General features: G+C 40.4%; 4 protein-coding genes and 1 long non-coding RNA gene across 5 annotated transcripts; 4 read left to right on the plus strand and 1 right to left on the minus strand.

Annotated features, from left to right (window-relative positions):
• Positions 1–493: 493 nt before the first annotated feature.
• LOC124268072 (pregnancy zone protein-like) lies at positions 494–19,079 on the plus strand. The gene is made up of 22 exons (XM_046703091.1): positions 494–515; positions 1,229–1,329; positions 2,338–2,514; positions 2,636–2,799; positions 3,219–3,380; positions 3,935–4,094; positions 4,512–4,711; positions 5,181–5,393; positions 5,678–5,805; positions 6,468–6,555; positions 9,018–9,101; positions 9,558–9,660; positions 10,850–11,161; positions 11,685–11,806; positions 11,969–12,164; positions 12,266–12,403; positions 12,605–12,724; positions 14,508–14,560; positions 14,911–14,980; positions 15,856–16,011; positions 17,507–17,654; positions 18,331–19,079. Exons 1-22 carry the CDS (start codon positions 508–510, stop codon positions 18,341–18,343), a joined length of 2,916 nt encoding a protein of 971 aa, XP_046559047.1. The 5' UTR covers positions 494–507; the 3' UTR covers positions 18,344–19,079.
• Positions 19,080–22,811: 3,732 nt separating this feature from the next.
• On the plus strand, positions 22,812–65,092 carry LOC124268095 (alpha-2-macroglobulin-like). Its single transcript, XM_046703113.1, is given in 41 exon segments — positions 22,812–23,386; positions 29,273–29,424; positions 31,213–31,398; positions 31,872–31,924; positions 32,381–32,453; positions 32,821–32,934; positions 34,502–34,586; positions 35,087–35,198; positions 37,037–37,151; positions 37,365–37,480; positions 37,778–37,939; positions 38,150–38,329; positions 39,057–39,168; positions 39,755–39,924; positions 40,451–40,540; positions 40,542–40,601; positions 41,394–41,517; positions 42,373–42,455; positions 43,229–43,400; positions 44,089–44,173; positions 45,848–46,076; positions 46,603–46,749; positions 46,983–47,081; positions 47,397–47,445; positions 48,267–48,362; positions 48,703–48,879; positions 49,369–49,532; positions 49,750–49,908; positions 50,067–50,226; positions 51,719–51,918; positions 52,834–53,046; positions 53,529–53,656; positions 54,483–54,570; positions 55,091–55,174; positions 60,578–60,680; positions 61,361–61,689; positions 62,350–62,464; positions 62,776–62,971; positions 63,735–63,871; positions 64,661–64,780; positions 64,952–65,092. Coding segments are annotated over 36 exon segments (4,539 nt in total). The 5' UTR covers positions 22,812–23,312; the 3' UTR covers positions 61,486–61,689; positions 62,350–62,464; positions 62,776–62,971; positions 63,735–63,871; positions 64,661–64,780; positions 64,952–65,092.
• On the plus strand, positions 62,025–70,783 carry LOC124268096 (MAM domain-containing glycosylphosphatidylinositol anchor protein 2-like). Its single transcript, XM_046703114.1, has 9 exons — positions 62,025–62,129; positions 62,776–62,971; positions 63,735–63,845; positions 64,661–64,811; positions 64,952–65,241; positions 66,033–66,094; positions 69,022–69,091; positions 69,426–69,581; positions 70,078–70,783. The coding sequence occupies exons 1-9, from the start codon at positions 62,025–62,027 to the stop codon at positions 70,224–70,226; spliced, it is 1,290 nt and encodes a 429-aa protein (XP_046559070.1). The 3' UTR covers positions 70,227–70,783.
• Positions 70,784–82,096: 11,313 nt separating this feature from the next.
• LOC124268097 (transient receptor potential cation channel subfamily M member 3-like) lies at positions 82,097–214,091 on the minus strand. Its single transcript, XM_046703115.1, is given in 27 exon segments — positions 82,097–88,328; positions 88,331–89,081; positions 89,590–89,722; positions 90,134–90,324; positions 95,304–95,418; positions 96,434–96,611; positions 108,279–108,407; positions 108,744–108,938; positions 110,897–111,031; positions 111,034–111,069; positions 112,550–112,778; positions 113,002–113,099; positions 113,441–113,611; positions 119,298–119,312; positions 120,957–121,088; positions 121,584–121,634; positions 132,696–132,830; positions 133,569–133,669; positions 134,550–134,619; positions 138,360–138,483; positions 139,052–139,235; positions 143,027–143,198; positions 144,889–145,013; positions 147,584–147,800; positions 164,809–164,980; positions 176,928–177,007; positions 212,766–214,091. Coding segments are annotated over 27 exon segments (5,121 nt in total). The 5' UTR covers positions 212,967–214,091; the 3' UTR covers positions 82,097–87,347.
• A 31,656-nt stretch (positions 214,092–245,747) lies between these two features.
• Positions 245,748–248,982, plus strand: LOC124268074. The gene is made up of 2 exons (XR_006896197.1): positions 245,748–245,826; positions 248,635–248,982. It is a non-coding gene; the product is annotated as an uncharacterized LOC124268074 (long non-coding RNA).
• Positions 248,983–262,181: the final 13,199 nt, after the last annotated feature.

Raw genomic sequence — 262,181 nt, forward strand, 5'->3', positions numbered from 1 at the left:
TCAGTAGTACACCTAGATGTAACTTCAGCAGTAGTACACCTACAGGCATCGTCAGTAGTACACAAACAGGTAACTTCAATAGTACACCTACAGGTACGTCAGTAGTGACCTAGATGTACTACACACCTACAGGTAACTTCAATAGTACACCTACAGGCACGTCAGTCAGTAGTACACAAACAGGTAACTTCAATAGTACACCTACAGGTAACTTCAATAGTACACCTACAGGTAACTCCATAGTACACCAACAGGTACGTCAGTAGTACACCTACAGGTAGCTTCAATAGTACACCAACAGGTACTTCAGTAGTACACCTACAGGTAGCTTCAATAGTACACCTACAGGTACGTCAGTAGTACACCTACAGGTAACTTCAATAGTACACCAACAGGTAGCTTCAATAGTACACCTACAGGTAACTTCAATAGTACACCAACAGGTACGTCAGTTGTACATTGACGCCATGGTGTGTTCAGATACATTAGCAGTACACCTACAGCACCATGGCGAGACAGCAGTACACCTACGGTATTATAAACGTCATTAGGGTCTCCTTAGACTAACATCTAGTCTCTGAAATGAACATATTTTACAGAAAAAAGCTCCTAAATTATAATCATGAAATATATTGTAAAGAAGCACAGAGAATTTCTTCATCTTCAGAAGAAACTGTGGAAATCTAGACTTGCCACATATTCTAGACCTACATGCGCCTCCTTGGATATATTTGTTTCAGGGTCTGTATGACAGACTAGGGTCTCCTATGATGTCTGATTCAGGCCACCGATAACAAATTCAATTTTGTCAATTGAGCATTAACATATGAATATCCACTAGCTGTAAGTTTCTAATTGCAGCATGTAGAACAAGATTGGAAATCGGTAAAGTGCCACTGACAAAACCTCCTCCCCTTACTCTGAACCCTCCCCCGCACACCACCACCCTCGTACTCCCTGTTATATATCTTATGTAGTAGATTTAGTAGGTTTCACGGAGGAGAATAGGCCCCAGTATCTGATACTTGTAGTAGAGGTCAAGATGATCGGATTGTCAGGAATGGTGTGATGTTGGTATGGATATCGCTGACAACTTGGTACAACATTCACTCACTGACCCTGGTGACAAGAATCACATTACATGCCTCTTCCGACTACTTCCAGTCAGCTGCACCTGGAGACCGTGACAAGGAAGACAGAAGACTGATGTATCCATATCGTGTTTGTTTTCAGAAACAGGAACGGAATTCTTCGACTCCATCGACCTGCCCCTCCCCGCGGACGAAGCAGTAGTGCCCGACTCTGGAAGAGGGCTGATCAGCGTGATAGGTGAGGGAGTTTACAGTTTACCTGCTTGAGACAATCTAAGGAGAGATAATTGATACATTACTCAAATACGTTACAGTATACTCTTTTCTTTGATAGTACCTTAGTTATTCTGTCCTGACATGACAGCAACACAAGCCTGACAGATTGACTTTAATGATATGGAAGAATCGGGTATTCTCTTTTGAGTAATATATGTAGTGTATAACAGTCAGTTGTCAGTCATATACATGTTAGTCACGATTACTCCATGATACTGACTGGAAGTGTACATACTTGGAGATGGAAATGTTATGTTGTTAGTGTCATGATGGATTAAAGGTGATTAAATTACATTTGTGACGTCATTCCATTGTTTCGCCAATGGAGCGAGTTACTTTTCGGGAAGTTACCCGTTTCAAATTAAAGCCTTCACATGAGGTCAGAAATATCCCCAGTTCTTTGAATGAGATATTAAATTCTGTTTTCTTCCATCGGAATCTGTATTACATATCGGACAAAACAGCTTACTACGAGGTCTTTTGGAGATATTAAACTGTTTTCTTATCGTCTGTATTTTAAAATTATTTCTTTTTCATTGTTTACTGGTTGCATTATGTCTATAATCTGTACGTGAAAACCTACATGATGGACGGCAGTTAACTTTTGATCAATTATTAGGCCGCCAGCGTACATTATCTGTTTTTCTCAGTTATAGTCATTGGCCCTCATCATATCCTCCAGCCCAGCCAACTTGGTGCCGAGTTTGTTTAGTCTAGTTTCACTGCGACGAGTTATGAGGATCACCACTTACAGCTCCATATGAATTACATCTCAATGATCTAGAAGAACCCAGTTTATTTACAGACCGGTTTCTTAGTCAGGTTTTACGTTGGTTTCCCTCTGGTTGTGAGGATGCCTTACATCCAGGTGATCTGATAGGGCCAAGCTTTTTGGAGTTTGTTTCAGTTTAGTTTTACTTTGACAAGTTTAGACGATCACCAGCTACAGTAACATTTATCTCACATCCAGGTGACCTGATGGGGCCCAGTTTCAGCAATATCGGCGACCTCCTCCGGGTTCCCTACGGCTGCGGAGAACAGAACATGATCAACTTTGCCCCGAACGTGTTCATCATGAGATACCTGAAGGCCACTAATCAGCTGACAGAGGAGATATCGGCCACCATAGACAAGTACCTCGGAAGTGGTAACTACACATGCTTCTCCTCAGTAACGGTAGATAGTTTCGGGAGTGCACACAAAGCCCTCCGGCCGCAATACTAATTTCTCATCAATAATGTACTGACAGCTTGTTTCTCATTTCGCAGGCTACCAACGGGAGCTGAACTACAGGCGAGAAGATGGATCCTTCAGCGCATTCGGCAACTCCGACAGCAGCGGCAGCACGTGGCTCACGGCCTTCGTCGTCAAGTCCTTCACCGAGGCCCAGCCTTTCCTGGAGATCGACGAGAACGTTCTCAGAAGGGCGAGGGTAGGGTCTCCCTGGTCATTTAGCGTTTTCGCAGTGTTGAAACCAGATTCATTCATAGTGTTTGTACCCTTGGAGAATAATTCGCTTATCTGCCACTAAAAGGCAAGTTTCAAAACTGAAATATTAAAAAACCCTTAGCTCCAAAATTAGCGTAAATAAGACATTTTTGATAATGATTGGCTTAGAGGTTCCGATGGTAATTGTTTCACAAGGCCGATCTGATGAACCTGTCAAGAAGTAGTACCATGTACTATATCATACAGATACGTACACATTTTCTGGCGACAACTCTCGTATATTTCTACACTAGTTCAATAATTTTAATTATGCATATTTCGTATAATAGTTTACTATGTGAGTAACATTGGTTTGTCTTTTGTCCATGTTGCTATTACCTCTAAACGTGTATGTGTGTATAGCAATGGCTGAAGGACAAGCAGACACGTGAGACGGGCTGCTTCACTGAAGTTGGACGTATCATACATTCATCCATGAGAGGAGGTGTTGACGGCGCCAACAGTGACGTGACGCTGACGGCGTTTGTTATGGGTGCTCTCATCTCTGGCGGCACACCCAAAAGTGTGAGTATTTGTCATTGTGTGACGCCATCATCGCCTGTGTATAGGTATTATTCCCCTGAAAAGTTGATAGCTAGGTCCTGATTTCATGAAACTCGGAACGACAACTTTTGGAAATAAGAATGAACATTTAGTTTTAACTTAAAATGAATCTGAGATGGCTTAGTCATGTTATGTTAAGCCTACTATTCTGAGAACATTGCCACACAACCAGAAGCACCCACACTCCAGAACATTCCAAAAATCGGTTTAACAAAACTGTTCTCCGAATGTATGTATCCGTATGTCGCATTGGGATTTCTGGTCCTAAACATGTCCTTTCGAGCAGTTTGTCCAAAAGAAGGTCAAATGAAGAGTTAGTGGGCACTTTTTGTGTCATGTCTGGCTAATTTCACTGCTTAAATCAACTATTGCTTTCTCTTATCTTAACTAATAACAAACTTTCAATCCTGTCTCATCCTGCAATACCAGCCACACGAAATTGGTATTGGCTTTGTTGGTAATGGTAAGAAAAATCCCAACATTGTTTTTGTAACCTACTAAATGCGATATCACAGGACCCTGCGATCCTGAACGCCATCAAGTGCATCAATGCAAAGCCCATCACCGACGTCTACACCATGGCCGCTGCTGCCTACGCCACGTCGCTCCAGGACGCAAACAGTCGCGTGCACGTCAACCTACAGAGAGGCCTTCACACCAAGGCTGTCGTTAATGGTAGGACGGGCTCAGGTCTCGAGTCATGACAGTAAACTGGGATTATAACGATTCAGACACAATCATGTGTATTAATCATCTAACATTACCATCCACGAGATATATACATGTAGCTTGGCTGGGATCAGTGTCCCTATAATGTCTATGAGTGAGTTTAAATCTTCCTTTGCTCCTTTTAAACAAAGGTAAACTACATCAAGCCACCCTTATATCTGATCTTTACACTGTGTTACCTTTAGTTGGCAGATCACCGACGAATATTCGCCGCGGTGTCCCCCCATCCACGAACTTATGAATCTTTTTCAGTCGGTAATTGCGCTACCATATCCTCTTCTCGACTGTAACCTATTCTATAGCAATGTTGAATTGAAGGTTCCTTCAAAGCACATGCAAGGTCCACGTCAATATTCTTTTCAGGTTCCTTGATGCACTGGGAGACGAGGAAGGACGCCAACCGACAGCGGAGCTACTACTACCGCGCTTCCGCGCTGAACGTGGAGACGACGGCCTACGCCCTGCTGGCCTACCTGGAGGAGGACGACCTGGAGTCCAGCCTGAAGATCGTCAAGTGGCTGCAGAAACAGAGGAACCCTCAGGGAGGATTCGCCTCCACTCAGGTCAGTTGTATATACACATGTGACACATAGTGTGTCCTTGGGTTCCAACATATGATCGTGAGGCATGATACATAGATAATATAGTGCATGTGTTTGCCTTGCACATGATGCCCCTCAACTTTAAAGTGGGTCTGCTGTATGACGACGGAGTATGCAGTCAAATTAACAACACTACTTGGAGTATGTGGACACCTGTTGGTTTGGGGCAGTCCTCCATGTATACCGTTTCATCACCAAAATTGGTATGAGAAACCATTCTGCTCCTTGAGTGAGTTTGTCAAGTTTGCAGCCTTCTCGAGTTATTCTCAGAGGCCGCTGATAAAACAATACAGGGATTACTTGGTTCTATCATCCTGCCGAACACTGAAACCATCAAGTATCAATACTCCTATTCTTGTCAAGGAACCGCGAATACTGAGCAAGAAGACATTGCTATGTTGTATATTTGCCTCTGATCTCGTTATCCCAGGACACCGTTGTAGCGCTGGACGCACTGTCGAAGTTTGCGACATCAACTAGTTCTGGGGATAAAATCAAGTTGTCACTGACCGTGGAAGGGGAGGATGTTCACAAGAACTTCATCGTGTCAGGGTCCAACAGCATGGTGATGCAGACAGAGCCGCTGAAGGTGCCCAATGAGATCACTTTGAGTGGTACCGGCGCCGGGTGTGCTTTGTTCCAGGTAGGGAGTGGAGATATTACGTAAACATGATCTTCTCAGAATGGACAAGGCCAAATGAACATAAGCACGAGAGGAATGAACAGAATAACAGTGACTATGTAGATATTTGTCTTCTGGACTTTGAAACAATGAAATGTATAATTATCATTTATAATTTATCCTTCACGTATGCACTTGAAATCCTTCTTGTATATTTAAGGCATAATATTCCACATACGTTCAGTTCACTCAGAATGTACTCATTAATAAACGGAGTTTGGGCACAATGTCTTTGTCTTTGCTAGGCCACAGTTCGCTACAACACCTACGACCTTGACAAGGTGGACCTCCCCTTCACCCTGAACGTCACAGTGCAGCCTCCAGACCCAGTGAAACCAGACTGCGGTCGCAGGACAATCAACATATGCACAGCGTTAGTAGAGCCTTGTGCTGTTTGTGATAGGGACGCCTAGGTTACACGACTTCAACATTGATATACTTGATATCCTCCACATACGGCTTTCGTCCAGACTGGAATCCATGGATCACACTGTTGTTTGTTACCTTTGTTATTCCCTAGCTTCTTTGTTTCACAACTCGGTAACAGAATGACGTCACTTTCCAAACCGAAAATAATGTTATCTAAAGTTTCTGAGGTCAGAATCATCCTGTTTTACACACCGAGTAGGTTTCAAGGTCATCAGCAGATACACGTACACGTGTGGCCAGAGAAACGTCCTGCACATGTCCTGGATACAGACCACCCACACTGTTTTGTAGCCACGGTGGTACTTGAAAAACATGTAATCATGATACTTTACGATATAAGGGTAATTATATAATAGGCAGCAGCTTTACAATTCATCAATATTGATGACAGCTTTAAGAATTGACCTCACACACACTGTCTCATAGACTTCTTCAACACCAGACAGAGGCAGATTCCTCTGCTGTGTTTAACATTTGTGAATACTTGCAGACAAGATTTGTAAGTAACGAAAGGACTGAGGGGTGACGTTGGGGGTAAGACATTACGAAGCACATATACTCGTGCTTTGAATTACTCCATAGTTACCCTGTCTGGTCTGTGTCCAGGTTCGTGAAAGGAGGGCGTTCGGGAATGGCGATTGTCAACGCCAAGATGGTGACCGGGTGGCTGGTGGCCACGGACTCATTGGAGAGAGTAAGTCTTATCTCTGGGAAACCCGACAGATATTCTTATTTCACGGACGATCTCATCCTAAATATAAAAACATGAGAACTTTAAATGGACCGGTCCTGCAGGTTCAGAGTAATGTACCCCGCGCTACAGAAAGTCATGTACCCCGCGCTACAGAAAGTCACGTACCCCGCGCTACAGAAAGTCATGTACCCCGCGCTACAGAAAGTCATGTACCCCGCGCTACAGAAAGTCATGTACCCCGCGCTACAGAAAGTCATGTACCCCGTGCCTGTAGGAAAGGCCTAATGTGCCAATCGTTTGCAGGATAAACCCAATGTACACGGTGCTTGCCTTTGAACTGGCTAAAATCGGGATAGGGTTGTCACTGGTTGTGTGTCATGGTAGGCCGACAGTAATCACTACACAACTGATTGTTCTGTCCAGATGCACATTTAATTATAGACGCGTTCGATATATAAACTCTCCCAAAAAAGAAACGCATCATGAAAATAGCAATTTCATGTAGCAATGAATTAAAACCTGATTCATTTTACAAACGGTTTTGTTCTGTTTATGAGTCCTATGGTGTTTATGTTTTGAAACATCACAACAAAACGCACCATCCGTAAAATAACCGTATTTAACAGCATGATTTTCAATTTCGGCGTGTAGTGTCACAGAATACACTGACTGACTGACTGAGTTTGGTTTTACGCCGCTTTTAGCAATATTCCAGCAACATCACGGCGGGGGACACCAGAAATGGGCTTCACACATTTTACCCATGTGGTACAGAATGCACAATTCACATGCAATGCACGTGGAAGTTGGGGATCAGATAGTCTCAATGATGAGTATAAAAGGTTGATCGCTGTCTGTCGATTATTCAATGTATTTGGAATATTGTTGACGAACTCAAAATGTCACGTCTAAGTGAAGCCAACCGTCATATCGCCATTGGTTTGCTTGAAGCTGGCCAGTCTCAACGTGCAGTTGCCCGACGCATGAATGTTCACCAAAGCACCATTTCACGGTTTTTGGAGAGATACTGCCGGCAGAATGCGGTAGCAGATGCCCCTCGTAGTGGGCGACCTCGAGCGACCACTGCGGCGCAGGATCGCTACATCCGGGTACTTCACCTGCGTCATCGAACAGCTACGGCGACCAGTACCGCTCGACAAATACCCGGATTGAGGAGGCTTTCTGCACAGACCGTCAGGAACAGGTTGAGAGAGGCTGGTTTACGTGCAAGAAGACCTTATTTTGGCCCTGTGCTTCGACAACAACATCGTCGACATCGAGTTCAATGGTACACCAACGTTCAGGCCTGGAACCTACCAAATTGGCGTAGAATCTGGTTCAGTGATGAATCACGATTTCTATTGGAACGACGCGATGGCAGAAAGCGGGTGTACAGACGTCGACGTGAACGTTTCGCCGACGCTTGCGTTCCCCAGGTGGACAGATTCGGCCGGGACAGTGTTATGATGTGGGGAGCGATCACCTGCCGTAGGAGAACTGATTTGGTGATGATCCAGGGCAACCTGACAGCTCAATGGTACTGTGACGAAATCCTACGCCCACACCTCCTTACAATCATTGCTCGCCAGAGGGAGTTGTTTCAACAGGACAATGCCAGGCCCCACACAGCACGTCACACTAGAGACTTCCTCCAGAACCACAACATCAATGTGCTCCCCTGGCCCTCAAGATCACCGGACTTAAACCCGATCGAACATCTGTGGGATGCCCTGGACAGACGGGTGCGACGCTGTAACCCTCAGCCCCAGACACTTCAGCAACTTGCAAAGGCACTACAGGAAGAGTGGGCTGCGATTGGGCAACACGAGATTCTGAGATTTATTCGTTCGATGCCGAGGCGATGCCGTGCAGTTCTGGATGCCCACGGTGGTCACACGAGGTATTGACTTCAGCGCCACCACACGTCTCCATGTGACACTCAAGCTGACTTTCCTCGAGTTGGTGCCAAAGACGGATAAGTCTGCATTCCCAGTGTGCAATTTCGCTATATTTCATTTACTCATAAAGCCTACAAGATGTTTCAAATTAAACATAAAAATACAGTTGAAATTCCTATATGCGTTTCTTTTTTGGGAGAGTATATTTTAATTGTGCTGATTGCGACGTGAAACAATACTCGTTCGTTGGGAAATAAAAATCGTTATTCCTTAACTTAATACATGTATCAAGCTTTGCAATGTTAACATGTCATTAATCATGATACACTGTGAGTGAGTGAGTCAATCAGCCACTTTGAGTGACCCTTCTACTCTTTCAAAGCCCGAGGAGGAGTATGTTCATAAAGTCTGATTATACTTTATCTAGGACTCGAAGCCACCCTCCGCGGATCCTGGCACGGGTAGGTGTCACAACTTCCCACAGTTCAGCACCTCAACCTACTTAGCACAGATCGTAGATCAATATTTAGTTATAATAAAGTTTTTCTTTCAATACTTTCCCAGTTGAAGGAGGACCCGTTTCTCCAGCTGAAGAGATACGAAGTGGACAGCAAAAGACCGGACAGTGTTCATTTCTACTTTGATGAGGTAAGCATGTTGGTCGTCTCTAACCTCACTTGATCAACATATTTAAGACCCCCAAGCCCATAGATGAGCAACCAAAAAATGGTCGGTGTGTCCACCCCACGAGTTCCAATAATTATGATATGATTATTATGGTCAATGGTTGATAAAAATTTTAGCGATACTTTTTTTAAAGTGTGTATATCTGTACTGTGCACTCGAGGGTCACATCTAATTAGAAAATGACACCCTCTTACCACATTTCTACTTAAAGTGCTTTAATATCACAAAGATATTTTAATATATCAAAAGTAACTTTTGCTCTAAAATCTATTATTCTCACTGAATTAGGAATTGTTTTCTTTATGCATTTTACAAAAGGTTTTTATCAAATACGACCTTTTGGAACTGTTCCTTCAGACTAGTAACTGTAGGTGTCAGGTTATGGATGTACTTCACGTGTTGTCTTTCTTCTTGCAGCTGACCGAGCAAACACGATGCTTCGACTTTGACGTCACCCAGGAGATCAAAGTGGATAACACAAAGGAGGCCGTCGTCCAGGTGTATGATTATTATGACACAGGTATGTACAGAGACCAGGTGTGTGGTAATTGTGACACAGGTATGTACAGAGACCAGGTGTGTGGTAATTGTGACACAGAGTATGTACAGAGACCAGGTGTGTGGTAATTGTGACACAGGTATGTACAGAGACCAGGTGTGTGGTAATTGTGACATAGGTATGTACAGAGACCAGGTGTGTGGTAATTGTGACATAGGTATGTACAGGACCAGGTGTGTGGTAATTGTGACACAGGTATGTACAGGGAACAGGTGTGTGGTAATTGTGACATAGGTATGTACAGGTAGACAGAGACCAGGTGTGTAATTGTGACAGGTGTGGTAATTGTGACATGGGTAACAGAGACCAGGTGTGTGATAATTGTGACAGGTGTGGTAATTGTGACATAGGTGTGTGGTGTACAGAGACCAGGTGTGTGGTAATTGTGACATAGGTAGGTATGTACAGAGACCAGGTGTGTGGTAATTGTGACATGACACAGGTATGTGATAATTGTGACAGGTCTGTACAGGGAACAGGTGTGGGTAATGTGACATGAGACCAGGTGTGTGGTAATTGTGGACACAGGTATGTACAGAGACCAGGTGTGTGGTAATTGTGACATACAGAGACCAGGTGTGTGGTAATTGTGACAGGTAGACCAGGTGTGTGGTAATGTGTGACACAGGTATGTACAGGGTGTGTGGTAACAGGTGTGTGGTAATTGTGACACAGGTATGTACAGGGAACAGGTGTGTGGTAATTGTGACACAGGTATGTACAGAGACCAGGTGTGTGGTAATTGTGACACAGGTATGTACAGAGACCAGGTGTGTGGTAATTGTGACACAGGTATGTACAGAGACCAGGTGTGTGGTAATTGCGACAGGTATGTACAGAGACCAGGTGTGGTAATTGTGACACAGGTATGTACATAGACCAGGCATGTGTTAATTGTGACATAGGTATGTATAGGGACAAGGTGTATGATTCTCATGACACAGGTATATTTAGAGACCAGGTGTGACATATTTATGGCACAGCTATGTATGGATCGTGTTAGCGATGTAAGCTCGTTGTTCTAAACGCTGACGAGCTTTGAATAATGTGTTTAACCCATTCTTGATTCCTGTTGTTGCTGTAATGTCACTGGAGCCATGTAGTGCCTCACTCTCCTATGAACTGCCAAGAATATTCTTTCCGTTTCCAGAGCTTGTGACAAAGGTGTTCTACAATATCAAGAATGATTGCAAACCCAAGGTAAAGAATTCTACAAGAACACCTTCAGGGACGACCACAACAACATCGGCGCCAAAGACATCTTCAACAGTCAGCATGGGTGTGGGGACGACTGGGGTGGTGGTTGAGAAGCTTGATGATGAGGACGAGGATGAGGAGGGAACCGGCGTACTTAGCAGTATCGACCCTGCGTGGATAGCTGCCGGATTCAAGATTCGACACAACAGTATTCCCGTTATCAACAACTATAAAAAATCCACTATCATCGATTTCTCAATAAAAGGTATTGTGTTAATTTTATGTTGTTGAGGTAAGGTTCATAATGTCCTCAAGACAGACGTAAATTGTATTTTGTTAATTTAGCTGAGGACTAATTAGTAGATGAAGTCATGAACGAACGCCCAGATGACGTCGTCATAAAATATAAAATAATATTTCCCGCTTGTGATGCAAAAGAAAACTAGGCGGAGTTGATGTGTTCTTCAACCCAATGCAGTCGGTATCACTACATCAATATTTGAAGGTAGACAAAAAAAGGTAGAAGGTAGTAAAAATATCGTGAAACCATTTTGCAAAAATACTCATAAAAAAACTAATAAGGGAACACATGAAAGTACAAGTTCTTTTCCAGGTTTCTTCACAAGGTATGTATTGCACTGTGAGTGATAATCTAACAATTAATAAAGGAACACTTGTACTTTCATGTGTTCCTTTAATCGTTTCCATAAGTATATATATCTGCCAGATTGTCACCTTCCCAGACGGTATCCGCTTCAGATGGTCGTATGTTGCATTTTGGCCAACAGATTCAGATGTTGATCACAAAGATGTTTTACCGATGGAGGTCAAGGCTGCACCAGGGTCAACAGTGAGTTTGCCCTGTGATCTGGGAGCCGAATACACACACAGTCCAGATCGAAGCTATTCGGTAGGTACTTGTGAGAATAAATAGGTCACTGAATATGAGGTCCTTCGATTTCTTACCCATATATGAAGAAAGTTCCTTCTGAAAAGTACAGCGTAATGTGTTGATGTTAAATTACAAATTAATTGAAGTTTGGGTTGTTGGTTATGATGTCTTCTTTTCAAGATTGCATGGGTCGCCGAGCCGACGGAAGAAGTACTGACCCTTCACAGACAAATCGTGGTTGACGTGGCACGTTACAGTGTCATGGAAAACTACAGCTTGATAGTTACAGACACCAGCGTGGAGGATTCTGGGAAGTACAGATGCCAGGTCAACACCAACCCTGTGCAGATGTCCTTCGTCAACCTCGTTGTCCAAGGTACCGTAGCTGACTAACGTGTCAACCGAACAGGCTTGTGTAGTGTTAGAAGATAGCTTTAGTCTTGACCTGTTCTAAGTCCCAATATATACCTATTTCAGAGCCCCCTGTAATCGTGGCTTCTTCTAACGACACTTCTGCTGCCATGGGAGAGGAGGTCACACTGTTCTGCAACGTCACCGGAAGTCCAGAAACTAAGATGACGTGGTATCGGTCCGTGGGGAAAAACAACCGATCAAGTGAGATTATAGTTATGTACTTACGGGCCCTATAGTTATGTATATCAGTGTTCACAGTATTAAAGGTGTTGGTGATTCACCCTGTATGCTAAGGTTTTGACAGTATAAATGATTACGTATCCATGTTCACCATCAGTTTTACATGACCATGTCGTGTTGAAATTACCTGTACACGTTGCCCACCATTGTTACATAACCCAGGAGTGGGGAAGGGGAGGCAGCTGGTCATCAAGTCCGCCCAGGCGTCCGCTACCTACCAGTGTGTGGCCAGTAATGGAGTCCCACCTGGCGCCTCTACTGAGATACAGCTCATAGTCAAGAGTGAGTGGATTGTCTTTACATCCGTTTATTTGCATCTAAAGAATTTCAGGTAAACTGAGATTGTCTCTATTATACGGTAAATTTAGTTATAAACCAAGTCAGCAATTATCTTGCAAGTTTCCTTTTTGTCACAATTGTTAAACTGTCCAGAACAATGTGGAGCATTCACCCGAACACACCCTCGTTCCTTCAACATTGTTTGCATCATTGCCAAACTGACAATACGTGTGCTATCTGTACGCTAAATCTATATGTAGCGAAAATAAAGAACTTGGAACGGGCCAAGCCATATATTGAACTTAAGGCTTAGACTACTTCCGTGCGGGCTCCAGCCAAAGTGACAGGAGGTCTCAACAAGGCCTCCAGTTCGGACGCTAGAAACAGGGATACAAGACGATTCCTGTCACTCTTGATCTACCGGAAGTACAGCCACCAGCCGTCCGTCTAAAGGACACTCCTGGCGGCGGACATCTACACAACTGTTAAAGGACCACTGGGTTACCCGCAGGAGTTACTGGACAGCTTTACTGACCATCCGTAGAAGGGCAAGAGACTTTGTCTGTCTGATCCAACTATTTCATTGTAAGAGCACCTGGACATAGAGGCACTCTTGCCCCTAGACATCTACAGCCGTATTTTTCTGATGCCCAAGATGAACTCAAATAAGCTGCGCATGATCCACAACGTTCAGTTTTCGCATGCACGGATCACTTGTTGGTGGTCCCAGACTCCCTGGATTGGGTTCATTTAGGCATGGTTTCTCACTCCTACAAAGCGTTTGTAACGTTACGATCTATCGTAACTCCATAGCCTATCATCGTTACGCTACCAACTCCGGTCCACCTGTCAGAAGAGCCAGACATTGAACGTCCCATCTTTCCTGGCCTACTCAAATATTTATACACAACGCATCCGTCTAGAGTCACTGACCATGCACGCTTGAACCATTTACTAGATTGGCGGATGGATAAGTTACAAAAGATACGGGATAGAAGGTGTTTCCCTATACGTACATACCTATCCTGACACAACTGCTCTCATCGTGGGAAAAGATGACGCAGGGGCATGCTCGGAACGATGTGGTCGGCAGGTGTATTCGGGTGAATGTTCTTCTGACATTGTTCAACTTTACTTTACGATCGAGGCAAGAAGGAATATTGCAAACTGTTTGTCAAGATAAGCATGTACATAAAAGGAATATTTATCCCTATTAATCGAAAGTTAGCTGAAAATAATGTCTACCCTTCCGAAAACATACTAGGTATTCAGTTGGGCCTTCTGGATCTGCTCTTGACATTATATGGCCACTATACGTGAATATTCTAAAATTGTGCATTTATCGATTTTCAGTAATTCAAGCACGTAAATTTATCCACTGTTTTGATTTTTACTCCCAATGGGATTTGTTTGGGTGGGCAGAAAACTGAAACTGACTGACGTTTTACATTTGCAAACAGTTGATTTATAACATGTCTCAAAGAATACGAAAGCACAGTATGCCTGTCTACATTTGCAAACTGGTGTGTTCTTTGACAACCTGAAGATGACATTTCGGTACGTTGTGGGCCTATCTGTCTCATTACTACCTACCGTGTATGCGGCACCCAGACCATATGCAAACTAAAAGCTGACCTTGGTGAGCCTCCGCCTCCATCAGTGAAGCCTCTTCGTCATCAGTGTCTGCATCTGCGGGCACGAATACAGCTTAAAACGATTAAACAGCTCTCCAAAACTTCAGTGACAAAATTGACATGCATTTTGCCTCTATATTTTATGATTTAAGCTACTACACCCATGCCAGCATCGACAACCAAAGAGCCAGCGACACCGTCTACGGTAAGCAGTGATTCATGTAACAGACATTCACTCTGTCTGGCGCATTTCGGATGTTTCTTGTAATTCGAATTAAGGAGGCTTTACTGCACATCCATGTTCCATGTGAGGGATAGTAAATAACAAGACAAAGGATTGTCTAAAGTTAACCAACATGTTCAGATAAGGCTAACCCAGACTAAAATGTATGCTTAAAGTGTTTGTATACGTAAATCATGACATATATCTTATTTGTTTCTTTGTACAGAGTTTATGTCTGTTACATTAATAACCACGGTAACAGTAAAGTTCTTGAGAAATACAACCTTTTTGGATGCATGTGTAGTACTATTTTCCAGTGCTTATGTTTGTAGGGAGCCTGTCCTTTGTGCCAAGTCCTGTCGGAGAAACAGGCTACCTTCGCCTACTGCCAGGCTACCGCAGGTAGAACCAGTTTTTTTATTTGTAGAGTCTCAATTAGAGAATAGCCCATCCTTACTGTTGTTAGTTCAGATACAGGGAAAGATGTGGTCTCCTGTCCCTTTTCTCGCTAAGAAAATGAACTACAGTGGAAACCTGATAAGTAAAACTTCAAGGGACTCGCCAAAATTGTTTACTTATCAGGTATTTTACTTATCCAAACTTATAAAAACCTGCAAATGACAACCATATGCATGTATATGTATGCACATGTAACAATGAACAACTTATCGGGACTGGCAGTGTATTGTCAACTGCTTGACTCCAGCGAGCTGTAAGTGGGATGTTTGTTTGACTGGAGACTGACACGACTGCCCCTCATGTCGGATGATGTGGTGATCGCTAATTTAGTTATCCAGTCTCTTTTGTTAAGTAATTTACTTCCATGGACCGTAAGCAGACGTTTAGTTAAGCGGTATTGTTTACTTATCCGAGTTTAGTTAACCGGACTCTAATAGTGATAATTAATGAAGAAAGTTGTCGGGACCAAAGAAAAGTGTTTACTTATCAGGTCTGTTTAGTTAAGCGGTCTTTACTTAGGCGGTTTCCACTAGGTTATGGATAGTTTGATATCCTGGATATTCATTCTTAATCTCTGGACATGCTGGACTCTGAAAATGCATAAAAAGTTGACTGCAACAGATAATTTGTCTCAAACAGAACTCCCCTAGATACAAGAAGTTTTGGACTGGAAATGGTCAGCTGGTTGTTGTTGTCTGTGTTTCATTTCTCTGCATGGCACTTCAATTTGTGTTACATTTTCTTAGAGATGAAGTAGGTCGTATAAATAGTAGTTAAGAGCTTTCACTTTGTTTTTCACCACGCGACTTTACCCGCAGCTTACAAGGTGCTGGGCATTAGAGTAAGGAAGTCAAGGGTCAAGGTCAAGATACTAGGTGACTTCCGGTCGGTGAAACGGGTAAGGACCCGGCGTGCTTTGCGACTGGTGATAGACAGAAAATGTTCGTGTGACCTGATCACCAAACTGAAACCCCGTAAGTATTGCATGAATGGTATCCTCCCATTACCCCTACATCCCATTACCCCTACAGCTTATAACAACAAAGTTCACGGTCCAATGCACTGCTAATCCCCTTCCTGTTACCTGTTGCCTGGACAATGGACTAGCCCAAACACATGAACACAAAATCGGACGAAGGCCATTCCTGGTGCTCATCACTTAATTGCATTGTATGATATGCCCATATAGTTGCCCGGATGCCACAGACTCAGGCCACAGAGCACATGCCTAGTATGTTGACACAAGGCTTTTCTAAAGATTAGGGCTGTAACGATGCATCGATAGTATGTATGACTATCGATAGTTTAGTAATTGACTTCCGTTGATAAATGTGCAGCGCAAAATACAGGAAGTTCCAGATTCGTTCACTTTGATTTAGAGTTATCGGCCCCTGTTGCCGCTTAAACAAACATGACTGTTTACATGATCTGGGTTTAAAGTTTCTTGCCAGTTATCAGCTCGTTTTTATTTCACATAAACTATACATTCATTTGGGAAATGACTTCAAATGAGGCAATTCAATGAGAAAAAAACTACTGCAATAGTTGGTCGCAATAGTATGTTGCAATAGACTATCGCTATTCCCCCTCAATAGTCACCCATACTAAATAGCTTGTGTAGCCTCAGCGGCCAGGCCATAGCAAGGTACTGATCTGCTGCACTGTCAAACGTTCTATCCACCTATGGTCGTATTGTACAATAGTAACAGCGGGAGCTGAGGGAGGCTTGTTAACCGGTTAGAACGAAATATGTCTTCAGTCGGAATATTAGATAAACTTAAAGGCCAGCGTCCTGGAAATTTTAGAATATATTATATCAACGAATACACAATGCCATTTAGAAAGTGGTCAAATGTAACAAATGTTATATTTGGGATTACAGTTTCATAGTAAAGTACAGCTTCTAGTACTTTTGCTGGGGTGGGTCCCATCCGGGATTCGAACCCACGCCCTCAGAGTCAGGCACCTAATCGCCAGCACACAAAGTCAAGCGTGGAAGCCGCGGTGGCTGAGCGGGTTAGGATGGAACTCAACCCAACAAAAGTACTAGAATCTGTACTTTACTAAGAAAGTGTAATCTCAAATATAACATCTGTTATATTATATCAACGAAAATATTTTATGAATCCTTTACTATTCTGTACGACAATGTGAATGCCTGTGCAGTTAAATATGCATAGCTGTGTATTAACCGGAGAAACATGCCCTTCTCAGCTGTTGTTGTGACTCCTCCTGGTAATGAGTGATGGTGTAGTAATATATCCTGAAAACAGTCGGTTTCCTAAATCAATGATGAGATCCAAGCTCGGATTTTAATTCTTGGTAATTGTGCACCTCGAACATTACACAATGAAATACTGTACGGTGTCACCCCAGATACAAGTCAGTCTATATTTGAGCAAATATATGGCTGCCTATAAGTCCACTGGGAACGTCTGTGTAATCACATCTCTTTTTCTATATCACTAGGAACTATGCTGGCACTGTTCATGATGAAAAAAGTTGATCTCAGTTCCAAACCTCGAGAGATTATCATTGGACCCGAGACTACGGCGGTTCTGTTGCCGAAAGCTCTGGAAAGAAAGTTAATTAAGAGCAGATCCAGCTGCACAAAGCTGTAAGTATGATTTTGTATCGATATACAATTTGGGTCTTTATGACTATAAAACCTCCGACAAACTTGACTGATTCACAAAAGACTTGAAAAAGTTTGTAAATAAGAAAACAAGGTCCTATAGACATGATAGATGGCGTCCACTTGCCAGTTCTTTATACCATATTTGGACATAGGGCTTTCATTAAACTTCAGTTTCAAGTGAAAGTCACGATTACTTTAGAAAGATCTGAATTGTGTTGGGCTGCCCGGTCAGACCATAAAACTGTCTTTTCCTTGTTGTCGTGTATTTTTGGGGAGAATTGAATATCCATCATTGCGGTTCTACAGTTTTAATTCTTTAATACGTCATTAACGTTATTACGCCAGAAGCCAGACTCACATTTAGTCCAAACAATAAATCTATTATGGAAATATATATCTTGAAAGAAACAATGAATAAAATACAATAGGATCCTAGAACAATTCTTACTTTCAGTCTATGGCATATGGCAACCTAGACTTGCCCAGTCATTCTTGACTTGAGTGTGACTTGCATATTTAATATATTCTCTAGGGTATAGGAGCTCATAATTAGCCACAGTATACCATTAAGTTAACGACTAACAGTTAGGAATGTACGTGGATAGTGGGTGGTTGTCTAGTCGATCATAACCCGTCCATATTTCTTTGTCCACAGACAGGAACTGTAAACCAGCGGTCAACGCAGAGAGGAAGCTATCTCAAGTGCCTGATGGAGGCCTGCACGGATAAACACCTATCCCACTATGAGCGCAATATTCGAAGAATGCTATACATACTTACAGCAGTATATATGTCACTTTCAAACCGTTCCTGACGTGTTTGGTTCCTCTAACACACGGACATCGCTGTTTAAGTATTGTTATTTATCATTATCTCACCAGGAAATATAGCAGGCACCTGTCAAAATCTGTCCAAATTATGTTTTGTGGTGTTTCCCCTTTTCAGTAAATATGAATTATAAAATAATATATCAGTATTGACCATGTTTGTCTTGAAATCCTGTCTTCCTGACACAACGTACATATGTCATTGGTTCCTAAGCATGAATACCCAACTGGGTACTGGTGTTAAAACTGACAATTTTACTGGGAACTGTTGTCAGGATTACCTCCTTCATCTTGATGGTGGTGTTTTTTGTCCCGAATTAATGATCTGTTTTGTTTGCCAAGTGTTTTGTTATATCCCACTTTGCCTGTACTCCTAAGTTGTGGAACTATCAAACCAACACTACTCTCAGTGTATATAGCCTTGTAATCCCACCTGCTGCCGGCCCTGACTTGTTATACGTCATAACGACTGCAATTATCACATACGCTTGTTTTGTTATCCGTCATAACGACTGCCATTTATCACATACGCTTGTTTTGTTGTCCATAATAATCACACCAATAAATAATGAATTACTCTGTGTGTTTTCCCTCCCAAACCGATTGATGACAGTGTCAAAATGCATACAGTTTGATACATATTGTCCAAATATAATTAAGCCAAGAAACACCCAGCTCCCGGTTCAATGGAGTGAAGGAACAGGGGAGTTAAATCTAAACAAACTTGTTGAATCACATATCCGCCATATAGGATACTTGCGGAGTTACCCCCTTGCCTTCATTCACCCGCTTCGCCAGAAGTGATTTTTGTAGAATAAATGTTACAACAATTCTAACAAATACGACGGCAGATAAGAAAAGTAATCTCAAACAGTTTAATGGTAAAATTAGGCAATATGATATTTCTTTTTATTTCTGCTTATTCCTGTTCCTTCAAACCCCTGAGGGGTAATGGAGGCGAAAAACTATTTGTCATGCCATGAGTGGCGCTTAAAATGTTGAATTGAATATATTGTACGTGAGTAATTATTGAATATGAGGCTGGAAATCTCAGAGCACAACCCTGTGATGAAATGGGTGTCTACCTTTGGTGGTGGCGATATTTAATTTTGATATTAAAAATATTTTTCGAACCGAAGCGAGGGAAGCACGTTGCCAACCTTTGCTCGCTTTGCTCGCATATAGAAAGACTGGTCATTTTCCGCTCTGTTGCGCAGCCCAATTTGCGCTACAGTTTGTCTGTGGCCTAATGTCGGAGGGCAGACAGAAGTGATGCGTTTATTTCTCAGGCGTTTACCACGTTCGAGAAAAACACGAGCAGGGGACATGGTGGTGACAAAGAAAAGACCTATTGACATAATAGCGGAGTCATACGTTTCTGGCGTGTCCAAGGGACGCTACTCCGCACAGCTAATTACGGTGGCTAAAAGACTGGGCTCCTGAAGCCAATAAGAGCAGACTACAGGAATCTCGTATAGAAAAATCATTAAAATATATCACGTCACACGCAATTCACGAACGACATCTGAAACCCATATGGAGGCACGGACATGCCAGGAACTTAAGATGATGATGCAGTGATACAGCCTTAGTCGGATCGATTGTGTGTGTGTGTGTGTGTGTGTGTGTGTGTGTGTGTGTGTGTGTGTGTGTGTGTGTGTGTGTGTGTGTGTGTGTGTGTGTGTGTGTGTGTGTGTGTGTTACATGGTACATATCATTGGTCCACAGTTTACTCGCATATAGTACAAGCATTGAATCGTATGGTTTACAGATACTTAAGTGGCATATATTGTTTTCTAAGATTATTGTAAGCGTTACATAGAAGTAGAAAGTGGTATTCATTTTCAATATTACAGAGTTTACAAACCCATTGATTTCTAGGAATTTTATACTACCTTCCCGTTTCGATGTTTAAAAATGAGAACTGCAGCGAAAACGAGCCAAAATGTTCTAAACTTATTGTCCAAGAGCGTTCAACGGGGATAGCTCCGTTCGTTGTGGTACTCTCGGATGGTAGTTCAAGAGACGGAAGACAAACGTCAGCAGTATAGTTGACGAGAGCAGCAGCCATGTTTATTATGGTTGGGGAATAATGGTAGAAATGGTACATACAAGTGACAGAACGCACATCGGTCGAGTGGCCAATGTTCCCGATGTGGAGACCCGCTCTGTCACTTACACACATTCAGAAGTCGGACGGCGATTCTTCATCGTCGACGTAGTCGTTGGTGAGGCGACGGCCTTGCCGACGCCCCGACTAGCCGCACAGTCCGTCCGCTTCGGTGAATGATCTGGGCCCGTTTCCTCGCCTCGTCTCTGACTGGTCTCCCTGACTGACCATGTGAGTCCGGTTTTATGCATAGGGACATTACGCCACGTTGTGCAAGGTAATTGACCTGTGCACGTGTACATACGTAAGATCCGCCGACGTGGGGAGATGTTAATTAACATTTACTGATGGCATTGAGAATTAAGGGTCCTGCCCTAAGGGAGGTTTATGATAAAAGGGCTACACCGAATGATTGCTGAATACATTAAACAGACAAAGTGGATAGAATTTCGGTGCACTTTGGATATATATGGAAACAATTATGTTGTTTGAATACTAGTATATGAAGTTTAACAGAAACTTATTGAAATGGTTTACTCTATGACATTATCAAGATTTAGTGATAATAAATATGGTTTCACAGTGAAAACAGTCTTACATTGAGAATACGAACACATCTTAGAACTATTCAGCAGAGCGGAGTACCAATTCTGTTCATAAGCGGCTGTTAATCTAAATTCATATTCTGCCAGGAAAGGAACGGGGAAATCTACACTTTGGGCTTCCCAGTCTTACCACGAGATACATCATACCATACCCTTTCATAGGAAACCGAGATTTGGGCATATTCAGAACTTTACACACCAATATGACAAACAACGTGTGAAAGCTGAAATATAGAGTGGGCATCTCCCACACTCACCACGAACACAGTGATCGGTGGTAGAAGATTTAACATCTAAACATAACTTGCATGCCAATAAATGAATTGATTCTATTTCCTCAATATTATCTAATCACCATACTTCAGCTCCGTATGAAAGGATAGGAACAACTTTTGAATCAAATTAACTTAAAAAATACAGGTAGGATTCAGCGTACTTCGGGTTCAAGATTAAAGCACTTATATAGCCTTGTGCCTGCACGTGCCTGTAAGCGAACCAATTCGTGTTTGTCACCATAATCCCAAGCGTCACCAGAGTGATGATCGTTTAACGCGTATACCCTAGATCATGATATGTGGTGTGGGTGTGGTGTGGTGTGGTGTGGTGTGGTGTGGTGGTGGTGGTGGTGGTGGTGTGTGTGTGTGTGTGTGTGGTGTGTGTGTGTGTGTGCGTGTGTGTGTGCGTGCGTGCGTGCGTGTGTGTGTGTGTGTGTGTGTGCAGTTTGGTCATTTCCAGCAACAGACATTTGGCAGTATAGTCACAAGTAATACTCTCCTTCGGTAATCGGAATACTATTTTTGTATGACGAACAAATACTCGAAGCACCAGGCTACACTATCACACCTTTACTACATTAACTTTACACATTAACTTTACACATTAACTTTACACATTAACTTTACACATAACTTTACACATAACTTTACACATTAACTTTACACATTAACTTTACACATTTTACACACACATTAACTTTACACATAACTTTACACATTAACTTTACACATAACTTTACACATAACTTTACACATTAACTTTACACATAACTTTACACATTAACTTTACACATAACTTTACACATTACCTTTACACATAACTTTACACATTTACACATAACTTTACACATTAACTTTACACATTAACTTTACACTTAACTTTACACATTAACTTTACACATAACTTTACACATAACTTTACACATTAACTTTACACATAACTTTACACATTAACTTTACACATTAACTTTACACATAACTTTACACATAACTTTACACATAACTTTACACATTAACTTTACACATTAACTCAGTTGAAGTGCTCAGTAATACGACGAGGCAGCCATTTGTGTCACCCTGGCTGGGGGAGGGAAAGACGGAGATGTCGGCACTTCAAGGCTGGAGGATGTCTCACCTACTCCAACCCTCAGCGTTTCCCCTCCGTGACAACACCTCCCTCCTCCATCCCCGTCGTCTCAAGAGCTCAGTAGTTAGTCTCACCGAGACCACGCTTCAGTCTGGAAGTCCATCCTGACTCCACAACAGTAGTCCAGTCAGCCATCTGTACCTGATAGTCCAGCCTGACTCCACAACAGTAGTCCAGTCAGCCATCTGTACCTGATAGTCCAGCCTGACTCCCCAACAGTAGTCCAGCCAGGCTCTTGGTGTTGTCAAGTCCGGTTCTGTACTCGTTACTGTTCGATGTTGTAACTCAAGTCAAGTCAAGATTTGTACCCGAGAGTCACGTCTGGCTCTGCCCCGATAGCCTAGTCCAGATTCGTACCCGAGAGTCAAGTCCGGCTTCGTACCTGAGAATCAAGTCCGGCTTCGTACCCGAGAATCAAGTCCTGCTTTGTACCCCATAGCCGAGCCAGGTCAGATCTGGCAGCGACAAGTGTAGGCTTTGAAGTCCTCTGGAAACAGATAATAGTCAGTTGCTGAAACCAACGTGTTTCTTTCTGAATAAACTTGATCCATTCTTTGTGGATATCAAACATTGGTTTGGGGACATCCTGGTCGGAAAGACATTTGTACATGCGTTGACTGACACAGACGTGTTTTGAAGGTGAACAATATCCTTGCTGAACTAGTAAACCGACATGACGATGTTCCTTGGTCTCCTTGTTCTTGTCGCCATGGCGACGCTTCCTTGCCAGGGTAACAACAAGACTGGGTAAGTAGCTGGCTAGCTATTATCGAAACGTTTGTAGCCTTACTTCTTAAGCCCATTCTTAACACATTGTCTACGATCAAAGTTAAGAATTCTTAAGGCTACGAACGTTTCGAGAATAAGAGCCCTGATTCTTATTTCCAAACGGTTGGTAGCCAGCATGTTGGTAACCTCCTGTAAACACCTAGATATCAGGAAGAAGCGGATCGCGATCACCTTCAGTCAACCGCCAGTGATCAAACCAAGGCACCACGTGTCCCCTATGGTTTATTCTAGTGCGTATTTTTTATAGTTGACTGAGGTATCATACTGATAATATCTACCACATATTCCATCCCTCGTCCATTGACTTAACATTCTGTAGTATTCTGTAGTAGCTGTAGACTTGTAGTTTGATACAGAATAGCGCATGCTGTGTTAACTGTATACGATGGTTAATACTATAATTCCCGATGGGGCATGCATAGTACAAAAATGCATAGTAGATCTACATTCATAGTACAGTTGTCGGATGGTGTATGTTTAGCATACCAATGGAAAATACATAGCTTTACTTCAATGAAAATACGGGGTTTATTAAATTCAGTCTTTCAGAACATATTCATGAAGTCAACTCCTCGACTTTAAGGTCATGATTCACACTTTCCAGTAGGGTGCCCAAAACATTTGTTTTATGCGTTCCTTTGGAGAATAGTACTCAAACGCTTGTTTTATTAATGTGAACAGGACACATGGAAGGTTTAGCTATCGGGTGGTCAAAAACACTTCAGGGGCGGTGGGGTAGCCTAGTGGTTAAAGCGTTTGCTCGTCACACCGAAGACCCGGGTTGGATTCCCCACACGGGCACAATGTGTGAAGCCCATTTCCGGTGTCCCCCACCGTGATGTTGCTGGAATAGTGCTAAAAGCGGCGTAAAACAATACAAACTCACTCGCTCAAAAACACTTCAAGTTTCGTAATAACGCTTAAGCACTGCCACGGCTTGTTTCAAATCAACGCGTCGTGAAAATGCTTCAAACAGGAATGGGTCAAATCGAGTTTTCATCGAAATACAATATCATCTCTTCCAAGACGTTATCTACAGCAGAGCTACACAAATGTCTTCTCGCGGTCAACAAAAACATGTTTGGTTGGCGTATCTACCTAATCGAGGCCAAAACTGCTCGTATAGGTCCTGGATTGAGACCAGTTAATGTTCATCACATTGTTACTGTACATCTAATTTCTTGTTGTTCTTGTTAATCATTTACTGTATATATATGTAACCCTGTGTTTTACCTGACCCATACTTGCTTGACAACGATACAAGAATCTGTATCGAAACGTCGCATCTTCCGAATAAAGAAGTTGTTCATCCATAAAGTTTGTTCCTTATCTGATTCACCAACTTCTAAACATGCCACTCAAAGAAATTAATGTCAGAACCTTGCGCAAACGGCCATGTCAAGCCTATAGACGGTATCCGATGGTCACAATAGAGCACTGAGACAGTGTGCTGTTCACAGATGAGTCTAATCGTGCTAAGGTCTATAGCTCCCGGCGTCAAGAGAACGTTTCAGCAGTGCTTGCTTTTCCCAAAGTCGCCGGCAAAGGTAGATGATGCACCTGCACACCTCCATACAATAACTGACGGATATTCACAAAGGCACATAACTCATTCACAGTATAAGGGTGGATGGTACGTCCATACTTCATAGATAATTCATAGTATACTTGCAGATGGACATGGTGCAATAGTAGATGTGCAATGTGCAATGGTAGATGTGCATAGTGCAGTGGTAGATGTGCATAGTGTAATAGTAGATGTGCATTGTGTAATAGTAGATGTGATTAGTGCAATGGTAGACGTGCATAGTGCAATAGTAGATGTGCATAGTGCAATGGTAGATGTGCATAATGCAATAGTAGACGTGCATAGTGCAATGGTAGATGTGCATTGTGCAATAGTAGATGTGCATAATGCAATAGTAGATGTGCATAGTGCAATTGCAGATGTGCATAGTGCAATAGTAGATGTGCATAATGCAATAGTAGATGTGCATTGTGTAATAGTAGATGTGCATAGTGCAATGATTGATGTGATTAGTGCAATGGTAGATGTGCATAGTGCAATAGTAGATGTGCATAGTGCAGTGGTAGAGATGTGCATAGTGTTCAATTCATAGTGCAGATGCAATACAGTAGATGTGCATAGTACTACAGTAGATGGGACATAGTACAATAGTAGATGTGCATAGTGCAGTGGGAGATGTGCTTAGTGCAATAGTAGATGTGCATTGTGCAATAGTAGGTCTGCATTGTGTAATAGTAGATGTGATTAGTGCAATGGTAGACGTGCACAGTGCAGTGGTAGATGTGTTCAATTCAAGATGAGTAGAAGCGTAGATGTAAACAGTGCAATAGTAGATAATGCATAGTACTATAGTAGATTGGACACAGTACAATAGTAGATTATACATAATGTTATAGATAACATATCAGTTTCACTTTAGTATGGTGTACATATGCTGCAGCTTGATGCAACCGCAGATGAAGCACGGTCCAGTAATGGTGTATGGAACAACATAGATGCCATCGGTAGTGCATTAGAAGACCAGCTACAGACTCTTTATCGATGATGCCCATTTAGTACAATAGACAGCATAGATAGGATGACCCAATGACTGAAACCACAGTGCGTGCGTGCGTGTGTGTGCTGCTATTTGAACTGGCCCGGACTTGTGTCTGTTTTGACCGCAACGCAAGGGAGGGTATGACCGTTACCATCTTTTGACGTCTTTTTGTATGATGCGACTTAGTCATAGAACCTCCGCTCTTCTGCTGCATTATAGCAGGTCGTGCATAGTTAGTTTCAGTCAAACATAGTGCATGTACATGTGTCAAGGATAGTATGCGGTGTATGTGTAGTGCGTGTACATGTGTCAAGGATAGTATGCGGTGTATGTGTAGTGCGTGTACATGTGTCAAGGATAGTATGCGGTGTATGTGTAGTGCGTGTACATGTGTCAAGGATAGTATGCGGTGTATGTGTAGTGCGTGTACATGTGTCAAGGATAGTATGCGGTGTATGTGTAGTGCGTGTACATGTGTCAAGGATAGTATGCGGTGTATGTGTAGTGCGTACATGTGTCACATGTATGTGTAGTGCAAGGATAGTATGCGGTGTATGTGTAGTGCGTGTACATATGTGTCAAGGATAGTATGCGGTGTATGTGTAGTGCGTGTACATGTGTCAAGGATAGTATGCGGTGTATGTGTAGTGCGTGTACATGTGTCAAGGATAGTATGCGGTGTATGCGGTGTATGTGGATAGTGCGTGTACATGTGTCAAGGATAGTATGCGGTGTATGTGTAGTGTACATGTGGATACATGTGTCAAGGACATGTGTCAAGGATAGTATGCGGTGTATGTGTAGTGCATGTACATGTGTCAAGGATAGTATGCGGTGTATGTGTAGTGCATGTACATGTGTCAAGGATAGTATGCGGTGTATGTGTAGTGCGTGTACATGTGTCAAGGATAGTATGCGGTGTATGTGTAGTGCGTGTACATGTGTCAAGGATAGTATGCGGTGTATGTGTAGTGCGTGTACATGTGTCAAGGATAGTATGCGGTGTATGTGTAGTGCGTGTACATGCATTGTTCTACAGTAAGCGTTACATGGATAGTAAATGGAAATGCTGAGGGGCATGTATTGTTCAGGACTATGGATTCTATGGTAAACGAAACAAATCGCAGCTTTCAAACTTACAATTTGTTAAATGAAACTTATTATATTTAGACCAGATTAACAAATGTAATCTGAAACTAGATCAGATCACCCTTTTAGCAAACCGACTGGTTTGACCTTGACCCGATTGACGTATTGAATACGTTCAGTATGTTCGTACGAATACACAATGACATGCAGAAAGTGGTCAAATGTAACACATGTTATATTTGGGATTTCACTTTCTCAGTTAAGTACAAATTCTAGTACTTTTATTGGGTTGAGTCCCATCCGGGATTCGAACCCACAACCTCAGAGTCAGGCGTCTAACCAACTCAGCCAGTTGTCCGACGGCAGTATGTGCGTAGTAAGGCGTTATGGATCGAGGTCGAGGTCGAGGGGTCAAATCAGGAAATGTGTTGCTTATCTGAATTTCCGTTTGTCGTATCTTATTAGACTACCGGTGTCCGGAACGTCTTACACCACAGCAGATGGCTTCAACATTGGAGATACTCAAATATTGTTGTTGCAGTTTACGTCAAGATTGCATGTATGTACTCACATGCACGCGCAGGTTCCATACAAAAGTGCTAATTTTAGTTTAGGAGCTCTCATTTCTACATACAAGAGTGCCACAGTCAATTTTTTTATCTCCTAAGTAGGACGTAGCTATATTCAAATACCACGTAACTGGCACAATAAGAATACAAATTCCCTGTGATGGCATTAATATCCAAGTCGGGGTTAGAGGTCAAATTCCAAGATTCTTGAAACGTCCGATTCAACACTGATGTCAGCGATGTCCATCGGAGACTCACGACAGGTGTCAAGCGCCGGTATGGAGCTTGATATTCCTGTTAGGAGCTTCGAAGTGACGTCAATGTTAATTAGTTTAATTGACAATAAAATAGAGGAATATAATTAATTTGACATTGAAAGTATATTTATATTACTTTGGACTGCCGTGTCGTTACACGGACTGGACACAATGGAAAGGTTTGACCAGCAGTAAAACAACTGTTACCAAGTCAAGCCTTTGTTTGATCATGTCAGTTAACCAAGCTAAGGTTAGTTTCCTTTTCACAGTAATACAACCGTTTGACATTACGCCAGGGTGAAGTTGCGACTATTGCTTAAGGTTCTACCCTAGGTTATTCTCAATTAACGCTGGTTAATTCAGATTGACTCTAATCTTCAATTAGGTGACTCAATCACTTAATTTAATTTAATTTAAAATTTAATTTAAGAAAATAAATACACAAGCAATGGGAAATTGTGCCAAGTCGCCGTTTTAGTTATGCTCTGGAGTTTGGACTCTCTCATCCGGTCACAGAAGTCGATGATATCCGACTGAAACAAAAATGCTTAGTGGAGATTAGTAAATCATATTTTACATATTGCCCCATATCTTTTTTCGTCGTTTCAGTCTGTAAGGAACCCATTCAGTAGCTAGGCCGAGGAAACACGACGAAACTTTATTCCTCAGATCTTTCTTAGACATGAATATTTGAACTGGCTCAAAGAATTATTCACTGTCACAATATGAAACGCGACATTAGGTCAATACGCATTTTCACTCATAACTATACGTTTTCAATTTATAACAAAATGCATCAAGGCGGTATCTTGATGTTATTCATAGTTTCATCTCGAGAAGCATAGGTTGTTGGAGACCAAATCTAATCGTAATTCTCAGACGAAAACATGCTACGGTCTCTTATGAAATCCTTGTTCTGTTCTACCGTGAGCACCGGTGGTCATGTCGTCTAAGGCGACACAGTTCGTTGTGGTGGGGACGTGGGGTAGGTAGCATAGTGGTTAAAGCGTTCGCTCGTCACGCCGAAAACCCGGGTTCGATTCCTGTGTGTGAATCCCATTTCTGGTGTCCTCCACCGCGATTGTTGCTGGAATATTGCTAAAAGCGGCGTAAAACTAAACTCACTCACTCAGTTTGCTGTGCTGTGTTGCTTGGGAATGACAGAAACTTAGGATCGTGGGTTCGGTTCCCGGATCTCCTGCACCATGTTTCTAGATGTGTCACTATCACGCCCGTGTTTGTGGATTCACGGAAGCAACTGAGGTTTTGTCTTCAATATATCGTGACAAGCCGTGTTGTAACTGGAGCGACGTTACCCGCAAGTGACTCACTCACTCACTGATGTATATGTTGTGTTCCCAGGAGTTACATGCTGACAATGCCGAGTGTGTTGGAGGTGGGGAAACAACAGAAGATCTGTCTGACACTGTACAAACACCGCCGAATGGACGTGTACTACTCCCTGAAGGCTAACAAGAAGCGCTACTTCTACCAGAGACAGAAATACAGGCGAGGTAAGGAACTGTAGCTACCAGAGACAGAAGTACAGGCGAGGTAAGGAACTGTAGCTACCAGAGACAGAAGTACAGGCGAGGTAAGGAACTGTAGCTACCAGAGACAGAAGTACAGGCGAGGTAAGGAACTGTAGCTACCAGAGACAGAAGTACAGGCGAGGTAAGGAACTGTAGCTACCAGAGACAGAAGTACAGGCGAGGTAAGGAACTGTAGCTACCAGAGACAGAAGTACAGGCGAGGTAAGGAACTGTAGCTACCAGAGACAGAAGTACAGGCGAGGTAAGGAACTGTAGCTACCAGAGACAGAAGTACAGGCGAGGTAAGGAACTGTAGCTACCAGAGACAGAAGTACAGGCGAGGTAAGGAACTGTAGCTACCAGAGACAGAAGTACAGGCGAGGTAAGGAACTGTAGCTACCAGAGACAGAAGTACAGGCGAGGTAAGGAACTGTAGCTACCAGAGACAGAAGTACAGGCGAGGTAAGGAACTGTAGCTACCAGAGACAGAAGTACAGGCGAGGTAAGGAACTGTAGCTACCAGAGACAGAAGTACAGGCGAGGTAAGGAACTGTAGCTACCAGAGACAGAAGTACAGGCGAGGTAAGGAACTGTAGCTACCAGAGACAGAAGTACAGGCGGGGTAAGGAACTGTAGCTACCAGAGACAGAAGTACAGGCGAGGTAAGGAACTGTAGGTACCAGAGACAGAAGTACAGGCGAGGTAAGGAACTGTAGCTACCAGAGACAGAAGTACAGGCGGGGTAAGGAACCGTAACTACCAGAGACAGAAGTACAGGCGAGGTAAGGAACTGTAGCTACCAGAGACAGAAGTACAGGCGAGGTAAGGAACTGTAGGTACCAGAGACAGAAGTACAGGCGAGGTAAGGAACTGTAGCTAGCAGAGACAGAAGTACAGGCGGGGTAAGGAACTGTAGCTACCAGAGACAGAAGTACAGGCGAGGTAAGGAACTTATAACAACGTTTCTTGTCACGATAGATTTTTCACTTTGAGATTCTTTCTTCATTATTCAACTACAGCTTCAGAAAACACACGACTAAAACAACATCGAAATAAACGAATAAACATTGAAGTGAATTTCTACCTTGTTTTTTTATGTAATGTTCACTACTGGGAAAACTATTCAACTGTTAACGTTGAATAGAACGTTAAGACAACGTAAAATCCGTTAGCATGAAATAAATATCCTTATGGAGACGTTAAAATGACCTGTCATAAAGTCAGGCTACAACGTAAATGGGAGTCCACAGAATAACGAAAGCATAACGTTTTGACAATGTGAAATTGTTAGCTGATATGTCATACACTGCAGAGTGAGTGTAGTTTTACGCCGCACTCAGTAATATTACATAATACACACTGTCAGCAATACACATACATGGCTGTGCAATACACACAAATGACTGTGCAATACACACACATGACTGTGCAATACACACAAATGACTGTGCAATACACATACATGGCTGTACAATACACCCGATATGCTTTACATAATATAGTACCCTACGTAATCAGTAGGTTCTGACGCATTAAGTATTGTCTATTGTAAATAGCGTTGAGTATCCAGGCCTTTGAACTGTTCGAGAGGCATTCTAGAAGTTGTAAGCAATAGGAATGACAAGTGTCATTCGCTATTGTACAACAAAGAGGTTGATCATCCATAAGCACTTGTCATTCCTATCGAGGGCTTTGACTGAAGAGCGTTAGATTTACAGAGAATATTTACAAAAAATAAGTTCAGTGCAATAATATGTCTCTATGTCACAGGCCAGGGTGGATGCATCACCTTTACAATCCCCCCGGATCTGGGCGGGATTCGACACAAGCTGTCCATGGCAATGATCGGCCCCAGACGCATGAGGGAGCACAAGTCGCACACCTTCACACCGCAACCACAACAGAGAACCACCTTCATCCACTCGGACAAACCCATCTACAAGCCGGGGCAGCTGGGTAGATTTAACATGTTATATTTTACACTTTCTCAGATTCTAGTACATTTCTTGGGTTGTGTCCCATCTCTGATTCGAACCCATACTGTCTGGGTCAGGCACCCAACCACCTGCACACAAAGGCAGCATTCTAATCTACCCAACCTCCGTGGCAACTGGTAGTCTAGACCACGGAGTTTGAGTACCACTCTGACAGGTGTAAATTGGCACGGCCAAAAGCGATGAACACACAATGCCACTTACAATGCGGTAATTCCGTTTTTAAGGCATTTTGTGGTCACTTGAAGCATGAACGGGTAGGTAGAATGTGATATCTTGACAGGCCTTGCTACCTGTATATTTGATTGTCTAATTGTCGAACAAACCCTTGTTACATAAACTGTCGCCCCCTAGACAGCGTCCAGTATGGTGCTATCACTACAGGAATATCTTTTCACACTAAGAGATGTTACAGTTCCTATCTTCATGTTCCAGTGAGAATCAGAGTCATGACCATCGACTCCGAACTGATGCCAAGCACAGACAAGGTAAGCATTTACATATTCATCCGACATCCCCTGGTTAACGTGTTTGATCGCTGCACCGAACACCCGGGTTCGATTCCCAACATGGGTACAGTGTGTGGAGTTCGGTGTCCCTCGCCCAGTTTCAGTTCCTTAAAACGATTGCTTCGTTCGTTTTCCCTGCTTTACTTCAATTTTCCTTTCTCGTTGGTTCACGACTGTCAGATAAACAAAGGTTGCGACCTGCCAAATTGCCTAAAAGGTCTCATTGTGGTTCATATTTGTATCCTTAAACTGGGCCAGGATGCCCTGATCGAATATGTGTTCCGATTATGATCCATGCTCGGTCATCATACTTTGCTCGTGTTTTCACCTCTGAGACGTGTCTGTATTGAAGGGAGGGTATATATTACTTACAATACAATACAATCATTGTGTTTTTGTTAGTTAAGAATAATTACATTATCAATTTCTTTGCAGATATCACTCGTTCGGATAATCACACCAAATGACGTCATCATGAAACAATGGCGAGATCTCGACAATAAAAAGGGTAAAGTATAAAGTCAACTGTATAAAGTAAACTGTATTAAAGTCAATGCATACACTTCATACACTCAATAATTTCTTTGAAGCACGTTTCTGTATGCTACATCGAATCGATTTCAACATACTCCTTGACACAGTGGTCCTTGGTGGACAAGTGGTCGAGAAAATTATTAATATTGTTCAAATTTAAACCAGGTTAGCCTAGTAGTTAAAGTGTTTCCTCGACACGCTGAAGAGCGGGGTACGATTCCGAAGATGAAAAACTGTGTGCTCTACTTTCCTGGCATCCTCCGTCATGATGTTGATGGCTATATATAGTATATTAGTTAGCTCAAGAGGAACAAGACATTATGACAAACTGCCTGTTGCAGGAATGGTGACTCTAGAGTTCCAGCTGGCGGCAGAACCAGTTCTTGGAGACTGGGTTATTTTGACGGAGATTGGAGGCAAGGAAACGCGAGCAAAGTTCGAAGTCGCTGAATACGGTATGTGATGAAGTTTGACCACAGTATAACCTTGTTGTTGTGTAAACCCTATTCTTTGAGCGGTAATGTTAGACGATACATATTACAGGGGCATACCTTCGTATGCATGCTTGTATTGCTCTGTGGGCGGCGAAAGATGATAGTTCTGGATGTTCGATAATCGGAGAGGAAGAGAGAAAGCTCATTAAACAAAAAGTGGCGGTAGCATCTTAAAGTGAGTAGATTAAATGCTCGTAAGAAAAATGTTTTAGTTTGATAGTAATTTCAAAGATAGGGGACATGTTGTCTTTGTGACGCGGGAAGTAAACGATTTTGATGTGTGAGTATGATACGTTGGCGTAGATTCATCATCATGTCAAACCTGACCTGTTTGGTGCAGGGCTGTCAGTGAACCACGTGCGTGTTTTGTATAGACAGACAGGGCTATCAGTGAACCACGTGCGTGTTTTGTACTGACAGACACAGGGCTATCAGTGAACCACGTGCGTGTTTTGTACTGACAGACACAGGGCTATCAGTGAACCACGTGCGTGTTTTGTACTGACAGACACAGGGCTATCAGTGAACCACGTGCGTGTTTTGTATAGACAGACACAAGGCTATCAGTGAACCACGTGCGTGTTTTGTACTGACAGACACAGGGCTATCAGTGAACCACGTGCGTGTTTTGTACTGACAGACACAAGGCTATCAGTGAACCACGTGCGTGTTTTGCACTGACAGAAACAGGGCTATCAGTGAACCACGTGCTTGTTTTGTATAGACAGACACAAGGCTATCAGTGAACCACGTGCGCGTTTTGTACTGACAGACACAGGGCTATCAGTGAACCACGTGCGTGTTTTGTACTGACAGACACAAGGCTATCAGTGAACCACGTGCGTGTTTTGCACTGACAGAAACAGGGCTATCAGTGAACCACGTGCTTGTTTTGTACTCTCAGACTCAGGGCTATCAGTGAACCACGTGCGTGTTTTGTACTGACAGACACAGGGCTAATTAACAGTGAACTATGTGCGTGTTTTGTACTGACAGACACAGGGCTATCAGTGAACCACGTGCTTGTTTTGTATAGACAGCCACAGGGCTATCAGTGTACCACGTGCGTGTTTTATATAGACAGCCACAAGGCTATCAGTGAACCACGTGCGTGTTTTGTACTCTCAGACTCAGGGCTATCAGTGAACCACGTGCGTGTTTTGTATAGACAGCCACAAGGCTATCAGTGAACCACGTGCGTGTTTTGTACTCTCAGACACAGGGCTATCAGTGAGCCACGTGCGTGTTTTGTACTGACAGACACAGAGCTAATTAACAGTGAACTACGTGCGTGTTTTGTACTGACAGACACAGGGCTATCAGTGAACCACGTGCGTGTTTTGTACTGACAGACACAGGGCTATCAGTGAACCACGTGCTTGTTTTGTACTGCAACATTAGAAGCATTACTGTATATGGCAGCGTGATGGAGGTTGTTTAGTTACGCTATGGATTAGTCCTATTTCATGAGATCACGAGATGACATTCATATTCGACAATGAAACTGCACCGCATCAGTGTGTTTCAGTGCTGCCCAAGTTCTCCATCATCGTGACGCCCCCGACACGAGTAAACGAAAAGACGGAGCAGATTGAAGGGGAGGTGTGCTCCAAGTAAGTGGGACAATATATTTCTTTCGGAAAAACTTTGTGTCATATAGCGAGATGTCCAGGGGCTACACGGCAAGTTCAGTCCTTCTTGCGAAGGAGTGACTTACATTGAGGATCAGCCGGTCAGTCTGCTGTCATTGAATATGAATAGTAGACGGCGAAGGGACATTTGTGCAATAAGACTACAACTTCCACATGCAATCCCGAACAAAACAAATATGCATATGTTGAGCCTTGTAAAGATGTCGTAATTGTCACATGCGTGTCCTAGCTGACTCTGTGTCATCGTGCCCCCACGACGTAGGCCATTGCTTGTGTGCTTTTAATATCAGTCACTGGTTTGTCAGTAGTTGGCCATTACTGACCGATGCGAAGTACATTCTCTTGCTCACTCATTCCAAGGAGGTGGCTTATCTGTGTCCATTACAGCTCCCTCCTACTCTGTTACCTACCTAACTCGTTACCTACTCTGTCGCCATGGTAACACAGGTGTATTGTTTCAGGTACACGTACGGGCAACCTGTGAAGGGCAAGATTATGGTGGACACATGCATCACCGAGTTGTCCCAGACATACGGCACAGGCAAGAAGCCATGCGCAGTCATACACGGGGAGGTAAGGGAGCGATTGTGTCTGTCTAGATTGTCAAGAGATACCGTGTGTATCTGGGCAAGGTTGTCAGGAGGTACCGTGTGAATCTGTGGTTATATTGTCAGGATGTACCGTGTGTATCTGGGCAAGATTGTCAGGAGGTACCGTGTGTATCTGTGGCAAGATTGTCAGGATGTACCGTGTGTATCTGGGCTAGATTGTCAGGAGGTACCGTGTGTATCTGGGCAATATTGTCAGGAGGTACCGTGTATCTGGGCAAGATTGTCAGGATGTACCGTGTGTATCTGGGCAAGATTGTCAGGAGGTACCGTGGTCAGCAAGATTGTCAGGAGGTATCTTGTGTATCTGGGCAAGATTGTCAGGATGTACCGTGTGTATCTGGGCACGATAGTCAGGATGTATCATGTGTATATGGGGCATGATTGTCAGGAGATACCGTGTGTATCTGTGGTAATATTGTCAGGAGGTATCTTGGTGTATCTGGGCAGGATTGCCAAGATTGCCCGTGTGTATCTGTGGTTATATTGTCAGGAGGTACCGATCTGGTACCGTGTGTATCTGTGGTAAAATTGTCAGTCAGGAGGTACCGAAGGTATTGTATCTGTCGTTATATTGTCAGGAGGTATCTTGTGTATCTGGGCTACCGTGTGTATCTGGGCTTGATTGTCAGGAGGTACCGAGTGCACCTGGGAAGATTGTCAGGGTGTACCCTGTGCATATGGGCAAGATTGATAGGAGGTACCGTGTGTATCTGGGCTAGATTGTCAGGACATACAGTGTGTATCTGGGCAAGATTGTCAGGGTGTACCGTGTGTATCTGGGCAAGATTGTCAGGAGGTACCGTGTGTATCTGGGCAAGATTGTCAGAAGGTACCGTGTGTATCTGTGGCAGTTTTGTCAGGAGGTACCGTGAGTATCTGGGCAAGATTGTCAAGAGGTACCGTGTGTATCTGGCAAGATTGTCAGGAGGTACTGCGTGTATCTGGGCAAGTTTGTCAAGAGGTACCGTGAGTATCTGGGCAAGATTGCCAAGAGGTACCGTGTGTATCTGGCAAGATTGTCAGGAGGTAGCGTGAGTATCTGGGCAAGATTCCAAGAGGTACCGTGTGTATCTTGCAAGATTGTCAGAAGGTACTGCGTGTATCTGGGCAAGTTTGTCAGGAGGTACCGTGAGTATCTGGACAAGATTGTCAAGAGGTACCGTGTGTATCTGGCAAGATTGTCAGGAGGTACTGCGTGTATCTGGGCAAGTTTGCCAAGAGGTACCGTGTGTATCTGGCAAGTTTGTCAGGAGGTACCGTGAGTATCTGGGCAAGATTGCCAGGAGGTACCGTGTGTATCTGTGTTTACGTATATTGTATATTGTCAGGAGGTACCGCGTGTATCTGGGCTAAATTGTCAGGAGGTACTGTGTGCATTTGGGGCTAGATTGTCAGGAGGTGCCGTATGTGTCTATGGCTAGATTGTCTGGAATATCGCACGTACCTTGGGCTTCAGTAGCAATCTAGGGTTAGATTGACAAGGGCTGTCTTGCGAATTTGTGTCTATGTTGTCAAGAATTGCCCTGTGTATGTCGGGCTACAGTGTGCATCTTTTGCTAGATTGACAGTAGATGTGCATCGGGTGCTAGACTGCCAATAGCTGTCTCGTGTACCTGTGCTGGATTGTCAATAGCTGCCACGTGTGTCTGTTTGTGCAATATGTATGTCTGCATCAACAAGAGCTTGTTTGCATCTAATTGCTAGCATGCGCGTTGTCATTAGAAATGTATTAATACTGTACATTTGTTAGTATTGAGTAAATTATGTTGTATCATGTTGACAATACATGTCCTGTTTTAGATAAATGGCTGCTTTACCTACTCATTTGCCACCTCCATCCTGAGACCTTACTTCGAAAACCGCTACAACTACCTCAAACTCAGCACCTTCGTGGCCATATTTGAAGAGGCGACTGGTATGTTTGCAATTAACACTCGTATCTTTCCGTAACAATCAGGTCTTCATTCGGTTTGTTCCGAAAGACAACCTGGTTACAAACTGTGTATGTGAATGATATTCATACGTATATCCTTGTTTTGATTTCCTTTGATTTGACAGATCTTCAAACAACCATGTAGAATGGAGAGGACTTTTGCAGTTTAGTTTTTTAGCCTGTGTGTATTTTTAGGTCTGCTGGTTAACCAGACTGTTGACGGCCCAGTCATTAAAAGGTTTGCGGTGAAAGTTGACATCAAGTCCTATACGAGGAAGTTTTTCAAACCGCTCTTGCCATTTGAATTCAGGGTAAGGATGAAACACTTTTGCTATTTATAAAAGTACGACAAGTGCGGCGTAAAACTAAACTCACTCACTCACTCTTTCTGTTAAACGGGTAGCTGGAAAAGATTAATCACGTTACACGCCGGTTCGCAGTTGGCACTATTTGACGCCGACCGTGTGCTTCTCTTTGACAGCATTGCATTATCCCCGAAGATGGGTTCAGCTGTCTTTGATGCAGAGAAACCATATCCTTAAATCAGTCACCGTGAATGAGAAATTCAACACAGAGTCCAGTGTTTTCAGTGTGTTGTCACGTTTCAGGCTCTAGTTACCGGGGATGATGGCAAGCCTGTCTCACGTCTGATGATGACGCTATCCAGCAAGCAGACGGGTTTCTCTGGGAAAATTATGACCGACAATAAAGGCTTTGCATCTTATTTCTTCACTCGGCTTGGTACAGAAAAAGCACTGGTTATATTTGAGGTAGGTTTCTATGTAATTATTAGCTATTTCCGCTCAACGCAATATGGTTAGACAATACCGAAGAGACGAAAAATGAGAACTCCTTCAACATTTGACCTACTATCAGATAAACCGTTATTGTACTTTTGTTTCCTAGTAACAAACAGTGGTACTTGATACTGATTCTGACAGACATAATGGAAGGACGATTTTTTTCTTTTGTGATTCCAGCTTTTAGCAGACGACACTGAAAATCGAAATCCAAGCACCTTCTACGTGGCTCAGTGGTTTTCGCCAAGTGACAGTTACTTGGAAATTCAGCCAATCAGCAAAGCCCTTTCTGTTGGACTTGGACCAATCCCCATCTATATGACCAAACCCCCAACGACACCATTTCGTGTTGTTGCGCAGGTAACTGATATCATTTGAAAGTATTTGTATTCATTATGTACTACGAGTGATTAGGCCACAGGTTTCGTTTGGGCTCACGAATGTTTGGTCGACAAAATAGAAAAAGTAAAATATCCAGTTTGAATTACTTGTCTTTCCCAAGTCCACACATGACATAAGATACGACTAATATGATCGTGAGGGAAAGGTCGCTGACCTGTTTATCACATTATGCATCTCATCAAATCTCAGTTGAGTAGATCGATGCTCATGATGTGAACAACACATGACATAAGATACGACTAATATGATCGTGAGGGAAAGGTCGCTGACCTGTTTATCACATTATGCATCTCATCAAATCTCAGATGAGTAGATCGATGCTCATGATGTGAACCACTGAATTGTCTGGTCCAGACTCGACTATTACAGATCGCTGTCATATAGCTGGATTACTGCTCAGAGCAAGAAAGTGAAGAAAAAAAAGAAACCTAAAAAATCCCTCCCCCCCCAAAAAAAAAAAAATAAATAAAAAATAAATAAATAAATAAATAAATATATATATATAAAATCAAATGAACAACAAAAAACAAAAACAAACAAAAGACACACACATAAAAAACAAATAATGAAAACAATCTAGCCTAAATATTAGTACTGACCACCATAATTATTAATCAAAATTATAAGGGAACAAATATTTTGAAATATGTTTGTACTCATGACTTGTTTTCAAATGTTATTGAAGATTATGAGTCGAGGGCGCATCGTACACCACAGCAACAACCGGTACAAAGTTAGAAAGAACCCGGATGGATCCTACAGGACCAGCCCGCCCTGGTGTACTAAGCTGAAACATTGTGAGTTGATGTGGGATAGCTTCCAGTGAGGAACCATGTCTATGTGCCGTCAGCCACTTCATTAGTGTCATTAATTAGATATTAATTATCTATTTACAACAATATTTTTCCCATTCGCTATTCCTTATTATTGGTAATCTATGCACCTCTGTACTGATTTACAATTAGAGCACCCAATGGTAAATTTATACATAATTAAGACAAACGTGCCATGTTGCCAACAAGCATCATATGTCGATATATCATGCTAAATCAACTGATACATAATAGAGGTATGAGAATAACTGGCGTTCTTAAACTACTTTTGATCAGTATACAATGACGTTAGCACGTTTTTACTACCGACCGGTAAATTAATGTTAATTTATGCACACGGTTTATGAAGATACTATGCACATATCTGCCTTTCATGTAGTCAACAGAATACAATTATACGAATATTTTGTACATTAAGAATATTAGTTTGTTGAAATTTATTAAAATATACCCCTGGAGACAACATAAACACAAATAATATCCAATAGTCACACCGTCCCCATGACAACTAGTTCCTCTTGTGAACAATGACACCAGATTACGTCTGCAGGTGCTGCCAGTAAGAAGTTTTCCCCCGACGTCCCGAGCTTCAACGTCTACGTGAACGTCACCTGTTCAATGGCGCCGGAGGCAACGTTGCTGGTCTACTACCTCACCAACAACGGTGAAGTCGTTGCAGACGCCGAGACCTTCAAGGTGGAGCAGTGTTTCTTGAATCCGGTAAGAATCACTCACTATATTCAATACCTTAAACCTTTCGAATGTTGTAACCCTGATTCTTGAGCAAGAGTCGTGTGACGCCCTTTGTAATCTTCGTAGAAAGAGCATGCTCGACTGTACCTCAAAAGTAGACACCGAGGGCTAGAGCTGCTGAAATATGCCCGACAGTTGACTATTGCATTGTTAAAGCAATCCTTTAGGTCGTAAAACGAGATATGTTCATACACAAGACAAGTTTTGTGCATCACTTAGTTGAGGGGGCGGTGAGGTAGCCTAGTGGTTAAAGCGTTTTCTCGTCACGCCGAAGGCCCGGGTTCGATTCCCCAAATGGGTACAATTTGTGAAGCCCATTTCTGGTGTCCCTCGCCATGATATTGCTGGAATATTGCTAAAAACGGCGTATTACCATACTCAGTCAGTCACTTAGTTGACTTGTTTATATACCGTGGCACAGTTACGTGCACTGTCGGGAAATAAGTGTCGAGAACTTCTCGCATACCCTGTGGTGTGATGTGTATGCTTGCAGGTGAAGATGGCGTTCACGCCGTCCAAGGAGTACCCTGGCTACCCGACCCAGCTGTCACTGTCTGCGGCCCCAGGCTCTCTCTGCATGGTGGGGGGTCGTCGATCAGAGCGTCTACCTACTCGGAGGAAAGAACCAGATCACGCCGAAACAGGTGCGCGCATGCGCGTGTATGTGTAGAGGAATCAGTTTAAATTTTCTAAACATGTAATAACAGGATATTACATATACGCCTTATAGACAAATAAATTAGGTTCCAAATTAGGATGAAAGCAAAATCAAACCTCTGCAACTATGTATCAAAGCGTAGAATTTTAAAGCATTACAATGATATATTCTACACAATCAGGTTGTCTGGAGGCATGGTTTTGTGTTTATTGTGCAAACCAAACTCTCGTCTATCTGCAAGCCCTTTAACAACATATTATAAGTCAATATCTGGACTACGATGTGAGCCGTGAATCACAGATTATAACTGAAATATATATCTGAATAAATTAAACAAGGATGAATAAGTTGCCGAGTGACGAGAGGATTTCGGCACAAGATATGAAAGTATCGCCACAATGGGGTTTTAAATCCTATCACTATATGATGCCATCTAAAACATTCGAACGTCGGGAAGTTGGGGAGATAAATACGCTCGTTTTTTATCCATGTGCTAATATAATGTGCACTGGCGTATTGAAATAATGTATATTGCGAGGGGGAACATTTTGCGGAACAGTTATAATCGTCTGTAATCAGCTGGAAATACTCTCAATGCAGACCAACTAACATCCTTAACCAGAAACAGTTTTTCCTTCTGTTTGTCTGAACCAAACCCTTTAATTTGAATGAGTAATATTGTCAGGTGAGCCAAGTTGATAAATCGTCATGGTCAAAAGTTTAACCTTGTATGAACTTTCACCTCTGTTTGGTGTGTAACGACGTATTGTATTGCCAGCTGTTCTCACCCCTGGAACGCTACAACGCTGACCCCACCAAGCAATTCATCAGCGAGGATGCAGTCACGCAATATTGCATTGAATGGCTGAAGAGAACTGGTCTCTCCAACTCCGATGAAATAGGTGACCATTCAAGAAACAAATCTTATTTTGATAATTGTCGTTTTCGTTAAAATTGAACTTATTACCAACGGCTCCACAATGCTGCACGTCGTACACGCAGGGAGTCAAACTTGGGCCTTCGACGATATAAGATGACACAATAATCACCAGGCCAGTTATCCGCCCCTATATGAATAGGACACGTCCAAGCCCTTACACATCTTGCAGAGAGACTCACGGTGGGGTCGTAGTCATATCAAACAGACATGTGTTCACTAAACATCTAGATCGCAGCTCGCAGAGTGAACAATGGAGACGTCACTATATGCTTAGTAATACATAACGAAATATATAGTTATTATTCTTCATGGATGCCTATAGCGATGTGTGACATGAGGGCTTCGATTTGGGATATCTGTCACCATACTGGAAACCTTTAAACATCATAATCAGACATTTAGTTTCCTGTTTTTCTCATCATATCCCAACTGCATAGGTCGATGCTCATGCTGTTGATCACTGGGGTGTCTGGTCGATACTCGATTATTTACAGACCTACGCCATATAGCTGGAATATTGCACAGTGCGGCGTCAAACAACAAACCGAACAACTAACAAAACCTATTTTTCTTACACTTCGAACGTCAAGAGAAAATTAAGTGTCAGCAAGTCTGTGACTCAAGACGAATCTTGTCTTCTCACTACATTGGTTTAGAACACAGACGTTGTTTACAGGCCTTACAAATAGAGTTAGAATGTTAGTGACTGGAAATGGAACTACAGTATTTCCACCACTATATCTATACAACTAAATATGTCGAAATGCGAACGCTTCCAGGCACCTATATATCCACTATTTCACTGTTATTGTTTCAGCCATACCGCATTACTCCTACTACACAGCCAGGAGTACATACAAGTACATAACAGATTATGTCGACTCGAACATGGCGTTCCTGGTGAGTGGATTCATGAATCGGTTCAACATACTTGAGAAAACATAACTTGAGTGAGTATGGTTTTACGCCGCTTTTAGCAATATTCCAGCAATATCACGGCAGGGGACACCAGAAATGGGCTTCACACATTGTACCCATGTGGGGAATCGAACCCGGGTCTTCGGCGTGACGAGTGAACGCCTTAACCACTAGGCTACCCCATCGCCCCAAAATAATCTTAGAACAAATATTGTGGAACTATGGAATTCATTAGGTGATGATTACAAACTACAATCCAGTGACTCAGTAAATGTTGGTAAAGAATATTCTGTAGATACCGGTAAATGTTGGTAAAGAATATTCTGTGGATACCGGTAAATATTGGTAAAGAATATTCTGTGGTTACCTTTTAATATTGGTAAAGAACATTCTGTGGTTACCGGTAAATGTTGGCAAAGAATATTCTGTGGATACCGGTAAATGTTGGTAAAGAATATTCTGTGTCTACCGGTAAATGTTGGTAAAGAATATTCTGTGGATATCGGTAAATGTTGGTAAGGTTTGAATAGAACAAATAGATAAATTTGGTAAAGAGCGAAGCTGAAGTGTTAAGAACACACGAAGAAGACTAGGGGTTTTTGGAAGCGTGGACAGATGTTGTTGGACAATACGCGCGTGATTAATGTGTGTTTCTGAATCATGTGTTTGGGGACTGATTATGAAGTCTGGATGTTTGTGACTGATCACAACACACAACGAGCGTGTTCAGGTATAACCATGTTGGTGTTCCCCAGGTATCGTCACTGAGTACAGTTGGTCCTCTGACGCTGGACTCGAGGCCGTGTAGGAAGGAACACTCATTCAGGTACTACCGGGGCCGGAGGTCTGTGGACGACGAGTGGCAGTCGGATGGCCCCGGATTTGCGGGGTCAGGTGATGATGACAGTGCTGACGACGTTGAAGAGGGTGAGCGGGGAGACAATAACGGTAGCTCGTCACGGCATCCATAACATCTGTCTAATAATGAATTTGTTTAATCGAACATTTGCAAACATCACAATAAGTCCAAGTATGTTATGTTTTAAAACATTTCACATATACATTTAATATTTAAACATAATATAACGTTTAGGATGCAAACTCTTTGTCCTTGAATTTTCGATATTTTATTGAGTAAAGGGGCTATTTTCAGCAAGCGTTCAATTACCTGCGGAACATTCAAAATATATGTAGTGTACATTATTCCTGGAGGAGAAAACACAGTCATGTGTCCAGTGCTGCTGCTCTCTTCAAACATTTAGCACGAGGTCGTTATGGAGTAGGCTCCCATTGAGATTCCAGATCACATCACGTCCTCAGTTTTAGGTTTTAGTTTAGAAGCTGACAAAAATAGGATAGGGTGATCACAAAGTCTGCATTCACTGATAGTGATTGTTACCAGCACACGTCATTCCTGAGTACAGGGTACCTCGTGCATTTGACGAGTCGTCCTGTCAGAACTGCGAAGTTCGGACCATACGCTGGCGCATATTTTAATATTGTAGCATACATTATTGGAGCGTTTTGTTAGATATAATTATGTCCAGAAGAAGAGATAGTATGTGTGTCAATTGTACCCAATTTCGTATAAGGCAATTGTATTTTCATTTTCCAGAAGAAGCTGCAGACTCAAAGAAAAAGACAGTAGCATTGAGACAGTTCTTCCCCGAGACCTGGCTGTGGGACCTGGAGATCATTGGGTAGGTAGGACGCCAGTGGGGATCTTGGGTTATAGGGAGATCATTGGGTATGTAGGACGCCAGTGGGGATCTTGTGCTATTGGGAGATCATTGGGTAGGTAGGACGCCAGTGAGGATCTTGTGCCCTTGGGAGATCATTGGGTAGGTAGGACGCCAGTGAGCATCTTGAGGATCTTGTGCTATTGGGAGATCATTGGGTAGGTAGGACGCCAGTGAGGATCTTGTGCTATTGGGAGATCATTGGGTAGGTAGGACGGCAGTGAGGATCTTGTGCTATTGGGAGATCATTGGGTAGGTAGGATGCCAGTGGGGATCTTGTGCTATTGGGAGATCATTGGGTACATAGGACGCCAGTGAGGATCTTTTACTAGTAGCACCCTGATGGGGTTTCCTGGTCTAAAGGTTGATTATTGGGCAGGTAGGTAGGCAGGTAAGTAAGTATGTAGCTACTGGGGATCCTGAGGTCTCCAGGTACACCCGGTGGGGTTTCCTGGTCTAAGGGTTGGTCACTGGGTAGGTAGGCAGGCAGATACGTAGCTACTGGGGATCCTAGGGTCTCCAGATAGCAACCCGGTGGGGTTTCCTAGTCTAAAGGTTGGTCATTCGGTAGGTAGGCAGGTAAGTAAGTAGGTATGTAGCTACTGGGGATCCTGGGGTCTCCAGGTATTACCCCGATTGGGTTTCCTAGTCTAAAGGTTGGTCATTGGGTAGGTAGGCAGGTAGGTATGTAGCTACTGGGGATCCTGGGGTCTCCAGGTAGCATCCCGGTGGGGTTTCCTAGTCTAAAGGTTGATCATTAGGTAGGTAGGCAGGCAGGTAAGAAGGTATGTAGCTACTGGGGATCAGGGGGTCTCCAGGTAGCACCCTGGTGGGGTTTCCTAGTCTAAAGGTTGATCACTGGGTAGGTAGGCAGGCAGATAAGTAGGTATGTAGCTACTGGGGATCCTGGGGTCTCCAGGTAGCACCCCGGTGGGGTTTCCTAGTCTAAAGGTTGATCATTAGGTAGGTAGGCAGGCAGATAAGTAGGTATGTAGCTACTGGGGATCCTGGGGTCTCCAGGTAGCACCCCGGTGGGGTTTCCTAGTCTAAAGGTTGATCATTAGGTAGGTAGGCAGGCAGATAAGTAGGTATGTAGCTACTGGGGATCCTGGGGTCTCCAGGTAGCACCCCGGTGGGGTTTCCTAGTCTAAAGGTTGATCATTAGGTAGGTAGGCAGGTAGGTATGTAGCTACTGGGGATCCTGGGGTCTCCATGTAGCACCCCGGTGGGGTTTCCTAGTCTAAAGGTTGATCATTAGGTAGGTAGGCAGGTAGGTATGTAGCTACTGGGGATCCTGGGGTCTCCAGGTAGCACCCCGGTGGGGTTTACTGGGCTAGAAGTTGGTCATTAGGTAGGTAGGCAGGTAGGTATGTAGCTACTGGGGATCCTGGGGTCTCCAGGTAGCACCCCGGTGGGGTTTCCTAGTCTAAAGGTTGGTCACTGGTTAGGTAGGTAGGTAGCTACTGGGGATCGCAAGGTAGCACATACCTAGGGGATCTAGTTTTTAGGTTGATCACTGTTCAGTGATCGTGTCGAGACAAACTGTAACATTGTAATCACGTACAGTGTACCTGTTTGGAGACATTCTGTCCATTGTGTATTGCGTCAAGCTGATCTCATTGTTATCCTGACCAGTGACTCTGGAAAACTGGAACTGAATAAGACTCTTCCCGGGAGCATTACGGAGTGGGTAGGTAGCACTGTCTGTGCCAAGTCGGATGTCGGTGTGGGCGTGTCTGAGTCGGCGTCTGTGACAGCTTTCCAGCCGTTCTTCGTCTCCTTCACCCTCCCTTACGCCGCCGTCAGGGGAGAATACATCCCTCTCACCGTCACCGTCTTCAACTACCTCACAGAATGTATTGAGGTGGGTACAAACGTTGTTCTGTCCCAAAACATACGCATTTCTAATGGAAGCATGTGTAAAATATGCAGGTAGATACTTCTCATACACATGGGGTACTCGTTCTACTACCATCACCTAGGAAAATATTCAGTTCTGACTGGGTTTTTTATAACAGGAGAAGTAGCCTATGCAGCATGTGGTGATTATTCCCCTTGGGTCACGGTCGTTTTCATTTTCCCGTTTCACTCGTTACCAACCTTGATTTTGTAATTTAAATAAGTTTTAGATGACCCAAAATAACCTTATCATTCACTGTCTTTTACATACGTTCTCCTGGATATGCATTTACGTATTTCATTATGTTTTACGATCCTATTAAACTGAATGACTGTTAATAATATTTCTGATAAATATACTTTGATGGTGCAACGGCTGTGCAATAATGTCAGCACACAGAAACCTGTGTCGATCGTACTGTACGGGCAACAGAAATGGACAACAGTGCCGGGATCTCTAATCTTACTGGTTACTTGTCATGCCATTTCAGATTGAACTGCGGTTGAACGATTCGATAGAATTTGACCTCTTGAACCCTGAGCGAGTCACCTGGATGTGCATATGTGGAAACGAGGCAAAACGTCATGACTTTGTTATCATTCCGAAAAGTCTCGGTCACATCAACATCACGGCACAGGTGATTACGATATTTGTATTATTTACTTCTGTGGACATGGCGCTCGTTACCATACGCCTCCAAGTTCCGTTTCTGAATTAATGGAGCTCCACATGAAACTCATTTTAAAGCAACATTAGCAAATTTACCTTTCCCCATTAATTGTACAAATAAGTATATTTGAATTCAATAAATATCAAGAGACAATTTAACATATATTTATCATAACTTGGTTAACGTTCCACTATATTTAGGCCAAGTCGATTCCCGGGGATTCGCAGTGTCCGAAGGTCACGGCTACAGGGGAGGCAATCGGAGTCAAGGACGCCGTGGTCAGACAACTCCTCGTGGAAGTGAGTGGTGACCAATTGTTGCATGTATAATTCTTCAGTTAATGTGCCGGTCTAGAATCTCGGTATTAACTGTCAGCGGCGCAGTAGCGTGTAGTCATCGACCTTGCTAACGTTCTTCACCCACTGCAGACCTTGAACAAGACAATATCACATAACTACAAATACACAGATGTCTAGCCAGTGTAGGAGGAACTCAGGAAGCATCAGAAACATAGTGTGCTCAATATATTCATTTGATTATCATATAAACAAGAATGTTAGTGAATACATGTATATTGTGAGGGCACGCAAATGTGATATTATTGTCCATTACAGCCAGAAGGCGATGAGAAGGAATACACCTACAGCACTATGGCGTGTTCAGGTACGTCTGTATATGTACGGTTACGTCAATAGTACACCCACATCAACATGACGTGTTAAGGTACGGCAATAGTACACCCATAGGTACGTCAATAGTACACCCACAACAACATGACGTGTTCAGGTACGTCAATAGTACACCCATAACAACATGACGTGTTCAGGTACGTCAATAGTACACCCACAACAACATGACGTGTTCAGGTACGTCAATAGTACACCCATAACATGACGTGTTCAGGTACGTCAATAGTACACCCACAACAACATGACGTGTTCAGGTACGTCAATAGTACACCCACAACAACATGACGTGTTCAGGTACGTCAATAGTACACCCACAACAACATGACGTGTTCAGGTACGTCAATAGTACACCCATAACATGACGTGTTCAGGTACGTCAATAGTACACCCACAACAATATGACCTCTTTAGGTACGTCAACAGTACATCCACAACAACATGACCTCTTTAGGTACGTCAATAGTACACCCACAACAACATGACGTGTTCAGGTACGTCAATAGTACACCCATAACATGACGTGTTCAGGTACGTCAATAGTACACCCATAACATGACGTGTTCAGGTACGTCAATAGTACACCAACAGGTATGTCAGTAGTGCACCTTCAGTACCATGGAGTTGGCTTGTGTGTAAATTATGGACTGTAAGGGTAGTGGTGTGTGAGCATGCGTGTGTGCGTGTCTGATCGGCTTTGCCTCCTTTTTGGATGACCTTATAACGGACGGATCAGTGGTAGCACGAGATGAATGGCACATTGCGGTCTGTGACTGAGTTGTCTTCCCTTGTTTTTAGAAACAGGAACAGAATTCTTTGACTCCATCGACCTGCCCCTCCCCGCGGACGAAGCAGTAGTGCCCGACTCCGGAAGAGGGGTGATCAGCGTGATTGGTGAGGGAAGTTTACAGTTTACATCACCTAACGGTTCCAATAAAGTTAGATTCAAATTTGTCATCGGAGATTCATTTCATGTTATTCATAGTCTATTTTTTAAAATGAGTTTGCAATGTACAGTGATTGTTCCTCAGATTGTTGATGGATATGACATTTTATTACACTTGTACTATACAGACCAGATGGTATCAAGAATGTACCCTTGAGAGAAACGTGACTTTCAACCTACATATTATAGAAGTGATTCGAAACACTTGAGCCTACATGGTACTGAGTTTAGTTCACTTTGACAAGTTAAGACGATCACCAGCTACAGTTACATTTATCTCACATCCAGGTGACCTGATGGGGCCCAGTTTCAGCAACATCGGCGACCTCCTCCGGGTTCCCTACGGCTGCGGAGAACAGAACATGATCAACTTTGCCCCGAACGTGTTCATCATGAGATACCTGAAAGCCACCAATCAGCTGACAGAGGAGATATCGGCCACCATAGACAAGTACCTCGGAAGTGGTAAATACTAGATTCAGATCAGTGTAAAACATACTATAGGATGCCTGGGTAGATTGGCTTTAGTGGCGCTTCCAACAATATTGTGTTTTAATCACGGCGTGTGTTTGCCACTTTGGTGACAGGCACAAGATCAGGCACTGGTAATAATCAGGACGAAATTGGAATTACAAGCCGTAATCAGCGGATCCTGGCACAACTAAGGGCCACTATGGTCCTCATTTATAGGTATAGTCATTACAGCCAGCTGTAGTACTCGGTTACTCCAGGGCTGAATAAGAGCATCAAGACAACGTCCAAACACTGTTCCCACTGAGACAAAACCTTCTATGTTGTTCAGTGAACAGTGTGTGTGGACTTTGTAAACCAATTCACGCTTTCTATTTATACTCATTTCAACTGGAGTGCGAGCACATTCAGTTCTTTTCGGAACGTCTTATTAATGTGAAAACACCTTTTGAATTCAGCCACGTTTCCCTTTGTTTTGTGTAGGCTACCAACGGGAGCTGAACTACATGCGTGACGACGGATCCTTTAGCGCATTCGGCAACTCCGACAGTAGCGGCAGCACGTGGCTCACCGCCTTCGTCATCAAGTCCTTCACCGAGGCCCAGCCTTTCCTGGAGATCGACCAGAACGTCCTCAGAAGGGCGAGGGTGAGGAGAAGCACTGGTGTCACGCTAAGTCTGCTTTCCCTAGTGCAGCCTTACAAGTAACAGAGCTTTTTAACATCTCGACATCATTTCATAATTGACCATAATTGATACATGGAATGTCATACAAACCCATTAGTTGAACACAAAATAGTAAGTTTCCTCTAAAGGAAAAACTCATGTAATGGCACTCGTGTTGTATATGTTTGTATTTTGATAGCTGTGGCTGAAAAGGAAGCAGAAGTCCAACGGATGTTTCAATGAGGTCGGCCGCGTTATTCACTCCTCCATGCGAGGAGGTGTCGACGGCGCCAACAGTAACGTGACATTGACGGCCTTCGTGATTGGTGCTCTCATCACCGCTGGTACCCCCAAAGAGGTATGTCCTGATACTTTTTCAGTTAAAGTGCCAACATTATAATGAAATGCTCCCGTGCTAGTGATGTTGGGACGCGTTGAAAACGTGAGATGATCATTATTAGCACAATGTTTGTGCTATGATAACACATTTAGGTTTCCCTTTCGAAATATTTCTAGGATCGTGCGATTCTGAACGCCATCAACTGCATCGCTGCGCAGCCCATCACCGACGTCTACACCATGGCCGCTGCTGCCTACGCCACGTCGCTCCAGGACGCCAACAGTCGAATTCACGTCAACGTACAGAGAGGCCTTCACACGAGTGCTATCATTAATGGTACATATATTTATGTAGGAGACATCATCACCATGTTCTAATAACCCCCCAGCTTGCGTCTATATCCTGTAGTGTTATATACTATTCCAAAAAAGAAACGCATAACCCAGAAATCTGTTGCGAAAATGTTGTATATTTAACGTATATAACTTGTCCACAAATTTAGTACATGATTTTTTACATGTCTATACAAACAAGTGGATAATTTTAGTTAACGAAGACGATGAGCGCGATGGCGACGACGTAGCACGGTCTTGACGCCGGGTCTCCTGACACTCAGTCCAGTCTCTCTCAGCCTGTTCTGTAGAGTTTGACCGGATATCCTCCAAAGTCCAGGCCTCCTGGCTGCTGTGTTCTCACCTGTACGGTCTGCCTGTACGGGGACGGTCATTTGTTATACCTGTTTGGTTGTAGCGAGCTGTAATCCGTGATATCGTGCTCAGACTAACATTCAGACGCCTGGTAACAGAAGATTGCTAATCTCCAGCGTGCATGCTTTCAATGGGGATGTTCCGTGTCGCAGCGTCAAGACGTGGCGTAGTGATTTGACCTTGAAACTCTTTCAAAACAAATGCCGATTTCCGAAAGTAATCTGGATTTTTATAGCCAGACAGTGCATGCTCTTTGCTGCACAATTTCAACTGGAATGTGATTTCTGTTGCGTTGTGGCGATGCCTTATTAATCTTTGTAAAAATCTCATCAAAATCAAGTGAACATTTTCAGGTAAAGTGGATGTTTGACTTGTATAATTGTGTAAAATCATGTTATCAACACTTCTTTTTCATATTTTAACGATTGTTTGAACACAATAGGTAATTAACAGATTTTTAAAATACAAATAACTATGCGTTTCATTTTTGGATAGTATATATTTGGTTTACACGGTTTCACGCCACTTCCATTCCAGTCTAACACCACCTCTACTATAAGATACCTCTCTGTCTGAAGACCTGAGGCTGCTTACACAGCAGGTCGGGTTACGTGCACACAACCAACATGTGGGATGATTTAGGTTCTTGAGCAATTTGATGCCAGCTTTCGAGAACAATTCGATTTCATATCCTTTCCATATCGATTCCGAACACATGTAACGAGTTACATAGTACACCCAAGGGGTCAGAACTGCTATAAGAAGTAAACTATCCACCAACATATATAACTCAGCAACTGTATATATTTGAATTCGGACGTCCCCGATTATGTCCGTTTTCGAGATCGAGAAATCAGCTACACTTGTCTGTGTGGTTTCCTCACATGGATCGACAGTTTAAGGTAAATGGCTAAAGAAAGAATTGGTCTGTAGCGACGAGATAGGTATTGTATCGGTGTGCAAGAACCTTCATTTTTCTGTGTGTATTGTGAGAAATTTCAGCTTTTCCTGATCCAATGGCTAGTGTATCTCCATGTAACAGTTGTTTGACTAATGCTCTCACTGCATGCCGTGATGGTTGGTAAGACGTCTATCTCACATCCTCACACACTGTTCCACAGGTTCCTTGATGCACTGGGAGACGAGGAAGGACGCCAACCGACAGCGGAGCTACTACTACCGCGCTTCCGCGCTGAACGTGGAGACGACGGCCTACGCCCTGCTGGCCTACCTGGAGGAGGACGACCTGGAGTCCAGCCTGAAGATCGTCAAGTGGCTGCAGAAACAGAGGAACCCTCAGGGAGGATTCGCCTCCACTCAGGTCAGTTGTATATACATACATAAGTGTAAGCTCGTGTCGTAGAATTCTGTTATTTATCACGAATTAGTTACTTTTGACAAAAAGATGAACATTGAAGTGCACTTTCAAGCAGGATCTGTCGATTGAGCTCAAGTGAATAACATTGGTTGCGAATGACTTTAGCTATAACTTACTTACATAACGATACAGCGACATTCATTTACCGTGTATAATATTGTGTTTGGGGCACACATGGTCGGTGGAGCGCCGTTTGCCAAGACGTTTATAGCCCCGAGATTTCGTTCAAGAATCTGATGATGCTTTGTACACGGAATGTTCCTGTTCGTTGCACTGGTCTCATACCGGAACTCTCACTGGTAGTACGTGGTAGTACGGATTACCTATCTCAGTTTACTCATGAAGGTCGGATTCTGGTTATCTGAAAACCATAATGCTATTTTCACTATACACCGCCAAGATGTAAAATGCACGTTTTATGTTCAACACATAATTGCCGAGCATTACCTTCACAACATAGCAACAGCATTTTGTGTCACCACTGATTATGAAAGACGCAATTCTCCGGATTCTCTACAGTGTTTTCCGTATGAAACAGATCTATCAGATTTGGTTCATGTCATCTCTTAATGAAGTGTTTAAACAACTAACTGTGGTATTCTTAGCGATTCGGACCAAGACATGCTATATACTTAGATGTGGAGTCAAATAAATACGTTCTCTACTGATCCTTCGGGCCCTGTAGGTTGGCGGACATGTTTATGTCCCGAGTCTTAAGGGCGAGGTATGATTCGCGGTTTGTCAATGTATTCAGCATTAAAGGTCGTTTATATCTCGATGTTAGTATATTAGTTATTTCAAAAGAAATTATATAGAGTATTACTACGAGAGAGATATATCTCTCCTTTGTCTTGCCAGGACACCGTAGTGGCTTTGGATGCTCTTTCTAAGTTTGCCAAACTTGCATCCATTGGAGACAAACTGAAGATGTCTCTGACCATGCAAGGGAAGGATGTCTACAAGAACTTCATCGTGTCAGGGTCCAACAGCATGGTGATGCAGACAGAGCCGCTGAAGGTGCCCAATGAGATCACCCTGAATGGTGTGGGCACTGGCTGTGCTCTCTTCCAGGTAAGTGGAACTCCAATAAGGTCCATCTTTAGAACTAAAGACTTCCTAATGGGGCAACTAAGAGCTAAGAAACACATTTCTGTTCTGATTTGTCGCCGTTTAGACCTGACCATTTAGCCATTCATAACATTGGTTGGTTGGTTGGTTATTTAACGCCGCACTATGCAATATTCCAGCTATATGGCGACGGTGTCTAAATAATCGAGTTTGGACCAGACAATCCAGTGATCAACAGCATGGGTCTACGCAATTGGGATACGATTTCATGTGTCAACCAAGTCAGCGAGCCTGACCACCCGATCCCGTTAGTCGCCTCTTACGACAAGCATGGGTTGCTGAAGGCCAATTCTAACCAGGATCTTCACGGGTAATAACCTGGGAACCACCAGAGAAGATCCAATCGTGTTGAAGATTCAGGTTAAGCCACATAGCCACCATGAAACCTGACATATGGTGACGTGAGATATATTTGTCTTTGTTAGGCCACAGTTCGCTACAACACATACGACCTTGACAAGGTGGACCAACCCTTCACCCTGAACGCCACGGTGCAGCCTCCAGACCCAGTGAAACCAGACTGTGGACGCAGGACAATCAACATATGCACAGCGTTAGTAGGGCCTTGTGTCGTTTGTGGTAGGGAGGTAGAGGGTGAACAACAACTGTATTGAGTTAATAGGACCATGTGTTAGTTGTGATAGGGGGCGTTAGTTGGCAGAGGGAACAGCAACTGTATAGAGTTCTTAGGGCCATGTGTTGGTTGTGATAGGGGGCGTTAGTTGGCAGAGGGAACAGCAACTGCATAGAGTTCTTTGGGCCTTGTGTTGGTTGTGATAGGGGGTGTTAGTTGGAGGAGGGAACGACGGTTTCCACAGAAGCTACACAGCACAGCCTTGTTTAGAGCCTGTGGTAGTGGTATGTAGTGTTAGGTGGGGTAGGGAATGTGTTTTTTCACAGCTCTAGTAGGGCCTTGCGGTGTTTGAGGTAGGGACCGTGAGATAGAATGTTTGGGTCTGGAATTGGAACACTCGAGACTACCGCTTGTCGGACTTGCATGCATTTGGAAGCCACGGTGTCTGGCTGAATTTCTTCGCTCTCCTTGTGTGCTGGCGATAAGTTGTCTCCCCTTGAGATGTGGCTTAACCCAGAAGGTACTGGACTTTGTCCTTTACACATGACATAAAGGCCAAATACAACGTATGTCAGACCAGACGCTTTCTGAATTGGCACTATGTATTTGTACACACCACTGATTTGAAGACCATGTTGGTGGAAAATCTCCATCAGTACGTTTCTCTGTAATACTCCCTACCTGAGACAAATTGTGAAACGGTATTTTCTGACACCATAACATACATATCTCCTTCCCTTTCACGGCAATAATACATGGGTGACTTGTTTCACGGCTGTCCTGACAATGCCTACTTTGTGTACAGGTTTGTGAAGAATGGAAGTTCAGGGATGGCCATTGTCAACGCCAAGATGGTGACCGGCTGGCTGGTTGATGGAGATTCTCTGGAGAAGGTAGGCTGGTTGTAGTCGGCACTGTATATATTTCACTGTGCAGTTAAACATTACTGTAGTAACAACCTGCACTCCCCATCTGGATCATCTATGACCAGTTCTTGTGAGTGGAACCAATGGGTTACCTCACTGCCATTTACTGAAGAAACACAGTTCGATCTATCCCCCATGTTATAATGTAATAAAGTACACTTTTGCCCTGAACTATTATAAGTACGAGGGCACATAATTCTTCCACCAGTAATGGTAGCCGAGTGAATGCAAACCAAGAAACGGGGAGCTAGTTGTACTGTATGAACTGTACTTGACTTTGGCAACTGACATACATCATGACGTAGGTTACCAAGGGTACGTTTTCATTACGAGGTTAGAATGGCGTTTTGACGTCAATACAGTGTGACGTAATGCAAAATGTGTACTTTATCATATCATAAAGTACTGTCGGCGCCTTTAAGCTTTTGGCAAAGCTTCTAAAAATTATATTATTTGAATTATGGTGACAGTCTTTCTTTTCTTCCAGCTAAAGAAGGACAAAGCTCTCAAACTGAAACGATACGAGATTGATTCCAAGAGGCCGGACAGCGTGCATTTCTACTTTGATGAGGTCGGGCATATAAATAGATATATCAGTAACCATTACTGTAAGACAAGGAAATACTTTTATAATACAATGGATAGTGTTCTCGGCAGGATAAAGCCAACGGATATTTTCGGTATCCGTTAGGGTCATATACGGATATCGATGCAAATTAGAGAGGTCATATGCAAATTTCAGTGACTACTTTCACAGTGTAAACAAACATGGCGTCAAGGGTCGGCGGTCGTGTCCGGTTTGGCGGCCGTGGTTACGGTACTGTCAGTGCTTTGATCCCAGAAAATTCATGCCTGGTTTTGATAGATGGAGTAGATTACAAAGCGAAGATAGAAATTCATAGGCTTACGAAGATACCAACATCAGTTCCCCGACCGACTGTCAGTGTTAGCGAGAGAACGGTGCACAGTGTCACGCTAACATTAAAGCGTATTTGGTTGTTCAAAAGGTTAATTGAAGGTTTCTGAAGTTCCACGTGAGTTTGTTGTATTTTTCAAACGTAAGCTAAGATTTGTTGACAACAATACGTGCTTTAGCATAAAAGCTTACTGGGAACTAGATGAGCGCTGAGTGATCAGGAGAAAATTATGTCACCGGGCTTGTGACGTAACGTCCCAGCAGGCACATCAACGTTGTTTCAACGATGAGAATAGGTTGGTCCTCAACGCTGAAATTAGATTGAAAATAGGTTGTATATGAAAGTCTTTTAGACGTAGATGTCCGACGTGGAATCAACGTTGAAGTTTGACCTATTATCAACGTTGAAAACAGGTTGTATATGAAAGTTTTTTAGACGTAGATATCCGACTTGGAATCAACGTTGAAGTTTGACATATTATTAACGTTGAAAATGGGTTGTTCCGTGGTTGTATATGAAAGTTTTTTAGACGTAGATATCCGACGTGGAATCAACGTTGAATTTTGACATATTATTATCGTTGAAAATGGGTTGTTCCGTGGTTGTGTCTGGGAGGTATTACGCTTTCCTGAAAATAGACTCGTACTTCATCTTTAAACTACACTAAAGTAGCACCAAACACATGCATCCAGCTAAAATACCCAAAAAGCTACCTGCAATAAACAGTGTTCAAACATAAAATTGCAGTAAAAATATTTACCTGATAAAATACTAAGTTAAGATTCCACATTCAATATAATGTTCATTTAATTTATGTCAGTTGGACGTATAATTCCAGTAAGAAGAAAAGAGTATTCCAAATTAAGAAAAACTATTTACTGTTGTATTGTTATCTTGAAAAGGTGGAAATTGTCCCGAGAAGACATTTTGTCTGAATTTCAGCTATTAGACAGACCCCTGAATAAACACAATGCAATTACTTTCACCATGAAAGGGATCCAAGAGGAACAGGAACTATACCTTCAGACAGCACATAAAACCAGTCACTTTTTATGATATCTTTATGAACACAAACGCACACAGAGAAACGTGGTTTAAAGCATAATGTAAAACATCACACATGACATAGTCTGTAGGTGATCTCTGTTGTGATAATAACACAATATCATCTCATATAGCATTAAACTGACATACTGCTTCTCTTCTTTCTGCCACTCCCTGCCTGGCGGCCAGGTGGATACTTCAGAAACGTTCCTAACTCTTTCTTGAAATTTGCTTCGGATGCATTCCCATCTCATTCCCATGAGATAGGACACATTCTGAAATTTTATATTTAAATACATGAATAATTTTATATGGAAGATATATTGTCTTAAATGATTCAAGTATTTGTTTAATCAATCACTTGAAAGGTTCATTTCACTGCTGTAACTTGCCATGTGAACATATGAACAGCATCAATACAAAATGTGACGACAAATGTAAACAATTTATATTTTCAACTAAAGGAATGGAAGTTTTCTTAAACACTTTCAAAGAAAATCCTCAATTGCAAGTTGATTATTCAATTAAACTATGAATTAGGATGAATTAGACGATGCTCTACTGTCATATATTATTTGCTATGGTCATGATGAAAATGCTGCATTTGGTAATTAAATTACCAGAGATGAATGAATACAACCTTGTATTCTTAAAAGAAAACTTGCCGTTTTGCCCATCAACATTCATTCTTGACATCAAATTGTTTGACATTGTCCTGCAAAACAATGGAAGATTGTTGTTATTCTGTCAGATTTAGTTTTCTTTAGAGATTCTCGGAAACGATTATTTCAAATTAAATAGGAGTTGTACTGATGTAGCAATTTTGTATCATGTTTTGTCATTGCAGGGGTTTCCGGGCAGGGGTGGGTGATAGTCGTACTATTTATCTTTGCATCATGTAAAGCGATTTCGCTTTGTTCATCAGGGTTCGAAATTACAACAAGTAAAGACTTCTGCTGCACTTCATTTATCAATTTCATTATCACTGGCCAAATGAGTCATTGTCAGTTTCCATTGTATTACTACTGCATTGAACAAACAAGGTGTTTTAGATTGGACTTATTTTATGATAGTTTCAGGTAAATTTTGTTTCACAATCTATTTGTACTGATGTAGCAATCTCAGTATGTTTCCCTGCACACACATTTAAATGCAAAATAATGAAAAACCTACACTTTGATAATAATAAAGATACATCATATTCAAATTCTACAGCTGACCAAATACCTGAAGAGTGTGTCTCCCAGCAATAAACATCTATATATATCTCTATAAATTTATGACTTCTCTCCTCTCGCGTGCTTTCTCGCATCCAGCTCTTTACGGCGAAAAACAATATGGCGCCAAGCAAGGGAGTGCTCATTAAACTAAACATCTCCGGGAGAAATCATTGTCAAATTATTCTCTTACATGATCAACCTTTGTGGTGGATATACTGGAAACAAGTGAAATGTTAAAAACTTGTTACCTTAGTATTGCTCCTTTTATGTGATCCACAAAATCGATGCCACCCAGTCTTCGAAGATGAGATTTCTGCAAATTCCATTAAAATTATATCTTATTTCACAATTAAATGTTCCTTACTAAATTACTTCTTTTGTATGTAAGATTTTAACCTTTAAGAGACATGAATCATCACATCCCTTCCAAACAAGTGTAAGAATGAAAGTCTGTGAGTGCAGTTTTGTTAATTGTCCCATCAAAGAATCATTAGTGAAGTTACACATTTTGTAAATAAATAAAAGTTCAAATAAATTATATGCAATTTCCTCCTTAACAAAGACTTGCACAAGACATTTTGATGTGAATTTTCGTTGCATGATCTGAGAAAGATTTCCTTTCGCCATTCTCCACCCCCCCCCCCAAATAATATGCATATGTTGACAGGGTTCAGAGCGTGCTCAATGCATAATTTACTGATAGACTTATTCAAACGAACAAATGTTCATAATAATGTGATGCAATATAAAATGTTGATAAATTCTATTCGATTTTGTATAGCTGCCCTTAGGGACCGTTCAGAATGTATGGCTTGGGGGTGATGATGATTTTTCTGAAGAAGCATGTACAATGTGAAGTACCCTCCCCCTCCCCCCGTAAAGTGTATGTACGAAATAAGTGACGCCCCGCCCTGCATGTCATGTACAATATCTATGACGCCCTCTCCCCTTCCCATAATTTCTAAGCATCATATTAAACATAGTGCGTGTGTACAAAAATGCTGACACCTTTAGCTCCCCTGAACAAAATGGGTGACACCCTACCACCCACCCTCCACCCCCACCCACCCTTACAATCATCACCCCCCACCCGCAGCCATATAATTATGAATGGTCCCTTATATTGATGTACTTCATTGATTATTTGAAAATGTATATTTGCAAAATTCAAATCAGGTGATGGGTACGAAAGGAAATCTTATTCGATTATATAATAAAAAGCCAAATATAAAAAATTTATGCATGCAAATATATTGAAAAATAACAAAACAAGTTCATGGAAAACAAGGGCTTCCACTAAATTTTGAGAAACATGTATGTGACATACCGGTACCCTTGTGAGATAAAACATAAGCCCAAATTCGGAGTTTCTTTCTACATTGACCTGCTAGATTTAAACAACATTCCTACGTTTTCATTATACATGAAGGACATACTTACCAAATAAACACCAGCATGCGTGATGTTGAAAATGGAATGATATTGCGTTGAACTTCGCCTAAGTAAACTGACAACGATCAGCTGCCTTTGCGCGCGCGATAATTGTGCGCATGTCCGGATATGGCCAAACGAGGCGATCTGGCATGTGTTTGAAAGCAAATTGCCGGGAATTATACAATTTTGACAGTTTTGTGGGAAAATATCAAATGTAATGCAATTCGGATAACTGATGACTTTATACCTAAAATCATTGATGTTTTCATTTTCAATTGCTATTTACGTAATATTTCCGTCTGTTGATCGATGCACAATCAAACAATATATAAGATTATATATGTCACTAGCTCGATCTTGATCTTTTATGAAAATAATGTTCCGAAATGATAGTTGCTAAGTTGGATACCTATTACCAATATGAATTATGTATCAAATTTTCCAAGGAAACAATTAGTTGACATTTTGTTGGTTCCTTACGTTGAAACAACGTTGACAACTAAACGAATCTCGACTAACTTTCTTTGGTCGCATGATAAACGATGAATCAACGTTTATGAAAGGTTGATCAACCAAACAACCAAAATTCAACGTTGATTCAACGTTGTGTGCCCGTTGGGGTATTACTCCGCACATATTTGTGACGTCATAGACATTCCACGAAATTTAGTTTCATGATTTGTGGCATTTGAAATCGCATTTTTTTAAATTATAAAGCAAAAATGGTATGATAAATAGGTTATCACACTCGTATGTTTTGGGATGGTTAATATCCTGCATTAGGAAAAAACACTATGTATTTAGCTCGCCAAGGCTCGCTAAATACAATGCTTATTCCTAATGCAGGATATTAACCATCCCAAAACACACTCGCGTGATAACCTATATATATATCAAACCGTTGTTTTCGATCGGACCATAAAATTACATCAGTCTGAAGGATACATTGAATTTAAGGTGTTAATCCTCTTGTTCATGCACCTATTAGCATCCGATGTGCATAATGGGATGTTATAATCACTAACGCATCAACAGATTACTATAATTATAACTAAGAGCTTTAATCTCTGTTTTGCCCACATACCTGTAACTGGGGCAATGGGGTGCAATGCGGCTTGAAACAGTCGGCTTGGTGTGATGGAGTCGAGTGACATTTACCTGTTTGGTGAAACTTACCAGTACGGGTGTCGAGTACGGGTGACGAGTACGGATGTGACACTGACAAACCGAGAAACCAGTTGGTCAGAGATTCCAAGCCGCGATGATATGTTTCTGACACGACAAACGCTGCAGAGCGAGGTCTACCAGTACCCCGATACTAAAGGACGTACTAAGTCACGGTGTCCCCTACTGTTTCAGCTGAACCCCATCCAGAGGTGCCTCACTCTAGACGTGATTCAGGAGATCAAAGTGGACAACACAAAGGATGCTGTCATACAGGTGTACGACTACTATGACACAGGTAGAGGCATGTGTGCGTGTGTGCGTGCGTGCGTGTGTGTAAAAATGTGTTTAAATAATTACATAGACAGTTTTATAATGGAAATTAAGGAAAGTGTAAGACCAAGCTAAGAGTTTGAAACTTTGGTAGATTTGTAGGGACTACTATGGTGATTACGACTGATCAGCTCCCATGGTCTGGGACTACTATGGTGATTACGACTGATCAGCTGCCATGGTCTGGGACTACTGTGGTGATTACGACTGATCAGCTCCCATGGTCTGGGACTACTATGGTGATAACATCTACGGTACGCGTCGCTACAGTTGTAAATTGCGATTTTGTGAAATTGAAATTGTGAACACTTTGATGGACATGTGGACAACTGGCTCAAGTCACCAATGGGCAACTCATTACATTTTGTTGGACACAAATCTGAAATTTGCTCATCTGTGGTGTGTTACCAACATGTTAACAATATGTGTGACTTGTTAGTCAAAGTCCAAACAATATTGAAAATACTTACGTTGCTTTTGGAAAATGATCGGATTCCAAAAGCAACCCGTATGTAGTTCTTTTGTACCTCAGTGTATTTGTGTGTATGTGTATCTACATGCAGGATGTCAACATACTTAATAATATGCTAGGAAGGCCCCCTCGTGACCAATGAACAACTTATAAAATATCTATTTATACTCCAGAACTGGTGACGAAAGTCTTCTACAACATCCAGAATGACTGTACGCCCAAAACAACTATCCGACCTCCACTAGGGAAGCAAGTCAGGTCGAACGTGTCTGCTAAGCACTGCAGCACCCGACTTTAGTCGGACTGGTCTTGGTAAAGCTGCAGGCGTCGAAGGAGGCGACGGTGAAATGACTGACATCGACGAAGGCGAGGGAGGATGGAAGTGGAGTGTTGGACCAAGTTGACCCAATCTACCTCTCTCATGGACTTGTACCACTGCCCCTCAGTATCCCAGTAATGAACATGCATTCCAAGATGGCGGAAGACGTCGACCTAGATAATGGTAGACAATTATGCAACTGATCCGTGATCTCTTTTCTGAAGATAGTAGTGAGTGAGTGAGTTTAGTTTTACGCCGCTTTTAGCAATATTCCAGCAATATTACGGCGTGGGACTCCAGAAATGGGCTTCACACATTGTGCCCATATGGGAAATCGAACCCGGGTCTTCGGCGTGACGAGCGAACGCTTTAACCACTCGGCTACCCCACCGCCCCTCTAAAGATGAAAGTCTTTGTTCGCTTAATATGTAGCAGTTGTACTATCAGTACTTTAGGATATTTCATCGCTGAATAAGATTTCTATATGTCTTGGTATAACTGATTTTAAGATTAGTAATATGTTTGGCATCAGACTTACAAACTGGTCTGACGAAGAAGCATCTGTGAAGTGTCAAGATCTCTTGTCAAATGACGTCCAATGTTTGGCTGACGAGGGGCCCCAGGTTTGTGTGGATTTACCTGATAGCGTGTCATCCAACGTGGGCGTCTTGGATTTTCGTTTAAACTATCAATTGTTTTACCTGTCTCAGAATACATTATTTGTCAGGCCATACATCTGACTGTTGCTTACGACGACGTAAAAGGAAAAATGAAATAAAAATGTAATTGCGCAACCCGTGCCGTCGTGTTCTGTCCTACCATTATACACTTTCTGACCAACAGAGACTCAGAAGAAGACAGACCAGCGACAAAGGTGAAGGTCAGGGTCGGGTCAACCGCCATTTTGATATGTCCACTGGCGTCCACCTACAGGGATACCCCAGAGAGACCATATAAGGTAAGGCCCGGTTCGCATGTTTCTAGTGGTGAGTTCTTTAGTCTCGGACAAGTTTAAAGGCGGGCGCTTAGTTTAAACTAACGTCTATAGATTTAGACTACACGTTAAGATTTCACTGCAAGAGACTGAGGTTCCGTTCGGGACAACGATACAATTCCCTCGCGGTCAGCACTGCTAAATGCGCGAACACGAAACGTGACTAGAATAGTACTTTCTATAACCTCGAATAACATCCTGAAAATAGATATTTTACTCCCCTGCTGGAGTGGGCTTGTATTGGGGCCATTCTCCCTACTATGAATCTTTTCCAGCTGGCCTGGTTGGATGAAGAAACTCACACAGTTATTGCACATGGTGGACTTCGACTTGTGGACGAAGAAAGATACAGCGTAGTTGAGACTTCAAACTTGAGAATCGACAACACTAGACTGGAGGATTCTGGGAACTATTCGTGTAGTGTCAACACGGTTCCTGTGGAAACCGCCATTATCAGTCTTATAGTCCAAGGTAGGCCACGGGCATCATCATCACCACAACGGTTTCTAACCCTACACACAAAATTAAGTTGGGGGTTGGGGGAAGGGAGAGAAAAGGTTCTTATATTGCCCGGATGATAATTCTTCATCAAGTAATGACGCACATGAGATATCACACAGCCCTGTGGGGACTCCGGATTGAACAGATCCCTAGTGACCCATGTTTGTGAAGGGCGACTAATGGATGGGGTGACTCACTTGAATATGTGTAATGAGATAATAACGCACTATGGGACATTACACATCATATTGATCACTGATCTGTCTCATAAAGTGACAGTCATAGGGTTTCCAGCGTCTGGTGTTATTCAGACATCGCAAGGCGGAGATAGTGGATTTGTGTTTGTGTTGGAAATATTCATAAAGATTTTAGCATTAAACATGCATAGTTTTGATTGTTATGATTTGAAAGACAAATCTTGATCTAATAACATATAATTACATTTAAACGGTGTGTGACCGCGCATGCGTGTATTGTTGTTTGTTGATTAATGTCGTACTTAGCAATATTCAAGCTAAATGAAAGAGGTCTGTAAATACTCGTGCACACAATCCAGTGATTGACATTGTGAGCGACGACAGTTTCAGGGAAATAGTCGGGGAAATCCCATCAACCATGTCACTGGGACTCGCCATCCGATCCAATCAGTCATCTGTTGTGGTCGGCTTAAGTTGATAAGGACCAATTCTAACCCCGAATCTCCGGAATGACTGAGTCTCTACTTCTGTTTCAGAGTCCCCTGTAATCGTGGCTTCTTCTAACGACACCTGCTGCCATGGGAGAGGAGGTTACACTTGTTCTGCAACGTCACCGGAAGTCCAGAACCTAAGATCACGTGGTATCGGTCCGTGGGTCAAAGAGAACGAAACCGTAAGACATGCATCTTTCGTGAATCATTTATCTTATTGCACCAACAACAACTTTTAACACATTCTCATTTCTGGTTCCATGTTGCCCAAGAAGGTTCTGGCATCAATATCTTAACATTTTTCTCCTGCCTTTGTCCTGGTTCGATAGAATACCACATCGTACATACATGGTTGGTATCAGAAGAGATCTTTTCGATCATGCAGATAAGGGTCAAAGTATCGTTATTAGTCACATATCTACCTTCCCTAAAGTAGGAGAATAGAAGTTCCGTGTGTAATTTCATATCCACAATATTAGAAATATTCGTGCCTCCGAAAAGAATACGAAATTCTTATGACACAGGTTTATATAAAACCCGTGTCGTATCAGTATGTTCTACATTACCATGTCATGTTTGAAATTACCTGTCCATGTTGCCCACCATTGTTACATGACCATGTCGTGTTGAAATTACCTATACATGTTGCCCACCATTGTTACATGACCATGTCGTGTTGAAATGACCTGTACACGTTGCCCACCATTGTTACATGACCATGTCGTCTTGAAATTACCTATACATGTTGCCCATCATTGTTACATGACCATGTCGTGTTGAAATGACCTGTACACGTTGCCCACCATTGTTACATAACCATGTCGTGTTGAACTTACCTGTACATGTTGCCCACCATTGTTACATGACCATGTCGTGTTGAAATTAACTGTACATGTTGCCCACCATTGTTACATGGCCATGTCGTGTTGAAATTACCTGTACATGTTACCAACCATTGTTACATGACCCAGGAGTGGGGAAGGGGAGGCAGCTGGTCATCAAGTCCGCCCAGGCGTCCGCCACCTACCTGTGTATGGCCAGTAATGGCGTCCCACCTGGCGCCTCCACTGAAATGCAGCTCATAGTCAGTGGTGAGAACATTGTAATTGTCTTAGATGACCGGTCATTGAGATCATTACTCATTAATCTAATATAAAGTGATATGGTTTATATATCACAGTATAGGGTGATTCATTCTCTTTATTGACATAAAGACCACTGACAATGTTGTATAAAAGAGGAATATTCACTTCCGGTTTCAGTTTCCCCTTCATCCTATCTAAGACACAGACTAGAGTCGGTGGCCATCTGAACAAGTCTGTCCTACTGGAGTGCGTGGTGAAGGCCTCGCCCCCACTCACCCAACGCTGGACCAAGGGAGGGCGTGTCCTCACCAGCGGCGACAAATACAGCTTCAACACCATCTCCTTGGACAGCAACACGTACTCTACTGAACTCCGCATCAACGACCTGGTCCTGAGAGACTACGATGACTACACGTGTGAGATCAGCAACGAATATGGCATCACGTCAAGGGTTATCACATTATACGGTGTGTCTTACGCTTCACCTATACTGTTTGATATGCATCATGGTGGTAATATATAATTAAGTCTCATCGAGGGAGAGACATTGGTCGACAGCATGATCGACATCCCACGGTATCAGATCCCCAGGTCATAAGCCGTCCTCTATTGTAGTCAGCTCCTACAAACGTGGGCTTGCAAGCTCGGGACCTATCATGTTCGTTTGTTGTTTAAAGCAACACTCAGCAATATCAAAGCTATATGACGGATGTCTGTAAAACATCGAGTCTTGACCACACCATCCAGTGGGCGACATAATGAGAAACGAAGTCAATTCATCACCCAGCGAACCTTACAATTCGATCCCGATAACCGCCTCTTAGGACAAGCATAGGTTGCTGAAGGCCAATTCTAACCGGAGTCTTTACAGGTTTCTTTGACCATGAATCGACAACGGGTACATGTTGGTTCTCACTGAATTCCATAGATTCAGACCATGACTGAATAAGCAAGAGTTGTTCTCAGTTGATCAGAGCCCATGTCTACTGTACCAACTGTCAATGTAATCGGTTGTTCCTGGTGTATAGACATCGATGGCGGATACAATGAGTACATTCAACGGCTATTTCACACGAGTGTTTTAATACTATCCCTGCCAATCCAGAATGCAACCTATTTTAGGAGGAGGTGATTACATTTTTATGTACCAGTCAACACCCGGAAGGAGGAGACAGGTCGCACAGCGTCTGAAATCAGTTAACACAGAATTACACATCGTTTAAATCCGCATTATTTAAGCCAATAAACTATGTTTCAGACAACACGCCAACCACTGCTGCACCGGCAACGACCACACCTCATCCCTCTACGCCCTTCACGGTATGTAGTTCCTACTGATATGTAGTGCGATGCTGTAATGGGATACGACCACTAACAGATTTTGGTTTGTAGTTGTCCAAACAGTAACAAATAATTGCCCATTTCGGGGTTACATATTTCATGAACCACTACACGAGTTGTGCATGCTTGATTAAAAACAAACATTTTTTATTTGTGATTATCTAAATATAATTCATTTTCGTTTTTAAAACTTTTACGTTTAAGGTCATAAGCGCATGAGAATAACAGTCTGGGTCTGCCTTAATGTAACAAAGGAAATTACTCGGGTAGAGTTATTTGCCCTTGTACTGTACTAACATCCGGGACACTGATGCCCCGGAAGGAAAAAGAATGGGAAGGAAACGAAGACAAAAATACTTTGCTTTCGACCCAGTACGCTGTGTATCTAAAGCCGTGGCAGATCTAAGTGACAGTCGAAGTGAGGCACATTTTACAGGGATACAGTGGGATTGATCACGTGACAGAACACATTAAGGGACAACTTTAAATCCTTGTCTTTGTGTGTCCCTCAAATTGAAGGAATCATGGGTGTTTATTTATATATTGTCGTATTTTGTTATGAAGAAATCTCGTAGTTCTGCAATAATGAAGAAAAAGTCATTACCATATCTCCACAATATTAAGTTAAGTACAAAACACTTTTTCTCATTTGGCATAGCATTGGGATAGTTTAGCCTAAAAAATGTCCAAAAATGTACTAAATCTGTTAACAAAATACTAATGTTTACAGTGCCACTTACACGTCTTTAAGCTTTATTATAATCAAACTGAGCTTGTAGGGTTTGTGTCCTAACCTTTAATGCAAAGGATAAATTAAGATATTTCTTATTGTTACATTGAATTTCACCTGGAGACATCCTATTTGACTCTTATCGAAGATATTGGTTTTGAAAATTCATTCAACTGGTCTGTCAGTTTCATTCATGTCTGATCTCTTATCGATGGACCTCAGCATCTCAGAAACCGCATCAAGGGAGTTAACTCACTACTGAAGACCAGAGGCGTGTTCAGAACCGCGAGTGCCCGCGAACGCTAGCGAGCGCTCGATCCTGAACGCCTGTGCCCGCTCGAGCGCCCACGCGCGCACGCGAACCATCCTCACAGCTGCCTCGCCAAGCGAACCAAGATGGCGATCATGTTTAATGTCATTCGTCACCATTCGCCCCTTTCCGTAACCTCCATGGAGGATATTTTGTTAATGTTGTCAAATAACATGTATATGTCATCGAGTGCTCTGAAAAAGTTGATATGTTCATTGACAACATTAACGAAATATTCTATTTATTATATTTTGATCATTCTTTAGAAATGATCGAGACATCGATTTCGTAGTTCGCGTTTCGTAGTTCCAGGCAAAAGTGATATTCTACTCAGTGAAAATGACAATACCATTTTTCTTTTCACCAATATTTACAGTATTTCACCCTTAAGAATATAATAAAAAAGCTATTCGGCTTGTCCCGGAACAACATGAGTTGGTCACGAATGGTTTATTGTAACCAAGCGCTCGCGTCCGTTCAGGGCCGATGCGAGCGCTCGCGGGAGGTAATCGCGCGGGCGCTCGCGGTTCTGAACACGCCTCAGATTCACCCTATCGAAAACAGCCTGGAATTTTGTGGCTCGGTCGTTGCCACGGGTGACCATTACGCATTATACCATGTGCCTCCTACTGACCATCATACTGCACTTCTCACACTTACACATGCTTCAACAAAAGTTGGGGCTACCAGTCAAGACGATTTGATCGATAATTAAGATCTATATTGTTATAAAACCGTGCTAAGTGCAACAAATCCCTTTATCACGTTGGTTAAAAACATGAATAACTGGTTGAACCCATAAATCAGGTATGAAGTTTGTTTTGTGTAGTTAACAATGTCCACGGTAGTGAAGAGGCTGCTTCTGTTGTTGCAAGTACTTGCAAACCCTTTAAGTCGATTAATACTATATTTATACTTCTAATCAACCAACACTATCGACATACGTGAAAACAGATGTACAATATTTGTATTGTTATATTCACACATATATCTGTTAATGGGTCACCTGACACATTTATACGTGAAACCTTCGCATTTAATTTCAGCATGTTTCTGCTCTTGAAGGCATGTTTGAAATATAACATAACGCATGTTAATCTTGATAGTTTATGGTTGCCACAATGCGAACAATTGTTGCACTGACAGGTCGAATTAACTGTTTATTTGGTATGTATTTGTTTCGAACCATAGGGGTTCTTTAAAAGATGGACATAAAACTGGGTAGAAACGGTAAAGATATTTGCATATTAATCTTGATAGTTTATTTGTTTGTTGCACTGAAGGTCGAATTAACTTTTATTTGGTATGTATTTGTTTCGAGTGTTCTTTAAAGATGGACATAAAAGGGTGAAACGGTAAAGATATTTGATATTGTTTCAGTTGCATTATGTACATACCCTTTCAGTTTTATGATGTCTCAATACATCCAGTTCGAGCACGAGCAGAGTCGTATCTAGTGCCAGATGCTATATGTGTCCATTCTTGGCTCTACATATCGTTCAATCTGGTTAGCTATACATCCAATGTATTGTTAGACAGAAACATAACCAAGACCTGAATGAAATCAGGTAGATCTAACGTTAGTTCTGTCTCCCTATTGAATTAAGAGTAGCTAACATTTCGTAAGACTTACGCAAAAGATGGCATGTGAAGTTGTCTTATCAGCACTTACGCATTTCACGGAACTATCTATAAACAATGGGTATCTATAAACAATGGGTATCTATAAACAATGGGTATTGTCCATTAGAAGTGTTAATGCCTGTACCAAGATAATGCTGACACAGCTGGACCATTTCTATCCCCTCTAATCTTCGATGTCCCCATATTTCGCATCCATAAATAAAGAGTTGTATTGCGTTTCAGGGAGGTTGTCCGATCTGTGAGCCGATGTCAGAGGAACAGGCGATATTTGCATATTGCCAGTCTGCTGCAGGTATGGTATCCCTGATGATCTACTGCGGCAAATATACTGTATTTATTTGAACTCTTATATGCAAGCAAATTATGACTACATACCAACGACAAACATTGAATCTTAACCAGAAGTTTGAATGAACGGTCATACCTTCTGGCAAGCTTGAGGGACAGAACCAGCTAGGTGAGGCGCCTCACACGTGTGGGTCCTTTTCTTGGTTTAATACCAGTTAGTGAATATGTTCGTGTTTGAAAGATTTCTGTAAATAGTCAACGTTAAAGTTCTCTAAAACAAATTGTTGATTAAAATGAAGGATGTAGGGCGATCTTTTGCATATAACTACTCTCTGCAGCATACAAGGTCCTCGGCATAAGGATCAGGAGGTCAAGGGTCAAGGTCAAGATTCTTGTTGACTTCCGGCCAGTGAAACGGGTGAAAATAAGACGTGTCCTGAGGCTGGTGATTGACAAGAAGTGTTCTTGTGATGTCATTAAGAAACTGAAGCCTAGTAAGTGGGATGTTAAGTACAGACAGTAAGATACCTAAGCTTCCTATGAAATCTTTTGCTCAGTTCTCATCTGCAGCCGATATCAAACATTTATATTCCGCATATCTTTAGCCCGGCAGTTTATATAAAGTGTTTCCACTGATGTTTTCGGCAATATGCCACTAACTTCACTGTAGTCTATAGATACTACACCTAGTTACTTAAAGCAGCTATGCAAAATACATTCTCTGGATATGTATACTTGTGATAGAAACAAACAATCCCATTTAAATTGAAAAGGAGAGAAGGGAGATTCAGAAGCCCGATTCCTGAACCTGGGGGAAATCTAGACTTGTTTCATTCAGGGCTTTAGCATTTCAGAAAGGACAAGACAGAAGGTGAAGCAGTGAGGTTCGACAGACTAAAAATACATAGCGTAACTATCAGTAAACTTGTGTCAAATCCCCCTCAATGTTATCGGGGTTTTGTGCCTAACGTATATGCTTTGTGTCAATAGGAAGCATGGTGGCTCTCTTCATGATGAGAAAGAAAGACTTCACATCCAAACCACGCGAGATCATCATCGGATCCGAGACTTCCGCCATATTGCTGCCGAAGAAAATGGAAAGAAAGATTCTTCTTGGAAGAAATACATGTACAAAGTAACAGTGTTACAGTAGTGTGTACTTCAGTAGCCATACTTACTTTCTTCCAGTGGACTTTCTGTTGAAATAGACGGGAGGTCAATATGTTTCGGAAATTATAATAATATGATATCGATGCACACTGTTTAATCAAATAGCCACGAAGCCAACATGGCTTCAACTTGTAATGGTTCAGGAAGAGAGGCGACCACGCATTGATAGAGTCGCGACCAGAGCCTATGCTCAGATTGTATACTTGACTGCTCAATAAGTCTCCCTGTGATCTCCGTGCTTGTAGTTTATTTCTGCCCTCTGTTAAAGCATGGTCACTCCCGGTTGACATACTGATATGACATAAAGACATACTGTTATAATGATTGCTGTGTGTCCTATTGTCAACAAGGCATAAAGTCTACATCGGTAACATCGTTGCGCAGAACTTTTGTAATATGTGCAATATGAAATAACTTTACATTATATTACATATTATTGGTGATATATTATCCATGCTTTAAGAAAGTGTAGAAGTGCTGTAAACTCTTTTGTATATCTGACATGAATAAACAATATTAGTGTGTACTCTGTGTTGGAGATATGCTGAATACAAATGTAGTAGAAGTGGTGGATCTCCTGCATCCCGGAATCTGATACCAGCCACTAATGGCATGACGGAGTGTTTGTGTCTTTACCTCCTTGTGCGGAAGTATGTCTGTGCATTTCTATTTATGAGTTCTGGTTGAACATCGCGCTCAGCGGTATACCAGTTGTATGAAGGCGATCTGTGAGTAGTCACGTCTTGAGACAATCCAGTGATATACGTCATGAGCATCATCTACCTAAGGTAGACCTGCAAATTACTTCTTGCATCTACCAAGCCAGAGGGCCACAAGATCCCGTTATTAGGTCCGTACGTGTGTATATCTGTATGATAATGTCAACTGGGAAAAACAGCTCTTCAGAAACACTGCTGTGAGTCTAGCGCTATCTAGTCATCTAGTTGTAGATACTCATGTCTGGACCACAAAAAACAACAGAGATTCATAATGTCAGCAACTACCAACGCAGTCGGTGACGACCACTCTCAGACTCACCGGGCCTGACAACGCCTCCATTATGTCCCCTCTCACGATTAGATACCATTTCTAAGCACCTATTATTATCTGGAATCTCCAAACGATCGATACCAGTACCTAAAAAATGAAGCATTTTATGCCGATGTTTTATGTTTTATGTTTCCAATATTACCTTAAAAATAATATGCAATCCGCATTCGTTTTTTTCCTTTTGCTGGCTTGTTCCAAGTTAATACAAAAACCTCTAGGGCTTCGAATCGAGGTATTCGGTGTGACGAACAATAGTATAACCACCAGTCTACCTTCCTTCATGTGTCATATTTAGTGTATTTCTGTTGAAGGTGAAGTCCGAAATGCTTATTTGTCTCATGCGTTCTTCGTTCTATCATAAAGGTCAAAGGGGTCGGAGCACCTGGTTCGATTCACCCCGAAGTTTCTGGTGTCCCCTGCCGTGCTATTGCTGGAATACTGCTAAAATGGCATAACACTAAACTCTCTCACTCACTCACTCACTCACAAAGGTCAAACAATGTAGATCGTGATAAGTCGTGTTTCTGGGATATTTCGGAACAAACATTGTATAGATGGAATCGTGTATCAGACTATGTAACTGTACCGTGTGTCTGGTTTTGCTGTCATCTCACTGAAGAAAACATTCAGATTTGGTTCAGATAATCTGTTTGATTGGCATTTTAGAAGTTGATGAGTAATAAGAAAGTAGGATACTTTATTGATGCAACTTTCTTATTATTATGATGCGACGTTTCGAGACAGATTCTTATACCGTTGTCAAGCGAAAGTGACAACTATACCGAAACGTTGTATCATAATGTAATGAAGAAGTTGTCAACCATACAGTTTCCTACTTCCCTGTTTCAGATTGAAATATGCCAGAGTGACTATCGATAGCGTCCCTGCTTTATCTGGTTGCCAGACGCCTGGAAACCGTTAATACACGACACGCACCATCAATTAAGATTGAAAAATGATGGACCAACTTAGGGTATAACGGATGTGAGTGAATCTATAGGAGATCTCTTAAAGCTGAGATAATTCCTGAAGTCAATGTTTGGTCAAAGTTATATAAATTCATTGTTTTAATTGAAGAGCTAGGTTACCAGTACATTTAGAACAATTACGATGAATACAGTTTAGTACAATTTAACATGGAACCGAACGAAACGTAATCTACTGTGTTCATCTCCATTCTACAGTGAAATCTTGGAGAATGAATGTTTCCATCCGAGTGTATTGTGAGTGAGGGTTCAGTGTGTCAAGTGGGCTGCCCATCTGAGTCACGGAAACACAGCAAACACAAAAAGGCCGCTTAAGCTGAGACATTACCTATTTACATCAAGTATGTAGTTTACTCGCATGTAAGGCATACACTGAGCATGGTTTCATGTCGTATAGGCATGTTTCACCCTGTTTTTCTACGCTCGGTTTGAGGTAGCCATACATAGCCTCGGCGGATGGTACTATGTTTGGAATCCAAAAATCCCATGGTCACATGCTGTTTATCCAATATCATTCTCCAAATGTTTTCAATGAGGATCTAAACACACTGTCCAGGTTGAAAATGTGAGGAGTCCAGCATATCTGAAGGGCATGTTTTTACCGCTCCAGTCGAGAGATATCCAGTAGCCTCGGCCGGATGTCATTTGATTGTGACCTTCAGTTTAACATCAAAATCATTCTCCAAATGTTTTCAGTTCGTAAACAGCCCCGAATGTGAGGAGTCCAGCAAGCCAGCTTCAGTGAGAGATATCAGTGATGTTATTTGATTGTGACCTCAGTGTAACCAATAATGCGTCCATACTCTGTAATATATCGTCATGCAATTTCATTAGAACAATATCTCCCTGGAGATATCAGTGATCTCACCCAACCAGTAGAAGACAGACAACTATTTTTTCCATACAACAATGTAATCAATTCAAGTTATTAGTGTCATTCTGGTTCACAGCATACAGCTCATACTGTCGCAAATAGACAGAGAATGGGCGTGGTTTGGCAGGAAATACAGATGCAAATTACAGGAAGACAAATATTCAAGCAAGCATGTTTCTGAAACATATCATGTTCATAAATGCAGACAATGTGACCTATTTATACCCAAAGGGTCTTGGCTTTCGGTTTAATCTGCTCGGAGCTTAGTCACTAGCAGAGGACAATATCTGACCCGTTTGAGGAATTCTTGATGCCCGTCTTCTTTGGGTGAGTGAGTGAGTGAGTTAATATTTATCGTCACATCGGCAATATTTCAGCCATATCGTGACGAGCACATTTTATAATTATATTAAAGATGAATAAGGTTAGAAATTAAACAACCTGTTGACGAAGAACAGTAAAACTACTAGTGTATCACAGATATCCATTTAAAACTAGCAATTAAATCTAAAATATTGGAACTATAAATGACAATACAATATAAAAACAGGCTGAAGATTGCTAAAGACTGAAGGTAGATCACCATACTAGGGACCATGGGGACTTACAGTACATTTGCTTCCTGCATGGACCCTAGCTGGATTTACACCATCCCTTCAGCCGTCAGGAAGTTTAGACAAATTAGCCATAAGTTAAAATAACACATATTCTACGATTAAAATTAATGGTAAGTTTAAATTTAGCTTGAATGTTTTGGGACTTACGTACCCCCACAGGAGGACAATAATTTTACAATGCTTCAACCCCCTGTGAGGATACAGCCACTAACAATCTCAGCTGCTCAACTAAACTACCAATTTTAAAATATTTATCTATTAAAAATTTACAATCCATTCAACAAATCTAATTCTTTTAAAAATGCAATAACTAAATGAGAACTGATATTATTAAAAAGATCCTTCATCGTTCGTGATTTGAAATAGATATCCCTTGTGATGGAGTACTCAACGCAGTCAAGCAAGACATGCTTGACCGTGATTCGTTCATCACAAGGGATACAAAACGGAGGATCCTCACCTTTTAATAGGTACACATGCGTATATCTGGTGTGGCCAATACGACATCGTCGTATGATGACCTCTTCTTTGGTCGTACACCACCAGTAAAAGCTTCTCAACAATAGCGCATGTTCGAATCCCCTTGGTTATGGTCGTGTGTTCGAAGGCGCTATAACTAATCTCGTTGGCTAAACGTCCTCAATCTTCATTTGGGTTTGGACGTCTCTGTATATATATATACACGTAAAGTGTTGAAGGGAAGGAGCTATTTGTGGAAGGAACAAATTACAGAGTGATTTGGAAATCAATTGCTTTGGGCGTTCCAGTCATTAAAGCTGACGTGGAAACGTACGCTCGGAAACCATGTCCATGAAAATGTCTTCAACAGGCGATGTGCCAGGAAAGGACCTCTATGAGAGTCTATTAAAACGAGGCGGGGTTTCCTATTACGACTTCACAGCCTTACAACCTTGTATTCCACCGTGCCGGAGATGCCATAACACATTCTTCTCGCTTTTATCAATCATAATAAGCAAAATTAATGAAATCACTTATATATATCAAAACATTACTCATTACATTGCCATATAGGAATCGTGAAACTATTTCATTTGATGGTCCAAACATATCGCCATTGTTACGTTTGACAAAACGTAGCTGAGGCAGACAAAAAAAGGTACAAATTCCACTAAAAATATCCACACGCAAACCACAGATTACAGGTGCGAGATCTGCACGTGAACATGCACGTGTGATGGAAATATCTGCACAGACAGGCTTTTACCAGACTCACAGGTTCTGCCAAGTCATGCACTGGCACTACAGACGGTGTGGGCCAGCATTCAGAAGTGTGATTCATACCTTCCTTGCTTCCATGGACAGAGGATGTCATCAGTTCTTGACTCCAGGGGTGGGCACACCCCACACGATCAACAAACAAACTGTGGTAGTTTGTGATTGTCTGTCATGATATCATTCACCTACTGGTTGATCATTACATGGATCCATCAAATGCCACAAACCATGCTTTAGCATGTCTTTGCATCAAAGTGAGTGAGTGAGTGAGTTAATATTTAACGTCACATCGGCAATATTTCAGCCATATCGTGATGAGAACATTTGATATTGAAATGAAATACACGCAGAATATAAAAAACCTGCCGACGAAGGACAGTAAAACAACTAGAATATCACAGATGTGTATGTAAAACTAGCAATTAAATCTAAAACGTTATAACTAGAGGGGACAATAATACAGTATAAAAAATGGACTATAAATCGCCAATAACTGAAAGTAGATCACCATACTAGGAACCATGGGGACTTACATTAATTTTGCTACCTGCATGGACCCTAGTTGGATTTACACCATCCCTTCAGCAAGTGGCGACAGAAGAGAAACCTAGCCATAAATTAAAAGCACACTTATCTTGCGATTAAAAACCTGGTACACTTAAATTGACTAAATGTTTTGGGACTTACGTACCCTCTCAGGAGGACAATAATTTTACAATACTTCAACCCCCTTAGAGGGTACAGCCACTAACAATCTCAGTAACTAATTCAAACTACCAATAATAAAATATGTATCTATTTAAAAATCACTTAACAAATCTAATTCTATTAAAAATGCAATAATTAAATGAGAACTAACAGTATTAAAAAGATCCTTCATAGTGTTTACTTTGAAATAGTTATCCCTTGTGATGGAATATTCAATGCAGTCAAGCAAGACATGCTTGACTGTGATTCTTTCATCACAAGGGATGCAAAACGGAGGATCTTCGCCTTTCAATAAATACTCATGAGTATATCTAGTATGGCCAATGCGACATCGCCGTAGAATGACCTCTTCAAATCTGGACTGACAACCCAAGTAGGTGTAACCAATGTAGGGTTTTATTGCATGTAATTTATTAATACCTACTTGGGTGTCCCACTTCTTCTGCATCAGATCACGGATGTAGGTTCTAATGCAAGATTTATAATCAGAATATGGGATAAGAAGTGGTGTCACAGATTTGTTGAGTGCTGCCTTAGCAGCAAGATCAGCCATGGTGTTCCCAGAAATGCCAACGTGGCTGGGTAACCAACAAAAGATGATGTCGCATTGGCAAGTAGCAAGTTCGTTGTACAATTCAATAATTTCTATTAAAAGTGGATGTTTGCAAGAAAGATTTTTAATAGCCTGAAGACACGAAAGAGAATCGGAAAAGATGATATATTGTTTATATTTACGGTGTTTATTAATATATTTAAGAGCTGTTAATATGGCGTTAGCTTCTGCTGTGAAAATAGAGCTAGTATTTGGTAGTCGAGAAGATATTGTTCTAGATCCAATGACAGTGGCACAAGCAACCTCGCCACCATCTGTAAATGAGGATTTGTGTGTTATATATTTATTTCTTAATTGACTAAATTCTTGTTTATATTGTAATTCATTTGTTTCAGATTTTTTAAATGTTGTCAGTGTAAGGTCAACGTGTGGCCTCACTAATTGCCAAGGAGGAGAAGAAATAAGACGGGAAGGAACTATATGTTCTAGCTCGATGCCAGCAGTAGAAAGGAAAGGTTTCACCCGTATACCAAGAGGCGGAACCAGAGAAGGCTTCTTATTATTCAGATCTTCATATAATGGATTAAAGACACAGTTATATGCAGGGTTTGACTCATTGGAATAAAGTTTTGTCATATACTGTAAAGTTCATTTTATACGACGTTGGGTAAGTGATGGCTCATCGGCCTCAACATAGAGACTGTCAATAGTAGAAGTTCTAAAAGACCCAAGACAAAGTCTTAGGCCTTGGTGGTGAACAGAATCTAATAGTTTTAGGTTGCTGATGCAGGCTCCACCATATACAATGGAGCCATAATAAAGTTTGGAGCGGACTAGTGGCCTATATAGGTTTAAGAGGTTAGTTTAATCCCCTCCCAACTTTGAATTAGAAACTACTTTCAATAAATCCAGTGCCTTCAGGCATTTATTTTTAAGGGATTTAATATGCGGCAAAAATGTTAAATGGGAGTCGAAAAGTACACCCAAGAACTTGGCCTCTTTGACAACTTTGATTGGAGTGCCATTTAAATTTTGTTCTGGGTCCTTATGTGGCTTATATTTTCTACAGAAGTGTATACAATTAGTTTTTGACTTAGAAAATTTATAGCCGTTTTCAAGACACCATTTATTTATTTTGTTTAAACACAATTGCAGTTGCCGTTCAATAGTATGCATGTTTTTACCACGACACGACATATTAAAATCATCCACAAACAGCGACCCATCGATTGAATCATTTAAAACCTTGGACAAACTATTGATCTTTATGCTAAAAAATGGGACAGACAAAATACTGCCTTGTGGGACACCCTGATCCTTATTGTAATGATCAGACAGGGTAGAACCCACGCGGACTTTAAATTGCCTGTCAGTTAAAAACTTGGATATGAATTGAGGCAAACGGCCTCGCAATCCAAAATCATGTAAATCTCTTAAAATCCCATGTTTCCAAGTAGTGTCATAGGCTTTTTCTAAATCGAAAAAGATCGACACTGCATGTTGTTTTTGAATAATAGCATTTTTTTACAAAGGATTCTAAACGCACTAAATGATCAATAGTACTTCTATTTTTACGGAAACCACACTGGATATCCGTTATAAGGTTATTGGTTTCCAAGTACCAAACAAGTCGATTATTGATCATGCGTTCCATGGTCTTGCAAACACAGCTAGTTAGTGAGATCGGTCGATAATTCGAAGGATCAGTATGGTCACGTCCAGGTTTAGGGATGGGAACAATAATAGCATCGCGCCATGAAGAAGGAAATTGTCCAGATGTCCAAATAACATTAAAAATGTTTAAGAGGGTCTCTAAGCATGATTCCGGTAAGTGCTTCAGGAGTTGATAATGTATGTTATCAGCCCCTGTAGCAGTATCGTGAGCCTGGTCAAGAGCAGTATGAAGCTCATGAATAGAAAATAGTTCATTGTAATATTCCCCATTATCTGAATGGAAATTAATAGTTTTCTTCTCCTGTTGATTTATATAATTTTGGAATTGAGGTAGATAGTTCGATGAGGAAGAGTGTTTGGCCACAGTTTCTCCAAGTTTATTTGCAATATCAGATTTACTAGTTAATAATTCGTCTCCGTCTTTAAGATGCTTAATGCTAGATTGAGAACCCTTGCCTTTTATTTTCTGGATCATATTCCATACTTTTGATATCGGCGTTCGTGAATTTATTTTTGAGACATAAGTTCGCCAGGATTGACGTTTACTTTGCTTGAAGGTACGCCGTGCCTTAGCATTTAAAATTTTAAATTTATTCAAATTATGGACCATAGGATGGCGACGGAAATAATTCTCAGCTTTCTTCCGTGCCTTCCTAGCCTGTTTGCACTCATTGGTGAACCATGGTTTTCGTATGTGTGGAATTGCAGAGGATTTGGGGATACACTCATCAGCAATGTTAATAAGTTCATCAGAGAAATCTTTTATAGGATCAGTACATTCTATAAAGAGTTCGGGTTTAAGTCTGCTACAAGACAGAGCTTGGTACAAAGGCCAGTTAGCTTTTTTTAAAGTTCCATCTCGAATATGGAGTAATATCAGATGGGTTTACAGGTTTTAGTATAGTAGGAAAATGGTCACTTCCACATAGGTCATCATGGACTGAGCATTCAAATTCATTTAGTAATTCTGAATTCGTGATTGATAAGTCGAGAGCAGAATAGGTTCCTGTACCAGGGTGTAAATACGTGTTGGAACCATTATTATAAATACATAAATCATTGTCTGAACAAAACTCCTCCAGTAGTTTACCTTTAGCGTTTGTATTTATGCTACCCCAGAGTGGGCTGTGGCCATTTAAGTCCCCCATAATAATACAGGGTTTAGGGAGTTGGTCATACAGAGTTTGAAGATCAGTCTTCGAATGACTGAAGACGGTGAGATATACAAAGAGCATAATGTAAATGCAACGTGTAAAGTGAGTCGCACTGCAACTGCTTGAAGATTAGAAGTAAGTGTAATAGGGCTATGGATAACATTCTGTTTGACTAGGATTGAAGAATCTCCAGTGGCCCTGTCACCTGGAGGTGAGAAATAATGATAAGCATTGAAATGACGTAGGTCAAAAAGATCCGTCTGCTTTAAATAAGTCTTTGCAGATAAAAATGCTCCTGCAGACAAAATCGTAAGTCACTGGTAACCTTAGTGCAATGTTAAAAATCCTGGTTACCTAATAAAGGTGTAACTCATTTGTAATTATGCCGTAGTCCTCTGCAATTCCACTGTACGATGGTGTTGGAATAAACTATCATTTCGGGGGATTTACTGGGGATCTACCCCGCAATGTTTTGGAGGGCGACAAGCTTCGTGCCCTAGATTGGACGTTTTCGGACACGTCCATATCCTCAAGTGATACGTATTTGTTGTAAAGTTTGATTTTATTTTCAGACCCTTTTGGGGCTCTGCCACTTTGCTTTTGTGAAGAATCAGGCTTAGGTTTATTTTTTCCTCTAGGAACTTGTTGTACATTAGACAAAGATTGAGACTTTTTGGGTGGCTGTGATGATGAACTATGCACAGAAGCTGACCCTGACTGACTTTGTGAATTGCCAGGAAGTGGCTCAGCAGTCTGAGTAGATATTGCAGGTGAGAAAATCTGTGGATAATCGGTGTTCACCCAAGTCAAGTTGGTTTGGGAACCTGAAGAAGATTTAGAAACTTTAGTGGATGGCTCAGACGGTGTTTTTTTTTTTTTTGAAGCATATGTTTCTTGTGGGTCAGATCTTTGAACAAGTTGTTTTGCTTCGGCAAAACTAATATTTTCAGTAAATTAAATCCTGTTAATTTCCATCTGGTGCTTCCAAATGGGACACTCTTTAGAGAAAGAGGAATGATCTCCTGAACAATTGGTGCATTTCTTGTAATCACTGTTACAATCTTCTGTTGTGTGGTCTTCTCACCGCAGTGAGCACACACAACAGACAATGTGCAGGTGTTCATACACCATGACCATACTTTTGGCATTTGAAACATCTCAGTGGATTCGGAATATACGTTTCCACTTTGATGTGACAGTAACCAGCCTTGATTGACTTTGGAGCAGTAGGAGTAGAAAATGAAAACAAGTAAGTGTTGGTTTGTTGGATCTGGTTGTATTTTCGGGTAGTGAAACGGTTGACGAATAAAACACCTTGGTCCTTCATCTCAGAGGCAATATCAATTTCCATCATATCAGCAAAAAGTCTATCACGGTCTCTCACAATGCCCTTGCTGGTGTTAAGTGTTCGGTGGGCAGAGACTGATACTGGAATGCCGACAAATGATTTAGTTGAAAGGAGGTTGTTTGCCTGGTGCCTCTTAGTGCATTCAACAAGTAAAGAACCAGTACGTAAACGTTTAACATTTCTCACATCTCCTGCAATGCCTTGTATGCCTTTAGATACGGCAAAAGGGTTCAGCTTTAATGGAGTATTGTCAGTGGTCTCAATTACAATAAATCGTGGCCAGTAATCAATAGAGGTGGACAGTCTTTGGTTGTTAACATCAGGATCAGTAGTATCAAGAGGACGCTTTGATTGTTTGAGGGGGGGTTCGTAAGCCATGGTAAAGTTATATTGTTTCGTCATTCGAGCTCCCCACCCACCACGGAGTATCACAAGGACAATGCTAAAGGCAGGCGGGTCTCCAGCCTGCAGCACCAAGGATACCCGGATGATATACGCACGCAGAATAATACAAAAGTAATTATTCCACCTGATTGGCCCATGAGCCACCGCCTTCTGGGCATACGACTCTAGGCAAAAACATGAAAGTGTATATTTGAAATTCTAATTCCTAAAAAATCGCCAAGACTTAAAAAAGAGTATGTTACAATGTTCAAAATTGTGTGCAACATTCCATAATGTAATCAATGCACAGGGCTTGGCGTGACCAGCCGATTGGTTGAACCGGGCCCATTCAACCACCCGTCTAGGTGAAGTTAGGGCCGAAGTGGTGTGTTGGGCAAAGGAACACTGTTCCTGGAACCAGTGCCCTCAACCACCAGAATCCCTTCCTCCACCGACACAGGGGCGCAACCCACGGCAAATGGGTTGGTGGACCAAATATCCCCCCGGGTCCACAACGGGGGGTTGAAGGGCGCTTAGCGTTACTACCCAGCACCCACCACGAGGAGGTGGCCCTTCATGGGTGCCTTTGCATCAAAGGGATATACAACCCCTGTGGGCATTCTGGTTAAATGTCACCTGTGAAGATCAGGTTTGAATTGATCCTTAGTAACCCATACTTATGGTAAGAGGCCCTGATGGGATCAGGTGATCTGGCTCGCTGGTTTGGTTGACACATGACATAGTATCCCTATTGTGTAGATTGATACTCATGCTGTTAATCACCGGATTGTCTGGTCTAGACACGATGATTTACAGACCGCTGCCATATTGCTGGAATATGGCTGAGTGCTGTGTAAAACTCACTCACTCACTGGCTAAGGTCCCCAGTGGCCACTGCTATTCGTAATATGTGAATACACTGGATCCGGCTTGGTTGGTTCATTGTCAACAATATTCCCAGCTCTATGTAAATAATCAAATACAAACATCTCATTCAGTTGAGCCGATACATATTATCCAGATTTTGAGATGATTTGTTTTGTCCCCAATGTATTTAGCAGTCAGCAGAGGTGATGCATTCCTGACACTTTCAGGACCTGTCAGCTATGCTGGTTTATGGAGGACGAAAGGGTAAGACAAAGGAATTGGCTCCCAAATTACACTGAAAGTGACTGAATGTAAATACTACAGTAAGACCTTCAAACTGTCACCATGTATTTCCAGTAAGGTAACAAAGCATAACAAAACAATAAAAGAACATGTATAAATGGATTTATTTACATTCTACATACAAGTAAAAATAGTTCATTGTAATATAGTTTCTTATTTCCAGTTTAATTTATACTTTTAACAGAAGTTAGTTTAAATAAATCTTGTACACATAAATATATCATATACATTTTTTTCAATATTATTGTTTTATGGGTACAAAAGAAGCATAGCACTGAGGAAATAAATAAATAACGCTGTGATAAAGATGCGGAGGAAGCTGGCGACTCAGTAGTGAGAAGAAGATGCATATTGCTTGTGGTCAGTAGATCCAAACCTATTCACTCTCACACACTTACATCTAAAATGTTTTATCAACAGAAAATGATTATTATGTTTCACCTTTTGAACTTCACTGTGGGTTAGATGGGAAACACTGACATGATATGCCCAAATCCACTGATTTTAAAAATAGATATCATTGTCCTATTGTGTCATCAGTTTGCGTGTCATTGCAGCCTGACAAATAATTAATTATCAACAACTAGTTTGTGTTGGTCAGATTTGAAAAGCACTAATAATGCTGATTATGGCATAAAACACCATTCACTCAGTCTAAGAAATCTATGTCACATATTTTCCCCTCAAGGAAAGTAAAGTAAAGGCTCGTTGTTCCTTAAATATGTATAAATTTGAAAACAACCCTAACAAAGAATGAAGATTAGTCTGTGTGATGTTGTTTTCATGGGTTGTTCTAGACATTCAGATGTTGGCAATGTCAAAAGGCCTATATCTCTGCTGGCCCCTCAAAGAGGCACTGAATAAATTATCTGGCAAGATGTGGACCCAGTCTAACACCTCCTACCCTGTGTCTTTACGCTGGAAATACTTCCATGACTAGCTCACTGAGAAAGTGGAAGGTAACAAAAGAGTGCACATATCCAGAGATATACTCTTGAATTCTTCTCTTGTATCTAGCAAACATTTAAGTAATGACGAAATCATTCCTAGATAGTAGTAAGTATTGTCAAGATAGGAATGTCTTTGAAACTCATCAGCGTTTTATAGAAAATGTCATGGTGCTGCAGAAATGACATGGCTTAGTTTGTTCTCCATTACCCACACTAACATGTCAACACTGGTGACACGATTCATGTAGTCACATATCCGGTATGACATTACAATGATAGCAAGCAAGATATACCATAACAGTAATTGTTCAAATGGCTAATGAGGTATTACTTACACAATGTATCTGCAGCAGACAAATACCTAACATTTGTTTAAACGAGGACTACATGAGGGCTGTAATAATACTCACATATGGATCTGGAATGCAAAAGATTAACCCCATCAGCTGAAAGGTGGAACTTTCAGATTTGCAAGTTATCCATAAAGATCAACCAAAAAGAAGAAATGTTCTAGGATCATTGGTCTGCAGCAGAAATTCATTCAAAATATTGAACATATTATATTCATTCAAAATATTGAACAGAATATATATTGTTCAACTGTTTACTGGGATGGGGTTTAATCTATTACTTCCTAAGTTACAATTACCTTCAAGAAAATATCTGTAGAATTAAATATCAACTAAGTCCATACATTTCATTTTATCTTTGGTATAAGTTGAAATTTGACATTTCTGTTTTGGCACTGCATCATGATGTCATTCTAGGTGGCGTTTTGCAGGTAAATTACCAGTAGCAGTTGGCAATGGAATCATGGTTAGTTGATGCACGCCACTATATCTATCTAACTGACATGGCACCTGTTTCACTGACCTTCGAGATTAACCACAACGTACACAGAGTATCTTTTATCTTTGATTACTGTTCAATAATAAGTTAATCCCCTTTGAAAACAAAGTCTAAAAGATAAAGATTAAACAACAGATAAATATGAAAATGTCAATAAAACTATTTGGTGCACTTATTAAAATAAGAAAACAATATTACTCCAGGTAAAAGGTATGACATTTGATAGTTGTAACAAATGAAACGTATATTTACAATTGATATCGATGTCTGGTGCAATTTGCATGATGGGAATAAATATTATTGCAAGAAAACTGTATCTAGTGCTGCACAGTGAGCTAACCGCTGTAGCTCACCTGTATCAGCACAAGTTCAGTGACAACTCATGTAAGTGACACTTGTACTTTTAGATGTTTGTCACATGTTCAACTAGACACAAAACTTGCTCTCTATAATGTGGATGGATTACAAGGTACTTACTCCCAAAAGATAATACATTTATGCTGATTTATTAATTTTCCAATATATTCAAGCAAGTTGAGTTACCTAAACAAATAATCATTTTGAGCATTTTGTGAAATTAGTTCCAATCTGCAGGATGTTATGTTAATCATTACCTTGCATAAAATCCTTGCCATTCAAGTATTAAGAGTCCCACATACGGTAATATATGTTCAGCATATATTTATATTCCCTTACACATTTAGCTGCCCTTATCACAATATCATAACATCAATTACATGTCACATTGGAAATAGAGATTGATGGGTGACGAAATGTGTTCAAGCTTTTGTGAAAATGACAACATTCACATTTTCATGAAATATTTGTTGATAGGTGTGAAACAACTTGTAAAAAGGTGCTTCATAAGTAATGATTTAAAAAAAGAAGATTAAAGTCAGCTGTTTTGTGCTTAAAATGTAAAAAGCAGAACATCACTGTTGAATACATTAGATACAATGTCTCACTTGGTGCGAGACGGGAAATGATAAGTTTTGTACTGGACTTATGCCTGTTATTAGTTTTACTGAACATCAAAATAATTTCATTGTTACAGTCACAACATATTTTTGAATCAATTAATAGATGTCATAGCAATTGTAACTTCAGCAATAGGTGTTGTTAACAAATCTCTTTATCTACTACACAGTTAACGTGAGGATGTATGAAACACATATACTCTCATTTAGTTATGTATGAAACCATGACCATAGAAGTTTCACTTTATAGTTCTAGCTGGACACAGCAACCGGACATTAACAGTATATCCTGGTATTTCCTAATGTAAATAACCTGTTATGAGAGAGATCCTATCTCAACCTCCATAGACAAAGGACAAAGAGTGCCCTTGGCCATCAAACATAAAACTCACTCCAAATCATAAAGTAAAATTGATAAATATTTCCTCATAGCATAATTATTTGAGAAAACTAGCTTGCAACACAGTACCTTACAGGACATAAACTCAAACATCAAATATGTAATTCCTTGAGAATATTTCTCAGATGGATCAAGCACTAACTTCAAGAGAAGTGTTCCTCAAACAAAAGTCTTAGCATTCTATGTTCACACATTGTAATGAACATCAAGGTATATTGTAGTGCAACTTGCAGACTGTGTGTGGCTGAGGCCAATATCACAGTGACAGTGACAAGTGAGACTATAGGTACAGTATTGCTTGAGAAGGTTGGTGACATCACAGTGAGAGTGAGGGGTCCTCACAGACAGTGCTCAGGGTGACACTGTATATTACCATGCATCCATTGGTTGAAACAACTCTTGCATACAGTCAGTGGGGCAGGTGACACCATCCTTACATCATTCATAAACACATTAGTTTCAACAACACACAAATTGCATAAACCAAATGTCACGCTTTCTAACTACTGACTGTTATCACCTTCCATATAGTTTTTGTCATTTTCACAAAATATAGAAACACTGTAATTATTAAATACTCCAGTAACAATTTTGAATGATTCGAGAAATCTGGAAAGTACTCTAAATACTTAATCCTGACATTATCCATGAAGTTACAATTTCAACAAATGATGTGCTCATTCTTAAGCCAATGATTTAGGAATAACATAAACACAATGGAAAACAACTAACAACATCTTCGAATCACATGACCTTAACCCTGAATGTTACCTTGTGAACTATGCTGTACATTTCACTCCAATGACAGTGACAAAAACATCCAACATGGAAGTGAGAGTGTACAGGTGGCTCCTACATATCGTGTATATCGTGACACAGTTACAATTTACCATCTAGTGAGTACAAGTACTGTAACATCATTGTAACTAATCATCACAAACTTGGCTGAATGAACCCACATACCACCAGGTTACCCAGTTAGTTAACTAGATTTGATCGCTGAGCCCAAGTCCAACAATGGCACTCATCTTTCCTATGCATGATACACAAAGGTATCTGATACAAAATGAAACTATCTTAGACTATATTGTGTTCTTGGGCAATGACCAAAATAAATCTTCATAATGACAAAACTGAAGTGGCAAGACAATAACACAATGAATGCTCCACTCGTGTGTTTATACTTGTACAATGTTACAAGTGATCTCAACCCTCGATCTACTACCTCTGATTATACAAAACTTCGATACAATGCAAATACCTGTTTACCACAGCAGTATCAGTGTTTTGACAAAACACTATTACAAAATTATTTTTCACAAACTTCCTGGGAAATAATAAGAATCCAAGAACTGCAATGTCTTTAGTTTTACCTCTGTGAGTTCAAGGGGAAAAAACTAGAATCTATGAATTGCAAAGTCTTTAGTTTTGGTGAACATAACATTGAACCAAATCTTTCCTCTAACACAATGATTTAACTGGACTGCTTCACAATAATTTCTTTTAAAAGTAGTTATTAATATTGTCTTTACTTTACTGCATAAGAACCAGAAAAGTGGAAACATAAACCACACTCCAAAAGCAACACACCAAAATACCCCAAAGCTTACAGGGAGCAAGAGAAGCTTGGCCACCAAAAAAAATATATGTCTGTAATATTCCACTGTACCAAACCGGTTGTTCTATGTGCATTGCAGCTGTTTGCATGATGTAAGATATACAGGAACCAACAACAGTTGCCTACTTTAGCAAGAGACTATGATGAGCAGGTGTCAGTCAACGGGAGGGAGGTCCACAAGGTTGATGATTATCACAACCACCGGCAAGGCAGGCAGAGTAATCGTGGTCACTGTCAGATAGCATCAACCTGATCTAAATAGCACTAGTGGTTGAATATCGTTGAGTGAATTGCTATGCTCACACAGCATCAGTCTACCCTTTGCACAGTAACCTGGGTTCATCATGATCACAGATATGGAGGACCCTGTAGAACAGCCTTGACCTCAATGATCTCATCTGGCTGATAATTCAGCTGTAATCCATGCTCTTCAGGGAGTGAATTTCTTCTTGAAGAAACCATTGAATAATCAGGTCTGTCCACAGTAGGGTCAGTTCTTGAGCCTAGATCAAGTACAGTATATTTCCTAAGTGATCGTGAGGTCAACAATGTGGAGGTGGCTGATCGCTCTCCTGACTGCTGCAAGATGAGATCTTGATTTCCACTCCACCAAACATGATCTTCTCTTCTTCCTCACACTCCTCCTCATCCTCCTCGACCTCGTCCTCCTGAGGGACATTTTTCACATCCATTCCCAGCTCATTCACAACCAGCTTGGCGATGTCGCTGATACTGTCACTCTCATCCATGGATATCTGTCGGAGTCTGTGCCTGATCACCTGCTCCATCTTGCGATGTTCAATCTCCTCCGCCTTCCGGAGGAGTTCCTTCTCACTCTTGTAGGCTGGGGTCTCCAGGGGAGCAGATCCTGAAAAGCTGTCAGAGAAGAAAACGTTGCTTGATGTGGGACTTCGTTGTGGGCTCCTGTCTTTAATGCATGATGTATCGATGTCATCTGTGATTGAAGTGTACTCTGCATGTAGTGGGGTTAGGATTGATGATAAATCCCTGACTGCAGATTGTGGGACCACCTCAGGATCTGGCGTAGTGAATGACCCTGTAGTTTGGGTGATCGACTTAGAAGGCGTCAGTGGGGTGACCTCAGGTGAGATCGGAGTGTATGCATGATCAGTTTTACCAGAGAGTACAGACTTCCAATCAGTCTTTTTGGTTGCATTCAGATTGAGATTGTCTGGTTTGTCTGGACCTTGTATTGAAGATGTATTGGTCGCTGCAGGGAGTTTGGCTGTGGTGAAAACAGCACTTGAGCCAGGACTGAGTGTGATCTCTCCATGAGATTCAGCGGTTGAAGATGCTTCTTGCAGATTGATGTTCTGTGCTCCAATGATTCGTAATTTAGATTCAGGACTCATCTTAGCCTTATTGAGACTTATAGTGGATAGCTTAGGCCCATGTCTTCTTTGTAGAAGTGGCACTTCAGAGTTACTGATGGGAGTACTTGTGTTGTCTGGGGAGAGTAAGGGAGAAGGAGGTGACACTGTCGGAGATGCTATGGTTACAACAGTCACAGGGGTAGCTGGGTTATCAGAAACAGGGGATGGAGGGACAACCACTGGAGATTGAATAACTGCAGAGGGTTTCGAGCAACGGTAGCCTCACTTGGGGCAATGGTTGCAGGGCTGGATGCAGTTGTAACAGGTGTTAGATCTTCTGCAGGAACAGCAGAATTGGATTTGTTAAAGGTCTTATCATTGGAAATGTCGTAACTTGTTTCAGGTGATCGTAATGCAGACTCTCCAGAAGTACCATCTTTCTGTGAATCCTGCCCATCAACACTTCCAGGTTGTGTATCCACAGACGGTAAGCTGGAATAGGTGCCTCCACTCAGCTGTCGACCCCGGCTGTAATTGGTGAACTTTTCTAACTGTTCATGGTTCAGTGGCTTCTTCGAATGTATCAGTACAGGAGATGGCTGACTATGCATTTGAGTCTCTGGTGTTATTCTTCCATGAGACAAGTCAGAGCTGGAGGCACGACCCCGATCATGGGTCATTAGTGGCTCCATGATGATTGCTGGAAGGTCCTGTTCTATGACGGAATCATGGCTGGATATGGAAGGGTGGAGGAACCGGGTGGTTGGGAAAGAGCGATTCTCACCATGAGCAAGACATGCCTGGATATAGTTGAGAGCGTCTGCAGTTTGGTGTGCAATCTCTTCCAGTCGACCAAGACGATAGTCCACAGTCTGAAGAGAGAGCTTGATGGTATTCTCTTTCTGGTTCATGTCATCAACCCGCATGGACATACTTTCAACCCTACAACAAAGAATATGATTATATGTACATAATGATGACTTTTACCCCCCATAAAAAAAAGGAACCAAAAAATCAAGAAGTAATCTAATAATTTCAAGGCATATCTTCAAAACATACCAACTGTGAAGATCGGGGTTAGAATTGATCTTCAGTATACCATGCTTGTCGTAAGAGGTGACTAACGCGATCGGGTGGTCAGACTCGCTGACTTGGTTGACACATGTCATCGTGTCCCAATTGCATAGTTAGATGCTCATGCTGTTGATGACTGGATTGCCTGGTCCAGACTCAATTATTCGTAGACTGGTGCCACATAGCTGGAATATTGCTGAGTGTGGGGTAAAACTAAACTCACTCACTCAAAACATACCTGTATAAAACAAAATGTACATTATGCTTACAAGAAAGTCCATACAATATGAAAAAGACAGTTTCAGGATTGAGCAGGACTTATCAATCAAACTGAAATCTGCCATCAGTATTGGTGACAGAGAAGTCTGCAACTGACCTCTCATTGATGAGTCTGATTCGTTCTTCAGATGAGGATTGGAACTTGATTTCTTTGTCCCGGAAGTAGTCTTCCATACATTCCTCCTCAAAATCATGAAGTTTCTCTGTGTCCTCCTTCGACAGGAACAATTCTACAATTAAAAGACATACTAGAATATTTATCCATTTATGGAAGTGACACAATACAGAAAACCACAGAGAAACAGAACAACGAAATAGGTTCCCATGTCACAGAAGATACACTACATCATCAAAACATTCTTTGTCTGGGTAAATATAGACATGACTGCTACTTTTTTGTTTGCTATTTCAAACCAGTTTGAAAAGTAGAGGCACCAATCTTTGTCATCGAACATTGCGAGTGGTTGAGAGTGGCATGGAGTCAATTCATACAGAGTATGACACTAGAGTAGTGGACGAAACTCGAAGCATCCATCAAACAACAATATACCAGCCACAGAGGGTTTTCTAATTCCATTATTTGTCAACTTTTGTATTTAGATATTTCAGAAAATGTAATAAAACCCTCTGTGCCCACTTACTGAGTCCATTGTCGTAGTAGTCCCTCTTGCCCTTGCAGCGTCGTCTAAGGTACTTGAATGCCAGGTAAAGATGGCTGAAAATAATTAGAGGTGGTGGCAGGATGGGCCTCATTTCATATTCTTGAATCAGTTCATACCGCTGGAATTTCCAGATCTCAAGTGAGATGGCGTTGTTCTTGTAGAATGTTGAACTGTAAACACAAAGTTAAACCTGAGTGGTGGAGGTGCGACGGACAAGGCTACAAGGAAGGTGGTTTGAATATTTCTGTAAAGGCAGTTGAGGAAAGAACAAGGGAGAAGGGAAGATTTGAGTGTTGACCTGGTTGGTGGGGACCAATCTGACTCCGAATTCACAATAGCATAGACATATTAGTTATCTGTAACCTGCCAACTACAATTCTGATACACGTCAGGAGTCAAACAGGATTCATTTTTCTGTCCTTGGCTCATAATGTTTATAACACAATGTCATATGAGGCACCCATCTCCAATAAGGCCCCTTAACGTCCTGTTGAGCAATCTGTAAGTAATCTTTATATATGCCCATGCATTTCTTGTGCATATAAGGCATTTAAAAAGTTTAAATGGTAGCACAGCAATGACCTGTATAAAAAAAGCTTTAGCATCAGTCCACAATAGTCTGAGCTCTGAAGACTTATTTAAGTGGTTGTTTACAGTTAAAATAAGCAGCCCTGGAATATTTACTCAGCATTACCTTTACCCAAAACGATCTGCTGTAGTGGCCATTTTGTATTTGGCAACATGAACAGTTTACTTTCATTGTACAATGGGAAAGGTTTTTTGTTTGACTGTTGTTCAATGTCGCACTCAGCAATATTGCACCTATATGAGGACAGCCTGTAAGTGCAGTCTAGACCAGTGCAGTCTAGACAAGTACAGTCTAAACCAGACAATCCACATACTGATCTTGTGAGCAACAACCACAGACACACAATCCACAACCACAGACACACAATCCACAACCACGGACACACAATCCACAACCACAGACACACAATCCACAACCACAGACACACAATCCACAACAACGGACACACGATCCACAACTACAGGTACACAATCCACAACCACAGACACACAATCCACAACTACAGACACACAATCCACAACCACGGACACACAATCCACAACCATGGACACACATTCACAGACACACAATCCACAACCATGAACACACCATCCACAACCAAAGACACACAATCCAAAACCAAGGACACACAATCCACAACCACACAATCCACAACCACAGACACACAATCCACAACCAAGGACACACAATCCACAACCACACAATCCACAACCACAACCACACAATCCACAACCACAGACACACAATCCACAACCATTGACACACAATCCACAACAACAGACACACAATCCACAAATTGGTTACCTCTGTGACCAACATAGACTGCTGACCCAAATACCCGTGAGGTCATTGAGACGATGAAGTAAATGACATAATAGTTCTAACTAGATTTGAAGATGGAGAGATTATATGCAAATGGAGAGGCATACAAGGTAAGAGCTCATGGTGTCACAGGGAGACAAGTAATACTCTGAACCTTAATTGGACCAAAAATAGATTATGAACTTAATCGATGTAGCATACAACCCGTGTCATAGTTAAAAATAACAATTTCTCCATAAAAAACCCCATGAGAGCAAATCAGAAATGATCAGTTTTCTGATTGGACATTGCCCCCTGCCTGCTGTTTGATCCGTCACCTTGATGACAATGGAATAGGGTTTCCATTTCAGGATAAGGACAAAGCATGTTTGTATTCAGGTGACTCTCTGCCTTTGATGGATGGACTGCAGAAGCTACAGTACATATTTATTATGGTAGTTGTAAGGAACAAAGGAACGGTTTTCTGATGAAAACAAAATAAATGGACTAGGAAAGCAGAATTTACCAATTAATACTATTACAAGCCATTAACTAGTAACTTTATCTGTTGAATTTGCGGCATTTGTTTGGTCAGAGACTCCACAACAACAGGAGTCAACCTTCATCAATCACTAGTTCTTTTTCTAGGTCTGCTACATTGTAAATCTCATCGGGAAGATAACCTGATGGATTTATTGCCTGGCTCCAGTCAAGAACAACATGTATCACAAGCTGTGATGTATTCTTTCCTTTTCCCAGTGACAATAATATCACACCAAACAACATGAAACGTCAAAACTGACTTGAGATAAAATGTCTTCAAAGACTATTCTATTCTTGGCTGACAAGCAGGAGTTATGTTCCTGTACAGCGTCTGACATCCGTGTCAGTAGTTCATGGTATGTTTCAGTCTGGACTTGTCACAGAATACCCCACTCAATTGTACAATTCCAGACAGACAGTTCTATAGTGCTGGGCCACATACATTCCATGCTGTATTTATAAATGCCCAACATGAATACCCCACTCACACATGGCATATTGACCCCACTCACACATGGCATATTGACCCCACTCACACATGGCATATTGACCCCACTCACACATGGCATGTTGACCCCACTCACACATGGCATATTGACCCCACTCACACATGGCATATTGACCCCACTCACACATGGCATATTGACCCCACTCACACATGGCATATTGACCCCACTCACACATGGCATATTGACCCCACTCACACACATGGCATATTGACCCACACATGTTGACCCCACTCACACATGGCATATTGACCCCACTCACACATGGCATGTTGACCCCACTCACACATGGCATATTGACCCCACTCACACATGGCATATTGACCCCACTCACACATGGCATATTGACCCCACTCACACATGGCATATTGACCCCACTCACACATGGCATATTGACCCCACTCACACATGGCATATTGACCCCACTCACACATGGCATATTGACCCCACTCACATGGCATATTGACATCACTATTGACCCCACTCACACATGGCATGACCCCACTCACACATGGCATATTGACCCCACTCACACATGGCATATTGACCCACACACACACACATGGCATATTGACCCCACTCACACATGGCATGACATATTGACCCACTCACACATGGCACCCCACTCACACATGGCATATTGACCCCACTCACACATGACATCCCCACTCACACATGGCATATTGACCCCACTCACACATGGCATGTTGACCCCACTCACACATGGCATATTGACCCCACTCACACGTGGCATGACCCCACTCACACATGGCATATTGACCCCACTCACACATGGCATATTGACCCCACTCACACATGGCATATTGACCCCACTCACACATGGCATATTGACCCCACTCACACATGACATATTGACCCCACTCACACATGGCATATTGACCCCACTCACACATGGCATATTGACCCCACTCACATGGCATATTGACCCCACTCACACATGGCATATTGACCCCACTCACACACATGGCATATTGACCCCACTCACACATGGCATGTTGACCCCACTCACACATGGCATATTGACCCCACTCACACCCCACTGACATATTGACCCCACTCACACATGGCATATTGACCCCACTCACACATGACATATTGACCCCACTCACACATGGCATATTGACCCCACCCCACTCACACACATGGCATATTGACCCCACTCACACATGGCATATTGACCCCACTCACACATGGCATATTGACCCCACTCACACATGACATATTGACCCCACTCACACATGGCATATTGACCCCACTCACACATGGCATATTGACCCCACTCACACATGACATATTGACCCCACTCACACATGACATATTGACCCCACTCACACATGGCATATTGACCCCACTCACACATGACATATTGACCCCACTCACAAATGGCATATTGACCCCACTCACACATGACATATTGACCCCACTCACACATGGCATATTGACCCCACTCACACATGACCCCACTCACACATGTGACATGACCCCACTCACACATGGCATGACCCCACTCACACGTGGCATATTGACTCCCACTCACACACACATGGCATATTGATCCCACTCACACATGGCATATTGACCCCACTCACACATGGCATATTGACCCCACTCACACATGGCATATTGACCCCACTCACACATGGCATATTGATCCCACTCACACATGGCATGTTGACCCCACTCACACATGGCATATTGACCCCACTCACACATGGCATATTGACCCCACTCACACATGGCATATTGACCCCACTCACACATGGCATATTGACCCCACTCACACATGGCATATTGACCCCACTCACACATGGCATGTTGACTCTGAGCTAAACAGTCCTGATCCTTTTCACTTTGTGAATAAAATATGCTTAAACTAAAACATAGTCCCTGTTTTATCATGGTAATAGTGAACGCCAGGCAGGGAAACAATAAGTACCATTTAACATCTTATGGTAGACTATGATGAAGACTAATGCTTAGTCTCTGAATATATATAATTTTGATAGAAACAAACAATTCCTCTTACACTGAAAGTGAGCCCCAGTGAGAAGGAAGTTTCAGACCTGAGGAAATCTAAACTTGCTTCATTTAAGGCTTTAGCATTGCAGAAGAGCTTGGCAGAAGGGATAATAATGCAGTTCAGGGACTATGAGACAGACTTGGAATGTTGTGGCTGGGCTTTAACTGCCTGACTTTTTGTTCTCAAGACAGATGCACTGTCCACTAGACAACACAAGCATTAGACCTCCCATAAACCTGTACTTTTAATTATCACCAGTATATACTTCATCCAGTTTCCTCACCTCCTTATTCCTCCTGTGATAATATAATGTATTAAATCAAAAGTCTCATTAATAGCATATATGTGACCACAACCCTTGTGTTCAGTTTGCACTGATTTGGGTATATTTGCCTGAATGAGAAGCTGTATTGCATTGCCATTGCATGTGGGATAAAGATGGTTACTTTCTTCAGCATTCTTCATTTTTCAAGAATTTTATTTCAAACTATGATAAGATACTGGTACATAAAATATCAGGTTAATGTCTTGAGAACTGTTATGAAACTTCTTGATCTGGTCAAATCTAAAGTTCCAGGAGTTTTCAATCTTGAACCAACCCTGTAGATTTCATTATCTACATGCCTCCATGATAAATCTGCATTCATTGTACTTACTTAAATTACTTACTTAAATCTTGCAATAAGAAGGTTGATCATCAGTATATTGGCCACAAGGAGGTAGGCAGACATTATGGCTGGCGCGACCCACGATCCGTACGGACATGTGTCACTATGCTCACATGCTGAAACAAAAACACATTTATCCATGATGGTACTTTTACGGTACAAACAATTCTAAAAATACATTTAATATTGTATTTGTTCACTTGCATTCACATTTAATGGCCGTCCATCAACACTTGTCAACCCCATATGATACCAATGGTCATTAAATCCAACACTATTTTGGATTGTTGTCAAAACTGATCTTTCAGGAGGAAAATGACCATTATATTTTCTCAATCATTGAACAATTTTAGCATTCATATAATCTTAAAGAAAAAATAGAATCACTTTCTGATCAATATTATTTCCTTGATGGGCATTTTTGAAGTTGGGGTGATGAAGAATGATGATGTATTTTTATGGATATACAACTTCTTTATTATGAAAGGTGATGTTGTGATCACTTCTATGTTATCACTTGCTTGACAACGACATTAGAATCTATGTCGAAACGTCGCCTTTCACAATAAGGAAGTTGTATATCCCAAAAATAGTATCATCATTCTCCTTATCAATATTATGTATCAAAGTAGCTGTTGAGTGTGTTGAAAGACATTAAATACTATGTAAATACAGATTATTGCTTAGTGTTTTTTCAGAAGGTAGACTAACTGAGAATCTCACACAGTTGTCTTTTGATATCAAATACAACAACTTACTTCAGTCTATAAAAGCTGAAAGTTCAGAGTTTGAAACTTTGTTTCTGATGAGTCTTAATATATTTGACATCAAAAGGTGACATTCTATATTCCATGCAATTCCTTCAGCCAACTGTTTGAAAACAGTCACAAGCAGTGTCCTGAGTGTTAAAAGTTCAGCTAACCAGACTACGCAGAGAGTTTACTGACATCAGAGTGACAGATATCACAACTATGGTGTACAAAACTTTGTGATGGAATTTCATTGCAATGATATCTCCTGCAGACCCATTTTGAATGACAAAGCCTGAGATTAAATATAGCATTTAGAGAGCCTCACAATCTATGGAATCTAGTTTATGGAACCACCATATGTGTATCTACTTCCACTTACGATCTATATCCTCTGCAAACAACTCTCCATATATCATCCAGTATGGATAGAACCACACGTTCCTGAGTACTCGGGACCAGTTCATGTCTTCTTTCTGGTAGTGGATCGACTGACGCACCACGCCGAAACTTGTCACCACAATAAACAGGATGATGATGAAATATGCCATATCTTTCAGCTGTAACAGTAAAATAACACTTTACAATATGGAAAAGTATTGTTCAGAAACTTCCCATAAGCTTCATCAACTTAGAGCCATGAGACAATGTATTTCACAAATATATGAGGTCAAATTAAAACTATTCCATCTATATCAAAGAAAATAAAGTACTTTCAACTTCATAGACCTTGTGGTTTCTATGAGAAATGTGCAAAGAGCATCAAGTTTGAAAGGACCAAAAACAGACATGATCATGCAGCTTCACAGTTTCTAAAAAAATACCCCCAAAATGTAACAAGAGAATATTGATATAATCCACAATGCTAAAGACCCATCTTGGAAATGTCAACTAGTTATCTTGTTTGCATATCAAATGTAAAGATGTTAACAAAATTAGAAAAACTTTAGAAACCCTAAGTAAGTACAAATTGTATTTCTGAACAACATTTTCAGTCTTCATTACCTATGTATTCAATTAAGGTATTGGTTTTAGATATTGTAACTTCTGTAATTAGTGTAATATACTTAACCATTACTGTATTAGGATTCACTACAACCCCATCACTTCCATATTAGGATTCATTATGATACTTCTTTTAATCTATACATAAAGGTATTGTTTTTCCGTTATAAAGACCTCATTGCTTCTGTACTTGGTTTCACCATCACAGTTTCCAGATTAGTCTGTTGCCATGGAAACTCAAAAGGTATATTTTCAAAAGCTCCTGCACTCTCAAAAGGCACAGTTCACTATTAGACCTGTGTAACAACTTTGGTGAATACATTTTGGTGAAGATGGTTTTCAAGATCTGCTCTGGAAACATCACCCCACACAGACGCTACCTATTTTGATACATTGCAGGGGATAAAATGTGTTGTGGGGATTAAAAGAATGTACAAGAACGGAAAACTAATGCAAATGAGTCCATGATGTCAGATATCCTCATGTTTCAACTTCAGTTCATTAAACAAGAAGAAAATGAAACTGGAAGCAACCAGACAACACGTTATCAAAGATAATGAAAATCCTTCAACTTCTTAAAGACATGTTTGTCTACATGAAAGATATGTTTATCTACTTCTGTGTTATTTGTTCACAATGAGAACAATTTGATACTGCAACTCTCACAAACAGCAATCTCTGTTCATTAGTTCTTACATGATGTGATCAGACATATACAAACAACACTGCACTGGAAAAGGAATCCCAGATGAGAATGTGTGACAGGCTTCAGCTGATCTATTTTACAAGGTTACTTTGCTTCATTTGTTAGTTGTGTAGTTCATTAGCAACTGTTTCCCCAGACACCTTGGGTTTGATTCTCCCAGCCAACACATTCAGTGATACATTATATCAGCAAAGTTTTCTGTAATGCTGTAACAATATCCCTTTAGGTCTCAACTGTTGTATGTTGTAATACATGTTTCTGAAACATTGAGTAAATATGTGAGTGTAATCCCACTTTGAGCAGCATTGTAGTCATAAAATGGCATGTCAGAATATTGTGGAAGGAAGGATATATATACATATTTGTTTGTTGAAATCCAGGAGCTGGAATGAGTAAGTAGGTTTAACATTATTTTGCATCTGTTACAGCAGAATGCATTGCCTGTGATGATTGGGTTGTGAGTGTTCCCCAACAGGTGCAGAGATAAGGGTCTCCGACAGGTAACGCTGACTATAAGAGGGAGACCTGTGTTTGGTTAGTCACCCTATCCACGCTGTATTGTGTTCCCCAACAGGTGCAGAGATAAGAGGGAGTCCTTGGTTAGTCGCAGTATTGTGTTCCCCAACAGGTGCAAAGATGACTACAGGTAACGCTGACTATAAGAGGGAGTCCTGTGTTTGGTTAGTCACCATATCCACGCTGTATTGTGTTCCCCAACAGGTGCAGAGATAAGGGTCGACAGGTAATGCTGACTATAAGAGGGAGTCCTGTGTTTGGTTAGTCACCATATCCACGCTGTATTGTGTTCCCCAACAGGTGCAGAGATAAGGGTCGACAGGTAACGCTGACTATAAGAGGGAGTCCTGTGTTTGGTTAGTCACCATATCCACGCTGTATTGTGTTCCCCAACAGGTGCAGAGATAAGGGTCGACAGGTAATGCTGACTATAAGAGGGAGTCCTGTGTTTGGTTAGTCACCATATCCACGCTGTATTGTGTTCCCCAACAGGTGCAGAGATAAGGGTCGACAGGTAATGCTGACTATAAGAGGGAGTCCTGTGTTTGGTTAGTCACCATATCCACGCTGTATTGTGTTCCCCAACAGGTGCAGAAATAAGGGTCGACAGGTAACGCTGACTATAAGAGGGAGTCCTGTGTTTGGTTAGTCACCATATCCACGCTATATTGTGGTGGGCTGTAATGACACACAATCAAGCAAGTCATTGAGTCTGACCACACAATCTGTTTGTTGCCCCCTATGATGTGGTTGATGGATGCCTATTTCACCCATGTATTCCCCAGGGATTCTTGGTTTTGTGAAACCTTTATCCCCAGTTGGCACAATGTAGGTACTTTCTTAAAATCTTAAATTTTACATCTTGTCATTTATGGGATTTACCAAAAGGGTCAATAACTATATTTGATAATTTAAAGATATATGTTTGTTATACACAATGTTAATGCACTGTGTTGATATCGATCTTCAAGCTAATGAAAGAAAAACATACATATATACATGTATACTGGATGTTCATGTTGTGACGTGTATGTTTATATTTGTTTTATTTAAACCAGCCTAAGTAATGTATTTGTTCCCCCCAGTAATAAAGAATGTTGCATATCGATATTCTTTTGATAATTCTCTGGTTTGTTGGTTAAGAAAACAGTCACTGGTGTTATGCAATAATCGGCTAATGGTAAGAGTGTACATATATTTACACATGCTCATTTCAAGTCCATAGGTAATGTACATACATACAGCAACTAACTTTATCCATGGCTTTTTCAAGACAAGCAAATGCTACAAAATGAAAAAAATCTTAAAAGAAAAAATCACAGTCTAAGTAGAGAGATCCATTGATTTTACTTGTGCATTTTGAAGATAATTCAACATAGAGATTATTCTGAGCTACATTATTTGATAGTCATCCCAATTAACAAAGAATACATTCTTGATCAATGTTATGACTTAAAACATGGGTGTTTCACGAAGACTGCAGAAATGGTAAACCTATGTCATCAAATTAAGAAAGGAGAACACACAAATATTTCCTTTACCAGTAGGTAGGTGAAGACAATATAATTATGTGAGGTGAGATATTTGGGAGTTAGGTGGGCAAGGATGAAAATTATTTGAAACGTCACTATATTCTATGTAATCATGAACTATGATTACTCTACCCTCCTGTTTCCACCCACATTTCCATGTACATACAAGCACATAAACCCTCCCAGATGCCCATGCATTATCTACACTGCCTCAAAATAAATAAACAGCACCAACCTGAGCACATCTTGTACACACAGCACTTTACCGGTAACAGTTTTCAACAAAGGAAGTTTTAGCTTTCAATTTCCTTTTGAGCATGGCTAACAAACATTGGGTTTGTTTCACTGGCAACAGAAACTGGATGACACAGACACTGTCTGTACATACTGTGATATGAAGGGGAGCAACTCTAACTATCTCTTACAGGTCTTAAATCAAGATGACTGTTCTGCATGGAGCAAATATCCATTGACTGACTACAAATTAATAGCTATATTTTCCATTGCCATCACAGTCGTAACCTTCATCACCATGAGAGTGGTCCAAATGTGAAGTTATCAGTAATAGGTAATACATCACTGCCAGAATACCAGAAAGTGAATTATTAATTGGCATTATCCCGTTCTATCACAATCTGATGGCTGTAAAAGATCACGTCTAAGATCTGCAATATCCACAGCAGATAGAGACATCACTGAAACATTCATGGAACACAAACACTCTCCATATCATATTTCACCCAATTACCTGATAAGTCTTTGCAAATAATGATGATAAAACAACTACCTGGATGTAACCTCAAAAGCAAGTGTCACATATAAACACATGTACATCACTGTAAGCAAACACCTCCCATTGTGTAACGCTATGTACACAAAAAGCCTTTAGTGAATTGTTTGTATTTTTGGCTATGAAGGTGTTTACTTACCCACACTGACCATGGGAATTGTGCTACTCAAATAAATACCTTTCAGCTGCAGGAAATGCTGGAGTAGGACCAGGAAGAGGTCCTGGGGATGCTTGGAGGAATTCTTCCTACCATTAGAGTTACTTCCAGGATGATCAATAATTGTCTTCATTCAACAGATCAAGAGTGAAGCAAAATATTTCTTGTCATGAGAACTCAAGATACTTGAGATTGTGATGGATGTGATCAGTTTTAGAGTAAATGCAGAGTAAGATGAGACACAGTCACAATGTGGGTGTAAGGGAATTTACAAGCTCAATGGTCCTGAACACAAGAGCAGGACCAGATCATGACTAGCCAAACACCTAGGGTTGCTTCATGAGTAATGATATTTACAATTACTCATGGCTAAAGAGTGAACCCCTTACAGCATACCACTAATTCCTAACAAATGTGTCACTATTTTGGAATTCAATAAATCATATTTAATGTAAGAAAATGAAGGATGGATCAATAAACAACCGTGTGTGTGTGCGTGTATCTGATACTGTTACAATCTCAAAACTGCTGATCCTTTGTCTCAGGTAACTGGTACAATCCTTTGTATCAGATAACTGGTTTAATCCCTTGTCATAGGTCACTGGTTTGATCCTTGGTCTCAGATAACTGGGTTGACCATTGGGCTAAGAAAACCGGTTTGATCCTTGGTCTCAGATAACTGGTTTGATCATTGGTCTAAGATAACTGGGTTGATCCTTTGTCTCAGCCAACTGGGTTGATCCTTAGTCTCAGCAAACCGGTTTGCTCCTTGGTCTCAGATAACTGGTTTGCTCCTTGGTCTAAGATAACTGGTTTGCTCCTTGGTCTAAGATAACTGGGTTGATCCTTGGTCTCAGATAACTGGGTTGATCCTTGGTCTCAGATAACAGGGTTGATCCTTGGTTTGATCCTTGGCATCACATAACTGGATTGATCCTTGGTCTCAGATGACTGGGTTGATCCTTGGCCTCAGATAACTGGTTTGGTTCTTGGTCCCGGAAAACTGGTTTGATCCTTGGTATGAGATAACTGGTTTGTATAATATGTTGTTTGGTCCATACTCGATTATTTACAGATTGTCACCATACAGATGGAATGTTGCTGAGTGGGGTGTTAAACACCAACAAACAACCAATTTATACATCGATAATGCTGCAGGGAACTCTGATAAATTCTATTAAATATGATTTTGTTTGATGATATTTCCCTAGTAATTAAAGCTGAGTTACACCTATGTATCAAAATATGGACTGATGATACGAAAGGTATACACCACGACAAGAAGAAAACATGTTTAAATATAAAGATGGTATTATAGTGTAATACTTAGTGGGTGCCCCCCTCTACCATCACTACCACCACCTCCCTATGACGTTGGTTACTTCTGGCAGTATGAGGGGTAAGTTACTCAGTTCCTATTCTGTTGATAGTGTATCTTGATCACACAAACTAATAATTTAAGTACTGTCTGTTCTAAAGTATCAAATTCTTATCTATTAGTGAACTGTTGTAGAGTGGTTCTATTTACAGATACCTGCCTCGAATTCAATCTCAGTATAGCCACTATCCTATTTAAGTTAAATAATTATCTTTATCTGTAAATGTACTGTTCTAGAGGTTCTAGCATGTCCTGCATAATGGCTCTCTTCACTCAGTTTCAACTCCAACTTAAAAATGCCCTTGCTGGATGCGATTTTGAGGACTGTTATCACATAAACATTGTGCCATGCCAAGTGGTAGCTGTGAATGAGTGAGTGAATGCACACAACACTTAGTAGTTTAGATCCTTTTTATAACTACTTGCAAACAACAGGTAATTCAGTATGATGTGAATAAACAAGGACAAATCCATTAAAAAATCTGAGTGACTGCTGAAGATTGACGAACAGAACAGTGTGTTGCTTTCTGCGGCAGTCAGCACTATTCTGCCTGTATCCTGGCAGCCTGTAAACATGTGACCCTGGACAAGCAACAGTTACTGATAGCATGCAGCCACCCACACACTGGGAACAGTCACTCACTCAGTTCTCTCTTCCCACAAGCATGAGGTATGGGGACACATAATCAGCTGTCGCCATGGCTTTCCTAGTCAACAACCCTTCAAGCAACAATATTTAGTAACAGTTTTCAGCAGCCATAACCACTGATGGTCTCTGAAGTCTGAAGTAATAGTGTTTACTGTACAGATTTATATTGATCGAATGAAGGCCTATCATCAAAACTTGCGTGGTACGAGAGTGAAATCAGTCTGTAATACCATCAGCAAACGTGATGATAACAATGTTTGCTCAGACATTTGTCTTACTAATTAACCAGTTTCATAAGTTTGGATTGCAGCTAAAGGTATAAATCAAATCATTATTAACAATCTCATTTTAAAGACCTTGTGATAGTGAACTTAGGATATCTCTTTGGATGATTGACAAGTGTCAACAGAAAGTTTAATTAGGACCTGACGTGAGGTGTCAGGGTATGCACCACAGAACAACAGCGAACAAGTCTAAATATGCCCAGAAATCATCTTATTGAACATAAGATATTCACAAATATTAATAGAAAGATTTGTTCTAAATTCATTAAAAATAATGAAGCACTAGAAGATGTTCTGCTAGTAATTGTTAGTGGCAGGAAATGACTGAAATACAAGTTCATGTGCTGATCTGAACAGGAATCAACAGAAACAATAATGTCATTTTTCAAGTAAAATTGATATTTTTATACTTATCCTGACTCATGATCTTTTGCTTATCTGCCTTTCCTTTTCGAATGGTAGTGGAACACTTGAATCTCTTGAAGTTCCCGAAGCAGACGTAAAAATACATTCACCCACGAGTTACCTCCCTTTTCCCACGCAAACAGTCATGTGACCAGCCTTACTTGTCACTCTCTCCTGATTTTCTGCCCATGCACTTGGATCTGCTGTGAAATCCAAAGTGTCTTCAGCGGGGAGGTTGGGAGGGCTTCTCGTCATGAGTCAGGATAAGTATAAAAATACTTACTTAAAAAATTACATATTTTTTCTTATCCTGACTCATGATATTTTGCTTACAGAATCCGACAGATTGGTGGTGGGTCAACCCATTCCGTGGATTCATCAGCTGCCCTTAGATACGTCCTGTATCCCCCCATGGGGGACAAGTTGAATCATGTTGATTCATGTGGCTACAGATAAACTAGTATCTTCTCATTACTAGATATCTTATAACAACCCATAGATTATGATAAGATCTTTATCATAAATGATTTGCGACCCCTTCACGTACAGGTAAGATCTTTACCCATACAGGATCTTTAATCACTCATGCTAGTCTGTCCTAGACTGTGCGCATGGACTTTCAAACTAATACTTTTCTTTAGTAAAAGTTATCAGCAAGTCAACGTGATAAAGGGTGAGATTTTCCAACTCAGCGCCTTTGAGGAACCGTTAGAGGCCCAACTTGGTGAATGCCTGAGACGTCTTCAGTGGCTATGTCTCGGAGGTAGTTGTTGGCAAACACCGTGTCTGATTTCCAAAAGCAGCCCTCCATAATTGCTGGTATAGAGCAATTTCCGTGCAGAGCCAGTGTTGACGCCAGTGCTCTAACTTCGCGTGGGTTGGAAGCTCAAGGAGGTTCTAGTCCTGCTGCTTTATAGGCTCTCAATATGACGGCTCTCATCCAGAACGATATCGTTGTTCTTGAGACTTCTGCTGATGTCTCTGTTGATAATGGGATGAACAGGCGCTTGAATTTTCGTCTCCTTGTCTCAGTCTTTTGCAGATATATCTTCAGGGCTCTGACCGGACACAAGGATAGGTCTTCTATATCCTCTGGGACGAGGATTGTAGATAGCGCTGGTACATGGAACTGTCTATCTGGCTGACCAGGTAGTTGGTTCTTGGCAATGAAGTCCCATCTAAGTCCTAGATGAACTGCAGTATGTTGCCCCGTGTCGAATCTGGTTCGACCAAAGTCCAGCGCATGTATCTCTGATATTCGAGCTGCCGTGGCTAGCGCAAGCAGGAACAGAGTCTTCTCTGTCAGCTCGAAGGTAGTCTGGTCTAGAGGTTCGTAGGCATCACTGGTAAGATGACGTAGAATTACATTCAGATCCCAGGCCGGAGCTCTGAACTTATTTTGCTGGTCCTCCAGTTTAAAAGATCACAGCAGAGCAAGTAATTCTGGTACTTTCGTCAACTTGATGCCTGTTTTCATGGTAATCACTGTACTGATGGCGGCGAGGTATGTAGATAATGTCGAACCTTTCAGATGTCTGGTCTGTCTAAGATGACACAGGTATTCCGCCACTTGAGGATGAGTAGCTGCCATCGCAGTGAAGCCTTTCCGCCTTGCATAAGTCTCAAACTTCAACCACTTGTCATCATACGGGTTACGAGTAGATCTGCGTAACGCTAGTGTTACTGCCTTGGTTGCCCTGGCGGAGTATCCTCTTTTCTTCAAACATGTTTTGATACGGTCCACACGTGTAGCTGGAACGCTGTCGGGTTCCCGTGGACTTGCTTGGTGTGCGGATGTATGAGTAGGTTAGGCCAATCTGGTAACTTGATTGCTGGACTTCCGAGATCTTCTATTAGGTCTAGGAACCATACTCTCGCTGGCCAGTATGGCGTGACCAAAGTCAGTTGTAGCGCCTGTGTCTGTTTGATCTTCAACAGTACTTCCGGTAGTAATATCGGGGGTGGAAACTCGTAAGTGTTTAGTCCTTCCCAAGATATGCTCAGTGCATCTGTTGCCCAGGCTTGAGGATCTGGAACGGGTGAGACAAATGTCTGTAGTTGTGAACCTTGTGGCAAACAGGTCTATGCAACTTCTGTGATGTGAGCCTTCTCTTCGCGAACCTCTGTCTCGTGATGAGTGACTTCGCGAACGTCTGTGAGAGATATGAGATCTCGATCTAGAGCGGCTAGGTGTAGGAGATTGGTCCTTCAATGTTCTTGAACGTTGAGGGTTCGCGGATGTAGAGCGGTGAGTAGGCATCTCATCTCTTCTATCCTGCTCTAAGATGACAGAGTGGTCCGACTGTGGAGACCTTCGCAAAGGTGTACGTTCATCAACGTAGTCTTGAGATGTAGTTCTATGAGGAGTAGGTTCATGCAGGTCCGTAGGTTTGCGCATGGTGTCGGTAGATGAGAGGCTTCGCCGAGCCTTCGCTTCTTCCTCGAACATACGTTCCATCATGGCCATCATCTGGTTGGTGAATTGTCTCATAAATTCGCCCGGGTCGAAGTTCTGCGTTGGTTGCAGCTGCTGCGGTGTAGATGAAGCGTTCCAGAACGCTGATGAGTTCTGCGCCTCAACTTCACTCCGTTGAGAAGTAGGTGGTAGTTCGTCAAACAGCTGGCCTGCTGACCGTTGCAGGGGACAATCTAGTAGTTGTAGAAGGAGATTGAGTCGCCGATCTCGTAGGTACTTCGGGTAGAAGTAACGGGGGGTCATCAAAAACGTCTACTTCATGTGGAGGTAATATCTCTTCATTGAAGGATTTCTGGTGCGTTGACATACTAGCACACGTAGATTTACCCTCGGATCTGGTAACAGATGCTTTCTTCTGCGATGTAGAAGAAGATGACGCCTTTTTCTTAGCTTGAGTCAGAGTCAACTGCGTTGTAGCCGATCTCTTCTTGGACCCCGTACCAGTTCACTGCCCCTGCAACGTACTAAACATAGCACCAGTATTATGAACTTCAGCAGTAGCAAGCAACATACAGTTTGTAGGCTGATCTCCTGTTTTATCAGCCTTGACTTGAGATGACCGGATCACCCGATCCATGGCACGTCTATAGATATAAGACAAATATTGATTAAATTGAAGATTTGATAAATCAACACAAGTACAGCGCAAGCTGGAAGAACATAGTTTTGTGCATGAAGGGCACTGGGGGTGAGGATCAGCCACGGATAACCTGTGCCTGCAAACACTGCAAGATTTCATAAAATGTAAACAAAGTTACATTACGATGAATTTATGACATAAATACAAATAATTTTTACAATTTTTTTACAAATAATACATAGTAGTTTTTGCCAAATCCATTTACAGCATAATTTTGAAGAATAGGACCTAAATAAAAAGGATATAAAGCCGTATAAGGGACTCCATTGCTCGTCCAACCATCCGCTTGGGCGAAAAGGGAGAGAGTGACAAGTAAGGCTGGTCACATGACTGTTTGCGCGGGAAAAGGGCAAAAGGGAGGTAACTCGTGGGTGAGTGTATTTTTACGTCCACTTCGGGAACTTCAAGGGATTCAAGTGTTCCACTACCATTCGAAAAGGAAAGGGAGATAAGCAAAAGATCATGAGTCAGGATAAGAAAAAATTAAGAGCTTTCTAGAAGGATTTGCACCAAAGTTTGAATACAAACATTGTTTGAATATAAACATGGCAAGCATGTTCATTCTGGAAGTGCCTTGTTGGGACAGTTTCTGATGTCTAGCATTTCAGATTGACAAGAGGGCGTCCATGCTACAACTCCTAGTATTACAGCATGGATCTATTTCTATGGCCATGATATCCCTTGTACGACAGCATCGAGCAAGTTCTATGGCCATGATATCCCTTGTACAACTGCATGGAGCCAGTTCTATGGCCATGATATCCCTTGTACAACTGCATGGAGCCAGTTCTATGGCCATGATATCCCTTGTACAACTGCATGAAGCCAGTTCTATGGCCATGATATCCCTTGTACAACTGCATGGAGCCAGTTCTATGGCCATGATATCCCTTGTACAACTGCATGGAGCCAGTTCTATGGCCATGATATCCCTTGTACAACTGCATGGAACCAGTTTTATGGCCATGATGTCCCTTGTACGACAGCATTGAGCAAGTTCTATGGCCATGATATCCCTTGTACAACTGCATGGAGCACGTTTTATGGTCAAGATATCCCTTGTACAACTGCATGGAGCCAGTTCTATGGCCATGATATCCCTTGTACAACTGCATTGAGCCAGTTCTATGGCCATGATATCCCTTGTACAACTGCATGGAGCCAGTTTTATGGCCATGATGTCCCTTGTACGACAGCATGGAGCCAGTTCTATGGCCATGATATCCCTTGTACAACTGCATGGAGCACGTTTTATGGTCAAGATATCCCTTGTACAACTGCATGGAGCAAGTTCTATGGCCAATATATCCCTTGTACGACAGCATGGAGACAGTTTTATGACCATGATATCCCTTGTAATGCAGCATGGAGCTAATTCTATGACCATGATATCCCTTGTCCTACAGCATGGAGACAGTTCTATGATCATGATATCCCTTGTTCTACAAAATGGACCTAGTTCTATGGCAATGATATGCCTTGTTCTACAGAATGGACCTAGTTCTATGATATCCCTTGTTCTACAGCAAGGAGGTTGTTCTATGGCCATGATATCCCTTAACTACAGCATGGAACTGTATATTTTTCTTCTTCAACAGCAAGGAGCAAAGGCCACCTTTTAGTACATGGATTTTTGATTTTGATATTGTCAAAAACAACTTCACACTAATGTATGTCGCAATGCCATACCTGTCTGACTTTCTCCACAGCAAGAGACAAGATGTAGGTGACCACATAGTACTCCTGCCAACCGAGTGTGGGCTTGATCTTGGCCAGTATGATGAAGGCAAACATCACCAGGAATGAAAGGTATGTCATCTGCAACACAACAGCAAGTCTTGGTCCGTGTCTACATATGTAGTTTATAAAATATAACCAAATCAGTTCAGTATCCAATAATACTTGTTTCAATCCAGAAACTTGACACGACTCGTTTTAGCTTTGTCGTATGACTTTTGACCTATCTTGTATCAAATGAACTGGATCTCTCTTTACAAGTGAAATTTGGTCTATATTATCATGAAGAAACCTATATGTAATGTCAGGACAGAAAACAGAAGCACTGTCATTACATAAGCTGTATGTTGGGCTATGAAGGGAAACTACCCTAGAATAAAATGAAAATGGAAGTTAGCTTTGTAAGAGAAAACTTACCGTATGGGACCAGAATTTAGTGATAGGAGCATTGTAGAACTCGTAGATCTTTTTACCGAGTCTGAGTGGACTCTTCTTCTTCTTGAAGGGGTGGTTGAAGTATGTGCTGACATCTACTGGCACAGTGCCATTCTCCTTGGCAGGAGCTTGTAGTGCTGAGTGGAAGCTTGTCTCCAGGTCATCGTTAAAGTCATTCTAAAAGACCACAACAACACCATATCAACTCCAAATCTTTACCATGTTTGAAATAAAACCTGGTTTGCTGAAGTTTTATTGCTCTTTGTTCAAATACCCATTAATGTTGTGTGGAACTAAGGTCAGAGAATGTTCTGTTTGCCTGATGTATCAGTGAAAATGAGGATGAAAAAGTAACAAAGTGTGACTGGTTGTTTTCATATTATCACACACTGTTGGTATGGACTGTTCCTCATAATGACTGTCTCCCACTTGAAGAGGTGTTAAGGCTGTATCAGTACTAGAATGAAGTAACAAGTCACTGACTGTAATCTGTTAGGAATGTTCACAAGATTTGGCATAGCTCATTTGAAATAAGTGATGACTGTTGTTTAATTTCAGTTATCCTTCTTCAAAAGCCAGTTCCATTTTTATCTTCCTTTGGTTAGTATGTACATGGGGCAGTGGGGTAGCCTTGTGGTTAATGCGTTTGCTCGTCACGCTGAAGACCCAGGTTCGATTTCCCACATGGGTACAATGTGTGAAGCCCATTTCTGGTGTTCCCCGCTGTGATATTGCTAGAATATTGCTAAAACCAGCATAAAAATAAACTCATTCACTAGTATGTACATAAAATAACAGTTTAAAGAGACAGTTTGGATAAAAAAATTCCTTTAGAACATCCAGTCATAAATAATTTATTTGAGGTCAAAACTGAGGACACTTAGTATTTTTCAGTATTTCTGGAACAAAATATATTTGAAGGCACCTTCAAGAATACCAAATGGTAGATCCTGAATAGATCACACAACCAACACTCAGCCATGTTATTTCTATATATTCCTTGATGTATATTTAATTTTTTTTCAAAACACCTGGTATCATCACTATCTGATTGTCATTTAGCAAACCCTGCCTATCATATGATAGGCACTGATTGTACACTGATTATGGGAAGGGTCTTGATCTAAGGATACCTACAGCTGCATGGTGATGCCTCGGATGTACCAGGGGTGTCATGCATGACTACAGGGTCGGTATGACTAGAGTGCTGTACAGTGTGTCATACTACAGGTTCTCTATTGTAATCCTGGTTTAGTATTGGGAAACTAGTGACTAACAACTTACCAACACAAATACTCATGAGTATGTTAAAAATGATGATGAAATTTACTGAGTGCATTAAGAGTGTTCTGTGGACAATGAATCAGCAAATCCATGAATGTACATATTAACAACAAAACATGGCTACAACAACATTACAAGGATGACTACTACTGAAAGATAACAGGAAGAATGACATCACCCACACCGTTCATGCAGTGAATGGATAATAGCAACAAGTGCTGGGATGTACATGCAGGAAACATGCATAGCGTCTCATCTATCAACATTAACCTTAGGCATTGAACATTTTCTGAGTGACTGGAAACTATGCAGTGTAAGTAATCTGTTTTCCCCTGCACATCAGGTTGGACTCTGAGAATAGAATCAGCTCTGTGCTGTAGTACTAGGAGTCGTAGCCATGGACGTCCTCTTGTCACTCTGAAATGCTGTACATCTGTCCCAGCCAGGGACTTCCAGAACGATTATGCTTGCCATGTTTATGTTCAAAGAAGGGCAAATAACAAATGTTTAAAATTGTGTGTCATCTGAAGTTGATGCTTGTTATTTGGAACAATTTGTTATACAGTACTAAATATAATTGTGCATAGAAAAAAAATCATGTTTTGGATAAATGTCCTGCTATATCCATTTCTGAAAGATATTTGATGAGTAATCTCTTTCCTGTAAGCATCCTTCCTTCTAATCCCCTTCAACATGCCAGAATAGAATAGTCCAGCCATGTATGTCGTATGACCACACCAACAAGCCGTCTCTTTCCATGATACTTACAACATAACACCATATGTGCGTGACCACCACATCAAGCCAACTCACACTGAAAATCTTGGACTAAATTGACCTACTTCAATCACCTGGTCTTCATCGAAGGAGCTGACTGAGATGTTATCATTATCACTGGCACCATCTTCAAGCTCTTCCAGATGTTCTTCCATTGTCTGAGGCATGAGCTGCAACTCCTCCTTGCTCTTGAACTCCAGGGCAGCTACACATGGCGGTATGGCGGCAGGAGGATTCCCAGTAGCACCTGAAACATTGGATCATGGGCACAGTGGACATGGGGATTCCCAGTAGCACCTGAAACATTGGAGCATGAGTACAGTGGACATGGGGATTCCCAGTAGCACCTGAAACATTGGAGCATGGGTATAGTGGACATGGGGATTCCCAGTAGCACCTGAAACATGATGGGTACAGTGGACATGGGGATTCCCAGTAGCACCTGAAACATTGGAGCATGAGTACAGTGGACATGGGGATTCCCAGTAGCACCTGAAACATTGGAGCATGGGTACAGTGGACATGGGGATTCCCAGTAGCACCTGAAACATGATGGGTACAGTGGACATGGGGATTCCCAGTAGCACCTGAAACATTGGAGCATGGGTACAGTGGACATGGGAATTCCCAGTAGCACCTGAAACATGATGGGTACAGTGGACATGGGGATTCCCAGTAGCACCTGAAACATTGGAGCATGGGTACAGTGGACATGGGGATTCCCAGTAGCACCTGAAACATTGGAGCATGAGTACAGTGGACATGGGAATTCCCAGTAGCACCTGAAACATTGGAGCATGGGTATAGTAGACATGGGGATTCCCAGTAGCACCTGAAACATTGTGGCATGGGTACAGTGGACATGGAGATTCCCAGTAGCACCTGAAACATTATGGCATGGGTACAGTGGACATGGGTATTCCCAGTAGCACCTGAAACATTGTGGCATGGGAACAGTGGAAATGGGGATTCCCTGTAGCACCTGAAACATTGGAGCATGGGTACAATGGAAATGGAGATTCCCAGTAGCACCTGAAACATTGTGGCATGGGTACAGTGGACATGGGGATTCCCAGTAGCACCTGAAACATGATGGGTACAGTGGACATGGGGATTCCCAGTAGCACCTGAAACATTGGAGCATGGGTATAGTGGACATGGGAATTCCCAGTAGCACCTGAAACATTGGAGCATGGGTACAGTGGACATTGGGATTCCCAGTAGCACCTAAAACATTGGAGCATGGGTACAGTGGACATGGGGATTCCCAGTAGCACCTAAAACATTGGAGCATGGGTACAGTGGACATGGGGATTCCCTGTAGCACCTAAAACATTGGAGCATGGGTACAGTGGACATGGGAATTCCCAGTAGCACCTGAAACATGATGGGTACAGTGGACATGGGGATTGCCAGTAGCACCTGAAACATTGGAGCATGGGTACAGTGGACATGGGGATTCCCAGTAGCACCTGAAACATGATGGGTACAGTGGACATGGGAATTCCCAGTAGCACCTGAAACATGATGGGTACAGTGGACATGGGAATTCCCAGTAGCACCTGAAACATGATGGGTACAGTGGACATGGGAATTCCCAGTAGCACCTGAAACATTGGATCATTGGTACAGAGTAGTCAGGGTGGGTACTGATTTGTCCTGAATAAGTCCAAGGTCTTTTCAAGGCATGACATAGACAAAGTACATACTTGGGGAATGTAACCAACCTTCATACTTGTATTTTTTCTCATGCGCAGCCCCCCAATCCAGAGGTCATTGAGTAACACCTGGCAGCAGGTGTGAGCAATGAACTCCCGATGGTTGGCAGCCACTGCCAGGCTCAGACAGGTCTGCTCACTGAAGTTCTTCAGCTCATACGTGAGTAGTTGCTGGGTGTAGTCATCATCTATCTTGTAGCAGTGCTCCAGCAACTCCAGGGCTAGAGTCTGGAACTCTCTGAAACACAGGACAAACCTAGTCTCACTCGCTGGTAACAGAAACAGGCGTTGGGAAAGTTGGTTTTGATTAACCGCCTTCATGCTTTTATACTGTTCTGAATATACAGAATTTACAGGTCGTTGAGATGTATAGACAATATATTGCCGAATCCATAAGGAGTTTATTAGGATGGGATATAAAGATAGGTTATTGAGATTCTCAATGTAAAACAGTTACTCACTTTGCATAGGATCTAAATTCATCTGATAGTTCTATTTCCAAGTCATCCTGGTCTGCTTCATGGGCCATTGCTTTGAACAGCTTGCATGCTAACAGAGCCTAGTGAAAAAGAGAGGTAACTTGTCATAGGAAATACCACGTTCAAATACCTAACACTGCACTTAGAATGGGAAAGTTTGTTATTGTACAGCACACAAATCATAAAATCCTATTTTTCTTAAAGGAAATGTACTGACACAAGAAGTACTTTATCAACACAAATAAAAGCAATATAATATAAGATACATCTTGTTACAGCTACTGCAATAAGTGTACCCATCATCATGTCTCTGTTCCAGCACAACAATCCCCGGCTGAACAATATAAGTGATGGTGTCCCATTAGACAATCTCTAAAACACTTCTTTTCCCAGACATGTGGGGAGAAAAGGGGAGACAAACCTTGGCCATAGCTTCCTCTCCATGCTGCCACATGAACAGAGACATTTTCTGTCTCTTCATGAGGACGGCCCAGATCATCAGGTCATGGAATGGGTAGGGAAACAGTTCCTCTGCCTGTTTGGTGTTCACCAGGTGCGGGATGGATGTCACCACATTGCCTATAGAGGCACCCTGGAAGGAAAACTACCAGTGTAATCCTATTGTGAACATTAATATGAATCACAGATAACAACAGTAGGCAATATTTCACTTGTTATTGCATGTACACTGAGAAATGTTTCCCGTAATTTGAAAACAGTATACCAACTTACCTGATGACATGATCAATCTTAATACTACAACCATTATGTTTACCACTAAAGACATTCATGGAGATATTTTATATACTTTTTGCACATACTTTCATAAGTAAGAACATAGACCTAAATTTAGTTAATGAACATGTTTTAAGAAGAAATTATTGAATAATCCATCAACACTATCTGCCCAAATGTCATAACATTTACTAGTATGCTAAATGTTCTCAGTTGTCCTGAAAGCTGTTTGGCAAGTCAAGGTGCATCATCCTGCCCCTTGTTCTATGTATAGCCCCTGTAAGGCTCAACTCACATGGATGTACTGACAGTGAGCAGGGCAGCAATAGTGCTACTCAATGTCAGAATGCACAGGGCATCTATAGTGATGCATCCCTGTGATAATACTCAGGGCATCTATAGTGATGCATCTATTGTATCAGTCATAGTGTACAGGGCAGCAATAGTGAAAGTGTCACTGTTATAGTGTACAGGGCAGCAATAGTGAAAGTGTCACTGTTATAGTGTACAGGGCAGCAATGGTAAGAGTGTCACTATCATAGTGTACAGGGCAACTATTGTGAAAGTGTCACTATCATAGTGTACAATGCAGCAATAGTGAAAGTGTCACTGTCATAGTGTACAGGGCAGCAATAGTGAAAGTGTCACTGTCATAGTGTACAGGGCAGCAATAGTGAAAGTGTCACTGTCATAGTGTACAGGGCAGCAATAGTGAAAGTGTCACTGTCATAGTGTACAGGGCAGCAATAGTAAAAGTGTCACTGTCATAGTGTACAGGGCAGCAATAGTAAAAGTGTCACTGTTATAGTCTACAGGGCAGCAATAGTAAAAGTGTCACTATTATAGTGTACAGGGCAGCAATAGTGAAAGTGTCACTGCCATAGTGTACAGGGCAGCTATAATAGTGAAAGTGTCACTGTTATTATAGTGTACAGGGCAGCAATAGTAAAAGTGTCACCGTCATAGTGTACAGTACAATGGCAATATACTGAAAGTGTCACTGTCATAGTGTACAGGGCAACTATAGTAAAAGCGTCACCGTTATAGTGTACAGGGCAGCAATAGTAAAAGAGTGTCACTATCATAGTGTACAGGGCAAGCAACCATAGTAAAAGTATTGTGAAAGTGTCACTATCATAGTGTACAGGGCAGCAATAGTGAAAGTGTCACTGTCATAGTGTACAGGGCAGCAATAGTAAAAGTGTCACTGTCATAGTGTACAGGGCAGCAATAGTGAAAGTGTCACTATCATAGTGTACAGGGCAGCAATAGTGAAAGTGTCACTGTCATAGTGTACAGGGCAGCAATAGTAAAAGTGTCACTGTCATAGTGTACAGGGCAGCAATAGTGAAAGTGTCACTGATATAGTACAGGGCAGCAAGCAAAAGTGTCACTGTCATAGTGTACAGGGCAGCAATAGTAAAAGTGTGTCACTGTTATGAGTGTACAGGGCAGCAATAGTAAAAGTGTCACTATTATAGTGTACAGGGCAGCAATAGTGAAAGTGTCACCGTCACGTACAGGCGTGCCATAGTGTACAGGGGCAGCAATAGTGAAAGTGTCACTGTTATAGTGTACAGGGCAGCAATAGTGAAAGTGTCACCGCCTCATAGTGAAAGAAAGCGTCACTGTCATAGTGTACAGGGCAGCAATAGTAAGAGTACTGATAGCGTACAGGCAAGTGTCACTGTCAGGGCAACTATAGTGAAAGTGTCACAGGTAACAGGTTAATAGCGAAAGCGTATAGTGTAATAGTGTACAGGGCAGCATAGTGAAAGTGTCACTGTCATAGTCATACAGGGCAGCAATAGTAAAAGTGTCACCGTCATAGTGTACAGGGCAAACAATAGTGAAAGTGTCACTGTCATAGTGTACAGGGCAGCAATAGTGAAAGTGTCACCGTCATAGTATAGTAAAAGTGTCACTGTCATAGTGGCACAGGGCAGCAATAGTAATAGTGTACAGTGTCACTATCATAGTGTACAGGGCAGCAATTGTGAAAGTGTCACTGTCATAGTGTACAGGGCAGTCATAGTAAAAGTGTCACTCATAGTGTACAATAGCAGCAATAGTGAAAGTGTCACTGTCATAGTGTACAGGGCAGCAATAGTAAAGTGTACACAGGCAAAGGTTAACCGTCATAAGGGTCATAGTAGTAAAATAGTGTGTCACTGTCATCATAGTGAACAGTGTCACCGTTATAGTCACAGCAATCATAGTGTACAGGGCAGCAATAGTGAAAGTGTCACTGTCATAGTGTACAGGGCAGCAATAGTAAAGTGTCACCGTCATAGTGTGAAAGTGTCAGGTCATGCGTAGCAATAGTAGGGCAAAGTGTCACTGTCATAGTGTGCGTTAACAGTGAAAGCGTCACTGTCATGAGTGTCACTCGTCATAGTACAGGGCAGCAATAGTGAAAGTGTCACTTTCATAGCGTAGTAAAAGAACAGGGCAGCAATAGTGTCATGTGTACAGGGCAGCTACTGTCATAGTAAGGGCAGCAATAGTGTGTCACATAGTGTACAGGGCAGCTATAGTGAAAGTGTCACTGGTCATAGTGCAGGGCAATAGTGTAAAAGTGTCACTGTTATAGTGTACAGGGCAGCAGCAATAGTACAGGGCAAATCCATAGTGAAGGGCAGCAATAGTAAGATGTCACTATCATAGTGTACAGGGCAGCAACCGTAAAGTGTCACTGTCATAGTGTAATAGTGAAAGCAGTCATAATAGTAGAAAGTGTCACCGTCATAGTGTACAGGGCAGCAAATAGTGAAAGTGTCACCGTCATAGTGTACAGGCAATAGTAAAAGTCAACGGCAGCAAAAAAGTGTCACCATCATAGTAGTGAAAGTGTCACTGTCATAGTGCACAGGGCAGCAATAGTAAAAGTGTCACCGTCATAGGGTACAGGGCAGCAATAGTGAAAGTGTCACTGTCATAGCGTACAGGGCAGCAATAGTGAAAGTGTCACTGTCATAGTGTACAGGGCAGCAAAGTGAAAGTGTCACTGTCATAGTGTACAGGGCACAGCTATAACAGGCGTTAAATAGTGAAAGCGTCAGAAAGATTGTCACTGTCAAAGTGTCATAGTGTACAGGGCAGCTATAGTGAAAGTGTCACTGTCATAGTGGACAGGGGCAACTATAGTAAAGTGTCGTCACCGTCATAGTACAGGGCAGGAAAGTGTCACTGTTATAGTGTACAATCATAGTATTGCTATCGGCATAGTGAAAGTGTCACTGTCATAGTGGACAGGGCGGCTGTAGGAAAGCACTGTTATAGTGTAGTGAAAGTGTCACTGTCATACTGTGTACAGGGCAACTATAGTGAAAGTGTCTCTGTCATAATGTACTGTCATAATGTACAGGGCAACTATATTGAAAGTGTCTCATAGTCATAGTATAGTAAAGTGTCACTGTCATGGGGGCAACTATAGTGAAAGTGTCTCTGTCACAAGTGTACAGGGCAGCTGTAGTGAAAGTGTCAATGTCACTGTGCAGGGAGGAGGTGTCAAAGCATCTTGATAAGAATTCATAAACCCACCTGACAAATATGGCAGTCATTGCAACATTTAAGAAAGGAATATTCACAGACTAGAGTTTCAACGAAAACTATCTAAAATTGTTGAACAAATAGAAATTATGCCTCAAAATATCCAAATCCTAATGATTGAGACATTCAGTAGACAAGATAGACATAACATAATCAGACAGAAACCTGCAATGCCAACTTACATGCAAGCATGGTTATTTTATATTACAAGTTCCTTGACAAGTATTTCTTGAGACAATTACAATTCAATTATTAGCAATAACTTGAGTAAATTATTAGCATGCTGATTATGCTATGGTAGAAATGATTGCACAAATCATACAGATCAAACCTCAACTCAGGTGCACGGTGTAACACTTAGTGAAATGACACAAGAACATGGCTGTCAATCCTGTTGTGTTACTTGTGGTGTTAGTCCCAGTGTGAGTAAGAACTGATCATTAAAGGGTTAGACAGGAACACAAACAATTCAGGTAACTGTCAGAAAGCATATGATGCACAGATCTATTTCAACATGCTCAATATAGACATTTGGCTTTTAGTCATACTGCTCGGTGTGTTGCCATCTTTCTGTTTAAATCCTGAAAATAATAATTTATGACAAGAGTCATCAGAAGATGACAAATCCCTGCCCCTACAAATCTGAAAGAACAAATTATCTGACAGTCCAACTTTAGACTAAGTCCAAATCATTTCCATGGAAATCATGAAAAACATAAATGCCCCAAATCTGCAAATAGCAAAAAGCACCACTTCACGATCTGTTTCATATACCTGCCAAGTCTTGTAGAAAGATACTGAACGTTTTTTGAGTTGTGCTCTGAAAACAAAGTCCACCACTCCCTTTTGAGACTAAGTCCAAATCGTTTCCATGGAAACTGAGAAAAATAAAAATGCCCAAAATCTGCAAATAAGAAAAGGCACCACTTTGGGATCTGTCACACATATCTGCTAAGTTTTATTGAAAGATATTAAAAGGTTTTCGACTTGTGCTCCAGAAACAAAGTCTTCCCCTCCCTTTTGAGACTAAGTCAGAATCGTTTTCATGGAAAACGGGGAAAATAAAAATGCCAAAGTTCTGCAAATATCTGCCTCATATATCTGCCAAGTTTTATTGATAGATAGTGAGTGATTTTTTACTTATGCTCTGGAAACGAAATCCACTCCTTTTTTACACTAAGTCCAAATTGTTTACATGAAAACCCATAAAAATAAAAATGCCAAAGTTCTGTAAATAGCAAAAGACACCACTTTAGGTTCTGTTTGACATATATACCAATTTTTTGTTGAAAAATATTAGCTTCTTAGTTACGCTCTGGAAACGACTAGATAAAAAGATACGTTTGTTTTTTTCATAGATTTCTACATGATTATCCCAATCACACAGAAGAGCTAGGATCTATCTAGCTATCCTATGAGAGACAGGCAAAGCACTGTTACCACTGGAGATAAAACAAATAAACACATGAGGTATAAGCATTGCTTCACAGTTCTCATTCTCAGTATGGTGTGAAGATTTGGTTTAGGTTTGGTCTTCAACAACCTTGGCTGACCATAAGAGATTACAAAGAGGATCCTGGTTATCAGACTCTTTGACTCGCTGAGTTACTTGATGACTGTCTTAATATCTTAATGAGTACCTGGTACATTAATGCTGATACAATAGCTTACAAACTAAGGTCATATAGCAGGAATATTGCCAACTCAAACAAGAAAACAAACGTTCTAATAAAACAACATTAAAGTTCTTCTGAGACCTTGTTTTCTTCGTTTTGCCTTCTAAAAAGGCTGTTTTCTTGTTAATGTTATTTGCCATTAGAATGAAGAATTAATACATAAAATATGAGTATATATATATAAATATATTGAATGTTATGAGAATAACTAAAGGAAGCCAGACAATGTGAGAAAGGTGAACTTTAAAAGCACAAAGATCCATGCACACACAGACCAATCTAAGCAGATAGTGAGCAAGTGTCAACACACTGTACCTCTTGTTCCGAAAGCTACAAAGGGAAAAACACCACAATCAGGTCATGCTGTCGGGAAACATTGCAGCATGGCGGTTATAAAACAATCAGGATCAGCTGAATATGTTCAACAGTTAGAATACAGCTTTGCCTTATCAACAGTGCCTTGTCCCAATCCTGTTTCTATACACCCACAGATACAAGCTTGTGAAGGACCAGGTAAGTAATGATAATGGACACAAGGGAAATAGTCATGTAACAAACGTTACACTTGTATTACTCTTTTGAGAAAGTAAAATTCCAGGCATTTTGGGGGTTGACTGCAAGAGAGAATGACAGCTCAGTCCTGAAATTTACTATCAGTTCTTCCCCTCAAGGCATGTCAGAACCCCCTCATCCTTGGCTTGAATCAGATCTGACCCAGTATCAATCTACTGTCAGCTTCACAGAAGCTCATGGCAAGATGATCACACTTTATGACTTTGGATGTTACTCTCACACTGAGCTGCTGTGAAATAATTTTGTTAGAAGCAGTTAGACCTAACCAGCACACCCTCTTGTTCCAGTAGATTACATACCATTGTGTTATGGAAAAGTCCATGATGGACCATTGCCAAGATCAGGTGGGATTCCTAACCATTTTCAAAGTACATAAATTAAGAGGCATAAATTGAATGGTTCCAAAACACTGTTATCATCAGTAAGACATATGTACTGTACTGCAAAGACACACTCTGTGTAGCGTCTCTGTATGCCCAACTACACTGATGTCCATCACTATCAGCTTGCTGTCCATACTATATAGGCACAGGAATGGTGACTAAGGCTGCTGCTGCTGAAGGCATAGCTTGACGACATGGGGATACATTTATCAATGAGAGGACCATCAATAGAATAATACACTTAGCTGGGTCACATGGGATTTGAAAATACACTGAAGGCACATTATACCCAGATCATTTAAACTGCTAAACTTTGAGACTTGTGAACATAGCTGAGTTCATTCAGAGCGTGAAAGAATATACATTACAAATATTTATCTAATGTTTGAAACTACTCTACATCGGAAACATGCAATGCATACAATGAGACAGCCATCATGAGTCGATGCAGCACAGCCAGTCTCTAGTTCAATGTTTGGTCTATCTATACCAGGCATAAGATGGGACATGGATGCACCTTACAGTGATGCTACCTGAGATATGCATGTCCTGCTTGGTAACATATGACTCATACAGACCTGGAGCGCAACAGTTGTGCACATGTCGCCTTATTTCCTACAAAGTAATCTTATCACTAAGTTCATGATAACCCCTGATCAAATATTACTGACTGATGAGCCATAGCTCTAAGACCTCTTTGTTGAATGGGTACAGATCCAGAACCATCTTCTTCAGGACAATACCCCGAGAAGTTAAGGTCAACCCTATCATGATGTACCATGGTGTAAAAACAGGCTTGTGCAAATAAAAGGAAACTGTTTTCAATGTTCTGTGCCATCTAAATACTTTCTTAGCAGGTAAAATTGTAAGCATTCTTTTCACGTAAAACCGAAGTATTTTACTTCAATAACCAAAATCAAAAGCTTGTCCAGGTCTGTATGAACCTAAGTAAATATTCCATAGACACATGACAGAAAGACTGGGGGAAAAAGCTGATTTGGATATTTGCTTAACTCACATGGTTTTTGAGTGCGAGGTACTTCTGGCGGAATCGTTTTCTGCAGTACGATGATCGGAACGCACCACCCATGAGATGCTGGACAACCAGCCCCACATCAGGTAGCGTGTAGTTGTAGTTGGAGGGAACATGCTGGAAAATATAGAACATTCATTACTTGTGATACGACTGTCATATATCTGTGTAATGCCGTACTCTGCATTATTCCATCACCAATGTCTGGACAAGACAAGCCAGAGATCCATCTGACAAAGACTGTCTGATACCAGTAGGTCAGCTCATCACTAGTACTCTCACTACACCATTTCTGGAGTTATCATCACAAATTTAATAACAATTGAGAGAGTCATGTATGAGCTTTTTCAGACTACAGACATTTATATAGAGAGTCGTTAATGTTCTGTTGACTGAAACATATTATACTTGAACAAAATCAAACATTTCTCTAACAGTCATTTTGTTGCCACTAGATTTGACTCATGAAAACAAACATATTTCAAATTGCAGCTACTTTAAAGGATTCAACTTCATGGAAAGTAATTGTTCTGAATCTGACAAGATGACAAAATCTTCAGACTGCTACATGATCCCAGCCAACATTGCACCATTCTTCCTGTTGTGTCTTACCTTTCGGATGTCTCGGATCAGGTATCTCAAGGTGTTGGTTGGACCTTGCCTCTGTTGTAAAAACATTACACTTTAAATTGATATTAATGTAATTTTTCAAGTAAAATTGATATTTTTATACTTATCCTGACTCATGATCTTTTGCTTATCTGCCTGGAACACTTGAATCCCTTGAAGTTCCCGGAGCGGACGTAAAAATACACTCACCCACGAATTACCTCCCTTTCCCCGCGTAAACAGTCATGTGACCAGCCTTACTTGTCACTCTCTCCTGATTTTTCTGTCCAAGCACTTGGATCTGCTGTGCAATCCGAAGTGTTTCCAGCGGGGAGGTCGGGAGGGCTTGACCTCATGAGTCAGGATAAGTATAAAAATGTAATTTTTAGAGTAAAATTGATATTTTATACTTATCCTGACTCATGCTCTTTTTGCTTGTCTTCTTCTTCTTGCGAACATAGTGGAACACTTGTATCTCCCTAATTGAAGCTCCCTTCAATGTAAAATCACTAATTAGTACTCAGCACGAGTTACCTCCCTTCCACAAGCGTGGGAACGAGGGCGCCACCTCCACCCATGTGCCTCACTCTCTCCTCATATACTGAGCCCAACATTTGAATTTACAGGGAAATCCAAAGTGTTATGTGGGGAGGATGGGAGGGCTTATCTCATGAGTCAGGATAAGTATAAAATATCAATTTTACTCTAAAAATTACATATTTTTCCTTATCCTGACTCATGCTCTTTTTGCTTGTAGAATCCAACAGAGCGGAGGTGGGAATATATAATACTTTGGATTTTAATAATTAGTGATTTGAACTGTGATGATTGTAATAACCCTATGGGAACTTCATAAAGGCACTGAATTGATGAATTCCTGCTGCTAACTTATCAGCTGCCATATAAAGGTTATTACAATGTACTTATTATGATAAAGTATATATAAGATTAATACAATGCTTAAGACTAATAGACTTAAGCTTGTTAATATGCTAGTATAAACTCCTTAGAGTTTGTTAGCTAAATTACTTTAAAATATAAACATAGTACTAAGCTTAAGATATGATTAAACTTAAGCTAATTATATAATAGCAAAACTCTTTTAGAGTTTGTTAGTTAATGTACTTATATGATATAGACATAGTGCTGAGCTTAAGATATGAATAAGCTTTAGCTACCTATATAATAGCAAAACTCTGTAGAGTTTGTTAGCTAATATATTTTACAATATGAGTATAGTACTGTGCTTAAGATATAATTAACTTAAGCTACATATATAATAGCCAAAACTCTGTAGAGTTTATTAGCTTATAGATTTATAATGTAACCATAGTACTAAGCTTAAGATAAGATTAGACTTAAGCTAAATGTATATAGCAAAAAAAACTCTTAGAGTTTATTAACTAATATACTTTTATGTTATAACCATAGTACTGAGCTTAAGATATAATTAAACTTAAGCTATATATATAATAGCAAAACTCCGTAGAGTTTTGTTAGCTAATACATTTTATAATGTAACCATACTGCTTAAGATATGATGAAACTTAAGCTAATTGTATAATAGCAAAAACCCTTTTAGAGTTTGTTAGCTAAAATACTTATATGATATAAACCTAGTATTGAGTTTATGAAGGAAACCTTAAGCTACATATATAATAGCAAACACTCCAGAGTTTGTTAGCTAATATACTTATATGATATAAACATAGTATTGAGCTTTGAAGGAAACCTTAAGCTACATATATAATAGCAAAAACTGTAGAGTTTGTTAGCTAATATACTTATATGATATAAACATAGTATTGAGCTTAAGATTTGAAGGAAACTTAAGCTACATATATAATAGCAAAAACTCCGTAGAGTTTGTTAGCTAATACAAGTTATAATGTAACCATAAAGTTTAAATTATGATGAAACTTAAGCCAAATATATAATAGCAAAAAACTCTTTTAGAGTTTTGATAGCTAATATACCTATATGATATAAACATAGTATTGCTCTTAAGATATGAATAAGCTTAAGTTACATATATAATAGTAAAAAACTCCGTGAGTGCTTAAGATATAATTAAGTTAAGGTAAATATATAATAACCAACTCTGTAGAGTTGTTAACTTATATATTGTATGATGTAATAATCATAGTACTGTGATGATAAAAAGAACTTAAGCAAATTATATATAGCATGTAGCTATTTAGTACTGTTATAAGATAAGTAGAAATCTGTAAGATTGACTTATCTTCTCCGAGGAACTGTCAACTGTTGTGCGAGGACCATGGGATCGAATTGGTGGATACCTGAGACGTCCTCGGTGATGATATCTCTCAGATAATGGTTGGCAACCACCATATCGGATCTCCAGAAAATAAACCCTCCATTATTTCAAATAATATTGTGTAGATCAATTGTAGAAGTTAGCTTCTAATATCATGAGTATTAAAAGCTCATGGAGGGTCGGATTGGGTCCATCCGCCTTGTATGCACGTAGTATGACAGTTCTGATCCAAACGGAGATATAGTACGTGCGTGAGATTTCATTCTGCGAAAGTTGATGATAGAGGAAATAATCTGTTGTATTATTTCCTTCTGTTTGTTTCGTGGAGATAAATTTACAGTGCTCTTGCTGGCCATCGTGATAGAATCATCGTGAACATGGAGTCCAAGTATGTCATCCAGGCGTTGTTCATAAACCTCACTTGTGAGGTGTTGGAGCACTATATTCAGATCCCCAAGTTGGAGGGTGAAACTTCCGCTTTAATTCTCCAATCAGAAAGTTTAAGTAGGTTTACTAACCATCTAGTTGTGTTAGTAGCTTGATTATGAAATTCAGCTGTAGTCTGAGACGCTGTGGATTTAGATCCACTTGTATCCCGTCCGCCTAGGTTATTCGCCATAAGTCCTTGACGATGTAGGTGCACAACCAGGTGTGTCTGTCCTCGCTGAACTTTATGTAAAATTGCCTGATTGCCGCGTGTGCCCCTCGTCCCTAACTTGACAGGGGAGGTCTCTAACCTGAAGAAAGCAGCCCAATCATGAAGGTTCAGATTAACTGGACTGTAAGGAGGCTTGCTCATTCACTGATATATAGTTGTCACTTGTAACGTAAGTCTTGAACTGTGAACTAAGATCGACCTCTCGCGAGGTCGTTGTCCAACGCGTCCAATCAGAACAAGGCATTTTGATTCTGTAGAATACCCGCCAGATGTCACCGTGTAGCAGGAAAAACCTTGTATAAAATCTTGCCGCCGCTGATATTAGCATAATCGCCGGTCTTCACCGTAGCTTCCCCGGTTACCCGAAAGTGACCACGTTTTTCGAGGGTTAAGGTAAACGCCGAAACCTCCGGGCCAAATACCTCGCCTGTAATATTAATGCTGGGTAGGTTATTTTCCTGGCTGTCGTGAATGTAATTTCAGTTTTGAATATAATTCACTTCCTTATATAAAGGTACAATAAACTTGCAAGTTGTCAGCTTGTAGACTGTATACCTGAATGTATCGTCATAATTGTAGAATTAAAGCTGAACTTGTACATATTTCTTCTCAGAAACTTTGACGATTATGAGTTAACTCGCTGTAACAAGGCTGCTGTTCAATTTCGATATTGAATTGTCTCGCAGATTCATGTAATGGTCACGCATGTAGATAATCGTATCAGAGTCCGGGATTGCATATTCTAGCAATCTATAATGGAAAGGTTGATTTCTGTGAAGATCTATGCAACGCCGCTGATTAATTAATATAGCGACGCTTTGTGTTGTAAATAGCCTGTGCAATTGTCTTCGCTGCAGGCTTATAGATCGGCATATGGCATACAGTTGATAGACAACTTATGCGATGTCTTGAACGGACTGACGAAAGTAGCTATATATGACGAAAGTGGCTCATATATGGAGACCTTGGAGGAAAATTCCTCGGTGGACGCCGGAGACTTCGCCAAGCTCTCGGCATCCATTCTAGATTTCCTGTGTGAGGTAGACTTGAGCCACTTAGCCTTCGCGACCTTCGCGAAGGTATCGAAGTCAGAGCCCGATCAGTATATATATAATATATGAGCTTGCTTCATGAATCCACCTCTGTGTTCAACAGGAGTGAGTGAGTGAGTGTTTTGTTTTACGCCGCGACTCAGCAATAGGTGGGCCGGTGAAGCGCCACTCCTCCGCGGACGCCCCTTGTAACTGGTGAGGCTCTAGCTCCTTCGCTGAGGTGGCCTGGGACTTCCTTAGCGGCGTCTAGAATCTGATCAATATATGAGCCGCTAGCTTCATACAGGGTGTGGTTCTTGCTGGTTCTGCATAAGTAGAGCCGAGTAGATCATCCTATCATCTTCAGAAGTCGTGGTCACGAAATCTGGTGATAAAAATCTCATTGATCGCTCTAGATCTATTAATGCCAAGAACATACGCCTCTGGCGCTTGAACTGTTATGGCTTTATGGTAGGCTGTGTCCACATACTGTGGCACCGCAGCAATCGAGTCGATCGGAGGTAAGGTGATTGCGCTCTGCCTCGCCTTCCTTTATCAGGTATGTTCATGCCGAGTTGCCACTCTTGGAAGGTGAAGAGAGATCTAGGTTGTTTACCATCCAATATCGTATCTCAGCGCCTGAGAAAATGATGCCTCCATCATTTCCTATCCCAGCATCGCTGATGAGATGTTGCTGCTCTTCTGATGGTGGACTGTGTATTTCTATCTCTATGTCGGGTGACGCCGGGGGAGACCTGACTGTAGACTTGTGTGCAGACTTGTGTGGTGACCTGTGAGACGCATCGACGTGGTGATGTAATGAAGAGATCGGCGCTGGTTAACGGCGCTGGAGATCGTGTTGGTGATCTGGCGCCTATGGGCTTGACCTTCGAGACCTGTGAGGAGAATGTTGATAGCTTCGCTGCTCTTGTGTAGTCAGGTGTCCTTCGCGGCGGCCTTCGCCGGCTTCCTCTGCGTCCGGGTCCTGGGGAACAGCGATTTGACCTTCGAAGGCTTCCGTGAGGTCTGATGGTCTGAGTCCGCATCTAAGGATGAAGCCGAGGCAGGTGATGATCTATCCGCCGCTAAGGCCTTGCGGCTGTACATCTGGGTCCTTCGTGGAGGTGGTCTGCGACTTCCTTCGCTGAAGGTGGCTTCGCCGCTGCTGTTACGCTTGATGGGGGTGCCTCTGGGGTGTCGTCTCATGCTGGAACCTTCGCTGGAAGGCTCAGGCCTTGGGCTGGCTGCTTCCCAGTCTGTAGTGGCCCTCCATCATGATCATGATTTGCCGCAACAGTTCATCTGGGATGGTCTGCGACGAAATAGTCGGTGCCCTCTCTGCGATGTTAGCGGGCGGGGCCCTCAGGGAAGTCGCCTGACGCCAGTGTAGAGACCTCAGGCTGCATGGCGATCTCTGCTGATGTCACTGTAGCTGTCACCGGGTCGCTTCTTGTATGCGACGCCGGGATGATGATCGGCTGATCATCGTGAGAGCCCAGTTCAGCGGCTGGAACAATCTCGCTGAGAAAGTCCTAGTAGACTTCGCTGATTTCCCCTCAGAGGTCTCGCTGCCCTGAGGGTGCGAAGTCCTTGAGTGTTGGTAAGCCTCGACCCTCAGGAAGATCATAAGATCAGCGCGCTGGAGTGTTGGATCATATAGAATATCAGCTTGGTACATCAGGCTGCATGTACATCAGGCTGCATGTTGATCTCGCGCTGACATCACTGTTGCTCGACATCGGTCATTCTTTTGATGTACATCAGGTATGATGATCGGCTGATCATCATACAGGCCCAAATTCGCGACGGGAACAATCTCGGTGAGAAAGTTCAAGTAGACTTCGCTGATTTCCCCTCAGAGGTCGCGCTGAGATGCAGTAGAAACCCTCTAGTCTTCGGCTGCGCGCGAAGGGATGTCTGGGGAAGCAGGACGCTTCTTGGAGGCGGCGGACTCACGCCCCACGCCTCCACCACTCTAGCGAACACCAGACGGGAGGGGTCGACCAACAGCAGTAGACTGGCGAGGGGTTCAGGTGTATCAGTCATGGCTAGACTCTGCATACGCCACTCCATGCTGCTGCGCTGCCTCAAACGCAAAGTACTATTTAAAAAGGCAGAAATGGATAAATTAGTACCGCAACTGCAACGTGAATAAAATGAACATGGCGCAGTACAACTAGGGCATATTAAATGCGGATCAGCAGCAGAATAAAAAACGTAATCTGCAACAGAACAGAATTTTTATCAACGTAATCCACTGAAACAAACACGGCGTCCCGTGAATAAACAGTAGAAACACGACTAAATATCAATATATAATTGTTGAAGGATACTAGCTAAACCTCTATAGATGTCTATACGAGGTAACTAACTAAATATAATCAAAGGATATAGTGTGTCGGGAGACACAGGCGCTCTCACGTCCAGCTCACTGGGCGAAGAAGGAGAGAGTGAGGCACATGGGTGGAGGTGGCGCCCTCGTTCCCGCGCTTGTGGAAGGGAGGTAACTCGTGGTGAGTACTAATTAGTGATTTTACATTGAAGGGAGCTTCAATTAGGGAGATACAAGTGTTCCACTATGTTCGCAAGAAGAAGAAGACAAGCAAAAAGAGCATGAGTCAGGATAAGGAAAAATATATCAATTTTACTTGAAAAATTACATATTTTTTCTTGTCCTGACTCATGATCTTTTGCTTATAGAATTCTGCGGATTGGTTGTCAGTCAGGCCACTTCCTGGATTCATCAGCTATCCTTTAGATACGACCTGTATCCCCCTCCCCATGGGAACTTCGTAGCGGCATTTCCGAAATCCTATTCTTCCACTTCTTGTCTTGCTTCCATCTCAGACAAGTTGAATCATCTTGATTCATGTGGCTTCAGATAAACTAGTATCTTCTTATTACTAGATATCTTATAACAACCAATAGATTATGATAAGATCTTTATCATAAATGAGTTCAACCCCTTCACGTACAGGTAAGATCTTTGCCCGTACAGGATCTTTAATCACTCATGCTAGTCTGTCCTAGACTGTGTGCATGGACTTTCAAACTAATACTTTTCCTTAGTAAAAGTTATCAACAAGTCAACGTGATAAAGGGTGAGATTTTCCAACTCAGTGCCTTTGAGGAACCGTTAGTTGCTGTGCTACAATGAGAGGCCCAAATTGGTGAATGCCTGAGACGTCCAAAAGCAGCCCTCCATAATTGCTGGTATAGAGCAATTCTAAGTCCTAGATGAACTGCAGTATGTTGACCCGTGTCGAATCTGGTTCGACCAAAGTCCAGCGCGCATGTATCTCTGATATTCGAGCTGCCATGGCTAGAGTAAGCAGGAACAGAGTCTTCTGTGTCAGCAACTCGAAGGTAGTCTGGTCTAGAGGTTCGTAGGCATCACTCATAAGATGACGTAGAATTACATTCAGATCCCAGGCCGGAGCTCTGAACTTCTTTTGCTGGTCCTCCAGTTTAAAAGATCTCAGCAGAGCAAGTAATTCTGGTACTTTCGTCAACTTGATGCCTGTTTTCATGGTAATCACTGTACTGATGGCGGCGAGGTATGTAGATAATGTCGAACCTTTCAGATGTCTAGTCTAGATAACACAGGTATTCTGCCACTTGAGGATGAGTAGCTTTCATCGCAATGAAGCCTTTCCGCCTTGCATAAGTCTAAAAATTCAGTCATTTGCCATCATACAGGTTACGAGTAGATCTGCGTAACGCTTGCGTAACTGCCTTGGTGCCCTGGCGGAGTATCCTCTTTTCTTCAAACAGGTTTTGATATGGTCCACACGCGTAGTTGGAACAGTGTCGGGTTTCCGTGGACTTGCTTGGTGTGCTGATGTATGAGTAGGTTTGGCCAATCTGGTAACTTAATTGTTGGACTTCCGAGATCTTCTATTAGGTCTAGGAACCATACTCTCGCTGGCCAGTATGGCGCGACCAAAGTCAGTTGTAGCACCTGTGTCTGTTTGATCTTCAACAGTACCTTCGGTAGTAATATCAGGGGTGGAAACGCGTAAGCGTTTAGTCCTTCCCATGATATGTTCAGTGCATCTGTTGCTCAGGCTTGAGGATCTGGAAGTGGACAGACAAACGTCTGTAGTTGTTTGTTGAACCTCGTGGCAAACAGGTCTATGCATGGGGATCCCACTTCCCTTATGATGAGCTGAAATGCTTCTGGATGGAGTATCCATTCCGTACGTGATGGGTGCAGTGGTCGGGAGAGAGTGTCTGCAAGCACGTTCTTGGCTCCGGGTATGTGACACGCCTTTATCCAGATGTTTGCCTCCTCCGTGATGTCAAACAACTGGAATGTGAGCTGTAGCAGGCTTGGTGATCCTGTAGATTCTTGCCGATTTATGGAGAATGCCACAGTAGAGTTGTCCATGTGGACCATCAGCATTCTGATGTTCAGCAAGCTCGACCATAGTTGTAAGGCGTTGATCACAGCTTTCATCTCCAGCAGATTGGTGTGAAGATGCTGCTCTGTTTGGGCCACTTCCTTGATGCAACTAGATTGTTGAGATGTGCACCCCCAACCTTGTATCAATGCATCTATGTAGAGATGTGTGTCGAAGGCCAGCTCGTGTAAATAGGTCCCTCCACAGACGTTCGACCTGTGTGTCCACCAAAGTAGGTACCTCTTAAGATTGTCTGGCAGCAAGATAGGGTTGACGCTGTCTAGATGTTTTGTCAGGAGCCGTTGCAGCAGCCTTAGTTGTAACTTTCCTGTGCGAGTCAAGTCCTGCGCCGAGATTAGTAGACCGAGTAGACATTGCCATGTTCATAGTGTTAACGGAGAGATGACTGCTTGTGGAATCATGGCTTGTATCTTGACCAAATGATCTTCTGGGGCCACAATTCGATTCTGTGTTGTGATAATTCTTATTCCAAGCAATTGAAGATCTTGTTTGATTCTAACTCCAACTGCATCAGGTTCACTAGCCATCCTAGTTGCGTGAGCAACTTAATTGTGAAGTTCAGCTGCTGTCTGAGTTGATTGGCACTTTGAAGAACCTGTATGCCGTCATCCAGATAACCGGCACTGCGTAGACCTTGATGCTGCAGATAGGTGCCGATAGGCTTGGTTATTTGTATGAATAATCATAGAGCCGACGATATTCCAAATGGTAGGACGTTCCATTGGAAGTGCTAACCTCTGATTACAGTGATGATACATCATTCTTCCCCTTATATACGCAGGCGATCTGTGTTGATCAGCATACACCGAAGCGTTGTCTATTTATAGCAAGGCTGGCTCCAGTGTAGCATCGCAGAGGACAGGTACTCATACCTACTTTTAACAGCGACAACTTCCAAAATAAACATCGTTTATGCTGCTGTCAAGGCTAGACATCTATTAGATTCCCATGATGATAACAAGCCGTAGTTGTATACTGTTTCCAAGGCTGCCGATGAAGTATTCCCCCATACCATGGTTTTGTTTACAAGTCAGTAAACTTGCTGGTGCCTGCTCTGTCAGTGGGAGGCGTTGTCTGACGTGGACCAATCAGCTTCAAGCATGACGTCACCGGTGTTGTAGCAATTTGGCCTACATAAAATCTGGAACCTCCATCATCCCTTCGCGAACCTCTGTCTGAAGATTCCTCCCTTCGCGAACGTCTATCTTGAGAGTCCTATCTTCGCGAACCTCTATCTGTGGATTCATCTCTTCGCGAACCTCTGTCGCTAGATGTATACCTTCACGAACCTTGAGTGATTTCGCAAACGTGTATGAGAGATATGAGATCTCGATCTAGAGCGGCTAGATGTAGGAGATGGATCCTTCGATGTTCTCAAACGTTGAGGGTTCGCAAATGTAGAACGGTGAGTAGACATCTCATGTCTTCTATCCTCCTCCAAGATGACAGAGTCGTCAGACTGTGGAGACCTTCGCAAAGGTGTACGTTCGCCAACGTAGTCTTGAGACGTAGTTCTATGAGGTGTAGGTTCGCGCAGGTCCGTGGGTTCGCGCAGGTCTGTAGGTTTGTGCACGATGTCAGTAGATGAGAGGCCCTAGCCGGCTTTCACTTCTTCCTCGAACCTACGTTCATGGCCATAATCTGGTTGGTGAATTGTCTCATAAATTCACCTGGATCAAAGTTCTGCATTGATTGAAGCTGCTGCGGTGTAGATGAAGCATTCGCCAACGCTGATGAGTTGTGTGTCTCGACTTCACTCCGTTAAGAAGTTCGTGGTAGTTCGTCAAACAGCTGGCCTGCTGTGACATTTGCAGGAGACGATTTAGTAGTCATGGAAGTCGATTGAGTCACCAATCTCGTAGGTACTTCGGGGTAGAAGTAACGGGGGATCATCAAAAACGTCTACTTCATGTGGAGGTAATATCTCTTCGTTGAAGGATGCGTTGACTTACTAGGCCGCGTAGATTTACCCTCCGATCTGGTAACAGATGCTTTCTTTTTGCGACGTAGAAGAAGACGACGTCTTTTTCTTAGCTTGATTTTGAGTCAACTGCTTTGTAGCCGATCTCTTGTTGACCCCCGTACCAGCAGACTGACCCTGCAACGCACTCAACATAGCACCGTATTACTCAACATTTTGCACCAGTATTATGAATTTCAGCAGTAGCAAGTAACATACAGTTTGCAGGCTGATCTCCTGTTTTATCAGCCGTGACTTGTGATGACTTCCTCACCCGATCCATGACTGTTTACGTGGGAAAAGGGAGGTAACTCGTGGGTGAGTGTATTTTTACGTCCGCTTCGGGAACTTCAAGGGATTCAAGTGTTCCACTACCATTCGCAAGGGAAAGGGAGATAAGCAAAAGATCATGAGTCAGGATAAGAAAAAATAATATGTTATGTGAGTCGCATTTCATGCCATTTAAAGTATTTCAGTTCTTTCATGGCATTTCAGATAACATAATTAGTGTTGGACTAAGGCCTATAATTTGAAAGAAAATATAGATGGATGACAGACCAGATCTTGGAGAATCCTGGATTTGAACCAACATTCAGGAGATCCTGTTAAAGGGAGGTAATTGTTGGCAACATGCACCAGATCTCAAGTGAAGAACACTGACAAGAGTACACACACAACTCAAATGGAGCTAAAAACACCCATATGACTGTTGTCAATTTGTCATGTAGTAAAACATGTGAAAGCCAGAAATGGCTGCATCTCACCGTGTTGTAGAGGATCTCGAGTCGGTGGATGGTGAGGAAGGTATGCATACTGACTCCGTTCTCCAGCAACAGCTTCACAAAGTCCACACGGTCGTTGATTAGGGCATCCATCATTGCTTGCTCCAAGGACCCTTCCTGAAACATATGATATACCTCTAGCATCATGCATATCCTGGAGTGTCAAGTGTTTCATCAAGAATGAACATGAAGGATGAAGCTATGAAGCCTGGCTCGTTGAGAAAATGTCTATACTGTAATCAGTAATGTATCTCATATCATGAAACAGGAAGTAATGTCATTAACATGTTCAAAAACAAATAAAAATATAGTCACATTCCTTCAATGATATGGGAAAAAAAACCTTGAAGTAAATATTCCATATTTTCTAAGCCTTTACACAAAATCAAGTCTTTCATAAACATTTAGACTGACTGCCTGAGTTTGGTTTTACGCCGCTTTTAGCAATATTCCAGCAACATCACAGCGGGGAACACCAGAAATGGGCTTCACACATTGTACCCTTGTGGGGATTCTAACCCGGGTAGTCGGGTAGTCGGCGTGACGAGCCAACGCTTTAACCACTAGGCTACCCCACCGCCCCATAAACATTTAGAAGTTGGATGAGCATGAAGACTTTTTGTGTATAACAAACAACAAAGAATTTCAAATCCATAAAGGCTACATGTCTTCACACCTGTTGTTCGAATAAAACATTCTGACAGATATCCAATATCAACAATTTCATATCAAGTCCCATGCTCTGAATGATCCAAATATTAAAGGGAGGTAACTTTGAAGACCTCCCCACAACCACGCTATTGTATCTCCTCTGTTCCTGCTGGTAACATGCAGAATGACTTGTATCTGACTCACTGGCCACTCCTGTCCATACACAAATATATGGCTGCGTGCAATGTCCACTCTGTCCCAGGTGAGTGCCAGACTCAACTGGTCAGGAGCGCTTGCGTTGGTACCTGGAACACACCATAGCAGTTATTATTGTTTACTTGAAGCTACAAATCTCTTCAGTTTATTTACAGTTTACAGTCCTAACTAAATATATTGGCCATTTATTAGGAAATGTGTCATATATTTCTTAATAATCACAATATTTCCCTCCAATAACAGGACTGATTGTATGGTCGTAACCTTACCATCAGACCAAGATGAAAGCTTAAACAGAAAGTAACACAATAAGAACAATGACAAAATCAATACGGTCTCAGATTTATCCTAAATTCCAACATGAGATTAACATTTTCTTACATGAAATAACTTACAACTAGGACATATCATGACTCCGACTCTCAGGGGTTCAATCAGCTGCCTGATCATACCAAAAGATGTTAAAAGATTATACTTGTTGTTACACGGCCTGGTGATTATCCTTAAGAGAATGAAACAAGGACAGGTAGGCACAGACGTAATAGACTGTGCCTGATTTATTATCTATGTTAAACTGTGGCTATTATCTCACTGGACAAGTGAAATAAAACCAGCACTCGTCTGGACTAGGACAAGCACACTTGCAAACATGCATAACGCTCTAAAAGTGCAATAGTCTTGAATGTGATGTCTCATCTGTTTTCAGGATATAACACTTGTGGGCAGCATAAGGCCATATCATCGAAGACCTTGGTTTTCTTCCAAGTGTAATACTCAGGGTGCTCCACTGAGCTGGACAAGGCTAAAAAAAGCTTTTAGCAATATTCCAGCTCAAAACACCAGAATGGGCTTACAAATGTACCCATGTGGGGATTCTTACGAGCCATTCTTCAACCACTCTACCCCACCGCCCCCAAGGCTATAAGAAGCTTATGTCCTACTCAATCATTCACTCACTCACAAACTCACCTTTGAGCAAAGCAGTGAGGATGGCCAAGTCAATATCCTGGGAACCTTCACTCATTCGGAATACTGTTATCTGAAACAGAAGAGCAGTGTGTGTGTGTAGACAGATGACCAAGGGATGTGATCCGCCTGCTACAACTACATGTACTCTGTGATGGTGCAGCTCATCTATTGATTTTTGGAAGTTATCTCCCTTGCACTAGTTCAACTGATGAAGTTAGTGTGCAGACTGATGTAGAAAATTAACAGGTTGTTCCAAATCTTAAGTCAGGCTGCTAATATAAGTTGACCACAGAAAACTGAAATTACAATGTCATCCAGAGTAATACTTGGATGTTATGATTGAAGAAGCTTTTCCTTAATTTGTTTAGAAACAAAATGCTGGAAGAGACACAGTCAGGTCAGCCAAGAGTTATGTGTCAGTCATTCTATGTGAGGTGAGGTGAAATTGGGTTTAACGTCGTGCTTGAGAATATTTTGCTCATATGATGACGTGCATGCATGTGTATGTGTATGTGTGGCTGCTTGTACTAGCCCAGACTTAAGCTGGTTTTATAGTGCTAGCCCACTGAGATGCCAAGCATGCCGCAGTGAAGCATTATACTGACTCCCCACCAGTCCCTGTTGTACACATTATACTGACTCCAACAAGCAGACCAGTCCTTGTTGTACCCATTAATGCGCGAGAGCCAGACAGCTTCTAACCACCAACAAGCACCATCATTTTAATGTCTTTTTAGGTAAATGAGTAAATCAAAGTTGTAAATAGGACCAACTATTTACCATAAACTCTATTGTGTCCTTCAGCAATAGACAGCAGCCAGTACTACCTCAGTAAAATAGGATCTTGGTACTTGTTACACTGAAACATTTCAAAACGAAGATACTTTCTCTAAATCTCAGCCAGTTTTTACCATTACCACAGAAATTTTGAATTGAGAACTTCATGAAAATATTCTTCAAAGATAGTCTGAAATGGAAGACACCATTTTCAAACTGTTGCCATCAAGCTTTGTCTTTACATTGGCTCATGTTCCAGTCTGTCATTACATTGGATGTTCAAGATATGAGGTTCAGAAGTGATGTGTAATGTGATGTCTCAGACCCGAGTTTAATGAAATTGGAGTGAACTGAACTTTCCATAATATTTTTGTGCTAGAATCAGAGATGTCTGGCCCAGTAGTGCACATGCACAATGCAGACTAGATCATTTGAGAGGTTCCCGCATGGGCCAGTATGGTTGTACCTATATGAGAGAGACAAGAGGGAGATTCCACTTGTTATTGATCTACTTGCAAATCATATTTTGAATACCTATGTGGAAGCACAATTCCAGATTCAAACACCATTCTGAATTCAACAACAGACAGGCCTGTTTCAACACACTGAACAACCTGAACACCTGATCTCTATTGATCTCATGTGCAAATTTAACTTCTGTGTTTCAGTTAAGAGTCACCTTGCTACATAATGCTGGATCTTGTATGAGTGAGTGAGTGAGTGAGTGAGTGAGTGAGTGAGTGAGTGAGTGAGTGAGTGAGTGAGTGTGAGTGTGTGTGAGTGTGTGTTTTTGTTTTTTTGTTTGTTTTCTTTCCGTGTGTCATATGGCTGAGAAAGCTCATATCTCACAACAGACACTTTGAGTGAAAAGTAGACGTATGGGCTTTGCTACCCATCAGGTTTTAATGGATTTTCTACCGGGGATATTAGACAGCACAGGTTAACATTTCAAATAAGGGAAAAGCATGCCATCAATGTGGAAAGTTATTGCTTATAAACCACAAGCTAAAATTAATCAAACTGTCTTTAGCTTTCATTAATTTGGTTGCTGGTTGCCATGGAAACTACATTCAGATCTGAAATGACTTAAATACTCCATTTGTATTAAAATCTATGCTAACCATTATTTTAAAATCTGATGCCTTTCACAACATGTACAGAAACATCATGTTAGTTTGGGTGATGGAAAAAAAGTCTTTGCAATATTGTCTACAAGGGCCAAAGATGATTACCGCTTTGAACTGGGATAGGTCGAAAGTAGAGACAAATAGTTAGAAGAAGCATTTCATTAAGCTAAGAACCTCCAAAAGTCTTCCTCACTACTACACGTATTGACAATGCAATACACGATAGCTGAGTGAAGGATATCCAAGAAATATTATATTCTGTTTAAAGGGCACTACAAGCTGGCGGTAAATCCCACTGATCATGCCCATAATGATATTCATAGACTGATGAGGACAGCTGTGACTGTCATGGGAGGTGCTTAGGGACAGCTCTGCACACAGCTCTGCACATAGCCCAGCATGTGTCCCCAGGCAGAACATAGGATTAGTGACAGTGAAATACTTCTCTTGATGCGATGTATCACTTGACAGTGGCACATGTGAAACTGGTACACACTTTTGATACAGGCATAGCTATGTAAAACTGGTACAGCCTCCTGATACAGGCATAGCTATGTGAAACTGGTACAGCCACTTGATACAGGCATAGCTATGGGAAACTGGTAAAGACATTTGATATTGATCTGGAGAGGGTCCTCTGTTGGAAGAGTAAGGGCAGAGTCAGGGGTTATAACATAAGTAAAGATAAGATACATGGATGAACATCTTCTCTATTTACAATGAGGAGCGACGTTTTGGTGAAGTTTTAGCACTGTTACCAAGCCAGTGCAGTCTTAGGAGGCATAGATATAGACATGAAGTGGTGTTTTCTCAACAGCAGAGAATCCTATTAAGTATACACAGTAGAAGATCTAAGAAAATTAAAGTCCTTGTACATGAAACCAGTCATGTAAAAACACAGAAGGATTATGTCTGCCTGAGGTCTTTAATGAGTAAGCTGGGGGTATGTAATAGCCTTGGTCATGGTTGATGGATGGTTGAAGTCTTTTGATGTGGATGGATTCCTGGGGTTTTCTGATTTTGAATTCTTTGAGGTTGTTTGTGTGGACTTTAATTTTGTCCTGTTTGAAGCTGTGGTTGGGGGATGGCACGGATATTGCCAGATAGGGCTGCTTTCAAGCCTAGTGTAGAGCTGTGATGTTCTTTCATTCAGGTTTTGATTATTCTGTATGTTACACAGATGTAAGCATGTTCACAATTACACAGGATATGGTATACTCTTTCAAGAAGTTCTTGTATTTGGGTGGATGTTGGTTTGCTGGTGGCTCATATGGTGTTTTTGGATGGTTATACTTCTTTTGAAAACTACATCAGTGTTAGCCTGTTTGATTAAAAGTGTTTACATTTTGTGGCTATTGGTTCTATAGTAGGGGAGGCTGATGATAAAGGGGGCTGAATGTTGAGGAGGACATTTCTGTTTCTTCTTCATGCTGTTCATTATTGTCTGTTTGACATTATCTCAGCCCTAGCAAGATGAGCTCAGAGCATCTGTTCCAGTAGGCAACAGCTTACAACCAAACTAAATCACCTAAAACAAGCCTTCACTAAGTACAACTACTATCCTAAACAACTTGTGCAACAGACAATAATGAACAAAATAAAAATGGTTGTAACATGCTTTGTGGACAGACTATGGGTTTGCCAGTGAATCAGATTGTTCCTTTCATGCCATCATTCTACAGATACTTCATCACACCCAGAAATATATTGTCTGGATATCCTCTCCTGGATCTGTCTGTAGACGTGTAAATATCTCTAATATTCTTACAGAAAAATATATCATTTTAAGTGAAAATGGAAAAGAAAAGAAGATCTTAAGCAGTTGGTTTCGTTATTGACACTGCCAGAAATTCCTACTTATTACTTTTGATTTCAGCATTTAGAGATCTCATTTCCCAAAACATACCAGTTCCTTTTTCTTGACACACAGCATGAGTTCGATGAATAGTTTCTCTGCCTGTTCCTGGGTGTATTGAAATGTCTTCTGTATCGTCATGATCAGTTGATCACGTAGACTCTCCGGCATTGTGCTGCAACATACATTCATTAGCAAACAATCACAATATCCTATAACATTACTGAGTTAAACTTAGACACATTTCTAAAAATTGGCCACTGTAGTTGATTGTGGAAATTACCTAAGATAGGGTAAAAAAATATGCTGAAAAGCAAAAATATCTTTGTAGTCATTAAGTTGGACTACCGGTACATCAAAAATAGTTTTATCTCCTCAGATACATTAAAACATGGTTTTAGTCCTTCATTGTATATTATTAAAAAGGAATAAATATTACAAGCAATCTGTCAAAACAGCAAAGTTTGTTTGTAAACTCAGAAATGTTTCATAAAATATTTTGATATATCGTCCATGTATCACATGATGCAAGCCCAGACCGATCGGATACCATCAGTGACAGTTTCCAGCAGGGTCTTCCTTCAGTCCATCAATAAGGAGCTGCTTTTACTGTGACTAAAAGTCATTTTTGTTGCAAAATGTTTCTCACAAATGTCACACAATCAGTCATAGGTACATCTGATTTCTTTCCTTTCCAATAGCAGCAGCTCTGTGAGCACTGCTGCAACTGTTGCTGTTCTCACCCATCATCAATGGTGTACTTGTGTGTGAAGGCCAGAAGATCGGCTGCTCGCCCGCTCCCATCGCACACCACCACGGGGACAGGAGGCGTGTCTGTCACATACTCCAGAACTGAGCGGATGGTATTGGCCCCACCCTCCAGCACCACACAGATCACTGGCACACCACGACCTTTCACACCACTGGCTGCAAGCAAATACAGTCATAAATGTAATGTGTTCATGATTACCATCTGGTGATTCCTAGGAGGAGGAGAGAATTAGTTTTGTTAACTGTCTTTCAAATACCACTTTCAGATTTGTGGGAGGAAATTTAAAAATATCACAAGGCTCAGTGACGGGGGAAGTCATGCGAGATCTGGTTGAGTATGGTATACTAGGGCTTACAAAACTTGGGTGTTTGAGGGTGGAGTTTGGGCAGGAGTTAGTATTTTGGATGGGAGGTGGGGGATGTGTGGGTGGGGTGTTGGGAGTCGATGTGCAATGTAGGAGTGGGATTTGGAGGAGTAAGGATGTTGGGTGTGAGTTGTGGGGAGTGAGAGAGAGGTGTGGGGAGGAGAATGGAGGGAGAGGGGAGAAGGGGTGGGAGGAGGGAATCAGAAAGTGGGGAGGAGGGGGGAATCAGAGAGTGGGGAGGGGAATCGGAAAGTGGGGAAAAGGGAGGGGAGGGGGGAATCGGAGAGTGGGGAGAAGGGAGAGGGTGTGTGGGGAGGGGAATCGGAGAGTGGGGAGAAGGGAGGGGGAGGGGGGGGGGGAAAAGGAGAGTGGGGAGAAGGGGAGAAGGGTGTGGGGAGGGGGGAATCGGAGGAAGTGGGGAGAAGGGAGAGGGGGGTGGGAGAGAGGGGAGAAGGGAGAGAGGGAGTGGGGAGGGGGGGAATCGGAGAGTGGGGGGAGAAGGGAGGGGGAGTGGGGGATCGGAGAGTGTGGAGAAGGGAGGGGGAGAATGGAGGAATCGGAGAGTGGGGAGAAAATGGGAGTGTGGGGAGAGGGGGTGTCCGAGAGTGGGGAGAAGGGAGAGGGGGGTGAGGGGAGGGGGAATCGGGAGAGCGGGGGAGAAAGGAGAGGGGTGGGGGGAGAATCGGAGAGTGGGGAGAAGGGAGAGGGGAGTGGGGAGTGGATAAGAATGCTGGATGTGAGGAGAGGGGAATGGGGAGCAGCTAAGGTTCTTGGGTGTGAGGAGTGGGGAGCAGGGAGTGGGGAGCAGGGAGTGGGTGTGGAATGTTGAGTACGTTGTGTTTGATGTTCAGGTTTGATTTCTATGATGAAAGTAAAATGACAAATGTAATTAACTCCCAGGTAAATGAGACATGAATTTTGTTCTTAGAGGTCCTGTATCTTTCATTACTATAATTTGGGGCAATAAAAAAAGAGCACACATTAACCAAAATACTCCACTCAATCATATTTAACCATTACATGGCATTACAAATAAAAAACATCAAGACAAAAAAAACCCCAAAAGTTGTTTGAAATAATGGTGTATTTTTTTAAAGAATATTTTTTGTAATAGCTGTATGAACAATCCTATTATGACTACTGGTAATATCATTGATGTCAGAGCTTAGCTTAATGGCTCCAGTGGTTTTGAAGTGCTGCTAACAGTTTTTGTATGTTATAGAGGGAGATTACAGAGGATTCCATATTCAGGCAGTGCAAACATTCTCAAGGCAATAATTCATGTCGTCAGTTACACAAATAGTTGGAAAGATGATTAAAAAATTCAATTTCGGATTGTAAAATGTAGACTATTGTTAGGTTCAAACTGAAAGTCTCATAAGGCCACAGCAAATGTCAGTTAAATGTTGTCGCTATTTGGAATAGTTCAACAGCTAGTGACCCGTGAAGGTCCGGGTTAGAATGAACCTTCAGTAACCCATGCTTGTCGTAAGAGGCGACTAACGGGATTGGGTGGTCAGGCTCGCTGACTTGGTTGACACATGTCATCGGTTCCCAATTGCGCAGATCGATGCTCATGCTGTTGATCACTGGATTGTCTGGTCCAGACTCGATTATTTACAGACCACCGCCATATAGCTGGAATATTGCTGAGTGCGGCGTAAAACTAAACTCACTCACTCACTCAACAGCTAGTTTTCATACACATGAGGGGAAGGTTGACAATAAAGTCCAGGGTGCCGTTGTACAAAACAACCTTAGCGCTAAGGTTACCTTAAGTTTATGTTAAGGTATGGGAGTTACGGCCACCTTAGCGCTAAGATCGTTTTGTACAACGGCACCCTGGGCCCTTATTCTCGAAACGTTCATCGTAGCCAATGTGTTAAGAATGTGCTTAAGAAGTTCGTAGGGCTTAAGAAGTTTTGAGAATAGCTAGCCTGGAGAACAATGACCATGTATATAGCAAATGGTTTCACAAACCTCCAAATGGATCAAGTGAATGGATCAAGGTCAAGTGAAACATTCCCAGGCTATAACTATGACAGGTTTTGCCCACTAAAATTTGATGCTACTATAACGTCCAAGCAGCAATGACCGATGTGTTAAATTAACACAACTCAGCAGGTTCTGTCTAGTCTAAATCTACATGAAATGAAACTGTTAACATCATGAAAACAATAATCAATAGCAACCACGATCTTGAAGCATTTCAATTTCATAAAAAAATTGTTCCCATTGAAGCACATGTCCAAATGAAGTTATTTTTACATTTTTGCAGATATTTTAACTGAAAAAATGCAGTGATTACATGGAACACTACAAGTCAAGCACTGGTGAGGCCTGCCTTGTTATAAATATTACTGTTTTCACGAAACATGCAATGGTAATCCAAAAACCCACATATTCAGCACATGGCGAAGTTTGTTGGATACTTGGAAGTACACCGAATTATAGGATTACCCCAATAACAGGGTAACATGTTGAGCTACGTGTGTTCATTACCTGAGAGAATATGTGATGTGTAATTGATACCTATCTCTGCACATCCAACTTCCTGAGTGCAGACAGTATTAGAACCACTGTGCATGCATGACTGAAGAGATTAGTTAAGATGGAATGAAGCAAGGCCCACTTAGTCTATATACAACACTTCTTGTTTCCTACATAAGAAACACAGAGAATTAACATCAAGAAATAACATGGCTTGGATCAAAAGACTGTAATGGTTTAGTCAGTGTGCAAGGAAAGCCTTGACTTATCTCAATGGTTTTAATATAAGTGCAACCACAGAGTTGGATCAGTACACAGGTAGACCATTCTTGGTTTTGCAGCTCAGCTACAGAAGATTTCTTGGGGCAAAGAATATCTCAGAAATAACAATAATAATTCCCAGCTCCCTTAGGGAGTGTGCAACCCAACCAATCCGTGAGGTCCAGAAGGTTAACAGTCATATTACCATCTAATATACCGGGTGAACAGAGGCACATTTGAACAGGGCCACTCGCCTAATGAGACCCCACATGTGCTACAAGTGATTGAGTTTGGGGCAGGACTGAAACCCAAGAACAATCAGGAGCCAAAAAGCCAAGCTGGAAACATATTCACCCTTCCAGATACTCTCTGCAAGCAACATTGGCGAACATGGACTGTACACATTACCATGTTCCAGCACACTGTCCTACAACTGTTAACAGAGGATGTCAACTCTGGTTGTCATTACAGACACTCCTCACTAGGCTGTGTCAACCCATTCCTGCTGTGTCCCTAATACAAGTACCGGGTAAGCAGGTTGTGTTTGTGGTGCTTTGAACAGTATTTCATATATATCATGCTGAATGTAATTAATGTCAGGAAAACCCCCACTGATGCTGCCACTTTGGTGAAACCAACAAGCATAGATATGGTGAAAAACATGAATCAAAATCAGTGTGGATCTGAGAAATCGGTCAAGCGATCAGTGGATTTCGTCACAAATGGCTGCTGGTTACAATCCAGACAGCATGAATCTCATCTCTTAATGAAAGCTATCCCACCCAAATTGAAATTATATTTTTCACATTTATTTAATCATAGGCTGCTTACTTATGCATATTTTTTGCTGGGCAATGTATTTCTCCAACTTCTTCCTGAAGAGAATCTCGCCCCCGTACTTTCCCATGGTTCCATTGTCCACCAGGAGGAAGTAGGAGTGATTGCTGTTAAGGACGGCTGAATTGGTTTTGGGTGAAGATACACAATGATATGGGACCACTATCTGAAATGAGAAGTCAACATATTGTCATCATAATGCACAATATTATCATTACTATGTGTACACCTGGGAGTAGAAGGATGTGTTCATATACATCATCAAACAAGTGCTATATACACTTTTAATGACTATTTCTGATACTTCCTCTAAGAAACCCCATCTGGTAAGTCAAGGATATCTACTTGTATTTTTATTTTATCAAAATCACCTTTCTGGACAAATCCTAATGAGTGTGATGAAATGTGTATGAGTCTATAGAAACATAATTGAAAATGGCATCAACGAACATTAAGACCCAGTAAACACAACACGCATCACTTATCTTGTGAACTAGATGGAACAAATGTGTCTTTGATTGGATTTACTACATAAATAATTCTGGAATGTTTGCACTTGAAGGTGATCAATTACTTCAAATTGACTTAATTCTTATCAAATCTAAATATATTCACCTAATTGAAATATAAAATCCCTAAACCACACTTTATCAAGCAAAGCAAATTGATTAATACTTCTTGAAGGAAGGAATTATTTCCCATTAAAGGTGAATATCTGCTGTAAATTTTCTGCAACGGGACCTTTTAGACTTAAACATTGGCCAAAACTATATGGCCAATATTTCCACTGTCTGCTTGTCTCAGACTCAAAGTGATCAATATCACAGTAAAGGAAAGGCACAGCAACATTGATTTTATTGCTCCAATATATTACCACTGACTCCACACTATCAAAAAGGTGGCAACCCTTAAACCTTTGATCTTACAACTTGCAATAAAACTCGGCTTCAAAAAGTGTGATTGATAATGGTATAGGCATTGCTGTGTTTCAAAAGATTTCTCAAAAGAATACTTCCTCCAGTCACACTGTAATTGAAAGAGGGTGATTTTGAAGAAAAAACTGTTTCCGGGAAACCCTTTTGAGTCATCCATGTAAAGTTTCAGCACAATGTCACACTGATCACTACTTTTGTAACCAGACAACATTCGATCTGGCAAAAGTAGTAATGCTGTTGCTAAAAACAAAAACTAAACCTCTCTAATTCTTCAGGTCTGTATGGACATAAAACCCACACCATTGCTGCAATGCCTGACTGTGGCTTTGAACTCTTTGAACAATCACCAGATTTGGCACCGGCCCATTTCCACCTCTTTCTCAACAAGGAAAGAACTGGCTACCATTATGCTAATAATGATGATGTCATATCCTGAGAGGTGAAGTTTACACCACCAAGTGGAAGTCTTGCACACTAGTGGCATCCACGGAAGTGTGTAGACCAAGGAGGCAATTAAGGTGAAATATACATAACAACCACTTCAGTCAATGGTGTCCATCATAGTCAGAACCTTTCAGCCTTACCTCGTCTTTTATCATGTGATGTTTACAGACAGGTGATAGAAGGACAGATGACACATGATGAAATAAGGTGACACATGTCAACTTACGATTTGGTGATATATAATCCCAACATTGTGACTTGTCTCATATGTCACAAAGTGACTTGTGAAACATAGTGACACAAAGTGGCAGATGACACATGTCAACTCACCATGAAATAGTGGCACATGACACTCAGTGACTTATAAAACATAGAGACACTTGACACAAGTTCACAAACAGTCACATGGACGACACAACAGATCACATGATGGCACATGGCTTAATCACAAACTAATGACAATGTTGCAGAGCTCACATCTCTCCCTATGAGGTCCTCTCTGTTTTCGACAATCCCCCATGGGGCAATCCCAATGGCCACCACTTTGTTCCTGGCCTTGGTTGTGCGGTCGCTGATGGCGTCTCCAACATGTCGTGTAACACCTGCAACATGCGATGACAAACAACTTTGCTGAATGCATTCTGTCAGGCTCAATCATCATCAATAACAATTGACAACAGCAAACAATGTCTGAAGTAAATCAGCTTGTCATGTTCTATTGAACTTTTGAAAGTTCAATTTGAATTCTGGTTGTTCAGATTTAGCCACAAAAAACAAAAACAAAAACCCAAAAACACCTGTAACCAGTGACCAGAAAAAGAGCGGAATTTAAATGGTATGTGGAGTTTCCTTGCTGACTGTATTATGAATTTTTCATGGGTGACTGTTTGACACTGCAGCAAACATTTAAGCCATGTAATGAAATCTTGACTTTTCCACCCGTGGTCGATATCATGAGCAATAATTCACATCATCTGGCACAATGAAAGAGGCAGCCAAATCGCACTGTTTTCAGCATTTACCACAAACATGGAGTACTGGGGACTATAACTGAGTGAGAATTTGATTTCATGACACTTTCAGCAATATTCCATCAACATGATGGTGAGGGACACCAGACATGGGCTTCACACATTGTATCCATCGGGGGAAACAAACCCTGGTCTTGGCAAATGAACACTTGTGGCATAAGGCCCATTGCTGCTTTCAAACTTATGGTTTTTCATGTACATTGGACAGTTTCATTTACATTAAGAAACAAACCACCAGTATACATGGTATAGATATTGTTATCAGTCTGCAGAGTGTAAACCATCTTGTTTTCATGCAAACATGCTGAAGATAGTCAACAAAACACAGGATATTTAGAAGCAGAGTCAGCATGACAAATGATTGCACAGTTGTTTCACAGATCTAGATCTGGATTATTTGTATTTCAAAAAAATCATTACAAGGAACATCATAGACTTAAATTTGCCCAAGCCACTGAAGTTGAAAGATAATTACAGTTGTAAACATAACTTCAGTTGAAGCAACACACAGTGATGAGAAGCAGATCTAGAGATCTTCAGATGACAAAATGAAATAACATTGTTACTGATCTGCAATCAATAGTCCTGTGTTGTACTCCATTGACAAATCGGGTTATCTTCCAACACCATACAGTGTACATATATCAGAACAGCTGGCAAACCCATTGCAATAATCAAAATGAAAGCATCATCAAGGCCAAACTGAAAATATTTGAAAAAGCATTCATGGTTTCTATTAAAGTCAAACATAACCTCTTTCATCCTAACAGACAGGGTGGCTGTTCTTCTGACATCCACGTTAAGAAATAGGAGAGACTAGAAACCTACTTAAATGCCTGAGTTATTTTTAACTTTTATTTTGTAACTAGCAGATAAAAGATTTAGGAATTGAACTTTTCCAAGGTAAATCTATTTTTCAGTTTTCATGCACAAGTTAGTGTCATGGCACTGTAGCTCACCTTCATTCACCACCAGAAGTATGATGTCATCCTCGCAAGGATCAATCCTAATCAAGCAGTTTCACCACATCATAAATGTTAATACCAAGGTCAAAGTCCATTGAGGGCCAATGTTAACAATTAGAATCCTCCACTACATTCTACCAGGATATTATATTTCATTTCAAATTCTTTTAAAAACAGTGAAAAAGCAATGGGCAATAATAAATTTTAACACTGCAGCTCTTGAACAAATGCATGAGTTAGCAATGGTGGACACAAGTTTCAAATAAACTGGTTTACTGGATTCTGAGGATACTGTGTCTACAGGTGCAGACTCCAGCTGCCAGACAAACAGACAATGACATAAGACCACTTGACCGTCAGTCAGGTGAATCAAAGAATGAATAAAATAATAATGAAGAACTCGAGGAAACATCTAGATTTTCAAAACTACAATTGTTAGAAAATGTTCCAAAACAATCTATTGGCATTCATAAAAAGATGCTAATCCACTTCTATCCTCTACAACCCCAAATCTCCCTACATGTCGGAAACCATGAGCAGCATTCCACGCACTATTACAGCTAATATAATGAAAAAAAAATGTGTGGAAACCAAGTTGGAAGCTAATCATGTACCAGGGAACAGGATCTAGGGTAGGTGGTGATCAGTGAAACAGGAGCCTCCTGGACGAGTCACGACTGTGACTTACTGCTACAAAGTGAGAATTACATACCTGGGAGCACAGCTGAACCAATGTCTATTACAGGAAAGTATTAATAAAATTCAGATGAAAACAGCATTTCTGGGAAGAGAAGGTGCTTCAAGTTTTTTATTTCATTGTTACATTGTCCAAAGTTACAGATTATATATTGCAGTTAAGGTTCTGCATTTTTGACATCGGACATATTACTAAAATGATAATTCAGGATCGATGTCATATTCCTACATGTCAGAAAAATGTTGCCTACCCTAGATAGCTGAAGAAAAATCTCAAAATAAATCACATGATCCCACTTAAGCAAAAGTTGATTATTCAGCAAGAAATTAAGAATTAGCTGCCTAATCTTGGCAAAGAAAGTTTTGTAAAAGTCGTGCACATAAGGAAATTTGGTAGCTTCTGTCAAATTCATCCCAGAAATTAAAAGGGGATAATCTTTTTGCAGAGGTGCTGAAACATGAGGATGTTCCTCCACTTACCTGTATTTGTTCCACCTGTGATTATCCATGCTCCGGTAGTCTTGGCAGCTTTGAGGAGACCCTTGCGGAACACTCGCTTCAACTTGGGTTGGAGGTCAAAGTTTAGGATGCCACCATGTACAGTGATGAGCAGCTTGGGTAAGTCAAGGCCCCAGTGTTTCTGTAGGAGATGGAGAACCTGCTCGGGGCGTGTGTCAAAGCTGCTCAATCTGACATACTGAAAAATAACCCAAAAATAGATGTAACATCAGACTGATTCTTCATTGAAACGCAATGCCATCATTTCAAGGATGTTGTTCTGAATCTAAAAGTAAAACTAACAGTAAACATTTCTCACATAAGCAGCTAGAAGTATAGAAAACTTTGAGCAGCTGACATGTAATAGCTCCTGTAATAGCACAAGTTTTCCTGGAAGGACTGTTGGCAGGATTCTGACCCATATGACAATGACTGCTAAAATGAACATGGAAAACAGCAAGGAAGCATCAGGAATGCTATATGTATGGTTCAGGACCAGGCGCAGAACCAGTAGTTTAGAAGCACTTCAGACACAAGCGGTCCTTGTTATCCAAATACCAGTAATTGTAACTTTGAAGGACCACAAAAGCAGTCATTCTTCACTGAAAGAGTAGATCAATTAGACAATTACCATCATACACTTACACTTTTGTATGAATAGACGTCAGTATTTACTGGCACATCTTGTGTCACGTCATTCTTTCTGACTGAACACTGAATTATACAGCCAATTATCGCAACAGATTACATGGTGAAGGTTTGCAGTTATGAACAACTGTTTATCTTAAAAGAGGATGATGAAGAACTTGTTCTGACTTTCATAGATGATAAGAACTTGGTCATAACAGAGTGTATTATTAGTATTAATCTAGTAGAGAAAGAGTACATCATGTTAGCCTTGTCCTAATACACCATTCAGTTTCTGTAATGACCTTACTTACCTATACATTCTCTCAGTGCCTTTTGGGTTGAATACCAAATGTCAAATTATTATTCACTGATACAAACATTCCATAAAGTTGCTAATGCAATCAGTTGACAAAGATAATCTGTTTCTTAACCCTTTGTCTTTAACCAATTGAACCCTCAATTGCATCTAAGTGAATTCTTGCTCAGCTATCCCCAATGTGTAAATCTACATACACATAGATCAAAAACAATTTCCCAAGACGGTCTTCCTAATTTCCTTTCCTCAATCTAACTGCCTGTTTCAAAGTAACAAAACAATTCCTAGGAAACACACTCCATAATGACAGTACAAAGAGGCAATCTCAGTTTGCACTAGTTGTCTGTACAATAGTCTCTCTCTATGCCCTAAGGGTGCTAAGAATACCAATCAGGATTTAACTCCTCTGCAACAACATTGCCAACACATCATGCTTTCCTCTTGCATAAATCTTTCCCTCCAGAATCAATCTATCCTCTGATTTAATTAGTATTCTCTAATAGGGGATTATTCTGAAATGTTCAAATTAACCAACACTGCCCTGGGAAAGAGAGCACAGATTACCTACTATTTGCTGTTTGAAGGTTTCAATATTGTCAGTAGTTGTGTACCACATACACTACATGCCGTCACAGTCGTACGCACTCAGTTTAGTTCATTATCTAATAACCTGTGTTTGTCTCAGATGTGTCTGCATTTTCCTTATAAAAATAACCTAATTGCTTGTCTCTATTTGCTTATTAAATTTTTTAATGACCTTAAAGTAAGATGGTGTTTTTTTGCAAAACAATCACTTGTGAGTTGCACTCTGTCAACCGTTCATTTGTACTTCCTATCACCTGATCCATAACGATCTCAGTTATCAAAACACCTATTACAGTAGACTCAAAACATGGTAAGTTAACCCCACCAGAGCCAACTCACAGGACGATTAACACCCTAGTGAGCTTGTATTCGCTGCAAAGGCAAGATGACCTTCCCAGAGCCAACCTACAGGAAGATTAACAATTTTGAGAGTTAGATCATTACAAGGCAAGACAGCCCTCTCTTGTGAGCCAACTCACAGAAGATTAACACCCCTTGAGAGCTGGATCATTACAAGGCAAGATGGCTCCTCTCAGAGCAAACTTCCACAGGAAGATTACAACACTCTGAGAGCTAGATACAGTTATAAGGCAAGATGACCCTCTCAGAGCCAAAGTTACTGAAAAGGAAACCCATTGAAAGCCAAATTGAAACATGGTCCACACAGAGTCAACCAAAAGGTATCAAAAGCGTAATGACTTTGACACCTACCCCTCTCTGAAACCATTCACCCAAACAGCAAGTTGTGTTTTACCTTGTTCCATTTCAACTTCCGTGAACCGCGTTATTTCTGAGATAGACAGTGGCTTGAAAGTGTGTTGTTAAATTAAATGTCATCAATCATGTGGAATACAAACACTTAGAAGGTATTATGTAATCAATTCACAGATAAATACATGTAATCTAGTGTAGTAAAATACTCATAACAAGCTCTCACAGGTCAAGTTTAGATTAACACCACTCTCTGAAATGAACATATTTACTGAAAACGTTCATAGTAAAAATATATATAATGAAAAGGAGCCCTGATTTTCTTCATTTTCAAGAGACTAAACAAATCCTGCATAGGGATAATTTCTTGGAATTTCACAACACATGGAAAATTCTTATCACCCATTACTGCTTTAATTGTGTGTGACAGGAATATTTACTGCCCCCACCGCCTCGCTCGGTCCTACTGCCAGTGGTGGGCTGATTTGTAATGAGTATCAAGTGTCGCCAAATCTATTTTGAGAGCAAGCAGGGATACCAGCTAAGGGTAGCATCTCTTTGATATTCCTAGGCTGGACAACTGGATTCAAAAAAATATTCAGTCCAAAATCACTAAAGGTTGTATCTGTACATGGGAAGTTTAATTGATGTCGCATATATATAATCAAGCAGAAAAGGTCATCAATATCCATGCAATGGCAAATACTGGTCATGTATCTTCAGTTGCATGACTGTGTCAATGTTTTGGTGTGTATATAGCAGTGAGTGAGTGAGTTTAGTTTTATGCCACACCATCAGCAATATTCCAGCTGTCTGTAAATCTAGAATTTGGACCAGATAATCCAGTGATCAACATGGCAGGTTGTGATCAATCTACACAAATGGGATCAGGATCATTGGCCAACCATCTGTGACTATATCAACAGTGACAGGAGAGTCTTGGCATCTTTGTTCTACTCGGTGTTCAGGACTCACCAATGGTCAAGGTCATTTCATGGATCATACATGACATGTTCCAAGTTGATGAAGCTTGCATGTATAGATTTTCATCATCAACATGACATGGTTGTATCTTGGCATCTGTGTCAACTCAGTGTTCAGGATCAACTGTGTCAACTCGGTGTTCAGGATCAACTGGCCAGGATTTTCATCATCAACATGACATGGTTGTATCTTGGCATCTGTGTCAACTCGGTGTTCAGGATCAACTGTGTCAACACGGTGTTCAGGATCAGCTGGCCAGGATTTTCATCATCAACATGACATGGTTGTATCTTGGCATCTGTGTCAACTCGGTGTTCAGGATCAACTGTGTCAACACGGTGTTCAGGATCAGCTGGCCAGGATTTTCATCATCAACATGACATGGTTGCATCTTGGCATCTGTGTCAACTCCGTGTTCAGGATCAGCTGGCCAGGATTTTCATCATCAACATGACATGGTTGTATCTTGGCATCTGTGTCAACTCGTGTTCAGGATCAACTGTGTCAACAATTTTCAGGATCAGCTGGCCAGGTTGTATCATCATCAACATGTCATGGTTGTATCTTGGCAACTGTGTCAACTCGTGTTCAGGATCAGCTGGCCAGGATTTTCATCATCAACATGACATGGTTGTATCTTGGCATCTGTGTCAACCCGGTGTTCAGGATCAGCTGGCCAGGATTTCATCATCAACATGACATGGTTGTATCTTGGCATCTGTGTCAACTCGGTGTTCAGGATCAACTGGCCAGGATTTCATCATCAACATGACATGGTTGTATCTTGGCATCTGTGTCAACTCGGTGTTCAGGATCAACTGTGTCAACACGGTGTTCAGGATCAGCTGGCCAGGATTTTCATCATCAACATGGCATGGTTGTATCTTGCCATCTGTGTGAAATCGGTGTTCAGCATTAACTGGCCAGGATTTCATCATCAACATGACATGGTTGTATATTGGCATCTGTGTGAACTTGGCGTTCAGGATCAGCTGGCCAGGATTTCATCATCAACATGACATGGGTGTATATTGACATCTGTGTCAGTACAGTATTTGAAGTGTTCACAAAAGAGCAACAATGCCCCCATTCAGACATTCCTTAACATATTTCCATCACATTGAAGGATGATGACAAAAAGGCATCTGAAAAACCATTTGGTCTCTTTCTAATGACATCATTCAAATTCTTGACATGTCTTCACAGTAATCCAATTTATCACAGAAAGATATTTTTTCCAATAAAGTTAAGAAACAAGAATGGAAGGTTTCCTGAGTAACAGAATGTAGCCTGTCAATGTATGAATATTTCCACCTGCTTTGAAATACTTCACACATACTAATTTCACTGTTAAAAAAGAAGAGAAAAAAGTTTTAATATGCTAAAAATCATCAACACAATGATGACAGGCAACCCTCAGGAGGAGGAGATTCCTGGACTGGACTCCATTGCTTCTATGGTGAGGCACTGAAAGCGCATTAGTCAACATTTCCAGGTTTTCACATCAGTGCTGGTTTGGGCTCATGAGCAGCTTTTGTCTGAGCCTGGACATCTAGGATTCAGACACAATTCTGTAGTATATGGGAAGCTTGCATGTGACTTTTCAGACCAAAACATGTGTCTAGACCGAAACAAGACAAGTTAACCCCACAAGAGCCAACTCACAGAACGATTAACACCCTTGAGAGTTAGACTGAAACATGGCAAGTTAACCCGAGCAAGTTAACACCCAGCAGAGCCAAACATGGCAGGACGAGCCAACTCACAGGACGATTAACACCCTTGCGAGTTAGACTGAAACATGGCAAGTTAACCCCAGCAGAGCCAACTCACAGGACGATTAACACCCTAGTGAGCTAGACTGTTACAAGGCAAGATGACCTCTCAGAGCCAACTCACAGGAAGATTAACACCCTTGAGAGCTAGATTGTTACAAGGCAAGATGACCCTCTCAGAGCCAAGTCACTGAAAGGAAAACCCATCTGAAAGCCAAATTGAAACATGGTCCTCATAGAGCCAACCAAAAAGGTATCAAAAGGTAATGACCTTGACACCTACCCTCTCTGAAACCATCTACCCAAACAGCAAGTTGTGTTTTACCCTTGTTCCATTTCAATCCCGTGAACCAAGTTATTTCTGAGATAGACAGTGGCTTGAAAGTGTGTTGTTAAATTAAATGTCATCTAATCATGGAATGGAATACAAAACACTTAGGGAAGGTATATGTAATCAATCTCACAGATAAATGTAATCTAGTCTGCAGTATAATACTCATAACAAGCCTCTCACAGGACAAGCTAGTCTGTCTTACAGTCCCTGAACCACATTATTTTCCCCTACTGCCAATCCCCCTCTGCAGTGCTAAAGCCCTAAATAATGCAAGTCTAGATTTCCTCAGGTTCTGAATCTCTGGTCTCCCTAGGGCTCCTTTTCAATATAAATGGGCTTGTTTGTTACTATCAAAATTATATATATTCAGAGACTAAGCCTTAGTCTAAGGTCAAGCCTGTTTAAGGACCATAAAACAATTGCTGTAAATCAGGTCAATTTGATTTGTCCCACTGCTTTCATGTCTTTTTATAAAGAGTGACATTAGCTTTTATCTTGGAGTTAACGTCAGAACTGCCACAAAGGATTCCATTAAAAACAACCACAGCAGTCACAGAAAGTACAATATGACACACACAATTACGTACAAGCCTAACAGCTGTAATCTATGTACCTACAAAACATAATGACATATATACAGCCAAGGCCCTGGTTCCAGGAGGATGCTTACTGCCAAGAATACTCTCTCCTCCTCCTGGACAGTGCCTATTCATCACTGATTATTCCCACAAAATATAGCCAGCAACACTATTCTGGGCAATAATCTGGGGGATAAAAATTAGTGTCCTCCCATCAAGTGGTACTGGGCTTTGATTGTGACACATAAATATGGTGTAACCGTGTATCCTCCGGGAGCTATTGTAATGAGACAGGTCAACCCTCTATGTCAGTAATAATATAGACCACTTCCAGCGTTGTCCACTAGCGACCCATCAGTCAACATCTCATTAATCCACAGTGACTGGCAAGTCAATATAGGCGTCAAGTGAAATCAGTATACTTCAGTCATGACAAGCCAATATTTGGCAGGACCAGAAAGTAACTCAAGGCAGGATTTACACGTCTGAATGGGTAGCCATTGCTCATATTTTCCGTGTTTGTCACCTCATGATTGCAATAAAGATACTGATGAGAATGTGTGGGCAAATTACAGGAGCTGTTCAGTGGAAAAGGAAATGGTTTCTATCACTACATTCGTCCTGGTCTCCAGGGCCACACAAATGGCAACAGATCGATTCAGTCAAGGAGAAACAAAATAAATTTCATTTAAATGTTGGATGATTGAATAAACGCTGCATCTTCTCATCGTAATTGTGACAATATCTCAAGTCTTTATATCTTGTTGTGAATGAAATTCTTTTTTTCTTTGATCTCTAAATATAAAATTTCAGTGAAAGTCTTCCTCTTCTCAGTATGAATGAAGTGGGAGATCCATGAGACCTCTGCATTCAAATGTCTTGAAAAGGGTAATTCTGTCTTGATGATAGGTCCAGGAGTAATGTTGACTCTAGCAAATTAAATTCACAGCTTAAGTGCAGGAATGATATTTTTCATGAGAAAGTTTCTAACATGCAGTTAATGACATGCATTAGAAAATTCTCTTCACGTTTAGCAATGCAGTGTGGAGCATGTGGAGCAAATCAGAAAGTTTGTTGTAACTGTTTCAATGACAGATTGACAAACAGAAAAAATATTTCTCATATATTCTCATTTACATATCAGAGAATATGGATACAATTTGGGAGACAGTAATACTCAGAATTTTACATTTGAATGGAAACAATTTGAAATATAGCCCTTTTTATCTCATATGGTGTTCTGATACACATTTGACTAAAAACAACCACATCTGAATTGGACAGCAGCCAAATGTCGCCAAACATGCATAGCTCCTGATTCCCTAGCCTCTATCTATAATCAAGCATGCTGGTTTATGGTTCACATTCCCAAAGACAGCATGTCACATCTAGTCAGACCCTGAGATTTATCTTGATGGGATCAAGAGTAGTACTGTGACAACAATGTTATCTGATGGTCTGTTGGGTACCCATTCAGTGCGGGGCAATATTTTGCAACAACATCCTGATATTATCAACAGGAAAAGGGAAGATAACACATGAAGACCCTCTTAGTTGCCTCTTTGTTGTGTGACTGCTCCATAGCCAGTTGTTCAGTTACTGAGGGTATAATACCATTGGAATGTCTTGATTGCATATTGTTGAACACAATCCCCCTGCTCTGATGCAGCCCTCCTAGCTATGAAGACTGATTGCCAATACAGTAATTTATCTTCTGGAGACAGTCTTTCCATTGTTGACCTATTGCTAAGGATAACCAGACAGTTTAGCAATGTAATATGTTGTCAATGACTGGGATTACTAACTGATAGTGTTGTAATGCAGATACAGAGACATCTGTAATAGTAGAACGAGTTGAAACTGCACAGTCAGCAGTAATCATGTTGAACACAATCAATTCACAGATGACAAGCCTCCATTTGGTTTCTGTAATGTGTATACTGTCCTGCTAGTGAAGAAGGCTGGCTCTGTCAGCTCCTTACACATGATCACTGCTCAGTATTTTAATTTGAAGGAAAGAATGGTCTAATAATGTGTAACTTTTATGAAATCGTCACTACTATCATATACAAAGCAAATTGACATATTAGTCAAGGAGCTTATGGGATTCCGTGAAAGTTTTTTGATGAAAGCAAATCATATATTCTTTTGTGTTTATATGTTAAAGGAGTTTAAAAAAATGTTTGGTTTCAATCTGAATATTGATGCGAAAGCTATTTTAAGCTCAAAATCCAAGATGGCCACCAAAATTTAACTGGGAACTGAAAAAGTTGCAAAAACTCGGAACAAAACAATGGTTTTAATATCAAATACCATGCATATTTGGTTACGGAATATATTTCTCATATGCTGTAAGTCACCAGATCTGTTTAGTTTGATTTTAATCTTAAATTTACATTAAAGAGTTATTTTTAGCTCTAAAAGTTATAATGATGAATAAAACCCCCATTTCTTCACAAGGCATAATTTTGTATAGAACTAGTACAATATGAAAAAGGAATATACTTTTTACCCTGTTTATCAACTATAGAAGAGGTCTTTACATGAAACTGCGACCCAGAAATATACTCTTCAAAAAAAAAGAAACGCATAAGCCATTTTTAGAAGAATTTCTTGCATTAGTTTAAGAGCTATTATTTCATGTAATCCCAATGGTAAAAAGGTGAAAATTCAAACGTCTATAGACAAAGCCTTTACTGTTGTGTTTCTGTTCTCTTGAGTCCACAAGATGGCGTCAAAGTCAGTTCTTTGTATGGCCACCATTGGCAGCAATTACTGCTCGGCACCGTCTCGGCACAGACTGGACAAGTTGATGAAGTAGCTATTATCATCGTGGGCTTACTTCAATTTCCATTTTGACAACAAGGATAACCATGACACTAAACGAATAATTAATCTTCATGAAGTCCACAACTGTGTACAACTCGTGTCAGAAGCAAGCCACAGAGGTGGACACACTCTTGACTGGATAGTTACCCGTGATTCAGACGTGTGTGTCAGTTGTGTACCTGTATAGGATCTACAGCTCTCTGACCATTTCCATATATTTGTGAGCTTGGACCTCTCAATACCCAGTCCAAATGTGAAGATTACTCACTGTAGGAACATGCGCCCCTGGATTTGGATACTTTTAAAGACAATTTGCTAAACTCAGACCTTATACTTGAGCCACCATCTGATGCTGAGAGTCTCGTTCTGCTATACAATAGAGTTCTATCTGAGCTGCTATATAGACAAACATGTACCAGTGAAGGACAGAGTCATACCAGTCACTAAAACATCTGCTTGGGACTTCACACCTGAAGTTCGACAAGCGAAAAAAGACAAGAGGAAAGCAGAATGCAGATGGAAAACAATCTTTCCTGGAGATTCATCTCCAAATGTATATTTCAGCCAAAAATCACTCAACAACGGTCATCACACAAATCAACATTTCAATTCTAAGATTGAAGCCAACAAGTCAAGTCCAAAGTTGCTGTTCAAACTTTTGTTTAGTATCTTGAGTAAACACTTTGAATCGACACTTCTGACATCTGATGACAATGAAGTAATAGCACAGACATTTTCGGATTATTTCTACAAAAATATCCAAGAACATTCATGACAAGATTTCGTCTTCTGCGGCTGTGGATGAAGCTGATATTACTCCAAAAATGTTTGATGGCACGCCTCTTACTCATATTGATAGTTTCACTGATATTTACCAACATTAGTGCTGATTATTAACTCTTCTACTTCATCTGGTTATGCCCCAAGTGTACTCAAGTCAGCTCTAGCTAGGCCACATCTGAAGAAATCAAGCCTTGATTAGGAGGATCCAAAAAACTACAGGCCTGTTTCAAACTTAGCATTTATATCCAAACTCATTGAATGTGCAGTCTCCAGTCGTCTCATGGGCCCACCTTTCCTGGCATAACCTCTATGAGGTGTTCCTATCAGCCTGCAGAGCACACCACAGCACAGAGACGGCCCTGCTGAAGATCCTGAATGACCTACGATGTGGTATGGACACAGGACAAGTGGCCCTGCTCACATTACTTGACCTAAGCAGTGCCTTTGACACGACTGATCACCAGAGAGTCCTCAAAAGACTTGATACAGAACTTGGATTCAGCTTTATCCCGGCTGGCATCTTATCTACAGGACAGGACTCAAACCGTTGTTGTTGGTGAGTCTGTGTCAACCGCATCTAGGCTTGAGTGCGGAGTCCCTCAAGGATCCGTGCTTGGTCCGATCCTCTTCACCCTCTACACTGCTCCACTTGGCTTTGTTGTAGCAAACCTTAATCTTGACCACTTCTACGCAGATGACCAGGGCTGTGGAAGTTATTTCAACCAAACACAGAGTCAGCTATAGAGCGTCTCTCTGTCAGACATCAGACTGTTGCCAGAAGATATTCATGGATGTCATCAAATGCCTTGAAATTAAATTAAGAGAAAACAGTGTCCATTCTTTTGGGACAGGTTGGAAAACGCAAGCAGTGTGACATTACTAGTGTGTGTGTGTCTGTGGAGCAACCATTCCTCTTTCTTCCAATTTCAACGACCTGGGTGTTGTCATCGATCAAGATCTAAGTATGACAGTACACGTCAAGTATTTTACTAAAACTTGCTACTTCCATCTCCACAATATCAAAGGCCAGACCGTTCTTACCAAAGATGCCTCAAAAAATCTCTGCTTCAGCCTAGTCACATCTCGTATGGACTACTGTAACAGCCTTTTGGCCGGATCTCCATCTTGTGTTACTGACCAACTCCAATGCATACAGAATTTAGCTGCTCGCATTACCTCCCAGATCACCAGAAAAAAGCACATACCAACTCTAAAGGACCTTCATTGGCTGCCCGTGAAACAAAGAATCTCCTTCAAACTGTTCTGTCTCACATACCAGTGCATGACTAACACAGCTCCAGTCTAACTCTCAGATCTTCTTCAGGCTTATGCACCATCTAGATCTCTCAGATCAGGGAATCAACACCTTCTTGTTATCCCCAAAGTCAAACAAGCTAAATATGGACACCGTGTCTTCTCCTATCCTGCTGATAAAAAAATTTCTCCCCACATTTATTTGTATATCTCTTTTTTCAAAGATTATAACCATTTTAGAAAGTTATTCGATCTGATGACTTGAAAATCATTTCAAGGGATTTAATTGAGAGAGTGTGAAGCAGAAAATAGTGTTTTCTCCCCATCATTTCATTATATTCTTATCTATTTTCAAAGAACTCTGCTTTTAGAAGAAAAAAAAAATTTTAAGCGTAATAATAAGAAATTGATAAATCATAATCTGATATTGATATACTACATTTTGAAATAAGGACTGCTCCCTTACTGACAGTCTCACCAAACAAAACCTAACATCTCTTTTTTGTTTCATACATAACTGTTCTTTAATAACTTGATTTACATTGAGTTGATGAAATGAAGCAATCATATACTTACAAAATGCACAAAACCTACATCTGCTTAAATTCGTCTGCTAGCTGCCATTTTGAGAGAGGGAGTGTTCATTATATATATTTTTTTAAATTTAAAAAATATATTTTGGGGTTTTCTTTTAATAAAATATTTCATGAAATAGAGAAACACACTTGGATAAAGTTAATAACCTCAAACTTTAAATATTCAACTCTCCCATTATGACCTTCTGACCTTTTAGCAACCTTTTCCACAACCACTTTGTACAGTGCTCAAAAGTACTATTTGCACCATATTTCAACTTGGAACCAAACTCTTTATTTAACTAAAATGTCTGATAAATACAAAAAACACAATGTCTTGCTTTCATCAGAAAACTTCCACGGGACTTGAATGCTGTACCCCATCCTACCAGACTATATACTGAAATCCTTGGAATAATCAACACAGCTGCAAGCTAGTAATAACTTATATCCCTGTATATGTAACACAGAACTAGTGCCTTCATGAATTCTCAAGTACAGGGCCAAGTTGAGTTCAATATGATTCAAGTTCCCTCCCAAGAACTAGAGTAACCAAAACGGGAGATTACCTCAGCTCTGAAAGTTTGCTTTTCAAATAAAGTTTATTTACATTTGCCTCTGATATTGCTCATGTGTTTATTTAAGGTCACAAGGACCTCGATCGATGACCAGATGTATTTTTATTGGTGGTGCAGATTCTATAAATGTCTTATCTTGATCAACTTTGCCCAAATTCATGTTAATCTTGAATGTAACATCTCTGCTTCTTGCATCTCTCTGGACCAAACTTTCATCACTCTCCCAGCAAGTACTGACAATCAATGAGGGATCTTTCAACTGGCGGTCTTTGACAGACCAACTAGACGAAGCCAGTCCAACCTTTAACTGATATATATATAGCAAGTGGACGGGTTGTGGACTTATCACGTGAACCGAACTATTGCATGTGACAGCAACACTTAGTGACAATTAACCAGGAGCATCTTCGTCTTCATCTGGAACATTCACGCTGGTGTATTGATCACAAATCTTTTCGACTAAACAGTGATATATCTACGTCTTGTCCTGGTCCCTGTTCCGTGAAGTGATAGCAGTGCTAAGGTGATCGAAACTCCCATACGTTAACACAGACGTATGACAATCATGATTTGCTGTGTGGACTGGGGCCCTGGAACATGTTCCGTGATGCAGTGATATAAAAACACTGACCCCCACTATTCTATATTGTAATATCAATGCCATCTAAAGCTGACCTTTCAGTAGATCAATTAAATGATGTTCTGCTGTTGGTTTTCAAAATGTTAGCCTTGACATTTGACCTCCACACCTTTTAACACGACAAAGATTTTACTGGAACAAGCATATGAAAGAATCCACTTCTGGCAAGTTATGTTAATTAACTCCTGATCAAATACATCAACTGCAGATATTTATATACTTAATGTTAAAAATTCATAGTTTGTCATGAAAAAGCTGGAAATTATTAAAATGAATTTTGGTATTTGAGATATGGTTTGTGTATGAAAAGGCTGTATGGATGGTTGGGCAGGCAAGAATTACCAATTACCATGACAACATCTCACTGACATCAGTAAAACATAAAGCATTTACATTTCACTAACTTCAACCAGTTTGCTTTGACAGAAAAGATTAGAATGGTTAAGCTCATTAGAATTTACTTAGCCTCTCATGTATCCTTGACAAAAATAACCACATTACATGTTAATGCCATAAACAGGTAATTTTCTTTTGACTTCTTAGACTAATTGTGCATATAGACAAATGTAAATGGAATGTAGCATGGGATAATTTGTTTGTAACCAAAACATATTTCAAATTAACTGCGGTCTGAAAATCAAACAGGAGCATTATATCTTCTTATTGAAAGTGTCAAAATATAGAATCTTGTTTTGTGCAGTTTCCAGCTGTAACTGTGGAACTGTGAACCCTTCTGAGAAGCAAAGTTTTAAGCATAGATAAAGAAGGTAAATTGAAACTTGTCTCTCTTGCCGCATGTGCAAGCTCTGTCACCTGTAATATTTATTTGCTCGTTACATTACACAGTTATAGAGGTTATCTCCCAAAAAGAATTCTTCTCTGTTTTTATACAGCAGTTAAGAACACGGATGTCTTTGGAGACCCTAGCTCTGCACAAGACTGGGAGAGTATCAAGATGGGCAGTGTACTGAACCTGTACTGCACATTGCTGAATGTGTTGTGATTCAGTGGGACTTTTGGGTCCAGGGAAAACAATAATTTGTCCCACAAACAAGATGCTAATACGACATTTGTCTTGAGAATTACTTACATTAACTAGAAAAGTGTGTGCAAGTATTTGTAAAACAGAGAAAGAACACCTTTATCACCATTCCTAGAAGCCCTCAAAACCATTACATGCCACCAAACATTGTCAGTGTGATACCATTAACTATAATTGGATGAAATACCTAGCAGAATATAACAGATTTCTTCTCCCTCACAAAATGAAGTACGTGAAGGTATCTCAAAACCACTGATTACACAACCAGTCTAATGACATCATTTCTCGTATGGAGACATATACAAATGCAGTACAATTCAAAACCAGCTGAACATTCTATGCTACAACATGAATAGGAAAATCATATACACATTCTGAATATGCATGCCATATGCATGTTGTATGCAGTGTGACCAATAAACATTAATACATTAATATACTATGATAGCTGTTTGCACTATTTCACTTTAACAACTTCTTACGTATTTGGGAAAGTTTTATCCCGTCAATGTCCAACCTAGAGCATATCAAGAGAGAGTTCTTTATTTCTGAACTGTAGGCCAGAGGCCCATAGTACAAGTACAAAACAGTTACAATGGGTGTGTGGTACAAGCGCGTTTGCGTTTTAACAGTCCATGGTGTATAAACGTAGCAATATTCTGAAGTAGCTGTATATTTTCTGTTGACATTAGTATGCTGAATTTGTAAAATGTGGGACAGGACGTGTACTTAGATGGTATATAATACTTTATTAGGTCTTCATACTGTGGACAGATGAGAAGGACATGGTATTCATCTTCAGTAATATCCCTGTCACACATTTTGCAGGATTGGCTCTCAGTAACATGACATATTCTTTTAAAATACATTAAATCATAGTAGCCACATCGAAACTGCGATAACGACACTCTTAATTTCCTTATACTTACGTCTGTTAAATACTTTTCACACATAAAATGTTGTTTAAACAATGAATACGAATAAGAACATTTTCCAGTTTGAATATTTCTGGTCCACTCTTGCTGGAAGCAATCCTTACATCGTTGTTGAACAATGGATAAAAAAGCTGTAGCATCCCCAATTCCCTGACCGAGCCATGCATATCCAAGACCAAGTTGGAACAATGGAACCTAAAGCATATCAACCAAAATTCACACACTACAGTACACCTTAAGAGTGATTTCCCCGTCAATATCAGTTGTATGTAGTTCAAGAACATCTGCATGATGGTCCTTGGTGTCAATATAACAAAAACATAACACAGGCTTTTCAGTGTCACCATGACCTACTACTAATATCATATGATTGTCATATCTTCAAAAGTTGGCATGTGTAACAATCAAAATCTGATCTTCAAGGCATACTGATTGTTATTTCTTGTCTGAGACAATGACAAAATTACAGTGAAGTGTTATGACAACTAAATGTTGGACCTGAATGTTTTATAGATGCACTGTGTTTCACAGAAAGCCACTGTTTTCTAGCAGAGGAAATGTTGGTCCGATACATGGCATTGTATCAGAGTATTTTTGAATGAATAAGCAACAAATAACATATATTGTGGGTCAACATCTATATGTAATAACTTGTCCGGCTGCACATTTACCTGGTAACCAGTATACAAAGTCACAGGTTGGCATGCCACTTCTATCATTTGAAAAGTGACTTATTGCCCTTTGGGAAAATGGTAGAAATTCCTGAACAAGAAGATTCAATGTGAGACTCTTGGATTCTTCATTATTAAAGAAGGTCAGCATCAAAAATGATGTCAGAACTAGAATTGTTCAGGAATCAAAACCTCAGGCCCCAACATACATGAAACAATGTGGACTAACGGAAAGGTTGTCGAGTCGCTTTGAGCCATTAGAGTTGCTGATTTTCATGAGTATGGTTTTAATGCAGTATTTGTGACCAGATTGAAAATCCATTGTCTTACAAAGCTAGTGGCATACGTAAAACTGGTAGAACTGAGTGAGGGGTAACCAATATGTTCAATGTGTCTCAGTCTACGATATGCAGACTTTGGAACAGGACCCTGCTGACACAAAATGTTGGCAGACCCCCAGGGTCAGCAATACAAGTAGATTCAATCAAGACCCATGTCTTAAATTGAGACCAAACCACCAATAAAACCAGCTCATTTGCAATAGGACACAAAAATTCCAGTAACTGATCCTGCAATTAGAAGTTGTCTGTATGCAGCTTATCATTACACTCAGCAACCCATGTGTTGTACCACCATCAACACATCAACACATTCATGCAAGATGCCTGTGATGGTAGAGCACAAACACTGGGGAAATCACTGGTTGTATTTGGTAGCATATTCAGATGTCATGCAAATGTCAGTGTAATGCCAAGAGACATATCTTATGATTTGTCAGTCATAAAATGGGGTGGATCACCATGACTGCAGAACTGTTCATGGAAGGGTCACTGGACAGTACTTCCAAGATATACTGCCACCGACAGTGAAGTCCATGTTTTGTGTTACAAGATGGTAACGCTCATGCATGTATCAAAACTGACAACCTCCAACAGCAAACCTTCTCCAGAATGCACTGGTCAGCCATAGATAATGATCTTCCCCAACAGAGCACGTCTGTGACTTGATCCGGAGACGATGTTGGATGCCACCTGCTACATTAGCCAAACTGGGCCAGGCACAGATGGAGTGGACAACACTCCTTCAAATTGTCATTGGGAGACCAATTTGGAACATGGATGAATTAATGTCTGACCAATCAGGAGCCTGACACATCATTGACCAACATCTCAAATGTTCATTTCTTGATTATACATCCTTGTCTTTCTTGATTGTTCCGATCGCTACAGTGTACCATGAACATATTCTGTTGATTGCCACCTTACACGAAGTCTTTCGATTTTCTTATCACTCATCAAAATCCCTTGACACCTCTTTGTACTTCTACCATCATTTGTCACTTTCGAATATCCCTACTATTTTTGATTGTACAATGTTCTGAGGTTAGAAATCATTGTGATTGCAACAGTGTTTCCGAGTAAGAGTGATTGATTGATTGATTGAGTGAGTGAGTGGGTTTGTTTTTACGCTGCTTTTAGCAATATTCCAGCAATATCATGGGGGGTTGGGGCTGTGTGTGTGTGGTGTTTGTGTGTTTTAGTACACCAGAAATGGGTTTCACACTTTGTGCAAATATGGGGAATCGAATCCGGGTCTTCGGCGTGACGAGCGAAAGCTAAGTTAATCAATAGGCTACCCCACCACCCCTCCAAGTAAGAAACTGACAATATGTATATTGAAATACTGTGTACATATAAATTTGTACCATTCCCAATCAACTTGCAGATGTAAAAGTATCCAGTCTACAGTAAGACGAACAAGTCCTCTACGTAGTGTAAGTCTTTGATAGGTGACCTTTGATTATTATCAACATGAACAAATGAATCTTCTGCAACAAAAATTGTCAGTAATATAATAGCCCAAAGACTGAACCCAAACTATAGCCTTTGTAGCTTTTGCCTTGACAAACCAAATATAGCGACACACATATCCTTCCACTATGGCATTACACAAAACCCTGAACCAAACGACATTGAGCATCACACACCTGTGCCTTGCTGGGATGTGGCGCTCCCTGGAACTCTATGGTGCCATATGCATCAGTTGGTTTGGGCTCTGAGTGCTTGATTGGGTGCCACCGCTCATCATGCTTTGGAGTGTCATCTTCAGGGGGTCGAGGCAGGTTCCCATGCCATGCCTCACCACGCCCACAGCAGCATCTGTCAACAAGAGAACATCATCAGCATACACTCCAGCATCTCTTAACTCCAGTCATGACATTGTACATTAAAGAAATTTCAGAATGTTGATGATTTCTCAATGCAGTAAAAGATGTTTTTCATCTAATAATCCACATGTGATAAATTGTCTCATTTTGGTATATTTTAGATTGTTGCAATATTCTGTTCCTAGATGTGGTATGATGTCACGCTATAGAGCATGAAGGCCATCTGACCTCGTTTACCAAGTCACCTCAGTAGAATCAATAGCAACATGGCCTTAAAAATATAAGCCCTTTCGCCAGAACGAAAACATTTAACGATTCAAACAGAACATGTACAAGTACAATCGAGCATGTTCTTTCTGCTAAGGTTTCGCAGATTGCCACACAAATGTTTCTTTGAGGATGTTTGATCAGGGCTACAACATTTCAACGCCTCAGTAAAGCTTTTACGGCAGTCATGTTGAGGAGATTTCTGCATCTGCCTCATCAATTATGTCCAATGTGATGTCCTAATTTGACTTATACCATATGTTCACATGATTTTTGGGTGTTGGTTAACTGACATGCGGTTGCATATGTTTGTGACAGGTGAGACATGAGGGACAGGATACGCTTTTAGCAATATTCACGCTGTACAGTACATCTCCAACAGGTACAAGTCTGGCACTGCTTGTTCTTGTAATACAGGTAACCCTGAAAGAGCACCTGAATACTGCCTCATGAACTGGTGATATATTCCATTTGCTGAAGGCCTGGCATAATGGTGATCAAAAAGAGCAGTCAAAGGTTAATAAATACATTTTTATTAATTAAGAAATACAGTTCGCTCTACCACCATGTAGTGTGTAATAAAGCACACTTTCGCCCTGAACTATTATAGTTAAAGTACGAGACGCTTGCGTCCGAGTGCTTTATCGTTATAATAGTTCAGGGAGAAAGTGTGCTTTATTACACTATACATGGTGGTAGAAGCGAACTGTATTTCTTTCTAAGATGCCAAATTTAATATTTCTAAGGATAATTACGATTAATTTAAGGCAGAAAACAAACGGCGGTGTCGGGTGACCTAAATTAAGAATCCTCGCACAGGGCTAACTGGCGCGCTGTTCTATTGATGTGTCGGCCCCCCTACGTTAAGCAAACATTACTTGAAAAAAACAAATGATAAAAGTTTGACGACGGTTTGCGTTCGGATTAAATATCTTCTCTGAATTATTTTAATTACATCTGTCATTAACGTAAACCAAATGGGGCAATATGAACGTCGCATTTCTACTACCAACGTAAGTTTAGATCAGTACATCCAGATGAAGCTGAGTAGTCAAGCCGCATTCCACGATTGCATTGTGGGAATGTAAACATTGCGAATGTTACCGTGAGGCTGAAAACTTGTGAGTCGAATTGACACATTTTAACCGTCGTAAAACATAAACGTAATGTTTCCACCAGTGATGTTAGCTGCGTGATGCAAACCAAGAAACGGGATGCAACTGAGAAGTTTACTGTAAGAGGCCGTATGAGGCGATGACAACTGACATGCATCGTGACGTCGCTTACATTGTGACGTTATGTAAAATGGTTCGATTACGAGGGGGCACACTAGAATGGCGCAGTGACAGGATAACGTCATTCAATTGTTACGTCATCAAAAAACTATACCTTTATTGTCTGATAATGTTTTGGTTTTTTTATTGTTCTAACCGCTTGGCATCTTAGAATTACAGTTAAAACAGTTATTGTTACATTTTTCTGAGTATGTAAATTACTTTCTCTTTCAAATGATCATGAAGTTCATACAAAACGTGTTTATTTTGTAAAGACATTTACCCGTGTAGGTTGATAAATTTACCTTATCAGGTTTCATTCAGTTACCTCAAGATTCAGTTACGTAGCTAATCCCTAATTAGCTAGGGTTAATCCATTCTATCAGATAGGGGAGTATGGTTTGTTTTAACCACTTAGTGAGGCTACCCCAACGCCCCCCTATGTAGCCAAGAGATGATGACAAACACGGTCAAGGGGATGACCAATTAAGGTTATAAATGTTGTCCGCAGCATTGTCAGAATAATACACTGTGGACTCCGCCTCTCGTCAAGATTTCTTATGGTTATGGAGAGGGTTATTCACATCCATTCATTCAAACCTACAAATGACTCACAGTCTGATTTCTGTGATGAACAAAACCTCAAAACAAGGTGACATCCCTACAGCATAACAGATGGGTCTTGACAATAAAGTGTCTGAAATACACTTGCCATCTTTCACTAAACTATCCCCAAAAAGACTAGCACAGTTATCAGAGATACTGAACAGATACCTCAATGAAGATGTTTCTTTCACATAATCAAATCCATTGATTATGTCAGAGTACAGACAGCCGAATTTCGGCCCACACTTTAACATTCAAATTACAGTAGTCATCTGTCAAATTACACTAATTACATCTTCAGTGCACAAAGTTTTCGTACAGCCTTTGTACAATAACAGCAGCATAGATGGACCATTGATTTCAGAAACTGACACACAATTAATCATGACGTGGATACAAGTAATCATAAATTCAATACTTGTTCTTATCAAGAATTAAGGTCAAATGGTTATCCAAATTAGCTGGATAATTCATAAAATGCCCTTTGCAAGAAGACTGAAAGGTTGTCTGTTGGTATCTAATTGTGACAGTCTTAATGGTCAACAGCTCCTTTTTCAGATTCTCTGTAGTTTCTGTGATATAGACAAGTCTGATCCTTCTAACCCAGTATATAATACCTCCATTCTCACATCATTAATATCCTGGATCCATTCACTTAATTTTGAACATGATTTCAGTCACATTATGCTAAAAATAGATCACCAATCAAAGTACACCAACCAGAGAGAGAACACATAAATTTCATGCACCAATCAAAACACAGCAGAGTGAAAATTCTTGATTTCACTCTTTATTGCCGTTAAACCTTCAAACACCCAAATGCTGTCAAGCCTGTTTTAGACAGCTGGAGACCTGATTCTTATTACCTGACTGTTTGATAGGCCTTCAGAATTTTTGTTTCTTTGTTTTTAGGTTGCCTTTGTCTTGTGTTAGCTTCTGATCATATTGTTGGCTTTAGTCCTACTTCAACTTTTGGCCAAGTCAAACATTTCAAGAAGGGTTTGCCTAGGATATGCTGAAGTCAATACTGTACATTCAGTGTAGTTTCTCTGATGTAGAAGCAGCTAGATTTGAAGGCTGCTTGGCCACAGCTGGAGTCACATTGTTCAGTGTCTCGTTATTTGGTTATTGTCATCAAAGCCACCTCAATCAAGACAGGTCTAAAAGGTACAATTAGATTTTGAAGACTGATGGTGCAGAATGAGATACCCGCATGCAGTGTTTGCTATGGGCTCAGTAAACCACTATGCTGCCTACCATGCATATAACAGATTAGACTAAGTCCCTGAATATATATATATTAAAATCAAAATTATATATATATAAACTTTTGATAGTAACAAATATACCCATTTAAATTGAAAAGGAGCCCAGTGAGAGATTACCTGGGAAAATTTAGTCTTGCTTCATTTAGAGCTTTACCATTGCAGGGAGGGCTAGGCAGTAGAGAAAATACAGTGTTCAGGGACTGTGAGACACACTAATAACAGATGTACAACAGGCAAAACAAGGTGGCCACTTGACTTGCAAATGTGAACACAACTCCTTTTCATTTCACCAGTTTTATGGTCTACTCAATGTCAATTGTCTGAAGATAATTTTTATTCTTCTTCCTCATGCAAACTTTACTAATACACCAGATTTTCTTGATAAGATGAGAGGACTGCATGTTACCTTTCTTTCCCAACTATTTTGATTCCTAAATTTCACTTAACAGCCGCAACAGTTCATGAGATTGTGTGATCCTGAACTTAATGTTTTTTAATTCAGGTGCAGAGATTAATACCATGTCCACAATTATCACCTCTTACAACAAACATAGGGGTGGTGGGGTAGCCCAGTGGTTAAAGCATTCACTCATCATGCTGAAGATCCGGGTTCAATTCCCCACATGGGTGCAATGTGTGAAGTCCATTTCTGTTGTCCCTACCATGACATTGCTGGAATATTGCTAAAAGTGGTGTAAAACCATACTCACTGACTACAACAAACCTAAGTTGCTGGGTACCCTATCTAGCCAGTGTCTCGATCCACATAGCCTTCACTGCTTTTCGACCTATCATATATCTATAGTGTACAGTTGGCTTATGAATATTGTAGCATTATGACTATCCTGGATTGGGTCCCTGGAATCCTACGTACCTAAGTCCTGTCATCTCAATAACTGATGGTTAAGTCCAACTGAATGATAATATGATCACGTTTCCATGTCAACTGTTTATATAATATATAATAACTTTCTAATTTTTTTTACAACAAATATCATGCACTAAATGTATGACTCATAATCATTGTCATTCAGTCCTTTTATTGCTATGAGGCAACTACGTATACACTGTTTACACACTCAACAGGAAGCAGTCTTGAAAGTCTGTTGGTGATGGCTGTGCAGTTGTGAAAGCTGCAATTCCAATCAACTTTAGAGAAAACCTGATTGAACCCTCAATGGTTGTTGACATGAGAAAATGCCTCTCAATCCATGGAAACTTCCATGGATGTAAAGCTAATTTTTTTAGCCATTTGAGGTCTTCTCTCCTTTAATGGCTCAACATTCAAATAACAAATGACAAAGGTGATCATAATTCTTTGAGCTTTACAATTACTCGTCTTTGACAATTTGTACACAAATCTTTTTTGGTGACAAACATGCCAGGATAATTCAGAGTCTGAGATTCTATTTGAAAAATCTTTATCATCTTCATGTATTGTTATTTTACAATCTATAATAGCAATTGGAAATACACATTCCATTTTATCAAAATAGACGTCTTGATAAAGTTATTATTTCTGGCTACCAATTTCTTTTCATGGAATATTTGATCATAACACAATAGTCCTTCAAACAGAACCTCACCTTGTGAGAGTAATAATATTTTAATTAGCCTTCCAAAATGCCATATTGTGTCTAACTAGTTCAAAACAACTGCAGCAGTGCTAATTAAGCCTATTGAAACTCACGCAATTTTCATTTCTACTACATCAAGCCTCAATGACTGAGATCCTTACATTCAGAATTAATTTTCCTCTTCCCTAATACCAAATAAAGAGATCATTCAGACGAACATCAGACAAAAGTGTGATCGATTCTTGAAATAGCCATCTTCCTGATGGTGTTGTTGATAGATGCTGTTGACAAGGGGAGACACCATGCTAAGAGCTGACAATACAACAGGGCAGCATATAACTTAGGAAGAATATGTTTGTCTTGATGATAAGGCATGTGATAAGTGTCCCATCAAGTCCACATTTCTTACAGTTTCTGCTATCAATATTGATTCTACTTGCCTAAATTCAGCTGCAGCACTCATTCAACAAACCTGAGATTCAATTATCACGTGATGAGCATTTTATAACTGAAAGCACACCAGGCAAATCCAAAATGCAATAATATCCTAAAATTTTAGACAGAAATAGATAGAAAAAACTTCAGCTGAAACTCAGCATGATTCAGTTTGCAATGATCCACGATTAATTCACAGAGTTTTTCTAATCAAGTCCAGGCCGATTTTTCATGGTGATTTTCCACAACCGCAGTCATCCAGATCAATTGAATGTGATAACTTATAGATAAATAACATCCTCCTGCCCACAGGCAATATGTTCACAGATGAAAACCTTCACAACTACAAAACGAATTATCAAAAGATCTGAATTTGGTAAAGTTGGACAATCTTGGTATTGAATTCTTTCGAGTAAGCTCCTCTATCCCTTATCAATCTCTGGCACATAACAATCACATGCTTCCTTATACTTCTCACATAGCTTAATCCTGTCAAGCTGATAAATCACTTTCATGACAATCCTCTTCTCCTATTATACCAAATTTGATGACACAATAGAAACATATTTGATAAAACGGAAGAATTTTTCTACATTTTCAAGCTGCAATATGCAACACTGAGAAGTGTTGTTTGAATTATTGATGAAGAGTTTTGTTTGGGATGTTTGTTGTACCTACAAATGCAACACCTTGACAAGGAATTAAAAGCGATATCAGCAAATACTTTAAACACATTTCAGACTGTGTCAAAGAGAGTATGGGCAAATCAATATGAATCTGTACACAAGTGTGGAGAGAACGTGGGTGCAGGGTACTATGACAGCACTTCATACAACACCAAGGAACGTCTTATGTTCTTCTGGAGGATGAATTGCAACATAGAACATTGAGCAATACAGACATGCTGGGGAGGAAATATGATATGTAGAGTAATTAACTAATACCATATTTTAAAATTCATCATTTACATTTTTCGAATGCAAGATCTCAGGTGAAATGAATAGAACAGTAGCAATGGTTTTGATACCTGAGTGGATTAACCTTTTGTTGAGTATTCATTAGACCTACACTGTCTGTGAATGAAGCAGAAATATCTTACACAATTCATTTTATAGATACCTAAAGACAACAGCCATTAGGTTCGATCATTGAACTGCAAGATGAGAGGATCACTATCAAGCAATAGATGTCAACATCATTTTCATTCTAAGTTGGAACATGCTACTTTCAGCTCCTGGTTTATCTAAGTTTCATTCTTATTATTTCAGTCTCATTTGAAAGTGACCAGAAGATGTCTGCACATACAATGACAACAATGTAGCGCCCACCTCCTCATTCAACACCTACATGTTTTAGAGGGTTTGCAGTCCACATTCTGGTGCACTGTCATTGAAGGTCTAGACATTGCAATTTTGTTGCCCTGTGTGAAAGTGAACCATTGTTTCTGTGTAATTAGGAAGGATCATTCACTGCTTGATTGATCCAGATCAAATTTGCCTCAGCAGACAAACAAAGTGGTGTTTGAATGACCTGAATCACTGGTAAACTTGTTTGGACACACAATTAGTCTGTGTTGTTGGTATCACCCTTTTTAACTCTACCGTGACTTTCGAAACTACTTGAATTAGACTGGCCAGTATGATTATGAATCACACCTCCGGTTCAAAAGGCCACATCACTAATACGAGGCTGATCGGATTTGGGAAAATGTGAAAAATATGATAAATAGTCATAAGCAAGATTAAGAAAATCTTGAGCCAATATTCAATAATGGGGTAGCCAGGGAACCACACACTAACTATTAATCAAACTTTGTAATGATAAAATGCAACAGGCCGTCATTTTTAAAACTGGATCTGATTTCTGTGAGCAAATTTGGTCCAAACAATTTTTCTCATATATGGTAAAGAAGACACTCTCATGATCTGAGCTAAAGTATCTTATAAAATGCACAGCTGTGGTTCCACTGAAAGGTTGTTTGTCCATATCTTTAGGATATAAATCATTTTGAAGAAACAACTAAGACTTTCCAATGATATTTTCATGGGCGAAAAGGAAGACTGAAAACGTCACTTCCTAATCAGCACAAACAGGTACGAACCATCACAGCAACAGCACTTTAATATCCCTGTCTGTTGTAACAGTATCTTACATTTAAACAAGGCAATGTTTGTTTGATTTTTCTTGAGGAGTCTTCAAGTTACTCCACATTATGTTGTGAATGCCTCTACCAGGTGAATCACAGCTACTCTCTCCAAGGACATTTGCAAACACAATATTACAGAACACCAAACAGTATCAGTCGCCTTGATTTCACTTGAACTTGTTTCATTACCATGCCTGTATTTGCACATGATTCTTATTTTCGTATACACCTGTTTCACAAGTGGATCAATTTCTGCATTGATGTTATCTTTGCCAAAACCGTAAATCATTCCATTGGCACCTGTATTTGAACAATGCCAGGTGAAGTATTTGGTTTTCATTGATCTTGATAGGTTTAGTAATGTTAAACACTGTTTGATTCCATTTGCATCTCAGTCACAGAAAACATTCAACATTGTATTCGTGGAAAGTTGACATGCTGAGGATACTGTAGAGTGCATTAACTTGTGTATGTTCCCATAAACAAGACACTCCCACACATTACATTATCCTGGCTAAGGGTGAGAACTTTTTCATAAAATGTAACAAAACCTACATTGCTTTTGGCAGTTAATAATAATGTGTCCATTTATATAGCACCAAACTCCACACCAGGTATGCTCATAGCGCTTACAATCAAAGCACAGCACATTATTACAGTCATATGACACAGTTATAAAACATACTCATCTATAAATATTCTAAAATTTGAATGACAAACTTGAAGCTGGAAGTTTTTTGGTGGGTGGGAGAAACTGCAACAGACTTTACTTAGATTCATAAAATTGCAATGTACGGTGATGAGATTCATACTTGTCAAATACTTAGGTACCATGACAATATAAATATCTGAGCCATGGAATAAAATGATAACTGTGATTCCAAACAAATAGCACGGAATGTATTTTAAATTGATGAAGAATTGGGAGCATGACCTTTCTTGAATCTTGCACCTCAAAAAATACTTTTCTTTTGGGGATAAGAAATAACCTAGTGCCAAGGGAAGAGAAATTTGTACACCCAGAGAGAAAGGTGTTCTAGGAAAAGAGAAAGGTGTCCTGGAAAAGAGTCAGACTTCATTCTCATTGACAGATGTTTTCAAGCATTCTCTCTAAATAGTTTGAAAATATTTTGGCCTTGATTAGTGCTATTTCTTTCTTTCAAATGTTGAAAGCAAACAACCTATAGATAGCAACTTGTATGATTAGGTGTGACAAGTCAAAGGTGATTCTGACACAATCATCATGTTCTTGGCATGTTTGGAACTCATGGAAAATGCTCATGCTGATGAAGAATGATCATCCATGTATTGTCTTAGTTCTTTTCTTGCTCCAACTGTCAAGGATGTCAAGATTGGTGGGGAAAAATCACAGAATGTCAATTTTGATCAAGATATTCATACATTCACATAATGATTTTCATGTTTCTCACATATTTCCAAAATGAAAAAAGACAACATTGTACTCAACATAATCACTCATTCACACCAGGATTGGGAGCAATGGATTCATTGATATCTTGATTTGGATGAGATTTTGCAGAGCTTCTTCTGGTACATTTCATTTGATCACATTATCAATTTCTCTTCTGGTTATGCCTGAGACAATATTGTAAGACAGATCGACGAGCCAGCAATGCAAGTGTAATGGCCTTTGAAATTAGCCTGGATAAATGACAGAAATATGAAAATCGTTACAGCATGTAAATCAATTCAAGTGAGAACATGATCTAGCACAATTACTGAATGCATACCCTTCCACAACTCTAGGTGCAAATTTTATGTGTTAGGCCATGATCAACCTCTGCAATTCTTTTATTACTAAGTGTTTTAATTTTATTTTGCCTCCATCCTAACTAAACTTCATGGACTACAACATTCAGCATATCCTGAAATCCAAATGTGCCGTCAAAATGTAATCTCCTTCAACCTATATCAGAAGGTGTGTTTTCCTTCCCGCCAGCAAGATACAATAGAATTAAGCAGCCCTGATATTCTTTATTGACAGTGATGTTCAGTCTTGACAGGGGCAGTACATGCGGTATGTTGACAGAATCTATATGCAAGCCCTCATCCCTCGCTACTCCGATTGTGTCCAGCCGAGCTGCAGAGACTCAAGTGTCACTGTAATCTCCTTACTCTCCCTATCACACGTTTATATAAATCACTGCTCCAGGCTCAGAGACATTGTTTCCAAAACCAGATCATTAAAAATATTTTAAAGCTCTTTCCAATTTTTCATGAGATCAGGTTTTTCTGTATTTTCAACCCAATGATTCATCAAATCTAATTTTAACAATGAGAACTGTTTTTTTATTGGTCCAGGAGTTCAGTCTTGTTTTTCACACAATTCTAAAAGACCCTTGGCAAGTACATGCTTCACATTTCCCTAATTGGCAGCTGTGTAAACTATTGCCATTTACCTCATGGTGTGTGTTCACCATTGATGCCATGTTAAATGCCAGACATATCCAAATTCTCAGAACCATTAAACTTCCAGAACTTTTCCAATTTCTTACTGTAATTTAAAGGAAATCATTCTCCTTGTAGCCTTGTAAGTGCCAGAGTAACGCAGGCGTAACGCAGGCTTGTTAAGGGGGCCATAGCCTTCTCCATCAAGCTTACAAATGTATGCCTTCCAGGCACTAACACCCCCTTCATCAAGATAGCAGTGCATGATGGGAGCCAGGCTTAGACAGCCTCCACCAAAATAGACCAGCTAGAAACAGAAATCAAATTTGTCTTGGCTTTGTGGACATTCAGTGTGTCACAGTAGCCGGAAGCTTGCAGTTCTTTATACAGACATGTAATTTTAATGCGGTTCCAGGCTTTTGAATGGTTTTCATTTTCTTCTGTAGACAACATGTCATGGTCTTGAATACTTGGAGTGAAAAAGATTAAGTTATTATTCGAGTATCCTCATTTGTTTTTTCACGGGTTAATCATAGCATCAGAAAAATCTGATTGCAAGAATCAATATTCCTATGAAAGATTCGAAATTAACAAGGTGTTTTACATTGCTGGATCTATATGGGAATGTGCTCTGACTGGTCACTGACAACAGAACAATAGAACAATAGGAAGCCACAGATTTGATGTTCTGTGTTAGCCATCCAAATGTTCATACTGTGGACAACAGTAGCTGTTCCAGTGATTTTAATTATGTCAGATTTGCAGGACTGTGGTGCACCAACTCGCTGGTTATACAATTGTCCCCAGAGAGTACGAACAACAGATTGCTGGCATAGCATGCGTCAGTGTTCTAGGCCACAATGATATTGCTTTCCAAACTGCCTTATATAGTTTTAAAAACATTGTTAACATAAAGAAGAAGTTTAATCAAAACTTGATAAAAATCTTTCAGAACTGTCTTTTGGTTAGTGGAAAACAAAATCCCTTTGGGGATTTCAACACTTCAACAAGGCCAGCATAGCAAGATACATGTGATTTTGTGAGTGAATAGGGCCTCACTTAAATATTAAATACAACTATATCTCGACTAGAGTTCTGTATGTCTGTAGAAAATACAAACATTAAAACATTCTTTGCAACAATTATCATGAGAAAGCGAACAGAGTGGGATACTTGAAAACTTGAACCTTCAGAACCAACAAAAATAAATTTTACACAACTGCTTAGACCATAACATTACAACATGATGGCCATGTAGTGCTTCCTTCTCAGTACCCAGTTCAAATAGCACATATTTTGTGGAGTATAATACTAAATAGATATTTGGCTAGTTATGTGGTGAGATACTACGTCTTATCTTTCCAGTGTCCTGACAGATTATCTGTAGCCGTATGAAACAATCTGGTGTTCCCTAACTTCTTGTGAGTAATACATATGGACATTCCCAACAAGCTGTTGACACTGCAAGGTTTCAGGCCTAATGAGAGTGTTTCACTAACGCTAACTCTGTCCTTCCTCATTTTCACAGTGAGCTATGTGTGATCCAGAGATTGTTTGTTTTCACTATGGAAAATCTGGACAGTAATCTCCTTAATAATACATACCATTCCACCATGCCATTGCAATGATCACTGACTAACCTGATGTATAAATATTCCCTGTGTACGATGGTGTGATGTATACCAAGTTACTACTAAAGATGACCAAAACACCTCATAAGGCTCACCAATGACCTTAATTATGGAAGGAATACGTTCCTACTTGACACGAGCATATCCCTGCACACAGATGACCTGTGGACAGAAGTAGCCTTCTTCAGGCTTTTCACAACACAATGCAATGATTATTGTTAATCCTCACCACTAATACAGGATTACAACAGTCATAGCACTAGATTGTGTTGTTGAAGGAGGTGCTGATCCTGTAAATGTCTCTGAACACACCAGTGATTACTCACTTTGTTGCATCTCTGGAACTCTTGATGAACTTGGAACACTCTCGCTTGAAAAATGTCTTTTCAACCCAGGACCTTTGACTCTGAAAATCAGAAGAACATGAAGATCATTAAAATGATGATAATTTTCCAAGTTTAGTCAAGTTTCAAATTGATTCGAGAAACAAATACATTATTTCTAGATGGAAGCATGCACAATCACATTTGGAAGATTTAAATACATTTGTACTGATTTGTCACATTTGGACAGGGGGACTGAGGAGGAAAACCCACACACCAAATTTGGTTACGAGTCAATATGACGACATGAGACGCCTAAGTTTGTAAAACCTGGTTGAACAGGAACATAAACTGTCAGGGTATGAATAGACATCTTCTGCTTGCTCACATTTTGGTGCCAGCTTTGTTAAATTACAAAGGTCAGTAGAATATTCAGTCATGATTATCTGCCCAAACAGACTCCATTGGGCTTAAAAGGCACAATGGTGATGAAAATGATATGAATGGACCTCTGTTATCAGTGATTATATCAGGAGTTTGTGAAAAGGATAACATGCCCTGCTCCACCATGAAAGATGGACAATATGTGTATCTGTTAAGATACTTGAACCAGAAGACATTTAAATATTAAAAGCACATGACAAAATACAGTCCAAATGCATTTACATCTTTGCAGCAAATTAATGATGAATCTGACAATGTCCACATGTGTGAGCACAGCAAGAAATATATGACCAAGGGCTAGACATAACCACTTGTCCACAGTCATGCATAAGCATCTGAAATTCTTGTTTCTCTGAAATCCAAGGTACAAGTTCCAAGTTACTGGTGGTCTGAAATGTTTGTTGGTTAGTGACCACGGTCAGTGATAAGTCTGGACCATCTGATTAAGTGATTGACAGTATGAGTAATGATCCACTCTACTGGGTTACAATGACCTATTATCAAGCACAACAAAGTCAGGGAGTTTGACCGTCTGGATCATCCATTAAATCTCCTCACTGGAGACCAATTCCAAATCAGGAATCCCGATAGGGAGTCCGAAATAAGGTCAGGACTGGTCAGTGTCTGTCCTACTGACCATACTGTGTGGAGAGGAAGGAAGGGTGTTGGAACGTAACCAGAACAATCTTTCAAAATTTCATGGAGATGTATATCAGCTATAAAATCAATGAAGCAGAATCAATATGTTGTGAAAGTTCTAAATCATGAAGTGAGGATTGGGACTGCTCGAAATTAAATGCCATATTTACTGAAATATGCACTCTGTGATCTTGGAAAATGACAATGGGAGAACTAAAATTGAACCAAACACAAGTTAAATCTGCTTGAGCAATAATGAATAAGCTTAGTTCAAACATGGATGAAACTAAAACCCCCTGCCATGAAGCTGATGCATACTCGCCGCTGCTGTTTCGTGTAAAACAATCCATAATATAAAATACACAAGAAATAATGGAATGTCACATACACTCTTGATCATTGTAGGAAAGATTACTTGTCAGTTTGGACTAAATGTTGGTCAGATGTGCTTGAAAGTGCTAAATACACAAAATATGGTACTTGAATTAATTCATTACTGGCACTGATCCCCTACAGTCAGCTGTGTGTACAGTGAAGTATATCAAGATTACAATATGGTTGAATTAATACAGTAATTCCCCATTTTGCATAAATTATATGAATGTAGTATTCCATTCAGAATACTTCCACATCAATAATATTTAATCTTTGCTCGACTAGACAAACATAACAGGTACGTCTGACTGGTTAAGCAGAATGGGACATGGAAAAAGTGTATACCGGTATGTTGACGTACATCTGCTGTATTATGAATAAATTTATCTTTCATATGTTCTAAAATAAACCAAATCATTTTTATGCACACCAATGTGTTGTTACGTAAATATATAATCATACTCAATATTACTTTCATGGACAATAACTAGTTTACATGTTCCTATCACAGAAAGTCTTAAGTGGAAGGCATTACGTAACTAATGTGTATCTCTCTTTGCAAGACTGAATCACATTCATGGCAAGGCAGGTACATTAGCAAAATATTTCTGTGGTTGGATTGCAACTATTGTCGACTGAACACCTGCCATTTTGGTCTGTTTTCAGATCAGAATGTATGCAGGAAAGCAGTTGGTGTTTATTTTGGGTATTGGGTGGTTTCCCTATAGATTTGTAATTTTTATAAACACATAACTAATCTAGCCCACTTTAGGTTAGTTTATCTATGTCTCAAAGTAGGTCATGAAGCTGCCGCAGCCAGTTACCTTAAACCTAACAAAACTAACACTTAGTCAGCAATCTAACCAACTCCACTAGACTACCAGTTGTCAGACTTCCATTATTGTGGAAGCCGTGGTGGTTGAGTGGGTGAGATGGCTGACTTTGTGTGCTTGTGATTCGGTCCCTTACTCTGACAGTGTGGGTTGAATCCTGGATGGGACTCAACCCCAAAAAGTACTAAATCTGTACTTAAATGAGAAGGTGTAATCTAAATAAAATATGTGTTACATTTGACAACGGCATTGCATATTCCCAACATTCACATAATCGTTAATATATAATATGGTAGGCCCTATGCAGCCTTGTCTTGTTGTGATTGCTCAGCTTGCCCGAATCAGTTATATCACAGGTATACTGATGTAGTTAAGTTTTAACATCGGTCTGGAAATACCGTTGACAGACTTGCTCCGGGAACATGCTCAGTCCCTGTGAACCAGACCAATCTGTGAACACTATGACAAGAAAGCACAAAAGAAATTCATAGCCTTTTTCAAAATGTGGCAACAGTGATGCTTTGCTTCCTGCAAGATCCTACAAGCATGTCATATCAAGAGGACTGACCAGTACATTCAATTGCTCTTGATCATGCAGGAACATCAGACAGAGATTAACCCTTGTCTTAGGTCATGTCTTTCTCTTGTTCATTGTCTTCGATTCGGCTATAAACTGTGACAGCTGTATTGTTTCACCATAAGATATATATCCTTATGGGGTTTTATTTTTAAAAATTCAATCTGGTGCTTCCTGCAGTTGGACATTCCTCACTTTTGGTGTATAATGTAAAACCTCAAGCCGGGTTTCACCAACCATAACATACATTATCAAATTCCTTGTTGTACTTGTGGGCAATATTAGTACATGGATCAGTTTTGTCAACCCACAACCAGGAAGCAACATTTTGATGGGGTTTTTCAAACAAAGACATGATAGCACATGCATGATGGTGTTGCATAGTGACACTGTGTGCAACAAACATGACACCTGCCCATTTACAAATATGATGATGAACATCCTGAATTCCTTTCTGACAGTCTCTACAATACCAGACAGTTGAATTCATTATTTCAATTAACATGAGAAGATGGTGAAAATTCATTTGTGACTTAACACTAGCAGAAGTGAGGCATGAATTTGCAGACATCACAATTCCCACCTCTGAGTTAGCCATTGAAGGTGGTGTCACCTCTTGTCTTCTTACGATCAGGAACATTTCAAGGGTTGACAATCATTTCTTAAGGCCACTACAGTCCTGATGGTTACTCCAGGCAGGACTAACCTGATTCAAGTGACATGGTGATTCCTGGCAGTCCCACTACCCAGCAGTACCAGCAGACTTGATGCTGCTGATGCTGCTGAGTGGGAACCACATCTGTATCATCATCCTGTTCATCTCCATGACAAACATACTCGTGAACCCTGACTGTAATGATATGATGCTTTATCAGCAGTTGCATGCTGACCACATTGAGGCTAATTTTTGTGCTACATGAATTGTGTAGTGAGCAGTATTGGTGCAATATCCTAGCGACGGTCAAATTTTAAATCTTTCTCTGTGCACGAAGATGAATTTCCATGATATAGCTGAAATACTTGTTTGGAGAGGCCTACAATATTGTTCACTACCATCTGGTGTATACATATATATACATACATAAGTAAAATCCTCAAGATAGGCATTGTCCTGATGGAAAATTTACTGAATTGTTAACTTATCATGTGCATATTCCTGATGAGTGTTTAGTTGTCACTGCTAACTATATGCAAGTCCTAGATTTCTGTATACCTTCAAGCCAGGATATAAACTACAATACATAAATATCTACTAAAGTTCACTGTCAAGTCACTGTGATACATCATTTAAAGATAAGTACAGGTTGGAAACCCAGTAAGACAGTATTTTGACATAAACAACTGTTAACCCGGGAAGTATGCTACTTGCAGCTCTAACTCTATTGGAATGGTAAATCTATCTGCAGGAAGGAAAGTGCCTTCATTCAATGAGCAAGTTGGCTGCTGGAAATATTATCTTTGTTTTTATCCCCAGCAGGTCTGTAGTTCAGACAGGGTAGTAAGTATGGTTGTCTCATAAATATTTCTGAACTGCAGCCTTCATCATTGTTATGTTATTCAGAGAGACAGTGATGGCTGCTGCAGGCAGCTTCAACAACTCAACTGCCAATTGATTATTTTCTTGCAAATCTGTATGAAAGATATTTGCACCTTTCACACATTTTTTCCTTATTTTTTAGAATAGTAGCTTCTGCACTGGAGTTTGCATTATCCTGTCATTAGCACAGGCTAACTGATTCTCACTGACTGGAAAGGGAAGGGCATTCAGCACAGACGTCCATTGACGAGGTTAAACATAAAAAACCAATTCTCAGCTGCATGATAAGATCACTGATCCTCACTGCAGGTAGTTAGGCACACGCAGATGTCTTGACAATCAGTGACACTGTAAATCTTGGACAAAAAGTACAAACTATAAATCTGTTGGCAACTGTTGTCTCTGTGGGCATGCAGAAGCAATGAGTGTAGTATATGTGTATATAATGACACCTTGTAATGGGTTCCACAAAACAGGGTCTACATCTGTAGCAGATTGTTGGGTGTTTTAGGCAACACACAGAAATATTCCAGCAGTTTGATGACAGCCTGAAAATATATAATTAGGATCAGACAATCCTGTCACTGACATACTGGGCATCAGTCTACTCAGCAGAGATATGCTGGCATGTATCAACCATTTGAGAAGCATGGGTTGCTGAATTCTGTACTTACACTGAACAGGAGATAGATGTGTGGGTGATAGTGTGTCACATTTTCATGCAACTCCATTGTCTTGATTAACCATTGTTTGGCCAATTTATGTCCTGCTGGACAGCATGACCACAACATTATGTGCAACAAACAAGTGTCTACAGCTCAAAGATATAGTGTCTTCATACTGTAACCAAAGACTTACAACAGTTTGTTTGAAAATTCAAATTGAAATTCATAATCCTTTACAGAATGAAAACAATGATGAGAATGGGGTAAATATGATGAGAACTTTCTATCTGATAACCGTGATCTATAAAGGTGTTTACGACAGTGACATACACCCTGCCAATTTGCAGCCACACTTTCTGATTCAGTAAAGGGTCACCTGAGATACAATAAGAGACATGCTGTTCCACTAATGATGTTAACAATGTTCTTAACATCTATAATTAGGACAGTCACCGAACTAGCAGTGTTCGAAAAGGCCGACTGGTTTACACATGTTGGCAACAGTCATGTTCATGCAGGATAAGATCTTCATTCAATAATATAATTGTTATTTTAACTTTCTCATAATTGACAATTAAAACCCACAAACTACTTCCAGTTTGCTGATGAAAGGCCAACAGAACCATTACTGGTGCAGAATGTAGCCACCTTACAACGGATGCAGGGCAAATCTGCACATATCTGCTTCTGATCTGACTACAGCAGCTCCCAGACCAGAAGGGCATGTGTGGTCCATGTGGACCGGGCAAGAAGACCATGTATAGGATGCAGGCTCTATAAGCCAGACCAGTATGCCTGCATGACCATGTCCAGCCTGACTGTTTCAAGCAGTCTCAGAATCCCAGCATGTACAGTCTGACCATCTCAGGTAACCTTGCAGCGGTCATTACGATGCCCAGTTTTCTTTACTACGCACATTGCTTTTGCTGTCTGATGGGCTGCATGATTGTCAAAACCCACAAAAATTACCCTGGGATGACAGAATGGAGACCAAGCATGCTTTCGGTCTTTGGTGAAATTGAACAAAAAATAGTTATCCCACACATCTCATATAGTACCCAAGAAACACTGCAAAAACAAGGCTTGAATTAGAACTGAGAAAAGGAAAAAGGGGTTTGTGTTGACTCTAGCATATAATTTTCTCGTGACGTTTATAAAAAACCCCGCTATTTTAAGTTCACCCAAAGCAACTCTTGATGACAAACTATCAGGCAGGTTAAACAAAGCAACTGAGTGAATCTTTACAGTCCATGTTTACAGCAAGCCTGGGGTAGAGTGCTCTGCCCTGAAAATCCCTTTAGGGTGAGAGAACCAGAAGAAGCCTCTACGGCTGACATAAAACCCAACACAACTGAAAGGAAACTGGATCACGTCTTCCAATATGAGATATGGTTTTCATGACATCATAACCAATGCACAATACTCAGAATTATGGGGATCTAGGCCCCACTGGAGAGCACTGTTAAAACTCTATTACCTCATTTTATTTTGCACTAAATTTTCCACTGTGTACAGTACAGATCGATTCGTCTCTAGAGTACCATATCAGTGATCACTGGCCTTCCACAAACTGCTCAAGGATAGTAATGAAAACACCATTAAAGAATAAACTGTGTTGAGAGCTGGGCAGGGAGGAACTCAACCTTACACATCTAGGGAGTAGTCCACCTATAAACCATGATGTATGCTTGTAGTTTCAATGCCATGGTGGAGTAAGTGTCCATTTTAGAATTAATGACTGGTTAAAATATAAAGTATGCATTGTTAACCAAGGTAGAATTATAACACAAGCATGCTGCACATTGATGTTATTACATCAGGCATGGTTAGTTGAAGTGAAAGTTTGAGTAACAGATAAACAACATAACGGAGGGAGTAGTGGTATGTGTTGATGAGAGGAGGTGACAGAAGAATGTAGACACCCCCTAATGTATATGAAACAGCTTCCAGAATATCTTTACAGAACTGGGCGCTGTTCCACAAAGGGATCTTAGTGCTAAGGTGATAACTTCCATTCTGTAACATGGCTTACAATCATCATAGTGCTATGGTAATAACTCCCATTATTTAACAAGGCTTACAATCATCGTAGTGCTAAGGTAATAACTCCCATTATTTAACAAGGCTTACAACCATCATATAGCTAGGGTGATAACTCCCATTCTTTAACATGGCTTACAATCATCGCAGTGCTAAGACTGCTTTGTGGAACGAGGCCCTGGACAATTCCAGCTGCTCTAGAAGCTTCCAGATTACTCTTGACTCTCATTCAAAATCTAGCACCTGGTACACCACATCCTCCCACTGAACAGAAACACTGCAGTACAATTACAACACTGGTATATACTGAATTACACTGCCACATGAAAGGAATCTTAACACTGCTCCGAACAATATTTCAGTCATAAACTGGCATAAAAGATTAACTTGGGAGGTGAGCTACAGCCAGATAAAGTACAAGTATTGTGAAAAAACAAGTAGGCAAAATCATATGATTCAGGGATGCAACTCGGCACAGTTAAAGACAGTTGTTCAATGACGGGTTCCATATGACTCATATAAGTTACTTTGAGCACTTCATAAGAAAAGGTGGACCTTTCTGAGCTTCACAACTATTACCAAAGGTACCAAACCAAACCTCGGGCCTATCAAATGTCCCTGTAGAATTTTATCTTCTCAGCGCTCCAAGACAATACATCATAAGATTCTGCTTTCAATTTCATAACAAACAACTATTAATACTTTAAGAAATTTGCACTACTTCGTCACTTTTATATGCCATTCAAATTAGAAAAATGTTCACATAATTATTTTGTTATGCAGCTTGAAATTACTACCTAGTTTTTATAACATTCACTCATGATGAACTACATAATCAAACTGTCAAACTCTGTAATTGCTAATCACAGGAAAACCTGATATGTGACCACACAACTGCAGGGTAAAACATCTTCAGCCAAGACTAGGGGGCTGCATCAATAAGCTAATAATAAAAATGAGCATAGTGCACCCTAATGCATGTAAAAGTTCAACATTTTGTACAAAGTCAGTGAATCAGTAGCAACTGCATATTAATTCCCAGCTCCCTGGGAAGTATACAACCTGAGCTGCTTGTGGGTTGCTAAATGGTTAACCTTCATGTTTACAATCTCATCATATTGGGTAACCATTCACTAATGGGTTACAAAGGCATGTAATGTGCTACATGTGCTCTAGTGTGGTGCATAACTGAGAGCCCTCGAAAACATTTAGCTACAGAAACATAGTCAACTATCCAGGAATTTTTTACTAAACTTCACCTTAAATGTGGCCTTGAGCCGTTCATAGTACCATCTGATGCCATGGGCACAAGACTGGGTCAACTGAATGTTAAGTAGACAGTTGGGACTGGTGTCATAGTGTTGGTTTCACTATGACAGCTACACCCATCACATCCCCCCACAGTAGCTGTGTCTCTATTCAATCCTTAGCTAAATGGTCCCACAAGGATGACACCATCTCACATGCCTGGAAGGGGAGACCTGCTACAGCTCTGTCAGCTCCAAGTTCTCATCCTGTTGGGTCACAAGGTTCTGACAGAAGAAAGCTTTAATGTCACAAACAGAGAAGGAAATGAGCGTTTGAGTTTAAGACAAGCCATAATGTCTGAAATTGAAGACTCTGGTTTCTATGGCAAAACAACTAATGACGAATGTTTTGGATCTGCTCCTGAATGATGAGTTGACTGACCAGTTCATCATGCCTGAACTAGACGAAGAACAAACTGCGAGTGCAATTATGAAATCTTTCCCTTCTCCATAGATGTAGGCCTTTCCTACATAAAGGAGCACCATCTCATTTATTCTTCTCTAAATTTAATTTTGTCTGTCAAAGCATTCTCGTCAACTTGGGACATTTATTCATTTTCTGTAAGAGGAATACTCCGATATCTCTCTTGAGACAAGCAAATGTAAAATGATTTCGAAGAGAGAAGGTTATTACCTAGAGACACAACAAAACTTCCAGTGTCTAGCATGTAAAAAAACAATGAAAACCGCATATTATGAAAAGTTTCAGACATAATGAATCTGAATTGTATGAAATAACAAAGGAGCATATAACCAATTCAAAACATCCTGCCACAGAATAACCAGCGTCAATCATCTGCTGAAATAGATCCAGCATGGCAAAAATGGTAAAATAGAGATAAAATAAAGAATTAAATGCATGTATCAACAGCATATCAACTTATGGACCATGAAAATTCTTCCAAGTTATTTTATTCATACTCCTGTGTGTTTGCAGTACCATAATGTACTATATTAGTGACCTTGGAATTCATGTTTGAAGCCAATGAGGGCTTATGTCATATTGGGATATCATTTAGAAGGTTGAGGTAATTCTAGACTGGTACACACTCCTGTACAGAGTACACAAGCACCAGGCAAAAAATCAGTTAAGATACATTGGATAGGAATTAACAAAATACTGCAATGCATTGGGCAGTTATTGTGAAGTTATCAATGACAAATGCTGATACTTGGCAAGATTTTGTTTGCTGTTTAACGATGCCCTCAGCAATTTTCCAACTATACAACGGTGTACTTTAAACGAACCAAGTGATTGACATCATGAGCATTGATCTACTCAATTAGGATACGATGACTTGCCATTGAAAACAGCGAGTCTGACCACTGATCCTGTTAGTTGCCTCTTACGACAAGCATGGGTTGCTGAACACCAATCCAAACCCGGATCTTCGCAGGTATACTTGTAAAGAAGTCATGTTTCTTTAAATTCTGGGCATCCTACCTCCTCTGGTAAATAATTCGTGGTTTATTTAGCTCTCAACATTCCACAACAGGAAAGGACCACAGCAAGAAAGCATGTAATTTCCTTGATTCAAAATCACTCCAAGACATCCACAACTCTACAGTTAAAGAAGCCCTGCCTTGCTTCCACCAAATATCGCCACTAGCCAATAATGTATCACCTCATAACATTCACCAGCTTTTTAGTGTCAAATTCGATCATTGTTTCTTTGATGGTGATAAAATTGTAATTAATTTACCGTTGGATTGCCTCCTTAGCATTCAGTTTTTGTCTTAAAGGCAAAGAAGCCACACAAATGTTCACAAACATGCCATTTACCAACACTTTAGGCTACCCTTACTGAGGTTTGTATAAAACCATCTGTTTATGTTTGAAAGTGAATAATATGCACCCAGTGAGTATTGAACAAATTTGGTTCATAGTGTTCCTTAATTTGTATTGGAACAGAAAGAAAAGTGCATCAATGGCTCATAAATAAATTTCAGACATGTGATTCATGAAATAATTATTGCCAGCAGAATGACTCCAAGGTGGACTAATTTCTTGTCTAGCTGGTAGTTTCAGCAAACAATTACTGAATGATTGATTCACACTTGGAAGTGAGGCTGGAAATTATCCATTAACTGCAATAACTGCAGCCATTTTTATTCACTTTTTCAAAATCCCTTATAAATATCCTCATAACAACAAATTAGAATATTGCTCTCCTGACAACAAATTAGAACAGTGCTCTCCTAACAACACATTACAACCGTGCTCTCCTAACAACAAATTAGTGCACTGATCAGGGAGAACTGGAAAACTGAGCTAAAACTGTTCAGGTTGCAAATTCAGTACAAACAGGATGATGACCTTCCAGCTCAGTCTCCATCTGGATGACTGTCTGTCTGCATGAACTGAGAGTGGTGATGCTCAGTGAAACACAGAGACTCTTAGAGTCATGAAACTGGTGCTTACACTCAAGAAAAATAGGTAATCCATTCGGAAGCAAATGTCACATGCCTTTTCAATCATCTGTCATGTCCAAACAACCAGCAGACAGACAGAGAATAGATACTGAGATCCTCCAATGAGATCGATTTAACTTAATCAGTTCAACAAATCTAGGGTGTCAGTCTTCATGGGAAGCCCTGGACAATCCAGAAAGCTCTTAGCATGATGATGGGTACACTAATCCGATAGCTCGGCACCAGGTCTGGAGAGATTATTGACTGTATACTTTAAGAAATTGTTTCTTATATATCCTGTATACTCAGATGAAACAAACAAGGGCGATGACAGGTTACACTATAACACTTCATCCTAAACAATACTATAGAGTTATTGATTAAAGGATTACATTCTCTGAAATACCAATGACAATATTGTTAATATTCATAAATTACAAGCACTTATTTTTATGTGACAGTTAGACCAATTTGCAGCAAAAGGCATTTTGTAGAGCTCTGGTGATGCTGCACCTATAACATGGTGAGGGAAGGATTATAAGGTGAATGAGGGTAGAGCTCTGGTGATGCTGCACCTATAACATGGTAAGGGAAGGATTATAAGGTGAATGAGGGTAGAGCTCTGGTGATGCTGCACCTATAACATGGTAAGGGAAGGATTATAAGGTGAATGAGGGTAGAGCTCTGGTGATGCTGCACCTATAACATGGTGAGGAAGAAGGAGTTATAGGGTGAAGGATTATAAGGTGAATGAGGGTAGAGCTCTGGTGATGCTGCACCTATAACATGGTGAGGGAAGAATTATAAGGTGAATGAGGGTAGAGCTCTGGTGATGCTGCACTTATAACATGGGATATAGGGAAGGATTATAAGGTGAATGAGGGGTGAATGAAGAGCTCTGGTGATGCTGCACTGGTATAACATGGTAAGGGAAGGATTATAAGGTGAATGAGGGTAGAGCTCTGGTGATGCTGCACCTATAACATGGTAAGGGAAGGATTATAAGGTGAATGAGGGTAGAGCTCTGGTGATGCTGCACCTATAACATGGTAAGGGAAGGATTATAAGGTGAATGAGGGTAGAGCTCTGGTGATGCTGCACCTATAACATGGTAAGGGAAGGATTATAAGGTGAATGAGGGTAGAGCTCTGGTGACGCTGCACCTACGACATGCTGAGGGCAGGATTATAAGGTTAATGAGGGAAAGACAAGGTGATGCTGCACCTATGACACGCTGAAAGCTGGTTTATAAGGTGGACTAGGGTAGTTCTGATGCTGCTGCACCTATAACATGTTGAAACCAGGATTATAAGGTTAAGGAAGGTAGAGCTCTGGTGATGATGGACTGCTGAGGGCAAGATTACTAGGTTAATAAGGGAGAGCCCTGGTGATGATGCATCTACAACATGCTGAGGGCAGGATTATAAGGTAAAGGAAGGTAGAGCCCTGGTGATGATGGACTGCTGAGGGTAGGATTAAAAGGCCATCGACGGTAGAAGTCTGGTGATGCTGCACCTATATAACATGCTGAGGGCAGGATTATAATGTTAGTGAGGGAGAGCTCTGGTTATGATGCATCTTTAGCATGATGAGGGAAGGATTATAAATTTAATGATTGAGAGCACCAGTAATGATGCACCTTTAGCATGATGAGGGCAGGATTGTGAGGCAATTGACAGGAGAGCTCTGGTGATGCTGCAACTATAACATACTGATGGCAAGATTTGATGGTTAGCAAGGAGTGAGTGAGTGTGTTTAGTTTTACGCCGCACTCAGCAATATTCCAGCTATATGGTGGCGGTCTGTATTTAATCAAGTATGGACCAGACAATCCAGTGATCAACAGCATGAGCATCGATCTGCGCAATTGGGAACCGATGACATGTATCAAAGAAGTCAGCGAGCCTGACCACCCAATCGCGTTAGTCGCCTCTTACGACAAGCATTATAAGTTGCCTTTGTGGCAAGCATGGGTTGCTAAAGACCTATTCTACCCCAGATCTTCACAGTTGGTTAACAAGGATAGAGCCCCGTTGATGCTGCACCTACAACATTACGAAGACAGGATTTCAGATGATGGAGGGTAGAGCCCCTGTGATGCTGCACCTATAACATTATGGAGACAGGATTTCAGGTGATGGAGGATAGAGCCCCGGTGATGCTGCACCTATAACATTATGGGGACAGGATTTCAGGTGATGGAGGATAGAGCCCCAGTGATGCTGCACCTATAACATTATGGAGACAGGATTTCAGGTGATGGAGGATAGAGCCCCCGGTGATGCTGCACCTATGGAACATTATGGAGACAGGATTTCAGGTGATGGAGGATAGAGCCCCGGTGATGCTGCACCTATAACATTATGGAGACAGGATTTCAGGTGATGGAGGATAGAGCCCCTGTGATGCTGCACCTATAACATTATGGAGACAGGATTTCAGGTGATGGAGGATAGAGCCCCGGTGATGCTGCACCTATAACATTATGGAGACAGGATTTCAGGTGATGGAGGATAGAGCCCCGGTGATGCTGCACCTACAACATTACGAAGACAGGATTTCAGATGATGGAGGGTAGAGCCCCCATGATGCTGCACCTACAACATGCCAGGGGCAGCTTTATAAGGGGAACTGTGATGACATTTACTGAAGACGAGACAACCAGGTTTTTATTGTATTTTTAGTGCATGCTATGACCTCAGCAGCAGTACAGCTAATGAAGTGATCAAGTTCAACTCCATGGGGTATGACACTGGATGCACCAAAAGACATGCTACTAATTCAAACCCATCAACAGTTATTCTGATAACAAAGCACTCCAGCTAAATCAATTTACTGCACTCAACCAATTAGCCGTAATCAGATTTCGCCATTGTTTCACTGCCCATTCTTACACATGGGCAACAAGCTAGGCAGAAACATCATCAAGGAATATGTCATCAGTCTCCTCCAATGCTGAGCTACCTGTTAATGTCAAATCAAACAAAAGCCATTGCTGGCTATCTAGCTAATGCTGAATTTAACATTTTGTACAGAGGGCAGTATAATTCCCATAACATTATATTGACCCTTGGCACAGCCGCTAGGCCAGACAATTGATTCTGTCACTTTAGTGGTTTTAATCAAATTTTATCATCTGAGGCGTAAATTCAATATAAGTGAAGCTCTTTACTGTAGGAGAAGTACCATTAAGTTATCTGAAGAGAGAACACTGGAGACATTTCCAGGAAAGGTGGTAGTATGGCAAGATGAAGACTATAAGCCATGTAAGGTGCAATTTGGAAGTAGACCTTTCAGGGACGAAGTGGCTCAGGGTGAACATTTGTCACTGGATTAGTTGGATATGACTCCTTGACTAAGAGAGCTGAAACTTGTAAAAGCCTGGCTGTTTCTACTTTCCACTGACAGACCATCAGTCATCAGCATTCTTCCATGGCTTTGACATGCACTCACATAGTCCTAAACCCCAAAATAACAAAACTCCAAGAAGGGATGTCTGCAGCTGCACCGTGTAGACAAAAATCCACGACAGCTTGGCTTGCGTTGACCTTCCAGTACCACTTGAATGAGATGGAAATCCATGATGGCGACGCTGTCATCTAGACCTACTCAAGGTCAATTATGTGAGTCCCCATCATGAGAGCTATTCAAACATCATTAAGAAGTCAGCTTGAATGCTGATACATTGTGGTGCAAGGCGGCTCCAACGACAAGAATACTGACCATCAATGATTGCACTGGGTCATCTAAGGAACACAGGCAATTGAACCATTATTGATATACAATGTTGGACGTTTCATGCAAATGAAAATGGACCTAAACGAAGAATCTGCATGATTGACAGAAAGTAGGTCAAAATTCACTTTAGTGCTGATATCAGATCTAATCAGAACTTGCAAAGGAGATCTGAAATATAGTTATTTCAACTTGAACAAAGTAATTTACAGCAGCAATGCAGCTGATGATCTGTGAATTATGATTTGAAATACAAATCTTTTTTCAGAACCTGCGATGTTAGACACCGAGGCTTGGCAGCTGTAATCAATAACCTTCAAACTTGTTGATTACTATTCTTGCATTTTTCCACTAAAAGCACAAGAATGTCTGATATTTGAGCCTATTACATCATCAGTAATGAGAAAAAAATATAAAAATGACTTCATAATCAATATAAATCTGTCAGCCTTGGTTATTCTAATTCAGTTGAAATGATACTATAATAAATTTATAAGATCAAAGAACCTGGAACTTTCCAAGATCTGAGCAGTATTAATTTTCAGCATTTCAGAACAATTATGTCAAGTTCGAAATGGCTGAAATAAATATGGAACATTGATCCCAAACATCTAGACTTGAAGCAGTGGGGAAAAAGCGTGAATTCAAATACCGCTGACATCAAAGACCACTGGTCATTTCAGAAACTATCAAAGTTCTTCCAAAGAGGAAATACACCCTACCTTTCACAACGTCTTAGAGCCATGTCAATCAAGATCTAAATAAATATGCTTCTATTTTTAGCTTATCCGGATCTGTACTATCCACGGTAGCAAATAAGCTCCATCCTTTGATCTGGTGTGGCCATACTACGCTACAATTGCAACCATGGTGTGAAGCATCCTCAAATTATGACCATAAAAACTCTCAAAGCAGTCAGTACTCACCGAAATCAATAGACAATTTGAGGCCGCAAACTTTGCTAACAGTGTTGAGATATTGTGTGTGTCACTGCAGCCGAAAGAAGACCCATTAAAAGCTAACAAGCAATTTACTGACGGCAATAGAGCTGGTAAGTGATTGGTGCAACTGGTTTGGTGACAATAAACAAGGAAAAAGCCGTTTTCCCCAGCAGAATTCTGGTCTGTTTCTCAAGTAAGTACATGCTTGGCTGTAACAAGCTATAATAACAATAGGTCTAAGGTGAGACTGTATTATTTGTAAGAGTTCATTGAATCTGTCCACGGAACGCAACAGCAAACTAGTTGTGTATGTGAGAATGAGACAGTGATGTGAGGCTATATTGTTTCATCCAACCTCTCTGCTGCGGAAGGGTTTTCTGCCATTCCATGGTGTTACTGATATAACTCCATGTAGACAGTAGAGACACATACAGCAGTGACTCAACCTTGCTCACAACAGGTTCACTTGAGATCTTCCTACTTGCCCTGGCAGGTTTCTACAGTCAATCACACCACGAACACTGACACACATCCAACAGGTTCACTTGAGATCTTCCTACTTGCCCTGGCAGGTTTCTACAGTCAATCACACCACAAACACTGACACACATCCAACAGGTTCACTTGAGATCTTCCTACTTGCCCTGGCAGGTTTCTACAGTCCATCACACCACAAACACTGACACACATCCAACAATAAATGATAGACATGTCATTATCATAGGATCACATTGTGAAATTCCAAGTGTCAAGCCTTTCCACAAATCATAGGTTAGCACAATGACTATCATCATTCCTTTGCTTTAAGATTGACCTTGAAGATCCCCTGTCCTCCAGAACCTTGCTGTAGCACGAGACACAAGACATATGGCAGTTGTGAACTACCTGACAGAGGCTGATCACTAGGCATGCTAACATGGTATTTTACAAGTTCATTATAGATACTCCAACAGCCATGCTCAGTCTTCTGGGCTTCTTACGTCTCTGCTAAAATTTTCAATGATGTCATGATCTAGGACTTTATTCTAATCTCAGAATTATTAAAACACTATGAATAGCAACTATTAAATAGTAATTGCATGAATTTCTCATTTCAAATGAACAAATTACACTTAGAGTTTCAACAAAATAATTTTGGAATAGCTATTTTCTTTGGATGCAATTTCCTAGCGTGAAATGTGTGTTTATCATGCATGGAATTGAGTTGTAACTGATTTTTCTAACAAAATGAGTTGAGTTTTGAAAATGTGAGTTTGTCAAAGAATTAGTGCTTCATCACAGATCAATTATAATGACATATTGTGTCTATTCATGTTCCAAATGATCAACCTTTCATCCTCAGCTTATTAAATACAGTAACGTAATCGTGAAAGAGTTTGAACTAAATATGGATTTAAACAGAGCAAGTGATCATCATCAGGAGTATGGGTTGTGTGATTCACATCAGTTGCACTATTTCAGTCATTTGAGATAACATCTAATCAGTTGTTTAACTAAAAACTTTGCAAGAAATAGTGGCCTCTCTTCAAAAGACATAATTAAGCAGAAATTTGGTTGAAGTTTAAAGAGCCATCAAAGCTGTTTTCCACATCTGATCTGTGAATTTTCAATTTTAGAATAAATGCAGGAACTTTGATGATTTTTTCCCATGCTGGAATGAAAAACAAAGTTTCTTTGCACACAAGCTTTGGGTATTGATCAAAAGATACATCAACGTTGACCACTGGGTCCATAGTTTACGATACTGATGTGCTTATCTTCCCCATCACCCAGCCCAGTGAATCCAGTCTTCCCAAGCTATCAGTATGTTGTAATATAATAGTCTGTCAACTACCTTGTCTTACACCGGCCACATTAGAGGATAACCCCCACATACATAGTGGCTGCTTGACTGATCAGAAGCAACAGCCTTGGTGATCAGGATATTGGTGACAAATTAGCCTTACACACAGCATGTGTACTCATTACACGGTCATCATAGTGATCGCTTGGTGTGATGACGAGGCATTATGGTCAAGCATTATTCTGTAGGAATAATCAGGCATTATAACTACAGATAAGAGTGAATACAAATGAGTTTTCAAACACCTTCATAATTTACTTCACATATAAGCTGATACTGAAAGGGACACTTCAGAACATGAGCGAACAAATTTGATTGTTGAGCTTCAAGATCCCAGACATCTCCTAATGATGGAGCTTACACTGTTCATACAGTCAAAAGACATCATACATAATTGATACTAATTACACATGTGGAAACTGGTCAAATATTTCATTATTTTATAAAAACAACATCTCCATGGTCTGAACACAGTTTTTCTACAGAAGCTGAAGGGTATGACACATGCAGGGCAAGCACAGCGTTGTATGGACCAGTATTCTGGCCTCTGGAATCGGTACCTGTTACAGGATCAATGCAATCAGTGGGCATCTCACACAAACCAACTGAACCACGCAGGAACTGATGGACACTGAATATCAAACCTTCTTTTCTCGTTTGATGTAAATGATACCCATTGGTTTGTGCATATAAAGCAAGGTTAAAAAGTGATTTGAAACTGCCACAACACCAAGTCATGTCTCCCACTGACCAGGTCGTCTGTGAAAGCTGTTAAAGGGCTCATGGGCAGTTTTAATTTTTGATTAACACAAAACACAGGAATATAGGAGACAGTCTTAGGAGATGTTAAGATGCTGTGATTTTCATCAGTAATGGTACTGCTAAAAACAGCACCTCTGCCTATTAAAAAACACTCCATATCAAAGTGATGGGCTGTAACAAGTGTCGCCCGTCGGCCAGCCTCCTACTTGAATGGGATGCTTAATGAAACCTGAAAAACGTGAGATGATAGCATGGAGATGTTACAGTGGAGCAATAATGCACAAGGCAATCAGGCAGACAACCAATCTTACCGCCAAACACTAAGGCTTACAACTAAATAATCCCCTGCCAACATCTTCGCTGTAGTCTTAGACAGAAATGTAGACTAAACTAATTCCTGTTCAATTTACTTGCATTGTTTTTCCCAAAATAAACCCAATAGGAAACAGCAGATGTTGATAAGAAGAGACATTAACACTGGTACACAGCAGTTCCTCTGCAGCAATAGAAAGATCAAATTTTACATATCATGATACAACTAACACCGAGGCTCAGCTTCAAATCGACAATGTGACTCCAAATACGAATTGGAAAGATTTTTATCAGGCTTCGGGCTACGTCTGACGTGTGTTCTATTCTTTTCTTCTGACAAATACAAAGACAGCTTCAACGCTATAGACATTCGCTCATGGCAATTTGCTTAATGTTAAAGGTATCCTTCAGAAGGGTGAGAGTCTCTAGATTTTGGAAGGCTTCTGTTTAATGACACATGCTCCAGCATTAGTGTTACTCAACCTTAAAAGTTGTAGTCTAACTCTCTTGTAAAATATGTAGCATATATCTGTGATGGTTTTGGTGCTGTGACCTGTAGATGCCATATTATCAACGTTTCAGCATGCAAGATAAAGCACTAGGGCTAAATATTGTAAAAATAATTGTTTTGTTGAAAAGGATTTTATCAGTCAGTGAGTGAGTGAGTTGCCACAGCCAGCATTATTCCACATAGTTCAAGGCATGAAACAAGGTTTGGACCAAGGAAACCAGTGACTGAAAGTTGTCAGTAACCATCCAAGAAATAGGAGTACACAGCCAAAACACCCAGCTGCGTGTTAGCTGGGATCTATTTTCAGCCAGAAGCTCTGTATGTATGTAATCATCACAGCAGTGTAAGAAAATATGGGGATCAATGGGTTAAAAGATTTAGCGTATGATTTCCCCATATTTATCTACCCTGTGTAAGATCATAATAATGTCATCCATTATTCATAGATACATCTTCATGTCACAAACTGGATACATAATTGTAAGTTTTGAGAAAACCATCGCATGGCAAAGGAACATTTTGGTATGCAATACACAACAGAATATAAACATGCATTAGAAATGTTAGACTATCTCCAATTGTTGCAACTAGCTGACAATCTCATCCAAATCTCAGCCTCTTCAAATACATATTTCATTACTTTCATCTGGACATCAAAACAGAAGCTCTTCCAATTCACTGTGCTTGGACAATATGAATAGATCGGTCGCATAACCCTGTAACATAAAGACCCTGAACAAGGGACTACGTCAATAGAGTCCGTCTGATTCAGAACAATGTTTAGTCTACCACTCAGTATTCCCTGGGGTGGTCACCACCTCCAACAAACCATCACAAGTTGGGCAGGAAGATCAGAATTACAGCATCTGCTTCTAATATGTCTATAATTTCCTCATCGTTTGTGCCATTCGCCAGAGAGTTCCCCAAGGAACAAATAATGGTAATACTTGAGAAATTACCCATCTTGGTATCCGACTCTGATGTAGACAAGTGTGTCTGACACAAAGATACTCTGTCTTTTATTTCTGTCAGATTCTCACTCGGCTCTGATCAGTGCTAATACAACCTTTTCCATCCAATTAGCTGGACCTATGTCCGGCATTTAATCGCGATATTATTGACGTACTTCTAGTGATACTGGATGCAAGCCGGAGGTGCAATTGCACTAATTAAGCAATCACATGCCTGTAGTCAGCTATGAATTACCCTAACAAGAGACAAAAGAATCGATTTGATGTCAAGACAATACCCACAGAATATCAAAGATTATTAGCAGCAAAAATGCCTACAATCTGTTAACAAAATCAGATAATCCCTACTCACAACACTGCACAATGTAAACAGGTTTCTGATCACACGGTCTTCATCATGCTCTAATTGGCTCCTTAACTTTACAATATCCCCCCATCAAACCCACAGATCATCAAGGGGGTCAATCTCATCTTGTCTGTGATACATGAACATACATAAGCATCTATGTTGATATAATGAATATTTTGAATCAACAGTTAAATAGAAGCTTAAGTTCTATAGATACCAATACCTGCACTTAACATGTAATTAGGGAAAATATTCTCATATAATAGACATGGAAGCAGCTGAAATCATGTCTTCATGTCATTCTTAGACCAATGAGGTACAGGGACATGACTGTATAGAGGCTGAACAAATTCCTGTGAACAAGTATTTAGTTTTGCGTTTGTTAAATGTAGAATAGTCATGTAGGACAACTTTGTAATAATATGAAGGCAAGGCATGGCATTATTATTCTTAGATATATATATGGACATAATCATGAGATGAATGAGGCATTACCTTGCAGGGGACATGTTTAAGGACCAGATATTACCTTGCAGTGAAGACATGTTTAAGGACCAGACATTGCCTTGCAGTGAAGACATGTTTAAGGACCAGACATTGCCTTGCAGTGAAGACATGTTTAAGGACCAGACATTGCCTTGCAGTGAAGACATGTTTAAGACCAGACATTGCCTTGTTGTGAAGACATGTTTAAGGACCAGACATTGCCTTGTAGTGAAGACATGTTTAAGGACCAGACATTGCCTTGTAGTGAAGACATGTTTAAGAACCAGACATTTAGACATGAGAAGACATGTTTAAGAACCAGACATTGCCTTGTAGTGAAGACATGTTTAAGGACCAGACATTGCCTTGTAGTGAAGACATGTTTATGGACCAGACATTGCCTTGCAGTGAAGACATGTTTAAGCCTTTTAAGAACCAGATATTACCTTGCAGTGAAGACATGTTTAAGGACCAGACATTTTGCAGTGAAGACATGTTTAAGAACCAGACATTTGCCAGCAGTGAAGACATGTTTTTAAAAGACCAGACATTGCCTTGTAGTGAAGACATGTTTAAGAACCAGACATTGCCTTGTAGTGAAGACATGTTTAAGGACCAGACATTGCCTTGCAGTGAAGACATGTTTAAGGACCAGACATTGCCTTGCAGTGAAGACATGTTTAAGGACCAGACATTGCCTTGCAGTGAAGACATGTTTAAGGACCAGACATTGCCTTGCAGTGAAGACATGTTTAAGGACCAGACATTGCCTTGCATTGCCTTGTGTTGAAGACATGTTTAAGCACCAGACATTGCCTTGTAGTGCAGGTGAAGACCAGACATGTTTAAGGACCAGACATTGCCTTGCAGTGAAGACATGTTTAAGGACCAGACATTGCCTTGCAGTGAAGACATGTTTAAGGACCAGACATTGCCTTGCAGTGAAGACATGTTTAAGGACCAGACATTGCCTTGTAGTGAAGACATGTTTAAGGACCAGACATTGCCTTGCAGTGAAGACATGTTTAAGGACCAGACATTGCCTTGCAGTGAAGACATGTTTAAGGACCAGATATTACCTTGCAGTGAAGACATGTTTAAGGACCAGACATTGCCTTGTAGTGAAATGCGTGTTTAGCTATGTTACCTCCTGCATATCCTTAAAGTCTTACACAGAAACATTATGCAGTATTTCTGCCACATGCAACACACTCCCTATCAGAAGAAATAGCTCATGGAGTAGAACTTCAAACTAATACTAATGGTAATAAAATCTGTCTGGTGCAAAACAATTCATTGCTGAACAATGCAAAGGAATTAGCTGAAACACTGGTTCTCGTCCATCAACATGACAGAAAAAGTTAGTCCACTTTATTTCTGGTGCACCTGATTGCTGAGTGCTTCAACATTGTCAAGAGCAAAACCTTTCATCCATCAATATGAGCCCAGCAAGGTCATTCTATTTGTAACTATGTAGTTCACAGGAATCTATCTTCATTTAGAAATGCACTGAGTGGCAATTGACTCCATTTAGAATGATTAGTTTATTTCGATAAAATACTCTTTTGTCACCAGATGATCCAAGCTGTCAGCAGGTTGTGTTTGAAATGATAGATGACAGATTGCCACAGTTCACAAAATGCTTAACTTCATCAACCGGCTGAACTCATGTATACAACCTAGCAAGTGAAGAACAGTGATGGACACCTGAGAACAAAACAACATTTTGCCTATTGGACTACCTGGTGTACCAAATGGTCCACCACCATCAACAATAATACAGAATTCAAATATAGGACAATTTCTCTAACAACTATCGAGCACAAGCCAAGCTACTATTTAGCTCACTGTATGGTTTTAGAGTGTTGCCCAGCTGAAAAGGCACCATGGTTGACCATGGTCAACCACGGCTTACCACGGAAAACCATGGTATTACAATGGTTTACCATGCTAAACTGTGGTCACTAACATCTCCCCATGGTAGGCCATGGTAGACCACAGAATAAGCAAAACTCATTTGAGATCGGTGAACCATGAGAGTGAATACCAACCAGTTACAGCTGTCACAGAGTAGACAATTAGCATCTCATTAGTTTGTTATGTTTGTTTGTTAGCTATACCGATTTTCAAAAGAACATGAGACATAAATTAGCATAATGCCTAGTTATGCATTTAGATTGACTGTTTGTTGTTTAATGCCACTTTTAGCAATATTCCAGCTATATGGTGATCTGTAAATACTCGAGTCTGGACCACACAATCCAGTGATCAACAGTACGAGCATCGTTTTACGCAAATGGGAGTGAGTGAGTGAGTATGGTTTTACGCCACTTTTGTTCCAGCAATATCACGGCAGGGGACACCAGAAATGGGCTTCACACATAGTACCATGGGAAATCAAAACTGGGCCTTGGGTGTAACGAGCAAACGCTTTAACCACAAGGCTACCCCACCCCCTCTCTACGTAATTGGGATATGATGACATGTATCAACCAAGTCAGCGAGCCTAACCATCAAATCCTATTAGTTGCCTCTTACAACAAGCATGGGTTACTGAAGGCCAATTCTAACCCGGATCGTTACGGGTCGCATTTAGAGATTTAAACACTAGTCTTAGCAACTGGGCCTGTTACAGTAAGCCTTAACTTCAATTATCCAAACACTATTTAGACAATGGTCTTGTATATTCATAATTATTTCAAAAGAAATTTCAACTGAGAAAGAAGTATGGTGTCAGTATGGGTTTCTGGTATTCCTTGAATCATAGCAATCGGACTACACTACAATACATATTTACCAAACAACACTATAACAGTATTTTCATGTTGACACATTTTGTGAGACCAACTTTCAAAATCTGGCACAGGCATCTATTTTCAATTAAAGATTATAGTTCAATTATGAATATTTTTAGGGGTCATATTATAATTTTGTGAGTCATGAAAATATTTTGTCACTGACGATATAGCATCATTTATGACTTGAATTTAGGACATTATTTAAAAAACCACACTTAGCAATTTGCTTCTTGTTTTCTTTATTTAGTGACTAAGGTGGTATAATAGAATTTATGTTTGTAATGATAGTTACTGCTGCAATAGTTATCAGAAGGGGGTGTAACTCGTCACTATCAAACAGTTCACTATCAGTCACATTGGCTGAGCCATGAAAATGTTTCTAAAAAGCATTAAACCTTTTAGGGAAATATTTTTCTTAAACTACAAAAGACAATCCAGGTCCTACAATGGTGGGGGCTTTAAAGGTGAGGATAATGTACATGTCCACTCACAAAATACACCATTTCCACATGAGTAACACCTTACACAAAATAAACCATTTCCACATGAGCAACACCTTACACAAAATAAACCATTTCCACATGAGCAACACCTTACACAAAGTAAACCTTACACAAAATAAACCATTTCCACATGAGTAACACCTTACACAAAATAAACCATTTCCACATGAGCAACACCTTACACAAAATAAACCATTTCCACATGAGTAACACCTTACACAAAATAAACCATTTCCACATGAGCAACACCTTACACAAAATAAACCATTTCCACATGAGCAACACCTTACACAAAATAAACCATTTCCACATGAGCAACACCTTACACAAAATAAACCATTTCCACATGACTAACACCTTACACAAAATAAACCATTTCCACATGAGTAACACCTTATACAAAATAAACCATTTCTACATGAGTAACACCTTACACAAAATAAACCATTTCCACATGAGTAACACCTTACACAAAATGATAGAGTTGTTTCCCAAAGGGCACATCCTGTCAGATGGACTCATTTTATCATATACCATATTTGAGAACTGATACTATTGACAATTCCCTGAATGGTCTACTGTCTGAATGTTGTAGCAAATGGGGAGCCATATGACACTTATAACAAAGAACATTTGTATGTAGTTGCTTGTTGATGATAGAGGACAGTGAAAAGAGTTGGGATCATATTAGGAAATATCCGAACCTAAAAACAAAGTTGAATGAATGTTTGTTGAAGATTGTCACACACATTCATTATACAAGCCTCCAAACGTTGGAATCCTGAACTGCAGGCCTACAATACTGTTCAAGCACAGTTCACCCTCTGATTGTTTCATTGTCCAGCAATACATGTAACATTTGTGACAAAAATTGATTATGATTGTTGGTAGTTGTACACAGAAATGTATCTTTTCAGAATGGTGTACACATTCTACTTAAAGACTCTATTTGACTTTTAAACTATATCAAAATGGAACCTCAAGTATATATGCGAGTGAATACTGGATGGACTTTAGTAGACTTTGTTTAATTTGGTTCCCTAACATTGTTGAAACTGCCCCGCATACTGTCTTTTTGCACTATATGCTACACAGAGATGCATCCGAAGGTTGACTGGACTGACAATGAGTACAGCATTAATAAACGAATAGCTTCTACTTTCCCTGAAAGGATGCAAAGACAAATCTTCTCTTTATGCTAATACAGCAATCTATCACTGACAATCAGTCCTTGATTCAAAATCAGGATACTCTAAAAACAGACAAAATGATATATGGCCACAACCAATAATGTGATCAAAACCATAGAGAAAGAGTCAGATAAAAGTATCCGAAAAGCGATCAACCATTTATATCTACTTTAATTCCGCTAACTGGCGTCCTGCCGTGGACTGTGTGCAAGCCAAGGTCTTGAAGTGTTGGGTACACTTCACTCAGAACAGGAGCAGTAACATAATTCATCCACTAACCAAATTTTGGGGATGCTCCCACATTTGCTGGAATCGAATAATAGTCAATGTGAATCTAGCAGAGAGTGGATATGAGTCTGAGTTTCACTCCGAAATGCTTGGTAATGACATTATAATGGCCAATGGATATGTCTAGACAGAAATGTGCTGTTGTCATACCTAGATCTACGGTGTTAGTCTGGTGAACATATCAACTAGTTGGTTAGCTTCCTCTGATGAATGACTAATGACCATAAGACACTTTTACTTCCATGTGACCGAGTGGACAATTTGCCATTAGTCGAATGTCTGCTGGGTAAGATGTCTGCAGACAGGAGAAGTCATTGATTGGATGATCACAATTACAGGAACTATACAATCGTATCTAGTGTCCAGCATATGAATCAAGCATAAAGATATATCGATTCATTCTTTGCCATTTAAATGGTAATGGCAGTGCTTTATGTTAGGATTGGTGAAGTGGTAGGTGTGTGATTGAGAAAGAGGCCATATGCTAAGCCATTCATATCTGCAACATATGCAGTGGTCTGGAAATTGTAAGAGGTAATCCAAAAGTCTATTTATACAATCTCTCGGTCCCTTCCCAGAACTGCGACAATTCCCCCACACAATTAAGCAAGCCATAATTTCTGACACATCTAGGCCATCATAATACATCCAAGCCTGACGGACTTCTACAGCAAAATACACATTTTAATCATCTTACATTTGTCATATTGGCATAACACATATCTTTTAAATAATGCCTGAAAAAATGGCAGCACCGTAATGTTCTAGCAATATTTTCCTTTCCTGCCTGGATGAGGAGACAAAGAGACGGCTAATACACTGTTCCTGGACATAGTTTTTTATTTCCTCGATCAAAACACGAGGTGGAAATAAAGAAATCAATTAATCTCTTGCATATTAAAAGACCTCTCTGAACCCACTCAGCAAGCCTGAGTTTGTGAAGCTTTCCCACTTTCCAGCAATTGTCCAACCATAGGTGGTACGCTAAAGGAGGATGGCAAAATAGGTTATTGATTCACCATTCCTGAACTGCATTTTTTCAAACCTTTAAATAAACATTATAAGAGTAAAAATATAAGTTGATTCTCATGTAACATATAACTATTGGCAAATGAGTCCCAAAAGAATGATTTGTGGAATACCATTGTTGCATTGTGAAATGTTGTGATGCTGATTTAAACTTTCATTCATGAAAGTGACCTAAAACCTTAAAAAAAACTCAATCTGGAAACCAGACACTTATCAAAATGAAATCAGGCCACTTATAATCTGTTTTACTTGTCTTACAAACATGAAACCCGGATCATTTGTAACCATGAAAGCAGGCATTTTGTAGCCATGAACCAAGGCTCTTCATAACCATAACTTACTGGTACTTTTAACTATGAAACCAGGTTATTCATATACAAACTCATAACAAATCGCTGACAGCAAGGGCTAGGTATGTCAGTGAAAAGCTATTGGGTGTATATATATTTCAATCAATCAAAGTTAATACATACACAAGACATATTAAAGATAACACTTTGTACAAATGGATGATGACACAAGTTGTGGGTGCTCCTCACTTTAACAGATCTTCATCTCTGAACTGCATCAATCTGATGAGACATTCAAGGACAGCAGTACATACATGAGTGAGTGAGTTTAGTTTTACGCTGCTTTTAGCAATATTCCAGCAATATCACAGCAGGGGACACCAGAAATGGGCTTCACACATTGTACCCATTTGGGAAATCAAACCCGGGTCTTCGGTGTGACGAGAGAACACTTTAACCACTAGACTACCCCACCGCCTCTATTATGCCACAGATTCTTGTGGTAGTAGAAATTGCTGTACATTTGTTTGTTTCGATAGCCATTGGCTAAAGTTTGAAGCGGTCTTTGGAGTGATGAGCAAACGCTTTAACCATTAGGCTACCCCACCGCGCAGTACATACATGACATGAGGAGGAATCAGGTGAGTATTTAATAAAGCTTTCAAACTAAGATTGGCCTGCATTGGTTTCCTATACAACCAATTCTGCAAGATTATTATAATATAAGTCAAAATAAATTGGAACTTTTCAAATAAAACAATGTACCATTAAATCAGTGCCATATCAGTAAATATTCTAAGTAACTCTTGTTAAGGTGGTTCGTATACTTCAATCATAGAATGTTAGCAGCTAATCATTTCTTCCACACTATTGTTACAACTTAAGGCTGTCCAGTAGTGATAGGAGCTCTGTATATGCATAGTGACAACAGCATAGCTGCTGCAGTATTTTAATCTGAGAATCCCCTTAGATTTTAAATGTGAACTATGACAAGGACATCTTAATTCTATTCCTGATTTCAAGCACTGAGTCAAATGTCATTTGGACAGTTAACTATAATCACCACACTTTCCATCCAGTGAACCAGTGCCCATAGTGCCTCCTTACACTATGAGCTATATTGATGCCATCAACAAGGCAGATTCATTTTAGAAACCATTGCCTTCATCTGTTGTAGCCATGTGGGGAATCTTCTACACAATAAGTTAACACCTTAACCACTTGGCTATTTAATCCTTTTCTATAGCTGTAAATTGCTGGCAGTTTCATAACGATCCACTGGGAGACCAGGTCAGAATACGTCCTCAGTTTCCCAGTCATAAGAAGCAACCTTAAACAGGAGGATCAAACAAATGCAAGATATGACCTGCTTGACATTGTGTCATCTTACCCCAACGCTATGAAACATGTTACATGTATTACACTGCATGAGTTGTTAAGACCTTCTACAACAGCACGAGAAGACCATCAACCCATCCAAGCTTAAAGCATAGAGAACCCAACATCAAGGCTTCAGTCCAATAAAACAGCTCTCAAGCTGGGTGGGTTTTCGTCCTGTTTTTAATCCCAAACCAAAAACTCAGATCCATCAGGAACTTCACATTCAATCTTGTGAGAATAATCTGGATTGTTTTTACACAATTGAGACAATTTATATTCCAAATGCATCTCATTGCCCAGGTGCCGCTGACAAATGTTACCTCCATATTGGTCGATAACTCTGAATTAAAGGTGACAAAAAGGACAGACACACAATGATAGAAAATTGAAGTCACAACAGTGCCCTACTCCAGACAGTCTACAATCACATTACTTAAATGTCTTATTCATGAATCTACAACTCTGTGCTGCCTCCAGAACCACAATAACAGACCCATAAGAATTTATCAATGTAACATCACCATCTCACATGAATATTGATGAAAGTTCCAGAAAAGTAAAACAGGCCATTTCTTGCATATTGAAGCTAGAATGAGTGAGTATTGTATGTATTGCACATGTATGCATAGTGGTTAATATTGCAGTTGTCACTGTTTTTTTGCATCTTCAATTGATTCATGCTCTTAGATATAAACAGTTATTAAAAACAAATTAATGATTCATTTGTTTGCTTGTTTGTCATTTCAGTTTGCCGGGCCTCAGCAATTTGCCAACTTCATAATTATGTTGGTGACATATGAAACCATTTTTATGAACAACTTCAATGCCGTTGGGGAACAATAATGAACATTCGCAACAAGCTAGTGTAGATTTAGTCCACAGGGGAAATATCATGAAAACAAGGACACATACCGTATTTCCTCCAACACATGCTCATCAGCCAGCTGTTTAAGGAACTATGTCGCAAATAGCAGGAGTTTAACAATATATCAAACTATCACATTCCGTTGGCCTACAATAGTACTATATCGACAGCAATGTTAACATGCCAATAGCATCATCAAGAGTATGCATGACAATCAACAGTTTCAATTATTGCACATATTTATGAACAATGAAATTTTGAGGTTGTGCCTGTGTGATTGTTTAGCAAGGATTAAGTAAGTGTGAGTCAGTTAAGAATTTTAGTCACATCAGCAGTATTTCTGTCCTATTGTGACTGCAACAAGATAGACATTTATGCAAGGATTAAGACCAACTTCAGATGAGAATTTACTTTAGTTTTTCAAGAATATTTTATTAGTCTGTACCTCATAGATTAACATATCTATCAAGCCTTAATGTCTCAGATGTGTACCACTTTGGAGCAAGCAACTGACATGGGTATGGTGCCAGTGAACCTAGACACATGATTCTGGTGAACTGGGATTTGAACCGGTCATCAAAGTTTCTCCATGTAAAAGGGACCCAACTCTACAAATGCATCACCCTACACGCATCATGGTCAACAGAGTGTATGTTGATATCATTTTCCAGGTCAGTTTAACTTTAGAAAAACAAGTCTAAGCTGCACTTCCTACAACTCTAACTTTGAGGACTGACATATAAGTCTTCAAATTCAACTTGCATCAATGGAAAATGACACACTGAAATACATTCCAAACATATTTGACTAAAAACTTCACTTACCAGAAATTAGATTATATGCACTGTAACTATGTTCAAAGAACTTTTCTGAAGTAAAGCCAACACTGGGTAAATAAATATGTCGATATGCACAATGCACAAAAGAATCCACTTAATTCTACATCAAACAAGGAAGGAAAGGGAATGGGCAATAATAAACCGCATCACTTCATCAATTTCAAGTTTTTCTGGAAAAATATATATCAAATATAGCCCAAATGTTGGCAGTGGATCTTTCTTCCACTGCTGTTAACATTAAGCAGAATGCATCAGGGTACCCTGCCATATCCAACTTCAAAGTAAAGAGCTGAAATGTTCTGTGTGGCTAATGTATTGGAGTTGATCTCCTAGCTCAGCAGCCTGGAGAATGATGTACCGGACAGTGATGTGGTCATGCATCTGTTGGATGTAAGAGATACAGACTACCAAAATAATTACTAAATCATTACTTTCTGATGTCACAAACTGATGCACTCTCTGCCCTGACAATAGCTTGACACCAATGCATTCTGCCACACTGTCATATCATCAAATGATCAGTTCCTGTGCAACGTAAGATTTGACACATTAAAGCATCAACACATTATTTCAAAACTACTGATTTCATGTCTACACAAAGGGAATATTTGCCTCAGTTGAGCGAGTGAGTATAGTTTTACGCCGCATTCAGCAATATTCCAGCTATATGGCGGTGGTCTGTACCAGACAATCCAATGATCAACAGCATGAGCATAGGCCTACCGAATTGGGATACGATGACATGTGTCAACCAAGTCAGCGAGCCTGACCACCCGGTCCCATTAGTCGCCTCTTACGACAAGCATGGCTTACTGAAGACCAATTCTAACCGGGATCTTCTCAGGTCACCGCAGTTGACCTGTACAGTCTGATTGGGTTCAAGTGAGAACGATGAATGAATAAATAACTCGAAAAGGGAAATGTGCACAAAACATAAATAAGACACATGTGCTATTTTCACGCTTCACACCAAGGGGTGACAAACGGCTGGTGGAACAGCACCGCTGCGCACTTCAGGTGCAACTCAGCACAGCCAGGTGAGATGACCACTACTGTCACCCCTCTGTGTGAAGCGTGAAAATAGAACAATATTACATGATAGTTTCTTAAATAACTTTTTCCGTGATCAATCACAAAACGTCAAATTTCAGATCCTGTTGGGTACAGAGGTTTCAGGACCATGTGTCTTATTTATGTTTTGTGCACTTTTCCCTATTTCGAGTTATTTAATCATTCATCGTTCTCATTTGAACCCAAACAGACTGTACATGATGATAATGAAACAAAAGTGTAGAAACAAAGTAAATGCCACCAGTGGAATTATTTAGATTTGACTGTGATATGCATATGATGTCTTCTGATTCAACTTTCAAACACTGCTGATTAATACATGATGAATCATTTAACAGTCACATATAAGCTACCTTGACTATTAATCTACTGAGTTTCGTATTCATTTGTACTTCCTTTTTTTCTTGTCAAGTTCCTAAATGTCTTTAGAGAGGAAACTGTCCAACAGCTCATTAAATCTCTGGAAGTACAAAAAGTATCCAGGTCAGATGTAGATTACTGGACATTTTGTGAACATCATTAAGATCCTGATTGTTGTAGACATTAACGCCACTTTCAACAGTATTTCACCATTAATCACAACATGTTAGCTTAATGGAGGATGACAGACTGAAGTAGGTCAGAGGCTTACTAACTTGGTGAAACTCACAAGTCTGATTGTGGTGGTGATACAAGTTTCTTAACCATGGATCTGAACCCAAGACCAAGGGACTCTAGCTGCACCATACACCACTGGGCCCCTTGTGACAGGACTTACGGATTTCCATCTATTATCTTTCTGCTGCCTAAGCATTGCAGCATCTGAATGAAAAACAGTCTATTCTGATTTGTAATGTAATACGTGATCTGTGCTAACAGAATGATCTCGTGACCAAAACATGAATGGTATCTTTTGAATGAAATAAGGGGAAATTACATGTCCATCACTAGGAAGAACTGTCGGTCACAGTCTGATCAGCTCCATAGGTCCTGATCACGATTTGTATACAGAGGAAACTGGAGCGTTCACAATATCACAAAGTTCATTCAGTTATCTGGGAGAAATCCATTGAAGGTAAAGCTGGGTGGAGACACAACCACGGCAATGAATACATTAACTCCATCAGTCTCCCTTCCTGTCACCAGGTTTCCATGTATTATTTAAACATCCAGTCTTGTGACATCCTCCACAAATATTGGACATTTTCATAAATCACAACAAAGTAATTCATGTTTTCTGTTTTGTGTTGCTTCATGAAAAGATGCACAATGAAAGTTGAATTTTATGGAATTCTCTACGGATTACTAAAAATTATTTACTCTTCAAAGTATACACATTCACCTCATATTTCCTGAGCTAAAGTCTCACAACTACACTTCTGTTCTAGATAATAACTTAAAGGTATGCAAAATTATGGAGCATGAACCATTATTAAAAAAGCCATATTAGATAACAGGTCTAAATCGTCTTAGTCTTGTCCTACTTGAATGCAAGTAGATGAAACTTTCAAATAATATGTCTGTTTCCTGTGTGGTCAATCCAGTCTCTCTGCAGGTGAGTGTAAGTGTTTTTCTTCATTTATGGGTGACATTCCTGTTGTGAGATAACTGGTAAGGCCCAACAAGACCAATTTCAATCTACTCTTAGTCCTTTTCCTATGATGACCACTTGTGTCAAGATGCAGGGCGGTTTTGGTCACACTCCGGCACAGCGATGACTGACATAACATCACTGCCACAGGCTAATTTGCATATCACGTGACCACACTTTTCTCTTGTTTGTAAACAAACGCGCATATTCATAATAAGAAGAGACTGGACTCACGAAAGCTTTTCGGCGCTCTCTTCATAACGTTTTACATTGTTACGTATATATTCTTCCACAACTGCGACAGTAAGGTCTATGACAGTACATATTTAGATATCAAACTGGCTGCATCGTTTGCTCTCCATCAGCTTTGATGACAGCACGTGGAGCCGTACAACCTATGTAAACAAAGGATCGCTATGCAAATCGAAATAGTGTTACACGTTTTTGGATATTTTCTCAGTGAAACTAAACCATTCTATTAAAGATGATTAGTTAGATGTGTAGACTCGTTAAAAATAAAAGAGCTAAGAAATCTGTACATTATATTGAATGGATGGTGCAAGATGTGACGAATCGTCACATTTTTCTAGCCTGTGGCAGAGGTACTATGCTGGCTTGCCGCATGGAACTCTGGGTAGGAGAGTGGGTTTTGGTATGAAATGGACCAGTAACAATTTCCTAAAGGTAGTCCTTAATGCTTGTTCAGAAGTAAATCACTTAACTGAGTGTATCAGTGACTCGTGATACAATATACATATATATATTGTCCAGGACAGAAGCAACTTACAGCTTCTTCCGTTCTCATGTGTGAGTGAGCCACTAGGAGGAGTCTTTCAGTTACATCAGAGCATGCCAGCTTGATGCTGGAGGACTAAGCCCTCAGTCATGCTGAGTTTCTATATTAAACACTTTGGCAAAACCATGACCATGGGTGTGGTGTAGACAAATCTGTAGAGACAGAATCATTGCTCAACTGGGTTTTAAACCCATGATCATAGATTTCTGGGCCACACAAGCGATTTCAGTTCTGCACAGACATTACCACCAATTTAGATTCCCGGGCCACCATTGCATCTTGTCCTTATGACTGAGACAGAGTGTGCATATTTGACCCCCAACATTACCCTTGTAATATCATTTTAAGTACTGGCTGGAGGATTACCGATCCCACTGCTGAACAAGATCTAAACCTGGATAATATGGTAGTTGAGTTGAGGACATAAAACTGTCCCTGTTCAGAAATACCAGACAAACAGATGGGAAGAGAGGAGAAGGGCGTCCTGTTAAACTATCGGGATTATTAACTTGTAGAATACCTTGGCTGTTTGTGTCTCCATGACATGCTTTTAGGTAACATTTGGTGCTTGTGTCAAAATTAAGAGAGAATTCCTTGTGGCATGTCTGTGGCTCTCTGTTTGGTAAGCAACACAAGCCTACAGATCCTGCATCTTCTATGTACTGAGATCCATGTGATGAACACTTGGTGTCTATAGATAGCAGGTAATCCTTTTGCTGACACTCGAGAGCCTTGTTGTAGTGGGTTATTCCAGTGAATGAACAAACTAATGGCAGGGGAACAATAGATTTATTCCATTCTTACAACCTGAGTCAATTCATGTAACCACCCTAAGAGTCGATATGATGCCACAGTAAACTTGAAATATTGGAGGGTCACAAATTCCGTGTTAAAATCTATCTGAATTATACAACTACATCATATGTCTGTTGGGGTGTAAGAGTGAATGTACATAAAATCAAACAGAAATTATGCTACCTAGCAACAATACAACATTAGACCCTGCATTTAGTGTATGTAACAAGACACAATAAATTATTTTTAAAGATATTATTTACCATACCTGATTATTAACATGCAAGTATAATCTTTGCGAGAAAATAATGCCATACAAACATAACTGACACTCTAGAATACTGCAATACAAGTTAAATTTACACACTAGAATACATTTAAGCAAGTTAAATTTACACATTAGAATACTGCCTCACAAGTTTAATTTACACACTAGAATACTACACTGCAAATTAAGTTTACTCACTAGAATACTGCCATACAAGTTAAATTATGGTAAGACTAGTAAACTTACATACCAGAATAGAGCCAGACTAGTAAACACCATAAACCAGCCTATAGTCAGACTAGTAAACCTTACATACCACATTAGAGCCAGATATCTAGTAAGCTTAACATTCCAGAAGAGCGCCAGATTAATAAACTTTACATACCACATTAGAGCTAGATATCTAGTAAGCTTAACATTCCAGAAGAGCACCAGACTAATAAACTTTACATACCACATTAGAGCCAGATATCTAGTAAGCTTAACATTCCAGAAGAGCACCAGACTAATAAACTTTACATACCACATTAGGGCCAGATATCTAGTAAGCTTAACATTCCAGAAGAGCGCCAGATTAGTAAACTTTACATACCACATTAGAGCCAGATATCTAGTAAGCTTAACATTCCAGAAGAATGCCAGATTAATAAACTTTATATACATTAGAGCCAGATATCTAGTAAGCTTAACATTCCAGAAGAATGCCAGACTAGTAAACTTTACATACATTAGAGCCAGATATCTAGTAAGCCTAACATTCCTAAAGAGCGCCAGACTAGTAAACTTTACATACCAAATTAGAGCCAGATATCTAGTAAGCTTAGCATTCCAGAAGAGCGCCAGACTAGTAAACTTTACATACCACATTAGAGCCAGATATCTAGTAAGCTTAACATTCCCAAAGAACACCAGACTAGTAAACTTTATATACCAGCTTAGACTAGTAAACTTAAAATGTCAGAATACTGCTCAACTAGTAAACTTTACAACCCAGAATAACACCATTTTGTCAAGTATACATAACCTGTCTGAATAGGATCATACTAGTAACTTGCTAACGCAGCTTAAATGATGTGTCTGAAATATACCAGGATTATTACAGTAGACTGATACTTGACGACATTAAAGTAAGTGTATAAGAAGGTATTGAAAATCTCTCAGCACATCGGTTGTCAAGGAAACAAAAGCAAGACAAGATCGTGAGAGAGAAAGGCACTGTGAAGCACACATATATATACGTAGTTATTGAAAGGTTGTCCTGGAAACACTAACTAGTCGATGTTACTGAAACCCCAAATCTATTAACAATTAATGTTACTTTAGTAATAGGAGAAGTGTATTAAAAATGTATGCCAAGCATGAAGCCAAAATGCTAAATACTTTGGTGTTATTTTGTTATGATGTAAAAACTTAAACTTACCAGTGTGTCAGTATCTCTGTTTAGGAGGGACTTTCTCAAACTGACCAAATCCTCAAAGATGGATGCAAGACTGGTACGAGACCTGCGCCGGTCAAAGTCAGTGTCTGGTTTCAACATGACAAACTGGGTCTGAGTTTTACACAGAGAAATAATCAGGCGGACCAAGCAAGTGAACACCCTGAGAATGCTGTTCAACACCATGAACACTGTTCCTAGTAGCGATCCTGCATTCGCTCATCACTCTGTTGTCCATGTAGTATGGTATATCCTAACATCAACAGAGCACTCAAATTTCTTCTCACACCAACTCCATGAAACAAAATCACACCGCATTCAGTTTTTAGGGATCCCAATTCAAATCCCATTGAACTGAAAATAGAAACTGTGTAAATCTCCTCAAAGACAATGTAGGTTGGTGGGTTAAGATGCTCATACCAGATACCCTGAGTTTAATTAACCCTGTGTGGGTTCTCCTTAACCCTCTTGCTGGCTCGATATTAGTACTTCTTCCTGTCAGATGCAATGTGGCATGCTTGAAGAACAGGCCACGTTTCCATGGTATCTTCAGCGTCTACATCCAACAGAAACTCTTCAAAAAATTAAATTTGAGCCGTTAGAGTCCAGGGAGTTTTGTTCCTCTGTCTGTTGGATGGTGATGGTGGTGGAAGGGGTGCTTAGAACGACTCTCATGTCCCGGTGGAAAACTCCACTTAGTGCATTTGATCAATACCCTCTGCACATCCATTAGTTACTTGCTATAGCTTGCTGGATTGGCTGTGTGAGTGTGTCCTCTTACTGCGTCTCCCAGCTGATAAAACGGACCTCACCTGACCAGGCATAACATCACATGAACATCAACGTCGCACATGCACGCAACTTGTAACCTCTGAAACTGAGCCTCGCCAGATTGGACAATTTCCTGGAAGCAGTCCTCTACTCCTCGAAAGCAACCACCCCCAGAAACTTAACACTAGTGACAGGAGAAATCCAATAAGGTTCCATCTTCTGGGGTAGATGGTGCAAATGACTGTGACAAGATTGTAACCTCCAGCCACCCTATGGCTGCTGGAAGACACACAGCCCTGTTCTCCTGTCATAAGACACCAACACATCTAATTGATTTCATAGTTGACTTGTGTGTATCCGTCTGGAAATAATCTGATTGTGTAGTTTCCTCAGAGAAAACAGCAATTAGCAGCACTGCAGCCTATAGAACATGTCACCAGCAGGCCATACAGCTAGAGCTGGCATTGTCCTTACCTACCATAGGTAGCAGCCGAGAGGAGCCACACATCCACAGGAATGTATCTAAGCACTGACGTGGTAGGTGTAGAGTGAATGGCAATGTGAGAGCTGTACGGTGTGTTAGCTGATACACGTCTATGCACAATGAACACACAATAAAAACTAGCAGTGATGGGTTATAGGGCGTGCATGTTACACTTAACTTCATCACATATTAAAGGCTTAGTGCTCATCCTAAACATACCGGGATGTGTTTTCGTACAGTGTCAGACTGCATATAGGACATAATTATGTGTATATCATATGTATTAGGTTCTGAGCTGATACAGGTAATGATAAAATGTTTCATGAAATGCTATGACTCATGTACTTAATTTATTAAAGATGTTGTTATATCTTCAGTGTGAAATAGAAGTAGGATTAACTGAAAATAGTTCAAAGCCTCTGGCAAATGATTTCACTGGGAATATATCCGTCTTGATGTAACTACCTCCAGTTTTCTTTAAGAAACAACAACATGCTGATGACAGTCTGTCAGTGGTGTGGGTTTAGCAACACATTATCCAGACATGTGGAGCAACTGATTGTGAACCATGCTGTACTGAAAGGATCAATCACTGATGCATGCTGTGGGCCTCATCCACTAGGGACTTGGTGGACACATTAGGGCACCTTTCTCCCTAATTATTTCAACTTGTTAAATCTCAGCAGCAATTCTCTGTTCTCTGACAATAATGAAACTGTATATATGGCCTGTGTTTGAAGTAAGTTTGTTTTTTGGCTGACAAATTATGAAATCATGCTGGTTCTAATTCTCAAATGACCAGTTACTGTCAATAGTCTTTCAAATTTCTCTATGGGGTTTGTTTTTAGTTATTTAAATCTCTTTCATGCACAAAAGCAGAACCTCTTTCTGTGAAGACTCGCATTTCAAGAAATATGCATCAGTATGTGTTCTTGCTTGGAATCACAGCAAGATGATCAATATATAGTCATTACAAGAGCAAGACTGCTTCTTTCCACAACTTCCCTTGTTTATCAATATCAAATGGAACATGATGACACATAAATGCAGCTCAAAACAACATCCACTATCATTATCTGGGACATGATCAATAAGTATATACAGAAAATAATACATGCTTTGAAAATTTAAATAGTCTCTTATTGCCATGACAACTGCTTCTACAATATGCTGATGAGAATGATGTGTGAACCATCAACCAAGAATTACCCAGTTCTTGATGTTAGCTGATTCACACAAAAAATCCATGATAAACTACATAATCAGCACTTTGCAAATCTAATCATATAAAATGGCTTCAGATGCAACTAGCTGGAAATCAATTACACCCTGTCCATTGTTCAAATATGCATACTTTTTTTATGGAAGTGTAAACTTTAGCATGTTAAACTAGGAACAAACCGTTTGACAAGTCAATCAACCCTGGACAACTTGAATTAACGACCAGATCTTAGTGACTCTGCTGTCATAACCACAAAGTCAATTCCTGAGGAAGAAAATCACATGCGCATCAATCACTGCAGCAACCGATAAAAAAATGTTTGAATGATGATTTGGGCATCGGGATACTATTGTGTGAAGCAACAGAGCAGGAAACCAGACTTCTTGGGTATAATAACTCCTAGCCACATCAGTGCAGAGAACAGTCACAGCCACGAATGTCAGACTCAAAACAGTCTGATCAACTAATTCCTTGGAGACTTCAGAACAAAGCTTTGTTCTGGGAGGCTTTCCTTGGGTCCAACTGCCAATAAAGCTTCCTAAAAAGTGCCATGTTATTTCTGTATAGATATGACTGATTACCAAGTCTGGCACATCCTTTTCTGGGACAACAAACAGTAACAGTTGTTGTTTCAGAACTGTAACAGCCTTGACTCCACTGCAAGCAGGTTATGTAAATATCTTGTCTGCATCAATAGTTACTAAGCTCTCAGTATGGTATATGATTTATATGGTGATCCTCAACTGAAACTTTCTGGATTCATTTTGAAAATGACAGACAAAATTTCCGTCTTCAGTTTTGTGAAGAACACTAACATATACATGGGCACTAATGTCTTTGTCGTGTATTCTCTGTGGTGCTAGGCTATCTACACCTTCCACAACAGCATGTCTTTCAGTAGTTTAAACGTTTTCTAAATATGTAATTTTCAGCTCATAACATTGACATCTAGGTATCCACTGACCAGCATGTCAAAAGGAAAGTGTCTTGTGTTTTTTCACAAATATTTTGTCTCAGCAAATGTTCAAAAAAAGAAATAAGCAACAACAAAAAACCAAACAATTGTCTGCCACAAGAAATACATTGTTTTAAGGCATTTTTTTCAAAGATGAAACAATTGGGCTCATACTTTTAATTAAAGAAAAACCTATCTGGTTTACCAACTGCAGCTCAAATCTCCAGTCTCCACACAAATATTCCAACAACTAGTTATCAAACAGACTGAGGATTCAATCAGCTTGAGAGAGATTTAGTGTCGCTAAGGGTTTCTGGATTGTTTTTAAACAAACCCTTATTTTGTTGTGTGGATTACAGGATGGTGCAGGACAGCTGAAAGGTAATACATACAGCCAGATATACTGCTGTACATTAGTAGAGTAGGAACCGGACATGTTGACTTTTGTTGCAGGCAAGAGAACAGATTGTTCAAGAGCACTGCAATTCTGACCATTGTCATTACACTGAAAGTATTAAATGGAATGTAAATTGACTATCTGTATCCATGGCATCTATTATACTTTGGGATGTCACTGTATTCATTTCATCTTGCTCACATGAATGTCTAACTATTGTAAAAAAATGACATGATATATGTCGGGAGATTCCAAGGTATTAGAGATCATATACTAACTCTTTTCAACCAGTGAGAAAGAGAAAGAAAGTTGTACTTCTTTTGTACTGATCAGGGGTAGAATAGGTCTTCAGCAACCCATGCTTGTCACAAAAGGTGACTATGCTTGTCGTAAGTGGCAACTAACGGGATCGGGTGGTCAGGCTTGCTGACTTGGTTGACACATGTCATCAGTTCCCAATTACGCAGATCGATGCTCATGCTGTTGATCACTGGATTGTCTGGTCTAGACTCAATTATTTACAGACTGCCGCCATATAGCTGGAATATTGCTGAGTGCGGCGTAAAACTTTCATGTTCAAATCTGAAAAGGTTAGCAAAACAAATACTAATTGTAACAAGTTGAGGACTCTCACGCACAAAAATAGTAAAGGAAAGAAATGTTAAATGTCCTGATTGTACACTAACAATGCTCGAAAAACATCTTGCCAGAATATCTTCACTGGTTGTCAAATTTAGACGATGATAAAGTTCCCAAGTACCAACTTGACCTGATTGACAATTAGCATGATTTAGAAACTAATTCTGTCTACATTTGGGCACAGGATAAAATTTCATACTTTGGCAATTTAGTTCTTGACGTTGCTTTACTGCATTGTATCTTGTTCTTACAATGTCAGAGGTTGGGGAAAATCAAATTGTCACAAGGCATAGAAATGTTGCCATGTTCCCTGCAAAACCAATGCTTAACCAGATACATCACATCAAGGGCCATAACTCTTATCCTCCACATTGTTTGAAAGTTTGAGGGAAACATTTTCTTTGATTTTCTATTTTGCAAAGAATCCTTTTTTCTCACAAAAGCAAATTTGAGTGTCATTTCATGTTAAGTTATTTTTACATTAAAATATTTACGTTAATATAAAGAGTTGGTAGTTTTAAAAGTCATTGTAATGTTATTTTCATTGCACCATCTTTTATGAAGGTGGTGACCTTTTTAACAAACAACAACAATTAGTGGTCTTTTTCCAACTCCAAATGTTGTACGAATAATGAACAATATGAAAGTTTCCAATGTATTCCAATTGATGCTTCATGTGACAGGAATCAATGCTGGATTCTATAGTTACTTGCTGCAGAGTGGGCAAAAGCACATAATGATCTGTGATTGCATGCAAAAAGTGCTTTAAGCAGGGTCAAGCAGTCCTATCTCAATAGCCTTAACTTTTGAATATGTCTCTGGAGGGTTTTCACTTTGTTGGAGGTCTTATTACACACTGACATTATTCTAAGTCAATCATTGTCCACTGCCGGTGCCCGAACACATTATAATGACAGGGACTGAAAACTGTCACCATTACTCTCCAATTATTCTACTTCCACAGAGTCACTCGAAAAGGGCATTGTACTGAGAAAAACAGACACAAATATGCCATAAAATGCCATAGTTGTGCCAGGTAAAATAGATTGGGAGCTACATAAAGTATCAAAGTGTTCATTATAAACATGTTAGTGTCCCATACTTAGCATGATGATGCTTCATTAGTTTCAAATAGAATTTTATAGAGCTCTGGGGATATTTCAATAGAATGGTGCATGCTTATATGGTAATGTTGGTGATTCTCAACTTGGTTATTTGATATGAGAACAGAAGATAAGAGCTAATTATAATATCACAATCCAAAACCAATTAGGATCAATTATGTCTTAAACAATTACATACAACTAACTCCACATTTGTGCTTTTTGGTGATTTGTGTATTTATATTTTAGGACCTCTTGATTACAAATAATTTGATTCTGCCATAGATGACTAAAAACATAAAAAGTGAGCTACAGAGCCCTTTATGGAACTTTAAAATATGGAAATCCAAGTTAGATATCAAAACTGGGACTGAATATATCATCCATTCTCAGGCAATATGTATTTTGATTTGACCCTATGCTTCATATTTTTTAACACTAAAACTACTTCTAATATTCATGGTTACAAAACAATCAACATGCTATTTAATTAAAGAATGAAATGAATTAGAAAACATAAGATATCAGTAAAGTATATGGGAAAAATCAGTTGTTTCCATAATCCAAATACTTATAATGAATAAAAATATAACAAGCAATCACAGTGTAAGAGATATTAAAGATCATGAATGTTATGGGGTTGAAAATAGATTCATACTCTAGATGCAAGGTGAAATGGGCATAACATGACACTGAAGATTATTGCAATTGTATAGTAATGTGCATGCATGGGTGTGCGGCTGCTTGTATGTGTCTGGATCAACATCATGTAGTGGTAGCACACAGAGATACAAGCTACATATTGGAACAAAGATATCCCAGTCAGACACCAACTCCGATTCCACCAGTACTTAATGCCAAGCACCTGGCAGGATTACTATCTTGTAATGTCACCAAGTGAGGCATGACACGGATGGGGACTGAACCAGTACCATTCTGTTCCCCAGGCAGATGTTCTACCAACTAAACCATCATAGCCTAGCACAGGTTATGTACCGGTATGTTTCAGCTGAAACAGTTTCTGGCTGATGGAAGGCAGTTGAGATCATGTCCTGACAGAGATGAGTGAAATACATATTACAAGACAAAAGGCCCCAAGGACATTTATCCCCGTAGGTGTAGATACATGGTGATTATCAGGAGACAAATTGAGCCCATGTTTCTCTGTATAGCCATAACCAGGAAGTAATTGTTGCTGTTAGCTCTAGTTGTACTGGGGATATTGAGATTAATAAACCAGAGAGCCCTAGATAATGCAAGTATTGGCTGAGGTGTCAGGTGTTTCAGATGTGATGTGATCAGTGAATGTGTGGATGGCGTCTGATATAGAAACATTAATCAGTTTGTCTTGTTTGTACCAGTAGAAGATATCTCCAGTCGGTTCATTCTGGATTTTATACCAAACCAAGTCAAAATCTGAACACACACTGTCAAAGAATCAAATATATGTTATTTGATAAGTTGATAGGGGCGGAGCTGGTGTTGATGTGTTGGATTAAACATGACTGTGGGGTTATGACTGGGATTGTATATTCAATTCGAATGTATAAATTGTACATTCCTGGGAAGAAAGCAGATTGAAAGCTGAAAGTCCTTTTCTTGAGGATCGGTTCTTGAAGGTGTGTTCCACCAAGAACTGAAGAATTGGGTTTCTTCTTACCAAGCTTAGACACAGACATATATTGTTCAAATTAGTCAGAATACACTGACATAACATGTGAATTATCAAGTAAAAACAAATAATGGCAGTTCCTCTCTGCCAACAATGAAGTAGACTCAGCCAGTGTACATCAATTGTGTACATGTAACATATGTTTTTCAGGACAAGACCGGGCATTCAGCTATTACTTTCATCAGTATGGGGTAGATCATTATTTTCATAAAATGACTCAGATGAAAATTCACAGTACCGTTTATGATCAATTTCAAGAACGAAACTGATACATACCTTAACAAATGTTCCAAGAAACATTTATGATATTTTCCATGCATTACTTCGAAAACAAATTCTCTCTCGATGGTTGAATAGGCTCCAACCTCAGGCTTAATAATGTGTTTGGGTTCGTGTTCAAATCCCTGGCTGGGAATTTCTTTTAAGAAAAGTGAATTCATATTTGGCATTATTGTACTGGAGGTAGATGTTTATTGAGTGAGTATGGTTTTATGCCACGTTTAGCAATATTCCAGCAATATCACGGAGGGGGACCCCAAAAATGGGCTTTACAAGTTGTACCCGTGTTGGGGAGATCCAACCCGGGTCTTTAGCATCATGAGCGGCCGCCTCAACCATAGGTTACCCCATCGCCCCTGTTTCTTGAGAAACACCAGAGAGAAAAACAGGTTATTTGTTGGAAATCTACTTCAGCTGAAGTAAAAGGTGCTATGAAGTGCAGGAACCCATTATAGTTGATGTGGACTTCATTCCCACATTCGGCACATTCGACCCTAGTAATATAGATTATCAGAAGTCATTATAGCAGAACCTCTTGAAAACAACAGACGATATCACAGCAAGTTTCTAAAATATGTTAAGGAGCACAGATGCAGTGATTAATGAATGAGGTTAAGGAGTGAGTGGAAGAATGTTTTCAAGTACATTAGCCATCAATATTCGAGCAATAACACCCAGGTCTGTCAATAAATAATCAAATTTAAATCAGGCAAACAAACAATAATCCATGCCATTGGGGCACGATGACATGTCACCCAAGTCACACAGTCTGTCTGAACAACAATCAATTCTTATTGATTTTCTTGATTACTATAGCAAATTACTGGGACCAATTCTAACCAACATATAATGCAGACTTCCCTTCAACAATGTACATCCCAAAACATGAACACTACATGAAGGAGGCTAATAAAACCAAAATTCACCAAAACAATATCAGACCCTACTGTAAGCCATTAGTTTTATAGGCCTTCTGTGTTGAGAAATAAGCTACAGGATATAGGAGGGTCGCTACATATAATGTCTATGAGACGCAACAACACCTGGTGTTTTATTTACCAAGCTTATACATACATATACAGACATATATTGTTCAAATTAGCCAGAATACACTGACAAAACATGTGAATTATCAAGTAAAAACAAATAACGTCTGTTCCTTTCTGCTTTCCTTTCTGAAACATAGACAGACAACTTATGACATTAAAGTCACCACAAAAATCTTAGAAAAAGTCTTTTGAAACTTTACTGCTTAAGGTACATAATGTTCAGACTGAGGTCAGCAAAATCATGATAATGTGAGTAAACACAACATGAGCAGTGACCAAATGGTGACCCCTGAGCCATGGTGACCAAGGACATAATGGAGCCCAAGGCCTGGATGCACAGAGACACATTCCTCCCAGTAAGCTGAATTTTATAACAATGTGAGACATCAACCAGAAACACACTGACTGGTTGAGCAAACAGACTGGTGTTTATGTAAATATTTCTCAGTGAAGTTCAAAAACACACAAAACTACTCTCCAGCTGATAAATTTTAAAACATGTTGAAAGTTCATTTTAAAACATGTTGTAATTCCATTATCCTGTAGGTACATGTCCCTCTACTTAATATCACAGGGCATAAGAGATCAATAACTACTTCACTTTGACGTCATGTTGAAACATTTTCTTTTTGATCCATTGTTAATTACACAGCCAAAAGCAGGCCTCTATAATTGACCTCAAATTTGGCCATCATTCAATAAAGATGAAACATCATCTTGTGTAAAATTTCAACAATAGAAGTAATGGTGGGAACTAAATACCAGCAAGGCCTTCACATGGGGATTTCTCCCTCATCTTGTTCATCAGTTCCTATGAATATTCCATATTCTCTATTTCTGTTCATTTTAGACAGTCCTGGTAAAAATCAATTTAGACTGAAATGGATATGCAATTGAGTTAATAATGTATATTACTTTCTAGCCATCCAGGCACTGCAAGTTGCCATTTCACAAGGTCCACCTTGGAGACAAGACATTGCTCGGTGTCATCATCTCATTTCTGCTTGCTCTGTGAAACTGCTCGCCACACTTTTTAAACCAAACAGCTTTTCGGGAAATTCCCAATTCTTGTGTTATCAAAAGCAAAAGTTGGTACTCTCTAACTGCCTAAGATAAATTCAGTATCACCCTGCATATACTGAATATATAAAGTGGAAATATAGTGTTAACCAACAAGTCTATTCATACTTTGTTTTACCACACACCAAGGCAGAGAAAAAACCATTTTGATCTTGTATGCAACACAATTCAAAATATGTAAATGAAACCAGGTGAAAAAAGACAGGTTTTAACACAGTCAATACAATCAATATTCAAATACCATTTTCACCTTAGGTTCCACACAATTTCAGTTAACAATGGGCTGTGGGCTAAATAGCAATATGACGTTGCAGGTATTGTGGTGCTACTGAATTCTCCCCTTTCTTACACAACCAATAACTTTTATTTGACTATCAGGAATACAAAAAATCTTCTTTTCCAACTTTCATTAGACCTGCATGAATCAAGATTTATTGGCATTCAGATACAAAAAAGCAATGTCTAGAACGTCACGAAACTTAAGTTAAATGCCCCAACTGCAAATGGGAATTTAGATGTCTTTGAGCAGCATTTGAGTGACAATTGGATACTGCCAATACAAGATTAGGCTGAAAAAGGACTTGTTAGAACCGTTACTAAAGCTAGCCATGGCAAACATGAAGGGAGAAGGGTGCTATGATTGAGTTAGGTGCACACATAATAAAAATATGGATTATTTGTTGTTTACATTGATGTAACTGCACAAAAACGGACTTTGATATTACTTGCAACCCAACAGCTATCAGTTTCATCCTCATCAGTCAATACCTCTCTTCCAAACAATACATCATAATAATAATAATAATCATGACACTCACAACACCTAATGAATGTAACTGAAGAAGGAGGCAGATTACCAAATGAAAGACTTATCATGAAACACTGAAACTAATTCTCAGTCACTCTGAACCATGATCCTGTCTGAAGGTTGCTCATTAGAAAGGTACAAGTCTCAAATTTGCTGCTAAATTAAAAACCTGTATTTATTAAACATTGTTTAGTCCAGTATTGATCCAATATAATCCTGATATTGACAGTGCTGAATATACAGCCAAGTTCCTCATTAGGCTGTGCTTCTTTTGTTTGTTTGTAATGACAGCTTTCATGAACCTTCCAATGGTGGAGTCTGTGGCTTGGAGTCATACTGCGAGGCAAGTGAAAACATGCCAAGAGAATAATTTGCATTCATTTCAGTTGTGATTTGTGTTGAATATCAGGTAATAAAAATTGATTGCATTTATCTTTCACAAAAATGCACTATTTTGTGGCAATGGTCAATAAACTGAAGCAGAAGAAACTTGGATAAGAGTAATTTTCTTAGCGCAGTCAGCATGGTGAGGTACACACTCTCCAAGTGATTTACGTTAGACTTGAACTAAAGTGCATTGCTGGCACAAATATAGATAAATGGTTTCAAGTGTAGTGCAGCCTTCATCTGCGTAGTTCAGTAGTTGTAATGTCCATGTTTTACAGAAACGTTACGAGAGAATGAAAACAGGCAATTCACTCGTCATAACTCCTTCAATGTGATGACACCTCCATTTTACCACTAACAATTATCAAGAAATATCAGCATGTGTGTGATCCATATTTTCAAAATATTGAAGATGAAACAATTTTTTTCATCAGGGATTGTATTGACCCTTGTTCAATATCTTGTGAAAATGAGACAACATTGCCAGTGTGGAAGGTAAAGAGAAGCCAGACAATGTCAGTGCGTCCGACATGATGCCAGTGGGCCTGCAACACCAATACAGAGCTGCCGCAGGCTAACACTAACAGTGCAAACAAAACAGTGGATAATGAGGTAACTACAGCCTCCTTATGTCAGAACATATTACCCACTAGTGAACCTCGTTAGACGGCCTACCTGTAGCTACAAGGAGCACAGACTCTACTCTAACTCTGTCAGTGCTGGAACCTTACACACATGTAGCTCCTCACAACAGCCACTGTCTCAACAATGTATTTCTGAATCATTAACTTAAACGTACAATTTTAATTTAGGAATCTAGTTGTTAGTATATGAATGGTTGTATTTTATTGCTACACTCAACAACATTCAATCTGTATGATGGTGGCTTGCAAATAAACACATCCAGGTCTCACACATCAGTGATTGACGTTACGAGCAAAGTCTCATGCTGTTGAAGTTGGACGTTAAGCACGTCACCAGTCCCATAAGCTGATCTAAACAAGCACATTCTACAACCAGCAGCAGGGAATCCCCACTCATCAAATGTACTTCCAACATCTTACTGTTGTTGGCCAAGATGCTGGTCTCCTAAGGAGTGAGTACGAAAGTTTGGTTTTACGCCACTTATAGCAATATTCCAGCAATATCACAGTGGGGGGACACCCAAAATGGACTTCACACATTGTACCCATGTTGGGGAATCGAACCCAGGTCTTCAGCATGACGAGCAAACACTTTAACCACTTGGCTACCCCACCAGCCGGTCTCCTAAGGAAGCAAGGATCCCTGTCAGTTTGAATGGTAATGTCATACTGAGAATTGCTCATCATGAAACCAGTATCATCAGTGAGTAGTAAGTGGTAAGTATTCTAAGTATTGTTCTTACCTTTTAAAGAGGCGGAAAGGAAGAAACTGACATAAAGTCATTCAGCAAATTCACACATACCCTGACCTATTGTTTCCCCTTCTCTACCCAGAGAGGTCATGCTTGTACTTCTACCAGTTACAGTAGTGCATCAGCAGCATCATGGCCACATCATGACGTGAGTCACTTCTATCAGTGTCACATTCCACTGGTCATCTGAAGATTCCATATGCTGCCATTTCTGATTTAGCATTCCTGCTCAATGGCAATACTTCATTTCATACTGATTTAATATGAACACTTCCAATTTTAACTTATTCTACAGATTTATTCCATTCTTATTTCACAGATCTCTTTTGTGTTCCATGCATTATAAATCAACATGTGTTCTGACTTTCACAAAATAAGTATGACCAGAAGACTCAAATATCAGAACATTAATATCATATTTACTAAACACACAGTCAGTTGCATAAACATATTTATGTGTGACAAGCATAAACTGTCTCCCTAACGGAATATAGTGCCTTCACGAAGGGATTAAATGACCAAGGGATGTCTGATTTGCGTCATAGTTTCCAAGGCAATGACTGAAACAAAATAGTTATTCTCCATGTCTGAATGATAAAAACAAAAGTATATATGCTTAGCTAATGTTGTCTATCAACTGTCTGCAGTCTGTATGGGGTCACATTACTGTAACACAGATCTGCACATGCAGTATGTGCAATCACTTGACATCCAATATAACACTAGTGAATGCAGTATAAGGGGCAGCTTTCAATAGGCTGTGCTGCAGCTAATGTTGACATTCAGCAGTGTCAAAATACATCCCTGGTGATAAGAATGGCAACTTGATAAGTTCATGTTTGGAAAATGGCTTTGAGTATAAATGGTGAGTAAACTGACAGTAATCATAAATCAAGTGTAGTTGGAGATGCTGGTGTCGGGATTAGCTATACATTAATCCATGAATGTTTGAAATCAGATCAGCTATTATCTACACAGATGCAGTGTTCATTCAAGACTTGTTCAGATGACAACATGAGTACAAAATTGCAGGACATTTGTTGCATAAAGCCGCTGACAACAATATTCTGATTATACCATGACGACTTTGGCAAATTGAACAGACCAAACCAGTGGATGTTAAATACACTACATTGGAATAGCCTAGAAGGAACATGCATTAGCTGAAACCTACCAATGCATATCATGCATATGTTGATCAAAGTGATCATACGACTAAACACATCCATATGATGATGAGATGAGCTATAAGTATAGAAAACTCCTCATAAATATGGTAAACCAGAAGAGCCCTTACCAATCCATATGATCAATCAGTTGAGCCCTAACTTAAACCCAAATCCAGGTATTCATGGGTTACACTGAGCAACCAATCATCAGCTGAAACCCAAATGTATATGGTAAACTATACAAACAGAAGCTAGACCATGGTAAATCTATTTGAGTAGCCATGACTGATCTGATAGTAATTTATTAAAGCATAAAGTCAGCTGGCAGTGGACTGGGAAACCATAGTTAGGACTTTGTTGCATAACTCCAAGTACCTCGGCATCAGGATATTTCCGACACAGTGTATTGGTCCCAATCTTCCAATTTCCTCTCAATTTCCAGCATTGTTTTCTGATGGTAAGATTGCTAGTTTGATAGGCGTACTGCAATAATAGATATCGGCAAACATCCAAACAGCATGGATTAGCATGTGCAATGGTTATATATGTATACCTAGTGAGTCAATAGGCACGGTTAATTAGGAGTACATCAGCAACAATGAAAACCTTGTTGTTTTAAGAACATGAGGATTGATACGCTTTACCATCCACTGGCCATAGGAAACCTGGATGAATGCAGCATTTCACTGAAGCAATGAAATAGGCATACGTATTGTTATTTAAGGACAATTGGAGTTAATTACAGAGACCATTGCACTTCAAAAGCATGCAATGAAAATCAAGCAAATGTCACAAACATAATTTTGCAAAATAAACATGTAATTTTTTGAGTAAAATTGATATTTTATACTTATCCTGACTCATGCTCTTTTGCTTGTCCCCTTCCTCTTGCGAACATAGTGGAACACTTGTATCTCCTTAATTGAAGCTCCCTTCAATGTAAAATCACTAATTGGTACTCACCCAAGAGTTGCCTCCCCTGCCGTAAGCTCGGGAACAGGTGTCGCCACCCTCTGGCCTCATGCTTCACTCTCTCCTGATTTAGCGAGCCCAACACTTGAATTTACAGGGAAATCCAAAGTGTTATGTGGGGAGGATGGGAGGGCTAACCTCATGAGTCAGGATAAGTATAAAATATCAATTTTACTCAAAAAATTACATATTTTCCTTATCCTGACTCATGCTCTTTGTTTGTAGAATCCTCCGAGTGGAGGTGGGCATAAACAGAATACTTTGGATTTATAATTAGTGATTTAAATAACTTATACTGTAATAACCCCTGCGGGAACTTCATAAAGGCATTGACTTAGGATATTTCCTCTATAATAAGCCATAGGTTATATATTACCATAACTGGGGTATTACATTACTCATATACTGATATACCAAATTATATAAATAGATATAAAAGCGACTCTGATAGAGAAGCTGTACAACTGAACATAAAACTCAGTATGAGCTTAAAGGTCACATGCAACGTAAAACACAACTTTGCAGATTCTGATACCTTTCGGTATGGACATACCGAAACAAATCGTCAAAAATGCAAATTCAACTTATAAAGTTGAAAAATAACGCGATGAAAAAAACCGCGCGAAATCGGAGTTCAAACGTTTCACTAATTTTCCCCAGACTTTTCTGGGGAAAACGGGTTTCAACAGCTGGGCTGCGCTCATAGCACGTGCGCAAGTAAATAGGTTCGCGCAGCTTGGAAGCGGGTTGTCGGGTGAATACTCGGTGAAGGCTTTGGTGTGAGCTATTTTTCTAATGTTTTGTTGATATCTCACAGGCGCGAGCTTTTTATATGTTATGACAGTAAATTAACTGTTTATATAATTTCATTGGTCTATTTCATCACACGTTCTTCTTACCGAGACACTTTCTCAGTTCGATACTTAAAAGCAATGTCAATATTTAGCGTTGACAGAATTTCTAACTGTGATATAGATATGTCGTTGTCACAGACAAAACTCAATGTCTTGTTTTATTGACACCTGTGTGTCTGCCTGCCTGTCTTCTAATGACAATATTCAATACACGGCTGCTGTCACTGACCACAAGCGATTTGAACTTAACACCAATCAGGCATTACACCATAAACAAAATGCATTGATTTATGGCCCGAGTTCGGTCTCTGTCACATTATGTAATTACACAGACAGGTAGGCGTGATACTTGAACACATGACATGTTATGATGTCTGTTGATTGCAAAATGTTATACACAAAAAAATGAGCATGTATTTACAAAACCCAACATCTCTCTCTATATATACACACAATTAGCCGTGAAGGCATCTGCAAATGAACCAGCCGTTACACTTGAGTGCACACCCACCCGCTCTGACTGGGTTCGGTATCCCGGCTGCTTTGTTTCTTGGTAAGTAAACCGAAGTACACAATTTTGCACTTTTGATGAGCGATTGTAAGCTTATAATTTGGTTTATATGTTTTTTTCATAACCAGCAATGTATATTATATGTCATGAATAAGTGATAATTGTGTTTTAATTATGTTTGATTTTTTGGTTGCATGTGACCTTTAAGGTTGAATAACCTAAGCTAAATATATACATAGCCCTAGAACTCCGTGGAGTTATAAGCTAAATAATGTATGTATAATATACATAATAATCTCGTGGGGGTGAATATTAACGCCTACGAGGGACTGTCAGTTGCTGAGCGAGGACCAAAGGATCGAAATGGTGAATGCCAGAGACGTCCTCGGTGGTGATATCTCTCAGATAGTGATTAGCAAACGACATGTTAGATTTCCAGAAGCATCCTTCCATAATTGTATTCAATGAACAGTTACCGTGAAGGGCGAGGGTGGAAGCCAATGCCCTGATTTCATGGGGATTTGATGCTGTTGGAGGGTCCAGTCCTGCTGCCTTGTAGGTGCGTAGAATGACAGTCCTTATCCATATAGATATGGTGGTACGAGAGACTTCTGTCTGATTAGTAGGCGATAACGGGATGAACAATCTTCTGAGCGATCTTCGCCTTGTTTTGGAACGACGTAAATAGATTTTGAGAGCTCGTACTGGGCATAGCGATAAGTCCAATGTATCTTGAGATCCGAGAATCGAGGATAGTGCAGGGACGTGAAATAACCTGTCTGGTTGGCCTGGTAGTTGATTTTTGGCGATGAAATCCCATCTTAATCCCAGGTGCGCTGTGTTTTGATTGTCATCAAACTGTATCCTCTCATAATCTAGAGCGTGAATTTCAGATATTCTGGCTGCTGTGGCTAGCGATAACAGGAAAATTGTTTTCTGTGAGAGAAATTCAAAGGTTGTCGATTGCAACGGTTCATAATCCTCACTTGTGAGGTGTTGTAGCACTACATTCAGATCCCAAGCTGGGGCGTGGAACTTCCGCTTTTGGTCCTCCAATCGGAAAGCACGTAGTAAGGCCAGTAACTCTGGTGTTTTTGTCAATTTAACACCCGTTCTCATAGAAATCACAGAACTAAGCGCGGCAAGATATGTGGACAATGTCGAGCCTTTTAAATGTTTGTTTTGCCATAAGTAACACAAATAGTCTGCCACAAATAGTCTGAAACTGTGCCACTTGTCGTCATACAAGTTACGACTTGAGTATCGTAAGGCAAGCGTGACCGCTTTTGCCGCCCTGGTAGAATATCCTCTCTTGTTTAAACACATTTTAATACAGTCCATACGTGAAGTTTGAATACTTCTGGGTTTCTGTGCACCTGTTCGGTGTGTGGATGTATTAACAGCTTTGAGCGCTTGGGTAGCTCTAGTGCCGGTTGACCGATTTCTTGTATTAGAATGGGAAACCACGTTCTGGCCGGCCAGTAGGGCGCGACCAAAATGAGTTGTAGGCTCTGTGTTTAACTGATTTTCTGTAATACTTGAGGTATTATTGCTGGGGGCGGAAACGCGTACGCATTGAGGCCTTCCCATGATATGCTTAGAGCGTCCGTTGCCCATGCTTGTGGGTCTGGAACTGGTGACACGAATGTCGGTAGTTGATTGTTGAATCTTGTGGCGAATAGATCTACTAGCGGCGCTCCTATTTGCTTGATTATCTGTGCAAATATCTCTGTATTGAGCATCCATTCTGTCGGCGACGGTAGATGTGGCGAGAGTCGTCTGCTAGTATATTCCTGGCTCGGGAATGTGGCATGCTTTGACATGTAGATTTAGATCTTGGATTAATTCGAACAGTTGAAAGGTTAAAGTCAAAAGGTTCGTGATCTCGTTGAGCCTTGCCTGTTCACATAGAACGCCACTGTCGAGTTGTCGGTATGTATCATTAGGTGCGCATTCTGTAGAATGTTGCTCCAATGTCTTATGGCGTTGATTACAGCTTTCATCTCTAATGAGTTTATGTGGAGCTTGCTTTCTAGCTGATTCCATAACCCTGATGCCGTCCGGTTGGTGAGATGAGCTCCCCAACCTTGGAGCGACGCGTCTACATATAGATGGGTTTTGAATTCCTGCTCTGCTAAACAAATCCCTTCGCAGACATTCGATTTCTTGGTCCACCATAGTAGATGAGGTCTGAGATGTTTGGTAGACTGAATGGTTGTAGGTCGTCGAGATGTGTGTTGATGAAGACCTGTAAGGGACGTAACTGTAATCTGCCTCTGACTGTCATGTCTTGGGCTGATGTTAGAAGACCTAGTAAGCTCTGCCATTGTCGAAGTGGTAGCGGAGAGAGTAGGGCTGGTGGAATGATCTGTTGGATCTTGAGCCAGCGGTCTTCTGGTACTGACTATCACGGTTGAGATTGGTGATAAATCGAATGCCTAGGAATTGCAGATCTTGCGATGGTACTAGGTCCGACTTGAGTAAGTTTACTAACCATCCCAGCTGTGTTAGTAGCTTTATGATGTAGTTTAACTGTAGTTTGAGATGCTGTGGATCTTGATCTACTTGTATCCCGTCGTCGAGGAAGAGCGACTCGTAGCCCTTGATGATGTAGATAGGTGACAATCGGTTTCGTTATCCTCGTGAATAACCATGGGGCTGATGATATTCGAATGGGAGTACTTTCCACTGGTAATGTAACCCGTCTAGTGTAAACCGTAGGTATTTCCTGGATTCAGGATGTATAGGGATGTGCAGATAAGCATCTTGTAGATCTATACTGCCCATGTAGTCCATGGGGCTTAATCATGTGCCGTAACTCGCGGTAGATGTATCATCGCGGAACCTCGGTGGTCTGCGTGAGATAAGTCTTGTTGAAGAAGCTCATGTTGTAAATGAGTCTGTATTTCTCCTTGGAGTTTTTCTTGGGTACTAGGAAAACTGGGGAGTAGAAACCTGGTTCGATGTTTCCTTGATCTATTACTTCTATGTCCTGCTTGGTTAGGAGTAATGTAACAGCCTCTCTTAACTTTGGTAGTTGCTGTGCCTGTACGTCGAACTTGTGAGGGTTGACTGTTAGCGGAGGCTTGGCCTGTAGTGGGATACGAAATCCGTGTTGAAGAATGTTGGAGACATAGGTGTCTTGAAGCATTCCCCAGTTTTCCCAGTGTAGTTGGAGACGTCCACCCACTTGTGACGGTTGTACTGGAACGGCTGGGGGTGGAAGACTCCAGTCGTTCCGAACCTGTCTTTCAGCGTTTATAGTTATGGGAACCTCTGGGTGTCCTGCCTCTTCCTGACCCTCCTCTATAGTTGCCATATGGGCGACGAAAAGAATCTCTTCCCCTGGAACTGGCTATCTTCCTGTCTCTTGCTCTTTGTAGGCCCGTGAATTTAGATCTCCCTGAGTATCTTTGTGAAGTCTGTCGAATGACACTGGCTAAGCGTGTCCATCGATTTAATCATCAGGACTTCTCTGGAATCCTTGGTGACTTCCTTGGAGACTTTGTCTATTCCTCCGTCAAAGATGGATGGGGAAGACCACGGGCTGTATATAGTGGAGCTGTAAAGTTCTCACCCCAGTTGCAGGAAGCGAGGAGGCCTTGACGACGAGCTAAGGTCAGTGCTGCTGAGACAGACGTGAGATGATCTGTTAAGAACTGCTGGTCCTTCTTTTGCATCAGTAGGGCCGAGTAAATCATTCTATCATCTTCAGAGGTCGTGTTACGAAATCTGGTGATAAGTGTCTCATTTATTGTTCTAGATCTATTTAGACCAAAGAACATACGTCTCGTCATGGTTTCTATCTGAACCAATTTCCGATCATCAATCTTGTAGTACTTGTTCTTGGCATCGGAGATTAGCTTGTAGTTCTCATCGATGTCTTGCACCTTGAAGAAGGGGTCCATATTATGCGTGGAGAACTTCTTGGCGTGAAAGTTTGGCAGATGTGGTGTCTGAACCTTCATGGCTTTGTGGAATGCTGTATCTAGGTTCAGTGGTACCGCCGCAATCGGGTCGATTGGGGGTAGTGTGATAGCATCTGCATCGTCTTCTTTCATCAGGTATGTCTGCGCCGAGTTGCCACTCTTGGAAGGTGATGAGAGATCTAGATTATTGACCATCCAATATCTTATCTCTGCATCTGAGAAAATAATTCCTCCATCATCTTCCATTCCATCATCATTAATGAGAGGTTGTTGCTCTTCTGATGTAGGACTGTGTGGCTCTATCTCTATATCGTTTGACGCTTGTGGAGATCTAGTTGTAGGCTTGTGTGCAGACCTGTGAGGTGATCGACGTGGTGATGTACGTGGAGATCGGCGTGGTGATCGGCGAGGCGATCGTCTTGGTGATCAACATCGATAGGTTGATCTTCTTGGAGACCTGTGAGGGGACCGTTGGTAGCTTCGCGAAGCTCTTGTGTAGTCCCTCGATGTCCTTTTAGATGATGACGATCTTGGTTCAGGTGTCCTTCGCGAACGCCTTCGCAAAGATTCCTCTGCGTCCGGTCCTGGGGAACGGTGATATGACCTTCGTTGCATCAGGCTGCATGGTGATCTCTGCTGAAGTCACTGTCGCTGTCACTGGTCGCTTCTTGTGGTGTATGTCGGGTATGATGATTGGCTGGTCATCGTAGAGGCCCAATTCTGCTGCTGGAACGATCTCAGCTGAGAAAGTTCTCGACGACTTTTCGTAGATTTCCCTTTGGAGGATGACGCTGCCCTGGGGGTACGAAGTCTGCGTTGAGAAGACGTTGAGGCCCTCTTGGACTTTATCTGCGATGACGGGATGTCTGGGGAGGCCGGTCGCTTCTTAGAGGTGACGGACTGCATCCCACGTCCCTCTTCCGATGGGGTCTCAAGCAGAACACCAGACGGGAGTGGGTCGCTCGACAGCAGCTGACTGGATGGGAAATCCGATGTATCGGCCATGTCTACACCTAGTTTGCGTGACCTATCTGCAACACGTCTCAAGACGCAAAGATGGTATTTATTAAAGGCAGAATTGGTTAAATTAATGCAGTAACTGCAACGTGAATCAAACGCACAAGGCGTAGTACAACTAGGGCATACTACATGCGGATCAGCAGCGGAAAAACGTAATCTACAAATAGTACAGTTTTTCATCAACGTAATACTAGCTGAACAATCACGAACTCACGTGAATAAACAGTAGAAATACGATTAATTATCAATGCAAATTAATGAAGGATACTAGCTATACCTTTATAGTAAACTATAAGAGGTAACTAACTAAGAAAACCAAAGGAAATAGTGTGTAAGGAGACACAGGCGCTCTCGCATCCTGCTCACTGGGCGAAGAAGGAGAGAGTGAAGCATGAGGCCAGAGGGTGGCGACACCTGTTCCCGCGCTTACGGCAGGGGAGGCAACTCTTGGGTGAGTACCAACTAGTGATTTTACATTGAAGGGAGCTTCAATTAAGGAGATACAAGTGTTCCATTATGTTCGCAAGAGGAAGGGGACAAGCAAAAGAGCATGAGTCAGGATAAGGAAAAATACTGAATTTCTGAAAAAATGAAGAGATGATCTATGCCAAAATCAGACCACAACAAATGTGTTTCTCCTTTGGTAGCAGTCCAGCATTCCATCCAAACCAGGACTGTTTGCAGGTACTGCATGATGCTGGCTGGCTGGCTGGCTGGCATTCAGGTCCACTGTGATTATAATACTATTGAGTGAACACTGGATAGTGTCTTTTCACATAGTGAACATCCGCAGTGCATAGACAGATGATCATAGAGAAAAAACACAGGAAATCTTGATGGTCAACTCGTGACTGTTACCAGATGGAACAAAACATAGCATCTCAGCAGTGCATTGACAAATGTTCATGGACAAAAACCCAGGAAGTCTTGACTGTCAACTCCTGCCTGTGACTGTTGGACAAAACATACCATCTTAGCAGTGCATTGAAATTGTTCATGGACTAAACCCAGGAAGTCTTGACCGACAACTCTTGCCTGTGACCAGAAGGACAAAACAGAATCTCAGAAGTGATACCACCTAATTGTTTGGTGCTCTTGTTGGATAATCACTCATTCTTGGTAAACAGCTATTTCAGTTGCCTTCTTCAACTAACATGAAAAACTTAAGACCTTTTCTGCCTTTGAATCCCCCCTCAAATCTCTCAGCTGGATAGGCAGAAAACATTTGATGTAAAATATGTTCATAATTATTTCTAATTAATTATTTATCCAGGTAGAATGTATCTCCACTGTGGTGCAACACTGCAAATATGGAAGTTTTTCTATTATTCATAGAGAAGTATCTCTTACATTACAATGCACAAATCAATGATTTTCATAGCAACAGGTTCTTTGTCCTATTGATATTTCCTCAACCAGTTATGCAGCCAAAGATATGATCAAGATAAGGGTAATTCCCCATCATTTGTATTGTTTGAGCCAACCTGTGGAAATGGCATCTTGGACCAGATAATCAACTTTTAAAAAAACCCATAAACTATAGTTTCATGTGTTCACAATGATATTTGGCATTAGGCCAGAAACAAATTTTTGTGTTCCATCGATTTTCTAGGCCATATAATGCCAATAAGGAGTAGGAAACAGTTGATGTCAAGGTACAATGGAGAATTGAAACATAAATCTTGTGTGCAAATTCAAGATATTATTTTGACAGTTAATTATAAAAAGTCCCTTAATATAGCTGATCAGATACAGTTTATACAAATTGATAAAAACAATATAAAGACATAGAAAGATATATTTTTTTACACAGTACAAGAAATATTCTGTAAGAAATACCAGATGAGTGTATCTGACATGGAAGGATTGAGTTCCTCAGACGAAGGATTGGCTAGGCAGAATGCTTGTCAGCTAGTAATAGTGAATAACATATGGGGCAGGTCCTCAAGGTGCTCACCATCCTTGTGTACTCACATCAGTCCAATTACAAGAATCTTTTAGTATCTACTATAGTCACATCATGTTCAGTCAACCACTTACAGGCAACAATGCTAAAACAGTGGGTAGATTTGGCAGCACCAAAGGCTGCACAATCCATAGTTGAGAGCATCCTGAAATGTCCACTGACGTCAAACCAACTTCCTGTGCTGACAGTGCATCTGAATAGGCAGTAGGTGAAGTAGGAAGCACCACTAAAACTGTGGGTGAAGTAGGCAGCAACACTAAAACAGTGGGTGGAGTAGGCAGCATCACTAAAACAGTGGGTGAAGTAGGCAGCATCACTAAAACAGTGGGTGAAGTAGGCAGCAACACTTAAAACAGTGGGTGAAGTAGGCAGCATCACTAAAACAGTGGGTGAAGTAGGCAGCACCACTAAAACAGTGGGTGAAGTAGGCAGCACCATTAAAGCAGTAGGTGAAGTAGGCAGCACCATTAAAACAGTGGGTGAAGTAGGCAGCAACACTAAAACAGTGGGTGAAGTAGGCAGCAACACTAAAACAGTGGGTGGAGTAGGCAGCACCACTAAAACAGTGGGTGAAGTAGGCAGCACCAACAGCTGCACAGTCTATAGTTGAGAGCATCCTGACGTGTCCATGATGTCAAACACTTCCTGTGATGACAGTGCATCTGATAGTTGAAAGTAACAAAATGATCTGTCCTGATAGCAACACCCTGCAACATATATAGAAAATATAGACTGATCATGACAAATCCTTTCATACCACAGGATCAAACATAACACATCCCAAGCCAACTGGGAGATATAAAGGTTTCTCTGTCAGCTTTTCACCATGTTCAATAGTGCTTAGCACCACTCAGCATTAATTACAGTTTCTGTGTCTCAGTAAGCTGATATACAGTCTACATCAGATCCCTGCTGAGACCGAAGATAGAGGACACCTCCAAGTGTAAAGCCTGCAATATCTATCCTTAGATGTTGTTCAGACAGTAATTGAATCCAAAATGGATGATCATGACAATCTTGTGGAGCCTAGACAAATATTGTTTCAGATCTAACTCTCATTTTACTGTGTCAACATTGAAGAGTCATTAATGAAGACATTCAAATAAAAATATTTTTAAAACATTAATCAGTGTCCTGCAACATATGTAAAGCCAATACAAATAAATATGTTCCATTACCATGCAACCTCTAGCACAGACAGGAGGAAAACAGACCACCTAATAATATGTTCCACAAGTTCACCAATGCAAAAGCAATGAGTAGCAATGGATCTTGGTACTTCCCATGATAATCAGGGAACAGCTCAGTTGTACTCAGGAAGCCTTGTGGTTTTTATTGACAACAAACACTGTCATAAATCTAACCACATATGATTGATACTGACAAAAACTGAGCTATATTTTTCTTTTTATTTGTCAGGACCAGACAAACCAATGACTCATATCAAGACAATCAACCAATGCTGCTTCAAGATGATGACATCAAGTCATCAAAACTGCCCACATCATCCAATAAGTCACCTTGTACAAGTGCTGGTCGATGGAGATCATATCCAACCCAGAATCTGCAAAGTGGGTATTTAATTGATGAATATCAAAATCAATCATTCTCCATCCTGGTTCTAAGAGCAGCAACATTTAATACTAAAACCATGAATATCAGTGTTACAAGCATTTCCATGATTTTGACACTCATGGGTTTAAAGATCAGTTTATAACTTGTAGAAATCGGACCTTCTGAATTATACATTGTTGTGCGATCCCTGTTCTGATCTAGAAGAGCCTGACCAGCTACATCTTGATACCCTCTCAAAGCTCCCTGATAAACATGCTCCTGCTGTGATAAAGAAGGTCATGGTATGGACCAACACACCTTGGTACAATCGTGAAGTTCATGAAGCCAAATGTTACCACCAAAAAGCTGAACGCCAGTGGCGAATAAATAGTTTTAAGATACACCAACAATTATACAGATAAGCTTGGACTGCCCCCATATATGTGATTTGCAACTGCAAGGACAACTGCCTTGTCTTCAGCAACTGCAGAACATCAGTGAACATCCAAATAGGTGATTTTCATTCATGAACAACCTTGGGAAGAAGACTGAAGAGTAAACTCCCTTCTTACAACTCTGTCAGAGACCTTGCTGACTGTTTTAATGTATTTTTCTTTGGAAAGATTAACAAGACAGGGCATGACCTAACAAAGCTATAGTGTTACTCTTGCCTTTGATACCACCGATCATAATATCAAGCTTACCAGACTACAGCCTTGTTATGTTCTTGAGGGTTCTGCCTTATGGTGGATCTCCTCATACCTTCACAAAAGAACACAGTATCCTGGATTAGACTTGATCATGGAGTACTCCAGGGATCTGTACACTGGCAGTGTTTCCAGTGTCTTTTCCCTGCAGTCTATTTACACCATCACCCATATGCAGATGATACCCAGTGTTACGCAAACTGTCAGATTGTACTCAAGATCTGAAATCATGGATGATTGCAATCTAACTAAACTCAATGATGACAAAACTGAAGCTCTCTTGGTAGGCAATAAACAACTCTTCAGATATTCAATCTATTGTTGGTTCAGACTCAACCACTCAACCACTACACTCTGTGAAAAGTCTTGGTATATTCCAAGTCCCTAGTCTGACCGGGAGCCCATATAAATAAGTTATGTGGGACATCCTTTCTTCACCTAAGGGCTATTGGCAATATGTGTCCTCTTATCACCACTAGAGCTGCTCATTCTATTCTGCAATCACTTGTTCTCAGTAGATTAGAATACTAAAACAGCCTCTATACTGGTCTTACTGACATTCTCCTTGACAAAAACTACAGAAGGTCAAGAATAGAACTTCCCAGATAGTAAGCTTCACTACTAAACAGTGTCACTTCACCCCAGTGCTCAAACAACTGTACTGGTTACCTGTGAGGGCCAGGATCCAAGTCAAAATACTCTGTCTCACATACAAGAGTCTTCATGGACAGTTTCCTCCAGAGCTTATCTCAAACAGAGCCAATCTTTCCTATGTTCCAGCCCATGAACTTCGATCACAGAATCAGAATCTAAAGTTAAAAACAATTGGTCAGAATATTTTCATACATTCCCCTAGGGCTGTGGAACGCTCTACCCCTTAACTTAAGCTCTCTGAGGCTCTTGATACCTTTAAAACCAACCTCAAGAAGCAGCTCTTCACTCTGAGCTATGATTGTTTAAGACCAGTCAAAGTGTTTCACTGTAAATGTGTATACAGTCAAATCCCGATGAGTCGAAAGCCGGTGTCTCGAATATTATGCATAACTCGAAGTACCTGTCGGTCCCGACCATTCCCTGTTATAATTGTCATCATTTGAATACCGGTTACACGAATTCGTCTCATAAATACACACGATGACTCGAGAAGGAAATTTGGTCCCATGAGATTCAAACAACAGCAATCTTGTATACATAAGCCGAAGTCAGTCAATGAGAAGTTGATTGGTGTAGCAAACTGATCCAATTAACAAACCAGCGCGGCTCACACCTTTCCGCCATTGACGGGTGAGTTCAAAAGGCAGATTAGTGATTTTACGGAAATCACTGTCTGTGCTAATCAGACTGGAACTGATAAGGTGTCCCTATTAGTGATATGGAAATCATTAGATAAACAAATGCTTAGGCGGAGGAATTAGGACTGGATCATCATTTTTTCTACCCTCATAGACATACCTATGTCTCGAATACATCGATAAGTCGAATTTATTACTTGGTCCCCAGCGATTCGAGACATCGGGATTTGACTGTATATGTTTTTACATGTAGGACAATATTATAGAATAGAAAAGTACACTATATATTATTATTTGAGATGCTTAAACAAAAAACAAATCAATCTGTCCAGGGTTGAATGAGCAAAAATCACTGATCTCGTGGACATGATGTACAGCTTTTCTTATTGTATGAGACAGGTCACATAACCAGGCAAAGACACATTTGGACATGCATATGTTTTTAACGAGAGAGTTTTCTTGAAGTTACAAACTGCTTCCACATTTCTGCCCTGGGAAATCCCTAGTTTGACAAAAATACAAAACTCATGTTTCTGATTATTCGGAAACTATTAAACTCATTGTTTTTGTTTACACTGGAATAAGACAGACTGTTTGACTGCATGCCCATGACTTAATATCCTCTCTATGGTCCTACCTTTTGAACAAAACAAAGAAATGAACACCCAGTCTACTGACTTGTAACATGCACAGAGTGCCAGTGAGAGTCCACATCCCGTGGCAAACTAATATAGTTCCGTACCAATTATACACATCTTTATAATCACCTTCAAATGACTGGCCAACTGATCAGCGATGACTATCACTCATAATCACCACATAATCTCCCTCATCATCATGGTCATGCTGATTGTGGCAGCCATTTTGACTTTAAGCTTTACAATGCATAATACGTGTCACTGACTTATGGAGTTAGCTCCCAAAACACATTGCTAATCTAATAATGATATTAGTTACATCTATTTGTTGTAACCAAAATTGTATAAGATGTTACTGTACAGCAATTTGAGCATACATAGACTCATAATTTGTCATTTTGAGAACTAATTGTTTTGTATGATACAGTTGGTTGGTCAATCACTTTCAGAGTAATTATGTGAAACTAAATTGTGCATACATCCTTACAGATACAAAATAGGACAGTAAACATAGTCAGAATTGGAGTATGAACCTTCATAGAGTGAAGAACATTGTTTTGAATGTCAGAAAAAATTACAAGCATTAACATAATAAAGACTAACTGACTGAGTTTGGTTTTACGCCGCTTTTAGCAATATTCCAGCAACATCACGGCGGGGGACACCAGAAATGGGCTTCACACATTGTACCCATGTGGGGATTCGAACCTGGGTCCTCGGCGTGACGAGCCAACGCTTTAACCATTAGGCTACCCCACCGCCCCACATAATAAAGAAAATTTCATATTCGACCATGTATACAGCAATGTTACAATTTTGTTTGTGAGTAGGACCTTTGAAGTACAGGTATTGAGGTTATTACGCTGAAGATAAATATTGTTCCATCTCACATGATCAATGTTTTCTTTGGATGACATGATCTGGTACCACTTTCAATGTTACAACTTCTAATGATACAACTGTTGCTAATACTTCAGTGTTCTTGTATAAACACTTCATTAACTTCCCCATACTGCCATCACAGGTACACATTGGTACTGGACCACCACCGGGCTGTGGCTGACGGATGAGATGATCTGGTACCACTTTCAATGCTACAACTTATAATGTTGCAACTGTTGCTAATACTTCAGTGTTCTTGTATAAACACTTCATTAACTTCCCCATACTGCCATCACAGGTACACATCGGTATTGGACCACCACCGGGCCGTGGCTGACGGATGAGATGATCTGGTACCACTTTCAATGCTACAACTTATAATGATACAACTGTTGCTAATACTTCAGTGTTCTTGTATAAACACTTCATTAACTTCCCCATACTGCCATCACAGGTACACATTGGTACTGGACCACCACCGGGCTGTGGCTGACGGATGAGATGATCTGGTACCACTTTCAATGCTACAACTTATAATGTTGCAACTGTTGCTAATACTTCAGTGTTCTTGTATAAACACTTCATTAACTTCCCCATACTGCCATCACAGGTACACATTGGTACTGGACCACCACCGGGCTGTGGCTGACGGATGAGATGATCTGGTACCACTTTCAATGCTACAACTTATAATGATACAACTGTTGCTAATACTTCAGTGTTCTTGTATAAACACTTCATTAACTTCCCCATACTGCCACCACAGGCACACATTGGTACTGGACCACCACCGGGCCGTGGCTGACGGATGAGTTGATCTGGTACCACTTTCAATGTTACAACTTCTAATGTTGCAACTGTTGCTAATACTTCAGTGTTCTTGTATAAACACTTCATTAACTTCCCCATACTGCCATCACAGGTAAACATCGGTACTGGACCACCACCGGGCTGTGGCTGACGGATGAATTGATCTGGTACCACTTTCAATGTTACAACTTCTAATGATGCAACTGTTGCTAATACATCAGTGTTCTTGTATAAACACTTCATTAACTTCCCCATACTGCCATCACAGGTACACATCGGTACTGGACCACCACCGGGCCGTGGCTGACGGATGAGTTGATCTGGTACCACTTTCAATGTTACAACTTCTAATGATGAAACTGTTGCTAATACTTCAGTGTTCCTGTATAAACACTTCATTAACTTCCCCATACTGCCATCACAGGTACACATCGGTACTGGACCACCACCGGGCCGTGGCTGACGGATGAGTTGATCTGGTACCACTTTCAATGTTACAACTTCTAATGATGCAACTGTTGCTAATACTTCAGTGTTCCTGTATAAACACTTCATTAACTTCCCCATACTGCCATCACAGGTACACATCGGTACTGGACCACCAACGGGCTGAGGCTGACCAGCTGACTCAGCAATCCTGCCACTGTGCCCTCACTCTGGAGAGTCATGTTCCAGGTAAGTAGCTACAAGGCCATAATATCTCCAAATAAGTTCATAGGTCCTCTAATTCACTAGACATATGTCTCTATCAGTTACTGCAGATATATCCAATATCACATTATTTGTAATGAGGGAGTACGCATTCAGTGTGTGCCTGTGCAAAAACATTTGGATCTACTATCTCTATCGGTTGTTAAGCATGAATATTTTTCTATATTTGACAAACCGAGGAGTCAATACCGTGATACGGATTGTATCTAACCAGGAGTGTACCGTTGCTAATAGCTACCACAAAATATACACTTCAGGTTTACAAACAATGTCTGGAAAGGAGTGAGTGTGAGTGAGTTTAGCGTTTAGCAATATTCCAGCAATATAATGGCAGGGGACACCAGAAATGGGCTTCACACATTGTACCCATGTTGGGTGTTGAACCCCAGTCTCTGGCTGACGATCGAACGCTTTAACCACTAGGTTACCCTAGCATCCTTCTGGTACAACAGTTACTTGCCTCTAGGTGGTTTTACAAATATACTTCTCCATATCATACTAACTCTTCCTAAAATTGTATACAAGTCAATACAAACTAATTACAGGTCATTACACCAGCAAATGACCTTCAATGTGACCTTGACATAAGCATGACATCATAGATGTTGAGGTGGTGACTTAAGAGTGCAACTTAACCTTTGATTTTTCATGAATCTGAATTATCCAGAAATTGTAATGATGTTAAATAATTCTGACCTTTAGAGACTATGGAGGTCCCTAAAATTTAATGTGATCAAGACCCCCACCTTAGAGGTAATGTGCATTAAATCTCATCAAATTCCATTCATAAATAGTCCATTTATGACGTACACAAGCACTGTTGATGCCAAATGCATGCTTAGTGACCTTTCCTTCAGTGACGCTTACTCATATGTTGGAAACATTCCCCAGAGGCATATAAGGTTTGAACACAATGAAGTCTCCACCATACCTGAGATAACCAATGGTGGCAGCTTAGCTCAAACACATGAAGCAGATCACTTCCTCACATTTGTACAAGGTACATGGGGCTGTTAAACTATATCTACAGACATATTAAAGGAAAATTTAACGAGCAGCCTTACATCAAGAGACATTTACAATATTGTGGTGTGACTTCCAACTTTTGTTTTTGGCATGATGGTTTGTTTATCCTCAGTATCACTTGTTTTTTGAAAAACAGTAGATGAATAAAGCTTGTCGTTATTACAATAGACAAATGTAGTACCAAAATAGACAATATTTCTACATATCAAAAATGATTAAAAGCCCATTAAAACTAATACTTGCAAAAGGTCCAAACATTTCATTCTACATTTCATAGAAAAATGAGTAAAGATAAACTGAAATCCATATAACGATCTTTGCCCCCTCGTACATCTTCCAATCAAAAAGTGACATATTCATGATATCAGTTTCAGGTAAACGTCTAGTCTTATTTCCATATTATAGATTCTGAGTCCCCTTTGAAAACCGATGGTATGGTTACTGCATCTTCCAGCCCGAAGATGCCCTCACCATGACAATCTGGTGTCACCATCATTTCTTTGGTCTAGACTGTGTAATTACAACCCTGACTCACAGACAAGCTGCCTCTTAACAGTGAGTTTAACCAGATCTAGTCTTCACGATCAGATTGAATTCTGAAAAATGATTTGTCCAGTTTGCATAACCAAACAGAATCAGCTGGTCCAGTGAATCCTAGCAGAGGTAAATCATGCCTGATCTGGTGTAGCCCTACCAACACTTCAAAGAAGATTTTACAGCCTTCATCCCACTCCTTAGCAAGTTCTACAAAAGCTGTTGTAAAAGGTGATGAAACAAATAAGGCTGAAGGAGTTATTTCCCTTGATCCACGCTCTCGTCCACAAGCTCACAGTGAATAGGTGCAGACATATAATACTGAACTGAATTAGTATTCTGTGAAGGAGGAAGTGTGCACAACTGCATTAATTGTGATGCTACATATCTGTTGATCAAGAACCTTCCTGTTAGGAGAGTTAATTAAGGTCCTGGTTTGGGGTGTTTCCCAGGAAAGGCAGAAGGAAGTATTGTACAGAGTCAGCAGATATACAAGATCGCCTGACAATGTAGAACTATATCATAGTACAATACATAAATATGTTTCAAACGTTTCAATCATCAAACACAGAAAACACAGACAAAACAAAACTCGCAATTTTTTCAGCTGTTTAATGTAGCACATCTGTGTATTAAACAATGAAGTGACATGAACTGGCATAATGCAGGATAAACTGATCTGTTTCTACCAGTTGCATTTTTTCAGCTGTAAAAATAGATGCAAATCGTAAAAAGTCCACTAGCAGCTGTGAATCACATACATGATTGATGACTGTAATTATCGCCAGCCATCAATCATAAAACTTGGCTGTAATTAGATACTGATAATTAGCTGAAAAAAAAGAAATTTTAATTCACAATAATGTTCACCATGTTTAAAATAATATGCTACGTTATATATGAGACAGTAGTAGTCTGTCTCCCTGAGACAACAGGAGTCCCAGAAACATACAGCAGTTTTAATTCAGCCAACCCTTCCTGTTATGCTAAATCCCAAATAAAGCAAGTCTAGTTTTTCCAAAGGTTCTGAAATATCCATCTCACTGGGGCTCCTTTCTAAGTTTAATATTGATGTTTGTTTTGAAGACTCCAAACTAATTGTTTCAAGAAGAACATGGAAAATATGACGACACATAAACCATTTTAAATCCTGCTGATAGACGTCTATACATAGTTCATTTATATGTAACATAAAGGCACATGTTACACCATGTATATTGCAATAGCTAGTGTCCGCTAATTTATAGCTCTGTATACACTGAATGTGCCATATGGATGGATCAGACTCATATGTGGACACTTTTCAATTTTCACAAGTCAGGGTGCGATTTTGGGTTTTTTACAGTACCTGCACCAAGTGCAACCTGGCTTATAGGTTTGGCTGCACCACCAAAATTTTGGTTGCACCATAAAATAATGTCACTGATTCTACAACATAACAGAAATAATTCAGCAATGTTCAACAGAATCTGCCCCCATGATGGTTATGATGAATGATTCAGTTTCAGTTTTGCATTCAGTTTATTTATAAATCTCAACAATGTAATAACTGCTATGTAACTGATTTATGGGTACACAAATGTTTATGCTTGTAACAAGTCTTGTTACTTCCAGTCACTTACTTCCCAATTAAAACACAAGATGACAGCTATAAGATGTTGGAGGATTTATTGTTACTTGCAACAGGTGCAACTTGTTACTAAAGGCAACCTGCACCAGCCATTTTTAACATGCACTGGTGAAGGATGTAAATAGCGAAACCCTGCAAGTGTATAGTAGGACAAATACCCAAGTGTGTGGTACAGTGTGTCCTTAGATGTCAGGGGATGTTTAAATGAAAAGTCTATTTCAGAGCTTTCATCCGTGTTGAAGATAGTCATTATAAGGTTTTGAAGAGCTGATGGGTTGGGATGATTTTTCTTCATACACAAAACTGACTTCAATGGTTCAGTTTCCATTGAAACACAATTGACAAGAATATTTTTTCTTCAGACTGTTTACTTATTATCTTTTTGGAAAAGGTACTGTTTTTCTACTTATACTTGTCCGCTAACCAGATGTACCTTGCTTTCACTGTAGCAGACAACACATAAACCAGACAAAAACCATTACAATTCAGGCAATTTTAATGGGACAGCATATTGTGCAGTTCACATTCTGACAATCTTGAAGACACACTGATCTTATCTTGAGGTCTATCTTAAGTGAACTGTCAGTCTACAGTTTGAGGTAAGTTCCTGCAATGTTTCTGGGAGTAGACCAAGTAAGTGGTGTATCTGTTGGAACGTTCCTGAAGCTCAGCTGTTCTCTGAGCAGATAAATGATGTTTTACATCAGCATAAGTTTCAACGCTGACAAAAAGCACTTACCTGATAAGACAAGCATTTATATTCAAACCATTATTTGACCCATCTTTGAGGGATTGTATGAAAAGTTGGGTTGTTTCAAATTGCAGAAACTAGATACTTTTCTCCAGATTAGGAAACAATACATCAATGACTCAAGCATGTCAGGGGAAGACATCATAAGCTGCGTGATAAAATGCTGAAGTAACTAACACAAACCAAGTACATAGCATGCACCTCTGAATCTATGTCATAATTGAATATGTATGCCAACTTTTGACACCATCCCTTATGTACACACATTCCATGTACTGTTACCTACCAGTTGCCTGTTCAGTGATGTCACATCATCGTACTTCCCCTCTTTAGGGGTTGTTATTTGGGAGATCGCCGCCATGCCACCCGTGGCTGTGCACCATAGCTGCAACAAACAAATAATGAAAATGCTACTTCAGCAGGAAATCATGCATCAATACATATGAACTAAGGCTTAGTCAGAAAACTTCACTTAATTAATTTCAATGAAGGCATTTGCATTACAGTAAAGGCTGGGTGAAAGGGAAAATAATATGGTTCAGGAAATGTGAGACAGACTATTATCCTTCATACAGAAAGAACCCCTATCTATACGATCTAATTTCTCATTTCATATATAAGGAATGCTTTGTATACTACATGAAGCTATACTCCTATAGACTTGTTCCTGGAAACACTTGCACTGCATCATCTTTATGAAAATAACATTTTATTTCCATTGCATTAGGTCTGAGTAGTGTTGGCAGCGTACATTATGTTTAACATCTGACAAACATTCTAAAGTAGTGATGACTATTCTGGTCTTGTTTTGAAAAGCTGAGCATCTTGTAGACACCTGATGGAGAAACTCAACAAGAATCTCACTCTGAACAGTTGTTCTGAGTGAGTGAGTGAGTTTAGATTTACACCGCACTCAGTAATATGGTGGCAGTCTGTAAATAATAGAGTTTGGACCAGACAATCCAGTGATTAACAACATGAGCATTGATCTACGCAACTGGGATATGATGACATGTGTTAACCAAGTCAGCGGGCCTGACCACCTGATCCCATTAGTCGCCTCTTATGAAAAGCATGGGTTACTAAGGATCAATTCTTATATCGATCTTCACGGGTTTGTTCGGTCTGAAGATGACATAGGGGGTTTCAGCATATATGTTGAACTGGGTACATAGTTCACTGTTACCAATCTAATCCATATGTGCATTATAGACTGACCTTTTGCTATTTCAGAAAATGGGGTGGGGGATGGGGAAGGGCTGGGATTTTATCGAAACTGAACACAAAATATCTGATTTAGCAACTGTTACTGAAAAATGGCCTACTGTCCAACCAGCATTAAAATGAGGTGCGCGAAAGAAAGCGTTTGTGAAAGGAGAGGGGGGAGCGTGCCGTGAACTGATCCACTACCCACTCGAAGGGGGAACAGGTGTGAAAACTTCACGCACGTGATTTTGGTGATCCTTGCAGTAATCACTTTCTACGCAATGATTCGGAAGCGTCGTGTTTCTGCTCGAGCATTTGCATACTAGTATCTTGTAAAGTGGACTGTTAAAAGAATATTAAACTCTGCAGGTATTTGAAACTTATCATGTCGCACTCTAAACTGGGTAAACGGGTAAACGTATTAACCATAAAATATTCACACACACAGAAACTAGGCTAGGACAGAAATTAACCTTTGGTATTTTTTTATATCGTTAAACACAAAAAAATTTTAAGTGTTGTACTGGGTTGTGTATGGAAATCGTCAACCGCAAAATAGCAAATAGAACCCATTCCAGAAGAGCGAGAGTAGACTGACACGCTTCACAGCAGTTTATCGCTGTACATACCCTTGGCCCCTTTATGGTAAAATGGACTGCATCACTATTCAGATTCACGGGTTCAAATGACAGGTCAGCATTATTCTTAAGTTCGTCTCACAGTAGTCTCCATTTAAAATCCGGACCTGATTATCAAATGGTTGGTCCATTATTAGATAAGACTTTTCCTCAGATAGGGAAATGAAATCATCAGGATTGATACAGACTTCATCTCGAACAGACAAAGGCGGGGGAATTTTGGGGAGATTTTACCACTTGTTTCTTGAGATATTACAGTCTGTGTGTCAAGATATTGTGAGATGGGAAAGGGGCAATCTGAGGAAATATTAAAGCTTCTATCCTGAGATATTGCGTAAAAGGGAGGAATTGACTTATGTAGAGGAAAGAGGGTCCGATCATGACTGGCACAGTATATTCAATCACTGGGATAGTGATATGCATGTGCCTATCAAAACCGACCATTGTATCTCCTGTCAATAACATCAAATTACTAAAGACACAGTAAAGATGTCGAGTGAGTGAGTGAGTGAGTAGTTTTACACTGCTTTTAGCAATATTCCAGCAATATCACAGTGGGGGACACCAGAAATGGGATTCACACATTGTACCCATGCGAGGAATCGAACCTGAGCGAACGCTTTAACCACTAGGCTACTGTCCCCCAAAGTCTTTGAATGACATTTAGAAGTTAAACACATAACAGGTGAGAATATATCCTGAAATGTCATGTTCCTCATGATGAAGAATATGACCTCCATACATTCTCGCCTTTAACATTATCCCAGTCAATGGATCAGTGAGCTATCTATCATGTCTATTTGCATTTTCAGCTCCCTGAGGAGTATACAACCCAAGCTGCCCAAGTTAACAGTCACACTACCATCTCATCCTCCTGGATACCCATTCTGTAGTGCGTCATATTTCAACAGTTACTTGTCTGAGGTAACACCACATGTGCTGCAGAGAGGGGCAGGAGCAAACACCTAGAAACCCTCAGGAGTCAAGTTGCTGAAACCAGGGACCCATCCACCTACTTTCCACCTCATTGGTGAGCTGAACTGTTCACACAGGACCACCTATTGTTTAACAGTACACGCAGTTACATGTTTATCACCAGTTTTATCAGTTTCAACAATTCTGATGAATGATTTGTATATAAAGTGATCTCTACAATCAAAGCAGACTGACATCATCTCTAATAATCCCAACATCATAAAACTGTGTAACATATTTTATATTTTTCAAGTTCAAGTTCAAGAATATTTCTCAGGAATATTATGACTGCAGTTATTGTAAGTATGTCCGTGTGAGGTCGATACATGCTGAATGAATTCCTGGGGGGTTCCTGCTATAGCACTTAAACAAAGGAATGAGTGAGTGAGTTAAGTTTTTGTTGCTTTTAGCAATTGTCCAGCAATATCACCGTGGCGATACCAGAAATGGGCTTCACACATTGTACCCATGTGGGGAATCGAACCCAGGCCTTCGGTGTGACGAGCCAATGCTTTAACCACTAGGCTACCCCAACTCCCCCTTTAATAAAGGAATCCTATACCATTATTAGTTAACATGAGAAATATGATAAGGACCATTGATTTTCATTTCTATTTTCTAACACTGAATTTTCATATAATATAATTTCTCCCAAGACTTAGACTGATGTACACTTTTCTGTTGCAAATGGTGTTTGTGTTCCATCTGCCAGTACCCATGGCAACTGCCAAACACTGTTCAGGGATTACTTTTGATCAACATTTCCACAAGTTACGAAAAATTAAACATCCTGTTCACAACATATACATACAGTTATCATAAAGACATGATTATTACCAAGGCAGTTGTAATCAATATGATACTCACTGAAGTAGGGGAAGTGTAAACTAATGTGTTAAACATCCTGCACTTCACAACGCTTCATCAAGCAGTGTATCACTTGTCTGTCAATCTGACAGCCTATACTGCAGCCAGCCCTGGGTCAACATCACTTGCATGTATATATCACCACTGTCTTGTGAAAAAAAATATAGGTAAGAAGGTAGGTAGGGAGTAATGATGTACTCATTGTTCCCGGAAGGGAACTACTAGAGCAGGTGAAACCAAGTGCCCCAGGAAAGGTACAACCCAAGTGACGTAGTGTCAATGAAGACTTGGTTGAAAAACACATGATTGACGCAGTTGGACGGGAAGGAAGATGGGTTTGTCTGTTGTCAAATTCTTGTTTTCTACTGAAGACTTTTTTTCGTTGTAGTTAGTTTATGGATTTTCCCCAAAATTATTCAGATTGATGAGAAAAAATAAAAAAACTGAAATATTTTGACATGACAAGTGAAGGTTTTACGGATGTGGATGGTGCTGCCAACCCTTGCTGTCCACACTGGATGGTCAGGTAAATCATAGCAGAAGCCATTGGCAGAATACGCCATCTCATTAGTCGTGATGCAGCACACGGTCTGGTCCAGGGACTTGTTATATCAAGAATTGATTACTGCAATAGCCTCCTTTTTGGTATTTCTCAGAAGCTGCTATCAAAATTGCAAAATATCCAAAATACAGCCTCCCGAATCATAAGCAGAACTTCAAAGCTCTTACACATAACACCTGTCATGAAAAACCTCCACTGGCTGCCTGTTAAATCAAGAATTGACTTTAAAATATTGTGTTTTGTCTACAAATGCCTCAATGGCATAGGCCCAGAATACTAGAAAGAACTTCCTACCCCATACACTCCAGAAAGACAGCTCCGTTCTCAGAATCTGAACCTACTCTCTGTGACTCGGTTCAAACTGCAAACTTTTGGAAGGAAATCCTTTGCCTGCTCTGCCCCTCTACTCTGGAACTCTCTCCCTATCACCATTAAATCAGCAGTTGACTTTAATTCCTTCAAACGACTTCTCAAGACTCATCTGTTTTCACTGCATTATGACTAGCTACTAGTCCCTCATTGTATATATTTATATTATCCACCCACTTTGTTAGCGCTTTGAGCATGGGCCTTGTGCATGGAAAAGGCGCATTATAAAGTTCACATTTATTATTATTATTATAAGTCACTCCTTCTGAGAAAAAGCAGGTTTTTGTTACAAAGTTGTCTCATTACTACATTGTAAGGTCCAAGAAATACATTGTTATAACCTAATACAAGATCAATCAGATCAACAGTGATTACATTTGTTTTTTTCCATTTTATTATGACTTGGAGGTTAAGTTGGAGGATGATCAACTGTAAAAAAACCCGAGAGGGCTTAACATGCTTTTGAATATGCATAGGGATGATATTTTTTAACAGCTAAAAAAACACAAATTATAGTTATTGAACTTACTGAGTTTATTTAGCAATAAAGCATCGTACAACCACTCATTGAGACGAGATGGTCTCTTTCAAGAAGAGGATCTACTTCCAGGGACTCCACTATGGACTTGAGATCATGTCACATTCTCCTGAATGGTCCTTTCTGGCTAAGTCAAGCCATTTTAGGACGTAAATTCAGGTTGGTCACTGGCAATGGGTGCCATCTGCTACAACTGACTGGATCATTAGGGATGACGATGTGGTAGCTGCCAATGGTGGGCACACCTCTCTCACAGAAGTTCTTATGTTTGCTTGTTGTTTTGAAGCCATACTCAGCAATACCCCAGCTATATGACCATGTTCCTCACTCCATGTTTGGAAGAGTTGTCTGTTGTCTGCAGGAGTAGTCATATCAGGTCTTCCCCTCCAGGTTGATCTTTGGTGCTGTTTGTTCTGTTGAAACACATCTGCTTACCATAAATTGTTGTTATGTTGTTGCATTGGCTACTATCTGTACAGTGTGTGCCTTCAGCTTAAAAAGATTCAGATCCCATTGTACACAGTACTGACTGACTGACTGAGTTTGGTTTTACGCCGCTTTTAGCAATATTCCAGCAACATCACGGCGGGGGACACCAGAAATGGGCTTCACACATTGTGCCCATGTGGGGATTCGAACCCGGGTCTTCGGCGTGACAAGCCAATGCTTTAACCATTAGGCTACCCCACCGCCCCCATTGTACACAGTAGGTGCCACTGCATTGAGCGTCCTACTGGGGTGAGGGCGCAGTGAATAGTTTCAACCAAAACATTACTGTAATAGTTAGGTTCAGTCTATAACGATCGAGTCATTCAGTCTTCATTCATGGTCTCAGAATCGTATGGAATGTTATAACTGTTTGAGCAGTCATTACCTGTCATTATGTACATATATCACATAACTTTTTAAAGTAACTTCAATTAATTGTATTATTAGCATTATCAAAATCTTGCATTTTTGATCGATTAAATTCTCTGCAGATATACAGTTGAGTTATGTTAGATTACCGATTTTGATACTTGCGTTTCTTTTGCAGCTAAGTACATGTCATGAATATACATGATATATGCTCCACATTCTCACTAGTATATGAATATAATTTTCAGCACTTTCAGAGTTATATATTCATATATTCCATTACTGAAATTGATTTTGGTCTGGTTCCTTGTTTTTTATATAGTTCACTGGATTATACATTTTTCTTGTATGATCATCAGTGTGCCAGCTGTTACAAATGTATAATATATTCAGTACCTGTCAGCATGTTTAGAAGGCTGCCATTCCAAGTATACAGAATATAGCAACACTGTTTTAATCACATAAATATAGGTACTATGGCAGATGAACCACATGTTTAAAACTAAATTCCCTTTTAAAATATTTATATATTAAGCCAAAAACTGCAACAGTACTTAAAGCAATTATTTCAAGTTTTTCGTATTTACATGATCACACTAAATCTGTTTATTCTAATGAACATTGCAATTTTCAAAATTCAATGAATATTCATAAAAAGATACATACACCAATAAATATAAGTCAAGTACATTAACCTAAAATAGTTCCTGTGATAACTAGCCCTAGCTTCATCAAAAGTCAGACTAGCTGTCTAGTGTGGCATTCCTTGAAAGCTTGTTTCAGCTGTCATTTGGCATGTTTAGCATTCACCGAAGTCCATCATATCCATGAATATGATAAAACCATCTTCCTAAGCCTAAACACTTCTACAGAATGGGTATTGCATTTCAGTGTTAATTGGTAGTACATGTTTATAAAATGTTTAGCTATTTTCAGAGGTGCTTGATATTACTGATACACCACAACATCAAAAACCCTAATAAACAAGGATCACAATTATTCTGAAAATACAGGATGCAGTTTCATGTACATGATTGGTTTACTATACATACCTTGTAAGCAAAGACATATCCATCAAAATGGAGGACAATTACATAATTGTCATAAATGAGTGAGTGAGTGAGTTTAGCTTTACGCTGCTTTTTTTTCATAAAAACTCATTAAAATTCTTGATTAAAGAACCCATGCAATTTATTGTTGTACATATCTCAGGGGCGGTGGGGTAGTCTAGTGGTTAAAGCGTTGGCTGATCACGCCGAAGACCCGGGTTCGAATCCCCACATGGGTACAATGAGTGAAGCCCATTTCTGGTGTCCCCCGCCGTGGTATTGGTGGAATATTGCTAAAAGCGGCGTAAAACCAAACTCAGTCAATCAGTCAGACATATCTCAATATGCGACTCGTTATTACAAAAGTCAGGTGAATACCAATCACCCATCATTTTGCTTGAGACAAATATCAGTAGGACAAAGTGAAAGGCCTGAGTTATGTCCCTTTTAGACCCAGTATCACAGAGAATTACTATAGTAAAGATAATTTATTCTCAGACTGTTTTGACTCAGTCATTGATAGACAAAGGCATTTCCATGTCTGCATGATTGGCTTGTAAACACAGAAAGTAGCAGTAATGTATCAGTTAGCTTACCTTAGAACAGAAAACAGAGTAACTTCCAAAGGAGAAGATAGTAAACAGAAATACACCATACACCTTATCATGTCCATAAAATAGAATGTTTAGAATACGAACGTATGTGATAACGTTGTCATGAACTTCCTGTTACAATAGACAAGATCATTAGTTGTCATGTGTTGTATTTCAAGGGGTGTGAAAAAAGGTGACATAAAATATTCAGTACAACTGGACCAAGATACATATAAGTCAATGAGGTGACTGACTGACTGAGTTTGGTTTTACGCCGCTTTTAGCAATATTCCAGCAACATCACGGCGGGGAACAGCAGAAATGGGCTTCACACATTGTACCCATGTGGGGATTCGAACCCGGGTCTTCGGCGTGACGTCAATGAGGTGATAATCATGAACTTATAAAAATTACATTAATGATACACAAAGGCAGTATGATTTGCAAAGACACCACTAAAACAACTGTGAAAGATACACATCATACTGTAATCATCTACATCTACAGTATCTGAATAAGGGTGTGGTCATTCCTTCTCCTGTCGCTGTCCCCAATAATATATGGCCAATCCCTCACATTGCAACACCTTTGTTTTTCTCAAGAGCAATATGTACAATTTTCGTAATCAGAATAAACATGATAAATAATAACAATGTTGAGTCATGTGATGATTTAACCATTTAGTAGGATTTGACAGTCCTGTATTCATCTATATTGGATCTATAGTTAATGGCTGCTACTGCAGCAGCTGTTCAGTGTGGATAGGATAATGACACTTCACAGTGAATCAGCACTTGCTGTAGACTGATCAGTATTTAAAATCATAATTTGCAGAAGAAATATTTGGGTGTTTGTTCATCAAACAAGAACATTTGTTTTCCTCAACAGGATAATGTTATTTGACAGTTATGGCAACAACACTTATGGTCTCTGAATAACTCAAAAGATATTGTGTATTTTTCATATAATTTATTATTATGATTTACCAATATGCTCACATGTTCTCAGTCTGTCAATAACAATGTTTTGGCTGTAAGAATATGTTTCTTGATGTATATGTGCACATGTCAGGTCATATGTTTCATTATATGTCATTCACATATTTATATTCTTTCCAACTGATCAATTCATCGTTTTGGAAGGTGATATATATCTCACCAATAGATCTAAGATTGTGTACTAAACTAGAGGCCATTGACACATCTTATATAAGACAATTTAGTCTACATCTGTGATTGTGAGCAACACGAGCGTCTGGCCTGATCTCGAATCAATGCGTTTATTGACAACACGATCGTCTTATAACGAATGGTGCCTCTAACCAAAACAATAGCTTGTCGGCCTTTCTGTTCTAGTGAAAGCAAAATTCTAAATGATAACAACTAGCTTGTGCATTCTGTTAGCAATCGACACACGCAACACGGCACACTACGCGGAACAAGCGTTATAACGAAAGCCAAGAACACGTGATGAAGATCAGTCTAGTACGCTGTCACATCACTTCAACAGCTGCGAGACCACATTGGAACGCTTTGTTTTGAGAATCGCCGGACGAAAAGAAATAATTCTCACCAGTCCGGAAATCCAACCTGGCAAAGACTGACCACAGTTCCTCTGCCACAGAAACGTCCACGCCAAAATCTGTCGCCATCGACATGTAGAAATTAGTTAAATCTCAGGCTGTACAATCTTCTCTGTCAAACTAACCCGCGATACACATTTACCGGAAGGTAAAGGTCAATGTGCCAGAACGAGGCTGGAGAATTCTATAGTCATTATGACCCATCTGGCACAGGACCATCCAGCCACACCTGCCTTCTTGTCAGTTACACTGTTAAACACGTCATATTTATGTGACAAAAGTTTGTGAAAAACTAAGATAGTGTTTTTAAACGTAGGACATTTCTCCGAGAAAATATATAGGATTTTATGCATTAAACCAGGATGTTAATGCCAGAAATCGTTCCTAAATTGGAACGATTTCTGGCATTAACATTCTGGTTTAATGCATAAAATCCTATTTATTTTCTCGGAGAAATGTTAGTGTTTCTTTTGACAAACTAATATTTTGATGTCTGACTTTCCATGTTAAGCAAATATTCGTCATCAAGATAATATTCGTCTCATGTAAACTTTAGGACTGTGGTGACATTTTTAAAAGGGTTGGATGAAACAGATACATATTTTTCGATGAATGAACAAAAGAAAACCAATCAATTAATGACAACTAAAATATTCTTACACGTTAACTGCTGAATGTGGGTTCGGTACCATTAATTCACATTTTTATTGTAATGTTATAATACTGAACAAAGCCTATGCAAATGTCTTACAATTTGTATTGAAGAAATAACATGTTGATACCCCAAGCTGCTTGGGGTAACTTTGATTTGTTAACATGCCAGTCCAGTGGTGAAGCAGAATAGTTAGCCCCAACAAATAATTATCTTAAAATGGGAAATTATGAGTGTATCCTCTGTAACACCACTTAAAGCGATGTCCGGAGGCTCATAAATCAGTCATAATTTCCAGTTTAGAGGGGTGTTATAAACGTAGACAGATATGTATGTGAACGAGTTTGCCCATGTTGGTACCTTGAAACCCTGTCAGTGCGGACAACTTGCATTCTGGGAGATTTCTGTTAAAGCAGCCTATGTACATGTGTCCTACACAGAGGGAGGATATTATTCCATGCATGATTCGTTGAACATTAACTCGGTGCGCCTCATACTCTTGTATGATCCCCAGGGAGTTGAGATTCATAAATATGATGTGCCGTTGAGATTGACATCCATTGATCGAGGGGAATAAAAACAAAGCGCTTTGAGCATGCACATGGTATGGACTATAGCGCTATATAGGTGCCCATGTAATGATGATAATGATAACGGCGAATATTGTAATTCAGAGGGTTTCACGTGGAACGGTTCAGTGTATATTAGCGGGGCTAACTGTACTGAAGTAAATTTACATCGTCTCAATGACAGTTGGTTGTGAAAACGTAAATATGCATGCGTGCAACAACACCCATTACACACACACACACACACACACACACACACACACACACACACACACACACACACACACACACACACACACACACACACACACACACACACACACATACACACACATCACAATATACATTAAGTTAATGCAAAATAACCTTTAGGTCCCAAGTGTGAATCATTTCGTATGGATGTGAAACAATGAAAGCGTATAACAGACTAGTATGTCACCTCAATGATTACTGTGTTAATACAAACAGAACACGTAAACTGGGATATGTTTATGAAACGAACCATAGAAAACTGTGAGAATTCCCCTGTCATGTGATAGCCAATCAGCGCAGACAACACCACGTGATCCACATGGGGGCATATTTTGTCAATGAACTGGCTTACTCGTGACCCAACATTCCTACTCTACATAGTACAGGCGTCGTAATGCGCCGTGTGTAGAGACGGCGGGGTCGAGATAATCCTGGCACGTGAGACCGACTCACTTTTTTGTGGGAGGCTCAACATTCCGATCATTTCTCTGTTGCACATATTACACAACATCAAAAGGGTAAATAACTGACAAGCCAAGAGTGGCAACTAAAGTTATGATGCACCGTTTGCTCACTGACGACAGACAATGAGTGACCTATTAAGTTCGAGATATGTGAAGCTACCCGTCGTAATTCAGGAGATAGTGTTTGGCTTTGCTGTTCAACTTCTATATTATAGAACACTTTTTTTCCATGAATAAATCTCTTCTTTGATGGAATTTTAGAAGTTGAAGTGATGAAGAATAATGATAAAATTTATGGATATATACAATTAACTTATTTATTCTGTGAAAGGCGACGTTTCAACATAGATTCTAATCACTTGCTTGACAACGACATTAGAATCTATGTCGAAACGTCGCCCTTCACAGAATACAGAAGTTGTATATCCATGAAATTACCATCATTCTTCATGAATAAATTACCCCGTGGTTTCAAGTTTTAATGATTCATTTCTTGGTCTTATAAAATTTGAAAATATTCCCGTCATCTGTAAAGGTACGTAGGTATACTGACTGACTGAGTTTAGTTTCACGCAATATTCCAGCAATATCACGGCGGGGGGACACCAGAAATGGGCTTCACACATTGTGCCCAACGTAGGTATAAGCTATCTCAGTGGTGTATTACGTTACTGAAAACAGGTGGACGTGGATCGTTCAGAATATTTATAAACATATTAAAACATCACTTAAAAATGTACATGTATATAAAATACGATATATATCTACTTTATTGGTACACGATGTACCACATATATATTTATTGAATGCAGTTTTTTTCATCTAACAAGTGTATTTGTATTCTTAAATGCCGCCATTAATCCGATAAATTCCTGGCATAGATGTCATATAGGTTGTACAACGTGCACTGTCATCGCCTGTTAATCAATACAGACACACACTGTGTAGACAGACATTAACGTAGATACAGCACAGCCTTTGACCCAGACAGATGGATATGTGTTCCTAATGTCAGTTGTATAGGTAAATGGTAGGTCGCGATCACCCACATTATCTAAACACTCTCACCGTCAGAGTTAATCAAATCCCAGTAAGTAGAAGGATAGTGTGATGGAACTGATTAATTAATCCTGGAGGAGATGAGGTGGAATGGGTCAGCGATCCATCCTAGCATGCTGTCTCTCGGGTTACAGGGCTGCATAGTGAAGGGAGATATAGACCGGCTTCAGTCTCAGATCTGACCGTATCTGAACTCACGTGAAACCAGATTTACATCATATAAATGTACCCATGTCCTGGTGGCAATTGGCCTCACACAAAATGAAAGAAATATTTCTTTCAAAAGAATATTTTTATTGATTTATCACGTTTATTGTCATTTAGTAATTGCAAGGGGCGGTGGGGTAGCCTAGTGGTTAAAGCGTTGGCTCGTCACGCCGAAGACCCGGGTTCGATTCCCCACATGGGCACAATGTGTGAAGTCCATTTCTGGTATCCCCCACCATGATATTGCTGGAATATTGCTAAAAGCGGCGTAAAACTAAACTCAGTCAGTAGTAATTGCACGGACATTGGTGACGAAGGTACTTGGTTAAGAGGGACGAAATCAGTGGATGATAATGTACTCACGGAAATAGGAATAAAAAGGTTTTTGGAGTGTATTTGTTTACTACATTAAATTAGGTAGTTTTAACAAATATTAAAATAACTATGATTTTCCCAGGCCTTTTAATCTGGCCCTTTAATCATCATCCAAAATACCATTTTACAGGTAAAAATAACAAAAATTTGCCTATTATCAACAAATTTAGAAACATGTTATAACGTCAAACTCAACAATGAGTGGTAACAACGCTGCACTGTCTAGATGCATGTGCATTGTGCAACTGATGATCAAAGCTACGAATGAACTCGTCCAAATAGTAAACCTTCTACAAGAGTACAGGTATGAAAATTGTACAGAGAAAACACCTAAATCAAATACGTTGTATATCAATTAGGATAAAAGAAATAACGATGAACGGTATATGACGTTTTTCATAAATATATTATGTACGCGAACCTACGGAGAGTACATCTCATTTGCATACTATAGCTTGCATCAGAAAGCTACATTTTGACCATGATCAAATTTCAAAGTGGAAAAATGACACAATTTGCTCTCTTGTTTTTGCAAAAAGTGTTAAAAACAAAAGTTCGGAAAAAACGATTGTCAAAGAATAACTAACAATCAAACTTTAGTTGTGTTCAAAAATACGAAATAAACGCCAAAAACATTTTTTCCTATGTCAGTAAGTACTTTAGGCCACATAAAAAATATTCTTGTTTCTCATCTCCTTTTAAAAAAAAATATGGGTCGTGCGGATTTTACATTTTATTTTATGTCAAAACACCCTTGATTTCTGTGGAAATTACCACTTTTTCTCCTATAGAAAATCAAAACCTAGAAGTGTGAAAAAATCATGCTCATTTTGAGAGTCACATTTGCATTTTCTCTAGTGTAAAAACATATTTAATTCTTACGGTCGGGTTGAATGTTTATGTCGGGCGGTGATGAGAAACAAGGATATTTTGATATATGGCCTTATTGTGAGCATCAACGCAGCACCAAGCACGGTAATCGCACACGATATGTCTTCCTGCTTCCCGCTGCCATAAGTGGGGTGGAATCTGAACCACACCCAGTACATTCCACTCCTAGAGCCGACTGTGACCACCAAATCCCTTTTCTGTAAGCTTGGTATACTGTGGACTTTGACGTGATTGATTCGTCTTGTAATGACAATCCCCAGACTAACATCATTGAGCATCGATGTACGTAGTTTCTGGGCAAGGTTCTGACACTTCTATTCTGTATTGTACTCAGTAATCCTGAGGTACTGATACACTCACATACAGGCAATAGTCAGCAACATTAAGGTGAGGTGAGGTGAAATTGGGTTTTACGCCGTGCTTGAGAATATTTCGCTCATATGACGACGTGCATGCGTGTGTATGTGTATGTGCGGCTGCTTGTACTAGCCCAGACTGAAGCTGGTTTTATAGATCTAGCCCACTGAGATACCATGCTGCAGTGAAGCAGGAATACCCCACTCAGACACATTATACTGACTCCGAGCCGACCAGTCCTTGTTGTACCCATTAATGCCGAGCGCCAGGCAGGGACCATTAAGTACCATAATTATGTTAACGTCTTTTGGTATGACGCGGTCGGGGATCGAACCCGCGACCTTCCGCTCTCCGGGCGGACGCTCTAACCACTACACCACTGAGACGGTAGCAACATTAAGGTGAATATTGGGGACACCTTATTGTATTGAAGCATCAGTAAGTATGCTCAGGTGGGTTGAGACAGATGCCATGGAAACACTGTTTGACATCCGTTTTACACATAATAGTATAGACGTGAATGAAGCTGTGAGACATTGGGGCATCTGACACAGGAGCATACACGGTTTACTTTGGGATTCGAAACACCACCACCGGCTCTTGTCACAATTGAGGGACAGCAGCAAGACAGGCCTTGTATATGAACAGACAGACCACCAGGCCGTTCGTGCTCCTGGGTGTATAGTGAGTGAGTAAGTTTATTTTTACACCGCTTTTAGCAATATTCCAGCAATACCACGACAGGGAATACCAGAAATGGGGCATCGAACCCGGGTCTTCGGCGTGACGAGCGAATGCTTTAACCAGTGGGCTACCCCGCCGTCCCCCTGCATGTATAGTGAATTATTCATCGCCATGCGTGGTACAGACAACCACAACCCAGGGAGTGAACCATGGCAGACAATGCACATATGGATATTGACGGTTATAGTTAGACTTGATTTCCCACATGGCTATGACATGTGATGCCCAATCCTGATGACCCTCTCCCGGTCTGACTGGGACAATGTCTGGCCTAAACCCAGGTCTCTAACTTACTACCTCACTCACAACGCGTTCAATATCGAGATGTCATGAATATTGATATTTCCATACACTCTAGTGGTGGTCCGATTAATGGAAATAATCGAAGATTGGTCGCAATGACAAAACGGCCATGCAATCGATCATGTTTTCTCTTAATCGAACACAAACAATTTTGGACCACTTGTTTGCAATAACATTATTTTTCAAAAGGTTGATTTTGTCTCGACATTGCAGAAGCACTACTAACTCGTTCCAAGTCATGATTAAGTATATCTTAACAACTCCAGGAAATGTATGTTCCTAACACACTAGTCATCCTTTAAACATGTGAAATTTGCAAATGCATTTTGTGCAATTTGCGAAAATAACCGTGAGAACTACATATTTTTTCTTTATTTTTTGTGCATTAACAAACATAATCAGGAAAATTTGATAAATGACGCTATCCAATTATTTTCGATGATTGATCGGTTGCAATGAACCAATCATCAATTATGAGATTTACACCAATTCCCAACACTATATTACACTCATCCATATTGAAGCTCCCCTACACATCAACTAAACGCGTCTCGTTATAAAATGAATATAATGTCTTTTAAAGGATGTTTATCTATTTTTCAAATGAACATATTTAACACATAAAGGACGAGAAGGGGACTGGTTTTGTTTTAAATTGGAATAAAACCCAGCCCAGAACACAAGTCGTGATATATTCGTCTGGAATATTCAAATACGCTTTACACGACAACGCCATAATGTTTTGGGCCCGAAGCATCTTAATATACATGTCACAATCATCATAATCAATCATCACTTATTAAATGTTTCCATGATATTAAATGGTATTTTAAATAAATCGTATCTCGTATTTAGTTTCTGACGGATCACAATATGTTACAATGCGTTTCCAAATAGGGTTAGTCATCAAATATACGGAGGCCAGCTGGTTCTCACATGTCTCATCTAAAAGGAGGTATCAGAGTTTGTAAGCGCATTGGCCAGAAAACTAATTAGAAATAAAAAGGTAAAGATCATTCTCAAACTCACTTGAATTGTCTGTTCCATGTTCCTCGAGTGTATTTTTCTTAATAAGAGGTTCTGCAGAGGTTTC

The sequence above is a fragment of the Haliotis rubra genome, unplaced genomic scaffold, assembly GCF_003918875.1.
Source record: "Haliotis rubra isolate DU_JTF1 unplaced genomic scaffold, ASM391887v1 Scf136, whole genome shotgun sequence".
NCBI lineage: Eukaryota > Metazoa > Mollusca > Gastropoda > Lepetellida > Haliotidae > Haliotis > Haliotis rubra.

Coding starts and splice junctions, on each gene's coding strand:
- LOC124268072 (XM_046703091.1), top strand. Junction 2,800..3,218: donor ACGTTCTCAGAAGGGCGAGG/GTAGGGTCTCCC, acceptor ATGTGTGTATAG/CAATGGCTGAAGGACAAGCA. Junction 9,661..10,849: donor GTATGATTATTATGACACAG/GTATGTACAGAG, acceptor TTCCGTTTCCAG/AGCTTGTGACAAAGGTGTTC.
- LOC124268096 (XM_046703114.1), top strand. CDS start 62,025: ATGTTTGGCATCAGACTTACAAACTGGTCTGACGAAGAAGCATCTGTG. Junction 66,095..69,021: donor ATCCCTCTACGCCCTTCACG/GTATGTAGTTCC, acceptor ATTGCGTTTCAG/GGAGGTTGTCCGATCTGTGA. Junction 69,092..69,425: donor ATATTGCCAGTCTGCTGCAG/GTATGGTATCCC, acceptor TACTCTCTGCAG/CATACAAGGTCCTCGGCATA.